Consider the following 284,299-nt stretch of genomic DNA (forward strand, 5'->3'; position numbering starts at 1 on the left):
TTTAAGCCCTTTTTGGAGTTGCCCATCCACCTTTAGTGTTCACGTGATTCAGCCAACTCTGACCTGTGGTTCCAAGAATCTGTAGTATGGATAGTAGCCATACCCCAGTAAACCTGTCTTGGCAGATGGACTAAACCAGGCTGAGGGTAACCAAGAGGCCTCAAACCTGTTGGTGAGTTGAGGAGATGCCTACCCCAAGCATGTTAAGACTTCCCCCCACAAAATGGCAGGTGAACGCAATTTGTTCCAATGGCCATGAAGGCTGCTGAAGCTGGTGCTTTGGAGTGCTTAGAGCCTGGACAGACATCAAAAGCATCCACTGCATCCTGGGCCATCACCAGTCATCCTGACTTTTTTCCTGCCACTCTGGAAGAGTGAGGCTGAAGACTTTGTGCAACTCTGCCTCACTTAAGTCCACATGCACAAATCAAGCTATGCCCTCGTGATTTCATTGGTCCTCTTAGAAAATGAAGGATGAACAATAGTTCAACCTCTATTTGAAAGAAATGTTCATATGACACATGTCATAGTGGACATTCATTTGTATTTGTCCATTGTAAATTTAATGAAGGAACTGACTCTTTGGGGTTTTCTCTTACTCCTAATTTGCCCCTCTATGGTTTTTTTTTGCCTCAGTGTGGAACCTTGAAGTTATTTTCCCTCCATTTGTATTTACTCCTGAAATTTTCTCTATTGCCCAGTACCCAGCTTATTTCTCGTGAGAGCCTGGCCCATAACTGGTAATGGATGACAGAGAAAATTCAACATTTTAATTATAATTTGTATTAGTAACTGAGAGCATCAGGTTAGATGATGGCCATCTATTTAGAGACTGGGTGGCTGAGCCCACAGTACTTGGTGCATTTATCCCTCCCTGTCTTGTATCCAGCTGTTGTGATTTGTGGACCAGGTTTGGGCCTAGGGAGTCTGACCTCTAATAATAGCTCCTTTTATCTTGCATTCATTAGCTGATTAACAAACTTTCCCTCCAGTATCTCAAGGCTAATGTAACTTAAAGTAAAAGTTATGGTTCATAGGTTTTAAGAGTTATAGGTTGGGGCAGCTACGTGGCACAGTGGATAGAGCACCGGGCTCTGGAGTCAGGAGTACCTGAGTTCAAATCTGGCCTCAGACACTTAACACTTACTAGCTCTGTGACCCTAGGCAAGTCACTTAACCCCAATTGCCTCGCTAAAAAAAAAAAAAAAGAGTTATAGGTTATAACTCATTCCTAAAGTGAGGAATAAGAGAAGTACTCAATATATATACTGCACAAATGAGGTATGGGACAAAAAATTTATCTTTACTTATGAAAAGGAATGCTGAGAATAGAAGAATCAAAGTGTGCATTAATAGAATGATTAGAACATAATTATAAAACAATTTATAACTATGGTTACTGTCACCTGGGAGCCTTATTTAAACCTCATGAGAATATAAAACAGTTTTAAAATATGGGTACATGGTCAATTTACATTTCACCTCATGTTAACACCATGCAATCAAACAACCAAGGTTGATCATCTTTGCAGTAGCTGCCTTCTCTGACCTACTTTTTCTAGTTCTGTAACTGTGAACAACTACACTGATACATGTTCTGACCACACTTGCAGATTCCTGGACCTATAAGTTTATCTACCCAAGTAAAGAAACACAAAAGAGAGAGGAGCTTCCAGGGCACAAGTTCCCCTATTCGTGACCTCCAGCATTGTCAGCCGGCAAGCATTTATTAAGTGCTTATTATATATTCCATGTACTATTTTAAGTTCTGGTGATATAAAGTTAGACAAAAGCAGCTTCTGCCCTCAAAGAGGTCACATTCTGATGGAGCATATAGCATGCCAATAATGGTGTAGATACATGACATAAATAGTGGAAATGGAGTGTGATCTCAGATTCCATAATGGTGGTGGTGATAATGGAGGCTGGGAATTCCTCTTGAAGTAGATGGAATTTGGGCTGATGGAATTCAGGAAATCCAAGGAATCCAAGAAGTGAGGAGGGAGGGTATTCCAGACATGGAAGACAGTCCATGTAAATGGACTATCAGGAGATAGAGTATTACTTGTGAGGAACAGCATGGATTAATCATAAAATAAGTGGAGGAAAGGAAAGTATAAGAAGATAGGAAAGGCAGGAAGAGGTCAGGTTGGGAAGGGCTTTAAATGCCCAACAGAGCATGTTCTATTTGGGGTGTGTGTGTGTGTGTGTGTGTGTGTGTGTGTGTGTGTGTGTTCGCTAATAGTGAGCTACTGGAGTTCATTGAGTAAGAGAGGGTAGTGACATGGTCAGACCTGTAGTTTGGGAAAATCCTAGACTGGAGTAAGGAAAGGATTGAGATAGGGAGAGCAAGCAATAGGTTATTATAATAGTATACAAATGAGTTGATGAAGGCATGCATCAGTGGTGTGGCTTATGTGAGTGGAGAGAAAGGGATACATACAAAAGACGCTGTAAAGGTAGAAATGATAAGACTTGGCAACAGATTGGATATATAGAATAAGTGCGAGTGTATCCCCAGCACTTAGCACAGTGACTAGAACATAGGGAGTGCTTAATATATACTTTTTGACTTGCTTAGGAGAAGAAGATGATCAGAAGTGTCAAAGGCTAGAGAGTTCAAATAGGTTGTAGATTGATAAAAGTCTATTAGGGGGCAGCTAGGTGGTGCAGTGGATAGAGCACCAGACCTGGAGTCAGGAGGACCTGAGTTCAAATCCAGCCTCAGACACTTAACACTTACTAGCTGTGTGACCCTGGGCAAGTCACTTAACCCCAATTGCCTCACTAAAAAAAAAGTCTATTAGACTTGGCAATTAAGAAATACTTGGTAACTTTAGAGCGAATGGCTTCAGTTGGATAATAAAGTCAAAAGTCAGATTTCACATGGTGTAGATATGAGTGAGAGGAGAAATGGAAGCACAGAATGGCTTTCTTAAGGAGTTTAGGATGAGATACTGATAGCTAGGAGGAATAGTTCCTCATTTCCTGCTATTAGGTAAATGCTGATGAGAAAATCTAAAAGTGTAATTTATGAAAACATCACATTCAAACTTTTAAAAAGGGTAATTTGCTGAAGATTTAACTGTCAGCACCACAGAGCTCATAATTAAAATAAGCAACAGCCCAGAGATATTAAGAACATTTCTATTGTGTTACATCATAGTGCCTACATAAGCTAAATTCAAGAATTTTTTTATTGTCAAGAGGCACAAGTATAGGGCTACATTTCTATATGGATTTTTGCCAACCATCATAAATAACAAAGAATTCAATCATAAACAATTCCAAAAAGCAGTGTGTCAGGCAGATGGTATTTTAGGGGGTCAAGGTAGCTAGTGATGGCCCCAGATGCAGTGGGAGACCTGAACAGACTAATTGGCTAGAACTGGGGCTTTCTTGAAACCCCTGAAAGACTTATTAAGTTGCAGATAATTGAATATTTATGTGTACTAATCATTATGCATAATCCATACCACATTATCACTACCCTCTACTAGGAGCTAATTTTCTGTTCCCAAAGTCCCTTTGAATGCCAAATACAATTAAATTGCTGATTTCTTTTTTCTGGATGTTGAGAACATTTTCTATCAAAAAGTTCTTTGAAATTATTTTGGATCATTGCATTCCTAAAAAGAGCCAAGTCTATTACCATTGTTCATCACACAATGTTGCTGTTACTGTGTACAATGATCTGGTTCTGCTCCTCTCAGTCATCATCAATTCATGTAAGTCCTTCCAGGTTTCTCTGAACTCCTCCTGCTCATCATTACTTTTCACATAGTTTTTTTTTAATTTTTGTTTTGTTTTGTTTTTTAGTGAGGCAATTGGGGTTGTGACTTGCCCAGGGTCACACAGCTAGTAAGTGTTAAGTGTCTGAGGCTGGATTTGAACTCAGGTCCTCCTGACTCCAGGGCCAGTGCTCTATCCACTGTGCCACCTAGCTGCCCCTCACATAGGTTTTTTAAAACTTTGTATTCTAAATTTTCTTCTTCCCTCCCTCCTCATCCCTCCCTATGAAATCTAGCAATTCAATATAAGTCATACATGTGCAATTATGCAAAACATCTTCCCATTAGTCAGGTTGTGAAAGAAAATAGACAAAATACCTTTAGAAAGAGGAGCTAACAAAATTATACTTCAATCTGTATTCAGATACTATCAGTTCTTTTTCTCTTGATGGTTTGCATTTTTCATACATCCTTTTGATATCATCCTGCTCATCATTTCTTTCACAGTTACTATTGCTAATTGTATTACCCTTAATCTTATTCACTCCCCTTGATGTTTACTCTATTTTCTATCTTCCTTCACCCTATCCCTCCTTGAAAGTGTTGTTCTTTTTATTTCTCCCGCCCCCAATCTGCCCTTCTTTCCTTTGCCTCCCCCCTCCATCTCCTTTCCCTCTCACTTCCCTTCAGGGCACAATATATTACTATACCCACTTGAGTGTGTATGCTGTTCCCTCTTTGAGCTCCTTTCCCACCTTTCCCTCTACTCCATAAGCTTTTTCTTGTTTCTTTTATGTGAGCTACTTTTCCCCAGTTCACTTTTCCCTTTCCATTTCTTCCAGTGCCTTCCTCTTACCCCTTAACTTTATTTTGAAGATGTCATCATGGATCAGGTAGGTGACACAATGGATAAAGCACCAGCCCTGGACCCAGGAGGCCCCAAGCCCATATGCGGCCCCAGACATAAGCCACCCCACCCTGCCTGACCCACACACACACAAAAAAAAAACCAAACCCAAGGATAAAAAAAATAAATGCTTTACACATATCATCCCTTCAAATTCAATTCACACCTGTGCCCTCTAAGTATATTCCTTTCAGTTGCCCTAATACTGAGAAAGATCTTAAGAGTTAGAAGTATTATCTTCCCATGTAGAAATGTAAACAGTTTAATCTTTTAATATCCCTCATGATTTCTTTTTCCTGTTTACCTTTTTATGCTTCTCTAGACTCTTATATTTGAAAGTCAAATTTTCTTGTTCAGGTCTTTTCATCACAAATTCCTGAAAGTCCTCTTTTTCATTGAAGTTTTTCCTCTGAAAGATTATATTCACTTTTGCTGGGTAGGTGATTCTTGGTTGTAATCCCAGTTCCTTTGCCCCCCCAAATATCATATTCCATGCCCTGGTCCTTTAGTGTAGATGCTGCTAGATCTTGTTTTATCCTTATTGTAGATCCATAATATTTGAATTCCTTTTTTTCTAGCTTCTTACAATATTTTCTCCTTAACCTGGGATCTCTGGAATTTGGCTATAATATTACTGGAAGTTTTTCTTTTGGGATCTTTTTAGGAGGTGATCTGTGGATTTTTTCAATTTCTATTTTACCTTCTGATTCTAGAATATCAGGGCAACTTTCCCTGATAATTTCTTGGAAGATAATGTCTAAACTCTCATTTTGGTCATGATTTTCAGGTAGTCCAAAAATTTTCAAATGATCTCTCCTGGATCTATTTTCCAGGTCTGCTGTTTTTCCAAGGAGATATTTCATATTGCCCTCTATTTTTTTTTTATTCAATTGGATTTGCTTTACCATGTCTTGTTTTCTCTTAAAGTCACTAGCTTCCATTTGTTCATTCCTAATTCTTAGGCAATTATTTTCTTCAGAGAGCTTTTGTATCTCCTTTCCCAGTTGACTTTTCAAGCTGTTGACTTTTTTCTCATGACTTTCCTGCATTTCTCTTTCCATTCTTTCCTCCATCTCTCTAAGTCTTCCTTCTATATCTTCTACTTTCTCTTTAAAGTCCCTTTTGAGCACTTCCATTGCCTGAGATGAATTCATATTTTTCTTGGAAGCTATGGATGTTGGAGCTTTGACTTTGTTATCTCCTCCTCCTCCTCCTCTTCCTCCTCCTCCTCCTCCTCCTCCGCAATTGGGGTTAAGTGACTTGCCCAGGGTCACACAGCTAGTAAGTGTTAAGTGTCTGAGGCCGAATTTGAACTCGGGTACTCCTGACTCCAGGGCCAGTACTCTATCCACTGCTCCACCTAGCTGTCCCTATTATCTTCTTCTGAGGGTGTATTCTGGTCTACCCCTCCCACAAAGAAGCTGTGTATTGTTAAATCTTTTCTTTGCTGACTCATCTCAAGTAGGAAGTAGATTCTGATTGAAATCTGATTTTCTATGGTTGGAATGTTGGCATGCCTGTGCCCTATTTTATTGCATTTTTACAACCTATTATTACCCCCATTTTGCTGTTGAGGAAAAGCAGACAGACAAAAGTTACGTGACTTTCCCAGGGTCATATAGTCAGCATCCGAGGCCACCACCACTCGATTTGGCCCACTGGTTCAGAACCAGGGCACTTTGCTCCAACTCCAGAAGAGACTGCAGACACTTCGCCCTGGCCAACCTGCTAAACCACCTCACTGGTCCACAAACTGAGCCTCAGAAGAGGCTGGCACTGAAGACTCAGAGGCACTGGAGGCATGGTCTGTTCCTAGCTAGGTCTGGGCTGCATGCTGAGCTCCTCTCTCAGTCTGATCATCAGGTGATCCCAATTGCTGTCTTTGGCTGGAAAATAGTCTCACTCTGTTCTAATGTGTGTTAGGTTGCTCTGGTTTTTTTATGGCATTATTTGAGAATGAATGGACGGGTTTATTGTGAGCTTGTGGGAGTCACAGTCTCTTCTCCGTCATCTTTGATTGATTCTTTTATGAAAGCAAACTAGGTCATCCTTTGCCTCAATTCTTACCTAGCCTTTAATTACTAAATGAGCATTGTCTCAGACAAATTGAGATCTGGGAAAGACCTTAGCTTAAAAAAGCCAAGGTCTCCCACTGCATCTGGTGTCATCACTAGTCATCTTGACCTATTTCTTGCCACTGGATTCCAATGACTCTGGAGAAGAGAGTGAGGCTGATGACTTTGCACAGCTCTGATTCACAAATCCAATTCACTTGCAAGTCAAGACATCACCCTCCTGATGTCATTGGTCCTCTCTGAGAACAAAGGACAAACAACAACAACAATTGATATGCACATTCTCTTGGACTGCTCTTAAGAAAGGGAACTTTCCCAATGATGGAGAATGCAGATTAAATCCAGCCTGAAGCCCATTGTGCCTCCAACTGAGTTTTCATTGAACTTCAGGAAGCTCAGCAAACACTTTGGTACATTTTGTTGCGTTAAGTTGGTGGAAAATTTGATGGACCATCTTCCTATAATCCTTGAGGTGGGGGTAGAGAGGTGCACAATATGTTGGTTTATATCGCATGCTTAATAAACATGAAATTTCCCCAATGAATGTGTCAAAACAAAAATATGAGATGTGTTGTTTTGTTGCATGTGAAAAAAAGCACATCAAACAAGCCACCTGTCTTTTACCTGGTATTTTATTTGTGACAAGGTAAATAAGTACATGGAAACCATAGCCAATATACACATATCTATTTAATGGTGATTGAATTCTTAGCATGGGGTTTCAATGGCAACATAATGTTTTTTCCTGTTTTGCAAACTATCTACTTTTCATGCTTATGGGCTTTCCAAAGTTTATAAAACTTAATCTGCCCATTTTTTTGTGCCTTTAAATTAGCTGCAAGATTGAAAAAAAAGTATGAAAATTATCTTGTACATGCATGTTAAAGATTTTCAAGCCATTGACATCACTATAATAAGGAAAACAAATTCATTGCTCAGCCTAATGTTCTGTATAGGGAATGCATTCCTATTAAATGCTGTTCTGGGCTGATTCAACTTCATTTTGTTTGATCCTCTTTTTCTATGCTGGCTTTTCTCATTTCCATATTTGGAAATGATAGATGGGGATCATGTATACCCATGACACCATTCTGTGGTCTACTCCTTAGGAGACAACATTTCAATGGCAATGTTCATCTGCCAGTAAGAGGCCTTCAATTTTCTCTAAATAGGGATATCCCACAGCAAAGTCAATGTGCTCTTACTTCCCCTTCTGAGCACTTTTCTCTGAGCACAGTTCTGCCATCTCCCAGGGAGTCATCAGTTACAAAATCATAGATTGTTAGAGGTGGGAGGCACCAGAGAGTTGGAATGTGATTTGGGGATGTTTTCCAAACTAGTTTTTTCATCAGTAAAACAGTGACGGGGCAGCTAGATGGCGCAGTGGTTAAAGCGCTGGCCATGAATTCAGGAGTAACTGAGTTCAAATCCAGCTATGTGACCCTGGGCAAGTCACTTAACCCCCATTGCCCCACAAAACAAAACAAAACAGTGACAATATGTGCACAGCATACCTCACAGAGTAGTTGTGAGGGTCAAATGAGATAAGGTATCACATTTTAACAACTTATTATTGTTACTATTATTATTGCTTAGTCATAGGGTCTCCTCATTTTGCCAAATAAACAAATTAATCCCAAAGAGTCCATATGGCTTGTGCCAAGGCACTACTCTTAGATATCTGAAATATCTTCTGAGGAGTTACTCATCCCAGCATCCACATTTTCATGAGGGTCCTTGGAGACAGAAAAGCTTTTTTTAGTCGAAAGAAGGCATATCTAGAGTGGGATTCCAGGCACAAAAGCAGGCACCTGTGGAGATACACTTTGGCATTCACATGATGTAGCTGTCACTAGGTCAGGAGCCCCTGTTTCTAGAAGGTGAAGAACTCTTCAATAAAGGCTCTGAGACTATAACTGACACCTACAATCCCTTAGGGGATGCTTTAAAACCCTAAGACTCCTTAATGCTGTTGTAATTTTAATTCAGAAACACTGGAAACTCAACTTGACTTCTGGACAGGAGAGCACTTGAGACAACTACCATGGAGAGTTGACTCTACAAGGCAGGAGAGATATGAAATAATCCTTTTGCTCAAAGCAACAGTGAGTTTCTCCATGTGCCTCTCATTTGGTTTCTAATGAAATTTTACAGCTGTAGCCAAATGGCTCCCTGCCAGGCCAAGGAATGATTTAAAAAATAAAACAGTATCTGCAACTTTGGCTCATCTTTCAAATAAAGTGTGAGTGTTCAAATTGTGATACAAATTTTCCAATTGCATAGCAAACTCAAGGCTTTCTGTCATCCTTGTCTGTTATACTTGTTTCATCAATATATTTCAGAAGATTTTTTTTTATAAAACAAACAAAAAATTAATGCCAGTGTAAACATGCTACAGATACATATGTATACAAAGTATTGCACGTAAAATTTGTATTTCTTAAAAGTGATATTTCAATATAATAAAAATAATACAAAATTGTGCAGATGATGTGAATTAATTTGGCTGGTTAATCCTAGTTTATCAATGACGGTATTATACATTATGATAAAACATTTACATGTAGGTTTTTAAAAATCAGGGTTTTTTGGTAGGCATTCAATTCGAAATGAATACAGAAAAAACAGTTTAATGAATGGATTCTTTGATACTCAGAGCTATTCAAGCTAACTTCAAAAGTAAACAGCAAAATAGTACAGAATTTGGAGATCTAGCTGAGAAAGTATTACTTCTACAGAATTTTTCAAGAGACACTTTTCTTCCTATGTTTATACCAGGTCTGTATTGTTTTATGCTTTCTTTCTATTCATGGCTGATATATGTTTTCTATGTGTTGATTATACAAGGTGGTAGTAAAAGTAGATATTTAAATTAAAAAAACCACGCAAATATCATTGTAGTTTCCAAACCTTCCTTAAATAGACTGAAATACTTGGTCTATGCAGGCTGTTCATTGCCTCCTCCCCAATTAATTTACTAATTCTTGCCAGTGGCATGAATCCCACAATGATGAAATCTACTTTACTACTGAATTACCATTGTTGACATCTTAACATTACTTACTATTAAGTTAGTAAAAATAAAAATAAGAATAAACAATTCTTCACTGAAACCCTACTATGAAGGCTCTTCTTGGTTTGGAAGTGAACTGGGTTTCTCAAAGGCTACAGCAGTAGAATTCAAGATCTGGCAGGTTTAGTCAAGCTAAAAAGGTTTTCTGCACAGGCCTACACATGGATGGTCTCCACTAGTCCTGATATATATCTTGCCACTGGACCCAGATGGCTCTGAAGGAGTAAGGGAGGTTGGTGACCTTGCACAGCCCTCCCTCACTTAAATCCAATTCACTGCAAATCATGACTGCCCCCTGATGTCATGATCCTCTTTGAGAATGAAGGATAAATAACAACAACATGGATAATGTGTTGTTATTCTAGGACTAGCCTTAGTAAGCATGGAAAGATTCACTATTGGGATGGTAGCCATCAAGAGAGAAACATTTTTGCCTTAGTAACTCAAGAAAACAGTTTATGAAAGCAGAGTTGTGCTTTAAGTAGTTGGAGGCAATTCCTACACCAAAGGAAAGAATTTTTGAAATGTTGATGTAGTACTATAACTTAAGCGCACACACACACACACACACACATACATACACACACACACACACACACACACAATGAAGAGAGTTTTTTGCAGTATCAAGACATTATGAACCGATATGACTGAAAGTACAAGGGGAAGAAAATAATACAAGAAAAAATATGCAGCATTTGGTGACGCTTATTTAGGCAGCCATGAATCCCTGGATAGTGGGTATAAAGCTAATGCTGGCAGGTACAAGGAAATACAGTATTGTGTGCAACTGAGTCTTAGAATTGATTTTCTTCTCTCTACAATACTGTATACATTCTGCTACTTCTCTAAAGAAACATTTTTGTGGAATGACATCTTTGCACATTGTACTTTTTTCTTCTTTGTGAATTGAGCAAATGATTTCCCAAAATGGATATTGACATCCTGATATCCATGTCCTCTGACATTCCAGATGTCAAACTACAGAGGTGGAAAAAATAAATAACTCACTACCCCCACTTACAAGTTTCTCCTTGTAGTTTTAAAAAGTACTTTCACAGTACCAACAACATATTGCTTGTCTCCCTGAGCCATAGTTTCAGAAGCAATGTTTCTTTTCCATAGGGAGGTGTCAAATAATCTGCTTGATACAGTAGTGTTCAAAGAGTTGTGCCCTAGTCCACCTTCTAGATTCTACAGCAACTCAGGAATTTCATCCTTGCAACTTAAGTTGGGTTTATCTAGAAAGCTATTTAAGCCATCCCGCACAGTCCTAAGTATCTAAGAAATCTAGAAAGATGGGAACAAAACAACAACAAAACTCTCCCCAACAATGGGTGTGTTTTGATGAAGGTCCTTTCCCAAAAGAATTATGCTCATCATATGGAGAGTTCTCAAAATACTGGAGAATTCGAATAGCATCAACATGGTGCCCACTGGTTCTGTGGCGGCTGGCTTCAGTCTCTTTCTTTTGAATTGGGTTGTTGGATTTTTTTTGCATTCTTTTTTTTTCTTCATGCATCAGGAACCTTGTCATTTGTTAATTGCTCCCTGTCAGCCAAATCATCCTGGGGAGGTCTTGCTCGGTCAAAGAATCCACACTACCAAAACAAAACAAAAACATGTACTTATAGACAAATGCTTTTCTAAGCTAAAAAAAAAAAAAGAATGCATTCTTCATTGAAAAGTAGAGTCCTACATGCCAAAGAATGTATGGTAGCAGGGATCTACAGGAGGTGGCTATTACCAATTTGTAAGAGTCATTGTTAAATTTTTAGTAGGAGTATTTATACCTTTGAAATCAACAAGTGCTACAAATCAGGGCTTGATTTATTGTTTTTTTTATTGTCTAGGCTTTAAAAAGTGATGGAAAAATATTGATAATGCAGATTAGATTTAAAAGTGGTCTTTTTTCATGTATGGCACCTTTTTATGTATCCTTAGGCCTTTCAATGTATCTTGGACCCCTGTAGCAGTCTGGACCTAGATACTTCTTTTTTGTATAATGTTTTTAAATAATTGAAGGAAATGCTAAATATCAATTAGAGATCAGCAAAAATAAAGATGTAGTGTGTTTTTTTTCCTATCCAAGTACATGGAACTCTTGAAATCTATCCTTATGCCACTTAGCGGTTCCTAGACCCTTTGTAAATGACCCTTGTCCTAGAGATTTGCTTGGGGACACTAAGAGGTAGTGACTTGCCCAGGGTCACACAGTCAGTTTGTGTCAAAGCTTGAGTCAGCTACACTGAATCTAAGGCCAGTTCTCCATTCATTATTCCACATAATCTCTCTCTCATTCATTATTCATCTCCATTCATTATTCCATATAAATATCTCTCTATTCTTCTCTTCTCTCCACTCATCCCCTCTGTTCTCCTCTTTTCCCTCTTCCTTCCTCATAGCTTCCTCTAGGCTATCGGTTGGAGAGTTGTGTCATCTACCTATAGAGGGGAAGTCCATTTTTAGATTTTGATTTTCAAAGTTGTGAAAAATTTTTTTTTCTTCTTCATCTCCATCCTCCTCCCCTTTTTAGATTGGTATTTAGCAGTAAAGGGATACTTAGGTTTTCATTTCTTCTCCTGCATTTTGCTGTCAACTTCAGCTTCAGGGAGATCCCCCAGATCTTTTTAGGGGAGAAATTCAAAACCCCAACTAATTGTATTTTTTCTGTGTCTTGAAGATGAGCAAAAATTACTGCTCATTGACTGTTTGCTTAGAGAGAATGAATCTCTCCTGGAACCAGCTGTTGGCTTGGTTGTACAGTGGAATATATGGCAATGGCTGCTCTCTTCTTTACATTTAATGGAACATATATTTCAAGGTATGAAGGGAAGGATTAATTTTTTTTTATTTTAGCCAGAGACTTTAAGTGTTGGAGGAGACTGTCATGATCATCTAGCCTAAACTCCTCCTTTTTTTTTTTTTCAAGGAAGTTAAGCCTAGAAACAAAATGAGTTGTCCAAACTCACACTACCTGTAGTACTTAACCAAGTGGGATTTGAACTCAGGTTCTCAGACCTCTTGGACCTTTTCCCCTACAGATCACATAGCAATCTAGTGGTAGGTGATGGTTTGCAGCTATAACCACTGAATTTTTGTTTGTTTTTTGTGGGGCAATGAGGGTTAAGTGACTTGCCCAGGGTCACACAGCTAGCAAGTGTCAAGTGTCTGAGGCCGGATTTTAACTCAAGTCTTCCTGAATTCAGGGCCAGTGCTTTATCCACTATGCCACCTAGCTGCCCTCTATATCCACTGAATTTACAAACAGCTCCTTTTCCAGGAGACTATCTTCACATCTGTAGGAAGGTCTATAGGGAGTTTCAGGTGTCCTTCATATTTTGTTGTTTCTTGGCCCTCTAGGTTTGGCTTATTACTAGAGCTTTCTTTTACTTTTCTTCTTGTGTAAATTTAAATGCCACCTCCAGTCAATAAGCTGGTTGTTGATGTAGGACCTTAGTGCAATGCCAAGTTTCTGAAAATATTGTTGTCATTGAGCATATAACAACTGAAATATGATTTCTATAGATTTGAAAATAGCTGACATACTACAGGGTGGCATAAGACATAAGCCAATATTTTACATCAAGGTAATGGATAAATCTCTTTTTTATAATCTTGGTGGATTTTTTTTGAGGGGGTTCCCTTTCTGACAAAATCAAAAGTTCATAGTAAAGAACAAGTGAGATGCCCATAGACAGTGAACACAAGACATTTGTTAGGGGTTGGGGGAGGGTATTGATGGTGAAGCATCTAGTCATCCTATCAATCTCTGACAGGCTGGAGAGAAGCCATTATTCAGATAAAAATTAGACATGGATGTTGTCCCCGCTGGCTAGGTCTATATAAAGCAAAGACCCTTACTGACTTATTGTTTGTTTTAAAAGAGAATGTGTTGTATTTGCGAAGTACCTAGAACAGACAGAAATCAGCTGGGATGTGCTTTGCATTAGTTATTGCCATAGTAGTGGTGTTTGTGATGGGGTTTCTATTTTGGAAAGTAAATCCAGACAGAACTTGGCATGGGTGCAGACTGTCCTGCCAAAAATTAGTTCCTATTGTAGACCACTGGAGTAAACCATGATAAAACACACACAAGAAGGGAAATCTGAGATTGCTTAATAGTGACACAGGCTAAAAGTATCTAAATTAAAAAAAAAAAAACAACATTATTGCAGTTCGGAGAGTGTTACTAAATTTGTAACCTTGTTGGCCTAACTGACATTCAAAGGATCACATCCAAATTGGCCTGTACCAAAGGCAATTATTTAATTAGCTTTAAAACCTTCAAAACATTAGGGACAGGATCATGTCAACAAAAAACCAAGGACCCAGGTAAATTACAAGGATATGTCTTTGTTAGGACATCATCACTCTTAGTGCTCCAGAGAGGAGTTGTCTGGGCTTGCATAGTGAAGCCAAGTTCTCTCACAATTCATTTACAACTAAATTCCCAACTTGAAAGCAGGCACTAAAACAGAACAGCCTCTTTAAAATATCAGTTCCACAAGCGTATTAAATTTGTCAAAGCTAACAAGATATGTGATAAACACTCCTTTTATGCTCTTCTGAAGAGCTAAGGATCATGAGAGTTCAATGTTAAGCAGTCATTGTCTTTCTAAATTTTTTTGATAGTTTCAACACTCTATAGACCAAAGTGTGTGTGTGTGTGTGTGTGTGTGTGAGATGATAAAAACCAAAGACTTACCTTCCATAAGGCTAAGGTCAAAAGGGTGAGGACCAGTAATCCAAGAAGGATAGCTAATATGATAACCCATAATGGGATTGAGAAGGAGACATTTGGAGTTGCCCAGATGACTGATGTTCTAATCTGAAATGAAAAGTGAGACAAACTTTAATTTGAAAATGAATTCACACAAGGAAGCAGAGATCTCACCAAGGTTAGGGAAGAATTATGGGCCCAAATGAAAAAGTGGGATAACTGGATTTATTTCAGGTAAGCTGGTCACTGGATTCTTTCCAAGAACATGAAGTGTAAAAAGTCAACTCAGGAACTACTGTGCTTACCTTGTTTTCCCATTACAGGAAAGAGTAAGCTTTCAATTGTTCACTACCAATCACCATTGAGACACTAGAGTAGACCCACATTTCTAGGATTTGCTGAATAATCAACTAGGCTTCAGAGCAGAAGCTGCTTAACTCACTTTTAAGTATCACTTCCTTTTGAAATGGACCAAAGACTTCATGGAACAATGGGACTGCTAGGGCCCCGTTCCACATTTGTGATGACAAGAAATTTATCCTATATGACTAAAGGCTTCTCTTGGGAAAACATCTGGGTTCCTTCAATGTGTCCTACGATAAAGGAATGGAGTGCTCAACATGTCAGGTAGAACTGGGTCAAAATCTTGCCTCTCATAATTAGTAGCTGTGAATTTGATTTCAACTCCTGAGAAAATTCTAGAACAGATAGTTAAAGGGATATTTGATAACAGCTAGATAGGGAAGTGGGGATTACAAAGAGTCAGCCTTGTGTCATCAAGATTAGATCTTGGAAGACTCATCTCATTTTCTTTTTTGATAGGATTGCTAAACTAATAGAAGAAGAGAATGCTGAGGATTTAATTGATCTAGAACAAGGCTTCTTAGCCTTTAGTCTGCAGATAGATTTCAGGGTATCTGTGAACCTAAAAAAAAAAAAAAGGTATTTTGTTAACTGTATTTCCATATAACTGCTTTCCTTTTAGATCCTATGTATTTTATGCAAATTACTCTGAGATGGAATCCCATAGGCTTTACCAGCTTGCCAAAAGTTCAATAACCATTCACTTTGATTTTTAGCAAAGCCTTTAATAAATGGTTTCTCTCATATTTCTTTTCTCTCATATTATTCTGACCAAGGAGATATAGAGATATAGATTAGGTGATGAATATAAGCGCATCAATTCAGAATTGGTTAGATGACTAGACTCAAAGAGTAGCTGTTAATGGATCAATGTCACCTCCAGTGAGGCCTCTACTGGGGTCTTCAGTGGGATCTATATTTGGTCCTGTGCTCTTTAACATTTTATCAATGACATGGATAAAATCATAGATGGCATGGCCAAATTTGCAGGTGACACTAAGCTTGGAGGGATAGCGAACACACTAGAGCAGAGGTATCAAGCATGCGGCCTATGGGACACATTTGGAGCCCACAACGATACTGAGTGCAGCCCAAACTAGATGAAAATGTAATTGAGAAATATTTTTTAAAATTAAAAAATATATGATAGAATATAGATAATGTTAATATATCGTTTTCTAAGTCAACATGCAACCTACAGAGATCTTTATGTATAGTTTGGTATCCTCACACCCCCAGCCCCCAGTTTTGATTTGAATTTGGCACAGCTATACTAGATCACAAGACAAGGATTGAAAAGGGTCTTTATATTGGGATCGATCTAAGTAGATGACATTCATTAGTGATGAATGTAAAGCCTTGCACTTGGATACAAAACAATCAACTTCATAAGTATAAGATGGGAAGACATGGCTAGGCAGCTGTTCTGAAAAAAAAAAAAAAGATCTGACTGCAAACTCAATATGTCAGCAATATTTTTATGGCAGCCAAAAAAACCCCCAATGTCACCATGGGCTGTATTGAGAAGCAGAAATTCCAGGAGGGGAAGTGATGGTTCCACTGTACTTTGCAATGATCGTGTCTAATCTGAAGTATCGTGTTCAGTTCTGGGCACCACAGTTGAATAGATTAATATGCTGGTGAGCGTCTGGAGGAGAACCACCAGGATGGTAAAGGGCCTTGAGGCCATGCCATATGAGGATCAGTTTAAACAAATTAAGAATGTTTAACCTTCAGGGGGAAAAAAGACTGGGGAGGGAAACACAATAACTGTTGAATTCTTTGAAGTGCTATTATGTGGAAGGATTTGATTGGTTGTTTTTGGCCAGAGAGCAAGACCAGGAGCAATGAGTAGATATTGCAGAGAGGCAAGATGAACTTTTTTTTCCCCCCAAGACAACAAAACTTCTTATCTACTCGAGTGTCCTGAAATAAAATGGGCTTTTCCAAGAGGTGGTGGATTACATTTTCTTTTTGGATAGGTTTATTAAGTTAGTAAATGAGGTAAACATGAAGGATATAGTTTACCTAGGTTTTAGCAAAGCTTTTACAGACACTTATAGTGTGGATTCCCTTTGTGCTGGGGTTGGACGAAATGGCCACATATATCCCTTCCAACTCTTAAATTCTGTTGTTCTGTGATAATGTTTCCCTTACATGTGGTGTAGGGAATGGAAGGACAGTCTCATAATCTGTAAGACATGCTGTTTGTCACTTGAACTTTTAGTGCCTTGGATAACTTTCCAAAACTCCCAAGTGCAGAGCAATTGAAGATTTGCATTCTTAATAGGAAGCTCCCTCACTGATGTTTCCCTTGATCAATGAAATCATAGGTCTTGGATGGAAAAAAAATAAATTTCTATCTCACAGAATTGTTGTGAGGCTATAATAAGATAATGCATGTGAAGTACTTTACAATTTGAAAAGCGTATTTTTAATTATTAATCTACTCACTGTTTTGTTTCCTTTTACCATTAATTTTCCTTGATATTTAAATCATTTCATTTGGAAATGAAACTTGCATATCACCCACTTGTCTTAATACAAAGCTTTTGGTGCTCCTGGGAAAGTGGCCACCAGTCTAGTAAATATGGGTTATATGTCAAAATGCTTAAGCATCTCAAAATAGATTTTTGGAACTGAAATGTTGTCTGCAAAGAAACCGGGTTCTGTAGCCCATGGTCATTAATTTGAATGTGTGTGAGCAATTAATGAAATTATATTTCTCCTATGTCTCTTGGTGACTATGACTCATGACATAAACTTACAATAATTACATTCTTAAATATCCTCAAATAGGTAGAACTTTTTAAAGACACCTAAGGTCACCAGGGTTCTGGGTAGCACTGAGTAGACCCAGATTCTAGTTTTACTCCCTGATACACTTTGGCCACAATCTGTCAATTGTTTTGATACCCAATCATAGTAGGCATTCTCAGCCCTTGAAATCTGTTGTTGCCCTCTACATCCAGTCTCATGTCATACAGTCACTTCAACTCTCTGGACTTCAGTTTACTCATCTGTAAAGTGAAGTTGTTGGACCAAGAGCCTTTGAGATCTTTTCTAGTTCTAGATCCAAGATCCTCCTCTTCTTAATGTATGCTATTTTCTACAACCAAATTGGACTGCTTTCCATCATCCACACTTGACTTTATTTACTTCTCTGACTTTGATTGATGACACTTTTCCTTTGCCTGACATGTGCTATCCCCTTCTCAAATTCCTACCCATCCTTTAAAACCCAGCTTAAATCTTACCTTTCCATAAAGTCTTATCTGCTCCTCTCTCATTTGTCTTGAAGACCTCCCATAGCATTTCACATATCTTTAATGCATTTTTGCATTCATTTGTATTACAAATTTTCTCTATATACCAGTCATTGCCCAAATGGAAAGAACTGAATTTAATTGCATTCAATAAACATTTATTTAATGCCTAATTTATATCAAGAGCTAGTGATAAAAGGGGGGTGGGGAGAAGAGCTCTTGCCTGTGAGTAGCTTCTATATGAATGTCACCGAAAGAGTATTCTTGATCTCTCCTAGGCAAGACCATAAATTTTGAGGTGGAAAGGACCTTAGTGAGGTCATCTCCAATGCCTTCATTTTCCAGATGAGGGAACAGAGGCCCAGAGACATGAAATGACTCCCCCAATGTCAGACAGGTAGCAGAGTCAGAGGTGGGAGCTGAGCTCAGGGCTTCTGGTTACAGATCCAGAATTGGGGACTTTCCGCCAAGACAAAGCAATATCTCAGTGTCATATTTTGCCCAGTCCCTAGCACGGTGCTCTGTAAATGTCCTGAATTTGCTTTGATGGGTTTTTAGGTCTAGAAACGAGTTTAAAGATTATCTATTCCAATTGTTGTGATCCCTCACAGAAGCAAAATCACCATGGAAAACGCCAAGGATTTTTGCAAATGTGTCTGAAGGCTGAACTCATGCCTAATTCTATGTTCCTTTAATTCCTGGCACATGGCTCAAAATCACCAAGCATTTATTAACAAGAGCTCTATGGTGAGGCTGGGAACTGGTCATTCTTCTTTGAATTTTACCTAATTAATTATCCCATGGAAAAACTCAACTGTTTCTTATTCAAACCACTGTTTAGTAAGTAAGCAGATATCCATCCCCAAGGAATTAAAATAAAAACAGCTGTTATTTTGCTTAATAAAAGGTGAAAGAATAGAATTAGTGGAGTCCACCAATTACTTTGGACAGCTAGGTGGAACCATGGATAGAGGGCTGGGCCTGGAGTCAGGAAGACTCATCTTCCTGAGTTCAAATCCAGCCTCAGACTTTTACTAGCTGTGTGACCCTGGGCAAGTTACCTTATCCTGTCTGCCTCAGTTTTCCTAATCTGTAAAATGAACTGGAGAAGAAAATGGCAAACCACTCCAGTATCTTTGCCAAGAAAACCTCAAATGGAGTCAGGAAGAGCTGGACATGACTGATAAATGACTTAATGATAGTATTAAATACTTTGATAGGATTCATTGCAACTTGGGTACTGCAGAGTCTAATGCAGTGTTTCTATAACTTGACAAGCAAGAACCATACTTTTAAAAAGGCCACTAAAGATATTGGAGAGAGAATGTACATCCTTATATAAAGCTGTCTTTGGAGTCAGGAAGACCTAGGTTCTAGGTCTACCACTGACACAATCTGGCCGTGTGACCCTGAACAAAGCACTTAACATCTTGTTGCCCCAGGGAACTCTTGAAGACTATAAATCGCAAAACAAGGAGAGAAAGTTTCTTGGTAGAAGACATTTCTTCAAGGGAAGCTTCTGATACTAAGGAAATTGCAGGTCTGTTCTGGAAAAGCAGATATTTTGGAAGAGTTCTCTGTGTTCCTAGAACTAAGGCGAGGGAAAAAATGAAGCAGATGAGAACATCCTTATCTAGTCATTTAGGGAGCCAGATTCTCTAAACCTCTTGGCTTGCCATCACTTTCCTCAGTCCACCAAGATCCAGACCTGCCCAGTCTTCATGAGATGACTAGGAATGAGCTCATTCCTTTACTTGATTCTCTTCCTTAACCTTCCCTCCTCATGTGCCCTCATCCTAGGCCCCAGCTCCAGCCTTCTGAAGTTTGAGATAATCCATATGCCATCTGTGCAGGAGATGAAAGGCTTTTTACATTCCCTCTGAGCTAGACAACAATTGTATAGGGACCTGGGGGCCTCACTCACTTCTCGACATGCCTGAGTTCTCATTTGTGTGTTTGGTGTAGTTGCCATTTTGTTGACTTTACTAATACATAAAATCAATCTCTGTGGAAAGAAAAAGTGACTCAGTAATGGTTTTTTCTGTCATTCTAAAGGAAGTAGGAGAGCAAGTTGAATTCAACTCTGCCTTCAGACACTTAGTGGCTGTGTGATCTTGGGCAGGTCACAACTTCTCTTTGCCTCAGTATCCTCAACTGTAAAATGGGGATAATGACAGTACCTCCTAGGGTTGTTGTGAGGATCAAATTAGGGATGACATTAGGGCTTATTCCCTTCCCCTTCCCTGCAGTGATTGACTAGGGAAGTCATAGACAAATCTCAGAGAAAATACTTTCTAGGACGATGGAGAGGAATAAGGAGGCACATGGCATGACAGTAAGTGAAACTCTGCCAGTCCTTCTGAAGATGGAAGCTGATGAAGTTCAGTACTCAGTGAAATTGATTTCTATCGTCTGCATGAAATGTGGCCTTGAACTCTATATGCTTGTTGAAAGGAAAACAGCCCAAGAGATCATTATGGTCTGCCATTCACTCTGGCTATAAAGAGAGGAGTGCCCAAAGAAGAGCTTTTTTTTTTTTCCCCCAAGTTAGGGGTAGTAGGGAAACAGTAGAAAGTATCTCTAATGAGTCCTGTGCCCGAGGCCCTCTTGACCTGGTCTAACAGAACAATACCCTACAAGCAGAAGGATCATTTCTAAAGCACAGATGATATAACAAAGGGTGACAGCACGGGGAAGAGCAGAAACAGCCAACCTTGGGGTCAGGAAGACTTAGATTCAAGCCCTTCTGACGAATAATGGACAGGTGACTCTAAGTGACTTATTTACCCTTTCAGTGTCCCACTCCAGGCTCTAGAGCCATGAGAAGTTGCTGCTTTGTCCTGTGGAGAGAATTTCTCCACCAAGAGTTTGTCCCCTCCTGCTCTATGACAAGAACATCAGAAATTAATTGGGATGAACAATGGATAAGTGACGATGGAGATCTGCTCATTAATTATGAAATTTGCTTAATAGTGCCTGTAGATTATGGGCCAACTACTTTTGGACCTTTGTACCTAGTTATTTACATGTTGTCTCCCCCACTAGAATGTGAGCTCCTTGAGGTCCGAGTCTGTTTTTGCCCTTCTTGGTGTCTCCAGAACCGACCCAATGGATAGAGAGTAGGGCCTCTAGTCAGCAAGACTCGTGTTCCTGAGTTCAAATCTGGCTTCAGATACTTACTAGCTATGCGACCCTAGGTGAGTTGCTTAACCCTGTTTGCCTCAGTTTCCTTATCTATAAAAGGAACAGGAGAAGGAAATGGCAAACCACTTCAGTATCTTTGTTAAGAAAACCCCAAATGGGGTCATGAAGCGTTGGACGTGACTCAACAGGAACAAAAACAACTACTACTACTACTACAATAATAACAACTACTGCTGCTACTACTAATACTACTACTGCTAAAATAACAACAACTACTGCTACTACTACTACTACTACTATAACAACAACTACTGCTACTACTACTATAACAACAACTACTGCTACTACTACTACTACTACTACTACTACTACAATAACAATAACTACTGCTACTACTACTACTACTACTAAAATAACAACACCTACTGCTACTACTACTACTACTACTACTACTAAAATAACAACAACTACTGCTACTACTACTACTGCTGCTGCTGCTACTACTACTGCTACTACTACTGCTACTACTACTACTATAACAACAACTACTGCTACTACTACTACTGCTGCTGCTGCTGCTGCTACTACTACTACTACTACTACTATAACAACTACTGCTACTACTACTACAATAACAACAACTACTGCTACTACTACTATAACAACAACGACTGCTACTACTACTACTACTACTACTACTACTGCTACTGCTACTACTACTACTACTACTACTACTACTACTACTACTACTACTACATAAATGCTTGCAGATTGACAAAGATACTTTTTGGTCAGTTTTATCATCTTCATAAAATTTCATTTTTAAGTACTAAGCGCTTTCTGATGTTTTTTCCCTGATTCTTAGTGTTTTAATTATAATTATTGTTAAACCTTGTTATAAAAGACTATGAAGTACAACTCCATCGAAGGCAGGTTTTTCTTGGATCCTGTCCAGTGGATTTATTAGTTGCAGAGACAAAGGAACGTCATTACAGGGCAGACTCATCAATAATATTGGTGCAAAAAAAGATGAAAAGGACAGCCTAATAGTGAGGCTCCTCTGGATCATTATCACCACCACCACCACCACCATCACTAACAACACATCTTCATGCTTCATAAGAGACCTGTGGACTTCCCTCTGGGGTGATGTGTTGTTAAAACTGTTCCGTGAAGGCAAATTAAATTTCAAGGAAGGGATGAGTTGAAAATTTATGGAAAAAAGTAAATACTATGCCAGAAAAATGGCTAGTGGGATTTTCTATTTTACCCTTACCTGAAAATTGGGCTATTGAAAGAATCTGTATGAGACTTAAACAATTCACTGAACCTATTTACTTGACACTTAAAAAGTAAAGATATAAATAGCTTAGATTTTCTCCCAAGGCTACTAAATCATTAACATTTAATCTCCCCTTCACGAAACCTTAAATCTTTTTTTTTTTAACAAAGAGGGTTAAAAAGATCATAAATAAAACTTTATTATGACCTCATTTCATCATCAGACATTTATGATATGTTTTTGTATATTTTCACAAAATACCAACATAGAAGGTAAAAAGCTCCCTTGTGTTTGTAGCCATAATTAATAGTGACATTTGTATTTACATGTGTAACGATTGGAATGACGCCACCTGCTGGATACTTACTGTAGAAGAGTTCTGCCCATGAAGCGAAGGTCTTTGAGGGCAAGACCAGGAGTCTTTTCTTTGGCGGGGAGGAAGTGACGCAGACTAGTGGGAGGAGGAAGGAAGAGACTGGCGCTGACTCTGGGGCTTTTTCCTGAGGACGCTGGCGGAGAAGGGAGCTAGAAATGTGCTCTCCCTTTAATAGATAGGAATCTAGGCCTTTCTCTCTCTCTTTACCAAATTCTTATTCTCCTTAATAAATGTTTAAAAGTCTAACTCTTGCTAAAGCTTGTAATTGATTGGCGACCACTCATTAGATATTTTAGACAGACTAGCAAGAATTTTAGCCCTTAACAGATGGCTGACCACGAAGAGGAAAGCTGAACCTCACTTCTGATCTTCCGGTTGGGTAAGAAATTTTCCCTACCCTAACCCTTTAAATCTTAAGTACTGCTGAATTGCCTGGTGTTTTCCCTTTAAATTTTTTCAAATGGACCTTTTAAACTCCCTAATTATCCTATTTTTTATTTTAGTCTGTTTAACCAGACAAATGGGAGATAAGATCATGTTAATGCTTTGTTTTTGTGGATTTTCTATTTTTCTTTTTATTTTTGTTAGAAGAGCCAGCAACTTACTCACACAAGGAAATATCTCTCCCTCTCCCAACCATGCTTTTTCAGAGAAACCTGAAGAGATTCCTGCAGCTTTTCCCAGTTCTAACAGTAATTGTTGCTCTAATTTTGCATGCCTGGAGGCAATGACCCACCCTCTAGAAGCTTTTAATCCCCTAGCACCTGGAGGCAAAGTGGGGGAAGAGGAATCCAGGCCTGAGTTCAAAATCAAGTCTGATTCAAATTGCTCTGGTCCCTCCCCTCCTCTCCAGACCCCACCCTCTACTCCTCCCATGGCCAAGCCCATTGCTTCCCGGGCCTGGGAAGTCCAGAGATCTAATGCTCATGCCGCAACTTTCTCTAACTACATTTGCAGCTTCAGGCTCAGCCCTTCCCCAGCCTGGCTGTGCTTCTGAGACAACCTTAGAAAGCCCTTTAAATTCCAGATATGCTCGTTTTGTTCATAATTTTGCTAACCTGCTTTTGTCTTTAATTAGTAATATCATAAAGCATTTGTATGGTGAAAAGACTGACAGACAATATAGAGGGGTTAAAGAAGAAAACTTTAAGCTGTATAAGAATGACAATCATCAACATAGTTCAAGACTCTGCTTCTTTTGCCATGGAAGGGTATATATTGTACAGAAATGTAGAAGTAAGGGGCAAGGTATTGATATGAGTGTTGGGGATTTTAGATATCAGAATCAAAAGTGTTCTGAATTCACTCAGAGTAATAGTATCAGTTCAGAGGTTACATAGGATTTCTATGCTATTATATATACATTTTGAAATTAATGGTATGGGTTTATTTTCATAGAGATTTTCATGCTTTTGAGATTGTGTCTTATACTTAGTTTCTAGAACAAGGAGAATATTTGTAAAGCTTTTTATAGTCATATGATCAAGTTTATATTTTATAATACTCTTATTAATATTAAGTTCATATTCATTTAGATTTCCCTAGTTTGAATTTCATTGTCTTTTATTGTTCCATGTGTATTTTTTTCTATTTATTCATCTCTAATTTTGAAACATTGCAAGATGGTTTTGATTTCATAATACAATGTTAATTCTAGGAGTATTGTGCTCCCATATTCTGAGTTGTTTGTGTTTGTTATTTTTTCTCAACTGATTATTTGATCAAACTCTTTAAAGCATTTCCTTGGCAAATTGGTTGCCATGGCAAGTGTAAATTGATTCTAGAAGTATTATTTTTGATAAGCATATTTAAAAAAAAAAAAGAGGGGAATGTTTGTAAAAGTTTTCTTTTTTCAAAAAAAGTTTTCTTTAGGATTGTGTTGTGCTTTAACTTGTATTTAAATATGTTCAGATTTTTCAAAAAGTAATTGTATACTAAGTTTTAAAAAAGGGGTATTATTTGAAATTGTTGCATAATTATATATTGTGTTCTGAGTCAAGATGTATTCACATTTTTTGCAATCATTTATTATCCTCAATTTTTAAATCCATATGAGACTTGGATTATGGGAACTTATCATTTAAGACATTAATTGCCTTTATTCTGAGTTATCAGATGCCAGTTGGCCAAGGTGCCATCCAATCACAAGAGGAATACATGCAAGAGCAGACACTGAACTGTCACATGAGGGGAGACATGCATGAAGTCAAGGTATGGCCGAGGGAACGGCTTTTGACAAATGTTGAGGTTGGATTCTCTTGGTTTAATATTTTATTTTATTTTTCCCCACAATATTGTACAGATGGCTGGAAGTATTCATCCCACCCATCTCACTTCTACACCTGGCTTCTATGCTCCCTCCTATATGCCTGATGCCATGGACATCTTAATCCCATGGATCTGATTAAGTCTGACTCAGTTTCCTCCAATATGTTCGGTGGCATGGACGTATATTCCATCCACCTATTTTAAGCCTGGCATACTGTATGGGCAGTATATATTGCTCAAGTGTGGGAATGCTCATATCCCATCATTTCTCTGTTCTTTTATGGTAACCCCCATAATTATCTCAGGTGTCATGATAAATACAGTGTTGAATTTGGCCTTGACATCTGTTACTAATTATATTAGATTTTAAATTTCTCATAATGGCATGAGGATAATTAGGCAGATGATGCAAAAAGTGATGAAACAAAGATAAAAATTATTTTTAAAAAATTAATATCGCAGCAATTGTCTTCTCAATTACTCCCCATAAGGGGGGACTATAATAATAATATAATTTTAAAGAATGGTTCAATTTTTGTTTTATTGTATGTTTCACGTGTTAACAACTAAGATTCTGAATTCCCTTAGACATGTTTTTGAGAACTTTCATTGTTTGATTTTATTATTGACAAAGCTATTTTAAAGTTGTGTTAAGCTCAATTTTGTAGGAAATTTTCCTGGCTGATTACCAGCATCCACACATCAACCCCTGAAAAGACTTCCATTCCACGACTACACCTAGAGGACATCTGAGAAAAGACTTTCAGAGACTTTAAATGAACAGTTTTGATTTGTTGTTTTTGTTGTTTTTTTTTCTCTTTCTGTTATAATATACACCATCTATAACATGTATTCTCTGCAGAGGCCCTCCCTTTGCAAGACTAATGTCAAAGCGTCGGTTCATGAGGACAAAAAAAAAATCGCCCCTCTGGACAAAACTTTCCTCTCTTCCTTTTCTATATTGTTGTTCACATATTATTAGTTAGCAATAGTTATTATATTGTTTTTACTGTTCCGTCAAGGAAACATTTTGTTTCTTGAGGAACAACAGGGGGGACTGTAACGATTGGAATGACGCCACCTGCTGGATACTTGCTGTAGAAGAGTTCTGCCCATGAAGCGAAGGTCTTTGAGGGCAAGACCAGGAGTCTTTTCTTTGGCGGGGAGGAAGTGACGCAGACTAGTGGGAGGAGGAAGGAAGAGACTGGCGCTGACTCTGGGGCTTTTTCCTGAGGACGCTGGCGGAGAAGGGAGCTAGAAATGTGCTCTCCCTTTAATAGATAGGAATCTAGGCCTTTCTCTCTCTCTTTACCAAATTCTTATTCTCCTTAATAAATGCTTAAAAGTCTAACTCTTGCTAAAGCTTGTAATTGATTGGCGACCACTCATTAGATATTTTAGACAGACTAGCAAGAATTTTAGCCCTTAACACATGGTATAAAAACCTTGTATAAACAGACTTCATTGGGAGTTACAAGGATGTTTAAAAGAAGTGTTCCAAGGCATCATGGCTACAATATTAACCTGTAATATTGGGTAGGATGACAATATTAGCAGCCACTTGATATAAAGCAAATTGAGTTTGTTCTCATTTCAAAATATGCATTCCCTTCTCCTAGCCGCCTATGTAATGAAGGATTTGTACCTCTACCCCCCCACTCCTTATTTCCCTATCCTATGTCACTTCACCTACAAAGCCAAAACTGTTTTTTCCTCAAGAAACATATTTTAAAAGGGTGATACAACATGGATACTATTAAGCAAATACTACATATATACATATACATAAAAAATATATATGTGTGTGTGTATGCCTATCTATATACATAAATACATGCATATATACATATATATACACACAGAGAGAAGAGAGGAGAGGAGAGGAAAGGAGAGGGAGGAGGAGAAGGGAGGGGAGGGGAATATAAAGGCACTACCATGGAATGGAAGTTTTAAGAGTTGGTAGTAAAGAAGGAGAGAATTCCAAACATAATGGACAGTGTTTATTTGTTTGTTTGTTTGTTTGTTTTGGAGGTGGGGGGCAATGAGGGTTAAGTGACTTGCCCAGAGTCACACAGCTAGTAAGTATCAAGTATCTGAGGTCAGATTTGAACTCAGGTCCTTCTGAATCCAGGGCTGGTGCTCTATCCACTGTGCCACCTAGCTGCCCTGACAGTGTTTAAAGATAAGTAAGATTCAGAGTATGTGAGCAGGAGTAATATATAATCAACATTGAAAGAGATGTTGGAGACAGATTGTGAAGGGCTTTGAATAGCAAAGTAAGGAATTTGTATTTGATCCTAGAGGCAAAAGGAAGCCATGGCTGACATGCTCAGACCTCTGCTTTAAGAGTAGACATTTTGTATCTGTGTGGGAAATGATTTGAAGTGCCAAGAGGATAGAGATAAGGAGAGTGATGAAGAGGCTTTTGCAACAGACTAGATGAAAAGTCATAATCCTAGTAGTCAGTCATGTGAGAGAAGAGATGGAGCTAAGAGAAGTTGAGGTAGAATCAACAAGACTTGAGAACAAATTGAACAGAAGGATGTGAGGGAGTGAAAAATTAAGGATGAAATGACACCTCAGTTGTGAAGCTGGATGACTGAAAGAAGGATGGTACCGTCGACTAGAACGAGGACATCAGGAAGAGGGAAGAATTTAAGGAGAAAAATATCTTCTATTATGTACATATTGAGCTTTAAATGTGTATGAGACATCTGGAAGGGCTGATTAGAAGACTTCTGCAATTGTTCAGGTGAAAATGTAAGCTTTATCAAGCCCTCTCAGTTGGAATCATAAATGGTCTTCTACTTCTCCAGAGATGATAATGATCATAAATACTAACTACAGTGGGCATTGATTTAGATAAAGCTCTAATGTTTTAAAAGTATTATACATGTATACATATTTGTACATATATACATGCATGTATGTGAATATGCATATATAAAACAGATATTCATGATTTTGTGATTATATACCTACAAATATATCTCACATGATTATTTACACACACCCATACATAGATATCTTACAACTCAACAACTGTTGAGCCTCACAACAGACCTGTAAGGTGGGTACCATTCTATAGATGAGGAAATTAAGACTTAGAGATACATATCTGATTTGCCTGTGGCCATACATTTGCTAAATGTTAGAGAGGGGAATAGAAACTGAGGGCTTCCTCTACACAATATTCTATCTACTGTGCCATATTTCATCTTTATTTTTCTCCTGCTTTCTCTGATGGTAGGGAATGAGGGTAAGGGTCAGGAAGTCATATCTATCTACACACATATGTATATGTATACAAATGTATATATATATATATATGTGTGTGTGTGTGTATACATATATTTGTACATATATAGATGTAAAAGCTCATATAAATTATACATGTATATATGCATATAATATATCAATACTTACATGTATATTCTAATGGACCTGTCTCCCCTTTTATTATGAGGAAAATAAAACAAAACAAAAAGTAAGGTATCGTGAATATGAAGAGCATTGGGTTTTTTTTTCCATTTTTCTAGGGTATCTCTAAATGTAATGGACTCATATGTTCCATGTATTTATATGTTTGACTACAAACACAACATACACACACACATACACACAAACATATATACACACACATATACATATACACACACACACACACACACACACACACACACACAGAGGAACACAGATCTGGAGGTAAAAAAACACCTCAAAGGAAGTCAAGGCCAAATGCCTCCCTTTCCAGATGAGTACAGGGAAGCCCAGAGTGCTAGGTGAATTGCACAATGCCAGAGATTACTAAGGATCAGAGGTGATATGTGAACTTTGGTCCTCGGACACCAGTACTAGTGTTTGTTTGTCCCCTGTCCCAACTCTATTTGGGAAAAAATGGTTGGCTTAGAATTTTCGATTTATAATGGGGACTATCTTCTAATTTTATAGTTTTTGGAGAGAAGAATTTCTTTTATATAACTAACTGCTTTTGAACTCTACCAAAGATGCAGATGTTTCTCCCTAAAGCCGCCTGATGAATTCCACTTTGGTGACATGGTAATGAAATCACAGAAGACAGAGATCAGGGTGCTAATTCCTTTGCCTGATGCTTCCTCTTTTCTTACCTCTCACCATAACAAATGTTAGACTGCATGAGTGATTCAGTGGCTAAAAACAGAGAGTGGACGGTTGCAAATGAAGGGTCATTTTCTTAGGCTACAAAGCCCATGTAGCACACAGGAAATATATGAATTATGGCCATGTTGAAAAGGGAGTGTAGACTATCCAATCAATCCTTGCTGGAGGGTTGGAAGACAAGCAAATATTAGTGTTACATGTTACAAAGGAGGAGACCAAGAGGTTAAGTGTCTTGCCCAAGGGTATACACAAAAGGGCACTTGGAAGAGTGTGGACTGGACTTGTCTTCAACCTATCAACCCTCGTGCATGCCACACTTTAGAGTGAATACTACTTTCTCATGCTTTGGAAATCTGGTCTGTTTGGAAAATGAGAATGACAATGTCTTTCAGAGGCAGCAAAGATTCTTTTTTTTTTTTTTTTGCTATCTCAAAGCAGAATTCTTTCAACTCATAACACCAACAGCATATTCCCACATGTCCCACATTCAGCTTGAACCTGGAAACAGCTTCATGGACCATCCAGATACTGGGGAAACAGAAATCACCACTCTTCCTCAATGTTTCCCCAATAACCTTTGCAGATATTGGGTAGTAAATCACCAGCATCAAATAACAAGCACCTTTTCATTTTTTTTTCTATTACTGTTGTGACTGGGAGAAGGATACCAATCTGATCATCGTGGAGCCCTTCTGAGACTTGCAAGAACAGCAGGCAATCACTTGCGGCTGATTCCACCGGATGGTGCAATATTATTGCCAGTGATCACTACAACATGTGTTTCTGCTATTGGGCACATGCTGATCGAAAACAAAGGAGCTGCAATTTCTGTCTTTTGGAACTTGCAGGCTTTGAAACCCTCTGAACAAATATTCAATATTAAAAACCAAAACCACCTCTGTTTTCTAGTCTAATCATAAATCAAAAAGACACTAGACATTTGTAAGCAAAAAACCCCCACAAAAACAAACCAAAATGTGAGCTAAATGAAGAAAGAACTGGGGTGTTTGCTCTGAAACACTGCTATGAATTTTTATTATGTTGTAAAAATCTAAAATAATATGTCCAGAAAAGCTTTAGTTGACTCAGCAATAAAACATATAGAAAAATGCATTCTCCTTTGTCTCTGGATTTATCTTTCATGGAAGTGGCGGGGGGAGGTTGACTGGAGAGCCCTTGATCAATTCTCTGAGTTTCTTAATCAACTTGATGACATTTGCATGCAAGGACATTTGTATGGGGGCATCTGAAGGGCACATCCCATGGAAATAGGAATGGGCAATGCCAACTTGCTGAGAGAACACGCGGAACTCTGATGGATTCCAAGTGGTTAGGGTTGCCTTCAGGATGACTGGTGACTTGAGAATCAGAAGAATAAACTCTTAGCTATGTCTTCCTGGGGTCTATAAAAGTAAGCTATTTGCCTGCCTCACTCAGTATAGCAGACGGGACCTTCATCATGGAGGAGAATTTCTCTCTTCCTCCCTCTCAGGAGCAATTAATGGCCACTTAGAAAAGAAACATATGGTAAGTCCCATGTGTTTTCTCAGGTGGCCCAAGGGCTGTCAAATTCTTTGTGTCTTCTGCCTATTTCCCTTATGGCCACTAGCTAGAGACTAGGCTTCCTGAAGATTTTTTCCCCCTGCCTATTGAAAATGTTCTTGAAGAGGCATAAATGGTACCTGACTTGAGAAGAGGCAACCTAAGAGTAGTCATTGCACATCTTTTTTTTTTTTTTTTTTTTTTAGTGAGGCAATTGGGGTTAAGTGACTTGCCCAGGGTCACACAGCTAGTAAATGTTAAGTGTCTGAGGCTGGATTTGAACTCAGGTCCTCCTGACTCCAGGGCCAGTGCTCTATCTACTGCGCCATCTAGCTGCCCCGTCATTGTACATCTTAATGGTTACATCATTGACAACCCCAAGTTCAAGAGTTCCCAAGTATGAAAAATGGGCATCAAACTTCAGATAACTGATTTTTTTTTGAGATCACACAGGTAGGTAAATGGAAGAGCTAGGATTTGAATTTGGGACTTCTAAGGCTTAATCCACTAAACTTTCCACTGAACTACACTGCCTCACCTTAGACCAGAAGTGAGCCAAAAAGGTGTGCTTGTAAATGTTTAACAACATGCCCTCTAGAAAAAAATACAGCTATGGAGGATATATTAAGTTTAATTTGCATTATTAACATTTTCTGCATCCCTTGACAATCAACAAAATATAAAGTCATAATTTATAGCATTTGCTGATTTCTGAGGCATAAATGCTCACACTGGAATGTTAACAGTTGGCTTCCATGAGCATACCAGTAGTTTATTACTTCAAAATAGCAGTAGGTCAAGAATAAGAGATCCTGTTGGGAGCAGCTAGTTTACACAGTGGATAAAGCACCAGACCTGGATTCAGGAGGACCTGAGTTCAAATCCAGCCTCAGACACTTGACACTAGCTGTGTGGACAAGTCACTTAACCCTCATTGCCCCGCAAGAGAGAGAGAGAGAGAGAGAGAGAGAGAGAGAGAGAGAGAGAGAGAGAGAGATCGAGAGATTGATCCTGTCAAAGGTCACAAGTATTTATTTTTTGGATGACCGTAGAATGAGCTTTTGGACCTTGCCATGCTTTCCAGTTCCCTGGCTCTGATCATTTCCATACACTATGGGGAAAAAGACCTGACAATGGTGACACTTCTACCATGCCAAAGCTGGCTTCTCCTAGTAGTACTACACTTGCTTAAGAGAAGAAATTCTTTAGGTAGGTAGAGGGCAGAAGGGAAGAATCCAGAAGTTAGCTCTCTGGATCCTCCTTTTGGAGTTTATTTCAATTGCATCATTTTTTTTAAAATTTTTTAAATTTTTTAAATTTTTTTTTTTAGTGAGGCAATTGGGGTTAAGTGACTTGCCCAAGGTCACATAGCTAGTAAGTGTTAAGTGTCTGAGGCCAGATTTGAACTCAGGTACTCCTGATTCCAGGGCCGGTGCTCTTTCCACTGCACCACCTAGCTGCCCCTCAATTATATCATTTTTGCCATTGTAGTTGAATAACTCCAGTATTATAGGAAGAACATAGATTGTTATCTGATCATCAATACTACACACTTAACTCATTTCCTAAAACAAAACCATAACACATAGAAAGGTTTAATTCATAAGGTCATAGTTTTAGAGCTGGAGGTGACCTAAGGTATCCATTATTTAGTTCAAGCCTCTCATTTTATCAGAGAGAAATTAAATGGCTAAAAAGGGGAAATGACTCAGACCAAAATTACACAGGAAATGTCAGTGCCAGAATTTGAATACAGTCCCTCTGACTTCAACTCCAGTAACTGCTTATTAAGGACTTGTCATGTGCAGGGTGCTGGGAAAATAATCATAGCTATGTTGTGCTTCATGCTTTGCAAAATATGTTCCATATGTTACCTTCTATGGTCTTCACAACAACTCTGTAAGGTAGGAGATATTATCATTGCTATTTTACATTTGAGGAAACTGAGGTTGAAGCAGGTTCAGGATTTTTGCTTATGTACCCATAGCTAGAAAGTGCCTGAGGCAGGACTCAATTTTTTTCTTTTTTCCTTAACTTCAGCTATCCATTCACATTCCAGCTAGTCAACAGTCAATAACTGCTTCAAAGGGCTAATAAAATGCAGACAGCCTATAAGGAGATACTGGTTCTGTCTTTCCATACAAGGATTAGGAAAGGATTTCAGGAAAAACATTTTTAGAAGAGGTTTATGTGACATTTCATAAAATCAGATAGAAATAACAAGGTTATTTCTCCACTTAAATAAGAAAATAGCTATTGAACCAAAGAGACCCCTGCAGATAATTATGACAATCATAGGAAGAAAATGGTCATTTAATTCATTTGTGGAAGCTGACATTTTGGTGTGATACTTACTGCTACTTTTCCTTCTGGAAGTTGCGCTGGCTGGTCATTATATGGCATCTTCTTCACTTCAAAGGACACAATGGAAGCAAGTGAATAGGGGTCATTTTTTCTCTGAAAACACATAAAAGGTGATTAAATTGCATTAAAATATGAGAATCCCAAAGTAGAGGTTGGCATTCCCCCAGTTGATATACTTTTCAAGATGCTAGTAATTTCAACTTAACATTTATGTGGTGTTTGTAACTTTATAAAATTATGTAATCACAACCACCCTGTGAGGTGGTTGATATGTTATTAAACTCATCTTCTAGACCAGGAAACTAAGGCTCAGAAAGTAATGTGATTTGCCCCAAATTACATGGTTAGTAAAGTGACTGAGTGAGAACTTGAACCCAGGTCTTCTGATCCAGAGAACTAGTCCTTTTTGCATATGGCATGCTCTAATGGAAAATTATGGTATACTAATCAATAAAATTATTTTACCAAGCTCAGTTCCTGTGCCATTTAGGTTCTCACTCAATATTCCCTCCCCACAATTAGGATGTTTTGACATGCTGACAGCTCTCTTTAATAATCATCTGGAAATAGAGTATAGGGGTATGTTCATTAGTGCTTTGAACTTTCACAGAGTAGGACAAAGGCATTCTTTTAAAGGTATAGTGAAACATCTGTTGTCTTTGAGCTAAGTGTCTTGTTCTTAAGTAATCTTAAGCATTCACAATGGCTCCATAATAAGAAGTAGAGAGTAGTAAAAACATATTTCTAGTGCCTAATGATCTCTGAATGGTGAAAAGAGATAAAAAACCCCAACAGCTCAGAAGAAGAGCTCAGATCAGTCGATATTTCATATATAGATTGGTTGGTTCTCCAATCAGGAAAGGAATGCCCTGATTAGCTGATGATGCTGGTAAAAGTCTTGGGATCTGTTGGGAAGCAGGGAAGGAGGATGGCTCTAGTCACCCAGCTGCAGGGGTCACATTGGCAATTTTTTATTCTCCAAGAAACTTTGTTATTAAGGGAATTCCTCCCTAGGAAACTGAAGCCCATTTTTCATATTTGGGAACTCTTAAACTTAGGGTTACTAACAATATAACCATTAAGATGTGGAAAGACTACTTCTAGGATGTATCTTCTCAGGCTATATGCCATTCATGCCTCTGTAACAACATTATAAATGTTCCAACTGCATGGACAGAAAAAAACAAAAGGAAAAAAGGAAAACAAAAAAATCAAGAAAATATTAAATTCAAGGAGCGGAATGGCAATTCTGAATGGTAGCTAGCATGAATTTAGACATTAGCAATGGTGAGAAGGATGGGATGTAAACAAAGATTGGATGCAAACACATTGAGATGAAGAAGAAAGGTAATTGACTAAGCTGATTGAGTTAGTTACAAGTAGAGTCGACTATGGCATGGTTGGACTGTCTTTAGCTTAAGCAATGTCTATCTGGTTACATCTATGAAATACTCCAATAAGAAGATAGGAAACTAAGAATATATTTCATTAAAAATAGCCAAAATTTAAAATAATTTAAAATGAAATTGCATAAGTTTTCATCTCTCCACAAAACTCTCATCTAGAGTGCCTCATTTCTTATTTCCAAAAAAAAAAAACAACCAGCTGTTTTGATTTAAAAAAAAATTCAAAAATCTCTTAATAAAAATTGATTGGAAGTAGGGAAAAGTCAGAAGGCATCAAAAAGTCTGTTACAAATGAGTTAAAAAGATATACATATGTTATTATTGTCAAATAAATACAGTAAGGAACAAATGCTTCCAGAACTGAAACTTTAATGGCTACTTGGCTACAGCACAATTTTATTTTTTGTATTTAAATGAAACTTTGAAAATGCTTGAATTTGTTTGTTATCTTAAGTAGGTAAACAATGACCCACTTGATCAGTTTAAAGGGAAGCCTCCCTGTAGATAAAGATAAGCTACTATTGAGCCCCTATAAAATTTCTAGAAGTGTTTATTATTATAAGAATAAATGTAGAAGGAATTTACTGAATTCCTGTCAAATGGGAAGAGCTCAATCTTTCAAAAAAAGACTGTCAGTCTGTCTATCCATCTATCTGTCTATCCATCCATCCATCTATCTATCTATCTATCTATCTATCTATCTATCTATCTATCTATCTATCTATCTATCTATCTATCTATCTATCTATCATCTATCCATCCATCTAACTAAGCCAACCCTTGGGATAGAAATCTCACAATATTTTAAGTGTTCAAATAGCCCCATAATCCACAACATATTTCTAGTATCTAAATAGATTTCCCCCAACATCTCTATACCTTAAGCTCATTTCCTCTTATTGCCTTGTGACATAAGGTTAGCTTATAATACTCTTTGTGCAAACCCTCATACTGGTAAAATCACTATTTAGCCCAGAGTTGACTAACATTAATTTTGTGTGTTATGGATCCCCCTTTGGTAGTCTGTAGAAGTCTATAAAACCCTTCTTCAGAATAATGATAAGTACATAAAATAAAATATGTAGTATTACAAAAGGAATCAATCATATTGAAATGATATCAAAATATTAAAACAATTATTTAAATAGTTTAAAATAAATATTTAAAATATTCCCCCAGGTTAAGAACATTATATTAGACCTTTTATCTTTATAGGATAATTAAGCCCATTCATGAGCTGGAAATGATCTCAAAGATGTGTAATCTCATATATCTGAAAAATGATGAAACTGAGAGCCAGGGAAGAAAAATAACTAGACCAATGTTACATAGCCTAACAAGCAATAGTGCTTACATTCAAAACCAGATTCTAACTCCCAATCCTATGTTATTCCCACTAGACCATGGCTTTGGTATCTCCATTTTCTTGACCTTTCCCTGTCTGGCCAAGACTTTATTGGGTCACTCAATAGTAACACATGAATACACACACACACATGTTACTATACATATATAGTGATCTATTTTATATAATGTATTATATACTTATATCTATAAGAGTTTGAACAACTTTGCCCATGATTTTGACTTCATGTGTATTTTGTGGCTGCAATCTAGTTTCTAGATTCTAAAGATAAATAATTATAAACCATTCTGACAAAAATAGAAGAGAAGCTAAGGATTCTGATTTCATAGTCTTTTTAAATATGAGAACTGCATTATATAATGCCATCTCATTCATGGTCTGACCATGTCACTTGCTTAGTCAAAATCCTTTGATGGCTTCCATTGGCTTATGGTATAAAATCTGAAGTCCTTCTTTTGGCATTCAAATTTCTTCACAATCTGTCTCCAACTTCCATCTCTATCATCCACTTTTCCCCCTTTTCTCTCTGTTGCAATCAAACCAGACTCCTGGCTTCGAGTCAATCCCACCTAATTATAAACACACATTATGCTAATCTCAACCTCCATCCCTTTAACCCACCTGACGTCTGATTCACAATTAAAGCAATAAAAAATCAACAAGCTTTTTTTTTTCAATTAAGCACTTACTGTGTGTTCAGCACCGTGTTAAGTAATAGGGATACACAATAAAAGCAAAGTACTTCCAGTTCTCAAAATCTTCCATTTTGATGGGGAAGAAAGGCATGTCTATTACCCTAGTATTCTTTATATGGAGATTAACCAGAGGGAGCATCATGAACTCTCTAGGGATCCCATACCTCCCACTCAAGACAATGAACACTTTCTCTGCTTCCATATTCACTTGTAACTAATCACACTACTGTTGACTAATAGCACAGGCTACTTCCACTCAGTCATTCAAACCAAACAACTCCCAGGGCAGTACTTATACTACTCTCAATAATACATATCATCACAAAGAAACCTACTCTGTCAACTGACATGCTCAAAAGAATGTCCTTAGAGGCTTAAGTATTAAGTAATTCTCTACTACTAGGAGTATTGTTCCCAAATGCTTTGGGAACATAGCTGCTACCTTCTGAAACAAATCATAAACTTTCTGAGGGTTGAGACCAAGTATTGTTCAACTTTTATCTTCCCACTTAGAGAGTACAGCTCCCTGGATGAAGCAGCTGCTTGGCAAATGTTTGCCACAAATGAATTAGGGCATGAATCCAACAAAGTACTTTCTTTCAAAACCAACTTGTAAGATGGTAGTTTCTGCATTATATCCCTATTTTATAGATGAGAAAACTGAAGCTTAGGGAGGGCAAGTGACTTTCTCCTGGTTATATACTTAGTAGATGTCAGAGCCCAAATCCCATCTTAGGGTTTCTTGACTCTATGTTTAGCTTTTCTGCTACAATATCTTAGTACATAGTAGGTACACAATAAATGTACATTATACAGGATCAAATTGCTATCTGGCAGCTGCTGAAATAGACCTGACCCTGTAATTTTACTGGCATTTCAGGAAAGGGAATAATAGCAGGTCCCTTTGTGCCACACCCCCCCCAAAAAAAAAAGCTTTCAAGGAAGATGTTTTGGGTAGGGAAAGCAATTGGAGCAACAACTTAGAAACGGGAATGTTCTCAACTTCTGGCTTAGATGGTGTGGAGGGGTCCTAGGTATCAGGAAGCAGGGTGGAAAGAGCTGGAGTCTCGCTTCTGGATGGCTTTCAATGTCAGACTACAGAGTTTGGTAATGAAATGCACTGAACATTTTAAAATAGGGAGTTCAAAGATTAAAAATGTTTAAAAATGAATCTTACTGGAGGTGCAAGGTGGATTTTCTGGTTTTGTTTTTTTGTTTGTTTTTCAAGGTGGATTTTGTTTTTGTTTTTGTTTTTTCCAAGGTGGATTTTCTGGTTTTGTTTTTGTTTGGTTTTTTGCAAGGTGGATTTTCCTTAGAAAAAGTGTGTTGCCCATGTAACTGCTCAATTTCACCAAGCTTTTCTAAGGCATTATCCCATTTCTCTTCTTCTACATGTCTTATTCTTCCTGTTTCTGCCTTTACATACTAATTCATCTTTAATATGCTGAATTTTCTCACTAAGAAAATTCTTACCAAGGTGAAGTGTTTAAATTTGCTCCACTCAAAAGCCTTGTCTGAATTGCACCAATGATCCATGGCTTTGAACCCTGCATTGAGGAATCCCTCCTCCAATGGTTCCAGTCTGGTGAAATCCAGCACCTGCCTGGTGTGGAAGGGCACATGGAATGTTTCAGATGAATTATTTTCCCTGGAGTCTATGGGGAATGGGGTTGACTTATTACTTCAGAGTGGGGTTCCTTACCAGCTGAGGGAGTGGGCATATGTCAAACCAGGGAAATTATATAAAGACATGAAAATTCACAAAAAGGCACTTTGCCAAAAAAAAAAGTGAAAATTCACATACTGTTATCCTAATTCAGCCATACAGACCGTTAGAATATGTGTCTAAAAGAAATTAGTCTGTGGGCAAGTGGAAGGGGAGGGAGCTAAAGGAAAATGGAAAATCCAATTTACTCCCCTTGTTCTGTACTCATGTGCCAAAGGTCCCCAACACTTTTGGCAAGAGATCTACTTTTCTCTTCACTGAAATGATCACAAGCCACAAGGGCTGGACAATTTGGGCAGATGTTAGTCGGCAGTCAAGTAGATAAGACTCAAAAACCACCTGGTTCTTTGCTTTGGGACCTCTTCTCTATAATGTCATAGCTATATCTCTGGTAAGGACATGGATCACTGAGTAAATTTTTCAGGCTGGGTAGATGTGATTGAGTGGTGCTCTTTTAATCACACTCTATTTAACAACTATCATACTGGGGTGGGGGTACTAGGGGATTTATTCTCTTGTATAGTAATTTATTATAATAACAGCAATCACTTCCATATTGAAGGGTTTTGAGAACTGAAACCCCAGCTGGGGTTAATATCCCTTGACAGTATCTTGGCCCATCCATTTGCCACAGCCAGCCATTAATGCTCCAGAAATGCCCTGCACCTCCTCCATAACTGCTTCATTTAAAGTGAGGTTAGGAGACCACTGGCTGCCTCTGTTATGTACTTTTGCAGAACAATTTACTTTCTGTAAGGCACATATAAACGTTATGGGGTTGGCAGCTAATGGAGATGGAGGCTTCTGAGTTGGGCAAACACCTAGTGTATGCTGGCAGCTAAGTGTTCTTCCCCACTCCCACTCTCCTGCTTCCTAACTCATTTTCAAGGAGCACTTTATTTTTGACCACATGGCCAATTTATGGAGCCTGTGTTTAAATATTCACCATTTACTGGAAACAAAAGCTTTGTGGTCTGAAATAAAAAGCTTAAGCAATTACTGGCAAAACTTTAAACCTTCAAGTAGACTTTATGTTTCATGCAGCAGTCATAGATCCCAAGATAATCTGGAATAAAGTGAAAGAAAATATTTTCTGGATGGCCCATGGACAAAGGAGCACTTAAAAAAAGCATCGTATGCCAAAATGGCAGGCTGCAGATTTCAATGGGCTACCAAATATCAGGTAGGGGAAGGAAGGTTGCATGACAAAACTATTAAATTACAGGATTAGAAAGTACACATGTTTAAATGAAAGCACATAAATCCATCTTCTTTGGTATTAGATTCCTTTATATGAAGTAAGTAGGAACTTGCAATGTGGGACTTTGGGAGGCATGAGTTAAGTACACAAGTAATACTTTTAGAATCCTAGAATGTGTGTTAGAAGGCACATCTAGTTCAACCCATACTCCAAGAGAATCCACATGATGATATATACCTAACAAGTGGACATGTAGTCTCTGATGACTTTCAACGAGTGGGAACTTACTATTTCCTGAGGCAGTCTGTTTTACTTATAGATAGCTATAATTCTAAGGGAACTTTTCCAGACACCAAGCTTAAATTTGCATCTTTGCAACTCCCATCTGTGGATCCTGGTTCTAGATTTTGGGGCTGAACAGAAAAAAAATGAATCCCTCCACCACAAGACAGTGACAACATCATACCTTCATTGAGTATTTTTTTTTTTTTTTTTGCTTTCCAGGTTAAAGATTCCCAGGTCCTTCAAGTGATCCTCCTATCATTTGGACTCAAAACCCTTCACCATTTTGGTTGCTCTTCTCTACACTATTTGGCTTATCAATAGGGACAGAGATAGGGCCTGGACTTTGATTTCATTGCTATAGGAAAATCTCTGGTTAGGAAACTCCCCGTTTGAAGTTTTCTTGGCAAAGATACTGGAGTGGCTTGTCATTCCTTTCTCTAGCTCACTTGAGGAAACTGAGGCAAACAGGGTTAAGTAACTTGCCCATGGTCAAACAGCTAGTGTCTGAGGTCAGATTTGAATTCAGGAAGATGAATCTTACTGATTCTAGGCTTGTAACTAGCCACTGAGGCCACTTAGCAGCCCCAAAGTAGGGGAATCCTAAGCAAATCCATACAATGTAAGTGATTCAGCCTTTTAATATCCCATTAAAAAAAGCTATGGAGCCAGAAAGCCAGCATATTATTGAGGGCATATGTTATTTATAAGAGGAAGAGTGTATTCTTACAAAAGCAACTGAAAAATTCTCTATTTTATAACATTCTTTAGAAGAAACATTAAATGTTGCCTGTTTTCTAGGTTGAGGGTTTCTAAGAAATTTACTATCTAATAATAAATGTAGGTCAGGGAAATAATCATATTAAATAGAAGCTATTTATAACTAAGATGAAATACTTGGATTTTCTGACCTGCCTCATTAAATAGTTATAATAAAAATTCCTTTAATTTGTAGTGTCTATATGTTCAACACATGGCTCATTAGCAAGCCTATCCTCTCTTCTTTGTTATCTTTGTTGTTGCTGTTGTTCATTCTTCATTCTTGAAGAGGACTAATGTGACTGTTGTTATCTTCTTTGTTATCTTTGTTGTTGCTGTTGTTCATTCTTCATTCTTGAAGAGGACTAATGTGACATCATGGGGGTGATGTGTTGACTTGAGCATGAATGAATTGATATATGAATGAGTTATTAAGCAGTGGGGCTACAAATACAAGCAAGCAACAGTCCCTGCCCTCGAGGAATTTTTTACATTTTAAAGGGGAGGGGGTGGACAACAATACAGAAAGAGGAAGAATTGGAAAAGGATTAGGCACACATGGCATATGATTTAGGGATGCTCAAATGGTGATCAGATTCTGGGCAAGATAGAGCAAAGGCTCACCTACCAGAGACCGGGTTCCAGGGACTGAGTCTGAGATCTAGGGGGAGGGGGATGAAGAAGATGTCCAGAAATGGCTTGGCTATTTTCATTTTGGTGTCTATATCTCTTCATAAATTGGTCCTATCTGACCTTTCCAGTATTTTCCCCCTCACATCACTCACCTCCATGCCCTCTATAATCAGTGATACTGGCCTACTTGAAATTTCCTCTCATGTTTCCATGTCATATCTATGACTTTGCAATGTTTAGCACAGTGCCTGATACATAGGAAATGTTTGATAAATACTTGTTGATCAACTGATTGGGTTTCAGTTTGATAATGTTCCTCCTGACACATTACCACTGCTCCCTCCTGAAAGCATTCATAAATTTAGGAATGACAAAATATATGATGTGAGAAGAAGATGTATTGGTGCAATTTTGGAAAGAAAACCAAACAACACAGAGGTGGGTTCAAATTAAAACTCTTATTTAGTAGTTGTGAGACCTTGGCCAACTTACTTATTCTCTTTGAGTCTCAGTCCCTTCATTTGCAAAAAGATGCTAGTACCACTACCATCTGATGGTGAGGGAAGGTATTTTGTAAACCTTGAAGCACTATATAAAAACCAGTTATTACAGAATTTATTATTATAATCCAGTGCTTTCCCCATTATAGCTTACTACTTTTTTTTGACAGTATTAGTCAAAATTCCAGTGTTATCAATATTAGTCTTTCCCTGGTTAAAAATCTTTTCCAAGATTAATCAGTGCTATCTTTAAATCTGGATGGGAAAAGAAAAAGAAACCTATCCTCAACTGTAAGTTTAGTTAAAGAAAACAAAGCTTTAGGAATTTTAGAGCCCTTTAAGGAATTTCACTGAAAATAGTTTAAGACATTGTGAATCACTCCAAAAACATGATCAAAGGTAGTAATCCATTTTTAGAAATTTATCTTTTAGATTGTAGAAGTGATTCCATGACTATGCTGGAATGAGGCAGAGAATCATGTCATTACAGGATGTAAGATTGGAGCTGATGATAATGTAACTCATTTCCAAACTCCCTCTGGACAGAGAAAAAAAAGAATGGCTTGTGGTTTGTGATGTATTTGACTGAATTGTGAATAATTAAAGTATGTGTTTAGTTAAAACACAAATCTATAAAAAATGGGTACAGGGTGGAACCTCTCAGCTCAAGTTTGCAAAACTTATGCACCCATATCTATATTCTTTTTTTACTTTCATTCATCTATGATTCCTTTTTCTTAAAAAAAAATCAATATTCTTCTGTTAATACAATATGGCTTTGAGTCATGGAATACTAGCCTCCAAAGAATTCAAGTTGTAGGTCACTCAAAGGGCAGTGAAGTGATGCATGACCAGAATGAAGCATATCTCTAGCAAAGAATTGCATACCAAAAACCATATAAAAGATATCATTGTGATTGGAAGGCAATGGAAGCCCCTAATGGGCTGAGTATTGGAAGAGAACCAACGCTCATCTCCTATGGCCTATTGGCATCCATGTAAATGCTCTAGAACAGGGGTTATCATCCTTTCCTTCTGTCATAGACCCTTTTGGAAATCTGATGAGGCTTATGGGCTTCTGAGAATAATATTTAAAAGTGCATAAAATAAAATATATGGCATTACAAAAGAAACCAATTACACTGACATATAGTTATCAGAACATCTAAAAAATATAGGTTTGTGAACCCCAGATTATGTCCTAATGCACTGCTGCTGGAGCTGTGAACTGATCCAACCATTCTGGAGAGCAATTTGGAACCATGCCCAAAAGGCTATAAAACTTTGCATACCCTTTGACCCACTACTAGGTCTATATCCCAAAGAGATCATAAAAAAGGGAAAAGGACCCACATGTACAAAAATATTTATAGTTGCTCTTTCTGTGGTAGCAAAGAATTGGAAATTGAGGGGATGCCCATCAATTGGGGAATGGCTAAAAAAGTTGTGGTATATGATTGTAATAGAATTGTGCTGTAAGAAGAAATGACAAGCAGATGGATTTCAGACTTACATGAACTGATGCTAAGTGAAATGAGCAGAACCAAGAGAACATTGTACACAATATCAACAACATTGTGTGATGATCATTGGTGTTAGATTTAACTCTTCTCAGCAATTCAATGATCCAAGACAGTGCCAAAAGACTTATGATAGAAAATGTTCTCCACATTCAGAAAAAGAACTATGGAGTCTGAATGCAGATCGAAGCATACTATTTTCACTTTTGTTGTTACTATTTTGTTATAGTTCTTGTTTATTCTTTCTTGTGATTTTCCCCCTTTTGTTCTGCTTCTTCTCTTACAACATAACTAATGTGGAAATAGGTTTAATGTGATTGTAATGTATAACCTATATCAAATTGTTTGCTGTCCTTGGGAAGGGGGAAGGAAGAGAGGATGGGAGAAAAATCTGGAACTCAAAAAAATGTCTTTACATGTAATTGGAAAAATAACTGAAATAAACAAACAAATAAATGAGTGAATGAATAAATACATAAAATTAGTAAAGGAATGAATAAATAAATAAATCAATCAACGAATGAATGGAAAGGAATTTAAAAAACAGTTGTGTCAGGGCAGCTAAGCAGCACAGTGGATAGAACATCAGTCCTGGAATCAGGAGGATGTAAGTTCAAATCCAGTCTCTGACACTTACTAGCTGTATGACCCTGGGCAAGTCACTATACCCCAATTGCCTAAAAAAAATAGTTTCCTGCTTTGATTTTGAAAACAAATTCTATTTGAAGTCCATTTTACACTTTCATTACCTGGAGAAAAGTTTGGGCCCATAAGCGAGCTCTGACCTTCAGGACTGCACTCTCGCCTCCTTCTAATCTTCCAACCACACAAGAGATTCGCAAGCACTCAATATTTGTGCAGTTCTGTAAAAAGAGATTCAGAGAGATGCCTTTATGGTTTACAGTTATTTTCTGTTAGTAATGACACAGTTCAGTCAGGACATGGATTCTTCATAGTTTCTTATCCATGGATATCACTTAATCAAAAACTCAGTCTTAGTTCAGTGGAAACACAAGCATTCTTTATCTACAGAGGAAAGGACACTTAAAAAGTGAGATTCCAGAGGGGCAGGTAGGTGGCACAGTGGAACAAGCACCAGCCCTGATTCAGGAGGACCTAAGTTCAAATCTAACCTCAGACACTTGACATTTACTAGCTGTGTGACCCTGGGCAAGTCACTTAACCCTCATTGCCCTAAAACAAAAATAAAAACAAAAACAAAAACCCCAACAACAACAACGAAAAAAGTGATTCCAGAATGCCAAAACTTTCACTGGAATTTGAAGACAGACGCCACTGTGGCACAATATTGTGATTTGATTCCCTTATCTTTTCCTTACAATGTTGTACCCATGGAATCCTCATAGATCGATATGACAGTAATTGTAATTTCAGGATGAAGTTTCACACAGAGAATTTCCTGCAGTAATAGACCATAGTCATGGAGAAGACTGCATTGTCCTATATTGTAACGCCTCCCCCCCCCCCCATGCCCGAAACTGTAGTGTGTCCTCTTTACAAAATGCTCTCACTCTGTTCAGATGACAATAACAACAACAATAATATTAATAGCTAGCATTTATATAGCATTTTGGCATTTGAAAGGAGCTTTACAAATCCTGCTTCATTTTATACTTCCAACAAACTTGGGAGCAAGGTGTTATGATTGTTCCCATTTTACAAATGAAAACAATGAGACTGAGAGAAGTTAAGTGATTAGCTAATAAGTGTCTGAGGTCAGATTTGAACTCAGGTATTTCTGAATCTAAGTTCAGGGCTCTATCCACTGTACCATCTAGCTGAATGAATGGATGAATAAAAAGCACTTACTATGTACCTAAAAACTCATATTCTACTTGAATTTTCTTCTGTCTTTCATCTCAGTTCATTATTTTTTCAATATCCTTTTTATGACTCTAGATCCTATACGTCTGAATCAAACAACTAATGAAGGATTCATGATGAAAACTCATTTATATAGTTTTATAAGGTTTATAGGACACTTTCTTCACTGTGACCTTTTGAAGTGTGTAATACAAAAATGATCATCCCATTACATATGTGATAAAACTAAGATACAGACAAGTCAAGTGACCTGCCCAATGTGACACATGCAGGAGGTGTTAGAGATGAGAATGAAACCCTGATCCTTTGACCCCAAGGCCATTGCCATATCTTCTCCTGGCTATTTCATGATAGCACCAAGGACAGGTCTATAAATTAAGAAACCTCATTTAGATAATTGGGTGAATGGAATTGGAACTAGTTTGTCTCTATGTCTAAACTACTCTATCCCATTATAAATCAGGTACTTCTGGAGGTTCCATTAATTCCTCGGGCCACTACAAGTTCTACTGATTATGCCAGAGTCATGACTTAGTGGATAATTGTCCCCCCCCCACCACCACACACACACACACACACACACACACACACACACACACAAACACTCCCCCAAAAAGAATCTGATAAATTGAATCCAGATCCCAAGGATGCCCACTTTCTTATAAGCATTCTTCATTGGATGAAGTATTGGGTGGGCCAAAAGTCACAATGTTTTAATAACTTTTTGAAAATTACTTGTCTTTATTTTTTGCCATTTACAAGATTTGATTATTCACACATAATGTAAATTCATTTTCCATACATACGATATATGATACTATGGTATTAGAAATTAGAAAACAAAAAAGGAGCGGCATCTAGATGGCACAGTGAATAAAGCACCGTCCCTGGATTCAGGAGGATGTGTGTTCAAATCTGGCCTCAGACACCTGACACTTATTAGCTGTGTGACCCTGGGCAAGTCACTTAACCCTCACTGCCCCACACACAAACAAATAAATCAATAGAATAAATGAATGAATAGATAAATAAATGAAAACAAATAAAAAAAGGAGTGATTAAATATTAAAACCTTTTCATGACTTTTGGTCCACCCTGTATATGTGTTCATGAAAAGTTGCCTTCAGGATGAAATTTTGGAGGATGAATTCTATTTTCCCTTTGGACTATATTATTGAATAATACTTGCATTTCTTATAGGAAGGACGAGCAGGATGTTATGAGTTATCCATCTTTGAGCCTGCAAAATTTCCCATTAATGGAAATGACAAAATAAAGGAATTATTTTGGTATATTCTCCCTTAAGGTTTGTTGGATGGTTCACCAAAAATGACTATTAAGGAAACAAAGTCTAGAAGAAGGATCAATCACTGGCCTGAGAGCCAGGAGCTCTGTCACTGCTTAAGGGTAACGAAGCAATTAAGTCACTTAGACTTTGGGGATCTCTATTTCCTCATCTGTAAAATTAAAGAGTTGGGCTAGATTGGTGACAACCTTTTTTGTAAAGGCAGTCTGGTGAAGTCTATGGATCCTTCTCAGTATAATGCTTTTAAATGTATAAAATACATACAATGGAAAAGAAAACATAGATCTATTAAAAACAGTTATAAAAATATTAAGCAAATTCACAGACCCCTTGGAAAAGTGATCTCTAAAGTCCCTGCTATCTAATTCAATCAAAATCGCATAGATACTTTATATATACAGTGGTGGAGGTTACTTGTACTATGTGAAAAATAATTATTAATAATCAATATTGTGGGGGACCCAGTGATCTCCCCTTCTTTCTTACTATCTCCCTCCACCATTCCAAGGTCTAAGTTCCCCTTGAAAGTAAGCATCACTCAAAAAAAAAAAGTAAGCATCATTTGGGTCAAAGGAGCCTTGGGTGGAGACAGATTATTTTGTCTAGATGGCTGAGAGACTTTGGCCTGCACAACCACACGTAGATGGAAACGATTTTGGATGAGGAATCCATGTTACTTCTCTGATGTGAAAATTTGAGTGACCTAAGTCATACATCCTTGTACTTCATTTGAATATAACCCACCTCTAATCATGTCAACCAATTAGATTTGATTGTCATTAACCAACTGGATTTGATTGCTACATGATGGACTCCTACAGTCTGAAGGGTATATGAACTGTGACCCCACTGCTATTAGGGGTCTTTGGTCTTACTTCCTTTTTTTTTTCAAATTACCAGAAATTCTAATTTAATAATATTTCTTTAAGAGGCATGGAATGGTTTTTAAATTTTTTTAAAATTGTTTGTTTGTTTGTTTTTGCAGGGTGATGAGGGTTAAGTGACTTGCCCAGGGTCACACAGCTGGTGTCAAGTGTCTGAGGCTGGATTTGAACTCAGGTCCTCCTGAATCCAGGGCTAGTGCTTTAATCCATGGTGCCACTTAACTGCCCCCCCCCACTTCCTTTAATTAATAACCTGCCTATCAATAAAATGATTCAGTTACCCAGAAACTATGTCTCTCATATTTTTAATCCTCACAACTACATTGACTTTTAGGTGCTGAGAGAATTTTATTCATAAACTTTTAATCAATCAACATATATTACTTATGTGTTAATAACACATTATTTGAGGATGATGATAATACATATTAAATTTCAAAAAGCTTCAGGCTATAAATCAAATTTGACAAAAAATTCATTAAGTGGCATTTATTTCCAGGGCATTTCTCATGATTACCCATGTATCAGAATTGTCAGCTTCCCCAAACTAACAGTACAATCAAAATATGATCATACATTATCCTTAGGGAGGTTGGGAGAGTAATAAAACAGGCCATATTCTCTCCAATCTCTTGTATTGGAAATGAAGGAAATAGACTAGGAATGGAGAATGACCTTGTTCTCTTAGAGAAAAATGCAATTATAAATGTTGTCTGAGGCAATGCCTACTTTAAAATCTCTCTAGTACATGAAACCCCTGGTTCTCTGATAGGAGTTGTGTAAAATGTGCTATCCCAAAGTTTTAGGCCAAAAATTACATTTTATTGCAATATATGTGTATATGTATATATGTGTGTGTGTGTGTGTATGTATATATATATATTTTTTAAATTAAAATTTTTTTTTTGGTGGGGCAAGTGTCAAGTGTGTGAGGTCATATTTGAACTCAGGTCCTCCTGAATCCAGGGCCAGTGCTTTATCCACTGCATCACCTAGCTGCCCCCTAATAACTGTTTCTTAATGCAAATTTGACATTATGATTGCCCTCAAAGAGATGCTGTAGCTCTGTCCTTTTAAATTCTTCATCAGAAATGTGATTGAATAAGTCTTGTTAAGGAAACAAAAACTGGAGGAGGTTTTATTTAACTTTTGATTCCTGAAACAGCTTTGCATAATCACTCTTTATCTAGAGTTATTTAGCAGTTTAACTTGAGGACAAAGAGTGGGGAAAGTGATCTATAATTCTGTAAACAATAGGGAACAAAGAGAATTCAGAATGTTAATTAGTGCAATCAAGTAATTAATTGGATTTTTATGTTCTCTGCAACTTGAAAGTTTCTGGGTGGTTTGCAGAAGTAGAAATACTCTTCCACTGAAAAGTCGAAAGAGAAAATTGATGAAGGGAAAGAATTTGCTCTTGGGGTTGGAATTCCAATATACAACCGAGTTTTAGAAATACTGTGTCTGAGCAAGGGAAATGGGGACAAAGAAAAGGTACATGGCATTTATATATGAGACCCTGTGCTGATAAACAGATAGAACTTTCCATGGATAGTTTCTATCTAGGAGCTTGAGGACTGGCTCCAAATAAGGTGGCCATCAGAGGGAGGGAATGAGGGTTGGTGTGTGAGGCCAAGGACAATATTCAGGTACCAGCTGGGTAGTGGAAGGTTAGATAACAGACTGAGGGTGTAGGAACAGGGATGAATGTTGATTTTGGAATGAACCCAATCTACCTGGCCACACCAGAATTAATGATGATCTCTTTGACTCTTCCAGACTAGATGGGATTTTCAAGGTCCATTCTGGCCTGAACTTGATCTCCTGTGGTTTGCCTTGGTCCTGAATCCTATGCTCTGGCCTTGGCCAAAACAGAACCAACAGAGCTAGACCCTGCAAAACTGAGGAGAAAAGGGAATTTTTTTTTCCTTTGGCACCTTCTGCTTGTCTTCATTTTTCAGGATGCTGATCTTTCTTGCTTCTTTTTAAAAATTAAATTATTATTATTATTATTATTATTATTATTATTATTATTTACCTCTCTAACCATTCCTTCTTATTCTTCTTTACTGAATGCTACATGTTCCTCAACTCTAAGTGTTACCCACAGTCCTGTCCTGGAACTTCTTCTATAATATCTCTTTTAAGGATTTCAATAGCTCCCATTTTTTTTAATTGATCATTTCTATGCAAATGGCTTCCAAATTTATATAACCCACCAGAATCACTCTATTGAGATATAGTTCCAAGTTGCCAAATTGATGGAGGAGGCAAAAAGGGGTTAACAGATAAACTGAGGCTTGAGGCCTTATCAATAGTACTTAAAAGGATTAACAGAAAAACTAAGGTTTGTGTTCTTATAGTAACCAAGAGGGTTTATCCCTATCAACCCTCATCATCAACAGAGAAAGTAACTAGGGACCATTAACCATTAATAGCCATTAATATTCCTAGATGACAGAACACCTAGAAACCAGATCTTAAATAAAGAGATATAATAAACACAGAGACCCTCTGGGTCTGACAAGTTTAAGTATGCCTTTAGGAACATGCGCAGAAAAAGCCAAATGTGTCCTTAGGTTCACCTTATGACATGTAAACCCCCAAAACACACCTCTGGGGAAAAGGTACCTGCCTCATGGGTTGTCTTAGGATCCCAGGAAATCCAAATTAGGATAAGACCTCCCATGAATGTCCCACAAGGAGGAGATTAAGATAATGAGGAGATGATCAATTATTTTCTGATCATAAATATAACCATCTTTGCTTTTCTATTTGAGATACCTTTCCCATTTTTCTGGTATTCTCCCTGTGGTCATCACAGTCTTTCAATAAAACCTAGGAAACTGAGTCACTGAGTTTTGTAATTTTTTGGGGATGCCTCATGATCAATCTGATCAACTATTTACTATCCTACATCAAAATGTGTATGGTATAATTCCGATTATGTCTTTTAGGACATCTTGTCCTAAGCATGACAAAGCATGACAAAACAGAAATCATTCTCTTTTCTCACAAACTTGACCTTCCTCCTAACTTCCCTGTTTTTATCATGGATACCAAGATCCTTTCAGGCATCTAGATTTGCCATCTTGGAGTAAGCCACAGTTTTTCACTTTCCCTCTACTGTTTATCCAATCAGTTTTCAAATCTTGAGATTTTAATTCTTTGATGTTTCTTGCATTTGTCCCCTTCTCTTCACTTGCATGACCCCCACCCTAATTCAGGCACTTGCCATCTCACAGCTAGGTTATTTCAATAGCCTTCTAATATCTCCTAATATAAGATAAATATCTTGATGCTTCCCCTCTCAAACCCATTCTCCATAAAATTGCTGAAATGATCTTCCCAAAGCATAAGTCTAACCACGTTACTGCTGTGCTTAAGAAGCTTAAGTGGCTTCCTCTTGTCTTTTAGATAAAATATGATCTCCCCTTCTTCACATTTATAGCCCTTAACAATCTGGCTCCAAACCACCTTTCCCTAGACATTTCCCATTACTCCCATTCATATGTTTTATTTCATGGAAGCCAGGCCAATTGGTCCATTTGGGTTTATGGTTCCTGATATTCCATGTGCCAGCCCTGTGCCTTCAAATAGGCTAGTCTCCATTTGTGGAATAGATTTCCTTCTTAGCTCTTGCATCTTGGGCTCTAGTTCCCTTCAAGGGAACTGCTTGAGTACCTATAAGAAGTCTTCCTCATTCCCCTACATGAGAGTAGTCTTTTCCTCACCAAATTACCTTGCTTCCACAAGATATTTGTTTAATATATTAATATAGTATAGATTATGAAATATATATTAAGTAACATTTGTTTAATACATTAAGATAATTATTTAATATATTAATATATAGTAGATTAAGCAATATATATTAAGTAACATTATACACACACACACACATATATATATATATTTGTTTAATATAATAACATATTTGTTTAACATGTCATTTCCCCCACTAGAATGCAAATTTCTTGAGGGTAGAGATTGTTTTTCTTCCTCCCTCCTGTTCTCTCTCTTTTCTTCCTTCCTCTCTCCTTTCTTTTCCTTCCTTCCTCTCTCTTTTTTCTTTCATTTGTCCCTAAGGTCAAATATGGTTTGTGAAATACATGTGTATTGAACTGTTTTCTTATAAAGATGAGACCTCTAGGTTATTAAAATGACTATTTTCTATCTTCATTTCTATCGGGTTAAAGTTGCCCCATACTTTTTTCTTACATAACTTCTCAGACAGGATTTATTTCAATGAGACAAACAGCCTTGCATTGAGAACACAGTTAGATTTTTCTCTTCATGTACTTTGAACAAATATGTTAGGCACATTATTGTACTGGAAGAAACTGAAAAGAAAAATCCTCATGAATTTAGAACCATCTGTATTTAAGAATTCTGTCCAAACCATGAAAACAGCCCTAAGTAGATTTCAGTGAACCCACCAGTATTTTTTTTTTCATAAAAGTATTCTATTATTTTCTAGTTACATGTAGAGAACTCACCAGTATTTTTGCAGGACTTTGTCTGTGAATCTCTACCACTGGGACATGTCTCTTCCTGACAAGATGAGGAATGCTAGAATTCCGCAGAAAGGCACTGAGGGCAGGGGTGTCCTCTTGGGAGGCTGCAGGCTGCAAACAGAGAGAAAGAAAACAGGAATGATACTGTATACAGTTATATAAATGTTTGCTCCCTCTTCCTTGGCCTTGATCTGTGAAAAAAATCTTTTTTCCAAGTGAATAAGAACTCCTATGAGAATTCTCTCTCAAATTCATCCACTGCCACATTAATCTTTATGTAAAGATCTGAACATGTCAGTCCTTAGCTCAAGATTTTTTAGTGGCTTCTTATTGCCTACTTAGTAGAGTTCAGATTTCTTGGCCTGTCGTTGAAGGCTCTGGTATCACATTGTTTATTTTCTGGTCTCATCCATACTTCCCATCTTCAAATGAGTTAACATATATCAAGTGCTTTGAAAAGCTTAAAGCATTCTATCAAAGCGAATTATTATGATGATGTATTGTTTTCATGGGCAAGTAGGTGGTGCAGTGGATAGAGCACTGGGCCTGGAGTCAGGAAGATTTGAGTTCAAATCTGGCCTTAGACACTTACTAGCTGTGTGACCCCAGACAAGTCACTTAACCCTGTTTGCCCCTGTTAACCCTTAACCCAGACTTCTTCTCTGGTATGAAGGGAGGACCAAAAAAATTTATACAGATTTTCCAGATCACTGGGGTACTGTGCCCCTAATCCCTTCTATTTGGAAGCGATAACTGTACTTGAAGTGGTTTTACTTCCTGTTGTAGCTTACCCATTCTTCAAGTTTGGATCAAATGCTACCACTTCCATTTTCTCAATTTGAAATGGTCTTTCCTTTCAGACCCTAGACCCTTGCATAGCATTTTGTTTGGTAAATTTGGCTCATCTCTGTTTTTATTTTAGTTATTTATCTAAATGCTGTATATTGCCTACCAGATTACAAACTCCATGAGGGGAGGAGCCAGTCATTCAACTAACATTTATTAAGGACCTACTATGTTCTAAGCATTGTGCTAAGCACTGGGGATACAAGGAAGGTAAAAAACAAGGAATACCCAAGGAACTCACAGTCTACTTTGTCTAATGCTCTGCTCATATAGTAGGTACTTAATAAATGTTTACTGACTCCTGCTGAGTTCTGTTCTACTAGCAGCAACATGGTGATAATATAAAAGCTTAGTGAATATTAGGCAAGGATCCAATCTCAACTTCCCATATCTACCAGCACTTGGCACAGTGTTCTGCCATACCATACATGCTTAGTAAATATCTAAAAAGTACTTCCTTACTGAATAAATGAATTAATAAACCGTATGGGTAAAAAAGGAGTTTCCCCATTATCAATGAAAGTACATTCTCATACACTGGGAGGTTTTCATTTTGACCAAGTGCCCCTTGGAATAAATACTTTAAGGCAAAGTAATTATCCTCAAAAGCAGGAAAGTAAAAGACGAAAGGAATATCTGGGGCTAGAATCATCCCTCTGTGGCTACCGCCCTTCCCCCACTTCCTTATAGTAAGATCAGAAAGCTTCTTGTCAAAGTGGTGATGAAAAAACACTTGGCATTGGTGGGGCTTCTCCATGGTATGTAATGGCAAGTGGTATTATGAGTGGTAACACTCATTTGGCATATGGGTCGGCAGTAGATAGTGGCTGAAGTTCCCTTCCAGCGCTGGGATTCTGAGCTGCCTTCTGATCTGGTTGGAGAAAACACAAACTGCTCATGAAACCACAGGCTGGGGCAGGGCCTCTTTGCTCGTTGTACAGAATAGCTGCATTCCTTTGATAAAAGATCCCCCAATGAAGGAGCTCAGTGGTATCAACAGTAATAAAGCAACACTTCTGGGGTGGAATTTATTTTCACCATTAAGTTTGTGCTCTGGAATTTGTGATTTTTACTTTGGTCTTCATACAAAGGATATCTGATTTTTTTTTTTTAGAAAGAGAGAGGGAGAGATGGAGAGAGGGGGAGAGGGAGAAATGGGGAGAGAGAGAGAGAGAGAGAAAGAGAGAGAGAGAGAGAGAGAGAGAGAGAGAGAGAGAGAGAGAGAGAGAGAGAGAGAGAGAGAGCTCTATCTTAGACCAAAGACAGAAAGCAAGGGTCAGACTAAATGAAAAGAACTCAGAACAACGAAAGCCCTAAGTAAAACTCAGGGCAATACGGTATCCCTAGAAACATAGCAGACAATTCCTGTGGGAGGCAGTTACAGCTTAGGAGCCATTCTCATTTCCAAAGCGAGGCCCAAAGAGGAGGTTAGTTTTTCAGTCCTTGGGTGATGCTCATTGAGATCAATGCTGAGTAGACACAAAGCAAGATCTGAGAGCTTTTTCTATATCAAGTTAATTAATAAGTATTTTCTTACAGGTGTAATTGTACCTTTTTTTTGCTTAAGAAAAGAAAAATCTTGGAGGCTTAGCTGTTACTTTTGGCAATGATGATAGCCTTTGTTTTGGATATGCCTTGACAGTTGCCAACAAACACTGGGGAAGCTGGTTAAGTAATTAGCTTCTGAAATCCTTCTCAGCTTCAGACTAATGATTTATTGAGTGCCTATTTTTGTATTGTTAAACATTGTGCTTATAGAAAAGAGGTGCATGTACTGTTTGATAAACCCAAAGACTTCAGCTTCTGGGATAGGAACTGAGTATTTGACAAAAACTGCTGGGAAAACTGGAAGAGAGTATGGCAGAAATTAGGCATAGACCAACATCTTACACCTTATACTAAAATAAGGTCAAAATGGATACATGATTTAGACATAAAAGGTGATACTGTAGGTAAATTAGGAGAGAAAGGAATAGTGTACCTATCAGATCTTTGGAAAGGAGAACAGTTTTTGACCAAACAAGAGATAGAGGAATATTATGAAATGAAAATAGATGATTTGATTACATTATATTAAAAGTTTTTGTACAAACAGAAGCAATGAATCCAAAATTAGAAGGGAGACAGAAAACTGGAAAACAATTTTTATAGCCAGTACTTCTGATAAAGGCCTCATTCCTTAAATATATCAAGAACTAAATCAAATTTATAAGAATCCAAGTCATTCCCCAATTAAGAAATGGTCCAAAGGATATGAACAGGCAGTTTTCTGATGAAGAAATCAAAACTATTTACTGCCATATGAAAAAATGCTCTATACACATGACACCTATCAGATTGGCTAATATGACAAAAAAGGAAAATAATAAATGTTGGAGAAGCTGTGGAAAAATTGGAACACTAATGTATTGGTGGTAGAGCTGTGAACTGATCCAACAATTCTGGAGAGCAATTTGGAATTATGCCCAAAGGTCTATAAAGCTGTGCATACCCTTTGACCCAGCAATACCACTTTTGGGTCTTTTTCCAAAGAAATCAATAAAAAGGGAAAAGGACCCACCCATGTGCAAAATTATTTATAGTGCTCTTTATGTGGTGTCAACGGAATTAGAAATTGAGGGGTTGCCTATCAATTGGGGAATGGGCTGAACAAGTTGTGGTATATGAATGTAATGGAATACTATTGTGCTGTAAGAAACGATGAGCAGGTGGATTTCAGAGAAACCTAGAAGGACTTGCATGAACCGATGATTAGTGAGATGAGCAGAACCAGGAGAACATTCTACACAGTATCAACAATGTTGTGTGTTGATCAACTGTGATAGATTTGATTCTTCTCAGCAATACAATGGTCCAAGATAGTTCCAAAGGACTCAGGATGGAAAAAGCTCTCCAAATCCAGAAAAAAAAGAACTCTTGAATCTGGATGCAGATCGAACCATATTATTTCTATTGTTTTTTGTTGTTGTTGTTGTTGTTTTTGAGGTTTTTCCTTTTTGTTCTGATTCTTCTCTCATAACATGACTAATGCAGAAATATGTGTAATGTGATTGTACATATATACCCTATATCAGATTACTTGCTGTCTTGGGCAGGGGGAGGAGAGGAGGGAGGGAGAGAGAGAAAATTTAAAACTAGAAATCTTATGGAAGCCAAAGAAGAAAACTATCTCTAAATGTAACTGGAAAATAATAAAATATTTATATGGAAAAAGAGGTGCATGATATGGTCCTTGACCTCAAGTGCCTTATAATCTAATTTCATCATGTGCCCTTACCAGAGAAAGTTAGAGCGATATAGTGGGTGGAGCACAAGAGTCTGTTGTCAGGAAAACATGAGTTCAATCTGGCCTCAAGTATTTTCTAGCTATGTGACCCTGGGTAAAACTTCTGTCTCCCTCAGTTTTCTTATCCGTAAAATGGAGATAATAATAGCATCTACCTCCCAGGGTGGATAACATATATAAAGTACTCTGCAAAATGTTGTTATACAAATGCCAGTTATAATTAATATGAGAAATTACTTCAAAGTAAGCAACATTAGCTTTGAAGAACTTGTTAAAGAAATGTGCTTATTATTTGCAGACTACTTTCTACATCAGAAGTTCTTAACCATTTTTGGGTCATGGTTTTTTTTGGCCATCTACTAAAATCCATGGTCCTGTGCTCAGAGGAATGCTTTTAAATGTATAAGAAAAAACATAAGATTACAAAGGAAACCAATTATATTGAAACATGGTTATGAAATTAAGAAAAAGACATGTTCATGGATCCTAGCTTAAGAATTCTTATTCTTAAGATTAATCACTAGATTTTTTTTCCCAAAATGAAACACTATACTTAGTTTTCACCTGCTACAATTTTCCAGTCTGAAATCATTAGCAGAGAAATGGAAGACTCTTAAATAAACCTGACCTCACAGCACTAATGACCTGGCCAACCTCAGTAAAGACAGAGTTTAGCTTGGTCAGTGGGAGAGAATCTGGCAATTTGAAATGAAAGACAAATTTTCAGAGTAGAAATGAAAAATGCTCCTCTCTACAGTAGGAAGGAATTAATTAGTCATCTGTGAATGACCAAATTTGGTTACCAAAAGCAGTTTTCAATTTTCTTCAACACATTCAGGTGTAAGAAGATCCAGTGTACTTGGAAATGCAACTTTTGAAGAATTCTTTCCAAGATATTGTAGAATATGATCAAAAGCATTGGAAACACAATGAAAAATAATGCTCATCATCTTCCACATGCATTTAATTTTTATTTTTTGTATTTTAGGTATTACTAGTGCATACCAGAGAGGCTGAGATTCTCCTGCATCCCTTCATCTGTAATTAAGTCAATGTGGGAAAAGGTTCAGAGGGTTCAGGTTACCATATAATTTTCTTTTTTAAAGGAAGAAATGCTTAGAATGATAAAAAAAGAAAAATTTCCCCCCTGAAATTTCTTTTTAATGATAGCTGAAGAAGCCAGTTCAACCTACTAAGGATTTCCACAGAATAGAAGTCTCAATATTTAAATGTTTTCCTAACTTAAAAAAAAATCTACAATTTAGAATTTTTTTCTTTGCTGAAGTATAATCAGAAATAGGAAACATGAAAACTCCCCTCCTACCCACCAAGAAAGAGGCAAAGCAACAGGACCACTGTCACATGACTGTATCTTATTCTTAAAATCTTGTCTGTAGTTGCGATGAAAACACAGTTCTTAGAACTGGATCAAGTAAGATATCTATAATGGAAGGACAATAAGATCCTATGTCAGAATACTTTCTATTAGAGACTATATTTAAGAAAGAATATGAATACTAGGAAACAGAGCAGGAATATGATGGTTTGTTTGCATGATTTATTAAGGTACTGATAAAGGATAGTGTGAGAAAATGGGTAGTTGTCTCCTCTCAATGATGATATAACAGTCAGTCATATTCCTCCTGACCTATTTTTAGGAGAAAGGTCTCTCAGGTCCCCTCCTCCGTGTCTGGCTAACAAAATCATATGGTTCAAGGAGCCCTGGTCTCAATAAGGTCCGCTCCTGAGTTCTGTCCATAAAGGAAGAATAAGGTCCACTCCTGAGTTATGCCCATATAAGGAAGAGGGATGGGAATACCATGTTCTGATTAGCTAGTTTTTGCATGTAGATTGTAACCCCTGAGTAATCAGACCAATGATGAAAAAGGGGAGGGTACGTTCACGTTAGGGACTAGGATTTAAAACACGGCCTGCGAGTCCCCTTTCTTTGCACCCACTAGCTGCACACTAGGGTGCCTCCTCAGGAGAAGGAAATAAAAGAGCCTTTGTCACATCGCTGCTGAGTTCCTGAGAATTATTGAAAAGAAGATTGTTTTCTCTCATAGATAGCATAGAGGGAGAATTGTTCATTCTCTAGAAAGCAATAATTGTCACCATAAACAGAAAATATTTAAAAGTGCCTATCACTCTCCCAACAAAGCTATATGAAAGATTGAGTGTTGATGTCTCTTTTCAAAGAAGGAAAAATAAAGAAAAGTTACTTGAAAGGGCTTAAGAACTATGGACAATGAAATGTACAACCAGGATTCCAGAGGACCATTGATAACAGATGCTACCTACCTCCTGACAGTGAAGTGAGAGACACAAGTTGTATAATGAGACATACATGGCCACACATGACAAATATGTGGATTTGTTTCACTTAACAATGCTTATTTGTTATAAGAACTTGTTTTTTTTTTTGGAGGGGGGGTTCATACAGGATTACAAAAAATAAGAAAAAAATATATATATATGGGGGGGGGCAGGGCAATGAAGGTTAAGTGACTTGCCCAGGGTCACAGAGCTAGTGTCAAGTGTCTGAGGTCGGATTTGAACTCAGGTCCTTCTAATTCCAGGGCTGGTGCTTTATCTACTGCGCCACCTAGCTGCCCTCTAAGAATATTTTTTTTTGTTTTGTTTTGTTTTTTGTTTTTTGTTTTTTTTTGCAGGGCAATGGGGGTTAAGTGACTTGCCCAGGGTCACACAGCTAGTAAGTGTCAAGTGTCTGAGGCCGGATTTGAACTCAGGTACTCCTGAATCCAAGGCCGGTGCTTTAACCACTGCGCTATCTAGCTGCCCCCTAAGAATATTTTTTAAATGCACAGAAGAGAAGGAAACACAGACAAGCAGGACAATTTTCAGAGTAACATGTTGAATTTATTACGTGCATATTTAAAGAAAGATGTTCATAAGAGATTCATAGCTTTACATGTAATTCTCTTTTTCTGTTCTACTTTATATGCATACATGTTTTCTTTTTGGTGTTCATTAAGTTCAAAGTGGGAAAAAAAGGTCATGCAAAAGGGAATGTGAACATTGTAGTGGGACTACAGCATATTTTCGAAGCAAAAAGCTGCCTTATAGGCACTTTTAAAACAAGGTGTTTCCCATTCATATACCAAGATCAACCAGGATTCCTTTTGAAGACGTTGATAACCACACAACAACAAACCTTATTAGGTAACTCTCTGATAATAACACTCTGTAGATGGTGAAATCCTTCAGATGTTCCTGTTTTCAGATTGCATTGTGTCGAGAGCTTCCTGGGAAGAAGTCTACAATCACTCAAAAGAGCCTGATGGGTTTATCCATACAGGAAATACCAAGTAGATGAAGAATGTGTTTTGCCCAGATTTCAACATACATTTGAATGGATACCCTAATAGAATTTGTCCACTGTATATCTGGGATAGGCAGTTTAGATGGACAACAAAATATGCTTAGAGTTGAAAAGGGACTTGTTTTTTTGAAATGACAAATCTTTTTTTAACTGACTGCAAACTTCCCATGAAAGCAATGGTCAATGACACTAGCATTTTAATAGTGTTGCTGTTAAGTTAGGGAAATATAAAACACCACTGTCCTTGAAGAACAAAGACGTGGATTACACACATGGCAACAGAAAGGCACAGGGTAAGTAAAAATAAGCCGTAACATATAACCAATGAGGAATTCTAGAGGAGTAAAGGATGTCAGCAGGGAGTTGTATGACACAAAGAGATGGGTTAGTCATATGGCTAGAGCAAGGGATAACAGGTAGATGGCTGGAGTGTTCTCTTCCTACCTTCTACATATCAGGGAAAACTGAGAAAATCTTCTAGTATTGAGTGGACCCTCAGTGATATACTTTTGGGAAGACATGTACAAGAGTCACATAGGATAGACAGGTATAGATGGGACAGATCCATTTGAGTATTGGAGAGTACTGCATAGTAGGGGGAAAATAAAATCTTTAGCATCAAAAGTTACAAAGGGAAAATAAGGAAATTATTATAAACAATTTTGCCAAATTCTAGTCCAATCAAACTGACAATTTCAATGAAATAGATGAATATATAAAAGTATAACATAATCAGATTAACATTATAAGAAATAGTGACTCTAAATAACCCAAATTTAGAAAAGCAAATTAAACAATCCATAAATGAACTTTCAGTCAAGGCTGTTAATATATTAAAAATAAATCACAGGGGGCAGCTAGATGGCGCAGTGGATAGAGCACCGGCCCTGGAGTCAGGAGTACCTGAGTTCAAATCCGACCTCAGACACTTAACATTTACTAGCTGTGTGACCCTGGGCAAGTCACTTAACCCCAATTGCCTCACTAAAAAAAATTAAAAAATAAATAAATCACAAATCCACATGGTCAAAAAATGAACCAGAATGGATTTAATTTATATTAGGCATCTGGATGAAAAAAATTTAAATGGCCACTCTTTCATCTCTTGTGTGTTTTTAAAGTGAATCTATTTCTTTGGGCAATATTTGCCAGAGATAGATGTTACATTCTTTTCACTTGGATTGTAGGGAGCGCCCCCCCCCCCCCCGCCCCACTAAAAACAGCTATCAGAGGGGAAATGATACTCACAAGCATGAGTCAAATTAGTACCAAATTTGCTAACACCTTCAAAGCCTTCCTACAGATTTTTGAAAGCCATTAGCTAGAAATTAATAAATATTGATAGAGGACTATTAGATGAGGTTATTGTTAGGCTTGCAAATACCAAGGGATCATGTATCATATTAACACAAAGGAGAGAGTCTTTGAGTGAAGTTTTAAGGCTACATATTGTCCTATGAAGTCAAATGTTTCTTTATTATTTTTGGTTGGGTTGATCAACTAACAATGAACAGAGTGAGATCATGTGTTTTCTGTGCCTTTCAGATAGTTGTGAGAGTGCGAAGCGGTGTTCTGCTGTGGAAAATCAGCTGAGAAAGCTTACTACTTTTTACTATTTTCAGCAAGGGTGCCTGTAATACATTCATGGGCCACTCTCATAATGATTTTATAAAGAGAGTAGGCGTTTGGGTCGATAGTGATTTGGTCACAACACTCCATTTCTTGCCACTGTATGTTTACAAAGACAGCCTCTTATGCCTTTATCTTAAAGTTGCCAAATCCCAGAATTCTTGTCTTCCTTTCGAGGGTCAGCTCAGGTTTCTCCTTCTTCTTTTTTATGGGGCAATGAGGGTTAAGTGACTTGCCAGGGTCACACAGCTAGTAAGTGTCAAGTGTTTGAGGCTGGATTTGAATTCAGGTCCTCCTGAATCCAGGACCAGTACTTTATCCACTGCGCCACCTAGCTGCCCCTCTCCTTCTTCTTAAAGTTCTCCCAGACCTGTCCCCTGTACCCCTCCCTCGAGTTGCTACTATTTTTTCTCTTCTCAAATTACCTTGCATTATACTTATATACACGTTGTGGCATCTCATTTCTGCTTTCCTACAATATAACATATGCCCCTTGAGGGCAGAGATAGTTTAGTTTCCCTTGGATCTTGCACAGAGTAGGTGCTTAAAACATATTTATTGAATTAAACTGAATTCCATAATCATCTATGAAGATAATAAACCACTGTAGAAATGTCAATAATTTGCTCTATTCCATATCTATCTATTGTTCTTTTTCTATTTTCATTCATATATTGTTCTTGAGATGATGCGACTTAGTTGAGGTTCATGCCAAACTTTCTTCTTCAGGTCTATTTTTGCTTTTACTGCTTTTCACAATTACGTGAAACAATGCTGGTTGTAATTACCTAGCATCTTCTGTAACACTTGGCTAATGAGCTTGCACTTTAAACTGATGTTTATTTCTGACAACAATGTTTTATTTTGGCACCGAGAGCAAGTGTTTGATAGCCAAGGTGGTTTCTGGGTTCTTTTGGTCTCTTATTGTGGTGGTTATTTTTTACTGGTTAAACTTCAATGTTGATAATCATAATCAATGCCTTTATTTTTTTACAATCACTTTGCAATTTTCTGAGTAAAGAGTTTATTTAACAAGGAAAGAATTAGTCATATATATTAGTTGCACAGAAGGTTTTCTTATTCTTATCCTTTCTTGCTTTTTGATCTTGATTCTGACCTTGGTTTTAAGTAGATGATCATCTAATTATACACAGACAGCTGACTGAAATGATGTCGAGGTTGGTAGCCATTGATTTCTTCTTAGGATATGCTCAATTACTTTTTTGACAAAAGTTTGTTTTGGTAACTTTTACATGCAAAATAAGCTAGCCATCTTATTCCAGGGAGTGTCCATGATACATGGTTTGAGGGTCTTTCCTTTCTTAAGCCCAAAACATATTTTAAGATATATTTTACTGCCATGATTCATGCCCATTTTACATTAAAGTAATCAAATATCAGGGCAGCTAACTGGCACAGTGGATAGAGTGCTGGGACTGAAGTCAGAAAGACTCACCTTCCTGAGTTGAAACCTGACCTCATACACTTTCTAGCTGTGTGACCCTGGGCAAGTCACTTGATCTTGTTTCCCTTAGTTTTCTCATCTGTAAAAATAAGCTGGAGAAGGAAATGGCAAACCACTCTAGTATCTTTGCAAGTGAACCCAAAATGGGATCATGAAAAGTAGGACACAAATGAAACAACTGACTTCAATGACTCTTGAGTTTATGAGTATATCATCCAAGTATATGATGACTTGGTTTGGAAGATCCCATCAAGTACTTCATAGAATTTTTTGCTTCTTCAAATGCTCATAACAGATGTGACTATATAAACAACAATTTCTTCACAGTGCTGTGTTTATTTACCATCGTACTGATTTTTGTTTGTTTGTTTGTTTTTGTTTTTGTTTTAGGGACAAGGAAAAAAGCCAATTCTGCCAGTGTTACCTTTGGCTTCAGTTTACTCAGCTGTAAAATAAAGGAGCTGTACTAGAGGGCCTCTCAGGTCCCTTCTAGCTCTAGATCAATTGCCTGTGATGCTACAAACTCCTTTCTTTAATCATCTTTCTAAGGAAAATCTGTAATCTATTCTTCCATTTGGCTGTCAATTTTTTATAGCTTCTGGCTTCTTGAACACATACACACATCTATTCAATATTCAATACAGATGTGGTTATATTAGTGTAGTAATAGGTTATAGATGGTCTCTTCCACTGCCAAGCCACCATTTCTGCAGCCACCATTTCTGCAGGAGCAAAATTAGGGCTGCCAATGAAGAGGGCCAGTTTGTGCTTTATAATCCATTTCACTAGTCTTCATGGCCAAGGAATTCATCTTCTAGTGTCCAGCCTTCTGCAGGAAAGTCAGCTAGGCTGGCCCTTGAACAGCAGATGCAGTCTATCACTGATTTTGTACTTAAAGCTTTTCTGGATTGGTAGAAACAGCCAAAAGGTGCGCTCTTCTGATATAGCCTTAAAGAACTCAAGATCAATTCCATGCCACAATGAGACATCAGAGGAGGCCTTTGGTGGTCACTAGGGTCATTAAACACGCTCTGTTGCAAGGTTCTTTCTAGATGGAGAGGGTCTCTGGATTCTCTTTCTTATAAATGCCATTGTGCTGATTGCATGAAGTCCCATAATATGAGATCCAATCATTCCAAAGGGATCAAACTGGCAATCCACACAAGCAAAATCAGATAGATGAAAAATTCCTATTGTCCAGATTGTGACATGCCACTGTGTGGGCAGCCTATTGAAGTTGCCCATCAATAGTCACATCTTGGATAGCCAGTACTGATGAACAATGAGGTTAGCCAAGAATTGAAGAGGAGAAGAGAAGACTAGATCTCATTTGGGAAAATGTGTAGCACTGTCAAGAATCTCAAGATATTTCTTATTATAAAAATTCATCTTTTAAAATACCAGTATTATCTCAGTGATTCCATATGGCTATAAATTATGGAATTCAATGATCTCAGATGAATCAAAACTGCCAGTGAACAAAAGGGTAATGAAATGATGCATCATGAGTATAAGTAAGCTACAGCATGTTACGAGCAATTATCTGCAAAAAATGCAACACGAATAGTCATTTAGGCCATGCATGATTATTAAAGGAAGTGAAGTAGTAATGGAGTGAACTAGGTATAACCTATGGAAAGGCCATGTACTAAACTGGTATCCATGAAATATCACAAAATCTAAGGAAGTACATATTTGCTAATATCTGATATGAAGGATTTACTGGAAGAGATGGATATGAATCAGACAGCATGAGAAGCTCTGCATGGAATAGGCTCCTCCTGATTCACCTAGCTTTCAGTAACTGTACTCCTCCTCAAATTACTTTGTAATTATTAATATACAGGTTGTACCCTGCTTCCCCCCCCCATATAAATTCCTTGAGGGCAGGAACTTTCTGTCTTTGCACCTCTACCTTTTAATGATGCCTCACATACGATAAGTTCTTATGAAACGTCAGAATTGAACTGATTTGACTTTTATTGCAATTAGTGAGAGTGCCAAAGTGTGCATGTCAATGAAATCACAAATTCAATAAAGTACTGAAATAAATTTTCAAGAAAAATCTGCTTCTCAACAGGGACTATGTGTATTTGTGCCTTTGCCTTCCATATTTGTACTATGTAATTAATTGCGAGGCAGCATGAAATGGCAGAAAAGGAGCTAGACTTAGAGATAGGAAGACTTAGGTTCAAATCCAACCTCAACACATTTACCAGCTCCTGGGCAAGTCACTTAACTGCTCTGTGCCTCAGTTTCCTCATATGAAAAATGAGGGGGGTAGACTATGGTCTCTAAGTTCCCTTCCAGCTCTAAATCTACAAGTGTATTTTGTTTTGTTTTGTTTTTTTAAGTGAGGCAATTGGGGTTAAGTGACTTGCCCAGGGTCACACAGCTAGTAAGTGTTAAGTGTCTGAGGCCGGATTTGAACTCAGGTACTCCTGACTCCAGGGCCGGTGCTCTATCCACTGCGCCACCTAGCTGCCCCTACAAGTGTATTTTTAATTAGTGCTCCACTGGGGTTCTTGCTTAAAAGGGTCTTCTTTCATGAATCTGTCACAGGCCAAGTTATTTATTTCCCTGTTTCCTTTTTCTTAGTTGAGTCACTTACAGAGAATTTTAACTCAGGATGTTTTTCTCTGGAATGTTTGGGAGAGGAATTTGATTTTGTGATCACAACAAGGGTTAAATTCTGGTCCACCATTTGTCTTCTCTTGTTTACAAAGTGTCACATTCCATATCCTTTTTCTATCCTGCATCTCATTCTTGGCTGTTTAGTATCCCTCTTTCCAAACTCTTTATCCATTATTATCTATGTTCTGTTTCCTAATAGAACTATATTTTTCTAACATCTTCTTATTTGAACTTCTCAACACATTTGGCTGACTCTTGAAAACCAAGACTAAGGACAACCCAAATGATAAAAAACGGTAGTTGGAGAAGGTTCTATTTTCTTAAAAAACACATACCAAATTTAGCCTATTTTGAGATACAGTTGATTCAATTCTAAAATTTTATGCCAAGAAGGTGCTGGAGCTAATTAGATTTAATAAATTGGCCTTAATGTTGTAGACAATGGAGCATTTATCAATCTAAGACAATAGAATATGAAGACCTCCTCTCATCAAGTCCTTTATCCTTGGCCTCAACTCCATTTGTAAGGAAATTTGCTCATTCTGCTAGATTTAGAAGACAAAACCCAACCAAACAAAACCAGAAGCCTGATAAAAGGAAGGAAAGAAAAGCTAAAATAGCAGTGAAACAGGAGATTCTGTGAGAGACAACCATGAAAACAGGAGTAGGGTAAACCTGAAGTAGCATCATTGTTATGGGCCTACTACCCCAGAAGTTTTCCAGGGTACATCAAAGAAACTTCTCCTTGAGAAACTAAACCAAAGGAGAGACACACCTAAAAAGATAAGTGGCACCAGATCCACTACTGAGCTAGCTCTGGGACCACCACCCTTCATTCCAATCTCTCCCACCCCTGGGGAGATAAGATGTGGCTATGGCCTTTGTGGCATGAGGAGCAGAGAGATGGTTTGAGAGATCTGCAGCTACCGTTCATCCAACTCCCTCAGCCACCACCAGTGGGGGGATGGTCCTCCCTCAATAAGGGAACTTTCCAGTCAGATGACCATCCCCATCAGTCCTCTATAAAAGTACCAGCCTATCTCCTGCTCGAGGAGTTAGGTATCTGAGAGCCATGCCTCTGTGCTATGCCTTCTCACCATGAGAAGGAGTTCAAGGATTTCTCTCTTGGTTTCCTTTCCCCAGCCCCTAAATAAACTATGATCTTATTGTATTGGATTTGTGTGCAAGAGGATGTAATTCTTTAAAGAGGAATTCCTAAGAACCCCAAACACACATCCCAAAACCCTATCCCATACCTCCACCTATTTCCCCATAACAGTCATCAATCCCTTTATTTGTTGCTACTGTTACTTCGTCGGCCAACATCTAGCCATTTCTTTTCTCCCTTCTCATTGTCTCAGAGGATTGTACTACAACCATAAAAGAGGCTGAACAAATTCCCAAGAGACCTAGTAAAGAAGGGAGTTTCCATTTCCAGTCTACAAAAAATAATTGTCATACTGGCCATTGGGCAAAAGTTCCATGGCCTTTCTTGTCACATTTTAACTGTATGTATATTTGCTAATCATGCTCCTTCACTGAGCAAATGAACATACTGACACTGGTGTTGCTTTTTTTTTTTTTACTCACTGTCTCTCTAATCAGCGATTGGAATCATTGTGTGGAAGATGATAATCTATCAATTACTATCAATTACCAAGCACTGAGCTAGATGCTGAGGAATACAAAGACAAAATGAAACAGGCCCTGCCCTCAAGCAGCTTACATTCTGTTGGGAGAGAACATATTTAGGTATATTAAATAGAGTCACACAAATGTCTGTGGTAAAGGCACTTGGGAGTGGCCAAGGATATGTGGCTGACAGAAGCAATTGAAAAAGTATTTCTATGCTTTAGTGACAATGGGGTCAGTTAGTACATTAGCCAAACTATCCTTCCAGGACAAAGTCAGCAACTGGACCTTTGTCCTGATCTGGCTTGATTCTGTTCCTTAGATAAATATGACAATAACAGACAGAATGTAGACAGTTTCCAACTTGAAAATGTTTGTTTCTAAATCAGTTATTTGGAGCTCAGAGAATTTTCCTTAGAAATAATAGTATAAATCATGGTTTTTATGAATGCTTTCCAGACTAACCCACATAAACCTATTTAATCCACAATGGAGTTAAAATGTCATACATTTGCAACAGAAAAATCATAGGAAACAATTCTCTTTTAATACCAATAATTAAATAAAACAGAAAACAATAAGGTTGTGTAAGGATTTGTCTATAAAAATGTATTTAAAAAATTGATTCTTGAGAAAAGCAAGTTAAATTAGAGAAAAGCAAAGAGTTTATGAGAACTATGAGAAACATGTGAGGGCTTTTCAGAGATTTTGGAGGTTGGTTTCCTTGAGCTATTATCCTTCATCAAATGCTTTTAGGGAAGTATACAGTTTTCTCTTTTCTCCTCATTGTTAACTCCCCTTTGAGAAGGAGGGGGAAAGAAAAGGAGGAGAGAGGGAGGGAGGAAGGAAGAGAGAGCAAAGAGGGAGGGAGGGGAGAGGGAGATGGAAAGAAAGAGGGAAACTTCTTGAAGGAACAAGGCAAAAGTTGGAAGAGAGATGGTATAAGAAAGGGGTGGGTAGGGAAGGTTTCTGTGATGTGTGTGTAAATAACAAAGAGAACTCTGAGGTATTTAATTTTTTTTTTTTAGAAATCTGAGGTATTAACTGTGCTGTGAGGAATGAAAAGAAAGCTACTGGCGAGCCTGCGTATAACCATCCCTCACCAGGTAAATAAATAAATGATGACTGGCAGGGATGTGGGACCAGCTAGTTCTGTGCCAAACACCAGGTGGTGCTGCCAGCTGGGGACAGCTTGATTACAGTGGATGGTAAAACGGTCAGTAGCTAAAGGTGTGTGTGAGTGTACATGTGCGTGCATGAGTGCACGTGTAAGCACTCGGGAAAGGACAAATTCTACCAATGTCTAATATTCATATATACAAATGTTCACATTTCACATGTTTGCATCCAGGAGAGAGGCTAGATCCAACATCCTGTTGTATAAGTAAAAGGGATTTAATTGTAATCTTATGTTTAAAAATGACTCACTTGTGTTGTGTTGTATTTTTCTAGGTCAAACAATGGCTGTCCTATTTAGGCTTCTTTCTCTTTTTACAGAATTCAATAAAGGGTAAAAATTCCTAAAAATAATCTGTAGTGGAAAAAGAAAACCACCACACACAACACTATATCTTGAGTCACAAGGTCCAAATTAAAATCTGCCTCTACTATCTATTACTTGTCTAAGGTTTGGATGATCATTTCTCCTCTCTAGATCTGTTTTCCCAGATGGATAATGAGAGACTGGGCTAGTTGATATCTCAGGCTCCATTCGTTTTTTTGTTTGTTTGTTTGTTTGTGTTTTGGTTTTTTTTGTGAGGCAATTGGGGTTAAGTGACTTGCCCAGGGTCACACAGCTGGTAAGTGTTAAGTGTCTGAGGCCGAATTTGAACTCAGGTCCTCCTGACTCCAGGGCCCGTGCTCTATCCACTGCCCCACCTAGCTGCCTCTCCATTCAGTTTGAAATTTCTGACTCTAGGATTGCTTTGATTAGAAGTGATTATGCTACAGATGATGACAAAGCCTTTTGTGATTTTCGTGAGACTTTGGAGACCAACACAACTCTTTCCATAAGGCATCCATACATGGAATTTCCTATTCCTGTCACAATGGACTTGGCATTTCATGCAGCTACCGCAAAAGCATGACAAATTCATTCAGATGGACTGGAATATTAAAGAAAGAAGGTGATATTTTTATACAATGTGCCCCATGTGGTTATTTCACACATCACCACAGAATCTCAGTTTTGGAAAGTGCCCAGCTTAATCCATATCTATAAAAAGGGTCCCTTCTGTGCCATGGCAAATAAGAGGTAGCCTAACCTTTTTATGGAGACCCGATCTTCAAACAGGGAGAAACTATGTCCTAGAGAATACATTCCATCCAAGCATGGTTCTGTTGGATGGTTTTTCCTCGTACCAAATCTAAAGTTTCTAAGGAAATGTGGTGTTTTTTATTATTCAGGGTTATAATGTAATAATATAACAATATTACAATATAATAGTAATGATATAATAATTTCATTATTCCAAAAGTCTTAGCGTACTACTTTTAAGTTATTGAAAACTCAAGTCTTAGTGCAGTTTTAAGCTTCCATAGGGGCAGCTAGGTGGCGCAGTGGACAGAGCACCAGCCCTGGAGTCAGGAGTACCTGAGTTCAAATCCGGCCTCAGATACTTAACACTTACTAGCTGTGTGACCCTGGGCAAGTCACTTAACCCCAATTGCCTCACTAAAAAAATAAATAAATAAATAAGCTTCCATAGCTGGACAAGCCATAAGGCCCAATCCATAGAATCACTGTCATAGCTGGCAGGGACCTCAGAGACCATCTGGCCCAGCATCCTCATTTTACAGATTAGGAAACAGATTTCCATTGCTTCGATGATTTGCCCAAGGTAGTAGAGTCAAGGTTCGGATCTTTGTTAAGGTCCTCTGACTCCAAAGCCAATACTCTTCTCACTCTGCCAAATGTCCACCAATTAATCACACATTATCTTTCTTCCCCCTTCCTGAAACCTAATATGTTCTAGGCTTGATCTCTTTAATTAGCTTTCTACTCCAGTTGATTAGATAGGAGGTAGTTATTTAAAATAGTAATTTGGGGGGGGGGGCAGGACAATGGGGGTTAAGTGACTTGCCCAAGGTCACACAGCAAGTACATGTCAAGTGTCTGAGGCTGGATTTGAACTCAGGTCCTCCTGAATCCAGGGCCAGGGCTTTATCCACTGTGCCACCTAGCTTCCCCTTAAAATAGTAATCTGTAGTATGTGAAGTATATGTTTCTGGAACATTGGTTTCAAAGTCAAGAGACTGGGTTTGAATCCCAATTCTGACACTTTGTAGCTGTATAATTATGTCCAAGTCATTTAACCTCTCTGAGTCTGTTTACCCTCTGTAAAATGGGGGTAATAATACTTACACTGACTACTTCACAGAGTTTGTTGTAAGAAAACTGCTGGGTAAAATGAAAATTTCATATAAATTTTTCCTATTGAATTACTCAGCCATTCCATCAATAGAGACTGAAATACAAATAAGAGAAGCCTCTTCTCCTTCTATTCATCCTCCTCCTCTTGCTCTTTTGCCTTTTTAAGAGAATTGGTCTCCCTATTTCACCTGGGCTGGAAATATAGGTGGTACTCACTCATTCCTGCTATTGGTACAGGAGCTGTGTGACCGGCTCTTTTCCCAATTTAGGCCATTATTTAGACTGACTAGGGGCCCTCCGCTCCACCCCCCTGCCGGGTTTTACCATATTGGTGCTTAAAGAAATTCAATTCAGCACCATATTGATGTGTGGACACCTTCCTTTAGCCCAACTTCACCTCAGCACTCTGGAGATTTGCCAGGCTCAGCCTCCTCTATTGGCTGAGATTAAAGGCATGGCCACCACACCTGACAAAGGGAACTCTTTTGCCCCAGTTCATACAGTCTGTATAGATGGCCCATTGAGGGTGGGTTGCTATGCTTTATCTATATGACCATTTCTTTGACCCACAACTCTGCATGTTCCTTAAAAAAACTGTACAAATATGGCGGCTAGGAAGAGTAGCATTAGACTTGGAATCAGGGAAATCTGAGTTCAAATCCTACCTCAGACACTACCAATGATAGTGCACAGGTCACTTATCCTTTCAGAACCTTAGTTTCTTTGTAAAAAGGGATAACAGCTCTTCCCTCTATCCCTAAAATCTTATCCATTTAGTTACCAACTCCTGTGAATTCTATCTCTACAATATCTCTCATATCTTTTCTTTTCTTTCTACTCACACTATTACTGGTCTAATTTATGGCCATAAATACCTCTTATTTAATACCTCTTATTTAAAGTATTGCACTAGTCTCCTAAGGGCATCTAGGTGATAAAGTGAATAGAATTCCAGCACTGAAGTTAGAAAGACCCATCTCTTTAAGTTCAAATGTGGCCTCAGACACTAACTAGAAAGTCACTTAAGCCTGCTTGCTTCACTTTCCTCATCTGTAAAATGAGCTGGAGAAACAAATGGCAAGTATCTTTGGCTACTATCCAATATCCTTGCCAAGAAAACCCCAAATGGTATCAAGACGAGTTGGATTTGACTGAAAAATGAGTGAACGACAATTAGTCTTATAAACAATCAAGAAAGAACTGATGGTATCTGAATACAGATTGAAGTATAAAACAAAACAAACAAACAATAAAACAGTGCCCTTGCCTCTGGTTTCTTCCCTTTCCACTCTAACCTTCCCTCCCAACTGATATTCCTAGTGTTCCTGTCTGATAACACCATTCCTGTGCTTTAAGCTTTTCTGTAGGTCACCCACCCTCCAATCCCCTACCTGTCTGAGAGGTAATATGAAAACACTTTATTCTAGTATTTAACATACACAGCCCCCTCTCCCCACTTCCCAATTGTCACCCTACCTTTCTACCATCTTTTCAGTCTCATTTCACACCAGTCCCCTTGCTGTATTCTATGTTTTAGGTTAACCGTGTAACATGAAGGTGATGTCATGACTTGCACTGAATTGGATTTAAGTGACAAAAGGCTATGCAAGGTCACCAATCTCACTTTCTCCTCTAGAGCCATCTATCTGGGTTCAGTGGCAACATATATATCAGAATTACTGGAGATGGCCCCTGATGTTTAAGACCACTGGGTTTAAGTGACTTGCCCAGGGTCACACAACTAATAAGCATCTGAGGTGAGATTTGAACTCAAGTCCTCAAAACTTCAGAGCTAGTGCTCTATACACTGTGCCCCCTAGCTGCCCCCCCCATAATTCTTTGTTTAGATTTCCCAAGGCTGGGGATAACTTAGAAGTAAATGACATAATAAAAATTCATTAGAATATATACACAGCCCCTCATTATGAACACCGCCCCCCCCTCAGCATATGAGCTGTGAGTCCACCACCATTACTGTCTTTGGCATTCGAGAGTGCTACTGACCTTTTATTAAAATACTAGCATTATTGAAAAATGACCAATTACCCAGAAAATGTCTCTGCAACTTTTAAGCTAAGACTGCTTAGATACTGGATTTGTATGTTGTAGAGGAGATTCTCATTCAATTAGAAGTTGTACTGTTAGACACTGGGATTCTTTCTGGCTCTGGAATTCTGTTTCTGTGTCTATGATTCTGTGAAGTGATCTTATCTCCCTATTTGCTCTCTCATTCCTCTCCTATACACTCATCACTGTTTATCCTATACCACAATCACTGGTATAGGTTTTATCTTTCCCTAATAGCCTGTGATTTCCTTTATGATAGAGACTGTTTTCACCTTTATTCCCAGGGCCAGGCACAGTGCAGGGAATTAATAAGTATTTGTTGAAAAGAATTAAAATGTTAATTGATATCTCAAGTCATAGTGAGATTATTCTGAGGTCCAATGTCCAATGTATACATGGAGGAGGTTTGGTGGTAATTTTGGCTCTTTAGAATCTAAAGCAAAGGACAGGCAATGCAGGCTTGGTCCTAAAGTGGCACCAAGATACCAGGGGCCAAGCATCCACTTATGATGCCAAATGAAAGAAACAGGTTTGATAAGAAGCCAGTTAACCTCAGATCCCACCCCAACAATGCTGAAGCATCATCTAAACAGCAACAAGTACAGATGTCAAGGCCAATGAGGTATGTGTTGAATCCACAACACCTACGCAAATGTGTCAGCCAAAACACAAAGCTAAGTATGGTGTGAGAAGCCTTCTTCTTGGACTCTCTGACCAAGTATTCTGAAAACCCCAGACCTGAAATGAGGATCCTTTAAGAGGTCAATCACTAAGAAAAAAGTGACACAATTGGCATTGAAAGAGGGCCTGTTTATAGTAAGCCATTGTCCCAGAAGAAGCTAAAGTGCTTTGGGAGGAGGGTCAAGGATGATGAGATGGAGATTTTTCCATTTCAAGAGAAGAAGCACTTTTAATAATAAGTGGACCACAAATGTGCCTATTTTATTATCTCTCCTCAGAGGAGGAGCCCCTTAACCACTAGCACCCTTAACACTGAACCCCTCTTTTTGTCTTGATGCTTTCTGTTCTTTCTAAAATAGAAACCCAGGCCAGGCTGAGCTGGAAAAATCAAAACCTCTTTTATAAGGACAGTAATGACATGGTGCCCATCCCATTGAGAAGGTGGCAAACCTGGATCTCCAGACTGTGAAGCCAGTACTTTCACAAGCCCTGCCATGGGTGTTCCCTCTCAAACAGAGGCTCTGTGTCCCCCTAGCTACTAGGAAGCATATATCCCTTTTTTTCCCCACCAGGAATGTTTATTCTATTTTTCTTCTTAAAAAGATAATACCCATAATTAGTAAGACTCTTCTCTTGCATAAGCATGACTTTCTCAAGTCTCTTGCACTGAATTCTTCCCTTCCCTCTGGAAGCCAGGACAAGCACTGAAATTTGACTTAAAAAACAAGTTTTTGGTGGAGGAAACTGTCACTGTCAACCATGGCAACAAAAAATGTACAATTTTCTATAGTGCTCTCTTACGGGCTCACAGAGTGCCTTTTACCCAACAACTATGAGATTGAGTCAGGCAAATGGGATTATCCCTAAGGAAACTGAGGCTCAGAGCCAGCGTCCTGTACACAGCTAATAAGGCAAGATTCAAACCCAGGTGTTTTCTGTGTCCAAATTTGGTTCTCCTTTCACTACAAACACTCCCTCTTGTGGCTTCTCCATAATGTTATCCCTGGGGTGGAGACATGGAAACACTAATCCCTTGGCTTCTATGACATGGAGACAGCCTTTGGGGGATTATCTCATGTCACCAGTAGCACTTGGAGCTGGCGGTAGGAGTCCATCATTCCTCCTCTCCAAGCAATGAACTAAGCACTTTGTCAAATGCATTTCACAACAAGCATTCCACACTGATCCTTCCAGACGACAGATTTGGATATGTCTTATTTTGGCTTGTGGGTGTACAGACAATGGAGCATTACATACAGCCAGATAAATGGGATATATTTTAATAGTCTAGGAAAGATATCAGGAGAATCGAAGAATCATAGAATCCTAAGTTGTGGAAGGGACCTTGGAGAATGACATGTCCAACCCCTATTGAAAGCATGAGAAAAGGGTAGAGAATCCTGTTTGCTTTGGCCTGATTTTCTTGAAGAATGTAGACATTTTGTTGTAACAATAATGGATTTGTTGTCGTTGAAGCCAGTCAGCTTCTTTTCATCACTTGGCTTTTTCCATATATGAAGATGAAGAAGGATGTGTCAGTTGGTCAGTGGGTTGGAAATCCTTTCATTGACACAGATCCAAACCAGTCTATGACTCTAGTAGGCAAGTTTGGGGAGTTGTCTTTAGGGGAAAAGCTTTTGCCTTCCCATGATTTATTCCATTGTTTTTGGCTTCCACAACACCAACATAGCCTTGTCTCTAAGATCAGCTCTCTAACCACTAATCTCTCATCATACCACCTGGCCAGAATTTACTCTTTCTTATAAGAAATCATCACAAGGAGGACTAGGTTCCTACCTTTATTCCCAGTGAGTTGATGGCAGGATTTGTTCGACACTGCAGTGGCCCAAGGGTCTGAATATCAAAAATATATAGAAGAGACTCTTCTCTTGCAGAGTTCTGGCCCATCCCCACGGTCAGAAGTGTTTCGCTGATAGTACTGGGTCCCGATGTTGTGCAGCTGCCAAAGAAATGCTTACAGTGACTATCATGATTTAAATGTAATTAATTCTTTAAAAAATCAGCTGGAATATGACCTAAAGAAAACAAATGATGTAAACAGTTTAGATGGGGCCAAGTCTAACCATAGACAGTGCAGATCTGATGGGTGTTATAAGAGCTTGTTATAACATCAGCGAAACCTCCATGCATGGGATTTTCTCAATACTGTCGACCAGAGCTCTAGCCATGTCCTAAATTTGGTGTTTACCTTGATTGTTCTTTATTACTTCAATTTTAGAGATAGGCCTTGGGACATGAACGGTATCATTTTTTAACCCTGTTCTTGCTTTTCCTAGTTAGAGCTGTCTGCTTTTTGCTGCCCTACTGACTTGTTCAATTGCAACCATATGTGACATACTCTCCTTCACCCCGTGGAAGAACGGTCATCTATCAAATGCTGAGATAGTCTGGCTCGTACAGTTCACTTAAAGGGCTTGTTCAAAGCTGGGCTCCCTTTGTTTTAATCCATTAAATCTCTAGGGGAAAAAATGCGAAATGTACATCTCATAAAGAGTTGTGCATTTGGAAAATATGAAGTCCCTTTCCTTTCAGTGACTGACAAAAGCACTCATGAAGAATGTTTACTACATGACCCTCAGTTTTGTTGTTCATTGATAAGAACAACCACAACATTAACAAGAAACTTTCATCTCCCCCCCCACCCCCAGATCTTAAACATTCCTGGTCAATTCCAAAATACATTCCTGCTTTTTGCAGAAGCAAATAGGTAATCCATTTAAACCACATGATAAAAAATTCCATGATGTTTCATGAATTTGGTGTTTGTTGTTTTTTTTTTTTTTAAATAACCTGAGCACCTTATTTGGGGCAGCTAGGTGGTGCAGTGGATAAAGCACCAGCCCTGGATTCAGGAAGACCTGAGTTCAAATCCAGCCTCAAACCCTTGACACTTACTAGCTGTGTGACTCTGGGCAAGTCACTTAACCCTCTGTAGCCCCTAAAAACAAAAACCAAACCAAACCAAAAAAAAACCTGAGCAATTAAGTGGGCATTGAACATCTGATGATGTTGAGGTGGTGAGAACAATGAAATTCTTGGTTTATACCCAGACCAGTCGGGTTATTTGGAAGCTGGATTCTTGTGACTGGCGCTGAAGTAGGGCATGGGGGTGGATTCTAGTTCAGGTACTCCCCCAGGCTGAAATCACTTGTGGTGAACATTTGCATAAATTTATTCACAAATCCTCTTCTCACCAAGTAACTTGGTCCAAATGGTCTTCTATCAGAAGAGCTTTAAGAGATCCTTTGATCATGATAGGACAGGGACATATGATTTTTTTTCCTTTTTTTTTTTGCAGGCAGTGGGGGTTAAGTGACTTGGCCCAGGGTCACCATAGCTAGTAAGTGTCCAAGTGTCTGAGGCCATGATTTGAAATCAGGTACATGCTGAATCCAGGGCTGATGCTCTATCCCACTGCGCCACCTAAGCTGCCCCCACGGACATATGATTTAAAGCGTGCAGTTTGGCAATGTGTAGAACATTTCCCTCGATATTGGGCAGAGTTGGATTTCTTCTTCTCAATCCTTCTCATGAGACTTATTGTTAAATCTGGTCAACATTACCTTCAAGCATTTACTTGAAGGTAGAAGATGAGGGTTTAATTTGGGAGTATTGGAAAAGATAAGTGGTTATACATTCTAGGAGAAAGGGACAGGAGAGATCAGTAATACAGGCACCATGGGACCTCTTTACAAGGAAGAAGAGTCTCAGAATCTTTAAATAAATGGTAATAGTTACTCCTTTCCAGCGTTATGGTTAAAGATGATTAAAAAAACTGAAAGAAATGAAACCTTTGTCTTGTTTCAGTTTGGGCATTCTCAGTTTCAACAAAGAAGTCATTTAATTTTAGGTGCTACTACATAAAAAACCTTCAATTCTGAGATTAGATTTTTTTTCTTTATTTCTTAATGGTCTGAGAATAGAATAAAAATCACAAGATATTAGAGATGTGATTTCAGAAATTGCCTATTCTATCCTCACCTGAAGCACCAATCAATCCCCTCTGTGATATCAGCCTCATTACCAAGGTGTTCTGCTTGATTTTACTTGAATATGTAAAACAGCTAGGATTTGCTCAGTATGGGGTCTCTTTCCATCAAAGCCGACTGCAAGTCAATAACAATAGCTAATGATAATACTAACATTTACATAGCACCTACTATGTGCCATGCAGTGATTTGCAATTATTAATGTATCTGATCATCACAATAACCCTAGGAAGTATGGCCCTAGTAGCTGGGGAGATAGATGAAGAAAGACTTTGTAGAAGGTGGCACTTGAAGGAAGAGAGGGACTCTTGGGAAGCAGAGGTAAAGAGGGAGTGCATTCCAGGCATGGGAGATGACAGTCACTGCAATTTCCTGTCCTTTAAAATGACCATGTTGGAATTTTGATGTCTAAGGTTCTTTCCAGCTAGGAAATTCGACCTTCACAGACCCATGGTTTTAATCTAATTGTGAATAGTTTGCAAACATTTTGAAGATACTTGGCTGCTAATAGTCCTATTAATCTTCACTGGTGGTCTTAAATGTGGGGGGAAAAAAATGCCTCATTGTTACATAAGATGAACCAGAGTCCAGTTATCTTACTATATTTCCAGCCCCAGCACAAAAAAGTTTGCCTGCCATGTTAACAGTCTTTACTACAGGTGAGCAGGTAAATTTGACCTGTAACTATTTTAATCTATAGGACATAAAACCACACTAGGAACTTCTTGTTGTTCAGTCATTTTTTTTAGTTGTGACCAACTCTTCTTGACCCCATTTGGGGTTCTCTTGGCCAAGATACTGAAGTGGTACATCATTTCCTTCTCCAGCCCATTTTACTGATGAGGAAACTGAGGTAAACAGGGTTAAGTGACTTGGCCAGGGTCACATAGCTTGTAAGTGTCTGAAACTAGATTTGAACTCAGGAAGACGAGTCCTTCTTGATTCCAATATCAGTGCTCCATTCAATGTGCCACCTAGCAATAGAATATTTTGAAAGCACTAGTCCAGGGTGAGTACAGAGCCCAGAACTCAGATAAGTGACATTTTAAACTTCCATCAGACTTTTTTTTTTTAAAGTACAGAATTCAGGGCAATAATATTGCTAGGAAAAAATTAGTGTTTAAGTTACCTCATAAATATGTTGCACTAATGGTCCAACTTCTTCTTCTTTGTGGGGTTCTTCTGCAGGCTCCCAATTATGAATTGGCAGAACAATCTGTGGTGGATGGGATACTCTGTAATGTAAACATTGCACGTGATTGAATGAACACTATCACTATCATCCATCCATCCATCCATCCATCTATCCATTCAACAAACTTTCACTAAGCACTTAATAAATACAGGGAACTGATTCAAGCTATGAGTTATACAAAAATCGATCAGATCAAGAGTTCTTTCAAGGAAATTACATTATCCATTTGATTGTGAGCTCCTCAAGAGCAGGCACCAACCTTTGCCTTTCTTAGTATTTCCAGCACTTAGCACAGTGTTGGACACATAGTAGGCACTTAATAAAGGCTTATTGATTGGTCAACATATTAAATACCTACTTGTGAAGAAATCTGCATTGGGAACTGAGATAGATAAAAAAAATTTAGATAAGCTACGGTCCCTGTCCTCATGGTGCTTATAGCCCAAAAGGAGGATAGGACAGGGCATAGACACAAATAGTCATAATATAAAATAATCTGCAGCAAGAATATATGGTCTGGGGGCAGCTAGATGGTGCAGTGAATAGAGCACCAGCCCTGGAGTCAGGAGTACCTGAGTTCAAATCCGACCTCAGACACTTAACACTTACTAGCTGTGTGACCCTGGGCAAGTCACTTAACCCCAATTGCCTCACTTAAAAAAAATAAAAAGAATATATGGTCTGGAGGTCTGACCAATTCATTCTTGTAGCTCATTCATATGAATAAGAGAGATAAAGCATTCAGGCAGCTAGATAGAGTGGATAGAATACCAGGACTAGAATTAGAAAGACTCATCTTTCTGAGTTCAAATCTGACCTCAGTGACACTGGGCAAGTCACTGAAATCCTGTTTGCCTCAGTTTCCTCCTCAGTAAAATGGGCTGGAGAAGGAAATGGCAAATCACTATAGTATCTTTGCCAAGAAAACTCTGAATGGGATCATGGAGAGTCAGACACAATTGAAATGACACAACAATAACTACAAAATGGCATGGTGGACAGAAAGTTGGTCTCAAAGTCAGCTACATCCAGATTCAAGATCCACTCTTGACACCCAGTGGCCACCATATAACTCTAAGAAGTCTCTTCTCAATGTTCTGACCAAGTCTCTAAGGCTATATAAGCTGAAGAGGTTCCAATCTGCATTGTTAGAGTTTCTTTATCCAGAACTCCCTATTATCAATGAATCATGAATCCCTATTCCTATCTTAAATACACCCCTAAATATATGTGGTTGTATTTAGGATGGCAATATAGTACACATATACACATATGTGTGTATGCAAGTTTGCATATTCACAACATCTCAAGTACACATGTTTCAAAATCTCCAACATCTGAGATTTCAACTGTCTGGGTCATTTCTCCCCCCTTAACCCAGATCACAACCCCTCAACATATAAGTAGATGCTTTAATGAGTTGCTATGGGCCTCATCTGGTGGAAGGACTTCTCATCACTTAGCTAGGCTGGTTCTCAAATAGAAGACCATAAAGCCTGTTGCTGAGTCCACTTCAGAAGCCTTCCCAAGGCCTCAAGAAATCAAGATCACTTTTACAACAAAATGAGGCACTAAGAGAAGGGCTTCACTAGCTAATGCTGAGTAGAGAACATCCAAGGTAACTGGAAAGGTGCATGTGTCCCATGGTGAAGATAGAAAATGGTAGGATGAGACTAGAGGAATGGCCCCTTCTCAGTTTTCCATTCCTGAATTTTTAGTGGTTCTTTCTGCTATATGTCACTTTAAGTCACAAGGACCGGGTCAAGAGCCAGGATGAGGAAGCTCTGGATAAAATGTGGTTGAATATTACCAAACTGTCTTGCAAACAGTTTTTAGAGAATGAGACAGGAATCAATGTTATCTAATAAGATAAGCTGGGTGGTGACTTGATATAGTAGTAGGCCTCCACCAGTCACAGATGACCATGGATCAGCACCTTGAAGAGCCACAGGCCACAGTGTGGCTGGGCAGTCCGATACGGGAGCCGCAGCTCCCGAGTGATTTATAACTGGTAACTGCCGCATCCTGTGTTGTATCTACCCCATGAGGAGTAGCTGGAGTGTCCTCTCCAGGGCGCTGGCCTGGGCAGATCAATTGGAAAACAAGCTGTTGCCCATGCAGCAGGTTTTCCCTCTCCACGACACTGGTGGATCCAAAGGAGAGGCAGAGCCAATACAGTTTGGCACCAGTGCTGCCGCAGGAGTTGCCAGAGGGATGTGATGTCCAACATCCAACTGCCTAAGGGACTCTGACTCCTGATTTTTCCTCGGGGTTAACTCCCGAAGCCTTTCCCATATATGGGTATAGCCACAAGGCAGTGGAGGTTTAATATCACGGTTTCCTTCCCCAAGGCGGGTTGCCTGCCAAGGCTAAGGAGCCACACACGCTGGAAGCGACTGCTTTTAAGGCGCCAGTGACTCGCCTTAAAAACCAAAGGTTTGTCATGCGGGGTGGGAGTGGGGATAAGCTCCCACTCTCTATAAAATGCTCCAATGGCATGCATCTCAAATAGCCTCTGACAACCGAAGCCCAACTCCCGGCCTTCTCGTGGCGGAACTGTTTCCACTAACAGGAGGAGGGGTGAAGGCGAGTCACTGACTTGATATAGTAGTGTTTTTATATTACATGTTTACCCACAACATGGAGGATGGGTGTGGAATGAATGGGAATGGAATATAGTTCTATAACTTCATATCATCAGCTGTTTATCATTGACTAGATGTTGAAAGTATTGATCACTCAGGGCAAGTGAAGGATGATTATTTTTTTCTGAGCCCTCGGCAAATTGAGGCCTCAAAAGAAGATATCCTTAATAAACTGGTGCTTTTTCTTCCAGCAAGGAGTGCTAACATAGAAACAAACAAACTGGGAGAGGAAGAATTCACAGATCTTCAGCTAGAAGTACTTTCAGTGGAAATGATCTCCATTGGACATCAATCACTTTGGTCTGTTAACGGGAGTCAGTTATCAACCCAGCCCCAAGAAAGTTCAAATCTTATTCTCTCTTCTGGATAATCCATGTCCAAAGAGAACAAAAAGTATTTTCAACTGAATTCTGACCCTCAGACAAGTCACTTAACAGAAGCAGCATGGTGTAGTTGATAGGGCCTGCACTTGGAGTTAGAAAGACCTACAATCCTGTCTGTGATACTTACTAGCTGTGTAACACCGGGCAACCCTTCTGTGTCTCAGTTTCTCTATCTATAAAATGAGGAAATTCAAATTAATGGCCTCTAGTGTTCCTTCCAGTTCTAATCTGTGATGCTATGTTCTCTGTATGCCTCCATTTCCTTTTCTTTTTCCTATCAAGTTTTCTGAGTTATATATCACAGAGATTGGGGGAAAATATCAATTTCTTTTAATTGGAAGTAATTAAGCAAAGTTGTTTTCTTGAGGTGTGGGGTCCTATTCAATTTTTTCCAACACCTTACAGAAATGTTGCTAAATTACAAAGAAATATTCACAAAAAGGCAAGGTGCAAATGCTATCCCAGGGTATAGCTTTCTCTTTGCCAATAATATACAGTTTTCATTTCAGGTGCTAGATGCTGAGTCAAAGGATGTGGGTTCAAATCCTGACTCTCTTACTTTCTACCTGCATGATCTCTGATAAGTCACCTTATTACTCTTTACCTGAAATTCCTCATCTATATGATGAAGGAGTTGAATTAGATGACCTCTGAAGGCCATTGATATTCTAGGTTTATGAACCTATCAAGATAAAGAAGGCTCATAAAGAAATGGTCCCTTTCCCCAGTGTTGTTATGTTACAAAACATTTAGATTATGAGTCTAAGAACTTTATAGTCTTTTGAATTTTAGAACAAGAAAGGACCTTAGAAACAATCTACTTTAGCCCCCCTTATTTGATAGAGAACTTGAGGTCTAGAAAAGTGAAGACGACCAGTTTTTTAGGGAGAGGCAAAGCTGTTGAAATCATGGACTACTATTGCTGCAAGGATTTTAACAGTCTCACCACTAGCACCAAAGCTTTGTGATTACCTTGGCAGGAAAATGTTTGGTCTAGATGCTAATGCCAATATTTATCGTAGAGTCTCAGGCAAACTTGCTTTGGAAGGAGTAAATCTGACTCTATGCACACAAATGATGGGGTTCACTATAAATGTCTACTATAATCTAACCTTAACTAGGTTTTCATTGCTACATGGCAATCTCTTATCTCTATAAATGTCTCACTGAGAGTTCACATTTCTACAATGGCTTTTCTACACTTGCCTTTCTGTTTTCAAGCTCCTAGTTTTACTCACCTCCCTCACTGAGCAAGTGAAGTTTCTGTCTCTACACCTTTGAGGGTCCTTACCTCCCTTTCTTCTTATAGTTTCAGGGGAACAAGGGGAGGTCAGCCTCTTAATACTTTCAAAGCCAACCACTCCTCTTATCTCTATGAACTTGCTCGATCAAAAGTCCCTATTCTCAATCTCTTATCAGGTACCCTTTATCTCTCTTCCCATTTACTACCCAATTTCCTAGATAGATTAGTATATTTTTGTTGTCTTGGCTTACTACCAGTTAGAGTTTTACTCCTAAGCCTCTTGTCATTTGTTTTCTGTTTTCACCACTCTATTGAATGGGCTACATTCAGCATTACTAATGACCACCTTATCACTAAATAAAAACACTTCTCCCACCCCCTTCCCAGGCTTCATTTTCCTTGACTTCTCTGAAGCATTTTGGAACTGGTAGCCCAGTCCTTCTTGTTAGCCTCTCCTCCTTTGGTTCCACAAGACTACATTATTATAGCTCTCAGTTCTATCTTTCTGTTTGCCCCTTCCTGTACTCCTTTGTTGGATCCTCATGCTCCTCCTATCCTTTAAACCTATTCCAAGGTACACTTCTTTTCTCCTCTCTCCCCCTCTTCCCTCACTCCCCTCCTGTTAAATTTGAAGTCATCTATGAGGAGGGTCCATGTCACATCTATCTTTATATCCCTAACATCTCAGCCAGTGCCTATATAAATGTTTGTTGAATTGGCATCTTTATTGAATAAAAAGCGATTCCTTTCTCTACCTGGAGGAAATTGGTGTGTGTGTGTGTGTGTGTGTGTGTGTGTGTGTGTGTGTGTGTGATTTTTTCCAAAGATTATCTCACAGCAATTGGCCATTTTAAGAAGGAGGAATATAATTGATTATATAGACCAGATTCACTTCCAATAATTCCCATGGAAGAGTCACCACTGGGCACTGAGGTAAATATAGACATCATCAGCAAGTGACCTAACAGATGACAGTCTTCTTGGCCATGACGATCCATGACTGATGTCAATGAAGTCAATGGAAAACTTGAGTCTATAGCAGAAGGCATTTCTACCAGATGAAAGCATAGATACTTGAAGTCTACTATTTAGATTTAGATTTGGAAGGGGTCTTAGAGATCATTTAGTTCAATCCCTAACCAAAACACGAATCTTGTTTACATATCCAGCCTTTGCATAAAAGACGTCCATGGCCAGGAAAATCGTCACCCCCAAGAAGTTTCATTCCATTTTTGGAAAGCTCTATTTTTGGAAAGTTTTCTTTTCTTCTCTTTATTAAACTGAAATCTTGGTAACTTCCATTAAGGGCCAAGAAGAGAAGTCCATTTCCTCTTCCATGTGGCAGCTCTCCATAAATTTGAAGACTATCATGTCCTTTCTGAACTTTCAACACCCCCAGTTCCTTTGAATGATGTCGTGAGCTTAAGGTCTCTTCCCATCCTCCTCCAGGCTACCTTTCTCTGGAAATGGTTCCTATTGGTCAATGCCACTTGAAAAATATGGCACCCTAACCTGGACAACCCAAGGTGGGTTAAGAAAATCAGAATATAGAGAAATGATCACACTCTAGTCCTGTTCATCCAGTCAATGCTTTTTGCCTGCCTGTCTCTTCATGCTGGTGACTCATGTGGCATTTGTAGCCCATAACTACCCTTAGGACTTTTTTATGTGAATTGCTTTCTCATAATGGTTTCTACCCTGCAGTCTACTGCAGTATCAGCCAGTAATTTTAAATGGTTCACAATGTCAACAGTTTGATATATAGTTGTGTTTGGAAAACTGAGCTAAGATTATCTAGTTTTGAAGTAGGCTGGTGAATTCTTGTCCTCAAAGCTAGAATCCACATTTGGCTCAGAAAAATACACACATATATGAAGAAATCTTCAAATTTATTATTTAAGATTGTCCTTGATTTAAAAAAAATGTACACAATATATTTTCCATTGGCCAAACAGGTTAGCTTTTCCTGTACGCCAAGCATGGAAGATACTCAATACTTTGTTTTTTTATTCCTTAGAAGAACTCAATATTTTCACAAACATTTTCTCTACCGATGTTGATATTTGAGGGAAGAATTTTATTTTGAATATGGCCAAAACCAAACTTTATCACCACCTTAGAGAATCAAATTTGGGAAGTTACATCAGCAACTTAAATTGTCACATATCTATGATGAAGCTTATGTTGGATGACATATCTCAGTTATTATCACAGAGAGACTGGTTCTGTGTGTCTCCCTACCAAGAGAGGAGTCACATTGGTGACAGGGAGACAACTAAATACATTTATCCCAGAAGTTCAATATAAGGAAACAAAGGGGATATTTTACATTAAGTCTTAACTTATTTGCCTTTGGCTCACTTCACCCAAGGAATCTCTCTCTTTAACTTTTACATTTTATTTGCAGTAAGAAACTGATTTCATTTTATGTCAAGTTAGGAAACTGGAATTTACTACACTTTAAGAGTCCCAGCTTTTAAATACATTTTTATGCATGAAAAATACAAAAGGATGAATAATAAGGTAGGAAAGAATAAAGCCTTCTCATCAACACAAATCTAAGAAATTATTCAATGTCTAAAGCTAGCTTTAAAATGAAATGAAAATGGAAATTAGTGGTATGTAAGAGTTGTATCTTAAATGGTATTTATTAAGTTACTTTGACTTGCCATTTTCAATGGAGAATAAAATTCATCCACTTAAAATTAATTTTTGCCTATTTTTGTCTTGCATGTGGTTGGTATATTACTCAGAATGTTTAAATCATCATTCAGCTCACATCTCATATTTGATTGCTCAATGAACAAGAGACCATATTGTAATTTCAGCTATGCCACAATTGTCACACATAAAGTTTACCTCTGAATTTTTTTTTTCAGTTGCTTCAGTAGGGAACTCTTTATGACCCCCATTTGGGATTTTTTTTTTTGGCAATGATACTAGAGTGGTTTGCCATTTCCTTTTCCAGCTCATTTTAAAGATTAACAACTGAGGCAAACACGGTTAAATGACTTACTTGCCCAGAGTCACATACATGGCTAGTGCATGTCAGAGGCCAGATTTGAACTCATCTTCCTGACGTCAGGCCCAGTAGTTTATTCACTGCACTGCCAAGGGGTAAATGGTTATTGCCCATGGTTTAATAGCTTAATAAATTGCTGTAACCCCCAAAATGACCACTTATTGGTCTAAATCTTGGTTCTGAGTTTCTCAAACTTAGCCAGACTGATCCTTGGATGATAGACATGTAAGCTATCACCCACTAGGATATCATGGTCATTAGGAAATCAGATTCCTATGCCATTATCAATCCATAATCAAAGAGAAGCTAAAACTAAATGCAGATGGAATCAACAGCAGAAAGCAACCCAACAGATGAAATTCTTTTTGGCCATGACAATTCGAGGCCAACATCAGTGAGGTCACCGGAAAGCTTGGGTCTATAATGAAGGTTGTTCCTATACAGATCAAAGCACCAATACTTGAAGTCTCATATTTAGATTTAGGTTTGGAAGGGATCTTAGAAATAATTTAGTTCAATCCCTAACCAAAACATGAATCTTGTTTACATATCCAACCTCTGCTTAAAGATGTCCAAGACCAGGAAGAACAGCATCCCCAAGAAAGTTCATTCTATTTTTGGAAAGCTCTATTTTTAGGAAGTTATTTTCCCCATTGTTTCTTTTTCTATAGAGAACTACAGTTGAAAATATACAATTAAAAGTACCTTGTACTCTTTTACAGAGGGGTGGTAAAATTTGTGACTCCATAAAGGAAGTGTATAGGCAACTCCTGTTATGAGAACTTACTTCACCACTGCAGATGTGTGTATACGTAAATATAGATAGATATGTGCGTATGTATATATGTATAGATGTTTTATATGTACATATTTATTCACACATATACACACCTACATATGTATAAGTTATATATGCTATATAAATACAGAAATAGATACAAGGGTGTATGTGGGTGTATGTATGTGAGTTGGCTAGAACTATGTGATTAGTCTAGGGTCATATAGCTATTAAATGTTAGGGTTGATACTTAAACCCAGGTCTTCCTGGCTCTAAGGATCTAAGTGCTCTATCCATATTACCACTCTGGCCTTAGATCTTGCAGAATATGTCCATAATATTTTTAAAAGTATTTTATCTCTTCTTTTACCCAGATATGTGACTGTGCTATTATATAGCTACAATTTGTTTGTTACTTACCCTCTTATCTCCACTTGAGCCGTAGCACTGACGTTGATTCGCAAGCTCACAGAGTTGCTGTCTGGATTATCTTTGTTGGAACTAAAATAGAGTAACACTGAAGTTAAATCATCATCTTAAAGAAAAGTAACTACACAATATAGTGCATATTTTTTAAATCAATAATGACAACTGCTTTGAGAATCCCCCCCCCCAATCTTATTTGAAATGAAATTATCTTTTATGGTTTGAGGCATTTTATTACTTATCTCACACACACACACACACACACACACACACACACACACAGACTGTATTTGAAAACACTGTAAATCTCAGGAAGTAAATTGGTCTTTGGGATTTTCATAGGAAAATGACTAGATTGAGTTTGCCTCCCAGGATCTACTAGGCAGATAGAAACAATGTACAGATTTATGAAACTATTATCTGTTACATAAGAGATTGCCCAGTCAGCACTTAGTTTTCATGCTAATGGTATGAATATCCCTAAAGATCATTTATACAGGCATCTTGAAAATCAAGATATTTACTTTCATATTCCAGTAGAAAGATCCTTGGCTCTTGAGTCATAGAACCTTGGTTCTAGTAATAATAATACCTACCGCCCACCGTTGTCATCAGGATAAAATGAGATAAAGCACTTGGAAAACCTTCCATAGTTATATAAATGTTGGCTCATGTTGTTGTTATGGCCCATCTCTGATGCTCTCTACTTGGAGCAAACAGGGTTAAGTGATTTGCCCAGGGTCACATAGCTAGTAAGTGTCTGGGGCTGGATTTGAACTCAGGTCTTCCTGACTCCAGGCCCAGCACTCTATCCTAGCTGCTTTAATTCCCTACCATGAATTAAAGTTAACACATTATCTACAACCTGCAACTGTGCAGGCAGATTGAGAATGTCTTACAGTCTGACTACCCTTTAGGGAGAACTCTTTGGGTTTCTATTTAGGATTCCAAGATTAGAGAGTGATTCAGTGAAAAGTAGTATAGAATTGAACTCCCAATGAACAGGCTTTCTTCTGGTTAGCTTTTTAAAGCTCTCTAAATTTAGAAGCTGGGAAGAATAGGGTAAAATTCAATAGAAACTCTCGAATGGGGGAGAAGGTCATTAAAACATACTTCTTTGGTTGTCTTGATTTTTTTTTAGCTTTTTTAATGTCCTGGTTGATCACATGTACTGATAAGGCAATGCAAACTACACATGTGGAAAAAAAAAGAGATGGTTAGGTGGAGGTATCAGTTTCTATAATGGATTAGCACTGGTATAAGCCTAGGACTTATTCACCACTGTCTGAACCCCCATTACCATGGAGGTTTATTTTGATCATATCTGGGGAGCATCAGTCAAGGACATCATTGGGAGTGATGAAAGACTGAGAAGCAACTAAATGATTCTGCTGGATGCCAGATTTCTGGTTCTGAGTTTCTCCTGAGTCATGGGAAGCCATTTAGTGTGCAAACCTGAGTCTTCTAAGCAGTTGCTTCCCTTTCTTCTATTTTCCATGGAAAACACAGGGATTGAAATATAAGAGCAATGCTTACGTGCATAAATGAGTATTTTGACTGAATCTTATTTCTACTATTCTGATTGGCAATGTTATTCTTCATAATATATGGCAATGGAAAGCGGTATCAGGTATGGAATCCATCTTTTAACATGAAAGACATATTAGCTTTTTAGAAATATGACCAAATTCATCAAAGCCCTGGAAACGAAATTTTCTGATTCCCTATCCAAAAATCACTCTGTATCACAGAATTCTGTAACATTCTGCAGTATAGAATTTCTAGGGAAGTTTGTACTGAATCCAGCAATGCCTGTAGTGCTTAACAAAACCTTCTCATAAGAAAGGAAGCACAATTAACATGTGTACAGTTTGCATGTTTTTTTTTTCACTGCTCTCTCAACAGCATGCCTCCCTTGTTAACACTGCTGTTATATTAAACAAGTAATCCATCATTGTCTATGATATAGTGCTATTTATACCTTCTGCTCTATTTCTGAGAAAATTAATGGTGAACTTCCTTTATAAGAATATATCCTGAGGTATGCTAATAAATATGTTCTTCAATTATTTTTATTCTAAAGCTAGCACATTTCCTCTTTCCTTAGCATTCACCATTTCCTCTCTGTTCCTCCCTCCCTCTCTCCTTCTGTCTGTCTCTCTCTCTCTGTCTGTTTGTCTCTTTCTTTATCTCAGTCTCTCTTTGTCTCTGTCTCACACTTCTCCCCTTCTTTCCTCCTAAAGATACCATTCAGCTTTCTGAGATTCTTCACCTTTTGATTATATTAACCAATAGAATCATCAAAGTATAGCTTTTCGTATGGTCAAGAAAAAATGGATAATGTGATCACATGCAGTCTGTTCTATACATGGGGACCCTCCTCATGAAGGGAGGAAAATATTTTCATTGTATCATAGAGCAAAAGTCATGGGAAGACCTTTTAACTTAAACATTTGGTAACTTGAAAATGTTCCAAATTAATGGCTCTGAAAGCCAGTTTTCCCCTAGTTGGGGACCAGAATTCCATATGTGCAGATCAGCATCCAGGAATGCCCCCTTGAGAGTTGAAAAATGACTTTGAGTGTTTGTTTTATTTTGGTTCCGGTTGAACTTGTTTAAGCTAAAATCGAACTATTTCACTATTCTTATTTAAATCTTTGGCATCTACCAGAATAGTAGCTTGGTGAGTATTGATTTCTCTCATGACTATCAAATGCACAAATGATTTCCTGGATTCAAGGTGTATCTTTGGGCCCTGTCCTTTACTATGCCTTATGTGTTTCCTAGGGCGTTTTAACTGAATGGTGGAGTACAATCTGGGAACAGACTTGGAAAGTCACCTAGTCCAACTCCCATTTCATGGATGAAGAAACTGAGCAACCAATAACCAGCAATAGAGTGAAGAGGTGCTAGAATTTAGATTTCCTGACTAGGATTCCATTTCTTTTTTTTTTTTAATTCCTTCATTTTTCAAGACAATTCTTGCATGGTAGCACATTGCTACAGTATTTAAGGAAGCAAGTAAAATCAAGACAAATTATTGTAGGTGAAAATGAATGTGAAATGAATACCTATTCTCTTTTCAGTATTTAATTTAGCATTGGGTGAAAGCACCCATGGTCAACAAGGACACCTTTCCACAGAGAGGCATTGTGGAAAGCTCCTAGAATGATCAATTCAATCAGCCCTACTAAGTGCACTGCTTATTATATACGAGTGCTAAAATTATGAGTGAGAAAGGATAACTTAATTTTCTTTCTTTCTTTCTTTCTTTCTTTCTTTCTTTCTTTCTTTCTTTCTTTCTTTCTTTCTTTCTTTCTTTCTTTCTAAATGGAGGTTCTGGTTTTAGTTTTAGTTTTTCCTAGGAAGCACTGCTGATGAAGAGGAGAGTAGAATTTAATAAAGGTCTAGTCAGGGAAGCAGAGGTCAATGAAGCTACTTTGGTCAAAATTGCAGACAATAAGTAGAGTAAAAAAAAAACCAGTTCGTGACATAACTAAGGGATAAACTGCAGTACTGTAATATATGGCACATCCTGGACTTAGACTGAAAGTTCACGTTTCCTTATGCACTCAGGCAATTTAATGAGATAATTGGGGAATGCTTCCCCTCTGCCCTTGGATGTCTTGGACTCATGATGAAAACTCTGATCGCTCTTTTAGAAGAGTCCTTAAAAGATGAATAAAAGAAAACAAGGAGAGAAAAGCCTTTCTTTCAAAAGTTCATAGTCCCTTAATGATGAAAGGTCTTACCTTCTGATTTGGAGATCAAAGTCAATGCTTGTATTGGTATTGTCAAGTCGAGGTACAGCAAATCGGAGGCCTAGCGAGGACTAGGAAAGAATCAGATATGACACTCAGCCATGACAGACTCCTAGAGCCAGAAAGTCATTTTTGCTTCCAACTTAGGGATGTCTTACACAGTATTCCTGACAGATGGTCAACCATCCAGCTTCTTCCCAAACACTTCTAGTGTTGGTGAGCTCCTTACACTGCAGTGTAGCCTATTCTATTGTTGGCAAGAATTAAAATCATTAATAAGTAAAGGGAGAACTATGAATGACTAACAGCATGGGGTTAATGGAATATTATGTTCATAACTTGAATCAAACACCAGCTTTCAAAAATAACACCAGTTGGCATCTTTGATTTTTGTTTTTGTTTTTGCTAGGGAAGATTGCTGAATACTTTTAAAGAAGTTGATAAACCTAAAGTGTATTTAGGCAGATTATGGTTATTATTTGCTGCAAGGATCAAATGAGATTTTATATACACATATAAATATACACACATACACACACACGTACATGTGTATATTACTTAATCTGCTTAAGCACCTAAAATGTACAGGGTCCTGTATCAGGCATTAAGAGCAGTAAAGAGATAAATATAATATAGCTCCTGCCCTTATGAAAACAACTTTTAAAATACTGGGATTTGAAACAATATTCTCCCATACATTTGAATAATGCTCATGCCTTTCATAATGTCTTTACCCACAGAATTATACTGTAATCAAGGGACATATAATCTTTAAAAAACCTCTAATAGGCAGGTAAATATACCAAAGGGTCACCTGAGAAAACAATACAATGAAACTGGATGTAGTCAGAGCTATTATAAGGGTAAGATAAGAAAGTGAGTAAGTAGTTTTCTGCTACAGTAATCCTCAGAGATAAACCAATATATACAACTCTATCCCTTGGTATCTTAAGATTATCTGGGTGGTCAGTTGAATTGGCTTTCTTTTTTCCCCTTTACTTGAAGTAATTTGATTGTAAAATTTAACTTTGGGAAAATATTCTGTCTCATCTCCGCTCCATTTTATGTGATGATAGGGAAAATGAAGATAAAAATTGTGATGCTATTTCAGGTAAAGAATTTCCCCAAGTTTTAAGGCTCTCACACTATTCTCAGTCTGGATTTAATACTAACATGGAAGTTAGAAACTAATGACCTACAGATGCTGAATAGCAGTGACTTTCTTTCCTGTTTGGTTTTAGGTGGGTCTTCTCACTCAAATTAGGTGGCTAGATTTTTCTTGAAATACTAGGTAGTAGAATGATTAGTTGGCTCATAAACACAACACCGTTGTAATAGTTTTCTAGGTTGTAGTTCAAATATCCAATTCTGATTACATACTTTAAAAACTATGGCTTAATATAATATTGAATGTTTGTGTTGTCCTCACAACTTAACAAATTAATTAAATAATTTAAAATTTTTTCATTTTCAAAATGACATTTGAAATCTCAAGGAAAACAAGCTTGCTGCCCTTCCTATTATTGTTGACTTCATTTTCAGGAGATAATGAAAAATGAAGGAGACTTAGGTCCTTTTTAATCAAATTGGAAAAAAATAATACAGCACATGGAAATTAGCACAATAAATACAGCACATTTATTAGTTCACATACAGAAAGGGTACCTCAAAGACCAACTGGGAAATTGTCTGAAATTTCATGATAAAAACAGAGGTGAGAGAAGTTCCCTGGCTATGCCTTAGCAGTATTTGTTTTGTTTTTTTTTTCCTGATCATTTGAATTCTCTTTTTCCATTAGTGTGTGTGTGTGTGTGTGTGTGTGTGTGTGTGTGTGTTAATTGAAGGTAACCCAGAAAAGGAACTTGGACGTTTTGGGGTTTTTAAAAATTGAGTTTCTAACATAAGTTTTGCAAGTAGAACCAATTCAAAGATAAATCTGAATCAGAAAATCATTTCTCAATGTCAAGAAGAAAGCATACAAAGGCATTTTCCTTTTATGTTGTTGACCTCTATACATTTAGTCTTTGTGGAAGATGATGCTGAATCTCATTGCTCCAATGATTTCCCATCTAAAGGGGTAATTTGTTTTAGTCACTGCTTGTTAAGTAGCTGAGTGCTAATTGAGTAGTTTACCACCAACTCCCCTTAAAATTCAATTAGATAAAAATCAGGCTCCACATCTGGTTTTCTCTTACATTTGTTTCAGCCACCATAGGGTTCCCCAGATCACACACCACCATTCTGGTTACGTTGTCCATCTTGTACTCACAGCTCAGTGGGTGCAGAGCCTGCAACAAGGGAGAACACCAACATTGAGTTCAGGGGTCAGAATAAATTATACCCTGGCAGCCAAGGAAAGCTCTGGGGTTGTGAAATATCTTTGATTTTAAACACCTGTAGGGGCAATTCCGCACAAAGGCTTAATTTGTGACTCAACTTAGAAGGAGGAAATGAGAAACTAAAAAGGATTGGGGGGAAGCATAATTATAGAAATAAATGAGATGAGATGAAGAAATATAACTTGTGTTTTGGTGAGAAAAAACATGTAGTATGGTATTTACTTAAACATTTCAAAATGGATTTCCCTTGTCTTCCAAGATGCAGACTAAAAGAATAAAAATAACCTCAAATACTGTGAAGAAGTAGTGGTAGTGGTGGTGGTGGTGGTGGTGGTGGTGGTAACTCCTGTTCATATAGAGATTTAAGGTTAATAATATCTTTTTCTCAAAACACTGCTATTAGGTAGGTAACTAACAGGTAGCTAAAAGTGAATGCACATTGTCTGTGAATGAATACCACGTGGATGTGACCTGTGTTGACTTTTCAAAGGAGCTTTCTTTTTTTTTTTTTCTTTTTTTTTTGGGGGGGAATGAGGGTTAAGTGACTTGCCCAGGGTCACACAGCTAGTAAATGTCAAGTGTCTGAGGTGGTATTTGAACTCAGGTCCTCCTGAATCCAGGGCCAGTGCTTTATTCACTTTGCCACCTAGCTGCCCCTCAAAGGGGCTTTCAAAGATTTCAATCTAAGTCAAAATAAAAGTAAGTTTGAAGCATTCTAATGCCTACCCCAACTCCAGGGTGGTGGTGGAAGTTACTGGGGATACAAGAATCTATATTCTTCTACTACTAATTAGTTGACAGATTGATTAAGTAACTTAAAGATAGATTCATATTGTAAACTTCAAAACTTCAAAATATTCAAAATCACTCTCTGCAAATGACAACCAAGCACAGAAAGAGGCCTGAGTGTGTACAGTCAGAGGACTTTGATTTGGATCCCAGTACCGTCAATTTTGGGCAGGTCATTCTCTGATTCTCAGTTTCACTATCTGTAAGATGAAAGGGTTCAACTCAATTATCTTTAGTGTTGCCTCCTAGCTCTAAATCTATATGACCTTATTATATATTACATGCTGTATATGCTTGTGTTCATATACATATTATTCCTAAGTGATATGTGTCATCAGGTTTCCTCTGGCTACTAAGGGCCTAAGTGCCTTGTCCATCTTTAGCCTCTCCAGTTAGTATCCTATGCTGTTATTTGTGAAAGTTGAAACAGCACTAACTTTGGAGGTTGAAAGCTTACTTGGGTTCAGACCCTGGCTCCACCAGTTGTACCTCTCAGAGCCTCAGTTTCCCCAACTGTAAAATGTTGGGTTGGATGACTTCTAAGGCCACTTCCAGCTCTAAATTCTACAATCTCAGTATTAGGGAGATAGGCATTATTACTTGCTATAGTCAAGACTATTGTAAAGTCATTTCTGTTCTGATACAGGCTGACACAGAAGCCCCCTAACGTCTTGTCCAGCTCTGAGATTCTATAACTATTGGATCTCTGCTCCATTCTTTCAGGGCCTTACTCAGGGTTAGACAGTAGTACCAATACTCCAAGAGATCCTTGATCTCAGTGAAGGCTCTATTCCCTCCAACAATACAGATTATCAGCTGAGGACACTGGTTCATGATAATACGTTCACTGGTTTTGGCTGCCCTGACAACACTTAAATATTATAATCTCACCGATATGGATGCATGTTAGAACCTGTCTGTGTCTTCTTACCCTTGCAATTCTTGTCCCCGTCCTTCTGTAACTTTCATAAAGAATATATTCAATATACTTGAGACTTGCCTTCAGTTTCTTTTCCTCCAGTTTTTAAAACATTTCTTGGATAGCAGTGTAACTATCAGGCTGTTTAGCAATCATCCATCTCTCTTACTGTGGACCAGGCACATTTTTTTTGGCCAGTCACATTTATCCTTGATAATGAATGGTGTGCCATTTCTGAAGTCATTCCCTACTACCACCAACTTCTTGGTCACCCATGATTACAACTTGGGTGTCACTCTCAACTCTTCATACTCTTTCTCCACCCCCCCACTAAACCAATCTGTTGCCAATTTATTTCTACCTTCACAATATACCTTCCCTTCTCTGATATTGGCCCCCCATATTTGTGCAAGCCCTCATCACCTCAAGCCTTGACAATTACAGTAACTTTCTGGTTGGCCCCCCTTCCTCAAGTTTCTCCCCATTCCAGTCCATCTTCTACTCAGCTATCAAATTGATCTTCCTAAAGTGCAAGTTTAAGGGCAGTTAGGTGGCAGCGAGTTCAAATCTAGCTTCAGACATTTACTAGCTATGTGACCCTGGGCAAGTCACTTAACCCTGTTTGTCTCAGTTTCCTCATGTGTCAAATGAGCTGGAGAAGAAAATGGCAAATGACTCCAGTATCTTTGCCAAGAAAACCCCAGATGGGTTCATAAAGAGTTGGGCATGACTGAAATGACAGAGCAACAAGGAAAGGGCAAACTCGACTGTGACATTCCCTCCCACTCAAAATCAGAAACTCCCCATTACCCCCAGTATCAAATATAAAATCCGTGGTTTGATTTGTAAAGATCTTTACACATTTCCTATCTTTCCAGGGTTTTTACACTTTCTTCTCCTCCACATACTCTTTGATCCATCACACTGTCCTCATTGCTATCCCTCACACGTGACATTATCTCCTACTCTATGCATTTCTATCGGCTATTCCCTTTGCCTGGAATTCCCCCCTCCTTCACCTTTTTCTTCCTTCAATTCTCAACTAAAATCCCACCTTCTGCAAGAAGCCTTTCTTAGTCCTCTGTAATGTTGGTACTTTCCCTCTGAGGTTATCTCCAATTTATTCTGTATATATCTTTTACATAGTTGATTGCATGTTGTCTCTTCCCAATAGACTGTGAGCTCCTTGAAGGCAGGGACTGTTTTTGCCATTCTTCATATCCTCAGGATTTAGCACAGTGCCCAGCACATAATATATACTTAACAAATGCTTTTTGGACTGACTGGAATATTACAGGAATTTATTGAATTAAGAAAACAAAGAAAAAATTCCATCCACTTGCTAAGAAAATAACAAAAGCACTAACGAAGGAATTTCTATGTTGTCCTGTAAGACTTCATCAGGATTTTTCCATTTCTCATGCAACTCTTATCTTCTTTGGTAAACATTTTGATTCTGTCCAGCAGCCAAAAAAACAAACTATACATTTTTTCATCCTTGCTAGAAATAGCACTCAGGCTTTTTGGCACCTACATCAATCAAAGATCTTTTTTCTCTCTTCTTATTTTTTTTAACATGTATTTTCTTTCAATGGCTTAGAACTGTTGAACTGTGGTTTAGGAAAAACAATCCTTATTTTTATAGATAACTGAGTTTTTTCCCCTCTATTGTTACAAGAAGCCTTTTCCATTCTTCCATTTGAAGCTATAATCAAGTTATTATTTTGGGCACTCTAAGTCGTTGAGGACTTTGTGATAGTGTAATGAGGCAGGTCATTTTTTTATGAGCAGCAAAAAAGAAAAAGAAAAAAAGGAACTGGAGATGCCTCAAAGTAATGGAGCTCTTCTCATCAACTAGTCATTATGTGATAGGATTTGAGCCCATCTCATTTTTCAATGTCTAACTTGATGCTGCTTGGAAGTTGGGATTGCTTCATTTATTGTCTTCGTATCTGGAGTACCTAGCAGACCCCTGGCACAGGGTGGGCTTCTAATATTTTTTGAATGATTGACTTGTGTCTTCATCCTACTGATCTCTTATTCCACCATCAAGGCTTAGCTCAAATGATATCACCACAAAGAAGCCTTCACTGATCCCCACAAAAAGAAATGATGTTTTTTCTCATCTGGTCTCTTTGAGTTTAGTATTCTTAATATTCAGATTTTTTTAGGATAATTGGTATGGGCCTCTCATTTGGTCTCATAATACCTGCTTGTATTATACTTAACTGAGAATATTTTTCATTCCCCTTAGTATGATCCAAGCTCCTCCAGGGCAGGGGTTGAGCCATTAAAATCGCATCCCCAGAAATATGTTTAATATGATTGTAAATATATAACCTATATCAGATTTCTTTCTGTCTTGGGGAGGGGGGAGTGAAGGGAGAAAAATCTGGACCTCAAAATCTTATAAAAACAAATGTTGAAAACTATCTTCATATGTAACTGGAACATAATAAAATACTTTTATGATTTTAAAAAATAAAATGAAACAAATTAAAAAATCATACCCCCATTTATGTACATTTTATCCACTTAATAAATGTTTGTTATTATATTATAGCTTTAAAACCATTAATCTTTGTATATCTGACCTCTCCTGCTTAATGATAAGTTCCCTGAGGGTAGAGAACCCATCTCATTTCTCTTTTATACAATTCTTTCTCAACTCTTCCCCACCCCCCCAGCAACTGTGTTAATGGTAGGCACTTAATACATTCTAGTTGAAATAATTGAATTTAATTAAAAGATTAAATTACATTAAGTTGAATGAATCAATAATTTGATACTTCAATGATCTATAATTTTATTGGTGCAAGTCCTCTCTTGACAGATATATTGTATCATCCCTAAAAATCAGAAGATACTTTTTAAAAGTTGTTCTGACTGAACCATTCATTCATCCACTGCTCTGCTGCACTTCTGGCAATGAGCCTCCTTGAATTTAGCTAGGTTGCAATTCAGTTACTATACAGTCTATCACCAAGTCACTATTCCAAATATTTCCTGCCTGGTAAGAGCTACCAGAGCTACTAGAGTTTTCTTTGTTGACATACATGGCCTTTGAGAACTCACCTTGACCTCTCCTCCCTTATAAGATACCCAAGCAGGACAGTGCAGATATGCTAATCAAATATCAAGTAATGACTGAGAGTTTATTTACCATGTTCCCAGAGCTGTGCAGATGGACACTAAACAAGATATAGATGAGTATTTAAGGCATAGTGCCTGCCCTCAAGGAGTTAATAATCTAGTTAGGAAGCCACAGACTGCCATACCAAATCCTTTATTTTCTCCTATATTATTGGTACCATAACTTTGTATCTGCTACTATTTATTTATTCCTTCCAACTTTCTTATTGCACTAGATTTATTCTTTTTTTCCCTTTACTATCCTTTTTTGTAAAACAAACACGAGATGGACACTGACATTGAAGACAGATGACCTGGCTTCAAATCTTGCCTCTGATATTTAGTTTTGTGACCTTGGACAAGTCACTTGAATTTTCCTGAGACTGTTTTTTCTTCTCTAACACAAGAGGGTTAGAGTAGATAACCTCTGAAATTCCTTGAAGCTCTGTATCTATGAGCCTATGATCTGCTTTCCTCATTACTTTGATTATAGTATGAAAATTCGGAAATGAAGAATGTAGTACCTTCATTCCTGGCCAAAAAAAGAGGGAAATGCTATTGAAAAGAGATTTAAAAAATAACTCAAAGTCTCTGAAATCACACAAAAGTCTTGAAGTTTTCTGAGATGTATTTTTGAACAGACAGATAAAATCTCAGTAGGCAAAAATGAATTTTCCTTTCCCACCCTTGCATTGGAGAAGATAGCTGACAATCACATTTGAACAGAAATATAGAAGTGCACATAACGTGAACAGCCTCTAAGTCTATAGGGACATACCAGACCGAGGCTATTAGGAATAAATAGAAAATGGAAAAGAAGAGGCCATGTCAAAGTGAAAAATAAAGACTAGGAAAAGTGGCTCAAACAGAATTTATGGAAGAACCAAATAATTAGGACCAGATGGATTGCGACTGCGAACACCATCTTATCTGGATCAGGGCTCATTGAATGGTTCAGAGCTGAATTTACAGCTAGAAAGTCAGAACAACAACTGCTTTCCATGAAGCCAACTGAAGAACAAAGTTGTTATTATACTCAAACAAGAGAAATTTCTGAAACATGTTTCTTTGTTTAACTGAGAGGTGGGACAACCCAGAGGGAATTCAATCCCAAGTATGTGTGGAATTCCAGGGTTATTTCTTAAAATCACATCATTGGGCTTGTTTTTCTTTGTTTTGTGCATAATTTTGGGATTGATTCTAGATTCCCACATAAATGACTAAAAGGATGCCACAAGGGTATTGTTAAAATGATTCCACAAACTTCAAACCTGTGCCTCTCCATTGTCATCAGCAAATGCTAAATGGCATCCACCATGGGAATAAGTACTATGCTAGCTGGTAAGGTTGGTGGTACAAACATATATACACACGTGTGTGTACATACACATATACGTGTGTATATATGTGTGTATATATATAATCATAGTGCTAGATATATCTACATGTGTATATATACATATATCATAGCTCTAGATTGTATACATCTGTGTATCTATGTATCCATCTATCCATCACCATAATTCTAGATGTAGAACAGAAAGTCTAGTTCAACTTTCTCATCTTACAGGTAAGAAAACTGAGACCCAGGGAAGTTCAGTGACTTGATTCTTTCTGTATCCCCAATGATTAGCATAGTTCCTGGCACATAGTAGGAGCTTAATAAAGATTAATTAATTATTGATTGACAGACAGTAGGCATCAGACATGGATGCTTCTATTTCTGGTTTGTTCTGTACAGTCACATTCCTGGTTATGAGCATATATAAAGACTGTTCTAAAAATTGCTTGTTTGGAAATAAAGTTATTTTTTTCACTCTTGGTTTTTTTGCATTTGCCAGTTGCGACCTTGTCAACTTATTATTTTTTAAGGAATTCAATTTTATCTAACAAACAATTATTACACAATGTGTGTGAGGCATGAAGATTAGGACCAGCAATAGAGGGCAATTTATTTCTAATATGATTTGTTCATTCCTTCACAGCAAATCCATAGTGACTTGCTAATAATTATGTGGTTCCTTTAAGCATAAAGTCAACAAATTAAGCATTTATTGAATTAATTTTTATTATGATGAAAAGCAATATTCTCTCACATTTGTAAAGTGTGTTAAGGTTTACAAATGATTTCCTCATACCACCACCATGAGGTCAATAGTGTGTTGTGCCCAGTTGGTAGATGAGGAAACTGAGGCTGAGAACAATTATTTGCCCATGGTCACATAGGTGGCAAATATCAGAGCTGGAACTGAAATCCAGATCAGCTAACAAGAAGCCCAGAGCTCTTCTCACTCTGCATCTTTCCTCCTAGTTCTAGGTTAGGTGCTATGGAGAGAAGTTCAAGATGTAGTCTCTGTTCTTGAGTGTGTGTGAATCCTTGGGATTCTGATGTCCTCATTCTCTCAAAGCTTTTGTAAGATGTTTTCAATGATAATGTAGATGAAGTGACTTCAGAAAAGAGCATGAGACCACTCACTGCAGGAAGACTGATGTTCTGATAATAAAAGGAATGAGAACAAACAGCATCTGCCTGAGCTTACTGAAGGATGGTACTGATCGAGCAGGAAGGGAGAACTGGTCAGTTTTTCTTGGTCGAGGCAGTGAAAAGGTAAGCCAAGAGGCAAGAAAAATGGATACATTCCCTTTCCAGGACTGATGTGTCCTGTTATCAGTTCACAGCAGGCTTGAGCCCAATTCCACAAGCAATAATAAAAACCAGGCCTCCTGTGACCTATTTGAATCTTAAAGGCCTCATAAACAGGCTTAAAGAAAAAAAAAGAGGGATGGGGGGGCAGGTGGAGAAGAGGGTTTTGTCTCTTGTCACTTCAGTCAGACCCTTATTTATTTCTTCTCTTCCTCAGTTCAACTCAAGTACCTGTGACCACTCAAGTTGCCCCTTCAATCTTTGGGCAATGATATTACCTGCAGGACCATGTCACAAAATAAGTACTAAAATAAAATAACATAACCCAAAGGGTTCAAATATTTTTCATCATCCTTTAAAAATTCTAACAAGATTAGAAAGAATAGATATACAGTCAGTCATGTCAAAGCAATCTTTTTAAAAAAAAAATAAAGTGGAAGAAATTACCAGTGGATATTCACTTTTGGAGACTTTTTTTCATCGTAAAATCAGATACACTTTTAAAAAATGCATCCACCACAGGGCCTGGAAACAGAAGTGCCTTAGGCCTCTAAGGACCTTAATTCAGTCTTAACCACCTGAGCCCAGATCTTTTCTTCTTCCTGGTTTATTTCTCTTATAATTACTACCACGAGGTAAAATTCCCCTGCCCTATTAGCCAGGAAAAGAGAGACAGACAGGGCCTCTCTAAATCGAGCTGACTACAAAAATATTCTCATATGTATTTAGTACTTTGGAGTTTCCTAATTGGTTTACCAGTGTTATTCTGGTCACTAGAACAACCCTACAATCCAATTGAATATTGGCTTCTTCAGGTCAAGAAGTGTTTTGTTTTTATTTTTGTATCCCCTTTGCTTAGCACAATGCCTGACATGTCTTATAAATGTTTGCTGAATGAATGAATCACTGTGATCTATGGGCTAGTATCACCACTTCAAAAATAAAGACACTGAGTCTTTGAAGGGTTACTTGGCTAATAAGTGTCTGAATTGAATGTGAACTCAGGTCTTCTTGACTCCAATCATAGCACTCTACCCCCTGTACCACTCAGCCTCAATGTCATAAGTGATTTTAAAGATTACCTTGTTGTTTCGTTCAATACCAATGTAATCTGCTTCTTCAGGTATTACCACAAAGAGCTCAGCTTCATAGGCCCCTTCCCCTTCATTCCTTGCATTTATGATGAGCATTAGGTGATTTTCATCTCCAATGATCAGCTGATGCTTATCTCTACAAACACAGAGTTACAGGACTAATTAGCTTTGGCAAGTCTACAATGGCAGAGCAGGTTGCCCTACTGAAGGCTGATGTTCCTAGACAATGACCTGCCTGGGACTAGACAGGAATTGTGACAGATTAAGAATGACAGAAAGCTGATGGGGGAAGGGGAAGAGAAGCCACCATTAACAAATGCACCATCCCTGAAAATGAAAGATGGCAAAAGAGGAATCTGGAAGAGTCTAAGGGGAAAGGGTGAAGAAAAAGACTAAAACAAAAACCCTGATGTAAGAATGTGGGAATGAGTACTCAAGGAAAAGGAAGTCAGTCAATACAATTTGTCCCAGAACAAGTGAAATCAAGGGTCCTGACTTTCTGATCTCTTAACGTGAAACCAATGGAAGAAGCTTCTTAGCTAATAACTCAAGCTAAGAATCTAGGAAGACTACCACTTAAGAACAGCCCTTTCATATCTGGAATTTGTTCAAAACTACCACCTCCCTACTTACCTACCTAACCTGGCAACATGGGGGAATGACCTCACAGCTAAGAAGCAGGCCCCTTTTTGTTCTTTGTCCTTCTTAAGGTTCACAAGGAAGGGCTGCAAGATGATTCTCATGAAGTTGTTGACAGCTAATCTGAGGATAGGTGTGGAAATCTACCTCCTTCCCCACTCCCTACACACCCATCCACCCACCCACATCACCATATCCCCCCCCCCCCCCCCGTTATTTAGATCAGCTGTTACATTTTCTCTTCTGGTAACAAAATACAATGCAACTTATAAATAACTAGATCAATGATACCCCAGCTTTTGGGAGTTATGACAATCCTGCTAACCATTTGATTTTTGATTTGTCAGAAAACCTTAAAATATATAACTTTAAAAAATTATAGAGAATTGCTTGTATTTATATGTTTATATAGATGAATAAAAAACTTTACAATTCCTCTCCAAATATCTCTTGAGATAACTGGAGATACAGTTGGGGTGTTACAAAAAGCGGGATTAGGGAATTGCTCACTTAAGTATATGCAATGTATGAGCACAACTGAGCCCTTTGAGCCACCAAATAAATTAGGTTCTTTTAAATTAATCACGATATCAACAAGGATTTATTACTACTAAGTCTCAAGGCCTTCCTATCTATCTATCTATCTATCTATCTATCTATCTATCTATCTATCTATCTATCTATCTATCCATCCATCTATCTTCATTATATTTTAAATATATATATATGCATAGATATGTGAACATATATATATAAAGTCATCACCTATCCCTATAAAATTGTTTTAAAATATATTATATATACATATACATACACATATTAACATATATATGTGTTTATATTTTAAAACATATATATATATTTTTTGAAACTCAGACAAAATCTCAGGATGTGTCACCTGACATAAGTGACAAAGAACTGACCTAAACCAGTTCAAAGATCAGCCAATCTCAGAAATTGCATGCAGGGATTATTATTATTATTATTATTATTAAATTGGAAGTGTATACTTTTCCTAGAAAAGCTTTAAATAAGCACCTGTATTCCATTAGGTATAATACAAACGTTTATTTATTTAAACTTACGGTCTAGCTGAAAGTTTCAAGTCAGGAATGCACATATTGTCATCTCCACATTCCACCAGGATGTGAGCCTACATTTGTTCAAAACAAGCATCAGTGGTCACTTGGAAAACTTGAATCACTGCCTTCTTTCATAAACCACTAGAAAGGCCATAAATCAAATGAAGGTGCATCTTTACACTACACACATCTCCAATGAGCTACAAGTTCAATGGCTCTACCAATGGAGTATGGTTGACATCCTATCTCCTCCCACCCCACCCCCATCCCAATTCAATCTACAATTTTCATGTGGAATGTAGCCCTGGAAATGTCAGGAAGATTACAGGCTGTATTGCTTCCATTACATCCACATTCTGAATGAATTAAATCTGGGTTTCACAAGGGGAAGTGCTTCCGAAAATGCAATGATGCAGTGTTTCAAGAAACATGTCAGAAAAAAATTCCAAACTGTTTACACATTTGCATGCAGGAATTAAATACAAAGAGCCTGGATCTGTTTCAAGGTCACGTAAACAACATCCATGGCCTGGTTGAACACAGGCTACTCCAGAGGGTCCCTGATCATACCTGCTCATTAACAATGTTTTCCCGGTAGAAGTTCAGTATTGGTTTCACAGCAAGGCCTTCCTCAAAAGTGGATTCATCCAAACTGTAATTCAAGCTAATGTTGATTGGAGATAATTTATCTCGGAATTCAGTTTCATCCTGGGGAAATAATCACAAAATTAAAGAAGGCTTCATAAAATAGCTACAAGATGCTAATCTATGGCAGCAGCATGACTTTTTTGTTTAAATAATAAACAACACTGGGTGACTGAAACAATGATCACAACAGGCTGAGAGATTTGCCGATTTATGTGGGCTATGGTGGCTAGTGAAAAGTCAGAATTTTTCAGAGGTCAAGTCACTGAAAGATCATTGTGTCAGTCGATGAGCATTCATGTGCTCACTGTTGGTACTCCTGTGTTGTGCCAGGTACTGTGTCTGGAGATATAGGGAAGGGGGAGAGGGGAAGCAAGCCCATGCTTTCAAGGAGCTCACCGTCTAATGGGGTGACACATACAAACAACGATGGGCAAACGACACAAAACAGAATAAATCAGAGATAATCAAAAGAGGGAAGGCAGGCACCAGAATTAAGAGGCATTGAAAGAGACTTCCTGGGGCAGCTAGATGGCACAGTGGATAGAGCACTGGCCCTGGATTCAGGAGGACCTGAGTTCAAATCCAGCCTCAGACACTTGACACTTACTAGCTGGGTGACCCTGGGCAAGTCACTTAACCCCAACTGCCTCACCAAAAAGAAAGAAAGAAAGAAAGAGGCTTCCTGTAGAAGGTGGGATTTTACCTAGAACCTAAAGGAAAACTGGAAGGCAAAAGATTGAGTTTCTATAGGAACACAAAGACACTTTTAGGAGTAACTCTTTTTAATCACCCAGACTATCAACCTTTAATACAGACTCAGTCTCTTCTCCTTATAAAGTGCTGAGCTCCCTAATTTGCACAACATATGCCATGTGAACAGCATAGAATGAGAACAATCCTTAAAAAATGTAATTAAAAGGATCATGGGTTGGATTGTCCCTTACATAAAGATGATATAATTTTTATTGTTTTTTTGCAGGGCAATGAGGGTGAAGTGACTTTCCCAGGGTCACACAGCAAATTAAGTGTCAAGTATTTGAGGCTGGATTTGAACTCAGGTCCTCCTGAATCCAAGGCCAGTGCTTTATCCACTGTGCCACCTAGCTGCCCCAAGATGATATAATTTATGAGTTTTCTTGAGCTCAGACACATAGTAGGGGCTTACTAAATGTTTGTTTTTAGTAATAATGGGATTGATGATAATAAACATTCTAATTTACACAATCAGAGCTTTGGAGCAGAAAGGAATCATGGACGTCATCTGGCCCAACTCTTTCCTTTTACAGATGAGGAAATTTAGGTTCAGAGAGAAGTGATTTGTCCAAAGTCACAAAGTTAATAAGTGGCAGATCCAAGACAACAACCCAGGTCTTTCGACTCTTCCGTGCCCCATTTTAACCAGAGAAAGTCACTTTTAAGTGCTCAAAAAATGTCAAACGATTATATTGGTATGTCCGTGATCTCTGGTTTTGAAGGCATGGGAGCTTCCTCCCCAGATGCAGGTCCCATATTATAAAGTCTTTATGAGATAGGTCTTAGAGAATTGAATGAAGCTTGGGGAGGTCGCGCCATGTCATAATCATACAACCAACAAGTGTTAGAGGTGGAGTTTGATCCAAGGTCTTCCTGACTCTAGGTCCAGTGACCTATTCAGTATGTCATGCTGCCCCTCATTTAAATGTTAGAGCTTAAAAAGACCCAAACAAACAAAGTTCTTTCACCCTTCTGTTCCTGAACCACTAAGAGCTGACAAACTGAATGCACCTTTAAAAAGGATTTGCTAGGGGCAGGCACAACTCTGACACTCTGATGGGCTAAATCCCATGATCAGGATTTTCAGAACAAAGGAAATCTGGGACCATGTGACATCTACCATTGCTTTAAGCTCCATTACAGTTTATGCCCCTGAATTATCATTAATAGAAAATGTGTTTTATTGAGTCAAGGGGTTTGGACAGAACTTGTGGAACTTTAATTTGGTATTTTCTTTTATATTAAAATATAAAATCCTTGCAGGTTGGGACTATTTCATTCATTGCATTTGCAACCCTAGAGCCCACCAAATAGAAGGTGCTAAATGCTTGTTGATTGATTTACTTTTGTAAATCTGTTGTACCAACAGAGACCAAGGTATCTCTTTGAACCAAATGATGGTTAAATTGCAAAGAATGATTGGAAGTTTTACTGGAGTTTTACAGTGTTACTGTAACAGAGTGTAACTGCAACAGAGTGTGGTGGATAGCTTTCAAGTCAAGGAGACCCAGGTTCAAATCCCTCCTTTGATGCATACTGGCTTTGTGACTTTGGGCAAGGGACAAATCTTCAAGTAACAAATATTCATTGCTAGGAGTCTCCTAATCATGAATATAAACAAAAAAAAAATAAACCCTACTGGCAATAGATGCCAGAAAAAAAAAAGATTTTTGGAGAGGCTTACTCGGAGGTAAATAATGAAGTCCTGGCACTGCAGGGATTGATGTTGGTTTATCACTAGAGAGAAGACAAGTTGTGACTGATGGTTATCCCTGAAGAGGGTCCTCTTAATGGCTCCCTTCTGTTTCAATGAATCTAACTGCACGTCAGCTAGCAGAGCTACAGGACAAAAGTAAATTACACATGTAACACAGAATAAAAAAAATATTTAATGAACAACATGCTTTCTCACACACAAAAAAGAATTATTGCTTCAAGTTGGTTCTTTGGGGAGAAAAACACTTTAAAATGAGAATCCAAAAAAAAATTCAGGAAACAAAAGTTGATGGAATTTAGAAGACATTTCTCAGATTTAATAAATATACATGTAATGCCAAATGAATTTGATGATATGGAATCACAGAAACTCAGAAGGGAGATCACAGATAATCTCATGTCATTTGAAGTTCAACAAGAATTCTTCATGCCACCTACTGGGGAAGTAGCCTTCACTTGCAGACTTCTAGTGAGGGGGAACCCCAAACCTTCTGAGAAAATCCATTCTCCTCTGGGCAGGTCTAATTGTTAAAAGCCTTCCCTGACATATAAGTGTAAATCTACCTCTCTGTATCTTACATCCACTGTCTTTGGGGACCCAAGTCATCAAGTCTTTTTCATTTTCCAAATGGCAGCCCTTCAAATGCTTGATAACAGCTTTTGTGCATACCATCTGTTTTGTCTTCTGGACAGTAAACGGTCCCAATTTCTTCTACTGATACTTGGATAGCATGATCCCAGGGCCCTTTCCCATCCTGATAGGTAGGCTTCCTTTGAACACTCCTGGCTTTTCAGCATTCTTTGTTGTTGTTGTTGTTGTTTTGTTTTTGTTTTTGTTTTGCGGGGCAATGGGGGTTAAGTAACTTGCCTAGGGTCACACAGCTGGTTAGTGTCAAGTGTCTGAGGCTGAATTTGAACTCAGGTACTCCTGAATCCAGGGCCAGTGCTTTATCCACTGCGACACCTAGCTGCCCCCTTCAGCATTCTTCATAAACTATGGGACCCCACATTGAACACAGTCATCTTGATATAATTTAACATGGGTAGAGGCAGTGATGCTCTGATTTTCCTTATAGTGGACACTCTACATTAATGCAGTTGTTTTGATTAACATTTCACTATTGATTTCTACAAAGCTTGCAATGTGCTAAGCTCCTCATACACACATATACATATATGTATGTATGTACATATATATGTATATATGACCTATCATCTATCTCTATCCAACTATCTATCCATCCATCCATCCATCCATCTATCTATCTATCTATCTATCTATCTATCTATCTATCTATCTATCTATCTATCTTCCATTGAGTGGCTACCTGGTCAGGTCTTCCTCAACTCGTACTTATGAAGCTGGTTTTTTTGAGTGTATGTCAGGATTTACTTTACTGGATTAAGCCCAGTAATTTAGCTTGTCAGATTTTTTTTGAATCTTCATTCTGTCATTTGGGGTGATGGCTCTCCCTCCTAGCTTTGTATCATTTTCCGATTTCATATGCATGCCATCTGTATTTTAACCATGTATCAATGGTATTAAAATACTTACACAAGTTTTTTTTTTAATTTAGAAATATACTTAATTACAACACACTCAATTAAATATTCCCCATCGCAGGATTCAAATAGTTTCAGATCTACCCAGTTATTTTGTTAGCCAGCCTGCCTCTCTATCTTTTCCACAAGTATAACTTGAGGAACTTTGCCAAAGGTATTTCCCCTTAGTGTCCCAATAGGGAATTGTTGGTGGAGCTGTGAACTGATCCAACCATTCTGGAGAGTAATTTAGAACCATGCCCAAAGAGCTATAAAACTGTGCATATCCTTTGACCCAACAATACCATTACTGAGTCTGTATCCCAAAGAGATTTAAGAAAAGGCAAAGGACCTATATTAACAAAAATAATTATAGTAGCTCTTTTGTGGTGGCAAAAAATTGGAATTGAGGGGACACATCAATAGAGGAATAGATAAACAAGTTGTATATGTTGCTGTGATAGAGTACTATTGTACTATAAAAAATGGTGAGCAGGATGCTTTCAGAAAAACCTGGAAAGTCTTACATGAACTGATGCAAAGTGAAGTGAGCAGAACTAGAAGAACACTGTCTACAATAACAGCAACATTGTACAATGATCAAGTGTGAATGACTTAGCTATTCTCAGCAATATGAAGACTAAAGACAATTCTGAAGGACCTAGGATGAAATATACTATCTACCTTCTGAGAAAGAACTGATGGAATATGAAAGCAGATAGAGCCAAACCATTTTTTGAACTTACTTTTTTTCCCTTGGGGGTTTCTTTTGGTACTTGTTTTCTTTTACATCATAACTAATATGAAAATATGTTTTGCATGAATGCACAAAGATAACCTTTATCAGATTGCTGGCCTTCTCAGTGAGGAGGGAGGGGAGTAGGAAAGAATTTGGAACTCAAAATTGTAAAAAACAAAGGTTAAAATTGTTTTTACATGTAATTGAAAAAAATACTTTAAAAGAAAATTTAAAAAGCATTTCTCCCTAAAATCAAAGTAAGCTTCATCTATGGCACTACATTGATCTTACAATGTAAGATATATTTACGAAAATTGTGAATTTGTCATTATCCTATCTGTTCATTCTAAACAATATTAGACATCTCAATTGGAATCAAGAATTTTTCAGTTTCTGGACTATTTTTCAACAAAGCAAAGGATGGGGTAAGTTGTCGGGAAGGAGAATTTCATTAATCTATCATCTACGTACACATACACAGAGAGGAATAAGAAAAGATGCTTACCTACTGTGTTTGAAATGCTCTGACCTTCTACAGATGCACACACTCTCAAAGTAAAGCTATTAAAAAATAAGATTGTTAGTCTATAAATACCAAATTCTGAAATATAGTTTCTTCTTCCCCAAATAAAAGAAATGAGACCATTAGTGTGACTTTATGCCATCCTTCGATAGCTACAACAAAACAAAATAACTCATCAGTCTGTCCCAGTGTTAGTATCATTAGGAGTCAAGAGATCTGGATTCTAGTCCACAAACTTCATTTAGTGACTGTATGACCTTGATCAAGTCCCTTCTAAGTTTTACTTTCCTCGACTGAAAAAATATGGATAATAACATTTGTATGATTTCCCTCACTGAGTATCCATTTAAAATGTATTTTATATATTTATAATTAGAATGTTCATAATTATCATTATAATCCTTTTATAATTTAAGCAATTTATATAGTATATTATATACATATTATTATTACAATGCTTTTATAATTTAAAACCATTTATATATTGTTATATATACTATTATTACTATAAAGGTTTTATAATTTTAAACCATTCATATATTATATTATATATAGGTTTACAATTATAAACTTTTATAATGTGAAAATGGCTATAGAAATTTGAGTGATTAATGTGGAAATATTTTTATATGACATCATATGTGTAGTGGGTATCATATTTCTTGTCTTCTCAATGAGTAAGAGAGCAAAATGGAGGGAATTTGGAACTGAAAATAAGAATTATAAATAAATAAAAGAAGGATGTCCATTATAGACACCTAAACACAAAATAAAGTTCAGGTATAATTATTTCTTAAGTATTAAGCCATTGTTTGGGGGAGGCCTAACATCTCAGGAATAAGAGGGAATCAGGAAGCCTCTGGCTCATATCTCTGCCCTGAAACATTCTGGTAGTAAGACCCAAGACAAGTCATTTAATATCAAAGTCCCCAGGCAAATCCCTAATGTTATAAATTGCAGACTATTTGCCAACTTATGTGAGTAGAGTTGTTGGAAGGATCAAATAAATAAAATATAAAGAGTTTTACAGGCCTTAAAATGCTCTATAAAAACTAGATCATGGTAATGATGACTGTGATTATAATTATGATAATATTCATAATAATAATGAAATAGCAGTATTAATTCAAGTATTTACCAAATTCAAACCAGCAAATTATATCTAAGCTTATTATAATTGTGTCAGTTTCCTGTGTCAAATATAATGAAAATGTGTCACATCTGGGATTCATATATCTTCTGTGACCTCAGCCAATGCCTTCCTTCAGGGTAAATAATTTGCCACATACCATTAAGAAAAAAAAAATTTTGTTTTGCCTGAGGCCTCACTGTTATTACAAGTGTTTATTCCATTTCCCAAGAGAAATCACAAACTTGGACCCTACTTCTGTTTCAATTAGAATTACTCAAGTGAGATGATTGTAGCTTGAAATTTCAGACACAGGCTAGGGCCTAAGTGGAAAATTTCCTTTGGCTTTCTGTCTTTTTTGAATTGCTCAGCTACTCGATAGAAACCATTCCACTCAAAGGTGGGTCTAAGTTGTATACTTTGGATATTAGTAAATGTCTTAAGAATAGATCATTTTACTTCGTAGTTAAAAACTTGTCAAGGAGAAAATAATTCTTTCTGATATGGTATTTTTGGTTAATAACAACAGCTTGAAAATGTTGCATTAAAGTGATGAGTTCAAGATCTTTCCTTGTGGGAAACTATATCATTGATGGCATTACCCTTTGTAGAAACTGTTAATAGGAGAAAGTATGGTAAAATAGAAAGCACCATATATTTGAAGCTAGAGAAACTTGTGTCTAGATGTCACTTCTATCACTATCTGTGGGGTTTAACAAGTCACCCAAGTTCTAGCTCAAGAGATCTACCAAAAAAAAATAATAAAAAACTTTATTTTTAATAAATGTGCCATTTTTAAGAAGTTAAAAAAACAGAGATCTACCAGCCTCAGTCTCCCTGGGAACTGGGATTACAAGCATGTGCACAATTATCAGCTCTATTCCCTTGCTTTGAAAGCATTTTAATTTTCTTCACCCAGATTTGACTTAATACCACTGATTACTAACTGTAAACCACAGGACTACCACCTAAACCCACTCTACCATGTGATAACCTTTGGGAGGTTGGCTTCTATGGCCCAGGAAACAAACTTGAAAGTCTCCCAGTTTTAAAAAAAATTGGAATGGATTAAACCCTTCATGAATTCAGTTTCTCAAAGACAAACATATTGGGTTTAATTTTATGGTGCTGCAAGGGTGACTCAAAAACATACCAGAGAATTTTGTCTCCCTGATTGCAAGAGACACTTGGTGGGGCCACCACGGGGAGAGGGGGGTTATTTCTACATTGGACCCCTAGCCTGATTTGGAGCTAAAAGTTCCAAATGGAACTGAAGCTCTTGGTTCAAAGTAGGCAGGCAGTCTGATGGCTAATTCTGATTCAATCCAGTCTCCTTGTGAAGACTCTGCCAAAGACTCTCTTTCCATGGAGACCTTTAAGAATAGAAGACAGAAAACCATATGTCTATGATGGTTTCCATGTGGTCTTGCCTGGAGGTAGGGCAATACATTATATGACCTTCCAGCTCTGTGATTACTAAAGACCTCCTAACCTAGTGACATTTGGGAGAAGGAATCCTTCAGTTTATCAGCAAGGATTAGCCATGCATAATAGAGAAATAGTTAATTTGAAATGAAATAGGATATAAAAAAACAACTCGGACTAGCATTCTTTCCACTATATCAATAATGCAGGCTTGGAATCAGAAGAAAGATGGGTACCAGGTCTGGCTCTGCCACTTTACAAGATTTGTGATCTTAGGCAAGTCCACTCAACCTCTGTGAGTCTGTAAGATGGGTAAATCGCCACTCTCTGAGGGATATTGTGAGGAAATCACTTTGTAAACTAAGTCAAAGGTCGTATAAATGTAAACCATAATTTGAACCACTGGATTTTTTTTACATGAAAAAAATATGTCAGATACAGAACTGAAAGTGACCTTTCAGTGCAGCAGTCACATAGTACAGTCCTCTCATTTTACAGATGAGGAAACTGACCCAGAGAGATTGCAACCACACGGTAGAGGTGGGTTTCCCACCTATGTCCTTGCTTCTGAATCCACCACTTTCCCAACTACATCACAGAGTTTGTTACTAATTGTTCACTGCATTTCTCTGAGGTCATAGAGCCAAAGTCGGAAGGGACCTCAGGGAGCATCTAGTAATCATACCCCCTCATTTTACAATGAGGAAGATGGGGCCTGAGAAGGTTAAATGACTTGCCCAAGGTCACAGAGGTAATACACATTGGAAATAGAATCTAAACCCAGTACCTCTGACTAGTGCTTTTTTTTTTAGTGTTGGTTTTTTTCCCACCATACCACATGACTTTGCTCTGACAAATTAAGAAAAAATGTGACTACTGGATGTTAATCTGCTTTTCTATGTTTCCTTGTTAAAATGACTTCTTTCTTTTCTACTAATTTCAAAATATCAATCACCAAGCATTTCGTACAAGGTACACAATTGGCTGACAGGTATAGAAATCTCTACTGGCGGGACTGAGGAATTATTTGCCTGTTTTTGCTGTTGTTCAGTCATTTTCAGTTGTGTCCGAATCTTCATTACCCCATTTGGGATTTTTCTCAGCAAAGATAACTGGAGGAGTCTGCTATTTCCTTCTCCACCTCATTTTACAGATGAGGAAACTGAGGCAAACAGGGTAAAGTGACTTGACCAGAGTGCCTGTTATTTCCTGTTCAGTCATTTTCAGGCATGTCCAACTCTTTGTGACCCCATTCTGGGTTTTCTAGCTGCCTCTTTTTGCCTGTTAGAATTTACCTAATTGTTTTTAGAGGTATAATACAAGATAATGTCAACTATAGAGAAATATTTCAGAAAAGAAATAGCTCCTCTTTAATTAGAAGGAGAAATTGAGTTAAAGTTGTAGAGCTAGGAATAAAATCTTCAGGGAAATCAGTCTATGCTAGCCTGGATGAAATGGTGATTTCCCTCCTTGTAAGACAGGGCTAATATAGAGGGGGAAAACCCCTTGTACACTTGAAAGAAAATGTCTTCCATAGAATCGAATTCACACAATAAAGCTGCTGAATAAATAACTGTGATGTAATCTATTTATTCATGTAATAAATGATATTTTCTACAAATAGTATTATCTATCACAGCAGGAAGCTGACTCATGTAGGAACTTTTCTTGTTAAAAAGTAATATTCTTTCCACAAAGCAAAACAGTGCCTGTAATCTGTTAAACCCACTTAAACCTTAAAAAAATATATAAAAAATGAGAAAGCCTTTTAAAAGAATCCTTATCCAGGGCATTACCATTTTCTTCTTCCCAAAATGTGCTGTTTACATCTAGTGAAATGTCACCTCCTACAGTTTTCGTGAGTGATGAGAGTGGCCAGGTGCTGGCAGGATGGCCTTGAAGGGGTTAAGATCCCTGTTCAGGTTATCCTCACAGTCCATTTCATGTTCATTTCACCATGAACAAGGAAAGGATCAATGTTAACTTTCTTTTTATTAATTTCCCCAGTTTCCCAGGTCATGTTTTAGTCATAATACTTTGTGGTTTATGACCACTTTTATTTTCCTATGGGCTTGGAGCTGCTCCCAAATATTGCCAAATGCTGGTACAGGAGGAGAGGCTGGTCCCGGCCTTTCCTTGGGGGTAGCTCAAGACTAACAGCCTGTTTTGGAAAGAATTCTTCAGGGTCCTCCTTCCTGCCTGACCCCACCCTTCAAGGTTTTGCTTCTGGCACAGCCTCCTGTCCAAAGGCCATCAATAACACTCAGACGTGGGTGGGGAGTAAGTGCTCTACCTCAGGCTGGGCTGCCCCTTTTTGGAACTTTGCACACCATTTCAGGAGGCCCCTTTGTCTGGAAAGGAATGGCAAAATTTGAATACTCGGGAGTTTTTGTTGGCTTTTCTAGGTATCCTAAAAATAATGACTACCGCTAACAATAATAGCTATCGTTTATATAAAGCTTTACAAATATTATCTCAAGTTATCCTCGTGACAGCTCTATGAGGTAGGTGCTATTATTATCCCCACTGTAGAGATGAGGAAACTGAGGGAGGTAGAGATCAAGTGACTCTTCCAGGATCACAAAACTATTGTCCGAGGCTGGATTTGAACTCAGGTCTTCCTGACTCCAGATGCAGTGCTCGATTCAGTGTCCCACCTAATTGTCTATATGCTTCTTTGGGGGTTTACAAAGGACTGCACAGATATCATTTCATGTGCTCCTCACACCAACACTCTAAGGTGGGTGTTATAATTCCTCTTTTACAAATGGGGAAATTGAGGCTCAGAGGCTCTAAATGACTTGCCCAGGTTCACACAGATGGGCAGTGTATGAGGCAGGATTCAAACCCAGACCTTTCTGACTCAATGTCCAACACACTGGTCACTGTGCCATGTCCCGACCACTTGTGGGGTTTGCTATGCATAATAATGACAAACAGCAATAATGATGCATCCTAACATCTTCATTCAGTTACAAAGAGAAGTCATTTTATCTACCTGCATAAGCTATTGCTTGCTGAACATGAAACATTACATTGGCAGCTAGTTGGTATGGTAGATAATGCTGGATACAAAGGCAGGAAAAACAGAGTTCAAATCTGGCCTTAGGCACTTCTTAGCTCTGTGACCAAGGCCAAGTCACCCAGTTTGTGTTTGCCTCAATTACCCTCACCTGTAAAATGAGGACCTACCTCCCAGGATTAATAAACTACATATTTTTTATAAAGTGTTTTGCCCATCTTAAAGTACTATATAAATGCTATCATTATTATTGGGGCCACAAGGTGGCATAGTAGATAGAGTGCCAGTCCTGGAGTCAGGAACACTTGAGTTAAAATCCAACCTCAAAATGCTGGGTGACCTTGGGCAAGTCACTTTAACACTGTTTACTTCACTTTCATCTGTAAAATGGACTGGAGAAGGAAATGGCAAAACCCCTCCAGTATCTTTTCCAAGAAAACCCCCAAATGGGGTCACAGAGAATTGGGCATGATTGGACTAACAACAACATAATCATTGTTACTGGTTTTGTTGTTGTTGTTTTAGAACAATAGTGGCATAACCCTATCTGACCATTTATATCAAGTGTTCTTAGCCTTGGCCCATGGATAGATTTCAGGGGATCCATGAACTTGGATGGGGAAAAAATTATCTTTATTTTCACTAACATTTAAGTGAAATTCAGCATTTCTTCTGTCAATTACTTAAGACCTTTCTTCTGAGAAGGGGACCATAAGCCTCATCAACCTCCCTAAGGAGTTCATGACACCTAGGTGATATCTGTCAGTAGTCCACAAGCTTTTCTTTTCTTTTCTTTTCTTTTCTTTTCTTTTCTTTTCTTTTCTTTTCTTTTCTTTTCTTTTCTTTTCTTTTCTTTTCTTTTCTTTTCCTTTCCTTTCCTTTCCTTTCCTTTCCTTTCCTTTCCTTTCCTTTCCTTTCCTTTCCTTTCCTTTCCTTTCCTTTCCTTTCCTTTCCTTTCCTTTCCTTTCCTTTCCTTTCCTTTCCTTTCCTTTCCTTTCCTTTCCTTTCCTTTCCTTTCCTTTCCTTTCCTTCCCTCCTCACCTCCTTCCCTCATTCCCTCCTTTCTTTCTTTCTTTCTTTCTTTCTTTCTTTCTTTCTTTCTTTCTTTCTTTCTTTCTTTCTTTCTTTCTTTCTTTCTTTCTTTCTTTCTTTGCAGGGCAATGAGGATTAAGTGACTTGCCTAGGGTCACACAGTCAGTAAGTGTCAAGTGTCTGAGGTTGAATTTGAACTCAGGTCCTCCTGAATCCAGGTCCGGTGCCTTATTTACTTCCTGCCCCAGATCTGTGGTTTCTAAGATAATATGTGGAGGCAGGGATCTACTTCTATTTGATTTTTATGCTTCTGGACCAGTTCATCTCTTTTAACTAAAGTTCTATGATTCAATGGCAATGATTATAAAAATGTAGTATAAGGCAAAAAATTCTCTCATGTATCATCAGTCTCTGACTGCACCTGAATGGGAGGTCATTAACTGATAATAGTTTTCTTTTTTTGTGAGGCAATTGGGGTTAAGTGACTTGCCCAGGGTCACACAGCTAGTAAGTGTCAACTGTCTTGAGGTCAAATTTGAACTCAGGTCCTCCTGAATCCAGGGCCGGTGCTCTTGATAATATTTTCGACACAGGAAGTGCAACCATTTAACCTAACCTTAATAAAAGAGGAAAAAATACTTCCTATGCCTGAAAAGTTGCCTGAGTAGCCCACTAAAGCAACCCTAGACTTCTGTGGAGACAATGATTCTGCTAGGACAAAGGATCAATAAATAGTCACTGCTCTAGAAGAGATTTTCACTGGGAAAATTCCCCAACTTTTGTTGGCCTTTAGTTCTGCAGAGACCCTGTAGTTTTTCTGTGTGTTTGTGTGTGGGGGGCACGTGGGGGGACTGGCCCTCAACATACAAGGGAGACAGCAACCACAGAATATCTGAACACAAACTCACCAAGGCACCAATGCGGCAAGGCCAGGAATCTGGCAGGTTTTATTTTCAAGGTTGATAATCACTGGGTGCAGCAGCAATTGGGCATCCACTGTCACAACTGGCCTTGCTCTGTGGGGGAGGGAGAGAAGCATGTGCTTAACACGCTGAAGGAGTGACAAGTTGATGACCATATTCCTGAAAGCCAATGCTTTCTTTCCATATGTGAATCCATGTCCAACTCTCCAGCCCCTGTGCTGTGTTCTGACCCCTGGTAGGGTTCACCCCATGACCCAATGCCATTGTTCCCAGCATCCCCATTAAGAGGTCTTCCTGACTTGCATGAGCAGTGGGGTATCATGGTCATTAATCATCTTATAGCACATTTGACAACACACATGAACATTTAAGATTTGATTCCTAGAGGTAGAAGCAAGACATCAGTCAGTTAGTGCTGGAACCCCGAGTAGGAGATAAATCTTCAGTGCTTTGGAGTGACCTTTTTGGGGGGGGTTGGGAGGAGAGGGGAGGGGAGACCAGACTTGCGATTTCACTGCTAGAAGCTGAGCTCTGTGAGGACATTCTCTCCACCAGTACATATCCCAGCAGCCCTTATACAATTTGTAGTCTTACAGAATTGCTCAGGGGACACTGAGAGGTTCAGTGTCTTGCCTAAGCAAGACACAGCTGGTCTATAGCACAGGTGAGATTTGGATCCAGCTCTTTTTGACTTCAAAGTCAGCTCTTTATCCACTATACCATGTTGCTTCTCTTAAGTTATCATTTAAAGAAAAGTCATGTAGTTCTACTGATATGCATAGCTTTTGATTCTAATAGTAGGATTTTTAAAAATGTTCCAGTTTGACTCTCCAATTTATTTCAATTTGTAGTTTTCCATTCAGATCACATAGATACAACATTGGCTTCTGTATAACCTGGGGGTGTGTGTCTTGTGCCTCAGTTTCCTCATCTGTAAAATGAAAAGGTTGAATTAGAGGATGTGCAAAGGTACCTTCTAGTTTTAAATCTATAATCCTATGATGCATCAAAGAATAGCCATACTCACTGGCTCAGTGAGGAAGACAAAATGGGCAAAGAGCAGATGAGATGTGGTAAGAACATGTTTATTGTGGTTGTTGAGTGATTTCAGTCGTATATGACTGTCATTTCATTTGGACTTTTCATGGCAAAGACACTGGAGTGGTTTGCCATTCCCTTCTCCAGTTCATTTTACAGATGAGGAAACTGAGGCAAACGGGGTCAAGTAACATGCCCAGGGTCACACAGCCACTAAGTAAATGTCTGAGGATAGATTTGAAGTCAGGAAGATGAGTCTTATCTTCCCGACTCCAGGCTGAGCATTCTCTCCACTCTGCCACCCAGCTACCAGAGTACAAGGTGCATTAAAAAAAAGGAGTAACTAAAAACTGGCAGCTGGTGGGCACAAGACTCCGGATGAAAGCCACACATGATGGTCATGCTGGAGAAACCTTCCATGCAGTCATCTGAGGGACGGGAATATCGAGCCTTAGGGCAGGCAGCAAAGACTTGCTCAGCATGCTGCCTTAAATGAGGGCTTAACCATCCCCAGATTACCAGAAGTCCTACTGGGAATTTTCCTAGACCCCTTTCTGATTCTCATTTGTACTCCATGTCCAAAGCCTTTGTTTTCAACTGAATGAGATTCCTACCAGGGATACTCTGGGAATGCAGTCTTCTCCATTTCCCATGCTGTTAGGGAGATTGTGGTCTGCTATCTAGGGAAGTCTCTTGTGAATTGGGGTGGGGAAGCTGGGAATCTTGTTCTACCTGAGGGAACCAGCCCATAACATAGCATCCCTCTGGGAACTGGCAGATGTTAGTCCTGTTTTGGTCTGGTGCCTTCAGGCTCTGTGCCATAGATCCTTCACACAAGCTTCAACAGTGGCAGGAATTCAATAAATGTTTGATTAGTTGGGGAAGGGTACTGTGCTGGGCATAGGATATTTAAAGAAAAACAAAACTCTTCCCCTTAAAGAGTTTATAATTTTGTGGAAGTCCCCTCAAAAAGTCTGAACACAGATTTGTGTATATACAACTCATTGTTGTGTTGTTCAGTCATGTCTGAGTCTTCATGACCCCATTTGGGGGTTTCTTGGCAGAAACATTAGAGGGATTTTCCATTTCCTTCTCTAGCTCATGTTGCAAATAAGGAAACTGAGGCAAACAGAGGTAAGTGACTTGCCTGGGGTTACACAAGCTAATATGTATCTGAGACTGGATTTGAATTCCCAAAGTTGAATCTTCTGGACCCTAGCTCTGGAGCTCTATCTGTTATACCACCTAGCTACCAAATGCAAAAACCATCTGTGTGAATGTGAGTGAGTGAGTGTGTGTGTGTGTGTGTGTGTGTGTGTGTGTGTGTGACAGACAGAAAGACAGACATAGAGAGACAGAGAAAGACAGAGAGAGAGAGGGAGAAGGAGAGAGAGGGAGAGGGAGGGAGAGAGAGGGAGAAGGAGAGAGAGGGAGAGGGAGGGAGAGAGAGAGAGAGAGAGAGAGAGAGAGAGAGAGAGAGAGAGAGAGAGAGAGAGAGAGAGAGAGAGAGAGAATGCATGAGTATGTAATGGGGGGGTACTAAGATACTTGCAAAGTGCTGTGTGTTAAGGGGAGATTAAAAAACTGGGGACATTAGGAAAGTCCTCATGGAAAAAGTGCTTTTGAGCTGAATCTTGAAGAAAGCTAGGAATTTTAAGAGGAGGAAGAGAAGAGGGTGAATTCTCCAGGCATGGGGGAAATACTCTTTAGCAAAACATCTTAAACATATGGGGTCACAAAAAATTTGGCAACAGCGAAAAGTTATGTATAACTTTTTTATTTACCTATATACCCGGGGTCACATAAAAATGTCTCCGTTGAAAAGGGACTGCAAGCAAAGAAAGTTTAAGAAGCTCTGGCCTATAGAAAGGGTGGAAATGAAAAATGGAAGGTCCGTCAATTTGGCTGGAATGCTGAGCATATGAAGGGGAGTAATTTACGGGAAGTTTGGATAGGTAGATTGAAGCCAGATTCTGAAGGGCTTTAAATGTCAAAAAGATGAGTTCATACTGTATTCCAGGAGCCAGAGGCGTTTGCTGAGTAGGAAAGTGAGATGATGAGACCTATGCTTTAGCAACATGACTTGGCAGCTTTGCAGAATATGGATTCAAAAGGGGAGAGATTAGAAGTTGGGAAACCAAGGAAGTTTCCTGCAATTGTCCAGGCTAGAAGGGAAGAGAGCCTGAACTTGGGCAGAACAGAGTGGACAGTGGTGAGGGATGGTTTGGAGAAAGAATTAATAGACTTGGCAACTAATTGGCTGTGGGACATGGTGAGGGAGAGTGAAGTGTTGGGTAGGAGGTGTGTGAATGAGATAGCCAATCCCAGTAACTCGAAAGCAGCTGGTGCCCTCCACCGAAATAAGGAACCACTCAGGATCTATTGACTATACAGTTGGTTTAGGCTCTGTGAGCTTTACCTGTTGCTTCTGGACATACCCAGAAAATCATTATCCCTGTTCCAGTAGCCTACTATTGATGTATCCAAAGACAAGATCCACGGATGGATCCAAAGGATCCAAGACATTTCTACAAATGCATTCCCCCTCTTTTCTAGTCTTTAAATGCACATGGAAATATAACAGAAGTAGGAGAAGAGAATGGAATGAGTGAAATCTAGGGGAATCACTGAATAGTCTCCTAAGGTTCATGTTTGGTTTGGTCATAGGTGAGAATGGATTTTGGGGGGAGGGTTAGGGGTGTGGTCACATTGTATGACATTATGCATTACTACCACCATTACTTCTGGTTCTGCTTCTACTCCCACCATTCATTCCTCAACACCACCTCTACCATTACTACTACTTTCAAGGGCTTCCCCCTATGATTCATCACTTCCTCCTAGTTGTCACTGTTCTTTCTCTTTTCAGATAATAATATAAAATCAATTCCTGGTATTTATATAGTGCTTAGTGCTTTAAGGTTTATAAAGCACTAAATATATATTATCTCATTTGGTCCTCACAACAACCCTTGTTATCTCCATTTTGCAGATGAGGAAACTGAGGAAACTGAGGAAACAAGTTAAGTGACTTGTCCAGGGTCATATACTTCAATTCTTTCTTTTTTTTAGAATTAAATTTTTTTTTTTTGGTGAGGCAATTGGGGTTAAGTGACTTGCCCAGTGTCATACAACTAGTAAGTGTCAAGTGTCTGAGGCCACATTTGAACCCAGGTCCTCCTGACTCCAGGGCCAGTGCTCTATCCACTGTGCCACCTAGCTGCCCTCAATTCTTTCTGATTCCAAGTTGGTGCTCCATCTACTTCACTCCCTAGTCACCAAATGACCTTTCACTTTTTATCTCTATATGTTTTATGACTTCCTTCCTGAGTAGAATGTAAGCTCCTTGAGGACAGGAAGAGTTTTCATTTTTCTTTTTCACAAAATAGTTGTTTTGTAAATATTTTCTAACTTCAGAACTCATAGAGAATGCTAAGTCATGATGGCAAAAATCTCAATGAAAATAAAGCAAACAACCAAGCATAAAAACGTACAAATAGAGGGGTTTCCAAAATAAAATTTTAAAATATTCAGAAATCTCTGAACTAGCACTAGCCCAAATGCTATTGTAGTCTAAGGTACCACAGAAAATTAAACGCATTTGAAACCATATGAATATTTGCATACCATCCATCACATACCTATAAACAACCACTTTTCCAGTTCCAAAGGCACCCACAATTAAATCTGGAAAAAAAACATACAACAGTTTTTATAGTATCCATGTTTCAAAATCCTACTCATCGCTTGCATGCATATATATATTTATATTTATATTTGGTAGAGCTACTGACTTCGTCAGTATAGGAAACCCCAAGAATGGAAACTTCTATTCTATATGCACATTGGTCACTTCACAGAAATTTATGGTTTAAGAGAGTTGCCTGGGGCAACTGAATATGATGAATAATTACAATTCAAAAGCAAAATCAGAACAGAGAATCCTGTTTCTAAAACATTTGGGATCATGGCTCTGGCACCCAATTCCATAGAATGGCATTCCATGTGGAGTCCCATTCAAGAAGATTGATTGGTTGAACATACGTACTGGATGGATCTCATTATAACATGGTTTTGCCTATCGTTCAGTCGTCTAACATCCACCCCACATACATCATTATTGTGAGGATTTCTTCAAGGAAGAAAAACTGTTAACAATTCCAATGAGGAAAACAATCATTAGTTTATATCACATTATCATCCCATTAAAGAAACCTTGAGAAATAGGGAGGGGGAAGGGAAAGGAAAGGGGATTTATATAGTGCCTAGCATTGCCAGGCACTGTGCTAAGTACTTTATGAATATTGGTCCTTTCATCCTTACAACAACCTAAGTCAGAGGCCATTTTTGAACATCCTTTCTTAGTGACTCCATGCTCAGATCAGATTGTCCCTGTGTTCCAGGCTCTGCCCTGTAGCTCCTGTCCCATCCAGGTACTTCTAAAATTGTTCCAAATACTTTCACAATTGTCACCTCATATCTTTGCTTCCCCCACTCCTCCCCCCAACTCTTCCACTAGAACAATAATTTTCTTTCCCACCAAAGGAAAATAGTGAACCAATTTGAAGAAAGTGAAATGTTCTGTCTCAGAAATTATGGATCCCAATCTTTCTACAGAATAATGCTCTAGACGAAAGCTTCTTAAACTGTGGGTTGTAACCCCATATGGGGTCACATAACTGAATGTGGGGGTTGCATAATAATTTGGTTACAGTAAAATGTTATGTATACCTTTTTAATATAACTGGGGTTGAGTAAAATGGTTTGGGCAAAAAGCGGCTATGAGCAGAAAAAGTTTAAGAAGCTCTGATCTAGACGGCTCTACCTCAAGTTATCAGTCAAGCAGTCATTAAGATCTTACTATGTGCTGGGTCCTGCTCTATGTGCTGGGACTAAAAAGACAACTAATGAAATAATCTCTACTGGCAAGAAGCTTATATTCTAATGGGACAGATACATACATACAGAATAAATATGAGAGAATAAATACACACAAATAGAGAGTAATTAAAGAAGGTGATTTCATAGCCAGAACAAGAACACGTGGGATGGGGGATCAGGAAAAGCTTCACACAGATATTGATGTTTCAGAGGCATCTGGAAGATACAGGGGGGTTCTATGAGGTGAAGGTGAAAAGGAAGCATACTTGAGGCATGGAGGATGGTCCATGTAAAGAAACTGAGAGGGGCCAGCTGGGTGGTACAGTAGAGAGAGTGCCCTGTCTGGAGTCAGGAATATTCATCTTCTTGAGTTCAAATCTGTCCTCAGACACTTACTAGCTGTGTGACTCTGGGCAAGGTACTTCAACCTGTCTGCCTCAGTTTCCTCATCTATAAAATGAGCTGGAGAAGGAAATAACAAACTACTCCAGTATATTTGCCAAGGAAACCCCAAAAGGGGGTCATGGAGAACCAGAGATGACTGAAACAACTAAACAGCAACAAAAATGGTCAGGTACACATTTAAGTAAAATCATATAGGCATGATAGATTGGAATAGGGAGACCACTGGAGCAAGAAACTCAATTAAGAGACTGTTGTAGTAATCCAGGTGAGAGGTAACAAGAGCCTGAACTAAGGTAGAAGCAATGGGAGTAAAGAGAAGGAGTTGGATGTGAGAAATGTTGTGCATGTAGATTTGGCAACAGATTAGCTACTTGGAGTGAGAATGAATTAGGAGTCAAGGATACTTGAGGTTACAGAGCTGGGGGATTAGAAGACTCTAATGTCTTCAACAGAAATAGGGAGGTTTGGAAAAGAGAAGGGGGAAATCATGAGTTCAATTTTAGACACAATGAGCTTAAGGCAGCCCTGGAACATCTAGATTAAAGCATCCAATAAGGGACTAGTGATAAGAGATTGAAGTTCAGAAGAAAGAGGGGCTGGATATAGATAGTGCTGTGAATCATCTGTTTGGAGATGATAATGAAACTCACTGGAGCTGATGAGGTCATGGAAAAAGAATGGAGTGAAAGAAGAACAGGAGGCCTAGGCTAGGACCTTGGGGAATACCCAGCATTGGGGTGGGGGGAGGGATGTGGGAAAGGACATGATACGGATAATGAACCATCAAAGGACAGTGGGAAGGAGTGGTCAGACCAGCAGGAGGAGAACCTCCAAGGTAGTATTATGGAAGCTCAGAGAAGAGTGATTATTTAGAAGAGGGTGGTTACTATCATTAGATAGAGGTCTCATTAAACAGAGAGTTCTAGAAGGAGGAGGTGTGTGTGTGTGTGGGGGGGAGAAGACCACCAGATTTGGCAATAGAGAGACTGCTAATAACTTTGAGAAGACCATTTTTAGTTCAGTGATGAGGTTGGAAGTCAGACAACACAAGGTTGAAGGCTGAGAAAAGAGCTGTGGAGGCAGCCAGAGTAGGCAGCTTTTATTTTTTTCCTTGGAGACTGAGAAAAACAAGGCCCATATAAAACAGCAACCTGGGTATGTTGAGGTCTAGGGAAGGTTTTGTAAAGATAGGGGTTGGAGGGGGAGGTTTGGACATGTTTGAAGGCAGTAGAAAATGAATAGGGAGAGATTGGAGATAAATGGGGAATGGCTGCAATCTGCTGGAGAAAAATCTGCAAGAAAAATTCATTTTGTTCTCTCCACTTTCCTTCTCTCTCTTTTTCCTTTTTTATTTTTCCTGTTTTCTTTCTTCTCTGGCTCTTCCTATTCCTTCTCTTTTGGTCTTTTTTCTTTTTCTCTCACTCTTTCCCTCTCTTTTCCTGCTTTCTTTTTTCCCGTCATCTCTCCTCTCCCCAATAAGGTTAGTTATTTAGAAACATCTATTGAGTATTTAAAGACTTGAAAATCAACTGTCAGCATAGAATCTCTGGGAAAAAAAATAAGCAAGAGAAAAACTGAAATCTGATTCTGCTGATGAAGGCAACAAAGAAAAGACGCATTTGTTGAGAATGGATGGTGTGAACCTAGGCAAAGTCTGGTGAATTTCCATATTCTAAACTGAAGTTTTTCAGGAAGAAATTCTACATGTTACTTGGGGATGTGCTTTGAAAGAAGATCCCAGATTCAGGTGGTGAGACAGAAACAGCAGACCTTTGGTTCCACCAGGAGCGGAACACTCAAAATAAATTAAACTCAATATAAGAAAGCTCCTATTCTGTTCAAAAAGAGCCCAGGCTTGATCCTTAGGTCAGTAAATAAAGAGGGTTTATTTTTCCAGGAATCTTTCATCTCAGCACCCCAGAATGGGATTTTTTTCTACAGTGGAAAATAAGGGCCCTGGCAGCATCACAACAAAATTTTCTATATGGAAATGTGGCAATGGTTATCTAGGGTCCAAAAACCCAGTTGGTTATCAACCCTGGAAAAATGCTTGTCTTCCAAGACACCACCTTGGTATTGTGCCTGCTGGAAGGGGTTAGCCATCGTTCATGCTCAGGCTCTGGGCCTCTAGAGCAAAGGAGAACTGATTTGTTGACTTGCATTTCTGCCCAATCGATTTTCTTCCCATAACCAGGAGATTGGCTAAGATAGCCATGTTGTGGTTCACATATGTATTTTTTTTAACGATCTTAACTTTTTGCATTTGGCAAGCAGGGCACATATTTTAATGTTTCAGGGCTTAAATGATGATTTGGAGGCTGATCAATTGTGGTGCTAACATTTAGATTCATAACTCCACATACTTTCTTTCTCTATCACCATGAGATAGCATGTCTCAGATTTTTATCATCTGCCTGTTTCCTTTCCTTTCTTTTTTCTTTTTTTTTAAAGAATTGTCCACAGGCAGGTTCTTTAAAAAATAACTTTACACGTTTCTGTTTCTTTTCTGGGGGAAAAATAATTAAGTCTGGCAAATTACCTTTGTTCTCTCCCCTGAATAGGAAAATAAAATAAAATGAAATGGAGCTCTAAAATGCTAGGTCTTTGGTGACCCATCTCATTGCTGAAGATGTTTATTTTCCTTTTGGCTTTTCTTGGATCCAGTGATTATTTTGCTGAAACCAAAAGGGGATGCAGATTTGGTCAGCAAGAAAAAAAGAACTCTGAAAATGTGAGGTCACAAGAGAAATGTATTAACCCCCCTCCATGTTTTGTGTCAATCTCCTCAAAGTTTGCATTTTTCTCTTTTCAAGAAGAAAGAAACAAAGCTTTGAACCTGTTGCTTGAAATGGAGAAGTTGAAGTCTTAGGTTTCACCAGTCCATCAAGGGACTTGTTCAAGTTGGAGGTTCTCCAACTAGAAAAGAATAGATCTGCTTCAAGCAGGAAGGTGAGGAGAACAAGAAGGTGATTTGCTTAGGAAACAGACCTGAGAGAATGGGTTGCAGGAGTTAAAGAGAGGTGGCAGACATTAAAGAATTAACTAGAATTGTTGGGCTTCTTGGAACTATGGTGACCACTCATAAGCATTGATCACTTCTGGTCCTCCTAAACATAGGGGAACAGGTTAATATGTGGGGACCACATTAGTAATAAGAACAGGGATTAGAGAAGGGCCTTGTGATTTCACTGGTATGAGACAGCTCCCTAAGCCAATGCAAGTCAGCACTTGCGAAATGTACTTAGAGCAATGAGATGTTAAATGCCTTGCCTTGGATCAAACACCTAGTAGTATTCACCAGAAGTGGGTCTTGAACCCATGTCTTATTTCAAGGTTGACTTTAGCCATTACAACAAACTGCCTCTCCACTAGTACTGCTTATCTGAAATCCATACCCATGGTTCATTTCAGAAATTCAAAGTCCTTAGTCTTGCATTCATGGCTCTCGAAAAATCTGGTACCAAACTATCTTTTTGGACTTATCTCAAGTATCTTTTTTTTTTTTTTAATATTTGGGGCAGCTAGGTAGTGCAGTGGATAAAGCACCGGCCCTGGATTCAGGAGGACCTGAGTTCAAATCCAGCCTCAGACACTTGAAACTTACTAGCTGTGTGACCCTGGGCAATTTACTTAACCCTCATTGCCCCCCCCCCCCAAAAAAAAATTAAAAAGCTCTGTGCTAAGCTCTGGGATGCAGCCAGGGTGATAAGATAGTATCCACTGACAAAGGTGCTCACAATCTAATAGGGAAAGAGGATACATATAGAAATATTCATCTGGAGGGCAGATGGAAAAGCCAAGTGGCCCTTAGGGTATAGTAGTGAGGCAGATAGCAGGGCAACTTCCTTAGTGTCAATTCCATCGCTAAAATCATATCCAGATCTGATGTTGAAGCATTTAACGGTGCTTTCTTTTCTGGGTCTTCCATGAGTGTAGTTGCTGGGGGCAGCATCACTTGTAGAAGGAATTGTCTCCAAAGGATCTGCTCCCTTGAATAAGGGCTGGGAGAATTGATAGAGGCAGGGGAGGTTGGAGTTGAAGTGGTAGTAATGGTTTGGACTGCCTAGAAAATGTCATCTCCTCTCTTTCTTTGAAGTTGTATTGCTGATTTAGCTAGGCTGCCACCTTTTCCTTGAAGCTGTGGAAATTTATTTTGATTTGGGGACCCTACCTTTAGGCTGAGATTAGACAGCCTTAGGCCCTCAGGGTCTCTTCCCCTCCTCCTCTGCTTCAGTTGAACCAGAAAGCCCCATGGGCTATGCAAAACCCCGTGTCAGACAGCTGGGGGGAAGAAGCCCCCAGCTCCCTCCGCCCCGAGTGGAGGTATCTGAGAGATGCTGGGCTCGGGGGTGGCCTGTGCTGGGATGCGTGAGGCTCCAGCGCAGCTCCCCTCCCCCAACTGCAGCCCTGGCTGGCAGATTAGCTTGGTCTGTGGGGGCACAAGAAGCCCTGAGATTTGAATGGAGAGAAGAAAAGGTATATAAAGACCTGGGAGTTAGACAGCAGGGGGGTTGATCAGACAAGGAGACAGGGGGTGAGACGAGAGACGGGGGGCGAGACGAACAGTAAGGCAGGACTAGGAGCAAGGAGGAAGATTAAGAGAGGTGGACAAGATTAGAGGGGTGGCAAAGGCAGCGAAGGGCAGACTGACAGAGCAGACAGACAGAAGGTCGGTGAGAGAGAAACACAGGGCTTCAGCGGTGGCAGCAAGGAGGAGAGAAAAGTTAGAAGCAGGGGATTTATGAAGTGAAAGGGCACAGGTGGAGTTAGAAGAAAGGAGCTGAGCAGGGAAAGTGTAACGTGCCCTGAGGCTGGAGGCGGCTAAGGCCCTTACTGTATTCAAAAAGTTCAAGGCTCAGCAGGTGGGAAAGAGACTCAGTGGAAAGAGATGCACCCGCAATGAAGTCAGGTTTCCTTGTATTCTTAATTTTCAATAATATCTCATAAATAAACTCTGCTTTGATTATTTGGTTAAGAGGCTTCTTAATATTTTGCTTATCAATTTGGGAGCAGTGTGGCGGAACTTTATAAATGGCCCACATTAAATTAACAGCAGTCAGATAGCCAGTTTGTCCTCCATAGATTAGTCCCCCCAGATTAGCCCTAGTCATCAAAAATCTTATCACAAAGCCTTTTCTGATTCCTTTCCCCTCACCCTGTCACTGTTGTTCAGTCATTTTTCAGTCCCGTCTGACTTTTTGTGACTGCATTTGGAGTTTTCTTGGCAAACATTCTGGAATGCTTTGCCATTTCCTTCTCCAACTCATTTTACAGATGATGAAACTGAGGCAAACAGGATTAAATGACTTACTTGCCCAGGGTCACACAGGTAGTAAGTGTTCGAGGCCAGATTTGAATTCAAAAAGATGAGTCTTGCTGACTTCAGGTCTGGTGCTCTGTGCACCATGGTGTCACGTAGCTGCCTGTGTTGAGTTCTAGATTCTAATTAATTTTACTTCTGACTGCTGTATGACTTTAGGGGGAGTCACTATTGTTTGGTAAATGGAGATAAGAACCTCAATATATAACCAAGGTTGTCAAATATGGCAGTTGAGTACAGTATTCTCCCTTGATTTCTACTATCCCTTCTTAGAGTCATAATTGCATGGAAGAAAAACAAAATTAAGGAAAACCATGTCAGTAAATACAATAATGTTTGTTTATAATCAGAGGATTATGAAATCTCTGTGGATGTTTGGCACTGCATAAACATAACTCATTTTTTGTGGAAAGCAAGCATTTAGATAAGTCTCCTAAAATCTGGCAAGCATGGTCATCTAAAAATAGACAGAAGCAGCTTTAATTCGTTGCCTTTATGTTGCAACCTACACAATATTATGGAGAGGATGGGTGACTAAAGAAGTGCTTTAAAAAGCATTCATAATTTCTATAGCAGAAAGTATTTGTCCTAACAATCGACGTGAAAAGCTTCCAACTAAACTCTGAAGAAAAACATTCATGAGCTACGAGGCTTTAGTGTTCTGGTTTACTAAAGGTTTGTTTTCTTGTTTAATAGCTGACAAAAGTCAAGAAAATGCATGTTTAACTATGGCTCTTCATCATGAAAATAATTGCCCATGTGTCATTGCCAATCTGGGGCTGAGAAAACAAAATCACATCCCTGCTCTGTTGTCTGTTGCCCACCAGACCTTGGAGGCTACAGCTGCTGACCCAGAGTGCTATGATTCAAGGTCTGTCCCATGGCTAAGAAGATGCTTAGTTCTGCCCCACAGCATTTGCTCATGTTACTGGTGGTGGACCCAATTCAGTTTGCCATATGTTAGAATCAAGCATCATTATGTCTGTTACAACCACCCTGAATAATAGGTTGTTTGGTGCCAGGAGTCTGCTAAGATTTCCTAAAGCTAGAGCTGACCACTAGAACTACACAAGGTGATTTTACTCTTCACTTCCCAACATTTTGCACATTGAAGGCTGATACCTGATGTCCTCCCATTAGGCCTTTTTCCTCTAGTTTAAGAATCTGTCAGTCGGCTTCAGTGAAGATTCCTTGTTATTAACAGTTATCAGTCATTTATATCCTAACGTACATGGGTTTATAGATCTTTAGTTGAGAGTGTTTTCACAAGAGGAAGAATAATCAGGTGCCTGTGGAGTCTGTTAAGAATTGCCAAGGTGGAGCAGGAGAGAAGAAGTAGCAAATGGGGAGCTAGGGTTTCTAAAGACAATATTGGCTCCTTCACCACTGAATCTACAGTTTGCCCTGTCCCAAAGTTCAATTCAGGGTAAATCTTATACCTTAAATAAAAGTTGAAGGAATACTTTCTAAAGTAAGGATTTTTTTTTGGGGGGGGGAGGCAGTGAGGATTAAGTGACTTGCCCAGGGTCACACAGCTAATAAGTGTCAAGTGTCTGAGGCTGGATTTGAACTCAGGTCCTCCTGAATCCAGGGCTGGTGCTTTATCCACTATGCCACGTAGCTGCCCCTATAGGAAGGAATTTTAAAAAAATTATCAACCTATAGAATAAAAGACTGGTCTAGCTCATGGGTCTTAGAGGCAGGAGATTTCTGTGTCAGTCCTATCTTTGTGTAATAGTAACCAAGTTAATTTATCTCCCTGACCCTCTAATCTTTAAAATGGGGAGGTGGGGAGTCCAACTATCCCCACAATGTACATTATAGGGATATTGTGATGAGCAAGTGATATGAAGCAGATAAATTATTTGTAACACTATAGCATTATATCAAGGTTAGCTTAACACCACCATCTTAATTGCCATTTCTCTTTAGACTCTGATGAAAACAGCCCAGGACTCAAAAATTAAGGACCTTGGGAATAGCAATGTTTCTAGCCTATTACTCTTAGTCATTACCCTGGGAAGCCAGTTCTATAGAGATTTAGACTAGCATTTTTCCCCCTGTGGATACTATAGCCTCGGCTGTAAAAAACCTAGAAGAGAAAATTCTTTCCATCAGAGTCCTTGACGTTTGTAAAAATGGTTCAACATCATGGAAAAGAGAAGATGGAGGAGGAAAAACATTAAACACACAGAGCTCCTGATACAATTACCCTAAAAAACAGCAATAAAAGAACCCCTGGAGCAGAAAACCCCACAAAAAGATGGGCTGAGATTATTTTACAGCCATAGACAAATTAAAGGGGGTGATGCTGGGCTGTAAGTAGAGTCCAACCCTGCGATCACACTGACACAGATCCCAGACATCCTGTACCAAAGGAACTTCTCCCCGCCCCACCCCACACCCAGCCTCTGAATCAGCTGCAGCTCACAGAATTAGCTCAAAGACCTTAACCTCATCAGAGTGGGCTAAAGGATGGAATAGCATACACACACAATTGGGAGGAGTAATCCATTTAACCCTACAGCAAAGTAGGAGGAGAAGAGGATAAGGAGGGAAGGGAAGGGAGAAAGAAGGGAGGGCAGAGTGGGTCAGACAGAAGCAAAACACTTTTGAGGAGGAATAGGGTAAAAGAAGATAGAAAATAGAGTAAATATCATGGGAAGGGAATAGGATGGAGGGAAATAGTTATTATGATGAAAGGCTACAATGTCAAAACATATGGTACCTAGTCTGCTGGGCTATTGTGAAGAAAATTCTTTATCAAGTTTAAGGTACTTTATAAAAGTTATGATGAACAAGATGCTATCAGAAGAACCTGGAAAGACCTACATGAACTGAAGCACAGAGAAATGTACTGTGTACAAAATAATAGCAATAGTGTAAGATGATCTGCTGGGAAGCATGTGGTTATTTTCAGCAAGGCAATGATCCAATATAACTCTGAAGGACTTATGAAAATTGCAATCCATCTACAGAGAAAGAACTGATGGTATCTGAAAATAGATTGAAACACATTTTTTGACAAGTCCTTAATCTGAAGTTTTGTTTTTATCTGGACATGTTTGCCATAACTACTCATGTATAACTTATATTGAATTGCTTGAGTTCTTGGGGTGGGGGTGGTAAGGGAGGGAGGAAGAGAAGTTGGAACACAAAGTTTTAAAAAATTGATGTCAAAATTTGTTTTTACATGTAATTTGGAAAATAAAATTCTAAACAGAAAAAAATAGTTCAACATCAGAAACTGCTACAGTTGTATCAGTGAAAATGACATCAAAGTAAAGGTATTGCCATCTGCTTGGCTGCTGCACCCTAAAGATAATGGAACCCTTCCATTATGACTTGCAGCTGAAACCTTCCACATGTATTATCTTCTCCACTAGAATGTGAGTTCCTTGACAGAAGTGATTATCTTACTTTTCTCTTTGTATCCTCAGTACTTAACACAATGCTTTCTCATAGTAAACTCTTAATACATATCCACTTATTTATTCATTCATTTATTCCTATCCTTTTCTAATCCCCCTTAATTTTAGTGCCTTCCCTCTTTTGATTATTTCTACTTTATCTTGTATATAGTTTGTTTATACATGGTTGTTTATATGTAGTCTCTCCTATTAGATTGTGAGTTTCTTGAGGACAGGGACTATCTTTGCCTTTCTTTGTATAGCTAACACTTAACATAATGCCTGGCACATAACAGGTGCTTAGTAAATGTTTACTGACTGACTGACATATTGTTATTGTTGCAGTTACTATTTATACTAAAGTATTTCTGTGGATTTTTCAGTCTCACTGATTTGAGTATTCCTTCCACTGGGTTGGTTATAACCTTTTCATGTGTAAGACCATATGTGACATAGCAATACAGGGATTTTCTATCTCCCTCTTTTCCTTTACCCCTATTGTCAAATGAAGTGGCTCTTCTCCTTTCTAAGGCCAACACTTCTTATATCACCATATCACTTTGATCTCATCTCTTCCCTTCTTCTCCAGCAAATTGCCCAACGTTCCCTTCCTCCTCTTCTTCCCCTTCCCCTTCTCTCTCTGTCTCTCTCTCTCTCTCTCTGTCTCTCTCTCTCTGTCTCTGTCTCTCTCTCTCTCTCTCTGTCTCTCTCTCTCTCCTATTGACAAGCTACTCCCCTAGAGCCTAGCCCTGCCTCACCTGAATCAAATTCATATCAAGTCATGACATCACCTCCTCAATGTCATGGTCCTCTTAGAGAACAAAGAATGAACAACAGCAGCAGCTCCTTCCCTACTGTTTGTGAAGATCCCCATGTCTCCTCCCTCTTTAAAAAAACTTCACTTAGGGGCAGCTAGGTGGTGCAGTGGATAGAGCACCCGCCCTGGATTCAGGAGGATCTGAGTTCAAATCCGGTCTCAGACACAACACTTCCTAGCTGTGTGACCCTGGGCAAGTCACTTAACCCCAACTGCCTCACCAAAAACCCCCCAACAAAAACAAAACAAAAATCTTCACTTGATCCTGTTTTTTGTTCTTACATCCCCCCACTCTCATTTTATCCCTCACTCAGTCTTGACCTTATAATTTCAAATATATATGCTGTCCTCTGCTCTGGAATACCTTGCCCTCTTGCCCTATCCTTACTCATGCCTTTCCAAACACCCTTTAGTGTTAGCTTCACTATCCAGCTTCTCCACTGTAAGTGCTATTCAGTGCTGAAGGAGAAAGTCACTAAACTGTCATTGAGAAAATATATATTTGGAACAATTAGCCAGATATTGTTGGAATAACCCAAGAGGTTGATGTTGACATTAGCCATTTAAGCATGGAAATGCTGAATTCCTGGACATTAGTCAACGAATATCACTAATTTCAATACTAGTGAACATTTGGATTCTGGCTTAATGTGTTTAATATCAGTCTTCATCAAGCATATTTATAATTTTGTAAGCCAAGGAGTTCAATGCTTTGATCAACTCATTTGACGAATCATCCTAGTATCACTATAAGGAAGAGCAGTGATAGGCTAGATCAACTAAAGTCCTAATTTGGAATGATAATTTTACTTTGTGTTTACCAATTTTATTGTACAGATCAGAAAATGCATCCCAGAAAGCTGAAGTGATGTGCTTAAAATTACACAAGTAATTACTGGCAAGTTTCTGACTTGAGGTCTCAGGCTTTTGGTTCCCCAGTGTTCTTTCTACCACTTAACACTGTTATCTTCTAGTCTTTCCATTAAATTTGTAATTTCCTCCAAATTCACAAGCATCTTAGTAGAAAAGCAATCCACTCATTTCTAATTTGTTTATACTGAAATTATCAAAATATAGCTACATGAAAGCAGCTTGGTGTTCTGCTTTTCTTAAAAACATTAGTAGGAGTTTACCAGGAAAAAAAATAAACTTAGACTATATGGCTTGAGAAGTTGATTCCAAATGTCAAACTGGTGATTTTAAGTTTTAAGCTCAAAGCTTGACAAAATACATTATACCCTGGCTTCAATTTTTACCCTATTTGGGTGAATCTATTCATCCATTTTCTCTTACGTATTGTCTCTTGCTCATGCACGTGTGCACACATGTACAATGCTCTACTCGTCAAAACAGATGCACCATTTCACAGTCCCTTACAGCGTCCAAGTTTAACTGTCTAAATTGCCTTCATGACACAATCATCATATATCATGATCTTGAACAAGACAGTGATAACCTTGGCATGGTGCCATTTCCCCCCTCCAGTTTCTGTAGCCTGAAATTTCTGCTTCTACAACAGATTTGCACTTCGCTCTTCTGTTTGGGTTAATGCCTGTGGCAGATGGGGTTGTTAGAGAGTAATTTTTAAATAGGATTAGGCTAGATTATTAAATGTTAGTGATTCCTGCCTGACTACCACAGCTGTTTCTTTTCTTAAATGCTTCCATTTGATCAATGTATTCAAGGTATTATTAGTGACTCAGTCCTTTAAGCTTTTCAAAGCACATAAATAGCCACATTTGGAAACCTATCCCCACTTAACCTCATATTTTCAGTAAGTAAACAAATTTCAAGTTATATATGTCTAGGGATTATACATACATATGTGCATATTTTTTCTTTTGACCAGTCTTGTGATTCTATTGGTATAAGAATCTCCCATTGAAGAATATTCTTGACAAATACAGTTGCCTAGCAGTATTTTGCTCAGGCTCTCCCAGTCATTGTGGTGCAACTTGAACCCAGGTACTACAGACAAAAAGGACAGCTTCCTATTTATTATACCACAGTTACCACATCTATCTATATCTATCTATCTCTATCTCCATACCTATCTATATCTATATCTGCATACACACATATTAATATACACACACAAACAGAAAAGGAGCCATTTTACCTAGCAAAAGAATAGTGAGAACCACAAGGGAAGCAGCTTGGAGAGAAGCAACTTCACGTGGGATCAGGAACATCAAAGCCAACAGTCAAAAATGATGAGTTGCTTAGTTCTTGGGGGGTGGGGTGGGGAGGGAGGGAGGAGGAGACATTGGAACACAAAGTTTAAAATAATTGATGTCAAAATTTGTTTTTGCATGTAATTTGGAAAAAATAAAATTCCATGGATTAAAAAAAGAATGATGAATTACCTTCGGAACATGGATTTCCTCACTTTTCTGCCTCCTTGATAGGTTTTTATAATTGTGGGTCCATTCTCCCCTATGGTTTCTGAGTGTGTTAGTATAAGACTGATCTTTTTTGTGGGTGGATTGTGACATTTTGATTATCCTTGCTTTTGCCTTCTATTGAGTAAAATTTTGGATTACTTTTGCTTTTGCCTTTTAATGAATAAATGTAATCATTCCTGATTTTGGCTTATTAGTAAGTAAAGTTCTGTGTTTAAGAGTTAATGTTGGGGGCAGCTAGGTGGCACAGTGGATAAAGCACAGGCCCTGGATTCAGGAGTACCTGAGTTCAAATCCGGCCTCAGACACTTGACTTACTAGCTGTGTGACCCTGGGCAAGTCACTTAACCCCCATTGCCCAGCAAAAAAAAAAAAAAAGAGTTAATGTTATAGGGATTGATTAAATGGAAGCACACTAGTGAAGACTGATGGATTATAGTTCCAAGTTATAGGAGCATATCCTCCTGACACATGTAGTTTGCCTATGACTTTGAGAGACATTTTGTATCCTAGGTGTGTGATATCTTACTCTATGGGGCAGTTATATGTTGCAGTGGCTAGAGTGCTAGAAGACCAATCTTTCTGAGTTCAAAACTTGTGTCAGAGACTTATTACCTGTGTGACATTGGGAACGCCACTTAACCCTGTTTGCCTCAGTTCCCTCATCAGTAAAATGAGCTTGAGAAGGAAATGGCAAACCACTACAGTATTTTTCCCAAGAAAACCCCAAACAGGGTCATGAAGAGTTGGACATGACTAGAAAATGACTGAATTAATCCCACTGTCAGAAACCCAGAACTTCCAGTGTGAATGAAGCGTGGGGGAAAGAAACAGCCTAAATAGTAGACTAGACCACACTCAGGTTATACAAGGCTTTTTATAATCTGGTCCCACCCCACCATTCCTTTTTCCAGTTATTTAGGTCTGGTTTTTGCAGGGCAATGAGGGTTAAGTGACTTACCCAGGGTCACACAGATAGTAAGTGTCAAGTGTCTGAGGCCAGATTTGAACTCAGGTCCTCCTGAATCCAGGGCCTGTGCTTTATCCACTGTGCCACCTAGCTGTCCCTTCAACCCACCTTTCCAATCTTATTCCTATCCCCACACAAACTCTCCATTCTATCCATACTATTTCACCTCCACATTTACATTATGTTTTGCCTTTTCACCTTTATTCATGCTAGTCCTGCCACCCAGAATTCTCTCCTTTTATATATCAGTCAAAGCGCAGTTCAAGATTCTAGATTGTCTAGGAAGTCTTCCTTTACCACCCTAGAAGTTCATTCTTATTCTTTTTCCTTCCCTCCCCCCCTCCCTCCCTCCCTCCTTCCTTCCTTCCCTTCCTCTTTCCCTCTCTCTTCCCCCTCTCTCTTCTACAACACATTTATTTGACATTTAATGGTTGATTTAGGAATGATGGTAGTAATCTGTTTTATATATGTTAATGTTTTGACTTTCTAAGTAGACTATAATGTCTTTGAGAGCATGGACCATATCTTTTAGGTTTATATATCTTCCAGGTGTCCTATAATTCTATATATCACTCACAGAGCTCAGCACAGGGACACATGCACACATGCAGCACACCTTCAATAAATATTGGTTGACTACTGGCAAAACCTTACCCAAATAAAATAGCTTCTGAATTTATTGGAGAATCTCATTAGGACTGAACTTTTCTTCAAAGGAAATCAGATCACTTTCCAATGAACTGAAGTTAAAAAGGCAGTTTCCAAAATGCTTTTTTTTTGTTGTTGTTGTTGAGGCAATTGGGGTTAAGTGACTTGCCCAGGGTCACACAGCTAGTAAGTGTTAAGTGTCTGAGGCTGGATTTGAACTCAGGTCCTCCTGACTTCATGGTCAGTGCTCTATCTACTGCACCACCTAGCTGCTCCTAAAATGCTTTTTAAAAATTCAGAATTTGAACTCATGGCACCGATTTCTATCACTCAATTGAGAATTTAATGAGAACTTCAATGCTATGTACCTAACACTCATATTGAGAGTTGCAGGGATCACAATGAAGATGTAAAAATGTTCCTCATTCACAAAGGAACTTACTGGTTGATTTTTTTTGTTTTTTGTTTTTTGGGGTTTTTTGTGGGGCAATGAGGGTTAAGTCACTTTCCCAAGGTCACACAGCTAGTAGGTGTCAAGTGTCTGAGGCCGGATTTGAACTCAGGTCCTCCTGAATCCAGGGCCAGTGCTTTATCCACTGCACCACCTAGCTGCCCCGGTTGATTCTTTAAAAAAAAATAAATTTCATGAGTACAGGATGGAAGAGAGCCGGCATAATAACTGTTATTACCATTTCCCTCCAAATCCTCATCCCATTCTAACTAACCCTAATCTTCCCCTCTTTCAACTGCTAAGGCAATCCTTTGAAATCTCCACAGGCAACCTTCTTCTGTACCATCCTCCTAGCAAATTGGGCGGGTTCTGGAAGATGATATCTGAGGGTTCTATAATATTTTATGCAGCCAGCTAAATGGTCCCTACAGAAAAGAAACAAATGTTTGCCAGGACAGACTGAAAGAGAAAGAGATCTATGAAAAAAGCAGTGGACAAAAAGAAGATCCAGAAAAGAAAGTTCTAATCTCCCAAATCCTTGGCACTATTTCAATATTTCAACATCAGACACTGATAGGACTTTGTCAGTGGAGCTGACATTAAGGAAGATGCATTGTAATCTGTTTTGTAGCTGTCGCCTAAGGGTCACGGGTTCTTTTCATCTGTCTTACAGTTGAAATCTTCTCTATGTATTGTCTGCTCCCAACAGAACTTGGGTTCTCTGAGACCAAGAACTATTTTTTCTTTCTTATTTGTATCTCCAGTAGTCAGCACAGTGTGTTGTACATAAGTACTTAATAAATGCTTTTCCATTCAGTCAGTCAGTCACTTCATTCATTCACTCACTCATTCCTTCCCTCACATCTAGATTTAAGAGTCAGGTATATCTGGGTTCACATCCTGTTTATAACATGTGTTTCATGACAAGGCAAGTCATAGTCTCTCAATCTTGTAGATACCACCCAAAGACAGTATGTTGCAGAGAAAGCTTATGATATGGATTGGTTGGGGGAAATCCCTACACCAATAACATAAAAGACCTGGAATTTTAAAGAAAAATCACTGCCGATGAAGACAAGATATTCCAATGATTGCTCTCTATTCTGCAGTTTGAAATATACATGTATTTGTATATATACATATATGTTAGTGTTTTTATTTATACATATATTTACACACACAAGAAAAGAGCCTTTTTTGTAGGCAAAAGGGCTCATTTCTCATTATCTTTCTTTGCTGGCTCTTTTTGAGGCCAGGGAGGTCTTGTGGGGTTTTTTTCCCCCCTGTCTGACTTAGAAAAGAGGTCAGTGGGCACTTCTACCCCCTCTTTCTGTCATTCTCCAAGGAACAGAAAGATTCAGAACCACTTGGTTTTGTTGTTTTTATTATTTCTTTTGACTGTATCCCTTCATCTTCAGGCTATGCTTTCCCTACCTGATTGTGGCATGTTTACTGTTAAAAGGGTGAAAGTAAATTTCCTAATGTCAGTGTGGTTATCTCTTTGCACTGTGATCCTCATTTTGATGAAAATTGATTTGAATATTTGTCTGCAACCTAGAACTTCCCAATATGGTCAGTGTATATTTTAATTCCACATCTTTAATGAATTTATACTCTTTGCATAAAATAAAAGCTCTGAGAGATGTGTGCATTTGGGAGTACAATCTCCCAAGATATATTCTCACTAAAACCAAAAGATTCTATCTTTATGATCTTGGAATGTGTATAAATGAAGTGTATGTCCATGAGGCAGCATTAGGTATGCTACCTAATATTAATATATACATTTATATATAGAGAAAATTCTTATGCCTTACATGCCCTATTACCTCTTTCATCTGCAGAACTCCTAGTCATTCTTTGTGTTTTTAAAAAGGTTTTATTGATGTTCTTACTCTTACCAATGATTTCCCATCCCCACCTTTCACCCTCATTAAAACCCTCATTTGTAAAAAAAAAAAAAAAAAGAAAAGAGTACATTCAAGCAAAACAAACATATTGCTCAGTTCTGAACATGTATGCCTCATTTTGCAGCTATAGTTTATCGCCTCTCTGCCAAGAGGTAGGACTACTCATTATCATTTAAAAACTGATTCAAATGCTACCTTTTCCATGAAGATTTTCCTAGGTAATAATGAACCTTCTTGTTTAAGTTTCTTAATTTGTTTTGAAATCTTCTCATTAAATCATTATATACTGTGCATTATAGCTATCTGTGTTTGGGTCTCATTTTGCTTACTCAAATATAAGTTGCATGAAGTCAGGGGACCATGTTGATATAGATTTTGTATCTGTTCCATCACCTAACACATGCTTGTTCATGCATTAGGTGCTCAATAAGTGTTGGTTGAAAAATAAAATATATATATATATATATTTACACACATATAAATATCCAAATTATATGTAGATATACAATATATACACATGCATATGTATAGTATACATACACATACTTATACACATGTATGCAAAATGATTTATGGTAAAACATGGAAAGAATTTCACATGAAGAAGGACTGATGTGATCTGCATCAATGGAAAATGTACTCATACTCATGAAATCTGATTTACCAACATGCAATAATATACATACATCTGCATATACATGTGTTATACATGTATACAGGTGCATACAAAAGGAGTGCACATAGATATATGCATGTGTGTATACACGGGTGCAATGTTTACAAAGAAGTAAGAACTAAAGGGGGATAGGTTGGTGAACTATTCTAGCAGGCAGCGAGGGGAGAGAGCATCAGCTCTAGAGTCAGAAAGACCTGATTTCAAATCTGGCCTTAGACTCTGTGTGACCTTGTAAATATTCTCTAACCTCTGTCTCCCTCAGTTTTTTCATCTGTAAAATGGAGATAATCATAGCACCCATCTCCCAGAATCGATGTGAGGATCAAATGAGATATTTGTGAATTCCCTTATAAATTACAGAGCATTATCTAAATACTATTGCTATTATCATTTATCATTATTTCTAGTAGAATAAGAAAGTGAAAAGATTTTTCCTTATATAGAATTAAGTTGGTAATGGTTGCTATGAATATCAAAGGCATATACTAACAGAGAAAGGAACAGAGGTGGAATTGTGGGATATATAACCACATCTCATTCTACACACCCACCCACCTACAGCACTGGCTGTATTCTACCAGGAAGGGATTTGTGGTTAGGCGCTGGTTAATCCTTAGCACATTATGAACACTCAACTATCAAACAAACAAATAAATATTTAACAGAGCAGTAACAAATCATGCCTGGAGTCTTTAGTTTTTCTATCACCCTTCCTTCTTGTTTCCCACCATTCCAACTGAGAGGAGACCATAAGGTTGGCTACAAGTCTACAATAATAACAACTTCTCCTTAAAAGGCCACATCACTTCTATGTTTTTGTGCTTGGGAATATATTAGTCTCTGCATGTGCTTGTTTTGGTCTAGTCTTATTATTATTATGTGGGTGAATTGGCTAGGTGCTTCATGGAGTATATGGATGGTTTTGAGCCATGAAAGAACTTAGAAGCGAATAACTATTTTATAATTCATAATATATACATCCTCAAATACTCAAATGGAACTGAGATCTCAACAATTTGGATGTCTTCTTCAAAGATACAGCTTACAACCCATCCATGCCTGCCAATGCTCCTGTGCCATATTTGAAAATATTCTCCCAGAAATTCCCAATGTGCTCCACCCAAGGTGCTGGAGTCCTTCAGTTTCTCCAGCATGCATAAATAACACAGGAAAATCAGCCTCATGGTCCTCCTCCCACAGGAAGAGTTGATGTTATAATAGTGATGTATAGGGTTTTCTTACACACCCTTATGGAGTAGGGAAGATTTCCTTCCCCATGAGCGGGAGAAGCACCATTGAAGATCAAAGATGGCACTACAAAGATGCATTGCTGGATCTCAAAATGGGGAAAGAAACGGCACTAGTGGCATGAAGAAGATACTTGGCAAGGAGAGTGAGAAACAGAGTCATTGAATGTTAGATATGCAAAAAACCTTAAAGACCACAGGGTCTAATTCTCCTCTTCTCAATCTTATATGTGATGACACTGAGGCCTTCAGAGGTAAAATGATTGCAGTACCTTACAGCTGATAGGTGGAAGGATCATGTCTTCAAGTCTAGCACACATCTCACTGTACTATGTGACAGTAGCAAAACTCTACTAAACTGAGTTGGAATGGGAAAACTGAGATACCATGATTGTAAAAGCATCCTGTCTTTGTCCCATCAGCAGGAAGCACTTGTACTTGATTTCTGAATCTAGTCAGGGCTTTTAAGGGAGCCATGCCCAACAGCAAACCCAGCCAAATCAATTTACCTTAATATGAATTAGAAATTGACAACTCTAATTCCCTAAAATCACCCTTTTGTGTTTTCTCTTGGTTTTTGAAGGCCCAGGTGATTCAGGGATTCTAATTCAATGGAGGGTAGGAGTGGGTTGAGGCCTAGAACTATACCATGCACTGGAGACTGGAGATCTATACCTCTGGGGTTGGTGGTCTGAAGAATGGGCAAGTATTAGAATAGCCTCTCTATGGGATCATGCAGTACTTCCTATTGACTGGACATCTCCAGGCAATTATAGTAAGAAAAGGATCATGGCATAGTGGGTAGAATGAAGGCTTGAAGATCTGGGTTCATATCATGTCACTGACAAACACTGACTGGATGTCCTAGGGTGAGTAATGTAACCTCTCGGTGACCACAGGCAATTTTATAGGTTACAAATCTGCATTTCCTTTCTGAGAGATCCTTATGCCAAATTGTCTATATTAGATAGATATAAACTATAGCAATAACCTCAGGATTTAAAAAAGAACGATGACTTCGATGGAGTTAATTTTATCTTGGGGGACCCAGTGATCTCCCCTTCTCTCTCTCTCTCTCTCTCTCTCTCTCTCTCTCTCTCTCTCTCTCTCTCCCTTTCCTTTCCTTTCCTTTCCTTTCCTTTCCTTTCCTTTCCTTTCCTTTCCTTTCCTTTCCTTTCCTTTCCTTTCCTTTCCTTTCCTTTCCTTTCCTTTCCTTTCCTTTCCTTTCCTTTCCCTTTCTTTCTTTCTTTCTTTCTTTCTTTCTTTCTTTCTTTCTTTCTTTCTTTCTTTCTTTCTTTCTTTCTTTCTTTCTTTCTTTCTTTCCTTCCTTCCTTCCTTCCTTCCTTCCTTCCTTCCTTCCTTCCTTCCTTCTTTCTTTCTTCCTTCCTTCCTTCCTTCCTTCCTTCCTTCCTTCCTTCCTTCCTTCCTTCCTTCCTTCCTTCCTTCCTTCCTTCCTTCCTTTCTTTCTTTTTTTTTTGCAGGGTAATGAAGGTTAAGTGACTTGCCCAGGTTCACACAGTTAGTAAGTGTCAAGTGTCTGAGGCCACATTTGAACTCAGGTCCTCTTTAATCCAGGGCCGGTGCTTTATCCACTGTGCCACCTAACTGCCACTGATGGAATTATTTTTAAGTGACTAAGAAATATACAGATATGTACCAAGGCAACCATATCATAGTTATCAACAGTTGGGCCAGGAGAAAGTAAACTAGAACTACCCATTTTTTTTCCTCACAACCATGTTTGCATATTTCTATCCCCAAATGACCTTCACTTACAGACTTAATAAGTTATCATAAAAATTGTGTGGGGGAAATATGCCAAATTTCTGCCTTCAAAGGACATCCTGAAAGAAACCTACTAAATAATAAAAATGCAAAAAGAATCATCAATCAAGATAAGGACAGAAGTAGCACCCATTTCCTGTATTTTCCATAAGGACTATTAAAAATGGACCTCTGTAGTAGAGAGACATTATTAGAGTTCTCCCACAACTTCAGAGAAGTTCCCTGAATCTTCTTCTTCTTCTTCTTTTTTTTTCTTTTTTCTTTTTTTGTGGGGCAATGAGGGTTAAGTGACTTGCCCAGGGTTACACAGCTAGTAAGTATCAAGTGTCTGAAGTTGGATTTGAACTCAAGTCTTCCTGAATCCAGGGCTGGTGCTTTATCCATTGTACCACCTAGCTGCCCTGAGGTTCGCTGAATCTTAAGGGACTTTAGATCTTAGGCCCATATAGCAGACATTTAATAAATGTTTACTGAACTGAATTAGAATATATTTTTGGGAATCATATGGACTCTTTAGCTTAATATGACCTGTTCAGCTAAACTAGAATGATTTCCTTTTCCTTTAGACCTTGAATCTATTGTGCCAAATATAAAAATAGCTCTAATTATCTTGTATTCCTCTCTTGTAATTAAAAATGTTTTACTTTTAGAAATGACCCTTTCTTTTGAAATTTGGTTTTCTGTATTAACAAAATTGATTTTTTTTTTTTTGGTATGTGTTAGGGTCAGTAATTTTGCCCCCAACCTCCAGAGAAACACAGAACCAAATTTGTAATGAAAATCATTGGAGAAATCAGATTTAAATGTAAAAAGGGGCTTTTAAGACCATATGTCTCTAATATATTCTGTAGGCAACATGTGTATATACTATATGTAATATATGAACGTACTGTATAGAGACACATTCATTCTGATGCACATGTTCTGTGGACCTTTCTTCGTTTTTATGAATAATCCAACAGCCAATCTTAAAAGGGATATCAAATGACCAGAATGGCTTCTGTGCTCATCACATGCAAGGCAATGGCTGACAAGGACCCTTGGTCCAAACCTGATGTGGATTTGGCCATCATAAAAAGAAAAGACGCTACATCCTGGCTTGTCAAATAATTTTACTGCCAAAGGAAAAGCAATAACTTTCAAAGTCGAACTACAAATGGAAAGGTCCCTTTCTTTTCCCATTCCATCAAAGGAAATAAACTTCTTCAGACAATTCTTACCTTGTATTTTACTAGATATTTTATTAAGTTACTGTCTATCCAAGCTACATGTTCCCAGCTATGACTCAAAACAACAACTTAGATTTATAGAGTGCTTTCAGGTTTACAAAGCAGTTTTCTGACAACGGTCTTGAGGGAAAGATAGCGTTACCATCATCTCCGATTAAAAGTAAGGAAACTGAGGCTAAAGGTGGCAAAGTGACTTCCAGTTGTCATTCAGATAAATAAGTGTCTTGAGTTGGGATTTGAAGCCTCCTTCAGAGGTCTTTCAAACCAGTAGACTGGCTATTTTGAACTCCTTCCTCAGATTATCTAGATATTGAGTGGCAATAATGGAGTTGACCGAATATTTAATGTAGACACCAACACTATATCATTCTTTTCCTTTCTTTCTGCAAGAGTTTCTAGCTTCTTCAACTGTGTGTCATGACCACATATGTCTTTGTGTAACTGGATGTGGGGGTTGCAAAAAAAATTGGCAACAGTAAAAGGTTATGCACGCCTATTTTATATACCTATATACCTGGGCTCACATTAAAAAATTCTTAGGTGAAAAAGGTTCTCAAGAGGAGTTTAAGAAGCCCTGCTCTAGACAATCCACAAATTATAAACCAAAGATTATGGGATCCTTATTCTAGACTTTGAAGGGAATCTCAGACACCTTCTAGACTGAGCCTGTTACTCTAAAGATCAGGGAAGATAAAGATAATTCTCAGGCTGGGTGTTCTTTCAACTTTCAATCAACATATCTCAGTCTGTGGAACTCATAAGTGGCCATGTGATTTTTTCTTACCATGATAAGCCTCTTTAACCTTGTTGATACAGAGAATTCTTCTCCTTCATAGACTCACTCAACCAAAAACTTGCTTATCTTTCAGGCTTGAAGGCAGTATTTGCCAGAACTAGAGATGTGATGCTAAAGACTTTTATTTGAAAGATCACAAGGTGACAGGGACGTCAGTGGCCAACTAACTCAATTCCTAACTGAACTAGGATTCTTTCTATAGGATTCTCCACAAGTAATCATCCAAATGTGGAAGATGATAAGATAATTGTAAAGGGATACTAAGCAACTCCCCATGAGTTCAAGTCACCAGGCTGGGAGATCCATTCCAGTGGGGGCAGCAAGGTGGACCAATGGATAAGAGCACTGGGCTTGGATTTAAGAATGCCCAAGTTCAAATCTGGCTTCAGATACTTACTAGCTATGTGACCCTGGATAAGTCATTTAACTCTATTTGCCTCAGTTTCCTCATCTGTAAAATGAGCTAGAGAAGGAAATGGCAATCCACATTAGTGTCTTTGCCAAGAAAACCACAAATGGGGTCATGAAGAATCGAACTATCCTGAAAGAACTCAACAACAATATTTCAGGGAGTGAAAGGATTTTAGGATGAGATTGATGAGCTATTTTTGGCAATCCTTACAAGATAAGGCCAGGGATATAGACTGAATCTATAATTCTATTGACACAGGGAACTGCCAGGGTAAGAAAATCCCTTTAACAATGCAGGCTTGTACCTTGTCTTCAACTTATAGTCTAGAGAATGGCCTAGAGCCCTGAGAAGTTAAGTGGCTTGCCTAGAATCCCATAGGCAGGATGGATCAGAGATAGGACTTGAACCCATGTCTTTGGGGTTCCAAGGCCAGCTCTCTGTCAGACCACCCTCCTTCTTTAATATCTGAAAAATCAAGGGGAAAAGGAGATGAGTTCTAGGACCAGAGATAAGCAAATGTCTTCCAATTAAAAAAAAAGATGGATTCTTTAAAGTTTAGCCCGGGTAATTTGATTTTGATTCTTGGAAAATTCTTTTATGGAGAATTCAAATGCATATTGGAAGATCTCCAGAAGTAGTCATCAAACATTTTAAAAAATAGGTCCCTGGAAAATGATAAATGTTAGGGAAGATGTGGGAAAACTGGAACACTAATACATTGTTGATGAAGTTGTGAACTGATCTAATTCTGAAGAACAATTTGAAACCATGCCCAAAGGGCTATAAAATCATGCATACCCTTTGATCCAGGAAAAACACTACTATGTGTGTATCTCAAAGACATAATAAAAAAGGGAAAGTACCCACAGGTACAAAAATGTTTATAGCAGCTTTTTGTGGTGGCAAAGAATTTGAAATTGAGGGAATATATATGGATTGCAGAATGGCTGAACAAGTTGTGGTATATGAATGTATCGGACTATTATTGTGCTGTAAGAAATGATGAGCAGGCAGATTTCAGAAAAACCTGGAAAGACTTACATGAACAGTGAAATGAGCAGAACCAGGAGAACATTGTACACAGTAACAGTAACAATGTACAATGATCAAATATGATAGACTTAGTTCTTGTCACCATACAATGATCCAAGACAATGCCAAAAGACTCATGATGGAAAATGCTATCCACATCTAAAGAAATAACTATGGAGTCTGGATGCAGATCAAAGCATACTATTTTCATTTTTCTTTTCTTTCTTTCCCATGTTTTTCCCTTTTTGTTTTGATTTTTCCTTCACAACATGATTAACATGGAAATAAGTTTAACATGATTGTACATGTATAACCTTTATCTAATTGCGTGCTTCTTGTGGTGGGGAGGAGAGAGAGGAAGGGAGAAAAATTTGGAACTCAAAATCTTACAAAAATGATTGTTGAAAACTATCTTTACATATAATTGGGAAAATACTATTAAATTTAAAAAATAGGTTCTGGGACCTCAGGTTAACCTGAAGTCCATGAATCCCAAATTTATAAATCCCCTGCACTAAAAAGAGGTCTGTTATTCCAGACAAGGGGAAGAGATATCAGCTACTCCATTTTGTTAAAGCCACCACCTGGGCTCCTCCACATGACTTCATTAGTTACTATAAATTGGACTTGTCAGCTCCTGCAGATACAACTTGAGGGCAGTGACCACTCCCAAGATAAGCAGACTTACTTCCCTCATATTTTTTCCTCTAACAGCCACATCCGCTGTCAGGTTGTCTGATTGTTAGAGGGGGTGAAAAGAAACACATGATAGCCAATAAGTACTCACTGGAAAAGTGTTTACAAGAAACTCTCTTAGCCTCCATCCTTCTTTTCTCCCTTCTCCAAGTAAAAATTCCTCTAAAAATAGATTATTCTATTTCTCAATGTTTTCTGCCCCTTCAAATTCTGAAAATGTCTAGCTTCATAAGGAAATAGATGGGCTGGCCTTGGGGGGGATTCTTCCTTTGCCTGCTTTAAATCCGAGCAGAGTCAGGAATCACTCTATCTGTCAAGCTTTTCAATTGTAAGGATGGGGGAAAGGAGGGCTGTGCCAAACACAGTGAAGAAGAATACCATGGGGGGGGGGCAGCTAGGTGGTGTAGTAGATAGATCACTGGCCCTGGATTCAGGAGGACCTGAGTTCAAATTCAGCCTCAGATATTTGACACTTACTAGCTGTGTGACCCTGGGCAAGTCACTTACCCCTCATTACCCTGCAAAAAAAAGAATACCATAGGGGTGGGGGAGAAAGAATAAGTTCTCTGTCCTGGAACTTAAAATATCAAATGATAAATAAAGCTTTAGAAGGATGCATTATAAATTGCTCACTGCCCTCCCATGTAGCTGATCATGGTTACAGTTACTGATCAAGCTTTTGGTTGGCATGATGTCATCTCAGAGATGTCAAGTGATTTGAGAACATCATTGTAGATTTGAACACAATCCCAAGGCTTGCCACAATGTCTACTTTAATATAATGAAAGTCTTCTGCCAAGACTGAAAATGAGGGTGGGGGAAACAAAAAAATGCTGTGGGAACACCTTTTTTGTGCTCCATTACAAAGGAAAGAGAAAGTGAAAGGATATATATATATATACACACACACACACACACACATATTCTTATATACATGTATACACATAGATATACAATTACATATACATATGCACACATACACAAACATACATATACACATGCATATACAATAGTTACATGCATATGTTTAAGCAGTTGACTTGGAATACTATTCTGAACCATACCAAGATTTATATGTGGAAAATACCCAGCTGAAGGGCACTGGTTGTCGTTAAACCATTAGCAACTGAAGTTGGAACCATTCTCGACCAGGGTAATCTGAATGAATAAGAAAACAGAGGGGCTGCTAGATGGCGCAGTGGATTAAGCACTGGCCCTGGATTCAGGAGTACCTGAGTTCAAATCCGGTCTCAAACACTTGACACTTACTAGCTCTGTGACCCTGGGCAAGTCACCTAACGCCCATTGCCCTGCAAAAAACCCCAAAACAAAACAAAACAAATAAAAAAAGAAAACAGAAACTGAAAACCAAGAAGTTTCATGTTCTCTGCTAGAAACAGCAGTTTTTGAAGTAAGTCTTTATGGAGATGTGTAGAAAACTTCCATGTGGCTTATTATGATTCTGCCAAACAACAATTAATGTATCTTCTATGAAAAGCTTCCATAACTCTATAATCAAAATGAAACAATGAAGGATACTTTTACTGTCTAATCTTCCACAATTCCCTTTTGCTCTGCTATTGTTTGTTAAAATATTTGTATGGCTAGCTCTTGTTTTTATGTCACTTTAGAAAATACTCACACCCCTCTTCTCAGAAAGCCTCTCCTTGTGCTTTTTTAAGTGTTTCACTATGCAAATTTCAGAGAAGCAAAGCATAACCTTTCAGAGAAGCAAAGGATAACCAGAAAGCCTCTCCTTTACAAGGGACAAAAAGAGGAGAGAGAGAAGAGGGAGAGAAAGACATAGACAGAAAGAAGCTGTTCAGCAAGACAAATCAATGTATCTACTAAATCTGACAGAATAGACAATATTTCTCCCTCCTCTGATAAAAGGGGTGGGAGTTCTTGCTGTTTTTCAAAGCATCATAGATTTCAAGTTGGAAAGGAACTTAGAAGCCAGGCAGTACAATTTCCTAATTTTATAGATGAGGAAACTGAGGCTCACAGAGACTAGGTGACGTGCCCAGGGTCACACACCAAATAAGTTGTATAGTAGTCTGAGGTAGGATTCAAATTCAGGTCTTCCTGCCTCCAAGTCCAGAGCTCTATTTCCTATGTCACCAGTTGCCCAAACCAAATTATACAACCCATTTCAGAAGAACTCAAAACAAGGGCAAACAATACTTATGTAAAATAACTGACCCTCCCCCAAACAACCTTGGCTAGACACAGAGGGGATTTTTTTTTTTTGGAGGGAGGGGAAGGGTCAGCAGAGATTCTGAAAGATTGAATGCTTTAAGACCACCTTGTACATACTAAAAAACTGTCCTCATTTCTGGCACATCTACTTTATTGAGGTTTAGAGGGGGAAAGGGCCTTAATCTTTTTGTTAGAAAGCTGACAGGTTTTATGCTTAATGTAACTTTTTAAATCGTCCTTGCATCTCTGATGCTGTCTCTTGACAGGAAAGGGAGTATTTGTTTTGTCTGACTAAATTCACAGGAAAACCATCCAGGACTCATGCACAAGGAGCCCCTGTGACTACATTTGAGTTTGACCTTGACCCTTATGAGAGAGTTGCTCAAGCATGATGCATTTTCCAGAGAAGGGAGGGATGAAGTGAACTCTCCTGTGGAAAGACTTACCTGGGTAATCATTCTTGTCTATGTCTGAATCACCTCTCAGAGTAAAGCCAAATCCCGAAGGCATTGCCTGGGAGGCCCAGGCTCCATTCAGAATCTGTGAAGGTTTCTGGTTTAACCCTTCGGCATTCCCATTGTAAATGAACACTTTGCCTTTTCCACCATCTCCGGCAAATGGTGCACCAACTGCAATGTCTACAAGGCATAAAAATTTATTTTCAAAGGGGGACCACTTGAAATCAGAATTTATAAGATCATAACATCACAGATTTAGAGTTGAAAAAGGCTTTCTAGGTTAGCTAATCCACTCCTCCTCATTTGTCATTGAGAAAAATAGGATCCAGAGAGGTTAAGAGGTTTCCTAAGCTGATAAAACCAAGGCTCAGTACCCACTCTGGTTCAACCTTCTTGACTTACAGAGGAGGAAGGTGAGAAGGTTAAGAGATTTGCCCAAGGTCAAACAACTAGTAAGTATCAGAAGCAAGATTTGAACCCAGATCCTCTGACTTCAGAGCTAATGCTCTTTCCATCCTAAACACACTATCTCCTTAGGTAGTAAGGGGTAGGGCCAGAAATTAAATCTTTGTTTTTTACTTTAAGTCCAGGAATTTTCTGATTAATTCACCATGTTCCTGGTGCATGATGGTCAGGGATTCATCAGATCCATCTGGAATCCCATTCTATCTCAATAGTTTCATATGATTTATAACCTGGAACACTGTTAAACAGCTTTAGCTATAAATGAAAACGACTAAAATGTCTTACATTTATTACATGTATATGATACCTTCCAATTTTTAGTGTTTTTACTTAGCAAAGTGCTTTGTGAATTGGATATTTTTTGAGGTCTGAGAAGGACATGAATCTGTTATTTCATAAACATAGGGAATTCTGGGTAACTCTCATCAGCAATGACAGAGGAGTCTGGTCTTTAGTTTATAATATCAGATAACTGCCTGGGAGATAGTTGTGTCTGGACACTAGTCTTGTACTCAATAATAACTGGATTCAAATCGTACCCTTAGACATTTACTAAGGAAATCACTTAATCTCTGCCTCAGTTCCCTTACCTGTGAAATGATAAAGGTAGGGCAGGCATGGACTTGACAGCTTTTGTGATCTCTTCCCACTCTAAATTTACGTTCCTCTGATTTGTCTGCCCATAGTGACAGAGTTAGTATGTTTTCAGATTCAGGACTTGAATCCAAGGTCTTCCAAACTACAAGGCCAGCTCTTTATCATTCCCTAGTCCTCTATATTCTCAATCATAAAGTGTTATACAAATGAGAGCTATTATGATCAGGATCACCATCTCATTTGGTACTCACAGCAGCCCTAGGAAGTCATCAAGAAAGGCATTATCATTTCCACTTAAGAAAGGAGGAAGGGGGGGCAGCTAGGTAGTGCAGTGGATAGAGCACTGGCCCTGGATTCAGGAGTACCTGAGTTCAAATCCGGCCTCAGACATTTAACACTTACTAGCTGTGTGACCCTGGGCAAGTCACTTAACCCGAATTGCCTCACTAAAAAAAAAAAAAAAAGAAAGAAAGGAGGAAGGGGCAGCTAGGTGGCACAGTGGATAGAGTGCCAGCCCTGGATTCAGGAGGACCTGAGTTCAAATCCGGCCTCAGACACTTAACATTTACTAGCTGTGTGACCCTGGGCAAGTCACTTAACCCCCATTGCCTCACTTGAAAAAAAAAAAGAACATTGGACTAGGAAAGTCAGAAAACCTGGGTTCTGGTATGAGAAGTTCTGATTACTTCCTGTGTTAATGTGGACAAGTTATTGAATCCCTCAAAACCCTAATTTCCTCCTTTCTTTCTTTTATTTATTTATTTATTTATTTATTTATTTATTTATTTATTTATTTATTTATTTATTTATTTATTTATTTATTTTTTGGTGAGGCAATTGGGGTTAAGTGACTTGCCCAGGGTCACACAGCTATTAAGTGTCAAGGGTCTGAGGCCGGATTTGAACTCAGGTACTCCTGACTCCAGGGCCGGTGCTCTATCCACTGCGCCACCTATGCCCCCCAATGTTCTTTTTATAAGTACTGCAAAAAGAAGATTAACTTCCCAAATTTTTATCAATTTAGACATTTGTTGAACTATAATTTTAGTTGTCGGGTTGTTTCAGCCATGTCTGGTGTTTTATGATTCCATTTGGGGTTTTCTTGGCAAAGATACTGGAGTGGTTTGGCCATTTCCTTCTCCAATTCATTTTACAGGTGAGGAAACTGAAGCAAACAGGGCTAAGTAACTTGCCTAGGATCACACAGTTAATACATGTCTGAGGCCAAATTTGAACTCAGGTTTTCCTGACCCCAGGCTTGGTGCTTTATCCACTACACCTCCTACCTGCCACACTGGACTATAACACTTATTTTAATGGTAAAAATCTCTAGGAAAAGTAATATAATAATTACACATTGTAGTAAACCGGAAGTAAATCCATTCATTTGTTCCATGTTTCTTTGTCATAACTAAAGGTTAGTTGATATGAATTAATAAATGCAGTTTAATTATTAGCAGTTATGTCTCAATGCACCTCTGCTACCCCTTCCATTGTGCCATCCGCAGTATCATTCTATCACTAACCTATTTCCTTTTACCTCACCCCTCTTCCTCTCTTGTTCCTTTCACTTCTGGCACTTATTGAAACCTGGCTGACCCCAAAAGACACTGAATCACTGGCCATCATCTTGATTGTGGATATGCTTTCCCTCACATCCCTTGATATATTGGTCCAAGAGGAGACCAAAGCATCCTTCTTTCTCCCTATTACTATGTTCAGACCTGCTCCACCCTCTTTGCTGCCAGCACTCAGCAATCTCTCCTGCATTAATGTTTACTCTCTTCAGATGAATTTCCCTATTCAGATCCTCATTGTAGCTGTCCAGTGACCATTGGGTAATTTTTGCTCCTTTCTCAAGGCTAGTCACTTGCTTATAGACTTTCTCTGCATTCTAACCCCAGCCCTAGGGGACTTCAGCATGCATGCTGATACTGAATACTTCCTGGCTTCCCAGTTTATCAGTTCTCACGTCCTACACCTTCACTTCACATCAGCCCCATGCAGAGACTATTATATCCTTAATCTCACCCCCAGTTACAAACATCCATACACATTTGTGTTATTTAAGCTCAACTGGGCCTTTCTACACAACAGTCCATGAAGGCGGTGACAAATCTTCTTGTGAGCTTTTCTTGAGCTAACCCTACCTCGAATTCTCCTTCCCTCTCAACAAAGAACCTAATTTCATACTCTACAGAACAAAGAGGCCATTCATTATAAACTCCCTTTTGTCCTCTACTCCACCTATAAAAACCCATTGACATAATCTTCTAATTTCAATCCCTGATGAAGAGGTGACCCTCTAGGTAAGATAAGCCCCATCACCTGTACCTTAGATCTCTACTCTCCTTCCTATTTTCAATCTCTCTATTGGGTCCTTCCCTGTAGTAGTCTATATTGACCCTACCATGCTCCCAAACTATTTGTCCAATGTCTTTCCTTCAAATGTCTTTTCCAAATTCTTACCATGCTTCTACTCACTCAGGTTTATTAACCGTCCAATTCACATGCAAGTCAAAATATTACCCATGATGTCATTGGTCCTCTTCAAAAAAAAAGGATGAGGGGGGCAGCTAGGTGGCACAGTGGATAAAGCACCAGCCCTGGATTCAGGAGGACCTGAGTTCAAATTTGGCCTCAGACACTTGACACTTACCATCTGTGTGACCCTGGGCAAGTCACTTAACCCTCATTGCCCAGAAAAACAAATCAAAACAAAATATTTGGGGCAGCTAGGTGGCACAGTGGGTAAAGTACTGGCCCTGGATTCAGGAGGACCTGAGTTCAAATCCGGCCTCAGACACTTGACAGTTACTAGCTGTGTGACCCTGGGCAAGTCACTTAACCCCAATTGCCTCACCAAAAAAAAATTAAGAAAGAAAGAAAAACAAAGGATGAACAACACTACCAAAAAAATGAATTTACAACCATGGAATCAACTAAGACTCTCAATAGTCTTTCATCCACCCATATATCCTATCAGTAGTTAAGATTTATTTTTCTGCTAAAACAGTGCTTAAATCTCTTTCCTTTTCTGTCCTCACAGAGCTAACCACTGTATTTCAGGCTTTTATCATCTATTGGACTAATGCAATAACTCCCTAAACTACTTGTCCTGCCTCAGTTCTCTCTTTCTTCCAATCTACCTTCCACATACATGACCAAGTGACATTGGTATAGCCCAGGACCTTGTCACTCCTCTGCTCAGGAAGCTCCCTCCTGCCATTAGACAGAATATAAACCCCTCTGGGTGACATTTAGAGCCCTGCATAATCCTGTCTTTTTAGGTTAATTAACTATTATTCCCCTTTGTATACACCACTACATTTCAGTCCAATGGGACTATTCGCTGTTTCTCTGATGAGATGGTTCATCTTCATCTTTACCATCTTTGTAAAGGCTTTTGCCCATGTTTGCAATGTTTTCTCTCCTCATCTCTATCTCATAGACTCCTGAGCTCCCTTCCAAGTACCTCTCAAGCACCATCTTCTATATGATGCCTTTCCTGATCCCTCCAGCTCATGGTGCATTCCACTCCGCTAAAGTTACCTTGCATATAATTCTATTTTGCATTAACTTCTATGGGTACATGTTGATTCCTCCTCTCCCAAATGTTAGTTCCTTAATAGATGATTGAATGAATGGATGGATGGATGGATGGATGGATGAAACAGCATTTATTAAATGCTTCTATGTGACAAATACTAATGCTGAGGATACAGATAGAAAAAGTGAGACAGCCTCTGCTCTCCAGGAGCTCATGTTATAATTCATGAAGACAACACAGCAAAGAAAATTCAGTTGTGGTGTTATGGCAGTGTAAGGGTATGATGGCCAGGTGAATGGCAAGGGCCTGAGGTTGTATTAGTGGGTAAGATGATAGTGATGGGGGAGGGGGTACAGCTGGAAAGCAGAGTTGTTTGGGCCTGGATGACCTTTGGAGGCAGTCGCAGGGCAAATGGCAGGGCTTCCACATCAATGGAGGTGACAAAATTGGTGACTCCCATCTCATCTAAGTTGTGTGAGCAATTGAGAAGCCCCAGTGGGTCTTATGCAGTCCTATGGTATCCCAACTTCCACTCCTCTCTGCTATGCCAGATGAGTTCTGGATGAATTTAGATTAGGAGACTGTATAAAGGGAAAAGGGAGCGCTGGTGATATTGTCTTGCTTCTTCCCTGGGGTCCCAGGTAGAATGTGATTTCGATAAAGGCAAGGACTGAGTCTCTTCTGTCTTTGTAACTTGCTCCTAACATTGTGCTCTGCATGTAGGAAGCACTTTATAAATGTTTGTTGAATTATTGAATTGATTTAAACTCAATTTTCTTAGGATTTTTTTGTGTCCTCTGCCACATATTCAGTTAACTGCAATGTTCTCAAAAGATCAGCTCCTAATATCATAGATAATAAGCATACTGTTGCTGGATACTCAACTTTAAAACTCACAAAAGCATGGGGGCAGCTAGGTAGCACAGTGGATAAAGCACCAGCCCTGGATTCAGGAGGACCTGAGTTCAAATCTGGCCTCAGACACTTGACACTTAACTAGCTGTGTGACCCTGGAAAAGTCACTTGACCCTCATTGACCCACCACAAAAACCTCAAACCAAACCAAACCAACAAACAAAAAACTCACAAAAGAAGACTTAAAATTATCTGGAATAATCATTTAAGATTAGCTCACAGAGTATCAATAGAAAGGAACTGTCCTTTGCAACAAATTGATAAAGCATTTCTGTCTGTCATCTTCCAAGTATTTTATTAAGGATTTGGGTAAGGAAACAAATAAATAATAAAGGGCAATTCCCCAAGGGAATGTAGGATTACATTTCACTTAAAGGAGTCTGTGGAAGTCATAAATCAGGAGGAAAAGAAGTAGCATTGGAAAGCCAGCCGCAAGTCACAAATCAGTATAAAATTGAATTTCCCTTAGGGCCTTGTGCTATATTGATGCAATTTGTAGTCTTTGAAAAAAGTTTCTTTAGTAGACCTCAATGACTAAAACATCAAGGGAAGAGGACAAAAACCATTAACTAAATGCTTACTATGTGGCAACCTGGCTACTTAGGGGTCAGGGTAGGATGTTTGGGAAGGCATCATTCAACACTGGAACACCTTCTCTCCCTAGACCTCTGAACTGAGGTTTTAGCAGAACTCCATAGGCAAAAAGAAACCTGTCACAGTCACGCAGCTAATTGCTTATTTAAATTGACTCTTTCAGGGCAGTCATGTTTAAAAGTGAATTCAGATGGGGATGGTTTCTGACAGCCTGTTTTATTCTACTTTTTTTCCCCATTCAGATAGCTAGGTGGAATAATGCCAGACAGATAATCTTATCAGTGAAATATTGCTTGCTTATTTGCTTTAGGTCAGGCAGAAACAGGAATATCATTTGGCTAGATTCTTTGATCCTTTGCAAGTCACATGTGGAGGGCAATATGGTGTCATGGAAAGAGGAGTAGACTTGGGTTTAGAAGACCTGGGTTCAGAAACCATCTTTGCCTAATAATGATAATGACGATGATAATTATCACAAAGTGTTTATATAGTGCCCTAAGTTTTGCTACGCACTTCACAAATATCTCACTTGAGTCTCAAAATAACTCTAAGAGGTAAGTGCTGAATTATTATCCTTATTTTACAGAAAGGGAAATTGAGGCAGTTAGCAGTTTAGTGACTTGCCCAGGGTCACTGAGATAGAAAATATATGGTATTGAACTTGAACTCAGGTCATTCCTGATTGTAGACCATGTGCTTTATCCATTGTGCCAGCTAGCTGCCTTGTACAAATTACATAGTGACTCAATCTCTAAAATGTGATTTAAAATACTCATGTTACCTACTTCACAAGATTGTTATGTGGATTGAGCTAGGTAATGCATAGAAAGTGTTTTGTAAACTTTTTAAGTACCTGAGAAGGGAAAGCTCTTATTTCAACAAATGTAATATCTCAGGGAATGCCAAAAGTAGCAAAAGTAGCTTTCCTTTCTAGGATATGTAGTTTCTGAATGAGCTTGAGAATCCCTGCACATGTCACATGTAATACACATGTGTTACAACACCGCCACTCAAGTCCTGCCTCATGTCCTCAAAGCTACCTAGTTCCTTGTACTCTCCTGAGATTGCCTTCAGGTTTGGAGGTAGGAATCTTCTATGGAGGCCTAAAGTGCTTCAAAGTGAGGCCTGGCAAAATGCCAGAGAGCAAACCTAGGAAGAACCTTCACCTTGCCAAGCCAGAAAGGTTCACCACTAGGTGATCCATCTTTCTGCCATGACAACTCATGCATAGACTCTGGAGTGGTTGCTATTTTCATTGGTGGATGGAGTCTACACTCCATAACCTTCCTTCCTTTCTAGTCTTCTCATGTTTTATTCCCCTCCATGTAATCCAGGTTGCAGCTTCACTGGCCAACTGATTGTTGTTCATGCACAAGACTCCATCTTCTGCCTCCAGGCTGTTTTGGTAATGGATGCCTCCCTTGCCTCCCCCCTCCACTCTGTCTTAGTTTGCCTAGATTCTTTCAATACTCAACTCAAATGCAGCCTTTCTCTGTCCACTAAGCTGTTGGTGCCTTCCCCTCCAAAATTACCTTCTTTCTACTCTTGTCTGTACTTATTTTCATATTTTTCCCCACATTAGAATGTGAACTCTTCGAGATCAAGGATTGTTTTTCTCCTTTATAGGCTCAGTGTTCAGTATAGTAGTTGCATATTGTAAGCACTTAATCAATTATTTTAGATTGAATGCCAGATCACAGAATTTTAAAATTATCCTCAGCACAATATACAACATATCAATTTGGGTTTCCTCACATAAAGGCCCAGACATTCACCTTGAAACTGCACATATTTTAATCATTCTGTATCATGCACACCAAAAAGACCAGTATGAAATGACATTCTTTTCCCACACATTAGAGTGACATGAAAATTGTTTCAATTTTGAAATATTGTGAAATTAAGCTAAACTCACCATTGTATCCATCTTGGTTCAGATCTCCCAAATGGGTGATAGCACTTCCAAATCTCCCAAACACTTCAGTTCCTGAAAGGATCTGGGCATCTCTGAAGAGCAAAGGACTTTCTTGTAAGTAAAGGTAAACCTGCCCCACTTCTTTAGGGCTGCTCTCGAATTCACGCTCCATGAAGAGAGGGGCTCCAACCAATACATCATCCAGGCTGAGAGAGATAGGCAGAAAGGAGAGAGGGAGGGAGGGAAGGAGAAGGAAAGGGAGGAAAGAGGAGGAGAAGGAAGAGGAGGAAAAGGAAGAGGAGGAAGAGGGAGAGAAAAAGAGAGAGATGGACAGAGACAGACAGAGACAAGAGAGACAGAGAGACAGAGACAGGCAGACAGGAAGACACAGGGGGGAAGGGAAAAGGGAGAGGGGATGAGAGAGATCAAGAGAATTAGTATTCCTATAGGATTGAAATACTTTTAAAAAGTCAGAAGCATCATTTGAATTTATCACTCTCCTAAAATGTTTCATAAATAAAATATATTCTGCACAACTTTATTGCACCTGAGTCATAATATTTTACTGCCAGAAAAACATGGGCTATTATAAAACTATAAAACCAATTATTTTGTGACCTTGAAATTTTCTAATTCAAAAAGTCATGTTCTTATCTAAATACCCCCTTAAGTTTGAAAGGATTTTGTTAAAAATATTTTATTTATTAAGAAAAAAATTTCAGTTCATTAGCTGCATATATATATATATATACATATATATGTGAATACATGCATGTATATATGTATTGCCATGCAACACTCCAGGATAACCTTTTAAAGAATAAAGAAGCTTATGAAGAAATATCATTTAAAATGTGATTTGGGGGCAGCTAGGTGGCGCAGTGGGTAAAGCACCGGCCCTGGATTTCGGAGGACCTGAGTTCAAATGTGACTTCCGACACTTGACACTTACTAGCTGTGTGACCCTGGGCAAGTCACTTAACCCTCATTGCCCCACCCCCCAAAAAACCCAAAACAAAACAAAACAAAACGTAAAATGTGATTTGGTTACTGATGGAAATACGAAAAGTACTTTACTTGTGAGCCATGTCTGAAGTTTGGATAGCACGGGAGTATCCCTTACCTGAAGTTTAGCATAGTGATGTTTCATAAAATCAGGACTAGAGGATACTTGGGTCCATTGTACTGGATCCTTTCTCTTCTTGCCCATGACTTTTGAATTGTTTAGTATAATTTTCTATGAAACCTTTGTGGTGATCATCCTCAAAACATTTTTGTTCCATAGAGTTGATCCTCCATTCCCATTTATCTGATGTAGAAATCATCTCTCATTCCTGAACACTAAAAAAGCCCCACATTTATTCAGGATGCAATCCTGCATCTCTTAGAAATATTACAAACGTTAAAAGAACAAGACTTTGTGTTAAACAATATATCGCAAATGAACAACATTGGTATAAAGCCCATATGGCTGCTTTGCCACATTCTACATGGAGTTCTTTACACACTCTTCTATCTATTACTTGTATGAACTTGGGCTAATCATTTCACTCTTCATTTAACTAGATGGTGTCTAATGGTCCTTTCACCTCTCATTATTATTGTTCTACACCCATATATTTAATAATATTAGATCTACAAAAATAAGACAACACACCATACATCTAACCAAAACTCAGAAAAAATATGCTCCAGTTCTTAGAATACTAATAATGGAATATCTGATTTACTGTTCCATATCTTTTTCACCAATCCTTCTTTGACTAAATCTACTTTATTGTAATCATTATCTTTATCCAGCACGGAGGCACAGTTTTTGTACCACACATGCATCTCATGAACTTGTTCACATGGAATTAGGTGTTTCATGGATAAATTGGGTCCCAAAATTGGACTCTAACTTTCTCTTCAACAAGAGCTGTGTGTTCCACTTCTTATCTATTATCTATTGCCCCTAATGCACACTAGGTTCATGGTTGGTATTCAAAGGATGTTGGTTGAATGAATAACATGAAGCAATGAACAACAGAGCACTTGTTTATAAGGGTTAAAGTAGGATCTCCGACTGCATTTTAAATGATGAAGTTAAATTTAATTATTAGAAACTTGCATTTCAGAAATCAGTCGGCTATTTTAGTGATCTCTCTGTGTGATATATACATATATACATGCATAATACATATATGTAGATGTAAGTAGACAGATATTGGTGGATGGATGCAGATAAAGGCATTTGCTGTGTTTTTCTTTTAATTTGAATCTACTTTTTCAGTCTGGCTATGAGAACTTGAGCCAGGATGGAGTCCTCAGAATAAGTCAACAAACAGATTTATTTATGCTGAGTCCTCCACATAAACACAAGTATCCAATGTTACTTCCTTTCCAATAAAGTGGCCCTAGAATGGTCAAGTTGGCCACCTGCTGGGCTTCCACTCAGTTCTTTTGTGTCCTGCAGAGACCATAAACAGCAGGAGGATGGGGAGTGTCAATGGGTTAAAATGTAATTTTGTGAAACCCTGATACAGTACAAATATACCAAGGCAGTAGGATTGAAGTTTTGGGCACAGGTTTGTTTGTTTTAGGCAGAAGATGAAAAGCACCAACATCTTTTGTTGTTGAAAAACTTGTCCAAAGATGAGTAACCAAACAGCAATGGCTTCAGATGAGTTGACTGGCTTCTATTTGGGAGTGCATCTAGCTTCTCAAGTTAACTTCCCTTGCCTGTTTATGTTCCCCAAATATCTGGAGTTCTTGAAAGTTCATTCATCAATCAACAATCAACATTCCCTAAACAATTTAATCCAAATTGTTTAGAATTCACCCAAATGACTATCAGGAGATTGTATTGAGTTAGTTTAATGTGAGAGTGGAGGAGGGGAGTTGGGGGTTCTGAGGAAATGTCCCTTAATTTATTCATTAGACTGTATTATTCAATATAACTAACCAATTTTCTTTCCTTTGTCTGAGTTCTTAGAATGTAAGTTCTTGGGAAGTATTAGAAAGTAGGGTTCCCCTCAGGGTCAGAGTACAAAGCACCTAAGTAGTGGAGTTATACACAATAGACAAGTAGAAAGTAGACTTAAATATTCTAATGTACAGTGCTATTATTTACCTACTTATCTCTTGGTTTTGGTGACCTGGAATGCTAATCTTTTCCACAGTCCTTAGCACTACAAAGTCCTGGCTTAAGAAGAAATGTTCAACTCATACTCTGAATCTAATTTTGATTAACTTCATGAGGCCTACATTAAGTACAAAGATTTAAATATTTAAAGAGCATTTTATGAACTTAAAAGTGCTGTATAAATACTACTTGCTATTATTAATTTTATTTGGGGGGGTGCTGGGTGGCGCAGTGGATAGAGCACTGGCCCTGGATTCAGGAGGATCTGAGTTCAAATCCAGCCTCAGACACTTGACACTTACTAGCTGTGTGACCCTGGGCAAATCACTTAACCCTCATTGCCAAAACCAAATCACTTAACCCTCATTGCCATAACCAAAAACCAAAACAAAAAAAAAATTATCTGGGATGAGTAAGGGAAAGGCCATGGAAAATTACCCTTAAAGAAGCCTATCATGGAGGTAGAGTCAAAATTGAAAATTAACGGTAACCACCCAGATGAACTCTCCAAACAATCCCCTCTAGACAACTTTAAAATAATTCCTCAAATAAAATTTTTGAGTGGCAGGACCAACAAAAGACCAAGGTGAGACATTTTTCTGGCCAAAGGAGGGTTGGCAGGAGAAACTTGTAATCCAGAAGGTAAAGGAGTTAGGATTAAAACTAAGAATCACACACCCAGCAACACTGAATATAATACTTGAAAGGAAAAATAGATGAGTTTTTTACTGCATCAGATCTAAATTTGTCTCTATCATTGGCCCAATGCTCCTATATCAGCCCTCTGGGATCAAGTAAAACAAGTTTAATGTAACTTCTATATGGACTTTTTCCAGATACTTGATGTGCTATGCCTCCTACATCTTATATCTGTGAAGTTGACTCTTTGATCCCAAGTATAGGATTTCAAATTTGTCTTTACTGCATTTCATCCAATTAAATTTAATCCAATATTCTAGATTATCAAGGTCTCTGTAGATAGTGATTCTGTCATCCAACATTTGAATGATATCTTTCAGCACTGTGTCATTTGAAAAATCTGAGAAGCATGCAATCTATGACTCTATTTAAAACACAGCTTAGCCTAACAAAGTAGGCTCCTAGTAAATACTTGTTGATAAATTGGTTGAAGTACATCCAGACCAACTCAACTCAATTCAAGGAACACTTACTAAGTACCTGCTAGATACAAGCACACTGATAAGAAGCCCTTATAGGACAGAGGCAGCAAAGATTCTTAGAACATTCTGCTGAAGACCACCTTCAAAAATGACATTGACTTATTAATGAATACTTATTGAAGCCCAGCCATTCAACACCTGTGAATTCACCTAAATGTATTTTAATTTAGACCATATCTCTCTGCATATTGTCCTATAAGGAAAGCATGTACAACTTTATCAAATGCTTTGGTAAAATGGAAGTAAACTATGTTTACAGCACTAACGTCACCTAATATTCTAACAGCTAAAAAAAAATAACACAAAACCCAAACTACCAAGAATAGCCTTGCATGTCCTGTTTGGATGAATTCATGCTGGCTCTTGGTGATCTCTACCTCTCTTTCAAGATGATCATTAACTATCCCTGAAAATAAGAATTAACTCTAGTTAGTCAACCACTCCAGATAGCCATTGCTCATTGGAATACTAAACAAACAGGATGGACTTTTGTAGCCTAATTATTGCTTTTAGAAAGCTACTTAAAAAAAGTTACCTGTGTACAAGGTTGACCTTCTATGATACCTTGATACCTATAGAGACTAAGTCTAAGGATACATTTGCAGAGTTATTTGGCCATTTAGAATTAAGATAAATCCAATCAGACAAAATGGATTTTGTTGGTTTGGGTTTCTTTGGGGGGGGGTGTTGTTTTTTTATCTACAACACCTAGAACAATACCTGGAACAGAGCAGACTATTAACAAATACTTGTTGATAAATTGATTGGACTCCATCCAATTCAACTCAATTAAACTCAAGGAACATTTACTGCTATATGTCTGTTATGTATATATGTATAAGACCCTACTAGGTCCTGGGAATATAATGGAAAAAAAACCCAAAGCATACCCTGCCCTTGAGGACCTAATATTCTACTGGAACTCAACTTATACTGCTCTCAAGGAATTTCCATTCCATAATGGCAAGTAGCCAGTTTAATTACATTTTTCTCTTTTCAATTAGTTCCTTTGTTATAGCTGTAGACAAAGTCTTAAAGTTCCACTGACGAATCTACAATTAAGATGTAGTCTAAATTTTTCTTGTTGGGGTCAGGGGTGGGGGTAGCTAGAAGTAATCATACCATACACATTGTTTTGATAGGAACATGAATCTAACACCAAACTGAGTAGAAGCAGCTTGCACAGGGAAATATGTGACTATCACCTAAATGCAGAGGTGTACAACTATGTGTTTAACAACTGACTCTCTAAAAAGGCCTGATACACCTTTAAGTTTAAATCTTCATTATTAACACTTCAAAAAAACCCCTTTAAGTCTAGAAATAAGGACTTTTAATCCAGTCCTGATTTTTATGTAGCCCTTGCTGATTCCTGAAGTGTAAATGCTCACATTGCAATTACAACAATTGGCTCTTGACCTTCAATGAACAAGTTGTTTCCATCATGCTTTTGACTAAAGGATACCTATCTGTTCTGCTAGAGAGTCCTATAGAAGACTTTTTGTTTAGAGGATTCAGGTTTCTTTAAAGAGATTGCAAATTTCTTAATTCTATGCTCCCCAGTTATTTAAGATAAATAAAATCAATATAAATCTGTGGTTGTACTCTATAAATTAGATTATAAATGCCTATAACAGGGGCAGCTAGGTGGCACAGTGGATAAAGCACCAGCCTGGGATTCAGGAGGACCTGAGTTTAGATCTGGCATCAGACACTTGACACTTACTAGCTGTGTGACCCTGGGCAAGTCACTTAACCCTCATTGCCCCGCAAAAAAACCAAAGCAAAACAAAACAAAAACAAAATAAATGCCTATAACTGGTAGGCTATAAGGCCTTACCAAGCTGAGATTGTGTCCATTCTTGACTATAGACTTGCAAGGGCTTGTTACAATGCCATATGCTCTGTAAAGCCTCAAAAATGGACCGGGTTGGTGTGGCGAAAAGACCAGGCAAGCATCAGGCAATCTGGCATGTAGTCCTACTTGCAACCTTGGTCAATTCATCTCGGTTCCCTTTTTTACAGATTGGTTTAAATAAAATAATGGTGAATGTTAAATGAAAAATTGTCTTTGAAAGAACTTTGGAGGAGGGTGAGAGGAAAGATCACTCTAGAAATGATCCGTCTGCCTCACCTGTTCAATTAAGGCAACCCCTTAAAATGTAGGATCTTGGGAAACCTAGTAATGATGTAGGTCAAGCTCTTGTTTTTACAGATAAAGAAAGTGGAGCAGAACCAAGGTCTCATAGAAACTTAGTGACATGCCAGAGACTAGTCACCAGATCTCTTCACTCCCACTCTCATGCTCATCCAATGATGCTACCTCTCTATAGCATGTAATAGCAACCAACAGTACCATGTTTGAACTCAAAAGTGAACGGAAAATGCTGGAGCAACCTGAGGAGCTTTAACATAACCTTTCCAAAAGAAGTGTCATTGAAACACGTGGGCTAGGGAAATGCTACTGTGGCACGCTGCCCCACATGACCTGAGAATCTCCACTTAGAATCTTACCAGGAGCCCAGAATGAGGAAAGCATGCTTCTCTTGAAAGGGGGCCTGCACATCTTTTGCTGCCTGATATCATAGCAAACTTCTGCCCACCCTAGAAGTTGAGCAGAGGTCAAAAAACACAAGGCAACACCAGCTCCCACTCATGCTAATGTTTTTTCATGTTTCATGTACTTCAAACTGTGTCCTGAAGGGTTTTGCCTTTTGAGGTGAAAGGTTTTAGAACATATGGAAGGCATTTGTTCCAGTACTGCAGTTACTGGGAGCCCTTCCAGGAAGATTCATGACAGCCTTGGCCAGTCCTTATATTGTTGCAGGTAGTCTTATGGGCAGTTAGGTGGCACAGTGGATAGAACACTAGCCCTGAAGTCCGGAGGACCTGAGTTCAAATCTCACCTTACTAGCTATGTGACCCTGGGCAAGTCATTTAACCTCAATTGCCTTGAACATCCAGGGCCATCTCCAGTCATCCTGATAATGTATCTTGCTACCAGACCCAGATGGCTCTGGAGGAAAAGTAAGGCTGATGACTTTGCACAGCCCTCTCTCACTTAAATCCAATTCATTGCAAATGGTGACATCTGCCATGGTCCTCTTCAAGACTGAAGGACAAACAACAACAACAACAATAACAGCAACAACACAGACAGCCTTAACCTTCAACTTCAAAACCCAATCACTGGGGCACAAAAAGAGGTCACAACAGAACCAGGAGAACATTGTACACAGTAACAGCAATATTGTTCGGTGAAAAACTGTGAATGACTTATCTATTCTCAGCAATACAATGATCCAAGACAATCCTAAGGGACTAATAGATATCCCAAAGGACATATTCACCTCTAGAGAAATAACTGATATTGTTTGACTACAGACTGAAGCATACTATTTTTACTTTCATTCTTTTTCTTTTATTTGAGCCTTCTTGTACAAAATGACTAATATGGAAATGTTTTACTTAATTGCATATGTGTAACCTATATCTGATTGTTTACTCCCTGGGAGGGGAGTATCAGGGGGGAGGAAAAGAGGGAAGGATAAAATTCAGAACTCAAAACTTTAAATAAAAATGTTTTTTTTAAGAGTTCACAGCTTTGTTTTTTAGTCTATTGTAAAGCCAAGCATATATCTCCTAAAAACACAGACTCGGAGACTGATTATTATCAATTATTATTGTATGGCTTTATATCACAATTGTAGAGGAATTTGAAAATTTTCTTTATGAGCTGTTCTTATCTATGTCCAGAGAGCATTTTATTTTATTTTTAAAATAATAATAAACATTTTTATTTAAAGTTTTGAGTTCCAAATTCCATTCCTCCTTCCAACCCTCTCCTCCCCCTTCCCTGAGGCAGTAAGCAATCAGATATAGGTTCTACATGTGCAATTATGTAAAACATTACCATATTAGTCATTTTGTATAAGAAAACTTGGATAAAAGAAAAAAAATGAAAGAAACTGAAAAATAGCATGCTTCAGTATGCGTCCAATCAATATCAGTTCTCTCTTTGGCGGTGGATAGTATGCTTCATCATTAGTCCTTTGGGATTGTATTGGATCCCAGAGAGCATTTTAACTGTGTGTATATTGATACAGAATTTACATGGCATCTTAATACTTTAAAATACCACAGTACACCATCTCCAGGTTCTCCAGATTATCTTTAAAGGGACAATATTAAGTTATCAGAGACATTATTCCAGGCACTTTAAAGCATTCAGAATGAACTGCCTAATAACCAACACATTGCAGGGAAATTGTACATACACTGGATGAGCCAGAGGAGCCGTTTTTAAGGACAAGAAAGAATGGCATGATTATCACTGGAGAAAGGATTGTGTTAGTTCCTTACAACCATGTTGTTTTGATCAGGGGGTACCAACAAGATTTTTCCCACAAGGTTTTTGTTTCTTCTTCTTCTTCAAACCCTGAACACTATAGAATAAATGGTGTCACAAAACTTTGCTACAGACTAGAATGAGTCTATGGATAACAATGTCCTTCCTGCAGGGTAAATTGTGAAATAAGGAGGGAAGTTGAAAGGAATAAAAAAGTGGCTGACCCATGGAAAGGAACACATTGAGCCAATTTGTGCCCTATAAAATGCTATGTGCAAGCCCCAGCAGGAAGGCATCCCGGTGCTGGTTGCTGTACCATTTGCTGGATGGAAGACCATCATGCAAATGCATTCTCATTAGAGAAATCAGGACACTATGCTGGTTTTTTGCTCTTAATTTTTTTCTTCAGATGCTTCTCTCTACCCCATACTGGGGAAACCCATCCTTTAGTCAATGTGTTCTTCCCATGTTGGAATTTTTAGTTTAAGTAGACATGTCCATTTGTGCTCACAGCGTGAGAAGATTGATACATGTCTTAAAATTTAAATTTCTGGTCATGTAGAGTCACAGATTCCCAGACTCCCAGAGCTGGAAGAGACATCAAAGATCATCAAGTCCATCTGCTACCTGAGTAGAAATTCCTTCTAGGACATACTTGACATGTGGTCACTGGGGCTTACCTCTAGTGACAGGAAACTTGGTATTGTGGAAAGATTTCTGGATTTTAGAATCAGATGACCTAGGTTTGAATCCCAGCTTAGACACTATCTTTGTGTCCTTGGATCAGTCATTCAATGATTCTGTGCCTCAGTTTCCTCATAAGTAAAATAGGGGGGTTGGACTAGAATCAGAGGTGTCAAATTCAGAGCCCTTTGCAGCAAGTAGATGATAAACTGATGTAATTGGGAGATGTTTAACAAAATAAACAAAATTCAATATAACATAGATAATATTAATTTGTGGTTTTCTAAGTCAATATGCAACTTATAGATGTGTTTCTTTTGGAGTTTGACATCACTGAGCCAGATGACTACTGTGGTCCCTTCCCATTCAATATCTCTGATCCAATTGCAACATATCTAAATCACCTAAGATGGTTGCATTTATGAAAAGAATACTAGCAACCTATTTCCCTACCACATGGGTAGGGAAAAGTCTCTTTCCATTTCCTGCATCTTTAAATCTACCTGACTGAAGGACAGTTAGACATTCATATTCATTCTCATTCTCTCTCTCTCTCTCTCTCTCTCTCTCTCTCTCTCTCTCTCTCTCTCTCTCTCTCTCGCTCTCGCTCTCTCTCTCTCTTCCTTCTTCTTCTTCTGTCTCTCTCCTGCCCTCTCTTTCTTTCTCTATCCTCTATTTCTCTCTCCCACTTTCTCTTTCTTTCCCCTTCTCCTTGCCTCCCTCCTTCTTCCCTTCCTCTTTCTTCCTCTTCTTCTCTCTCCCTTTCTCCTCCTTTTCCTCTCATTTTCTGGTGCTATTAAGAGATAAAAGTCCTATTTACCCAAAGCATGGGCACTATGCACTAAGCTGGGTGGGGGAAAGAGTTATCCTTCTCTTTCTTTCTTTATGCCCTATAGCACTGGGAAATTGGTGTTTTGGTCTGTTTTATTTATTCTTTTAAGTTATAAGTGTGTTTGTGCATGTTTGTGTGTGTGTGTGTTTGTGTGTGTGTAGTCATGTTGACTCCAGTCATGTTGACCTTGGAGCCTAGATTTCAAGCCTAGTGTTGCTACCAGCCCAGTGGGGAAGCCCTAAGAAGTCAGTTTGCCTGATCAAAAACCAGAGGAGCTTTTGACTTGGAACTTGTTGGGACTAATGTTGTCTAGGAACTTTATTAATCTCTGAACTGAATTCCCTCTCCTTCCCCGAAACTGAGGTGGTAACACTTTTTGGATGTTTGTTCTAGTTATCCTTTAAAGAAAATACAATTTTGTAAAAGCTAATCTTATTGTTAAGTAGTTAAATAGAACTGGAATGCTTGGACCCCCTAAAGTTGGGAGAACACAATTGATGATGTAATAATTGAGCCAATGGCAGATGCTAGATACTTCCAACCCCCCTAAGGGTACTAGAGAATCCTGGGGGTGGGGCAATATGTAACATACCAGGCTGGAGTTGGGGGGAGAGGGACCAGAAGACTGACCCAATAATAGAGAATTCTCACTGTTTATCCTTCTGCCCCTGGAATGTTCTCCCTTCTCATCTCCAACTCCTGGCTTGCTTCAATTCCCAGCCCAAATCCCACCTTCTATAGGAAGACTTTTCTGATTCCCTCCACACCCCTTAAGTTTGTGCCTTCCCTCTGTTGATTATCTCCAATTTATCCTGTAATTTTTTGTTTCATATGTAACTGTTTACATGTTGTCTCTCCTATAAGACTGTGAGCTCCATGACAGCAGGGACTGTATTTTGCTTTTCTTTGTATACTCAAGGCTTGTCACAGTGCCTGGAACATAGTAAGGACATAATAAATGTTTATGGACTGACCAAACTCCTGAGGCCATTATATTTTTGTATAGCTCGTTTTGCCAGAGTTCATTTATCCTTTGACTAGCCTAAAATTGGCTTCCTTGTAACATCTCTGTCTCTAATGAATTGTTCCTAGTTGGCCTCTGGGCCAAACCCTAGAATGTAAGCTTCCCGAGGGTAGGAACTAACTGGTTTTGCTTTTCTTTGATTCTCTAAGCTTCTTAGAGACTTACTAGTGCCTAGCACACAGTAAGCACTTACTAAATGTTTGTTGCCTAATTGACAAGTCTCATCCCTCTTGCATATCTCCCAGCTACAAAGACAGACCTTGGGGAAGTTACAAGAAAGGAGAGTTACTTTAAAATCATACCTCACCACTGCTATTATTACACTATTAGCATGAAACGATAACTCACTGTATGCAGAGACAGAGAGACATGAAGGAGAACCTTCCATTCTATAGAGAAATACTGAGCAGATGGGTGCTAATAAAGACACTTGAAAACACACAAACATAAACATATAAAACACAATCATTCCCAGCTGTACAAAGATGACACAGCTAATGTTCATTCGAATGGCCTGTCACTTTAATTGTTCCTATTAGGGACTCAAAATCACAAAGGTGTATCTTTAAAAATCAACTACTCTCTTTAGAAAGTAAACAAAACCCACAATTTAGCTCTTTGCCAAGATCACATTATTTGGTTTAACTACTGACCCCTAACAAGAGAGCACCCATTACCAAATTAACAGACCATTAGAAGCATAATTTACTAATTTGTGCATTGTTGATGGATGTGTACAAGAATTACTGGAGGGAGTCAGTGTGGGGAGCCAGATAAGAAAGCCCTCCAAGACTCAGTGTAGGAGATGAATTTTGATTGGTGGTTTAATGAAGGAATAAACAAATTTATAAAGGTAAAGTTGAAGTCAAAATAAAATAACCCCCCTTGGAATGATAGTTTAGAAACTTGTGGGTGGTGGTGAAGAATTAAAGAGGATAGAGAAGAAATATTTAATAGGCACACCACTGAGCCCTAAAGTAGGATAAACAACAGATGTTCTGTGTTCAAATTTTGACTCAGACTTATAAACTGTAAAGTCTTGAGCAACTCATTTTATATTCCTAGGCCCTGGATACCTCTAGAGAAAGAATATATATATATATATATATATATATATATATTTTTTTTTTTTCCCATCTGGGGCATCAACCATTAAGTGGGAAGGGAACGAGTTAACAATGTTGAGGACAGACTAGTGACATGTATAGTCATGTTGAGATGGATGATTTGGTCTTCACTATTCTGGGAGTTTGGGGAGAAAATAAGTAGCACCTCAGCTGTGAGACCCTGGGGAATTGCAGCTGAGCCATGGCACAGCTGGCAGAGGACCATGAGGTAAGCTCTGCAGATGGTAACTGCCTAGTAGGAAGTGTGTCCCCTTTGTTGTTGGTTCCTGAGGCTAATGCTTCTTATACCTCAGATTATTACATATGTAAAATAAGGGACTCAGAGAAAAAAAAAGATTTCTAAAATTCATTCCAGTACTAGCACAGTGGCTGATGGATAGTAGTTGTATAATAAATGCTTGTTAAATGAGTGACCCACTTCCAGCTTAAATTCTATGAGCTTATGAAGATGGACTCTTACTTCTTGTTGAGGAGTCATAAATGAAATGTAAAAGGAAAAATTGAACATTTTTGCATAACCATTGTAAGTTAGGAAAGGAAAAGTTAATATTGCATGCAGTCACTTACCCATCGTTGTTGACATCTGATACTGAAATAGCATATCCAAAATAAGATGCCATCTGCAAATGAAAAACAGAAGATGTTATATACTCTGTGTCCCCAAACTATTTTTATATAATCACCTCTTATTCATCACAATAAAAATACATCTCCAATGCAAGGTAACCACAAAACAATCATGTTTTTTAATGATTATTTCCTCTTATTGCCTTCTTATTTTATTAAATTATCATCACTATGAGCAGAACCAGGAGAACACTGTACACAGTATCAACAACATTGTGTGTTGATCAACTGTGATAGACTTGATTCTTCTCAGCAATACAGTGGTCCAAGATAGTTCCAAAGGACTCGTGATGGAAAGGGCTCTCCAAATCCAGAAAAAAAAAGAGATGTTGAATCTGGATGCAGATCGAACCATACTATTTGTCTTGTTTTTGTTGTTGTTTTTTTCTTTTTTGAGGTTTTGCCTTTTTGCTCTGATTCTTCTCTCATAACACGACTAATGCAGAAATATGTTTAATGTGATTGTATATATATATATATATATATATATATATATATATATATATATATATATATATATATATATATATACACCTATATCAGATTACTTGCTGTCTTGGGGAGGGTGAGGAAGGGGAGGGAGGGAGAAAAATTTGAAACTAGAAATCTTATCAAAACAAATATTGAAAACTATCTCTAAATGTAACCGGAAAATAATAAAATATTTATATGGAAAAAAATTATCATCACTAGTCTGCCTTGGTCTGTCCTTATTTTCCAATGCAGCCTGTAGAACAAGGGCCATTTCTAACTAAAATGCTTAATTCTCTCCCTCAACTCAGGGAAGAGATGAGGGAGGGAAAGACAGCAGTCAGGAAATTCAATTTAGGCTGCTGACCTTTGTGTTAAAGGTCAAGTGGTCAATATCCAGCATGGGATGGAGAACAAAGAGTTGACATCTGACACATCTGTCTGCAAATGCTAGTTTAAAATTCAAAGTCAGAAAGAAAATATTTTGGACTAATCATCATTTTGGATTTTTGAGTCTTAGATCCTTTTTATGAGAGGGATAATCAAGGTATAATTATTTTTTGTAGGCTATTGTTACACCTACTAAAATATAAACCCACAATGTAGCAGACTATATGAAATTCATAAACATTTTTGGTACCAATCTTCATTTAACATTGGTTTTCTTTTCTAATGAAAAGTTGATAGTAAAGTTAAAATAGTAAGATTGGCACGTGAACATCACATACAATAAGTGTTAAAATGTTGAAAATGGAAATTACCTGTTCCCCAGTGAAATTCTGAATAAAGGTCATATCCGTTGAATTGATAATTGAAACCTAAAATCATAGAAATTAGATGTTACATCATTGAGGAGCAATAGAACAACAGCTAGCTTTCAAGGCTCTCTCTTTCTTTGGCCATTTTCTCATTTCTGTGTGTTATTTTCATGTGATGACATAAAATGAGAATTGAAATGGGCAAAATAGATGCAGAGACCACTACTTCTAAAGGTCAGTGAAGGCTTTTCATCCCAAGAGGAGGATCCTTTCCAAACAAAAGTTTTCTGCACTTCCCTTCAGTGGAAAACAGGGAGTCCTCTCCCTCCTCAAATTACCCTGTACTCCTTTCTAGTGGGAGGTAAGCCCCTTAAAGGTAAGAAACTATTTTGTTTTTGTCCTGGTTTCTCCCATGTATTTGGATTGAAGGAATCCAGTGAAAGGTTCCTCTGATCTCTAATTCCTTCTTCACTTATTCAAACATCATTTATTAAGCACCTACTGTGTACAGATACTATACTAGGTAACAGACAAAATGTAAAGTGAAAATTAGAAATGTTCCCTGCCCTAACACAGTGAGGTAGCCCATTAGATAGAGTGATGGACATGAGATCAGGACGATTTGAGTTCAAATTTAGCCTCAGATACTTGTCACAGTCTGACTCTGGGCAAGTCACTTCATCTGTGTTTGCCTCAAGTACTGCATCTGTAAAATGGAGATAACAGTACTTACTTCCCAGGGTGTTTGTGAGGATCCAATAAATAACCAACATTAAGTCTTTTGCAAAACTTAGAGTGCTAATAAATATCATTATTACTGTTATCATTTTCATTCATTTATACTGGTAGAGGGAATTTCTTCAGGTGAAACTTCCTATACTAATGCAAGCATAAGTCTAGACCAAAAAAATATTTTATACATAAATATAGATATATGTGGGTACACCCATACATATATATATATGTATATATGTGAATGTGTAAAACATATGGCATGTATATATATATATGTATCTGTCTATATACATATATATGTTATGTGTATGTGTGTGTATATATATGCACATACACCACACACAGAGATAGAGATGGAGAATGAGTTAGAGATAAAGATACCTCATTAATGAACCTAGAGATGCAGTCATAGTACTTACATAGCCAAAATTCTGAGCACCTCGTGGAACACCAGCTAGGATTTCTGGAAGGAAAAATAGATTATTAGAAAGTAGATGTGCTTTTTCATATTACCAGGTAGGTGATGGTCAAGGCAGAGGAGAGTTTGTGGACAAACTCAGCAGCACATTGAAGTTTGAACTTCAAAGTTGAAGTTCAACTTGAAGCCTGATTTGTATGAAGGCTTTTATACCTTATCCCTTGTCCCATTTGTGCTTCTTTCAAATTGATAAAAAAATAGATGGGAGATTGCTACACTGTCTGCTTCCCCAGTGTACAAAGAGAGAGGTCCTATACATTCACTCTGTTGATATGAGCGACTCCATTTTAGAACTAGATGCCATGCCAATGTAGATCAATCCAGTCTCTCTGGTTCAGTTTACCACATATCCCAGTGTTCTCTGAAAGGATAACTGGAAAAAATGCATTGTCCCAAACAAGAAGAATAAGCTGCTTTGCCCGACCATACAACACTAATTCAAGTACAGCAAGCAGTTTTATACTACCTCCCAGAACAGTGAAAAGCAGCTTTCAAAATAACCAATTGTTTTTCTTAGGGTATAAAAAGTCAGCTTGCTCCTCTATTTGGGGCCCTTTCCTTTAGAGTGCTTCCCAGAGCTATGGCTCTCTAAATAAACTTCTTTCTGACCAGTTGCTTTAGGTGTATTCTTTGGGCTACCTCTTTTGAACCTGATACCAGCTTCTATTGCCTTCCCTGCATGGGCCGGAGAGAAGAAAGGGTAACTCCTGCCACTTCTCTACTTCAAAGGAAGTTCGGTTATCTCATTAAATTCTTGAGGGGTTGATCTTCTTGACTTCCAGTGACTGAAGGCTACTTGGACAAATGTGAAAGAAAGGGTGACTATGGCATGCTCCCATCATAAGTACCATAAGAACTGACTATAAGACTCGGGTGTGCAAGATAGAGAACTCCCATTTAAAATACATTTTCTCCTCAGAACTGGCACATTTTGGGGGGAAACCATTTCTCAGAAACAATAATGGAATCAAGGAATAAATGTAATAAAGCATACCACTCATAACTTAAAGATGGTGGGTAAGGGTCTTCTCATTCAAAAACTTACCTATTTCTAAGAACAACAAACGGCTTCTCCCTTGTTTCTTTGCCCACCTTCCCCTCTGAAATCCAAATTGCAACCCTAACCTTTTACAGAATTTGGGCATTATGAAATTTATCTTGACAGGTTTGGGCTGGATTCGAATTAAGAACAAAGTCATTAATTTTGGGATAGGTATTGGAATTTTCAGTAGTAAATCCATCTACTTAGGGAAAAGGAGCTTTCTGGGAAAATTAAGGAGTGTGGATGTATTGGTATATGAGATGTCTACTTCAGCAACACTTGGCCTTGGCTAAAGTCATCCTTATTTAATGAGGAGGAATTAAATTCACCTGTCACCTCCAAGGCTTTCAACCAGAGGGAAGTATTAGGAAACTGTGAGAACTTAAGAAGGAATCTGCCAACAAGGAAGAAAATATAATGAAAGGAAAGAGACTGGTGATTTCATTTGTAAAGGGAACCCCCAAGTGAAAAATCTCTCTTTAGTAACACAAGTCAGCAGCTTTCCTGCAATTTATAGTTTTAAAGAGTTGCTCAAGGTGGAGAAGTTAAATGGCTTGCTCAGGGTCACAAAGCCAGCATGTGTCAACGATGGGACTTGAACCTAGGTCCTCTTGAATTTGAAGTCAGCTTGTTATCCATTATCCCGTATTGCCTTTCTCAACCAGACAAGAGTTTTATAAATGGATTCAATATATGACATTTACAGGCTATTACCTCCCACAAGTGTACAGACATATACATACACATACACATACACACATACCCCTTTTGAAAGAGTTCAATTTCACAGCATCAAAATAAATGATAACTCTCAATATTTAGAACATGGTAGAGGCCTGAGAAGCCACCTAGTCTGACTCCCTCTTTATAGAGAGGAGGTAATTAAAGCCCAGAAAAGAGAAGTAACTTGTTTAAGAGTATTCAGGTAGCAGGAAGAAGAGATGGGGTGCAAATTCAAGTCTTCCGACTCTAAATCCAGCACCCTTTCCAGTATGGAATGCTAGCCCTCATGAGTTTAACTCAAAAGTTGTTGAAGTTTTAACTAGTTTTGCTAAACATCCTGAATCTGAGAAAAATGGAGCTGGAAGGAACCTTAGAGACTGGCAAAAATAAGATATAGTGGGAGGAGACGCAAAAGCTGGGTTCAGATATGTTAAGGGTCATGAAGGAGGAATGAGTCTGGTTCTGCTGGGTCCCAGAGGGTAGGACTACAAGGCATGGATGGGAGGGACAGAGACACAGATTATTTTTTGATGGAAAGTCAAATTTCCTAACAATTGGGAAACCTATCCCCCATAGTGCTATGAGAGGTGGTGGGTGATGCTTCATTGGAAGTCTCAAAGGAGAGGCAGGGTGGACACTCCTATAGAAGAGATTCCTGGTCAGGTCTGGGTTAGACTCAGTGGCCTCTGTGGTCTGCTCCAACTTGGGATGTTATGTTTATTCAACCTATCTCCTATTTTACAGAAGAGGAAACTGAGGCCCTGACCCAAAAAGTCATCTGTTTAAGATCATATAGCTAATAAGTGGCAGAACCAGAGCATGGACCTAGGTCCTCTAAGTCTAGATCTCAGACTCTTTAAGAACTCTATTTAAAATCCCTTAATTTTATTTTGTTTTGTTTTAGAGGAAATTAGACACGAGCTTGGACAGTTTTAGTTGCTGGGAATGTAACTCATGTGAGGAGTAATACTGCTAGCTAATTGGGAGTATTCTTGTTAGGAAGCCAGGACATGAAGGTTCTTCTCACTTTGTTCAAGTCACTTTTGAGTTATTTTTCAGTCATGTCTGTATCTGCATGACCCCATTTGGGGTTTTCTTGGTGAAGATACCATTTCCTGGCAAAGATTGTCATTTCTTTCTTCAGTTTCTTTTACAGATGAGGAAACTGAGGCAAACAGGGTTAAATGACTTGCCTAGGGTCACATAGCTAGTAAGTATCTGAGGCCTGATTTGAACTCAGGAACATGAGTCATTCTGACTCCCAGTCTGGCACTCTATCCACTGTGCCAACTAACTACCCTGTCCTCTCTCCAGAACCTAAGAAGACACCCTCACTCCCCAGCCCTTTCATCAGTATAGGAGAGAGTTTTGGTCTTAGGGTCAGAAGGCCTGCATTGGATTCCAGTGATTGGATGGAACTTTCAATGCCATTCACTGCTCAGGCAATGACAGGGTCTGGCTTCACTGAAAGAGAAGGGGGATCCACAGGGGCCAAATTATTTGCTTGAGCCTGGCTTCGATGCATCTGACTGGATTACTAGAGGATGTGAAATTACTCATTCTGTTTGACAGGCTTCTCTCTTCACCCCCTTGTGGGACAGTTTCATTGAGTAAATAGAAGGCGGGTGGCCTATTTAGCCTTGACCTGCCTGGGAGGTTTGTATTTTTTTTTAACTAATGAAGATGTTCTCAGATACTGGAATTTCAAAAGCAGCTTACGAGAGTTTCTGGAAATCACTAAAGACTTGGATCTGTTGTCTGAGTAGTCTTCATTTCAACAGTGTTTGTGAGATAGGAAGGTAGCTGCTCTTTCCCAATCCCTCCTTCTAAAATCTATGGCTGCAGATCACCAATGCCTTCTCCTGGGTCAGAATTGAACAACAGCCCAAGAGCAAGGCTGTTCTTGATTTCTTTCCCACAAGTGCTGAAACCAACATCCTAAAACTGTTGTGCTCGCAGATTGTCTGGTGCTTTTTATAGTTTCCTTTGCAAAATTCCTGAGTGACTGCAGGACTGAGAACCCCCTCCCCCCAATAGTATTAGATCTTTGGTCCTCTTCACAATCTTCCCCATTACCAACTTCGTCTCTTCTTAGCCACAAAACAAAACAACAAAAAATTCCAATATAAGAACTGGCTTGAATTAAGCAGATATCTTTAAGAAAATAAACAATTCTCCTGCAACTAAACTCTAGCTAATTGCAGGATGCATTTTATGTTTCTGCATTACATGCAGTATCAACATATGACTGATAATAGGATTATCTGCCTTCCTACACATGACTGTATTCAACATGTTCTAAATTTTATTCTTCGAAGAATATGAAATGGAGCAGATAGATAAACAGCAGTTATTGTCCAGCAGAGATATAAATATCAGTGACCTGGACTGGATGGAGAATTCTTGTTCTCTCCTAGATCTGTTACTAAATGCATCACATTGTCCAAGTCACTAAACATTTGGTAAATCCTCTAGGCAGAACCTGAGAAAGATGCCCTCACTTCCTAGGTCTTTCATCAGTATAGGGGGAAAAGTTTTGGTCTTGGGATTAGGAGACCTGAATTTGACTCTAAATTCTAGCATTTACCATCTGTGTGACCTGAACCTGGACAAACTTTGCTACCATTCCTCTCTGGGACTCAGTTTTGTTATATGTAAACTGTTGGACTAAATGATTTCCAAGGTCCTTTCTACCTCTAGGCCTATGTTATGATGATCCTAAGTCATTCAGCTTCTTTGGACTTCAGGGTTTTTTTTTTATTTGTAAAATATGCATGATGAAAATAGCACTTCCTATCCACATTGTGGGGAAGAAAGTTCACTGTCACCCTTACAGCGATCAAAGCAACATTTCCTACCTTGCTGAGAATCTCCAGTAAATTCTCCAGCAGCAACTGAATATCCTGTAAAACAAACAAACAAAAAATACAAAATGAATAAATGAACAAGTCTCAGCTGGGAAGACTGACAAATAAACTATGCAGAAAGAATTTTGCAGGGTTAGTTACTTCCAGGCTCCTCCTTCATTTGGAGAACTCTAGAAACTTTACAAAAGAGGAAGTCTGAGCATTAGTCAAGTTGACTTGTATGTGTTCCCTCTATAGAAAGCAATAAAGGAGGGCTACTGATCACTATTAAGAGCACAACAACATCACAAACTCCTGATGTTCAAGATGCTAAAGATGTTTCCTAATTCAAGCTGAAATCAGGACTTGTAGCAATTACATTATTAATTGTAGTTTCACCTTGCTTGTTAATATCTAGGTGCTAGCAACTACTCTCTCTGATATGCCATATATAGCTACTTAGATTTTTCCATTTCAGGCAATCAGAAAAAGCTCAGGTTTCCTACTTAGCTGAAAAGTACTCTTCCCAACTTTCCTTTCATTAAAAAAGCAAAGTGGGGGCAGCTAGGTGGCGCAGTGGATAGAGCACCGGCCCTGGAGTCAGGAGTACCTGAGTTCAAATCTGGCCTCAGACACTTAACACTTACTAGCTGTGTGACCCTGGGCAAGTCACTTAACCCCAATTGCCTCACTAAAAAAAAAAAAAAAAAAAAAAAAGCAAAGTGAAAAAATCAGCAATGTATCTGCAGACAAGACACAACCAGGCTTCTTGATTTCTCGAGATACACATGTGACATTAAGACCTGTCATTTTTCTGTCCTCTGTCACAAAAATTTATAGTTAAAGACAACTCTTATGTGGAACCATATAAGAAACACAAGATGGTTTTCTGTCATTTTCGGTCATGTCTTCATAGCCCCATTTGGGATTTTCTTGGCAAAGATACTAGAGTAATTGGTCATTTACTTCTCAAGCTCATTTTACAGATGAGGAAACTGAGGCAAACAGGGTTAAGTGACTTGCCCAGGGTCCTACAGCTTAATAAGCATCAGAAGCCACATTTGAACTGGAGATGACTCTTCCTACCCAGGGTCAGCACTCTAACCACTGCACCACCTAGCTGCCCAATCACAGGATGGTGTACATGTGAAAAATCTGATCTTTTTTTTACTGATCTCAACATGGCATCATGTAGCCAGTGTTAGGATTCTCCAAAACTGCTATGGCAATCTTGAGAACATTAATTCTGCCTCATATTTTAAAACACTTGGGCAACAAACCTTCAATTAATTCAATTGAATTCAATTTAACAAGTATTTATTAAGCACCTGTTATATTTACTAAGTCCTCTGCTAGGTACCAGAAATACAAGTACAAAAATAAAACTACGTCCTCAAGGCATTTCCATGAACAACATATATGCATATCAATAAACACTAAATAGATCCAAATTAATTGCAGGATTTGGGAAGGTCCTAACACCCTAAGGGAGGAGGGAAAATCAGGAAAGACTTCCCATACTTAGCATTTGAGCTGAGCCTTGAAGGAAGCTAGAGATTCCAAGAGCTGAGGAGAAAGAGCATTCCAGGCATGAAGCAAAATATGTACATACCAAGACACAGAAGAAAAAATGGAATGCCACGTACAGTCAATGGTGTCAATTTTTTTCAAATTAAAGATGACGAAAGTAAATTTAGTGGCCCTCTAGTCCAATCCCCTCATTTTACAGATGAGAAAACAGTTTCAGAGAGATTAAGGGAACTCGTCAGGGCCATACTGGGACCAAGGCTTCTTAGTGGTATTTCCATTTACTGTGCTGATGACTTTCCATTATATGAATGTTGCTTACTGTGGTTGACCCGAGTGATTTAGGAAAACTCTTTGGAAAAGGGAAGTTGAGAGACTTAATATGAAAAAGGGCCCCTCCCCTCTTCCTTACATGATCACAAAGTCAAGGGATTTTTCACATTGGTCATGGGGGAGACTTGCATTTCTAGCCAAGAGCAATTGCAAATACCTGCAGGAGGCCATGAATCTTACCAAGGTAGCTGTCATCATAGGACGCTGGAGCGACTCCAGTTTGTTTTTCTTGAGTTAGTTTTCTTAGAATATCCTTGAATGAGTAATTGGCGATGATGTCAGCAATACTGGCTGTAATCACCTGGCCTGGGGTCAAATAACTTCACAGGTTAAAAGAAAGCAAGGAAGCACCATGTTTCTTATAATCCAATCCAAGAAAAAGTCATGCAGTCTACTGAAATACTCAGTTCAACAGATACATGGAGGGAGCTATTGATAATTTCTGGGGTGAAAACAACAACAATAACAAGATACACACATCGGGAATTCTGGTCAGAATAAATTACAGTACAGTAATTAAATCATTACATTTTGGATTGTTCTCACTCTGAATCTGCTAACTCAACTTGAGCTACTCTGGGCTACCAGGCATAACATGTACCTTTCTTCCTGGAAGCATATTTGGGGGGTAACTAGGTAGCTCAGTGGATAAAGCACCAGCCCTGGATTCGGGAGGACCTGAGTTCAAATCTGGCCTCAGACACTTGACACTTACTAGGCTGTGTGACCCTGGGCAAGTCACTTAACCCTCATTGCCCCACCCCACCCCATCCCCCAAAAAAAGGAAAAAAGAAAGAAGCATATTTGCTGGAATTCTATTTTAAAATGATAAGATCATAGATTTAGAGGTAGGAGCAATCTCAAAGATCATCTGGTCCACAAACCTCCTTTTGTAAATGAGAAAATTAAGTCTAGAGCAAGGAAATGAGTTGCCCACCAAGATCACAAAAGAAGTAAGTGGCAGAGTCAGGATTTGAACCCAGATCCTCTGGGACTAAATACAGGGTTCTTCCATTATACCACATTTCTTGCATACCTCATTGGTATTGAAAGTAAAAAACTGAACTTCTGGTCTTCATTTCCTCATCTATCAAATAAAGACTTTAGACTAGAGGACAGTTAAAGGACAGCACTGTAGCTCATTTGTGCTTTTGTATTCCCAGTGCTTAAGGCAGTGCCTGACATGTTAGGTTCTTCCTAAATACTTGTTGATTTTCATTGACTCTAATTCTTGGATCTTATGAACTCAAATTAACTGCCAAGATAGGAAGTTTCCAAGGGTAAAGGAAAACCTCAACCCAGCCCACACTTTGTTGTCCTATTCCTCTACATGGTGAAGTGTTAGTAGTTACTCAGTTGTTTTTCAATTGTGTTCTAGAGTCTTTGTGACTCCATTGGGGGTTTTCTTGACAGAGATACTGAAGTGGTTTGACATTTCCCTCTCCAGCTCATTTAACAGCTGAAGAAACTGAGGCAAATGGGTTTAAGTGACTTGCCCAAGGTCACATAGCTAGTAAGTGTCTGATGCCAGATTTGAATTTCTCATCCCGACTCTAGACGTAGCACTCTATCTAACAAGCCACCTAGCCGCCTTGGTGTTATACACCACACCAAATGACTATTATTCCTGCAGACTAGCAGAAGAGAATTAAAATTATTTTTTTCTGACAATCATTTGCCCATTTTCCACCCAAGTCTGAATTGCTTTTTAAAGCACAGTTTTTTTATAGTCTCTATTAGAATGCAAAATTAATGTTGAGATGTGCCATGTGAAAGGGGTGGGGTCACAACTCCAGTGACTGTCCCGTCTTCATCGTCAGTTTTCCTGGCTGACTTGAATTGCAGGACAGGCTCAAGCAATTCATCCTAAAGTAGAGGAAGTCTGTTCCTTCCTGGCCATCCCAAACTCCATAGACTCGAATGAAAAAAAAGGATCTGATAGTGGAGAAATCTGCTGGTCAGTAATCTACCATGAATTTCATTTTATTTTTACAGTTCCCAAACTGCAAATGAAATTTTAAAAACCTAACCATTCTATTAATACACTTGAAAAACCCATTAATGGGCATGGACTGACAGGAATGTTGTTGAAGATATCTGAATGTGTAAATTGTGTTTTTAAAGTTTAAATTCATTGTTCATGTCAATCAATTCTTTTCATTATTGCTTAAGGCAATGCTTGCAATAAATTATTTATTTAAAAAAGAGAGAACAATAACCTAAACTAAATAAAGGACTTATATCAACCACTGACTTTGTGTGTGTAGGTGTGTATGTGTGTGTGGGGGGGGGGCAATGAGGGTTAAGTGACTTGCCCAGGGTCACACAGCTAGTAAGTGTCAAGTTTCTGAGGCCAGATTTGAACTCAGGTCCTCCTGAATCCAGGGCCAGTGCTTTATCCACCTAGCCACCTAGCTGCCCCCCCCAACTTTTTAATATTGAATTTATGTGCATTTCTAACACATACAATTCTAACAGTGGAAAGCATGAGTATGTCATAGCCTGGTCCCTGTGTGACTTTCTACCAAAATGGAAATCCAAGATGGTGACAAAATCTGGCAAATATTTATAGGACATAATTTTTACTCAAATAAAAGCTCTTTAGAAAGTCTTGCAGTATATCTATACTCTTCCATCTCAGACATCTAACAATTCTCCACTACAACTTTTCTAACACCCATTTCAATACAACAATCACTATCCATTTGCCTTTTTAGAGTCTTCTACCTTTCTCCAAGTTACATAACAGTCCTTTGAAACAGACAGTACAACTCCTATGAACCACCCCCTCCTGTTTTTATAAAGAATGCTGGGCCTACAGTCAAGAACTTGGATTCAAATCTAGCCTCAGACACTAATTAGTTCTGTGGCCCTTGGAAAGTCATTTAACCTCATTCTGCCTCAGTTTCTTCAACTTTAAAATTTAGGGGAAAATGGCACCTACCTCACAGGGTTGTTTTGAGGATAAAATGAGATCATGTATGTAAAGTGGTTTGCAAACTTAGAGTGCTATAGAAATGATAGCTATCAACTGTGAGGAGGAATCTGATACTCAGTGACTTCATAAAGATACCAAAGCTAGTAAAGTCAAAACAACCAACTTATCAATGAACAAACATTTAATAAGCATTTACCATGGGCTGGATACCAAGGATACCAAAGAAAGAAAGCAATAAAGAAAGCAAGGAAGGAAGAAATGAAGGAGGGAAAGAGTGAGAAAAAGAAAAGGAAAGGAAGGGAGTAAGAAAAAGGAAGGAAGGAAAGAAGAAAGAAAGAAAGAAAGAAAGAAAGAAAGAAAGAAAGAAAGAAAGAAAGAAAGAAAGAAAGAAAGAAAGAAAGAAAGAACAGAAGGAAGGAAGGAAGGAAGGAAGGAAGGAAGGAAGGAAGGAAGGAAGGAAGGAAGGAAGGAAGGAAGGAAGGAAGGAAGGAAGGAAGGAAGGAAGGAAGGAAGGAAGAGCCCCTGCTCCTGAGAAGCATCTATTCCATTGTGGTACCCACTGAACTTAACCATCTCTTCTGACTGAGTGAAGAGCCTGCTATTTGGCCACAATGCTTTTAAGATGAGCATCCAAAGGAAGAATGTGATCTGGTAATTTCCTGTCTTTCAGAGGGAAGATATTAAATCTGTCAGTTTGGGGATATGCTCTTTAAAGACCAACATGTAATAATTAATTTAAAAGCCAAATTTCTCCCCCAGTGAATTAACACATGGTTCCCACGCTGCTTGGGACCGAAGCAAGTAAAACAAGGAAACAGGGCCATAAACCTGATCTGATGCCTGTGATTTAAAGGGCTGTTCTGAGTCAGACAATGGCCATTACTCATGTCTTGTCCAGGGAGAACAATGCTACAGAATTTGCCAAGTTTCCTAAGCCTTGGGATGGGGCGGAGGGGTGGGGGGAAGTTGCTTTTAGATATTCCTAATAATTCTCATATTAAACTTGGATGCAGTCATGAAACCAACTGAAAGCTGTAAATTTTCTCAGGAAAAAATCAAATGATTTTATTGGTATGGAGAGAACTCATGCTATAGAAACTCTCTCCTCTATACAGATTGGCCACTGTCTGCACATTATAGTCTGAAAGAGTTTTTAGGAGCCCTGAGAGGCTGAGACCCTCCCTTTGGTCACGTAGTTAGTAGAGACAGGACATGAACCCAGATCTTTAGAGGCCTAGTCATCCAGATGTGATGCCACACCACCTTGGTTGCTCTCACTTAAGGCAATATTTCCCTAAAGCATCTCCATTAGCTCCAGCTCTGCTTAGGGAAAATAAAAGAAAATGTGGCATTGATTGAGGGGCAAAAAAAATTTAATAAAGCACAATCGAGAAAAGATCTCAGAACATAATTCTATTTCTTTAGCTTTCTAATACTTCTGCTGCCTCAAATATTTTGATTGTTTTGTAAAAAAAAAGAAATTAATAAGAAAACAAAAGATGTCAATTCATTCAGTTATAGTAATCCTATGGGGATGGTCGGAAGGGATAGCTTATTTAATTGTAACCTGATTTCAAAACGTCATTCACATAGACAAGTATGGACTCTGTGAATGAAGACAGAAAATTAAATGTCATTGAAGTCCCACTTTTGGTGTCATTTGTGCCTCATAACTGTGTTTTATTGGTATCCCCCAAATGTGGATTTCCTCTATCCCATCAAAACCTACCTTGCCAGTAAAAACTTCCAGGTCCTCCTACTATCAGATCTCCATTCTATAGAAAAGAAACAAACCGCAGTGACATTCATTTTTTAAAAATGATTAATGCACAGTAAATTATTTAAATAAGTCTTTCTCAGAACAGTTCCTGGCACATAGTAGGTGCTTAATAAACACTTGACTCACACACACACACACACACACACACATATATATATATATACACACACATATATACACACAGACATACATGCGTCCATTAATTAATCATTAAAAGGAACTTCTCTACCAACCATATTAACGTGAAGTTAAGAGTAATAGCTCACGTGCATTTTGTGCTTTAAAGTTTTCAAGGTATATTCCAGACATTATTTCACTTGAGCCCTATAGCAACTCTATGATATTAACTACAGATTATATTATCTCCATTTTGTAGATTAAAAAAAACTAAGGTTGCCCATGGTTGCACAGCTGGTACATTTCAAACGCAGGATTCAAACCCAGGTTTCTCTTGGCCCCACTACACATGTCCAGGTTCATTTTCTTTCTTTTCTTTGGCTCTGATTCATTCAGAAGCAAGGTCCAAATAATAGATTTTAAATTAAACAATCAATAAGAAGACAGCTAAGTTTTTACATTTTCAAGCTATTTGAATTAATGAGCCAAAGCGGATTCTGTCTTAGCCACAAATATAATTCAGCTCCCTGGGATTGCATCACAAAAACAAATCACTAATGCCTTTGCAACCACCTTGACTCCATATAATAATGCACATGATCATTTGATTCTGAAGAAAAAGGCTCAAATCAATCTCATGCTTGTGTAATGATAGTGAATGTGGCTATAACAGCAGTCTCCCACTTCTTTTCCCTTTTTCTTTTCTTGTTCAATTCTTATTATCTGTACCAAGATACTCTGGGACCTCCAGAGTGACCCTCAGCCCCTTCTGACTCTCATCATGATCACCCCCTCCCAACCTCCAATTTCAGTGGAGAAAAGATCTATGGGAAAACAGTTTGTAGGTTGCTAGTATTCTTGTTATTTGCAAGGCTCACATAAATGTCCTCTCTCTGTCCCCATTCCAGCTACATCTTACTTTGATCTAACACTTATCAAAGAGGTTATAGATTTTGGTACTCATACATAATATATTTAATATTTATTAGAGGCAGTACAGAGATAGTTCTAGAGACAATGCTGGTTATCTTTTTTAAAAAACTGATTTATGAGTTATTATAAACATACAATGATTGTTTTTCCCCTATTAGAAACACAAATGGCATCTGAACAAGCTAGTAAGAGAGGTAACTAATTTGGGGAGAGTTTCCAAAACAAACAGATAAATTAAGTGTTGCCTGAAAGCAACAAGTGAAGCAAATCTCACCTTGTAAAAATCCAAACTGAAGCCTGCTTGACAGTAACCTTGGCCTTCAGGGTCAGCATTGCCTGCAAAGATCAAAACACAGAGCAGTTAGAATACGGAGCTTTCCCCCAAAGGATGTCTTCTTTCTGTCCCTGTTAAGATGTCCCTTTTAACCAGAGACTACAAGCAACACAATCATTATATTTGGCTTTGCTGTTTTCTTTGCACTCACTATTCATTCTCTTGGTACTTCCAAAGGGATTTGTTCATCTAAATATCAGTGGTCTACTATGGCCAAAGGAGTCTGGGCCATGAGCAATCATCCAGGCAAGTCATTATCTCTGGCTTCACAAATCATATGTAGGGGGAATAACGGGTTGTTTTGTGTTTTCCCCTTTTCAGGGTTAGAGCAAGTCTTCTAAGTAAAACTATAGTCCTTCGGTAAAATGCTAGATTTGCCTGAGCTCAAGGAGGTTTACTTAGTAGTTGTGTGACCCTGGATAAGTCATATAACTGTAATGCAAAATGGGGGTAAGAATATCACCACCCTCACAGTGTTGTTATAAAAGTCACAGGATCAAAGACTTGGAGTTGGGAAAGGACCTTAAGGGTCAGCTAATTAAACCCCTAGATTTTACAGAAGAGGAACCCTGATCCCAGAGAGGTTGAAGTTGCCCAATGTAACACAGGTAGTAAGTAGTAGAGTCAGGATATCAATCCAGGTCCTTTGACCCCCAAACCAGCATACTTTCCGCTATGCCACAGAGCCTCCAAATTCCCAAATGGGATAAGGTAGGCAAAGTGCTTTATATAAAAATGAACTAGTATTATTTAATTCAATAAGAATAGATATTTCTGGAATTGAAGTACGTTGAATTGCTCACTCTCAGGGAAGGCTCACATGTCAAAATTAGCAGGAAATATATTATTATAAAGTAGGAACATAATAATGTGACAATTACTGTGACTGCAAATCCAATTGCGATCGGGGCATAATTAAGTATCCCAATGTCTGTGATATGAGGAAGTCATAATGCTCGCAAGAAGTGTAGCTGTGATTACTCCGTGACCTTGATTTAGGCTCATCGGTAGGTTATATTTTAGCTCATACCACTCATACCACAGAGTAACACATTTTACTTGCTGAAGTAAAATTCACTACATAGGGTGAATTTTTGTCCTTTATAAGATGATTTAACTAATGAATTACAATACAGTACAACACATATTTATTCAGCAGACACTGTGCTAAGAACTGGGAATACAAAAAGAGACAAAAGATGGTCCCTATCCTCAAGGAGCTTACAATCCAATGAGGGAAGACAACATGCAAACAATTATACACAAAGCAATCTATGTACAGGATAAATGGGAAATAATTAAAAGAGGGAAAGCACTGGAAGTAAAAGAGGCTGGGGTAGGCTTCCTGTAGATGGTGGGATTTTAGTTGATACTTAAAGAAAGGTAGGAAGGTCTAGAGTCCAGAGAGGGGGAGAGCATTCCAGTTTTGGAGGATACCAGAGAGAATAGACAGGAGACCAGTGTCACTGGATTAAAGATTACATGGTGTACCCTTTGACCCAGAAATACCACTGCTAGGTCTTGTGATAAAATAATGGTACCTAGCAGATGCCCAGTAGACCCCACCTGAGGTTTGATTTGGAATTGATTGAATTGGGTGAGACTGAGAGACTGAGAACCTGCTTAATGATGATTAAATTGGGACCACACCTGACCAACTCTGAGTAGGGTGTTGTTCTCAGAAGTTGAACCTAGTTAAGGTTGATTAAATTGAGATCACATGCGATCAACCCTGAGTAGTGTGTTCTCAGAGGCTGTGAACTGGGACATCAACAGGAGACCCTGTCAGCCAATCAACTTGAAAAACCTCCCATTTCTGGGAGGAGGACAGGAAGTAGGAAGCTGAGGCTGGCAGACTGGATCTTCCTCTTGTGATTCAAGACATCAGCTTGGAGGCAGAAACTTCAAGTGGGCTACTAGGAAATCTAGGATTTCCATACCATAAGGAATCTGTTCTCAATCTTTCTCATATAATATATCTTTTAATAAATCCTTAAAAGCCTAAACTCTTGCTGAATTTATCAGTGATTTTAACCAGTTTCCCATCCAAAGCTGGGGGAGGAGGCAGATTAGAACCCATATTTAGATTTTTAAACAACACAGTCTATAACCCGAAGAGATCATAAAAAATGTAAAAGGACCATATGTACAAAAATATTTGTAGCTGTTCTTTTTGTGGTAGCAAATAATTGAAAATTGAGGGGATGCCTATCAACTGGGGAATGGCTAAACAAGTTGTAGTATATGAATGTAATGGAATATTATTGTGCTGTAAGAAATTATAAGCAGATGAATTTCAGAAAAACCTGGAAATACTTACATGAATTGATGCTGAGTGAAATGAGCAGAACCAAGAGAACATTGTACACAGTATCAACATTGTATAATGATCAGCTGTGATAGACTTAACTCTTCTCAGAAATACAATCCAAGACAATGCAAAAAGACTTATGGCAGAAAATGCTCTCCACATTCAGAAAAAGAACTATGGAGTCTGAATGCAGATTGAAATATACTATTTTCACTTTTGTTGTTGCTTTTGTTTGTTATTATTCTTGTTTATTCTTTCTTGCTTTTTTCTCCTTTTGTTCTGATTCTTCTCTTACAACATGACTAATGTGGAAAAATATGTTAAACATGATTGTAATTTATAACCTATATCAAATTGCTTGCTGGTCTTGGGAGAGGGTAAAGAAGGGAGGGTGGGAGGAAAAATTGGAATAAACAACTTTACATGTAATTGGGGAAAAATAAAAAATAAAATATTTTTTAAGAGTAAATGGTAGAGGGGCAGCTAGGTGGCACAATGGATAGAGCACTGGCCTTGGATTCATGAGGACCTGAATTCAAATCCAGCCTCAGACATTTGACACTTACTAGCTGTGTGACCCTGGGCAAGTCACTTAACCCCAATGGCCTCACCTCCCCCCCCAAAAAAGAGTAAATGGTAGAATACTCAAGTAGGTATAGTAATATATTTTTGCCCTGAGGGAGGGGAGGGAGATAAGGGGGGGGAGAAGGGAAGGAGGGAAGGACAGTTTGGGGGAGAGAGCAGCAAAAAGCAAAACACTTTCAAGGAAGATGAAGATGTTCTGCATTACTGCACAAGTATGACATATTGAATTGCTTGATCTCATAGGGAGGGTTGAGGAGGGAGGGAGGAAGAAAAATTTAGAACACAGAATTAGCTCAGGGACGTTGATCTCATCAGAGTGGGCCCATGGAGGGAATAACATACATACCCAATTGGAAGGAGTAATCTATTTAACCCTGCAGGAAAGTAGGAGGGGAGGAGGATAAGGAAGGAAGGGTGAAAAAAGGGAGTGCAGAGTGGGGGAGAGGCTAGTCAGAAGTAAAACATTTTTGAGGAGAAATTGGTAAAAAGAAGATAGAGTAAATGTCATGGGAAGGGAGTGGGATGGAGGGAAGTAGTTATGATGATTGATTATAATGGCAAATTGTATGTTACCTACTTTGCTGGGCTTTTATGAAGAAAATTCTCTATCAAGCTTAAGGTACTATATACAGGTTATGATGAACAGGATACCATCAGAAAAACCTGGAAAGACCTACATGAACTAAAGCAGAGTGAAATGTACTGTATACAAAATAACAGCAATAGTGGGGAATGATCTGCTGGGAAGCATGTGGTTATTTTGAGCAAGGCAATAATCCAATATAACCCTGAAGGACTTATGAAAATTGCAGCCCATCTGCAGAGAAAGAACTGATAGTATCTGAAAACAGATGGAAACACATTTAAATTTTTTTTTCTTTTCCTCTTTGACAATTCCTCAATCTAAAGTTTTGGGACTTTTGGACTGTTTTCTCTCACAACTTGCTAATATGGGAGTTTTTCCATGACTATTCATGTATAATTTATGTTGAATTGCTTGAGTTCTAGTGGATGGGGGTGGAAATGGAGAGAGGAAGAGAAGTTGGAACACAAAGTTTTTAAAAATTGATGTTAAAATTTGTTTTTATATATATTTTGGAAAATAAAATTCTATTCAAAGAAAAAAAAAGAGTAAATGGTAGAGAGGCAACTAGGTGGCACAGTGGATAGAGCACCAGCCCTGAATTCAGGAGGACCTGAGTTCAAATCCAGATTCAGACACTTGACACTTACTAGCTGTGTGACCCTGGGCAAGTCACTTAACCCCAATGGCCTCACCAAAAAAAAAAAAAAAGAGTAAATGGTAGAGAGTAATGTCTAAGAAGACTGGAATGGTAGGCGGGAACTAGGCTAGGAATGTTTTTGAATGCCAAACAGCACTTTGGATTTGCTCCTGGAAGCATTAGGAAGCCCCTGGAGTTTACTGAGTAGGGAGGTGACACCATCAGACCTGAGTTTTAGGAAAATACCTTTAGTGGATGATGGACTGGAGTGGGCAGAGACTTGAGGCAGGCAGACCTCTTAGCAGGCTATTGTGGTAATCCAGGTGTGAGGTGATGAAGGCACCTGCACCAGGATGGTGGCATTATAAGAGAAGAGAAGGAGGTATATTCAGGAGATGTTGCAAAGGTGAAATCAGCAGGCCTTGACAAACAGCTTAGATATGGGGATCAATTACCAACAAAGCCAACTTACAGATCAAGAGGGACCTCAGACACCATGTAGTCCATCACTCCATTTTTAAAATGAGGAAACTGAGACTGGGGCTGGGGTGGTATGTGGCTTTACTGAAGTCACAGAGGTAATGAGAGTCTGAGGTAATATTTGAACCCCAGTCCTTAGCCTCCTAAACCAGGGCCCACAAGGCCCCTTTACCTTACAGGCAGCCTCACCCATAGACCCCAAAGGGAGCTTTATTGCAAGGCTTAAGAGGATATGGAATCAGTACCCCCAGCCTCCACCCCCACCCAAACCCTGACTACTCATAAATTGTAACTTGAAAGAGTCACCACAGCTTCATAAGGTGTCTCTAAATTGTAACCAGAAAGTAGCTTCAGCACTGGCAAAAATGGAATTCTTTAAAGAGCGTGTGGCAAATATGTGAATAATTATTCTTTTTTTTTTGTCAGGATAGAAATGGAAATGAGAAGGCCAGGAAGGAAGCACACATCATCATCACATCATCAGGGGAGAAATTTATAGGTTGGGCATGTAGGGCCATTCCCAGACTTTCCAACTGGGCTTGGCCTCCCTGTCCTTTCTGAGGACAGACTCTGCTCTTTCTCCATTTGCTTGGTGCTCTAGAAAGAACTACTTCTGGCATTCACTCATCTCCCATTCTTTCCAGATGTCCCTCTGATTTCTTTCCATAATTTCCTATCTTGTGGACTATATTTATCACTTTTCATCTTTCCCCTACATTGACTTTTATGGCATACTTGTGTGAAGCCCAGCAAATGGGCGGCCTCTGACTTCTGGGCGCCATTTTCCTTGAAGTTCATGAGTGAGTGTGTGTATATGAGTAAACGAATGCTCATGTGTGAATGTGTGTGTGTTGTGAGTGTGACTGTATGTATGACTGGGAGCATGGGAGTGTGTGAGTATGAATGTGTGTGAGATTATGTGTATGTATGTGTATATAAAAACTACACTTAAAATAGTATGTAGAGGAAAAGTCCCATAAAAAAAGTTTTCCCTGGACATTGGATAATAAATAGAAATTCTCTCCTTGTCAAAATAAATATAGTTATCATTTGGTTGTTAATGGGGAGCCCTAAAAGGCTTAATGCAGTTTTAAGGTTTCAGAGCTTAAAACTGCACTGAGACTTTTGGGATACCCTATATTAGGGAGCAGCTAGGTGGTGCAGTAGATAGAGTACCAGGCCTAGAGTCAGGAAGACTCTTCTTTTTGAGTTCAAATCCAGCATCAAACAGTAGCTTTGTGATTCTGGACAAGTCACTTAACCCTGTTTTCCTCAATTTCCTCCTCTGTAGAATGAGCTACAGAAGGAAACAGCAAACCACTCTAGTATCTTTGCCAAGAAAATCCCAAATGTGGTTATGATGAGTTGGATATGACTGAGAAATGACTCAACAACAACAACAAAATTGGATAGAGTCCATAAAAGGAAATATGCCCTCTCCTCAAAGCACCAGTGCATTCTGCAGCTCTGTATGAGGATCACAGACTTAAAGGCCAGATGTGACTATAGAGACTATCCAGATGAGCCTCTTCATTTTACAGGTGGGGAAACTGAGGCCCAAAGAGGTTGTTCAGTGACTTGCTGAAAGTCATACAGGTAGTGACAGGGTTGGGGTTAGAACTCAAGTCCTCTCCCTCCCAATTCAGAGTTCTTTCTACCCTATCATTCTGTATCCCAGGCTACAAGCAGAATCCTGATACCTGAGCAATCCTGCTGCTTCTGTGCCTTTGCTCCCAAAACAAGAAGTAAAAAGGATATGAGCTATTTTGTTCCTTCATCGTGACTGCACTAAAGGGCTGGATGAGTAAGTGGTTAACAAGCTCCATGCAAAGGGGAAAGTTAAGTCCACGTTGATCAATGTGGTGATGATGTTATTGAAGACCGTCTTAGGGAAGTTAACAAGACAGGCTTCTCTGACTCCTGTTTGAAAAATGTCATTGCAGATGTTTGGGCTCCATGACCAGATGACCGTGAAAAGTAGTTGTTTCATGTTAGTGAGCTGGAAGCACATTAGGAATCAAGAGGAATTTAGCAGGGCGGGGGTGGTGGTGGTGGTGGCGTATTTATAGGTCAGAAGAACTACCAATAACTGAGGAGAAGCCCCAAGAGTACAGAAATGAATGGTTATATTCCATGGCTTAAAACATCCTTCTATTGGTTTACAAATTCCATATCAACCCCATTTACTTTTAAAAAATTCAGCTCTTGGGAATCAGCTTCTGACAGAGACAAGATGGTGGAGTACAGGCTGAAACTAAGCTGAACTCTCAACATTCCCCTCCAAACAACTTTGAAAAAATCCCTCAAGTCAAATTTTGGAGCAGGAGAGCCAACAAAAGGTTAGAAAGAGACATTTCCCCAGCCTAGAATAACTTAGGAAACCCACAGTAGAAGTCTGTAGAACTGGAGTAGGTGCAGGCCCAGACCATGGCACCAGAGATGTGCCTTAGAAGTAGGCACAAAAGCAGCAGCAGCAACAGTCTAAAAGATGTAAGTGGGTCAGACAATTGGTCGAAAAGAGATTACAGGGGACCTTTGCTGGCACTGGGTGAAACTGGTGCTGATTGTCAATCTATTGCCCATAATCAGTTCTGGGTTGAAGTTCCAGGTTGGATAAGAGCACTGGTACTAGTGACTGCAGGGGAGCAGACACCTTTATGGGAATAAGACCAGAGTTAAGACCAAAAGAGCAATAACCACAACTATCCCAGGTAGCACCCAACACTTGTAGACCTGCAGAACTAATTCTGAAAATAGCAACATGAAAAATCCTGAAGCTTGGCACAGTTCCTTTCCATCACCACTCCCCCCCGCTCCAGATGAGCAGAACCCAACTTTAACATAAAGTTGAAAGTGAAGAAAGAGGCTGGGAAAGTGACCAAACAACAACAACAACAACAACAACAACAGCAACAACAACAACAAAGAACTTGATTGTAAAAAGCTACTATGATAGCAGGGGAGATAAGACATAAACATAGAAGACAACAATGTAAAAACAGCTATAAGCAAATTCTCAAAGAAAAGTGCTAATTGGACCCAAGCCCAACAAGAATTCTTTGACTAGGTAAAGAGATAAGAGTGGTAGATGAAAAATTGGGTAAAGAAATTAGAATGATGCAAAAAATGTATGAAAAGTGAATGAACAGCTTGGTAAAAGAGGCACAGAACTTCATTTAAGAAAAAAAAACTCTTTTAAAAGCACAATAGGCCAAATAGAAAGGGAGGTGCAAAAGCTCACTGAAGAATATAATAGCTTAAAAATTAGAATTAGGAAAGTAGAAGGTAATGACTCCATGAAAATTCAAGAAACAATAAAACAGAGTAAAAAGAATGAAGACATAAAAGAAAATGTGACATATCTCACTGAAAAAACAACAGACCTGGAGAAGAGATTGAGGAGAAACAATTTAATAATTATTGGGATACCTAAAAGCTATGATCAAAAATGGAGCCTAGATGTCATATTTCAAGAAATTGTCAAGAAAAACTGCCCCAATATCTTAGCTACAAAAGGTAAAATAGAAATGGAAAGAAGAGGTGAGAAAGAGGGATATACTGGGAGAAAGAGGAAGAGAGAGGTAGAATAGGAAAATTTCTCACATAAAAGAGGAGCTTAAGGAAGATCATTTAGAGTGGAGGGGAAAGTTAGGGGGTGGCAGGTCATGCTTAAACCTCATTCTTATCAGAATTGGTTTAGAGAGGGAGATATATATATATATATATATATATATATATATATATATATATATATATATATATATATATGTGTGTGTGTGTGTGTGTGTGTGTGTGTGTGTATATATATATATATACATATAAACATACATACACATAAATATTCATTTGAGTATAGAAATCTATCTTACCCAATGTGGAAATAAGAGGAGGAAGGGATAAAAGTTATGGCATGGGGGATGACTTAAGGAAGGTATGGGTCAAAAGCAAAATAGACTTTTGAGGAGGGACAGGATAAAAAAGAGAGAAAGGTAGAAGAAGAAAACAGAAGAATAGAAGAAAAACAGGATGGAGGGAAATACATAACTACTAATCATATCTGTGAAAGTAGATGGAATGAGCTAATTTAGAAAACAAAAATGGATAGCAAATTGGATTAGAAACAATAATCCAACAACATAGTTTTTACAAGAAACATACTTGAAACAGAAAGACACACAAACCAGCAGGATCTATTATGCTTCAGCTGAAATAAAAAAGGCAGGGGTAGTAATCGTTACCTCAGACAAAGCAAAAATAAAAATAAAATAATTAAAAGAAACAGAAAAAGACATATCTACAAAAATATTTATAGCAGCTCAATTCTTTGGTAGCAAAGAATTGGAAACTGGGCAGATGCTCATCAGTTGGAGAATGGCTAAAAAAATTTTGGTATATGATTATGTTGGACTACTACTGTGCTATAAGAAATAAGAAGGGAAAGCATACTATCCACCTTTGAGAAAGAACTGATATTGATTGAACACAGACTGAAGTATGCTATTTTCCACTTTCTTTTTTATTCAAGTTTTTTATGCAGAATGAGTAATACAGTAATGTTTTACATAACTGCACATATATAACCTATATCTGATTGCTTACCACCTCAGGGAGGGGAAAAGGGAGGGAAGAAAGGAGGGGTAGAATTTGGAACTCAAAACTTTAAATAAAAATGTTTATTATTTTTTTAAAAAGAAATAACAAGGGGTGATTAAAAAAAAAACACATGGCAAGACCCAAATGAACTGATGCAAAGTGAAGTGAAAAGTACCAGGAGATCATTGTGCATGATGCTATAATGATGATTAACTGTGAAAGATTTGGCTACTCTGTTCATTACAATGGTCCAAGATAATTCCAAAGGACTTGATGAAAAAATGTTATCCACTTCCAAAAAAGAACTGATGAACTCTGAGTGCAAACTGAAATATGATTGTCTCTCTCTCTCTCTCTCTTTTTTTTTTTTTTGGTTTTTATTTGTGATATGCTAATATGGAAATGTGTTTTGCATGATTTCACATGTATAAATAATTTGATAACATTTTGTTTGCCTTTTCAGTGAGTGGGGGAGGGGTGGAAGGAAGGAAGGGAATTTGGAATTTAAAATTTTAAAGAAAAAAATTTTGAAAATAAAATTTTTATTTAAAGTTTTGAGTTCTAAATTTTATCCCTCCTTCTCTCCCTCCCCTCCCTTCCCCCCCCCCCACTTAGGAGGTAAGTAATCAGATATAGGTTATACATGTGCAATTATGTAAATATTACCCAATTAGTCATTTTGTATAAGAAAATTTGAATAAAAGAAATAATGAAAGAAAGTGAAAAATAGCATGCTTCATTCTGGGATCAATCAATACCAGTTCTTTCTTTGGAAGTGGATAGTATGCTCCATCATTATTTCTTTGGGATAGTGTTGGATCATTGTATTGTTGAGAATAGTCAAGTCATTCACAGTTCTTCATCAAACAATGTTGCTGTCTCTGTGCACAATGTTCTCCTGGTTCTGCTCACTTCACTATACATCAGTTCATACAAGTCTTTTCAGGCCTTTCTGAAATCATTCTGCTTGTCATTTCATTTTTTTTAAGTGAGGCAATTGGGGTTAAGTGACTTGCCCAGGGTCACACAGCTAGTAAGTGTTAAGTGTCTGAGGCCGGATTTAAACTCAGGTCCTCATGAATCTAGGGCCGGTGCTCTATCCACTGTGCCACCTAGCTGCCCCCACTTGTCATTTCTTACAGTACAATAATAAAAAGAAATAATTTTTAGTATAAATAATATGTTTAAAATGGAATAAATTAAAATAATCTTATAACTTGCTTAATATCACTTATAATCTCTTAGAGTCTCTTAATAATTGGCTGTCTCTCCAGGGCTGTGAAGGTGATTTCTTTAAATGCATATCTGACCAAGCATATCATTTCTCTACTGATATGCTCAAGGGTTTCTCTATGATCCATAAAACAGACTATAAACTCCCTTGTTTCCTTTTTCAATTCTTATGTACCTGTGCTCAGTGTATAATTTTAGCCTCACTAGATACTGGTCCCCTCCTCTACTCTGTGATCCAGCCAAACTGACTTCTCTGAACCTCACACAAAAAGCACTTTTCATCTTCCATCTCTGTGCTTTGTACTGGCTATCCTTCATGTCTGGAAAGCATTCCTTGCTCCCTTCTATCTCAGAAAACTCCTCTCTTCCTTGAAGACATGAATCAAACATAATCTTCTACATGGAGTCTTTACTAATCCCCCCCTACCCCCCAGATGCTACTGCCCTCTCTCCCAAACTATAATAAACTATACTGAGAATGAACTATTCTTTATATATTTGTTCATGAACTTGTTCCCCCTGCTAGAATGTAAGTTCACTCAGAATAAATAGATGTTTCATTCATTGTATCTATGTCTCAAATACCTAATAAGGTTCCTGACAGTAAGCACTTAATGAAGGTTTGTTGAGTAATTGTTCTTACTCTCAATTCTTTTAACTGTAGAAATAGATGCCACAAAGTTCATACAGTAGAACTCATACACTTTATATTAGCCCTCACTCAGAGCCTATTCACTATTATTATTATTGATTAGATATGATGAGATATCATTCTAATGAATTGTTATCTGATTCCTCAGATGAAATGGATTAGAGACAACAAACTGGAATTCAGGAGTATGGTATAGAGCAAAGCTTCTTTTTTTTTGTTTGTTTTGCTTTTGTTTTTGTTTTGTTTTTTTTGTGGGGCAATGGGGATTAAGTGACTTGCCCAAGGTCACACAGCTAGTAAGTGTCAAGTGTCTGAGGCTGGATTTGAACTCAGGTTCTCCTGAATCCAGGGTCAGTGCTTTATCCACTGCACCACCTAGCTGCCCCTAGAGCAAAGCTTCTTAAACTGTGAGTAGTGACCCCATATGGGATCCTGAAATATTTGATGGTAAATGTTTGATTTGTACACCTATTTTATATATCTATATACCCAGGGTCATGTAAAAATTTCACCGGTGAAAAAGGGTAGCAAGAGGGAAAAGTTTAAGAAGCCCTGGTTTAAGAAGCAGTGCTGTCAAAATCAAAAAAGAACCTGCAGGCCACACACTGATTCAGAAAACTATAAATTAGCATTATCTGTGTTGCATTATATTTAAAAAAATTTTTTTCTTGAACACTTCCCAGTGGTATTTTAATATTTCAGGGAATAGCCCTGAGTGTTGTGAGCTGCAATGCAGCAGGGTTGGATACTTCTGGTGTAGAATATTGCCAATATTCAGACTGGCAGATGCACTGTCAAGAACAAGAAGCAACATCATGAGAAGTTGTTCCATGAAGAGTCAGACCTTGAAGATTCAGACATTACTGAAATGAATGAACAACAACAAAAGCTAGATATACACCAGTGGAAGTAATATCAGTTCATTTAAATCAAGAGAAAGGGAGATAAACAGCCCTTATAGAATTGGTTCTATAAAATTGGGTAGCTTCATATATGTTCATGAAAAATAACCCTGCCTAAGGGTGTTGACATGATCCAAAAGGTGACTTTAAAGGCCCAGAAGTGGATATAGATCTGATTCAAGCAGTGCTGCAAAAGGCAAATTGGATCAAAGCCATGGCCAAAAGATGACAGTCTTTTCAGTATCATAGGGCCAACAGTCACAATGAGAATGGTCCCTATAGATCACCATTATGATCTCATTCCCTGTGTTCTTTTCACTTCAGAGTCCCACCAAGAAACATGTAGCTAACTTGAGAGATAGAAGAAAAGAAATGTAAGGAGGCTTAGCAGACAAAAAAGTCAGTCAGGAAGAATGGAATAAATAAAAAGATACATTGCTCCACAGAGGAAGGGAAGTTGACCAGACCTTTCTAGTTCTGGGAAACTACTGGCTAATGTACTTTATACCTGTATAGCTTATTAGCATTAAAATTTAATACAATTAAATAAGAGCAGGAATTCATCTGAAACAAGATTCAGAGTGCTTATTAGCATTGGGCTATTAGCAACAAACAACAAATCTCCATTGATTTTCATGAAGTTTGGCTTTCTTCCTGACATGCTCTATGTGATTCCCTGACCTTCTGAAGAAGAATCTCAACAGATGACATTCAGTTAAGATATGAGGAAAAGGCATGGCTGACAAAGAGAAAGTCTTCTATTGTTCCCATTGAAAATGCTTAAATGAAAAATGTCTTTTTTTCATAAGTAGCTATTATTCCTGGGTCCATTTCTTTAAGGTATGATTTTTAATAATTTTTAATATTGAAGCATTTTTAGGATCAGAGAAACCCTTAGATTGGATGAAGGGCTTGTGTGGTCTGATAGAAAGTATACTGGACCTGGAGTTAGGAAACCTGAGTCCACATCTTCCCTTGACAAAAATGAGTTGTGAGGCTTTGGATTAGTCACTGTATTTCTCTGAGCTATAGTTTCCTCATAGGTAAAACAGGCATAATAATATTTGTGTTCCCTCCCTCTAGAGGCAGCATGACAAAGTGGGGAGAAGACTGCTTTGGAAGCAGCAAGCCCCAGGTTCGAGACCTGCCTCAGATGCATATCTAGCTGTGGGACCGGAGGCAAGCTTCCCAATGTCTCTGTGCCCTCAGACAGTATCCAAAGATTCTAAGTTACCCTGACCTGCTTCCTGTCAGTAGAAGGGAAGCTAGGTGGCACAGTGGAGAGGGCACTGGCCCTTAAAGACCTGAGTTCAAATTTGACCTCAAACACTTATTAGTGTGACTCTGGGCAAGTCACTTAACCCCAATTGCCTTAAACATCTAGGGCCATCTCCAGTCATCCTGATGAGTATCTTGCCACTGGACCCAGAGGGCTCTGGAGGAGAGAGTAAGGCTGGTGACCTTGCACAGCCCAGCCTCACTTAAATGCAGTGTCAAGTGTCTGAGGCTGGATTTGAATTCAGGTCCTCGTGAATCCAGGGCCGGTGCTTTATCCAATGTGCCACCTAGCTGCCCTGGAGGTTGAATTTCTTGCCCATAGTTCCAGTGCTAGTATATGAGGCTGGATTTGAACTCAAGTTTTCCCTTGTCCAAGCCCAGAACTCTCTCCACTGTGCCACCTACCTATTTCTAATTGTCACAGAACTTTTATAGCAATGTGATTCTGGTAGAGGCTTTTTCTGGGAGTTCATTTGATACTGTTGTTTGGGCTGTGTCTGTATTTATATGTACAAGGTGGAATCTCTTGAATCAAACATCCTTTTTAACAAGTCGACATTATAAACACCACTTACTGTTCCGACAAGGAGAGTATTCTGCATACGCACTGAAGTTCTGAATTGCTACATAGCAGGTGCCAACAGGATCCTTTTCCCGGGTAGCTTTGAGTGTTCTCCAGTGATACAATGGAGCACAGGCCTGTTAACATATCAAAGACAGCAAGGATACTTTGATGAGGATTTAGCTATCTTGTTTCCTTACTTTGGCAATAGCCTGGAATGTATAGCCAATCACAATAAATGAGAAAACAGCCATAGTATCAATTGAATTAACTAGTGAGAAAGTTGTCTTTAGGGGCTCTGTTACAGAATGATGAAGGCTACCTTGTCAATTTATTGGTAGAATCCTTGTCTTGCAGAATTTCTAATCATCTCAGAGGTTATTGAGTCTAACTTATAAGTAGTCAGTCAACTAATACATATTTATTAAGCACCTACTATATACCAGGCACTTTGCTAAGTCTTGGGTATACAGAGAAAGTAGATTCAAGGAACTCACACAAATGATTATCTGGCCTCTACCTGAAAGCCTTTGGTAGGGTGACACATTACACTTTGGGACAGCTATAATAATTAGCCACACTGAAAATCCCACTGATTTTATTTAACTGAGAGACACGGGATAAAATAAACAATAAACTATACATCTATTGAAATAAATTTAAACAGATCATTTTATTATTAAAGAAAAAATACCTAGGCAGATAAAGAAATTTTCCTTAAAGCAAAAATAGTTTATATTGCCTCATTGTGTTTGTGTGATACAATGAAAAGAACACTTGATTTGATGTAGTAGAGCCTGGATTAACTAAGGCTGGATTCTTTTACCTGTGTGACCTTGGGATTTCTTCCCACTTTCTTCTCTGAGCCTAAAATTCCTCATCTCTAAAATGAATATATTTAACTACAGAGTCCCTATAATTGCTTTAACATGGAGTACATCAGGGGCAGCTAGGTGGCGCAGTGAATAAAGCACTGGCCTTGGATTCAGGAGGACCTGAGTTCAAATCCAGCCTCAGACACTTGACACTTAACTAGCTGTGTGACCCTGGGCAAATCACTTAACCCTCACTGCCCTGCAAAAAACAAACAAACAAACAAAAAACATGGAGTACATCAGTCTGATGTCTTAATAAAGGAACCAAATCCTTACTCCGTTCTGTCTTCTCTTGGTTTCCACTCAGGTAGGACCAGAGAGTAAGAGCTAGAAAAGGCTTAGAAGATCATCAGAATTATGCTAAGCTAATTTATTAAGCTAATATTATTAAGCAAAATTATGCTGTTGAATTAGAACTATCTAAGGCTAGGGCATCTAGTAAAATAGATGCATCTTTTGATATTGAAAACTCATCTCTGTGGCTTTTAAAAAAATACTTTAACTTGTACAGATAGTCCCTGGCTTTACATGTTTTTAATATTGGTATTATACTCATTAAATGTCATCTAAACACCATTCTTATCTCAATGTTATGGAAGGCAGTTGAGCATGTAAAAGATACTATGACATTAGTAGTTAGTAAGAAACTGTTTTAAATTCCTTCTTTAAAAGCTTGGTAATTATCATTTTAATATTTCTCACATGTGCAGTAAGTGCTTAATAAATGATTGTTGAACTTAAATGAATTTCCAAAGAAATGTGAGACTATGTAAGGAATTGTCAACTAACAATCCAGTAGGAACAGGGTCAATCTCATCTTCAAGAGATATTCCAAGGTCAATGAAATGATTTCTGAAGGCTTCTATTTGTTTGAGGGACATTTATGGAGAGAAAAGAAGGCTAAACTCAGTTTCTGGGAGGGCTTTTCTATGAGATTTGGGATTCCAAAATTATGTCCCTAAAACCTTTCTAGTTCTAAGAAGACCAACAAAATTATTGCTAATTAAAATATTTACATAATTAAATATATATACACATGTGTATGCATACATATACATTTGTGCATATCTATGAATGTATATTCCATAGATTGTTCATTATTCCTGCCTGCTGGACATAATCTTGAATGAGTGTGTTATTTTTCTTTTTTTTTTTTGGTGGGGCAATGAAGGTTAAGTGACTTGCCCAGGGTCACGCAGCTAGTGTCAAGTGTCTGAGGCTGGATTTGAACTCAGGTTCTCCTGAATCCAGGGCCAGTGCTTTATCCACTGTGCCACCCAGCTGCCCCAAATGAGTGTGTTCTACCTTATTTAGTCAAACATTTATTTCTAAGAACACAAAATTCTGGAACTGTAGGCCTAGGAGTGAACTTGAGAAGTCATTGAGTCCATCTTCCCACTTTGAGCAGGCTAACACCTAAAATGATTCCAGATGGATGAGGACTTAGCCTAATTTTAAAGATGTGGTGTCCACAAAGTCTTGGTAATTCATTCCAGTGTTTAACCAACCTCATCTTGGAAGACTTTTATATCCTAGCCTTAATCACTCAGGCCATAGTGCAAATTCTCCATAGACTAAGAATCCCTTACTTCTATATTCTAGGTAAGACCTCTCCAAATACTTAGACTTTATGAACCTGTGCCCTTGGATTTTACTAGCTTACCAGGTTCACAATGAATTATGGCATTGCCATCCAAAGTGCTGACCACACTACCTGTATTCTGATTTTCAACTTAATCCAGCAAAAATATTAAGTACCCATTGTGTTCAAGACATTGTGTTAGAACTGGAAATACAAAAAACAACATAAAATAGACTCAATTACCATGGAGAGTGTATAATTAATTAGAGAAAATAAGATTATACAGGGTGGGCCAAAAGTCAGAATGTTTTAATAATTTTTTGAAAATTACTTCTTTATTTTTCACTATTTATGAGATTTGAATTTTATACATAATGCAAATTCATTCCCTATGGTACTGTAAATTAAAAACAAAAATAAAGGAGCTATTAAATATTGAAATCCCTTCATGACTTTTGGCCCACCCTGTGTGTCTGTGTGTATAATACATGTGTATATATGTACACACATATGGAATATACATATACACTTATGTATACATATGTGTAGGTATATTACATGTAAATAGATGTGTTATTATACATAGAGACCATGTGTACATATGTATATATGTATATGCATGCACATATACATACATACATACATATACACATCGCCCTTAGGACACACACACACACACACACACACACACACACACAGATTCATCCTGACTCCCAAATTCCACACTCATACCATTACAGTATCATAGAATTAGATAATATACTTATATAATGTTACAGTTTACAAAGCACTCTCCTTAAAACTATCCTGTAATGTAGCCAGAGCAAAAATCAAATTGGCCCCATCTTGCAAATGAGGTGACTGAGTCTCAAAGTGATTTGCCCATGGTCACAAGACTAGGAAGTATCAGATTGGTGTCAAACCTTGGTTGTGTTTTTTTTTTTTAATTTTCAATTTGTTACTTGGCAATATATCATGTCTTTTAATATCTTAAATTATAATAAGAATTAGATAGTGGCTCTAAAATGATACGGGTCTCTAAAGAAATCTAGAAGTAGAGGTTATGGGAGCAGGAAGACTTCTAATGACTCTTGAATCTCACCAGGTTGGATGGCTGCCTTCTTGGCTTACAAGCTCTATCTTATCTGAATCTCACTTCTCATTGATAACCTATAGGGCTCTCCCAGGCTGTGAAGATAGTGTGATACAAGGGAAATGCACTGCATTTGGAGTCAGAGGATCTGGGTTCAAATCCCAGTTTAGCCACTTACTACCTCTGTGACTGTGGGCAAGTCACTTTTGCTTTGAACCTTAGCATCCTCGTCCACAAAATGAGGGGACTGAACTAAGTGGTCTGTAAAGTCTCTTCCAGATTTGAATCAGTAATCTTGAGATTCTATGACTTGGGTTTGAATCTCAGTTTGCTCTTACTATCTATATAACTTTGTGCAAGTCACTCCATTTGGGCTTCAGTTTCCTCGTCTGTAAAATAAGAGGTTTGGACTGGATGAGCTCTATGATTTATCTATGATATATGCACAATGTAGTAGGAAATGTGCTGGATTTGGACTCACAAAACCTCGGGTCCAGGACAGCTAGGTGGCACAGTGGATAAAGCACCAGCCCTGGATTCAGGAGGACCTGAGTTCAAATCCAGAATCAGATACTTGACACTTACTAACTGTGTGACCTGGGCAAGTCACTTAACCCTCATTGCCCTACCCAAAAACAAACAAACAAACAAAACAAAACCAAAACAAACAAACAAACAAAAACCTCAGGTCAAAACCTAGCTCTGCTACATACTATCTGAGTGAGCTTGGACAAATGACTGAGCTTTTTTAAGGCTAGCTTTTAAATATATATATATATATAAAATGAAGAGAAGATTTCTTTTAGTTCCAAGCCTGTGATCTTAAAGTTCTCTGAAATGTCCTTAAAAACATCAGTGATTTGCCAAATTCTCTAATAACAGCTCCCCCATCTCCACCCCCAAACCACTTAGAAGAGAATGTCACTTGTTTTATCATCCCAGGTTGACCAAGTAGGATCATTGATCTGAAGCTAGAAGTGACCTCAGAGGCCATCTAGTATAACCTTCTCAGTTTACAGATGAGAAAAAGAAGGCCCAGGGAACCTAGGTGATTTAGCCAAGGTCGCCCAAGGTGTGTGTCAAAGGTAAGATCTGATCCTCAGTCCTTTGACTCTAAAACCAGTGTCCTAGCCACTGTGATAAACTGCTTCTCTATATCCAAGCAATCATGCACCTTACCCATTTTGATGTGCAAGGGAGCATTTTGAGTGTGTTCATTAGTAACATTTTGTGGAGCTGATTTCTAAATGTCATATGGGAAAGTTTTCAAAAGCTAAAAAAGCAATTCCAAGTTTTCTTGAACATACACTTTCATTTGCTTCTATGCTCCAGCATTAACTGATGATTATATTTTCCAGAATGGATCATATGGGCTGCTTTTATTTCCCTTTCTCTTGAAGCATTTCCTGTTGTGCTTTCTGAGTATAATTCATAGATAATTACACATGAATTTAGGATTTTCATAAGTGCTAACAACTTTACCAGCATTTTGGCACTTAAGGAAATCAATATAACATAACCCCCCCCCCCCCCGACACACACACACACACACACACACACACACACACAAAAGCAATAAAGGGAGTTAGATTTTTAAAAATGAATTATTATAGAAAATGATCTTTTCAATTAAAGTAAATATGTCATACTGCCCCCAAAGGAAAGAAAGTAACATGTATTCATTCTGGAATATGAGAACTATAATAACTCAAGTGTGAGACTAGAGAAAGAGTACTGTAAATGTTCAGTTTGTAACCAGAGAGGGAGGTATTTTATAGATTACCTGTTTTATGTCAAAATCCCTTTTGGGGGTTAACCACAAGACCAAATAAAGCAAGGCATTTCCTGTAGGCACTTATTCCTATTAAATCATAATTGAAATAGCTTTAAACAAATCTGATAGCCAAAGTTATATCTCTATTCTTGTAAAGAAAATCAAAGCTTATCAGCTTTTTAAAAAATACACCAGAAAAATCTTTCATTAATATTTCTGTGAAAGAATAGAAGTGAATACAACTAATTTAGACATAGATCATAGTTAGGATATAAATGAAATTGAATCACTGAGCATGGAATATCAGAGAGGCAAGAGGTCTTTAAAACATTATGAATTGGATTTCTATAGTGCTGATCCTTGAACTTAACAGAAACCAACTCTGTTAACAAAGATCTGAATTATAATAAAATGGGCTAGTTTGGACAAAATTATTTAACTATCAGAATGAGAGAATCCCAATAACAGTACAACCACCATAGTGGTGTGATAGGTCTTTTACTACCATCCTAAATATCTTGACCATTTATGGTTTTAAAATTTTTTTTATTTTTATCAAATTTTGAAATATTTTTAGCTGAGAAATATCAACTTGATGAAGTAATATCCAGAAATTCAATTTTATTTCCTATAGAAAAGTGCCTAGAATATAGTAAGCACTTAATAAATGTTTGTTGACTTGGGACTCCAAGCAATAAACTTTCGCTTGTGAGAAAAGCACCAAATTTCATTTCTAAAATGGCAACAAAGTTTCCTTTAAGATTTTGAATCTTTATAGAATACAACTTGCATATGATTTTGTTTCTTAAAATCTTGTTTTTAAAACATGAATCAGAGAAGAGATGTGTATCGGTTTTCCGGGGTGGGGGGGAGTACATCAAATGCAGAATCAAGACTTACCACCACTTTCCCTTTATGAGCTTTTACTGTTGCTCCAAACCACTGATTTGATTTAAACTCAATAGGTTCCTTGGTTCCATTGACTCTGATCTTTCTGTTGTCTGATAAAAGAGGAAGAAAGGTTATGAGCTTCAGAAACATAGTGATCTTTAGTGAACTAAAGAAAATAGACACATACATTTGTTAATAAGACAAAGCTTATGACTACTCAAATGCTAATTTCAGAACTATGGATTTCAGTTTTATTGAGCATATGGTATGGAATTCAGAAGAAAAGGAAGGAAGGGAGGGAGAAAGAAAGAAAGGAACAAAGGAAGGAAGGAAGGAGGGAGGGAGGGAAGGAAGGAAGGAAGGAAGGAAGGAAGGAAGGAAGGAAGGAAGGAAGGAAGGAAGGAAGGAAGGAAGGAAGGAAGGAAGGAAGGAAGGAAGGAAGGAAGGAAGGAAGGAAACCTCTTCCCAGACATTATATTTCTAACTCGATTTCAAAGAAACCAAAAGAAACACAATTTTCATTTTAAGTGATAAGCTTTGTGAACACTTACTGTAAACAAGGACAGCTCAACTTTCATCCAGACTTACTTAGTTTGTTCAGTTTTTAATTTAACAATGTATCTACTGTATCTAAGATTGAACATTTCTAAATATTATTAAGATCTTTTGCTGATGAAACGTGCAGTCATCCTGTCTTGGTCAGACAAGTGAAATCCTTTACGTGATATATAACTGATGAACCAGCACTAAGGATAGCCAAGGACTTGGGTTTTAGCTGAACTACATGTGTCCACCCTGGCCCAGGAGACAGCCCTTTCACACTGCTCTATATACATGTTGCAGATGTCAACATAAGAGAGGCCATCTGGGGAGAAATTCAGACCAATTATAATACACTTCAGGTTTTAATAAAAAGCAGATATCCCTTGCTTTCACCCTCAGTTCTGAAAGTAAACTGATTTCCCACATGGTTCTAACCCAAGCTGAGCTCTTCCTTCACTAGTCAAAGCTAATGAATTTCTCAAGGTGCTAAGGCACCTTGCTTGTGGGATTATTTTGTGTTATTCGTGCTCTTTTATGTTTGTTTTTAGTTTATATTAAAAATCCACTCTAAAATGAGCTTTAACCTCATATTCAGCAAAGCAAAAGCATTCATCTTGTTAAGTCTTAACTTAAAATTGTTTAACTTCATGGGTTTTATAAAAAGATTAAACTTAAAATAATAAATTTCACAAAATGTTGACATATTAGCAGAAAGTCACATAATTACCTTTTCAATATTTCTGTGCTTTTCCAGATTATAAGCAAAAAATCCCACACACCAAAAAAAGTGTTTCTTTTTTAAAAAAAAACACCATATTATTTATTCATGAGTTCTGAGCATTTTTAGAATAAGCATCAAGTGCCTACTATGCGCCAGGTGCTGTACTAAGTGTTTTAGAAATACCATCTCATTTGATCCTGACAACAACCCTGAGAGGTGGATGGTACTTCATCCGTTGTTGCATACAAAAAATTCATCACCTTGCCCAACTTCTGGCAATGACTCTCCATAAGGGTCCTTGCACTAAGCCTGAGCCCATATTCAAATCCTTTCCAATTTGGTAGCATCTGCTGGGGTTTGTGGGCAGCTAGGTGGTGCAGGGAATAGAACACTGGGCTTTGAATTAGGAATTTTCCTCTTCCTGAGTTCAAATGTGGCCTCAGACACTTAGCAACTGTGGAACCCTGGACAAGTCACTTAACCCCATTTGCTTCAGTTTCCTCATCTGTAAGATTAGCAGGAGAAGAAAGGGCAAACCACTCCAGTGTCTTTGCCAAGAAGACCCCAAAATGGCATCATGAAGAGTCAGATATGACTGGAATGACTGAACAGCAACAACAAAAGCTTGAACTTATGCTGCACTGGCACAGGCTTGGGGGGCCTTAGGATTATTTTCACCGCATGATTTCACCCTATGATGAATCAGTTGCATCATCTAATCAGAGAATCAGAATATCATAAATCCAGAGCTTGAAGGGACCTTGGAGACCATCTGGTCTGGGGGTTCTCATCCTTTTTTTTCCTGCCATAGACCCCTTTGGTAGTAGCCTGGTAAAGCCTATGGAGTCTTCAAAAAATGTTTTTTCAATATTCATAAAATATGTAGGATTACAAAGAAAGCAATTATACTGAAGTTCAGTTATCAAAATAGTAAAACAAACAAACAAAAAAGGCAAATTCACAGAACTCATGTTAAGAAACTCTTGTCTAGAAGGGCAGATAGGTGGCACAGTGGATAAAGCACCAGCCCTGGATTCAGGAGGGCCTGAGTTCAAATCCGGCCTCAGACACTTGACACTTACTAGCTGTGTGACACTGGGCAAGTCACTTAACCCTCATTGCCCCACAAAAAAAAAATCAAATTAAATTTGGGGCAGCTAGGTGGCACAGTGGATAGAGCATTGGCCCTGGATTCAAGAGGACCTGAGTTTAAATCCAGCCTCAGACACTTGACGCTTACTAGCTGTGTGACCCTGGGCAAGTCACTTAGCCCTCATTGCCCTGAAAAAAAAAAAGATCTTCTTGTCTACCCCAGCCCTCTCATTTTGTAGAGGAGAAAACTAAAGCCCAGAGCAGCTGAATGAGTTGCCTGAGTGAGTTGCTGATCATCAAACAGTAATAACTGTAAGGGCTGAGCTTTACACCCAGATCTCCTGACTCCAAACCTAGTGCTCTTTCCACTAGGGATTAAAACATGGGGAAGCAAGCACCATAGTACACAGAACACTGGGCCTGCAGTCAGGAAGACATGAGTTAAAACCCTGCTTCCATCACTTATTAGCTGTGTGACTCTAGGCAAGTCACTTAACCCTATTGGCCTGTTTCCTCATCTATAAAATGTGCTGGAGAAGGAAACAGCAAAACACTCCAGAATCTCTGACACAAAAACCCCAAATGGGGTCAAAAAGAGTCAGACACAACTAAAAACAACTGAATAACAACAGTGATAAACAAGATTCCTTTTGCCCTTACCAATTAATCTTACTATGGAACATAGGGATAAAATAAATATATTTCTATGCAGAACTGACACACATCTTCTAGATCTGGCAACCATTCCTCAGGGTACTTAACTTTTCTTCAAATGTTCCTTCATTAACTACACCATAAACAATCTAACTGGAGTCAGGCAGTAGACAACCGCTAATGAAAACTGAATAACATTGCCTCAGTTGTAGCTTACATTCAAGGTATTTCTTGCAGGATTGATGACATATTTTTGGTTAAGGACCAGAAGAAAGGGCTAGGCTTGTCAGAGGTGATCTGGGAAATGGAAAGGTAAAAAAAAAATGCATATAACAGGAAAAATATAAGGACTCCAAATCTTTGTACTCTCCCTATGCAAAGTAAAAAGGAACTTTTAAAGCAGTTCTGAAAATAAGCTAGATCAATCATGTGTATAGCAAATCCCAGAAATGATTGAGAGAAAAACAAGTGACAAGATCTAAACTTTATTTTGTTGGCAGTAGAGTGGATAGAGTGCCAGGCCTGGAGTCCGAAAGAATCATCTTCCTGAATTCAAATCTGACCTCAGGCTTCAGTAGCTGTGTGATCCTGGGCAAATCACTTAACCCTGTTTGCCTCAGTTTTCTCATCTGTCAAATGAACTGGAGAAGGAAATGGCAAATGACTCCAGTCAGTATCTTTGCCAAGAAAACCCCAAATGATGTCACAAAGAGTTGAACACAACTCAAACAACCAGACCACCACAACAAAATAAATTATGGCTCATAACCATTTGTATTGCTCACCTGTGTTGGATGTCATCTCTGCTGACTCAGGGCAAAGCACATAAGTTCATGCTTGTTCCAGAACTTGGAGTGGCCCTGCCATTCTCTGGGGGGTATTCGGGTGAATTCTGAATGGATGCTAACCTTGTGGGACTACCAAGATTTTAATGACACAGCTGCGGAGTTTAAGCAGTTCTGCTCCTTCTATTGTTGTACATTATCCATAAAAACCTAAGAAGGCTTCTGATGGGAGGCAGGGAAACCAGACCTACCAAGACTTCATTACTAGCCTTAAAGAAAGCCATCCTCAATATATGCCCCAGTTTCTGGGTTTGGGTAGAATCTTGGGTGGCAACCCTACTTCTTTTTGGTTTGATTTTCATGGGAATCTGTGCTTTCCTTTTTTCCCTGAGAGCATAAAAGCACGTTGAACATATGGTCTGCAGACAGTTCCTTCTAGTCTTTTAGCTCAATGAAATGAGAATCAGCCCAAGAAGTGAAGATAGCTCATGATGCAGGAGTGATAAGAGGTGAAATTCATAAAGGTGAGCAAGGCCAGGGATATTTGGTAGAGGAAGTGATTTTTGAAAAGTATTTACAGAATCCTGGGCCTTGAATTAAGGAATCAGCAAATTCCTCCCATAATACTAAGCCCTCAGTTTAAATGTCCTCTTCTGGGGAGTTACCTAAAGAGGATCTTTAAATATTGCAGGAACTGTCCAAATCCATTTTTTAAAAAATATAACCTTCGGGGCAGCTAGATGGTACAGTGGATAGAGCATTGGCCCTGGATTCAGGAAGACCTGAGTTCAAATCCGGCCTCAGGCACTTAACATTTACTAGCTGTGTGACCCTGGGCAAGTCACTTAACCCCAATTGCCTCACCAAATATATATAACTTTCAAAGTCTTCTTTTAGGCATTGTGTTGCTTCCCATTTTCCCAAAAAATGGTGCACTATAGTTGAAACAGCCTTCTACTGGGAGGTAGGAGATCTGGGTTCCAGTTATTGCTTTTATATTAACTTGCTGTGTGGCCTTGGGCAAGTGACAACTTCTTAGAAAAGTCATTCCACAGTGCCGAGGCTCAACTCTAAAGAAAAGGGCCTGGACTCAATGATCCCTAAGACCCAATCTTGCATTATAGGTTAGTGTGGAAGGGAAAAGCAAGCAAGGGGTTGGACATGGGAGAGGAGCATGAAGGTCTCAATCAATACTTAATTTAGGGAGGACACAGGCATTGAAGCTAACTTCCGACTGCTTTTCATGGTGGTATACCTTGGTTCATCTATCCTTGTGAGAGAACCGCCGTACTTTATGTGGGAGGAAGGGGAAGAAAAATTGGGGAAATGGTGTGAAATGCTTGCAATCGCATGTCTATGCTGATCTTACTTTTCTTTTCCCATTCCCTTTGGTGTTTGTGCCGTATCTCTGAGATTTTGTGAGGTATATCCCTTTTTCCTATAGTCACAGCAGAGTGGATTAGTGGGTAAGGGACTAGACTTGGAATCAGGAAGATTTGGGTTTAAATCCTCCCTCAGAAACTTACTAGCTGTTTGGCTTTGGACAAATCGCAACCTCTCTGTGCTATAGTTTCGTCGTCTATAGAAAGAGGAGGCTGAACCCAGCTGGTTTCCTCTAAGGCTCTTTCAAACTCCAAAGCTATGCTGTATGTCCGTCTCTGGGCTTCTCCAGCCCAAGCAAAACAAAATAAAACAAAACAAAAACATTGAAATGAGTATATCAGTAGTGTTGATGAATCTGCTACTCTGACCTGAGAGCCACATGTCTGAGCTTCCAGTGCTCTAAATTCTCCAGCACTGGGGGAGGTTGATCTAGCGGTGGGCATTTTCATGAGACCTTGTTGTGGGCTTTTTTTCTTTTTCTTTTCTTTTTCTGCTGGCATTAAAAGCTTTGCCTTTGGTATACTCCAAGTACTGTTAAGTTTTGATTGAGTACTATGAGTATTGAGTATTAGCATTTATTGAGTACTATGTACTATGCAGTCAATCAGCGCTCTCTCTGGCCTAAGAAATAAATCTCCGATAAAGGGAAACTAACCATCATCTATGCCACATGAAATCTAATTCCCCAATTCATAACATAGAAATTTAAATAATTATTTGAGCCACAAGACTCAAATCACAGAACAGTTACTTTCTCTTTACTCTCCTGTTCTCTTAGTGAATTAGTAAAGGATCTAAAGGGGAATTGTTAGGGTGCCCAATGGAGTTAACATGGTGAGAGAGGTGGACCTGGAAAAGAAGCAGGTTAGGTCTGAGGATGATAGACTTAAATGTGGAAGGTGTCTTAGATGCTATTGAGTCCAACTCTTTCATTTAACAGATGAGGATACTTACTAAGGCCAAAAAAGGTTAAGTGACTTGCTTAGAGTCATACAACTATGAACTGTCCAAGAAGGATCTGAATCCAGGTCCTCCTGATTTCAAGTGCAATCTCTGGTCTAAGAGCACAGCATATGACAAATCATCTGTTTCTTTAAGGGAAGTTATAGAAGTTTCCCTATTTCCTCCTAAATTCATGTTTGGAAGGAGATGCAGCACCATGCTAAGTACTGATGATGGGTGATGTCATCAGGATGAGACCAGGAAGGGGCAAAAAAGGAGAGAATGAGAAAGTATTGTAACTATTGCCATAAAATCAAAAACACAGAACCCATAAGTGGCTCCATTTATGAAAAGTTTTTGTCAGGCTAACTTTTGCCTCTCCCTGGGTGTGGGATCTTTTGTTTTCCTCATTCTCCTCTAGTAACCCACAATTAATGAATGAAAAAGCATTTAGTAGGTGCTTTATGTATGCCAAACAATGTATTAAAGAGCTGGGAGGAAATGATACAAAAGTGAATTGAGTCCCTGCCCTGAAAGGACTTGTCAGAATTGCAAAGATGATCATGCAAGGGAGGAATGGCAGATGTGTCCTTTGAAATTATATGGGGGTGGGGGGCAGCTTGGTGGTGCAGTGGATAAAGCACTGGCCCTAGATTCAGGAGGACCTGAGTTCAAATTTGGCTTCAGACACTTGATACCTACTAGCCGTGTGACCTTGGGCAAGTCACTTAACCCTCATTGCCCCGCAAAAAGAAAGAAAGAAAGAAAGATAGGTAGATAGATAGATAGATAGAAAGAGAAGAGAAGAGAAGAGAAGAGAAGAGAAGAGAAGAGAAGAGAAGAGAAGAGAAGAGAAGAGAAGAGAAGAGAAGAGAAGAGAAAAGAAAAGAAAAGAAATTATATGGAAGGGGTCTATCTCTGTCCCAAGTTTTAGGAAACTTAAGCTGGGGTCTCTAAAATATTGCTACTTGGGAATTAGAGGCTACTGCACCAGTTTTGAGCATTAAGCATTTATTAGAGCATATTAAATGTTAGTAAAGAGAGAGCACATTGCTCAGAAAGGTCAGAAGCCTTGCATACTTAGAAAAGAGAGATGGCATGAGGACTGCATGACTGCCACTTCCAGCATCCCAGGCCCAGCATAAAATCCTAGGATGGGGAGAGGCTCAGTGAGAAAAGCAGGGGAGATAAGCTCGAGACCCACCTCCCCTCAAAGATTTTATGCTCTCCCAGGTAGAGGCAGGTCACTACACCTTGATCCAATTTAATTGGCCAGTAACATTCAAAACATTCAAGTCCATTCATTGGCATGACTTGAGGGTACTCTAGGTGAGTTTAGGTAGTCAGGAAGGTCAATCTACATTTCCTTTGAAATTCTCCCGACTCTGGGCTGGCCTTAAGAAAGATTAGGCAAGGCTCCCTGGAGTGGGGGGTGGGGTCTGGGCTACCCCAAAACTCATTATTTTCTCACACAGAAGAAGAATATTATGGTTTTGAAAGTTAGTGGGATGGTGAATAGAACCATGGACATGAATATGCCCTCCCCAGCAGCAACAACTGCACTGTGCTATGATTATGTTCTGGATGAGGAGAGGGGGAGATCTGGGCAGCCATGAAGGAGATTGCTAGGAACTCAAGGGAAGTATGCCTCTGGTGCCTGCTTAGATATAGAGTGCCAGCTGAGACACAGACCAAGGCTTCTGAGGCTCAACACCTGGGAATTCTCTCCTTCTCTTACCCTGGATCCATATTCTCCATCCCTGACTTGTCTCCCTGGAGCAAACCTGCCTAGTTGGATGGTTGCAGCTCTATCTCCCCTTGGTGTTGAAATGACCTTTCAGGGGCAGCTAGGTGGTGCAGTGGATAGAGCACCGGCCCTGGAGTCAGGAGTACCTGAGTTCAAATCTGGCCTCAGACACTTAACATTTACTAGCTGTGTGACCCTGGGTAAGTCACTTAACCCCAATTGCCTCACCAACCCCCCCAAAAAAAAAATTTAAAAAAAGAAAAAAAAAAGAAATGACCTTTCATCTCTGGCCTAGGTTGGTATTGTCACCCTTTCCTTTTGCCCCAGTGTTGGCTTCCTGAGCAGAGCTTCCTCCTTTCTGCTTCCAGAATGATCTTCTGTTCTACTTCTCACCCAGAACCACCTGGTGGCATGATCCTTACTTCTCTCTCAGAGGCCAAGGATGAGGGCACAAGACAACTCTAGGGATAAGGGGCATTGGATGCCTTTCTTTGTGCCTTCCACACCCCTAATAAGTATCATAGGGCTTTGCTTCATCATTTAAACGATTCCTCATCCAGTAGCTATTCTGTGAACTACAGGTATCATAATTAAAAACAATATTTGAGAAATGCAGTACAGATGGTTATGCACAATTTCCCAACTTCTCTTTATAATATAGCTACAAGCACTAAGGGCACTTAGATGTCATAATGGATAGAGTGTCAGCCCTGGAGTAAGGAAGACTCATCTTCCTCAGTTCAAATCTGACCTCAGACACTAACTGTGTGACCCTGGACAAGTCACTTAACCTTATTTGCCTCAGTTTCCTCATTTACAAAATGAGCTGGAGAAAGAAATGGCAAACCACTCCATCATCTTTGTCAAGAAAGCCCGACATAGGGTCATGAAGAGTCAGCCATGGCTGGAGAATGACTGAACAACAAGAAATCAAAGAGTAAAAGATAGTATGATACCTGTCTCATTCTCTCTAGTTTCTTGCCTTCCCCCCAAGGTTGTTGTGAAGATTAAATGAGATAATATTTTGACACATGGTAACCTCTTTAAAAACCAACCAACCAATCAACCTTCCTCCCTCCCTTCTTCCTTCCTTCCTCCCTTCCTCCCTTCCAACCTTCCTCAAAGGTAACTTATACATGATTGGTGTGCATCTGTATAAGTACATTTTGCCTTCTGCTGTAGAATGTATACTACGTAAGGGCAGAGACTGTTTCAAATTTGTCTCCATAGCCTCAGCTCCTAGAAGTGTCAGGTATACAGTAGATGCTAAATAAATGTTTCGTTGATTAATTGAGAAGCCCTGGGTTTTGATACATCCTGTCTGAGTGACCCAGAGCAATTTGCCTAACCTCTCAGTGCTCTGGGAAACAATGCTAGGACAGTAGCAGAACAGACACTGATCTGCCTTTATGGGAGTTATCTAGGCCAATAGTCAAAAGTCCAACCAAGGAAAACAAAAACCTCAGGGCCTTGTGCTATGCACTAAGGATGCAAAGATAAAATAGTTCCTGCCCTCAAGAAGCTCCCATTTTACTGGATAATTACAACATGTAAACTAGGCAGCAATTACAAGAGAATGGAAGCAAGCAGAGAATATTCCTGACTGAGTGGGGCAGGGCGGGGAATCAGGACAACTTCAGTAGCAAGGTGACACCTGGCACAAACATTAAAGTAAGATAAAAATCCAGAGACCTAGGGAGGAAGAGGGAGCACTTTCCAGGCACAGCAGACAGTTTGAGTGATGCATGGAAGCCAGAGAGATTCAAGTTCAGGAAACTGTAGAGTGGTTTGGCAGGAAAAAAGAATGCGTGAGGGGGAATAATATGAAGGGGGAAAAAGGCTATAAAGGAAGATTGAAGCCAGATTGTAGAATGCTTTAAATGTGTGTGTGGGGGGGTGTATTTCATCCTGGCAATAAGATTTTGTAGCAAGGAATTGCCATAGTCAGACCTGGATCTTTCGGTAGCTGTGTGAAGAACTACTTAGGAGGGGAGAGCTGGAAGTAATGGGACAAATTAGGAGGCAATTGGAGTAGTGGAATGTAAATTTCTTATTTCTTATCTATCTATCTATCTATTTGTTTATTTATTTATTTTGGTGGGGCAATGGGGATTAAGTGACTTGCCCAGGGTCACACAGCTAGTAAGTGTCAAGTGTCTGAGGTCAAATTTGAACTCAGGTCCTCCGGAATCCAGAGCTGGTGCTTTATCCACTGCACCTCCTAGCTGCCCCAGAATGTAAATTTCTTAAAGTCAGAGGCTGAGGGTTGGATTTTGTTGTTGCTGTTGCTGTTGCTGTTGTTGTTGTTGTTGTTGTTGTTTGGTTTGCTTGGTTTTAGTATGGTGTGGTTTTGCCATTTTTGCCTTTGTAACCTCTGTGCCTAGCACAGTGCCTTGCTAAATAGTCATCTAAATGTTTATGGAATTGAATAGTCCAGGCATGAGATCATGAAGGTCTGAACTAGGTCAGTTACCTTGTGACTAGAGAAAAAGGAGTAGATGGGAGAGATCTCGTGGAGGTAGGAATGAGCAAGGTTTGGTCATTAATTGGATGTGGAGTATGAAGAAGAGGTAAGAGTCAAGAACGACTCAGGTTTATGAAGAATGGGGTTTCCCTCAATAGAAATAGAAAAGTTTGAAAGTGGGGAAGGGGTTATAGGGACTCCCAGGATAATAGATTTAGTGCTGGAAGTGATGATGGATATCACCTAGCCCATCCCTTTCACTTTATACATGAGAAAACCAAAGTCCAAGGAAATTCATTGACTTGCCCCAAGTTGCCAAGATGGCAAGTGACAGAACTAGAATCTAAACCCAGACCTTATTTTAAATCCAGTGCTTCTGAAAGGTCTGTTTCAGCCATATGGAATTTGAGAGGTCTATGGGATATCCAAGTGAAGGTGTACAACAGGCAGTTGGTGGTGGGAGAACTAAGTTAAAAGGAAAGATTAGAGTTGGGCATATCAATTTGAGACATCTGCATAGAGATGGTAACTGGCCCACACTAGGTTTATTGTTAGTGATGCTTCCCAATGCCCACTTGACTTGATGCTCTAGGATGTCTGGCTCTAGTTCAGTAATCACACCATCATGGTTATCAGTCACCTACTTCATCGTGGAACATAGATGGTTGTTTTGACCTTTGTCTGGCCACTGGACTTCCATGATTCTGGAGGAGAGAATGAGGCAGGTGACTTGGAGAAGCTCAGCCCCACTCATATCCAAGACTAGATATGCAAGTCTAGATATCACTCTCGTGATGTCATTGGTCCTCTGAGAACAAAGAATAAGCAACAACAACAACTGGCCCATTTTTGCCCCAGTATGGTAGTGAATTCATAATTCCTCTTATTATAGAGATCATTAATTACCTCCCAGTGGAATAATCTTTCTACCTATGGGCAAATATACCTATCTAGAAACACTGGAAACCTCAAGCTGGTTACAGTGAGATTTGCCCTGTCTGAGGCTCATATGTTGCCCATTTGTGATTTTGCCCACCCCTATTTTCTTCTTGACTTCACCTATACCAAAAGGTTTCATGCATGTGTGTGTTGCATAGGCTGGGGAGGGAGAGGCACAGACTTGCCAGCAGCTGATTTTATGTCTAGGAGCTCCAGATATAGGTCTTTTGATTTTTAAGCACCATTTGGCATTTACTCCTGTCTCCTCTGCCAACTGCCTGGGTTAATGCCCAGATACCTTGTTCTTGCCCTAACAGCAGGAGGTGCCCAAGGCATGTGGCGCAGGGAATTGACCCAGTTAATTATACTGGGGTGGGAGGGGGACTGTTTTGTCAGTAGAGCTCCTCCATTCCCCAAGTCTTCATTCTCCTCTCTCAAAACACCTGTGCATTCATAATTTAGGAAAACTTTTGTTATATAGGATATTTGTCTAATTGCCCCTTGGTTCCTGGGGTAGGTTATAATGTTCTTAAATGCCCAAGAGAGATGTTTTCAATAAACCAAACTACTGTATATTCATATGTGTCTATGCAGTTGTTGTTGTTCAGTCATTCAGTCGTGTCTGATTCTTCATGACCTGGTAGACCAACTGTCCACGGGGTTTTCATGGCAAGGATTTTGCTGTGGTTTGCCATTTCCTTCTCCAATTCATTTTACACTTGAGAAATTGAGGCAAACAGGATTAAAAGATTTGCCCATGTGAGGTGATGCAGTGGATAAATCACAGGCCCTGGATTCAAGGGGACCTGAGTTCAAATCCAACCTCAGGCACTTGACACTTAGTAGCTATGTGACCCTGGGCAAGTCACTTAACCCTTATTGCTCAGGGGAAAAATGCGCAGGGTCACACATCTAGTAAATGTCTGAGATCAGATTTGAACTCTAGTCTTTCTGACTCCGAGCCCAGTACCCAATATACCACCTACCAAGCATGTTTCTTCTGACTCTTCCCACCCTGCCCCCTACTGAAAACAAAAAGAAAGAAATATCCTTTGAAACATATGTGAGAAATGGAAACTAAGTGTGGTGTCCACCATTTGGGTGATGACTAAAAACATCATGTCACATGCATGTCACACCATGCTATTGTGCTGTAAGAAATGAAAAAAGAGACCAAAGTGATGGATTCCAAGGACTGTGGGAAAATTGTTGCTTTTGAAAATTCCTTAGTCTAGCTCTCTCTCAGGAAGTGGTGCTTCAAGGGGAGAGGGGAAGTGCAAAGACACATCCACTATACTTTAGACAGAGGAGGGAATAATTGAACTTGCCAGCCATCATCAAGTGAGCTAAATTGATCCTTTTGTCATCAATTCTCATTAACCCTTTGTCAAAATTGATTTCTTTATTTAAAAGTTGCTGTTCATTTCTGAAGCAGATATCTAAATGGATATACATTTCACAAACGTATGTCAGCTATCATGGCGAAAGAATGAACTTGGGCTAATATCCACAAACAGGGAACCATTATTAGTAAATTGATTACAGTAAAGTTTATGTTTCTGTCATTTTCTATGACCGTGTGTTTATTTGAAGGGAAGACCCTTCACTCCCTATCTGGTGCTTCAAATTCCCAAGGGTGTGTGAATTGCTCAAGCCTGGTGTTCTTTATTAAGGGCTTTCTCACTATGAAATATTTTCAGAGTAACTTAAAAGTCTCAATCAAACAAATGATTGTCCTTTTTGATAGATCCATAAATGGAGTCCTAATTAATCTGCTAAGAGTCATTATCTCTTTAGGAACATCAGCCAAAGATGTTTAGCTGTCTTCAGTATATGCAGACACATTTTGTAGTTAATTTTCCCACTTAGAGAGGGCATGTTTCATGGAAAGGTGCTGTGAATGTGTACTCATTCCCCACACTTTACAGTCTTGGATCTGTCATAAGCAATATCAATAATGTTCTCTCTTCCCCACTCCTCACCCCCACCCCTAAGTCCCAAATTGTGTTTCTTCTATTCTGATCCCGTCAATCCCCAGTCTCAGGTCTTCTCCATCATCCAGCTTCTCGCCTCTTTCTCCTTAACTGCCAACAACTTCTAAAGGAAGTTAATACTTGGCTCTCTGGTTTGACCATAGATTCATACTACTAATTAACATTAACAGGGCCCTTTGCCATTGCAGAACAGTCTATTTCTCTGATTCATTTCCTATCACATTTCCCAAAACAGACATTTCAAACCTCCTCCTTCCTCAAGTTTACAGCTCCAGCCCCACAAACGTCTTTCACCAGATAACCTCACCTCCTTGTTGATTCAGGGAATCAAGAATGTGATATTTTGTTTTAGAAGGTACATTAAGGATCATCTACCCTAACTTCTGCAGTTTATAGCTGGGGAAACTGAAGCCCAGATCCATTACATTGATTTAGTCAAGGTCAAAAATTAGTGTTAGCAGGAGGACCCGAGTTCATTCAGGAGGACCTGAGTTCAAATCTGGCCTCAGACACTTAACAATTATTAGCTGTGTGACCCTGGACAAGTCACTTAACCCCAATTGCCTCACAAAAAAAACCCCAAAAACAAAAACAAACAAACAAAAAATTAGTGTTAGGATTTGAGCCTGGGACCTCTAACTCTAGTCAATGGACACTTTTCACTACACTTCACTGCCTTCTTACAACACACTGGACTCAATCCATCATGTTTCCACCTGGTCATCAGATTGTTCATCTCTAAACCTCTCTGTGTCCTTTATTGATGTTGCTTTGTTATTTTTCAGTCATGTATGATTCTTCATCTCCCTGTTTCTTGGCAAAGAAACTGGAGTAGTTTTGCCAATTCCTTCTCCAATTCTTTTTTTTTTTTTGAGGGGTTAATGAGGGTTAAGTGACTTGCCCAGGGTCACACAGCTAGTAAGTGTCAAGTGTCTCAGGCCCTGATTTGAACTCAGGTCCTCCTGAATCCAGGGCTGGTGCTTTATCCACTGCACCAACTAGCTGCTCCTCCAGCTCATCTTTTTACAGATTAGGAAACCAAGTTAAATGACTTGTATAGGGTCACAGAGCTAGTATCTGAGGCTGATTTTGAACTTAGGAAATAGAGTCTTCCTGACTCCAGGCATTTCATAGGCAACATTTTCAAAACTGAATTCTCAAAGTCATAAAATCTCGGTGTTGGAAAGGACCCAGAGGTCAAGACTTGAACCCAGATATTTCTGACCCTGAGGCTGGAACTCCATACATGATTCAAAAAGTCTTTCATACCTACTTATTATGTGGTATAGAATTTTTTTTTTAATGAACACACAAATTAAATAGGGCCACCAGGCAACCAATTGTAAGGACTGTATTTAATCAGATACCATATCAATGTAAATTCTGAGGTTTGTATCTAAGGTATTTTTAATCCCTCCCTTGTTTTAACTCCAACAAATTAGAGGTGAATTCTGTAAGCCTTTGGAGGATTCCAATTCTGAAGGGCTAATCTGCTGTTTAACTCTGAGAAATCTTAGAGTCACCAGATTACTTTCTGAGATACTTAATTTGCTGATCTTGTTTTTAGTATTTTTTTTCACTGCAAATTTCCCTGTGACAAATGTGGGTATTAGAGAACAAGCCGTTGCCTCTCTGCTGTCATTTAGATTGTAGGATCACAGATTTTGAGCTGAAAGGGGCCTCTGAGGTCACACATCATAGGAACAGGAAGGAAGATTATAGGAAAAGAGCCCCAAAGGATCTCTGAAACTATGGTGTCCAATTCTGTCCTCTTACAGATAAGCATACAGAGTCCCAGGAAGGTTAAGAGATTTGTCAAGGATCACACAGGCAACAAATGGCTGTACCAGGATACCTCCTCCCAGCCCAACTCATTTACCCATTTCTGAAATCCAGTCTTTCCCTTATCAGGTTTACTTAGAGCAGGGTGCATTTATATAGAGCTCTGTGGCTAGATAGATCACAGGCTCCCCCAAGGCCAGGGACTGTTTCATTTTTGTTAGCTCGCCAGTGCCCAGCACAGTGCTCACACCCCCCAACCATACCGTAGCTTAAAAAGGCCGGCTCCCACTGCATCTGGGGTCATCTCCAATCCTCCCGATCTATATTTTGCCACTGGACCCTGATGGTTCCAGAGAAGAGAGTGAGGCTGGTGACCTTGCACAGCCCTCCCTCACTTAAATTGAATTCACCACAAGTCATGACTTCACCTCCCTGATGTCATGGTCCTCTCTGGGAATGAAGGGCAAACACCAATTGACCAAGTAAGGTTTCAATGAGCCCATCTCTGCCTGTCAAGAGGAGTAGCAAGAACTGCATTCTGAACCCGACCAAGCTCTCTTTGTGCCTTTTTCCTCCCGGAAAGCAGCAGCAGCTGCCATGCAGAAGGTCTCTGCCAAGTGCCTTGGAGCCTGTTCCATCACACAGACATCCAGCTCCTTAAAGGAATTTTGCAGATTAAGCAACAGGCGCCTGACGTTCATACAACTCAACTAGCTGGAGAGTAGGTCTGTTTCCCATTTCTGTTTGGAGTTTCAAGGACTTCCTCTTCCTAACTGCTTCCTCAGTCAGTGTGTATTAGAGTGACTGCTGTCTCCTCTGTCTCCAAAGGAGCATTGCTTTGTCACAAACACCATCGAGGGCAAGGAGCATGGCATTGCTTGTCAAAAAACTAGGTTCTGCTGCTTGTTGCCATGGCCAAATCACTTAACCTCTCCTGGCCACTGGGCGGCTCAGCAGATAGAGGGCTGGACCTGGAGTCAAGAGAACCTGAGTTCAAATCCAACTCAGACACTTACTAGGTGTGTGACCTTGGGCAAGTCATTTAACCTCTGTCTGCTTCAGGTTTCTCACCCATAAGATGGGGATAATAGTAACACCTACCTCCCACAGTTGTGAGGATAAACAAGGTAACATTTGTAAAGCACAGTGTTTGTACTGTAGGCACTATATAAATGCCAGTGATTAGGAGGTCCCTTCTACACCAGGCCTATCTTAATTTATATTCCTTCCCTCTAGCTTTCAACCTAATTTCTTTCTATTTTTTGTCTATTTTTTGCATTTACTTATAGGAATATGTGTTACTTCCCCTGATAGAATGTAAGTTCCTTGAGGACAGGTACTATTTTTTGTCATTGTATCCTCAACACATAGAACAGTGCACAGAACATAGTAAGTTCCTAATAAATGCTTGTGGATTGATTAATAAGCTGAGGAGTATACAGAGGGAATCAACAGGATTGTGCTGAAGGGTCTATAGATGTCAGCATTTGAAGAAAGGTTAGAGAAATGGGGGGTGGTAAGCCCAGAAGAGAGATGTATTATGGGAGGTGTAATAGCTGTCTTTAAATATCTGAAGAGCAGTCAGGGATAAAATCTGTTCTACCTTGATTCCCTGGGAAGCAAAACTATTACTTCAAAGAGGAATATTTAGATATGATAGAAAGAACAACTTTCTAACTATTTTTGTTGTGTCATTTTTTCAGTCATATCTGACTCTCTCTAACCCTGTCTGGAGTTTTCTTGGCAAAGAAAACTCTAGCTCATTTTAGAGATGAGGAAACTGAGGCAAATGGGGTTAAGTGGCTTGCCCTGGGTAACAGAGTTAGTAAGTTTCTGAGGCTGGGATGGATTTGAACTCAGAAATATGAGTCTTCTTGACTCAGGTCTGGCACTCTATCCACTGCACCACCTAGCTGCCCCCAAAGCAGAGTAAGCTGCCTTGGGAACAGACAGATGGGCCATCCACTTAGAATCTAGAAACATTAAGTGAAGGCCACTTCTCAGGGTTGTTACAAAGGAAATATGAATACCCCATTGGTTTACTTCTTAAGTTTTGCTTGACATCTTAAGTTCAACATGCTCAAACCTGAATTCATGCTCTTCCCCCCAAAAAACCTCCCTCACCTCTTCCAAACTTCCTTAGCCCAGTCATAGGCACTGCCATCTTGCCAGTGTCTCAGGCGCATCATGTCAGTATCACCCTGGACCCCTCACTCTCCCTGTTCCTCCCTCTTCAAGCTCACTTTCATCTGACTCTTCCTCTCCAATCACGGGACCATATTCTTACTTGAGGCCCTCATCAACTGCTCACCTAGATTAATGCAACAGCCTACAAATTAGTCTCCCTGCCCCAAGTTTCTCACCACTCTAGATATCCTCCATGTTACTACCAAAGTAATTTAAGTCGATTCCAGTTGTTTCCTCTTGTCTCTGGAATCAAGTATAAGCTAATCTATTTAACTTTTAAAGTCCTACACATCCTGGTCACAACCTCCCTCCCCAGTTTTATTGGACAGTTCTCTCCCTCCCTATTAGATGCAATGGAAAGGGTGCTGGGACTGGAGTCAGGAACATGAGTTCAAATCTAGCCTCAGACACTAGCTATGTGACCATGGGCAAGTCACAACCTCTGTCAGCCTCCGTTTCCTCAACTGTAAAATAGGGTTAATACCAGCACCTGCTTCATGGGTTTGTTGTGAAGATCAAAAGTAAAAACACTTTGCACAGTGGCTAACATATAACAGGTGCTTAATAAATGCTTGTTCCCTTCCTCCCTCCTGTATTCTGGGATCTAAACAAACTGACCTTTTTTGTGTTCCTCACATGACACGCCATCCCCATCTCTGTGCTTTCTATTGAATACCGGAATGCATCTTCGCTCTCTACTTCTGCCTTAGAGAGAACCTCTCCTCTCTTAAGACACAACCCAGATGCCATCTCCTGTATCAAGCCTTTCCTGATGCCCTTTGCTGCTAATTTCCTCCCTTCCCAAACTATCTTGTACTTAACTACTAAGTTTTATTTGTTCACTTTGCATTAATGGTGAAGAGTCTGACATGAGGACAGTTGAAAGAAATCCTTGTTTCATGCATACACACATACATATACATATATATATTCATATATGTTATTGTTGTTCATCCTTCATTTTTGAAGAGGACCAATGATATCACATCTCATGCAAGAATTGGATTTAACCGAGGCAGAGCAGTGCAAAGTTCTCAGTCTCACTCTCTCTTCCAGAGTCATTGAAGTCCAATGGCAAGACCAAAGTCAGGATGGCTAGTGATGGCCTGGTATGTAGTGAATGACTTTGGTGTCTTTGATGTTTGAACAAGCTCTAAACTCTCTACAATGCCTGCTACTGCTGCCTTCATGGCTGCTGGAATAAATTGTTCTCATCCCCCCATTCTACTGGGGAAAGTCTTCACATGCTTGGGGCACACATCTACCTAACTCACCGATGGAGGCCTGTCAGTTATCCTCAACCTGGTTGTTGTATCCTCAACCTCAAACCCCTGTAGCAAGATTATTTTAATGGGGTATGGCAGCTCCTTCTTGGAAATATGAGTGAGGTTTGGGTGTCAGGTTAGACTCCAAAGGCAGATGAGCAGCCCTGAAAAGGGCTCTGCAAGCCCTTACCCCATAAATGCTCATCTTCCCTGAATACCCGATCAACTTTGGAAATAGCTAGATAGCTCAGGAGAGAGAGAGAGAGAGAGAGAGAACGCGCACTAGGCCTGAGTTCAAATCCAGCCTCAGTCAATCACTAGCTCTGTGACCCTGAGCAAGTCACTTAACCTCTGTTTCCCTTAATCCACTAGAGAAGGAAATGGCAAACCATTTTAGTATCTTTGTCAAGAAAATTCCATAAGCAATTTAATAGAGTATAGAATAGTTTATTTGTCATAATTATGAACAGAGGAAGAAGTTAGGACCAAAGAAGATAGAGGGCAATGCACAATGTAAAACGAATAATTTTGATTATATAAAATTAAAAAGTTTTTGCACAAACTTACTAATGTAACTAAGATTATAAGGGAAGTATAAAACTAAAAGAAGTATCTCTGATAAAGGCCTCATTTCTCAAATATGTAGAGAACTGAGTCAAATTTATAAAAATACAAGTCATTTCCCAATTGATAGTCAAAGGTATGCACAGGCAATTTTCAGATAAAGAAATCAAAGCTATATGTAGTCATGTGAAAAAATGCTCTAGATCACTATTTATCAGAGAAATACAAATGAAAACAACTCTGAGGTATCACCTCACCCCTATCAGAGTGGCAAATATAACAACAACAACAAAAAGAAAATATTGGGTGCTGAAGGGGATGTGGGAAAGCTGGGATGCTAATCCACTGTTGGTGGAGTTGTGACCTGATCCAACCATTCTGGAAAACAATTTGGAACTATGCCCAAAGAGCTATAAAACTGTGCATACCCACTGATCCAGCAATACCACTTCTAGGTTTATATCCCAAAGACATCCTCGAAAAGAGCAAAAGATCCATTTGTACAAATATTATTTATAGCAGCTCTTTTTGTGGTGGCTAAGAATTATACATCAAAGGAATGCCCATCAATTGGGTAATGGCTAAATTGTCATATATGATTATGATGAAATATTATTGTACTATAAGAAATGACAAGCATGATGATTTCAGAAGGGCCTGGAAAGACTTGTATGCACTGATGTATAGTGAAGTGAGCAGAACCAAGGAAACATTGTGCACAGTGACAGCAATATTGTTTGATGAAGAACTGTGAATGACAACTATTCTTAGCAATGATCCAAGATGAGACCAAAGGACTAATGATGAAGCATAATATCAACCTCCAAATAAAGAACTGATATTGATTGAACACAGACTGAAGCATGCTATTTTTCACTTTCTTTCATACTTTCTCTTTCATTCAATTTTCTTATGCAAAATGACTAATATGGTAATGTTTTACATAATTGCACATGAAAAGCCTATATCTGATTGTTTGCCACCTCAGTGGAAGGAGGGATAAAATTTGGAACTCAAAACTTTAAATAAAAATGTTTATAATTTTTTTAAAGAGAAAAAAATATATATGTATATTTGCATATACATACATTTACACACATATGTCTATTGTGTATATGGATGTATATGTTTGTGTATGTGTGTGTATATGTCTTACATACACGCATATACATACCCATATATATCCATGGAATATACACATAAGTGTATATATGTGTGTGTGTATACACACACACACAGAGCTAGGTGGTGCAATGGATAGAGTACCAAACATGGGGAAGACTCATTTTCTGGAGTTCAATCTGGCCTCAGACACTTACTAGCTATGTGATCTTGGGCAAGCCATTTCATCCTATTTGCCTCAGTTTCCTCATCTGTAAAATGAGCTGGAGAAAGAAAGGACAAACCATTCCAGTATCTTTGCCAAGAAAACCCCAAAAGGGATCGTGAAGAATAGGAAAGTACTTAAAACAACATAACATATATGTTATAACTTATATATGTAATATATAGGGGCAGATAGGTAGCACAGTAGATAGAGCACTGACTCTGAAGTTGGGAGGACCTGAGTTCAAATCTGACCTCAGACACTATCTGTGTGACCCTAGGTAAGTCACTTAATTCCAATTTCCTCAAACATCCAATGCCACCTTCAGTCATCTTGATATATATCTTGCCACTAGACTCTCTGGAGGAGAGAGTGAGGTTGGTGACCTTGCATAGCCCTGCCTCACTTAAATCCAATTCACTGCAAGTCATGCCATCACCCCAGTGTCATAGTCTTCTTTGAGAATGAAGGACAAAAAAAATTAAATTAAATTTTTAAAAAAGAGAGAATGAAGGACAAATAAAAATAATGTGTAGTATGTAATATCTTACATAATATATGCATATATAAATATATGTATCATATTTTATTACCCATATATATACACATACCTACACACACACATAATTGTTATCTCCCCCATTAGGACATAAGTTCATTATAAGGATTGTCAAGTCAACAAGCATTTATTAAGTGCCTACTATGTAAAGGACACTGTGCTAAGAACCAGGGAGACAGAAAAATCAGTCCTTGGCATTTGTAAGCTCAGCAGCGAGCATAGTGCTCAGCACATATATGTATGTTGAGGTCTCTGTGGTTCATTCCCACTCTTAGATTTTGTGATGCCATGAAATGGCTTTGGACTCCAAAAGCAGTTCTCTTTCCACTACAGAATGACCTGTTAGCCTATTATTCATTTAGCACTTCTGAGTTGCTCCTAATTTTCACATCCCTGGAAAGATAAGAAAGAAAAGACAAACTAGTTTTAGTGAAACTATGGAATCTATATCCTCTTGTTCCTGGTGCTGCCTATGAATGCCTAAAATCTTCTTTTGTTGCTATGGTAAATTCCTACAAGTTTTTAAAAGTACTTTTTATTAGCAAAAATAAGACAACTTTGAAAAGCCTTCAAAAAGTTTCCCCCATCCTCCTACTGAGGCTCTAGGTTAAAATATCCTTCCCTTCCCTTCAGTTGTGTTATAATTAATATAATTCTTGTATTTCTTCTATTGTTCAACAGGCAAGCCCTGACCTACATTTTCTTCTTTTCTCTCTTTTTATTGTCCTGAACAGAAACTGCTTTCTTTCTAAGTGAGTTAGGAAAGAAAAAAAAAAAGACTTCTGTGACCAATATGTTCCCCCCTAACCCCACCCCCATCATCCCCAGAGAGCATGGGCACACCCAACATTATCAGACCCTAGTCAAGTACCAGTCACAATACCATATGGTTTAAGCTGATTCTTACTATGGGCTTACCCAGCACAAAATAAAACAGACCCCCCCCCAAACAAAGCCTTCTCGTCTCCAAACTAAAACACTATCTCAACAAAAATTCCATTCTTTCCAGAGCTTTGAAAAAAAAAGTCAACCTAACTGTCTCCCATTTTAAAACCAAAAGGGAAAAAAAAGCAAACAACCGAAGTTCTTAAATTAAGGCCAGGCAAATTCTAACAATTTTTTTCTAAATTGCAAGGTGGGTGGGTGGGAAGATTTTCTAAGTTAGATGTTTTTTCAACCCTAATGGCTCCCCCTAATTCTTTCTGCTGGTTTATGTTGGACCATAATTGTGAGTGGTTCCCAACTGTACTGATGCTCATTTCTTATATTAGTGGGCCTACAAGTACTTGTTATATGCCAAGCACTTCACCACATGCCAGGGGTACAAAGAAAAGCAGAAATGAAGTTCCCTTATCATTATTATTTCTGTGATTTGTCATTTTTAACACCATAGAATGCCTCCACTGTCCTTTATTACTTACTCAAAGTATATAAATGATGTGACTTTTATTCTATCAGTGTATGTGATAGCCAAGCACAGTATTTCCTTTTATTATTATTGTGGGAATTTGGCCTTTTGTGCTACCTGTGTGACCTTGAGTACATCGTTTACCTTCCATAGACTTCAGTTTAATTATCTGTAAAATGAGTTGGACTGAGTGCCCCCCCCCACTTCTCTGGCTAGGAATATGATCTTGAGAAGCATTTTGTTTTCCCTGACTTTGTTTTGACTGGCTATATTACCATTTCTCCATCCTTCTTTGATCTTAGGTTGGTTTCAGATGGGGAGGGAGAAGAAGTGAACTATGGTGGAGATTTTGAACCTGGAATTGGTAGATGTTTTATGAAAAGTTATTTCAAGTATTACAGAGAATATAGAAATCATAGATGAGAGTAGAAAAGTAGGACATAATGATGGAGTGGTATTTGGTTTGATTGAAACAATAGGGGTAGGGGGCAGCTAGGTGGCACAGTGGATAAAGCACCAGCCCTGGATTCAAGGAGGACCTGAGTTCAAATCTGACCCCAGACATTTGACACTTAAGTAGCTGTATGACACTGGGGGCAAGTCACTTAAGCCTCATTGCCCCTCCAAAAAAAAAGTAAGAAAGAAAGAAAAAGGAAAAAAAAAGAAACAAGAGGGGAAAGGCAGAAAGAAGATGAGAGAAGTGCATTCTGGAATAGAGCAGGAAAATGAACCAATCTCTCTACCTCCCACACCACCATATGCTTCCCCAAAGTTCCCTTCTTTCTGGACTTGGAATTCGCTCAATTGAAATGGTTGAGATGTTGCGTGCCTTCTGTGCTGGGTTTTACCTCTGGGAAGTAAAGACATACCAGGCAAGCTTTGAGTGCTGAAGTCACACTGGTGATGTACACTGGACAAAGCCTATCAGTCTTTAACATGAAAGCAAAATTAATGGTGATTGTTTGAAAGAGTAATTTCTAAAAAGAAAAAGCAACTAAACTAGAACAGACTGAGGATCAGGGTTAAGAGCCAGGATCTGAACTGAATTATGAGCCAGTTTTTCTTACTGTCTAAGCTGAGAGACTTTAGTCTGTTACTGCTATAGATCAAACAGAACCCAAGGGACTGGAAAATTTGGTGATGCTGTTTTTAAAGGTGCCTGTTTTCAGGAATCAGCAAAGATACCTGGTGTGCCATCTGGCCCAACAAGTTGTGAATAAAACAAATTACTTCAATTGAATAGAGAGAAGAGTCACAAGTATGATTTTTATATCTTTCATATATATTTATTTGCACATATATATAGATATGTATATTACCACTTAAAACATCATGCTGCATTACATGGACATGTGTGTGTATATATTTTTTCTTTGTTTTGTGGATTGCCCTGGATAAAAAAAAAAATCCATCCCCAAGTGGGCAGTCTACTGGTGATGAGTTTCTCTGTACTTATCTAGGCAGATCCTCCAAAACTAACTCTCTCTCTCTTTTTCAGAAGAATCCTCAGAGTAAACCTATGCTGGGCAGTGGATGGAGGTGGAGAGCAAAAAGGAAGGGAAGAAGAAGAGCAGCTCTGCCAAGTAGTACCAAATAATACTTGGGATGAACATGTGTGTCACACACACACACACACACACACACACACACACAATATCAGCCCATAATTCCCCAGCCAATTCCAAGGCAAAGTCCTCTGAGCTTGAAAATCCCTTCTCAGGCTATATATTGGCCTCCAACACTTCCTTTAAGGATGATACACTTAAGTTCCTTTGAATCTGATCACCTATTAAAAATGAGGAGTGGGGAGAAGTTGAAGAGCACAATTAGTGTTCTGGCCATGACACCCTCCTAACAATGGCACCACGGACTGTACCTGCCCAGGGACAACCCTGCTCTCACTTTCTGAAACAAATGCATCCTAGCAAAGTTGATGGTAATGTGCACAACCCGCAATAAAATTATTTTTGCCATCCATTTTTGCTCTATGACTTTGAACTAAGAATTAATTGTAAATTCAACTAGAGAGGCATTTCTTCCTGTGATCAAGGCATCTAATCTCTTTGTTGCTGGGCACATAGTTTGCTTAATTATTCCTTGGAGATGCTTATTAAAAATGTATTGTGTATATCAAAAAAAAAAAAGAATTAATTGTGCTGGGGCAGCTAGTGGCGCAGTGGATAGAGCACCGGCCCTGGATTCAGGAGGACCTGAGTTCAAATTCGGACTCAGACACTTAACACTTACTAGCTGTGTGACCCTGGACAAGTCACTTAACCCCAATTGCCTCACCAAAAAATTAAAAAAAAAACCCACAAGAATTAGTTGTGCTTCTAATCCCTGTGATGGCTCCATCTCCATATTTTCTTCTCAGTTCTTCCCCACCTAATTAGGTCATCTGGGTTCAGTAGGAAATCAAATCCAGCTCTCATCTCTCTCAATCAATCTATAAGCACTTTTTAAGTACCTACTACATGAATACATCTGGGAAAACCAGGAATACCTGCCATCCCTGGGGCACACTGCCTTCTTGCTGATCAATTCCTCATACCACCTGGATGGTAAGGTGGTAAGGCATGGTGGCCTTCCACATCATAGGAAGGAATAGAGTTGGTGACTGAGAAGTCTATTCCTTCCTATGACATGGAAGGCCACCATGCCTTACCATCTTCCCTGACTCTGTGCCTTGAAGTCCCCAAGCATTGTCACTTGACCTAAGGATGCCTGGGTCTTGCCATCTATCCCACCACCAAATCCTTTGGATTTCTGAGCCTTTCCATCTGCCCTGCAGCTGAATATGCTTTTATGTCTACTACTTACTTCTCAGCAATCTGGACAACTCCTAGACTTTAAATCACAGATAAGTTGCTTATCTCCATTGCTAGAGGGAGTTTCCATATTAGGAACTCTTAAAAACAGATGAAATCCCTTGTCTGGACAAGTCCCAAATTCTTGTCGTGTTCAATTCTACTTTTCTGAGTTCTACCTCTCAGGCCCAGGTGAATAAGATAATAGGCATGCATTAGGCAAACAACGTAGAAACTCCTGAGTCACAGACACCTAAGATACGAATTTCAGGTACTCAAAGGCCATGATGAAGAGCAACAAAGTTGTCTTTACTCAACAGTACCCCCTGGTGACATATGTGAGGAATTTTCTCTTCCCCACCACTTCTTTTCTTCCCCTTGGGTGGTAGTAAAGGGTGGTGGTAACATTTCCCCCTCTTTCTCTAGTTTCCATTGATTGTTTTTCTTTTATACTCTGAGGGATTAAAACAGATAATTCTAAATTCCCATAGAGATCTCATGTTCTATGATATCTATGAAGATGGACCCTAGGAATGTTTTTACATTTACTTTCCCCCCTCACTTGTCCTTATGAAATTGACTCTTTTTTTTTTCCCCTCACTGTCCTTATTTCCCCGTCTCTATTCCATTTATTAGCCAAAAACTGAATGTGATCATGGATCATAAGCATAAGAGTAGAGTATGGTACAATGGTAAGAATGCTAGAATTGAAGTGTGAGTTGGTAGAGTCCAGTCCTAACTCTGCCATTTTCCCCCTTTTGAATGTTGTAAATCTCTTGACCTCTCTGGGCCTTGGTTTTCTCATATATCTAAAATGAGAGGTCTGATTTATATGAGCCCCAAGATCCCATTCAGTTCTAAATCTACAACCCTATGAAATCTTTCAAGAAAAGAAGGGGGGCAGCTAGATGGCGCAGTGGATAGAGCACCGGACCTGGAGTCAGGAGTACCTGAGTTCAAATCCGGCCTCAGACAGTTAACACTTACTGGCTGTGTGACCCGAGGCAAGTCACTTAACCCCAATTGCCTCACAAAATTAAAAAAAAAAGAAGGAAGTTACAATTTTGAAATTAAATTATCCATAGTTAAGAATCAATACTGATAACCTTTAAAGCCCTTGAAAGTGTACAAAATTCCTCTTTAAATCTTTATAGAAGTCTCTGTCCTTTTCCTCATCCTTCTCTAAAACTTCATTTTTCTCAAGGACCGGTGGTCAAGAAACCTCATTTACTTGTATTTTTTCTTTGTCAAATAATGTTGAAACCATATTTTTCTACCAATTTTGCCAATGTGCCATATTTCAGCTACATATTATGAACAATTAGGCTTTTGTGGTCTAGCCTGAGACCCTAACTATGACTGATGGCAATCTATCTATGGGAGAATGAGTTTCTGCTTCCAAACAGCCAGCCCACAAATGAATTTTGGGAATAGAACCCTTTAGTAAGTTAAGAACTACTTATAATCATGCACATTTCTCATTCTCAATCTGAACTCTGTTCACATTTTGAAGCAAGATTGTTATTATAATGATTAATGAGAAATGGATTCAATTATAACTCCTCCATGTGACAGATATTTATTGTCTCTGTAGCTAAAGAAGTTCATGCTAGAGACAGATGTATGACTTGGGATATGAAAGTAACTCTCCATTAGAATTCTCACTTTATGCTGACAATTAGATTCAGTGTTTTCTGTGATATCTGTTATTTCTTAGTAAAACTAAATACATTCCTCAAATTATATATGATTATTTTTCTTTGGTTAAAGTTATGATGGCGCTGATCATTGCATCTTCACTATTACCAGATCGAAATCTAAAGTCATTTTATTAAAACATAAATTTTGTTATATTGTTTTTTAGATGAGACCTTCAACTTTGTTCTGTTTAAATGTTTCATTTTGCTGATTTAGAAAGATAATTCCTAACGCTGAGGTCAGTAACTGGGGAAGCTTTCAAAGTCCTGTTAAAACTATTGCAGTGGTGGAAACATTTCCTGTACAAATGAAAGTCAGTAAGTAGACTTTAATTTCCCAATTTCCATCTTTTAAGTGAAAGCCCGTGACAAATGGTATGAAAATACCTGCAGCATTTAATAAAAATGGCAATTGAGGCACTATGGTAAAAAATAAAGAGCTCATAAGCAGCCTTTGAAAGAAAATAAATAATTCAAAAGATCTTTTCAAACAAAGAAAACATTGATAACTAGTTAAATAATAATGACAAATATGAAGAATTAAGGGAAGCATGAGAAGACACATGAACTGATGCAAAAAAAAAAAAAAACCCTGGCAAATAATACACACAACAATAACGAATGAGATTTAGGACAAAAAAAAAAGTAACACACCTGATTTTGTTAATGGTAACTGGCAATTATAATGATCAGGCTCATCCTGAAAGAGATGAGAAAATGCTCCTTCTCCCTTTCTTTTAAGAGGGAGGAGACTATGGGTATGAGACATTGCATATGCTGAAAGATCTGATTGATATGTTCCTTAGCTTTTCTGAAAAATTTTTTTTTGTCTTTCTTATTCTTTGTTATAAAGAATGACTTATTGGGTAGGGAAGGCGCATATATCTAAATGAAAGTGATATTACTAGAAAAGTAACCTCAAAGAATTCAAAGAGGGAAAGGACCAATTTATAGAAGCCATAGCAACTCTTTTGCTAGTAGCCACAAAATTGGAAACCAAGGAGATGTCCTCCTATTGGGGAAGGACTAGATGGATTATAGTATATAAATGTAATGAGATATTATTGTGCAATAAGAAACAAAGAAATAGACAGTTTCCTTTAAAATTGGGAAGACCTCTGTGAAATAATGCAGAGAAGCAAGTGAGTAGAACTAGGAGAATAATTTATTTAATGACAAGATTATAAAGAAAAACAACTGAAAGATTTCAGAATTTTGATTAGTAAACTGATGCCCAAAAGAGTGAAGATAAAGCACACCACTCATTTCCTGCCAGAAATGATTGACTTAAAATGGAGAGTTATATATTACCTATTTGGGGGAATTTGCTTTACTAAGTTATACATGTTTATGATGAGAGTTTTATTGGGGGCAGGGTTTCTTCAATTGGAAAAGGGCAGGGGTTAAGAACAAATTATAAATTCATTTAGAAATAAATGTATTGGGGGCAGCTAGATGGCGCAGTGGATAGAGCACCGGCCCTGGATTCAGGAGGACCTGAGTTCAAATCTGACCTCAGACACTTAACACTTACTAGCTGTGTGACCCTGGGCAAGTCACTTAACCCCAATTGCCTCACTAAAAAAAAAAAAGAAAAAAGAAATAAATGTATTCAAAAAATTTTCAAAGTAGATGAATTGATATAAAAATAAAACATATCCACAAGAATTGAAAGTAACCTACCTACATTTCCCAATCTACATAGCCAAATCCTACCCCCACACATTTCCAGAGAATTTACACTTTTAACAAAAAAAGATTTTTTTAATTAAAAAACAGGATGTTTTCTACATTTACTTCCTCTTTTCATCCTAATTCATGGTATTTATAACAGGAATGATTTCATCTTTTGAAATACTGTCTACTGAAAAAATAGAAATAACTCATTTCCTTAAGATCTTAACTACACGTTATTTATAAGCACTAAATGCATATTACTCATATTATTTCACCTTGATGACGTGTAAATTGCAAATGTACATAGTATTGCAGAGTTAGTGCTGGAAGGGATGTCAAAGGTCACCTCATCCAGCCCCTTGAGTTTACATATGGGGAAAAGGAGGACTGGAAAATGGGAATAATTTGCCCAAGGTCACACAAGTAAGAAGTGATACAGAAAGAATTCAAACTCAGGAACTCATAACTCTAAAGCCAGCAAGCACACTCTCCACTCTGGATGCTGTTTTCCCATGTATTCAACAATGAAAAGTTAGCAGTTATAGAACTGATTACAGGAATTAGGTAAGTGATTCACAAGGTATTTTAAATGATACTCTCCTTAACTCAGGGCTTCTATCTTAGTTGACTGATTTTCGTTTTCCTTGAGAAAAAAAAAAGATAGGTGCACGATATCTAATGAGGTAAACTGTATTCATAAAAATTTGTCCGCATAAATTAAAGCATCCACTGTTAATGTTTTCAAAAGCACTGGGTTTAAATTATTTTCTCAGGACATAAAGAGGAAAACACCACAGAAAACAGAACCAGCCTGAGTTGTTTAAAATGTATTTTCCTTTTAATTAAATAAGAAACAGCTGTCTGGGGATTTTGGAAACGAATGTAATCCATCCACACTCTGACTGTACTAGTTTGCATCCAATGTCCAATATTTTGAAAGAAAATTCCTGCTTTCTGTAAGGAATTAAATAGCAACATGAAGTAAAGACTCCGTCTGTAGCAACTAAGATTTGCCCTGGGAGTTGGGACACTGGAGGCTTGCAGAATCCGTCTGCTCCCAGATTTGTGGTTAGGAATAAACCAAGTTTTCTGCCAGAGCTGTTGTATAACATTTGTGCTTTTTCTGGAGTATGTCCTCGCTGGTCCCAGGACACTGAGGAAAATTGCAACTACTAGAATAAGTTCAAACCCTCAAGGTCATGGTATTATTAGTTCTCCAGAGCCCATTAAACACCCTTCTCCCCGCACACTCAGACATGCATGTCTGGAAAAGCTGGCTTCCCTTGGGACCTGCACATCCTGACACATCAAACAAGTCAACCCGAGTGCAAGTAGACTCCGATTTTGGCTGAAGCAAACGGTGATTTGAAATTAGTTAATTAATGTTAATTTTTTTAATCACTTACTAGTAGTGTCGAATGGGATCTGCTTGCATTGAACATCCCCAGTGGCCGGCCAGGGGCAGTAGTAGACAGCGCCACCCTCCACTATATCCGGCTGGCTAGTGTTAGCTTTCGGAGCTCCTACCAAGATACTCACTCTGCAAAACATTTGGACTAAAGTTAAGATCTTGGGCTTAAGAAAGAAGAGAAATGAAATGCCTACACTGCTGACATCCTTGAGATAGAAAAGTTCTTATTGTGGGGAGAATCAGTCCTCTTCTTAAGTGACCCATTCTCCTTTGCCTGCGATCTCTGCATCAGAAACATTGGGGTTGTGGGGGGGGGGGGCGGTATCCCTCCAGATGGAGCTGTTTGTATACAAACACGCCGGGTAAGAAAAAAGCAGGGAGGAGAAAACTCAAAGGACCAAGCACAGCTGCTTAGTCGCAGAGCCGTCGGTCCCCCAAACATTCTAGATCTAGTTCCCAGCAATGTGTAAACGGGCAGCAGAAGCAGCTTTTCACCGCAAGGTTTCTGTTTAGTTTTTACTAGTCTGGCTTTGTTTGGTCCAGGGCGCTGTCATGTCATTAGTGCGATCTACGGAGAAGTCTCGGTCCCCGGACCTCTCCCAGTTGCCTCTCTACTTTCGGGTGTACCTAGAGTTCCGCAAAGGAAGAGATGCGGGAGCTTGGGTGTCGGGACATGGGACGGGAAGGCTAGGGGCAGTGAGCGTCCTCATCTATCGCCTTCCTTCAGACTAGGGGTGGAGATGCCCAAGGTAAGAGGAGGGTAGAGGGCTTGAGCGGAGATCCCGGGGCCACTTTGGACGGATGGGGTCCGGAAGACCTCTCTCCGGGAGGAGAAGGCTTGGGACCGGAACTCAGGACCCGGGCTACTTACGTTCGCGGGTCAGGTATGTGGAAGTCCACGGCGTAGCCGAAGTAGCTGCCCTCGGGACCGCTGTACACGGTGAGCTTGTCCACGTCCAGGTTGAACGCCTGGGAGGCGGGCGAGCAGAGCATCCCCAGGGCGGTCCAGAAGCCCCAGAGCGGAGCCCAGAGTTGCGCCCGGCTTCCTGCCGCCGGGCAGCGGAGGCCGCCCCGAGCCATCGTTAGTCCGCCTCCTGCCCTCCTGCAAACTTTGCCCGACCCCCGAGCTTTTGCAGAGGGAGGAGGAGGAGAGGAGGCGCCGCGGGAAAGGTGCACGCAGCCCGGTGCGCCTCGGCTGGAGCCGGGCTGGAGAATAAGGGAAGCGGGGCGAGGAGAGCTGGGCAGGCAGGGGCTGACCAGCAGTGACAGGCGCGCGGCTGCTCTGTGCCTGCATCCCGTCCAGGGCTCCTCTCCCCTCCTCTCCCCTCCCCTGCCCTCTTTCCCCTCCCCTCCTCTCCTCTCCTCTCCCCTGCCCTCTTTCCCCTCTTCTCCCCTCCCCTCTTTCCCCTCCTCTCCTCCCCCCTTCCCTCCCCTCTTCTTCCCTTCCCCCCCCCTTCTTCCCTTCCCCCCTCCCCCTCCCCCGCCCCCGCTCCCTCCTGCCGGCTGCCCCTTAGCTGCGGCGGCTGGTGGAAGGTATTGGGCCGGGAGCGTGGGTTCTGGCTTGGGAGGTTGGAGCTCACGCCATGCTCTTTAGCACCCCCTGGCGGCCGCACTGCGCAGCACGAAGTGCGTGCGGGCGTGGATGAGGACCCTGGGGGCCCCGGAGATCAGCGGGCCCCCGAAGCGGGATGTCTCCACTTCGCCGCCGCCGCCGCCGCCGCCGCCGCTCCAGGACAGCGGCTCGCTGGCCTGCGGCTGCTGCCCTCCGCACGAGAGCCTACCCCTGCCCCTGGACTGTGCCACCTGGTGGGCACCAGCCCGCAGCCGCGGGTTGCCCAGGCGTTCCTCCCACGGAAGGCTTTCTGGCTAAGGAGTGTTTGGGGCTACTGGGCATCTCCTGGCTTGGAGGCTTCTGTCTATGCCGGGCACTGTGTTCGTGGCTCCAACTTTCCATCAAAAATGTCTTGCGGCAGGAATTTTCTCATTTTCCCCAAAGTGCAAAGGATTTGGAAAGCCTGGCCCTACCCTGTGAAGGAATCCATTTTCCCCCTAAATTCAGCAGTTAGGAAATAGACGAACTGTCACAGTGAGTGGAAGGACCAGGAACTGAGGGGCGGGGTTCAAATCCCATCTCTGATTTTAAATAGCTGTGTCCCTAGGCTTCAGTTTCTTAATCTGTCAAATAAAGGACCCGTTGGAGTAGATGGTCTCTGAAGTCCGTTGTAGATCTGGTGCTTAGGTTGGGGTAGGATCCTTTGTGACCTTGGTCACATCTTTGGGCCTCAGTTTCTCCATCTGTAAAATGAATGATTTAGACTAGGGCTTTAACATCCTTTATAGTTCTGTAACCTGTGATCCCGTTATGTATCCTCTGTGTTTGAGTGGGGGGGGCTGGGGACAAAGGGAAAGTATGTGGTATGATGTCTACCTTCAAGAAAAAAAGGATAGATTACTCATTATTAACACCCAATTAAGAAAGAAAGTGGGGATGCTGACAGAGCTGTCCAATAAAAAAGTACACAGAAAGGGGAGATTGGTGTCAGCTGGAATAGTCTGAGAAGTCTTCATGGACATCTACTGGGCTTGAGGTATCTAGGGAGAGTGGGCTTAGGAAAGAGTTGTTGAAGGTTGTGAAAAAGGATGGAGTCTATATTGGACCTAATGGTTTATTTATTTATTTAAAGTTTTGAGTTCCAAATTCTATCCCTCTCTCATTCCCTCCCTCCCTCCCCTCCCCCCTCCCCAAGGTTGCAAGCAATCAGTATAGGTTATACATGTGCAATTATGTAAAACAGTACCATATTAGTCACTTTACATAAAAAGACTCAAGTTAAAAAAAGAGAAAGTGCAAAATAGCCTGCTTCAGTCTGTGTTCAATCAATATCAGTTCTTTCTCTGGAGGTGGATAGTATGCTTCCCCTTAGTCCTTTGGGATTGTCTTGGATTATTGCATTGCTGAGAGTAGTTAAGTCGTTCACAATTGATCACAGAGCTATAATGCTGTCACTGTACACAATGTTCTCCTGGTTCTACTCACTTTACTATACATCAGTTCATATGAGTGTTTCCAGGTTTTTCTGAAGTCATTTTGCTTGTCATTTCTTATATTGGACCTAATTGTTTAGGGAAATGCCTGAAAATGGGTGTGGCTGGAGTGGATTGATGGAGGGGAAATTCATTTGACCAATTTGGGTTTAGGAAGAGGGAAATAGAGGTCGTCCTAACTCCTGGGCTGGCTCTGTGCTGGTTCTCTCCTGATCAGCAACAGTTCAAATTTATATAGTAATTTAAGGTTTGCAAACTGTTTTCCTAACTTTAACCCTAGTATAAATATCATTGTCCTCATTTAACAGATGAAAAAAAAAGACAGGCTCTTGGTCTTTCCCATGGACACAAGATAGTGTGTGGCAGAAGGCAAGTGGGATCCACATCTACTTCCAAGATCAGGGTGCCTTCCCCTACATCATGTGATCTCTCAAAAGGCTGAGACCAGACTGTGGAGGACTGTGGAAGTCTGACAAAGGATCATTATTTTCACATCAGCAAAGTTGTACTGAGGAAAGAGGGAGCTCTAGAGGGTTCTTGAGCAGCTGTAAACATGAAAAGAATGGGGTGTTAAGGAGGCTGGCTGTGGTTCACAGAGTGGATTGGCAGCCTTGAGGGTTCTACCAGAGAGGTTGCCATATTGTAGGCATGAGATAAGGGACTGCACCAGGTTAATGGTCCTGGGAATGGAGAAGATGAACCCAAGAGATATTTCAAAAAGAGAAATGATGGGTCTAATCCAAAGCCCTCATCTCCCAGATGAGGAAACAGAGACCAAGGGAGTTTAAGTGATGTGCTCAGTCACACAGGTAGGTAGGATTTGAACCCACATTTTCAGACTCCCAACTTACTGTCTCACTTTGGCTTTAGATAAGCTGGTCATTTGCACGTTGATCATGAATGATCTAGTTCCCCAAAGGCAGTTTAGATTCTCACTCCAAGTCACCCTTCAGAAGAGCTGATGTTTTGATCTAAATTACATTTTTGGCCTTTGCCTTCCTCCCCTTTAGAAGTTCTTCATCTGTCGAGGTGCTAAAATAAAAAAAAAATGAATGGTCAAAGGAATCGTGGAAAAGTAATAGATGACTCGGATGATCTGCAAATCGTTCAGTCCTTCCCTAAATAATAAAAAGCAGACCATATAAGCCTTTACCCAAGTCTAGGGTTTCAGAAATGCAGTGGCTATTACCAGAGGTCAATCTGCCATAAGTAGTCATTTTGAGTTTCCCATAGCAACCTTCAATCAAATAATCCTAATGGAACACATATTGAAAAAGCCGAACAAATAAACTTACATGAGACTTCAAGGTTTACAAAGAAATCTTCTCCCAACAATCCATCCTATGAAAGAGGTAGTGCAACTATTAACCCCAGTTTACAGATTTACTTATCCATGAATATAAAGATAGATACCAGAGGAGGCAGCAGACAAACTCAGGTATCCTAATTCCAAACCTAGCACTCCGTCTATTATATTGGACTGCCTCTCCACTGACTAGAAGCCTACATATAACAAAGCTAGACTTAGGAGGAGAATCTTTCATCTGATGGGCACTGGTTCTGGAATGCTAAAGTTGAAATTAGTCCTATTCCAGGTAAATCTTAGGACTGGAATGGGATGTCCCTAGCCGGGTGAAAGAAAAAAGTGTCTTCTTTTTCTTCCACAAAACAAGAAATGCCTCTGATAATCCAGAGATAGATTTTGGCAGCGAGAGTAAGTCTCATAAACTCACTAGATGTGTTTGCACACTGCAGGACAGCTTCAGAATAGTCCAGATAGGGGGCAGCTAGGTGGCGCAGTGGATAAAGCACTGGCCTTGGATTCGGGAGGACCTGAGTTCAAATCCAGCCTCAGACACTTGACACTTACTAGCTGTGTGACCCTGGAAAAGTCACTTAACCCTCATTGCCCTGCAAAACAAAAACAAAAAAACACACGCAAAAAAAAGAATAGTCCAGATATTAAGAACATCAGAACATAGAACTGGAAGGAATCTCGAACATCATTCCCCCCCCCCTTATTTTATAGATAAGGAAATGGGCCCAGAAAGATTGGGTGACTTGGGATCATAGGAATATCAGACTTAGATCTGGCAGGGACTTTAGGGATGATTTTTCCTAACCTTGCCATTTTATAAAACTGAGGCTCAGATCAAGTGACGTGTACAAAGTTACACAGATAGTATGTGGCAGAGCTTGTATTTGAACTAGAAGGACCACTGGGTTCCTTCACTTGTTTTACCTGGACACACTTCATTGAAGGGGATAATTGTAGCTCTCTGGGGGCAGGTGAAGGAATTCCAGGTAGCTCCATTTAATTAAGTATATACTTATTGGGGCAGCTAGGTGGCGCAGTGGATAGAGCACCGGCCTTGGAGTCAGGAGTACCTGAGTTCAAATCCGGCCTCAGACACTTAACACTTAATAGCTGTGTGACCCTGGGCAAGTCACTTAACCCCAATTGCCTCACTAAAAAAAAAAAAAAAAAAGTATATACTTATCCTTTTCTTTGATGGAAACACTCAATATGTGAACTGGAAACTCTTAATACGTCAGTTGTAAACTGCAGTGGTTACAATAATTAGAGAAGCATTTCATTCAATTAGGTGCTAAAAACAAAACAAAGAACAACCAAAAAAAACCCCAACAACAATAACAACAACAACAACAAAATCCAACCAGGAACATTTTGATAATAAGACAAGAGTAACCATGCCTGAGAGGGCTATCTTGCACACACCTCTTGGTTTCTTTTGCCCTTGCTGCTTCCTCAGGCTCTTATCTATCTCCTTTACTGGTAATATTCTAGGAGGAGCAGTTGGTACTCACTATCTCTACTTACTCAAGCATCCTTTCATGGAATCATAGATTGTAATTGAGAAGGGACTTCTGATGCTATCTAGTACAATCCTACATTTCACAAATGAGGAAACTGAAGCCATTGGAGAGGAAATGACCTGCCCACAGTCCCAAAGGTAGTAAGCAGCAGAAGCAGCATCTAAACTCTAGAGTCTATGTTCTTGTACAAACCTCTTGGCTCTCTTGGCTACCAGTCTATGAAAATTGCTATGTCCCAAGTTACAAAGATCTCTTCATTGCCAAATGCCATGACTTTTTTTCTCAGTCTCTTTTCTCCCTGAACTTTTTGCAGTTTTAAAATAATTTCTTACTCCCACCCCTTTCTTGCTTCTCCTCCATTAACTTCTGCAACATGAGTTAACTCCTGCTTATTCTTCTATACATTTGGCTGCTTCTTCACTGGTTCCTCTTCCTCCTGAATTTGACCCTCTTCTTTCCCTTGGGAGAAAATGATTCATTCTTTTGGCTTCAGTTATCATTTCTGTGCAGTTGATGCTGAATCTCTATAGGTAGACTGCATCTCCAGCTGTCCTCAGGAAAACCTTACCTAGAGGTTTCAACAGGGCACAAACTGAATCCATCAACTTCCCTCCCCTGGCCTCCCTTGTAACTTTCTGATTTCCATGAAAGGTTCTGTCATCTTCCAAGTCACCAAATCTCAAAACTTTGGCATTATAGCCCACAACCAAATAATTGTCAACTCTTGCCACACAGCCTCAATATCACATGCATCTGTCGCTTCCTATTCATTCATGATGCCACTAATTGGTTTAGTTCTTTGTTGTCTCTTTCCTAGATTACTGTCATACTTTGGAGTTTTTCCTCAGCTCCAGTCTCTCTCCTCTCCAATGTATCCTTCACAGAGCTACTAAAATGATGTTCTTAATAGACAGTTTTGGCCACATCACTCTTGTGCTCATAAAACCTCAGTGCCCACTACAGGATGAAATAGAAACTCCTCAATATAACATTTAAGGCTCCACAATGTTTCCAGCCTTCCACACATTCTACGTTCTGACACAACTAAACTTTTAACCGTTCCAACGGTCTCATCCCTGGCCTGTCTCCTAGTCATGTGATTATTCTAGGGCAAAAAAAAGAGACTCCCTCCTCATCTATGTCTGTCAAAATCTGTCTCTTTCCTTAGGTCCTACTACAGTGCCATGAAGTCTCTTGATCCTTCTCCAACATCACCTCCCCTTGCGCCATCCCCCAGCTCAAAAAAAAAAAAATCTCCCCCTTCACATTTCTTGGACAACCTTATCTGAATCTCTCGTCCATCCTTACCATAGTATACCTTTATCGCATTAACTTTTCTACAATTTTTATCTCTCCCATTAACTTAGAAGCTCCTCGATATGAGGTGTTTTCCCTTTTACAAAATCACTGATACGTAGCACAGTGTTCATTAAATAATCATTGCACTGATGAGTTAAACTAAATTTTTAGCCTAAATTAAATTAGTCTTTCACCCCTTAGATTTACCTTTGTGTCCTTTTGGGAGTCACTATATCAATTATCTACTGTAAAGATCTACGTACATGTCCCATAGGCATCTTTAACTCAACATGTAGAAAAAAGATCTCATTATTTTTCCTCTGGTTCTCCCCTCCCCAACTACTGGTGTCTACTTCTACTAATCATTGTGTATCTGTTTCATTTGTGTGTGTGTGTGTGTGTGTGTGTGTGTGTATGCATCCATGCATGCATGTGTATATGTACTCACATACATGTCCTCTTCCGTAATTAAACTCTAAGCTCTTTGAGGGCAGGGATTATTTTCGATTTTGTCTTTATATCTCTAGCAATTGACACAATGCCTGCCACATAGCAGGCAATGTCCACTGGCTGATTGGTTTATGCATAATGAATAAAACAGTCACTCTTTGACCTACCTAGGACACCATAAACCTAGGAGAGTAGTACGCTAAGAAAGGTTGATTCTGGGTAGGTGGCTTGGAGCATTTTCATAGTCTGGAGCTTACCCAATCAGTGAGGAAGTTCTTGGGCACAGTGAATCTTAAGAAATGGAACAGATAGGCAGTGAGTAGCCTCTGGATAGAGCATAACAATTGAGAAGTCTGACATATTATAGTTCAGCTAGAATTAATTTACTTGTTAGAAAAGTCTTCCAATTGTTTAGAAAGTGTGTATTTGATATGGAAAAGGTATATTTGTTTCTTTCTCACACAGTAAAATATACACATAAAAAGAAAAAAAAAGAAAAATAACCCTAACCCAAAAGACTGAACAGATTTGGTTTAAGGTTTCCAAAAATAAAGTAAAATAATATCATAGAAAAACTTCACCTTTGGGTTGCAGCCATGTACAAAGCAGTTAAAAATAGAAGAGCTTCACAACATTTAACCATTTAGGATAAATAGAAGCAGTGGGGTATAGAGGTAGAGTCAAAGAATCTGAATTCAGTGCTCTGCTTTGCCAGTTACAATGTGGTTTTGGGTGGATCACTTTATCTCACTGGACCTCAGTTTCTTCATTTGTCAAATCAAGTTTTAGACTAGATCAGGGGTCTGCGAACTTTTCTACATACTTTGATAACTGTATTTCAATCTAATTGGTTTCCTTCATAATTGCATATATTTTGTTTTGTGCTTTAGAAACATTGTTCTTAGAAGGGGTCTGCAGGTTTCCCCAGACACTGCCAAAGGAGTCCATGATGCAAAGAATTAACAGTTGATGGACTAGAAGATCTGTAAAGTCCCTTCCTACACTAAATTCTGGGGTACTAACACCAAATGCATAGCTCAGTCACAGACTATTAAGAAGCAGTTGTTGGTTAGGTAGGTGGTACACTAAGATAGAGCACTGGCCTTTAAGTTTCAAGGAATTGAGTTCTGATCTCACCTCAGATACTTAATAGCTGTGTGACCCTGGACAATTCACTTAACCCCAATTGCCTTAAACATCTGGGCCCATCTCAAGTCCTCCTGAATTATATCTTGCACTGGACCCAGATGGCTCTAGAGGAGAGAGTGAGGTTGGTGACTTTGCACAGCCCTCCCTCACTTAAATCTAATTCACAGCAAGCCATGTATCACCCCAATATCATGGTCATCTTCAAGAATGAAGGACAAACCTGACACCTGTCAGATTGGCTAAAATGACAAAAAAGGAAAATAATAAATAAAGCTGTGGGAAAATTGGAACACTAATTCATTGTTGGTGGAGCTGTGAACTGATCCAACCATTCTGGAGAGCAATTTGGAATTATGCCCAAAGGGCGATAAAGCTGTGCATACGCTTTGACCCAGCAATACCACTTTTGGGTCTTTTTCCCAAAGAAATCATGGAAAGGGGAAAGGGACCCACATGTACAAAAATATTTATAGCTGCTCTTTACGTGGTAGCAAGGAATTGGAAGTTGAGGGGGTGCCCATCAATTGGGGAATGGCTGGACAAGTCGTGGTATATGAATACAATGGAATACTATTGTGCTGTAAGAAATGATGAGCAGGAGGAGTTCAGAGAAACCTGGAGGGTCTTGCGTGGGCTGATGATGAGTGAAATGAGCAGAACCAGAAGAACATTGTACACAGTATCATCAGCATTGAGTGTTGATCTACTGAGGTGGACTATATTCTTCTCACCAATGCAATGGTACAGAAGACTTCCAGGGAACTCATGATAGAAGAGGATCTCCAAATCCAAGAAAAAAAAAAAAAGAACTGTGGAGTATAGATGCTGAATGAACCATACTATTTCTTTTGTTTTTGGTGCTGTCGTTTTTTTTTTTTTCTATTTTGAGCTTTTTCATCATTGCTCTGTTTTTTTCTCTTATAACAAGACTAATGCAGAAATAGGATTAATGTTATTATGTGTATATATCTATATATATGTGTGTGTATATCTATATCTATATCTATAGAGATATATAGATATAACCTATATCAGAGGGAGGGGAAGGAGGGAGAAAAATCTGAAATTGTAAAGCTTGTATAAACAAAAGTTGAGAACTATCTTTATATGTAACGGAAAAAATAAAATACCTTATATGTAAAAAAAAAAAAAAAAAGAATGAAGGACAAACAACAAGAAGAAGCAGCTAGGTGGCTCAAAAGCTCTGGGTCTTCAGTCAGGAAGACCTAAATTCAAGTCTCAGGCACTTACTAGCTTTGTGACCCTGGGCAAGTCATTTAACTTTTTAAAACTTAATCCACTGGAGAAGGACATGACAATCACTCCAGTACTTTTGCCAAGAAAGCCCAATGGACGGTATGGTTCACAGAATCATGAATAGTCAAACACGACAGAACAATAACAATGCATTTCAGTCTATCCCTTCAGGTGACCAAATTTGGCATGACCTCAAAATCGAGAACATTAGGAGTTTGGGAATCAGAGGACCCAGGTTTAAATTCTGACTCTATCATTTCCTAAGTGTGTAACCTTCGCTAGGTCACTTAATCTCTGTGGACCTAGGTTTCTTCAACCATAAAATGAGAAGGATGGTTTGGGTAAGCGCAAGGATCCTTTCCAGTTCTATATTTATGATCATGTGAATTACAAGGTGAAAGTCACATCAACAATATTTCAAATGTGCTATTTAAACCATTTACAAAATACCCCAAGGAGGGAAAAAACCCGCCTTGAAAATTCTAATCAGTTCCTCAAAAAGGAATGCATATCAAAATGGAAGGATGTTTGAAAGCCTGTTCTTGTCCCAACTCCAGGTAATATGATATGACTTCAGCCTTTTCAAACTAAACACGGTCCCCCCCCCCCCCCCCCCCCCGCCTTCTCTGCAAATCCTTGTAATAACTGATGAGTTCAAACTGATGAGTTCAACTTCTCCAGAGAAGAACAGTGTTTCAGTCAAAGGCCTCTGTGTTACGGCAGACTCCCATCTGCACATTTGCTCTTCTGGTCCCTGGAGGGTGTCTCTCATCATTGTAAATTCATTTTTTTTTCTTTTTGATGATTTTGTTTGTAATTCTCTTTTATGATTTCCCTTCATGATTTTATTAGCCACTTTTAAGTTAAAAGCGCTTCAGCAGTCGTGCCTTTTATTGGCAGACATTCAGGCACTACCAACAGTTGGTTTAGCTAAAGGAAAGTTCCCATTAGTCAGAACCAGACTCAAATCTGTTCTCTTTTTAGGGAGGGCTTGTTAAGTGCAGCCCTCACCCTGAAAAAGAAAAATTCCTTTGGGGAAAGGTTACTGGCAAAGAAGGTATGGACCATTCTGAACTCGGCATTTTAGGGAGTTAAATCTACATTGTCAGGGTCTTAAATAATCTGTGGGTTTTAAGTAAGGGCATACTGCCTGCTAACAGTTGGCACTTGAAGAGGACCTCTGGGGTGTCCAGCTCTGCCCTCTAGTGGTTGTGATTCTGCTTGGGAAACTGGGATAACAATGTTAAACTTGGGTGGAATTTTCCATTCAAAAAAAAAATCTTTAACTGCAAAAGAGAATTTTTTAAAGGTGATAACCCAGGATATGGTCTAGATTTTTAAAAAGAGATGGAAAATTATTGCCACCACAACAGCAAATTTTATTTGACCTGCAAAAAGTGTTAACTCTTACCACTTTTATTCTTTCTTTCTTTATTTCTTACTTTTTTAAGGGAGACAGTTGGGGTTAAGTGACTTGTCCAGGGTCACACAGCTAGTAAGTGTTAAGTGTCTGAGGCCGGATTTGAACTCAGGTACTCCTGACTCCAGAGCTGGTGCTCTATCCACTGCGCCACCTAGCTGTCCCCTTACCACTTTTATTAAGAGCTTCCCCTTCTTAAAGAATGACCTAAACCCTTCATTGACTTAGTTCCATTTAGCTGAAGGAAATACAACTAATATTTGTTAAACACCAGCTGATTCTACAGGTACAGCAGATTTCCTACATTGCATAGCCCCATTCCCCTCTCTCACCCACCCACTATCATGTCTTTGTCTGTTTGCTGGCACCCTCCCATATCTTTCTACTTCCGCTTTCAATTTGAAATTTTTATGTATAATTTAAAAGGAATTTATCTCATTGCCCTGAAAAGCTAGATTTGACTGGCTGGAGCTGCTGGTCCCAGGCCTCTGCAGTCTAGCCCTCAATATGTCAAAGAATGTTGTGTCTAGGTTGGATCCATCCTCCCACTTTCATACAAGCCACTTCAACAGTCATTTATCTTGGGATACTTTTTTGTCAAACCATGGACTCTGGGCTGGAACAGGTTTTCCTGACCTCCTAAACTCTCAGCAATAAATACCTTTTCTAGATCTGTATCTCACAACATCAATATTCTCACTCCAAGGTCAGACAAATTCATTTCAGTTTTGTTGTTGTCTTTTAGTCCTGTTTGGCTCTTCATGGCCCCATTTGGGATTTTCTTAGAAAAAGATACTGGAGTGGGGCAGCTAGGTGGCGCAGTGGATAGAGCACTGGCTCTGGAGTCAGGAGTACCTGAGTTCAAATCCGGCCTCAGACACATAACACTTACTAGCTATGTGACCCTGGGCAAGTCACTTGACCCCAATTGCCTCACTTAAAAAAAAAACTGTAAAAAAAAAAAAAGATACTGGAGTGATTTTTCATTTCCTTCTCCAACTCATTTTACAGTTGAGGAAACTGAGGAAAACTTGGTGAAGTGACTTGCCCAGGGTCACACAGCTGGTAAGTGTCGAGGCCAGATTTGAACTCGGAAAGAGGAATCTTCCTGACTCCAGGCCCAGTTCTCTCTTTACTGTGCCACCTTACTGTCTTTTCATTTTGCTACATATCTACTTTGTGAGAGGTATTGTGCTAGGTTCAGTGAGATTAATAAAACAAAGCCCCTGCCCTGAAGGGGCTTAAAATCTAGTCGTTAATGAACCCATTTCAAGGTAAAGAAAATGTAAATGCCTATAGCAAATATATAGCTCCCCTCAAACAACTTACTGTAGAAACCAAACCATGAAAGGATTTCTTTAAAAAAATAGTTTATTGTATTTCTGTTGGATTGACAGATTTTTCATGAAACCAGATCACATAGACCATTATTTATGTTTTTATGGCTTATCTCTAATAAAGCATCTTGTTCCAGAATACTATTAATGCTAGGTGATATTGTGGTTAGAGTGCTGGGTCTTGAGTCAGGAAGACTTGAGTTGAAATCTGGCCTCAGACATTTTCTAGCTGTATAACTCTGGGCAAGCCACTTAACCTCTGTTTACCTTAGTTTCTTCATCTGGAAAATGGGTATAATGTTAGCAATTTCCTCCCAGGTCATTGTGAGAATTACATGAGATAATAATCATAAGGTACACAGTGTCTGGCACATAAAACACTAAATAAATGTTAGATTTCATTATTATTAAACATAATAGCACCTATCCACAGAGTCACTTAGCACAGTGCTGGGTGCTAATAAATGCTCTCTTCCCCTCCCTTTCCTTTTAACTAGATTATTAAATGTGTAGACAAGTGATAACAACCATGTCACTTTCACAACTATATCACTTTCCTCATTGACTTGACTGATTCTGTCTCTCTTAGGGAACAAGGAATGATGCTCAGGTGACATGCTTTTCTGATACATTACCATTATATCTTGGGTCCTGAAAAGAGAAGACAGTCTCTGGCTTGCATGAAAGTCATTGATTTTCAAAATGTCTTCTTGGTGGATGCTTGTCCTGTGGAAATTCATTTGCGTTCTGGTCCAAGTTGAGAAATTCACTGTTGTTAAGGGCTAAAATTCTAGCTAAACTGTCTAAAATCTCTAATGAGTGGTCGTGCGAATAAGAATTTGGTAGAGAGAGAGAAAGGCCTACATTCATCTATCTATTAAAGGGAGAGAACATTCCCAGCTCCGCTCTCCGCCAGAGTCCACAGGAAAGAGAGAGAGTCAGAACGCCAGGTTCCCCCTTCTTCCTCCCACAAGCAAACATCACTTCCTGATGCCAAAGCAAAGATGCATGGTCTTGCCCTCAAAGACCTTCACCTCATGGCGGAGTTTTTCTACAGTAAGTCTCCAGCAGGTGGCGTCATTTCAATTGTTACACTATCCTGATTAACCATACTCTTTGTTTTTGTTTTGTTTTGTTTTGTTTTGTTTTTGCAGGGCAATGAGGGTTAAGTGACTTTCCCAGGGTCACATAGCTAGTAAGTGTCAAATGTGTGAGGCTGAATTTGAACTCAGGTCTTCTTGAATCCAGGGCTAGTGCTTTATCCACTGTGCCACCTAGCTGTCCCCCTTAACCGCACTCTTTAAGCCAAATACCATATAACTGGTGTCAGAATATTTGGTCCTCTGTATAACTTACCCAAGCAATGGATCGCTATTTGTCTTCAGCCTTCCAAGGTAACATGTACTCTTGTCACATACCTCCAAGGCTGATCATTCTTGTTCCCTTAGTAGGAATTCACCAGCATTTCTCCATTGTCAGTAGTCATCACAGTGAATAGGCAGTAGTTGGAAGTGCATCCTCTATTTTGCTTCCTTACAAAGTGCCTGCCTGACTTAAGTTGACCTTCCTGGTTTTTATTATTTTGGTTTATTAAAAAATGTATCCATTTCCCAAAGGCCTCCAGGCACATGTACAAAAACAGAAAAATGACAAGTTAAATTAAAACCAGCAGATGAAAGTTAACATTCTCCTATAAAAAGAAAGAAAAAGGCAAAAAAACCCCCAGAAAACAAAAGAACAACCCACACCAAACTCTTACTAGAAGGAGAGAAGTAAATTGAAAGGGTTAGGTTTCCCAATGATCATCAAAGAAAACTCATCCAGAAGGAAGTATATGACTGAGTTGTTGTATCTTTCCCTGAAAAAAACCTTGCTGACTGTTTTAATCAGAATTTTGACCCTTATCACCATAGTCTATCCACATCTCACCAGGATGTCTCTATGACACCCTCAACAGAAAGTGTTCCGGCCATCAGATGACATCTGTAGTGATACTCAAAGCCTTCTGGGGTAGCTGGTTTCATTTTGAACAGCTATAGTTAGGGAATTTTTCATTTTTGTTCAGTTGTTCCATTCATGTCTGACTCTTTGTGACCCCATTCGGGGTTTTCTTGGCTTACCATTTCCTTCTCCAGCTCATTTTACAGATGGGGAAACTGAGACAAACAGGGTGAAGTGACTTGCCTGGGGTCACACAGGTAGTACGTGTGTGAGGCTAGATTTGAACTCACAAAAATGAGTCTTCCTAACTCTAGGCCCCGTACTCTTTCCACTGCCCCAGTTTTTCATTATATACAGTCAAAATCTGTCTCTTCACAACTTCCAGTTATCACTCTTGCTTATACCCTCTGTGGCCAGGTAAAGCAAGTATAAACTCTTCATATTTTAGATTAGACCTTCAAATGCATAAAGGCAATGATCACATCACTCTCCTCTAAACCTGCTTTTCTTCAAGCTAAACATGTCAAGTTCCTTTAACCAATCCTTGTATAAAACCTTTTTAAATACATTCACCATCATGCTCAATATTCTTGACATGCGTCAACCTGTCAATGTCTTTCCTAAAGTCTGATACCCAAAACTGAACACAGCCTTTTAGATGTAATCTGACCAGTGCCGATAGAGTGACACTATTACCTACATCATTCTCCATACCACATCACTCTTTTCAAGGCAGCATAGAATAATGTTAGATTATTTAAAACCTGGAGAGAAATAAAATGGCTCTTAAGGTCTACATGGTTTTTCCTCTTTAGCAGTAGGAAGCTTATTTTAGATGAAAAGTTATGAGTTCAATCACAATAGCTCTGAGACCCAGTTAGGAAGATTCCCAACATTTAGACAGAGGTTAGATCATCTGTTTAATTTTACACTTATATCCATTTCTAGCTAATCCCTGGCTTCTTGGTAACTGAGGCAAAATTCAGAGCTGTCCTTTTCTTGAGACTTTCTGTAGCCTAGGTCTTCTGCTCTGTCATACCTGTAGAGGTGTTCTACCTTATTATCTCTCTTCTCATCTCACTTTAACCTTTGCTTCTTAAAAGTGTGCTAGACAGTTTAGGGCAGCTAGGTGGCACAGTGGATAGAGTGCTGGACCTAGAGTTAAGAAGATTAATTTTCCTGAGTTCAAATCCAGCCTCAGACACTTATTAGCTGTGTGATTCTGGGCAAGTCACTTAAACCTGTTTGCCTCAGTTTTCTCATTTGTAAAATGAGCAGGAGAAGGATATGACAAATAATTCCATTAGCTTTGCTAAGAAAACCCCAAATGAGGTCAGAAAAAGTCAAACATGAATGAAACAACTGAAGAACAACAGAGAGCCATAATCTCGGATTGGTAGAATTCCTCTCCTCAACTTGCTAGATCATTTCTAGGTGATCCTGTGAAGCATGACCAAATTTACTAACTTATTGAAACAGTTTCCTATGTGAAATAATTTCATTTCATTCATCTGGGGCCATCTTCAGTTGTCCTGATCTATATCTTGCCACAGGACCCAGATGACTCCAGAGGAGAGAGTGAAGTTGGCGACTTTGCACAGCCCCTGCCCCACTTAAATCCAATTCACTCGCAAGTCACGACATCACCTTCCTGATGTCATGGTCCTCTTCAAGAAAGGAGAGACAAACAACAAGAACAAAAGAATTCATCGAATGGTTTTCAAAGACTTCACATATAAACTTTTTGACTGAGTGATTGATTGAGTCAGGTTCTCACCTGGTCAAAGGATCAGAGATAAAATTGAGATTAAAAACCCCATTCATACAATAGCATTTACTTTTCCAGTTCCTATATTATATTATTTACTATGAATCTGTGATTCACTAAAAAAATTGCACATGAATGATTTTCTAGCCAAATATCTCCTCTCCTATATTTGTATATTTATTTATTTTCCCAATATATGTATCTGTCTCTTAATCCAAGCATTTGTCTCCATAGAATTTTATTTCATTAGATTCAGTCAACTTAGGTAGCCTATGGATATCTCTTGGGACTCTGATGCTATCATCTAATGCAGAGGTATAACAACATGGGGCCCATGGCACTATACAGGCCACAACACTCCTGAGTGTGGGTTGAATCCAACAATAATGTAGTTTCTATATGATTTTAATATGTCGATGTATCAACAAATAAATAAATGTGTGTATGGTTTTATAAGTCAATATATTGCCCACAGGGATCCTTACCTACTGTTTAGTGGCACATTTCTATTTGAATTTGACACCACTGTTCTAATGTATTAGCTATCTCTTCTGACCAGCATGCCATCTATGGTTTTATCTAAGATATTGATTTAAAAAATGTGGAACAGAAGAGCAAGAAGGATAGAGCCCTGGGGCACTCTTTTAAACAACCCTCTCTCCAGCTTGGATTTTATATGTTGTTTTTTTTCAGTCATGTATGACTCTTTGTTACTCCATTTCAGGTTTTCTTGGCAAAGATCATGGAGTGTTTTGCCATTTCTTTCTCCAATTCATTTTACAGATGAGGAACCTGAGGCAAACTTGGTGAAGCGACTTGCCCAGGGTCACACAGACACATAGTGTCTGAGGCCAGATTTGAACTCACAAAGATGAGTCTCCCTGACTCCAAGTATGGAACTCTATCCACTAAGACACCCAGCCACCCTATCTTTAACATAAGACTTTTTATATATTTTCACTCTTTGGGATCTGGTTGTTCAACCAGTCTGAATACACCATTCTATTCTATAAACCACCCCACGTTTGTTTTTTTTCTCTCTCTCTCTCTCTCTCCCTCCCTCCTCTCTCTCTCCCTCCCTCTCACTTACAAGAATATCATGAAACATTTGTTAAATGCCTTGCTGCAGTGTAAGGACATGATGTCTGAGCCATACCACTGATATACCAGTGGACTGTGCAGCTCTAGAAAATTGGCAGTGTGGTTAGTCTGGAATGACCCTTTCTTATTAGGCTCATATGGGTCCTTAGCAATGACTACTTTTTCAAACACATTGGCCCAGCTCAACAATAACAATCTACCATTTATTTTAGTGTCCTAGAATATAATTCATCCAGGACTTGGACTCACTAAAAGCAGCTAAGTGCTTTCTTACTCTTTGTTCTCTTATCTAGGGCTCCAATTCCCTGTTAAGCATTTTTGTTCTATGCGTCCCAGTGTGCGTATCATTTTCCTTGATAGAAAAAAACAGAAGCACAAAAAAAATGCTGAATATCTCTGTCTTCAGATTAAAATCTAGGAAATTAATAGTAATTATATACCTTTATTCTTATTCCATGATAGTTAATGATGAGAGATACTTGTTAGAATTCTTAGCAGTCTGTTCAGATTACTTACTCTGCACTGGGGGTGGCATCTAGATATCAAATAATCAAATACTTGCAAAGCTCTATGATCCCATGGAGGATCTCAACAACAATGCCAATCACAACATATACACTCTGGACTCATTTTATGGAACTCTAAGCAATATGTTCTCATAAGTATGCCAACCTGTTGGGAGACATTCTTTTTTCACCTCAACACAAGAATGGCCCTGGAGAATGTGAGCCATGTATAAGTTATAACTTGCTTTCACCATGTCTAGGGCATTTTGTTTTTTATACATACATTTTTTGATAACATCCTTTTTTCCTATTCCTATTAATAGCTCCTTGTTTTATAATGCACTGAAGCCTTTTCATGCCCAGTTTATGTCTCTCGATTGTTATTTGGTCTTCCATTTCATTTCTCCCAAGAATGTGGTATTCTATGACACAGTCATACAACAATTCTGGGGAAATAATAGGATTTAAAAGATAGGTCTTTTTTTCCAGGGGAAACTTGTGGTCACTCAAACAACTTTGCATTTTCTCAAGAAAATCCAACCTGCTCTTGTCTCTTGTTCAGTCCTAGAACCAAAGCATTGACAGTCTTCAGTATTGCCCAAGATGCACGTGCTAAGGATCAAAATTTTAGGTGTTCTATAAATAATAACTTACCATGGGTACTCTTAATGTAAGCTTCCTTTCCAAAGACCAACCAAAGAACATGATAAATGGTATAAAGTAATGATGATAATGGTGATGATGACAACGACAGTAATGACTGTCAAGTAAAATCAAATCAATTAAGTACTAAGCACTAGTGATACAAAGAAAGGCACAAATAGTTTCTCCCCTTGAGGAACATACTATCTAATGAGGGAGACAATATGCAGACAACTATGTACAAAAAAGATATATTCGAGATAAATTTGAGATGATCTCAAATGGAAGGCATTAGCATTAAGGAGAACCTGGAAAATTTCTTGCAGAAAGTGTGATTTTATCTTATACTTGAAAAAAGAAAACCAGGAGGCAGAGGTGAAAGTGAGGAGGAAGGCAATTCAGGATATGGGGATATCAACAGTAAAAAATGAATGGAGTTGGAAGATGGAATGTTTTGTGGGAGGAATGGGAAGGAGGCCATTGTCCCTGAATTGTAGAGCGCATGGGGCAGAATGAGGTATAAAATGACTGGAAAGGTAAGAAAAGGACAAGGTTAAAAATGGCTTTAAAAAAAACAAACAAACTGAATTTTATATTTAATCCTGGAGGTAATAGGGAGCCATTGAACTTTATTGAATAGGGGAGTAACACAGTAAAAATTCATCTGCCATTCTATCACCACTACTGGACTGGACTGAAAGCCATTGTTTCATGAGTTGCCATAGCCAAAGAATATAATGATTTTAAATTAAAGTGAAAATTTTGAATTGTCCTTGGAGCCACCTAAATGAAAAGGAGACTAAATATAATTTTAGGGTTACCTATAAGGCAGATACTATATATTGCAACCAACTGACATTATCTTCTTTACCTGCTCCAGTAAACATTTCTTGAGAACCTTCCATGGGGATCTAAAGACATTTCCTTCTAGGATATTGCATTATAGTTGGGAAGTAAAAGATATATTTTATAAATTAAATAACAGTGGACCTGAGTTTGAATCTGTTCACTCTGCCACTGTAACTTGAGGGCAGAGAGACTTGAAGAAGACCAACTTGGAGATGAGCATAATAGTGCAGGTATGAAATGAAGAGATGGAAGCTAGATTTGTATGGTAAAAGCTGAAATGGGAGGGAAGGGAGATATTTGAGAACCATTAACAAGAAAGAATGGGCAAGACTTGGGGACTGATAGGAGAGCATAGGGTTAGAGGAAAGACAGAATTAAGATGATTTCCAACCAGAGTGCCAGAAGAATGATGGTAACAGAACTAGGGAAAACCAGGGGAAATGTTTTGGGGAGAAAGATGAATCTGGTCTGAGGTGCTCACAATACAGCCAGATGGAGGTGAAGATTCCAGGAAAGAGGTGAGCTGACACTTCTCTTAGCCTTTAAAGGTGAATCAAAGCAATTTCCCAAGTGAACCTTGTTAAGAAAAATTCACAGGGGCAGCTAGGTGGCTTAGTAGATAGAGCACTGGCCCTGGATTCAGGAGGACCTGAGTTCAAATCTGGCCTCAGACACTTGACACTTACTAGCTGTGTGACCCTGGGCAAGTCACTTAACCCCAATTGCCTCACCAAAAAACAACAACCAAAAAAAAAAAAAGAAAGAAAGAAAGAAAGAAAAAAAGAAAAAAAAAGAAAAATTCACAATGGCCTGGATCCCTGTGACTCTGAGGGAAAGACTCATCATCTTTATGATAATTAGGAATGATTAAAAAAAAAATAAGATGCTTCCCTAAGAGTTGCCCGAGGACAAAAAGGGCTATAGACTCAAGGGCAGGGCGTGCAAAACTGTGCCAAAGGTAAAGACATTTCCTAAAATCAAGGGGCTCAGTTTCCTCCGCCACATGCCCCAAATGACTGTTTTTATATACTCCCTGAGAAGCCTAATGAGTAAGCCAAGCAGGATTGAGTCCATGGTGGGGTCTGCCCCATTAAGTCAACCTTTTGTCATATCCTGGCAGAAGTCTTGGGAGTTTGGCAAGAAAAGAGCAGCAGTTTGAGCACACCCACCTTGAGGAAGAAATGAGGCCTTTCCTGGGGCAGCTAGGTGGCACAGTAGATAGAGCACTGGCCCTGGATTCAGGAGGACCTGAGTTCAAATCAGGCCTCAGACACCTGACACTTACTAGCTGTATGACCCTGGGCAAATCACTTAAACCCAATTGCCTAGGTTGGGGGAGGGAATAAATAAGGCCTTTAGGCCTTTTCTTCCCTTCCCTTAAGAAGGTGTGGGGGCAGCTAGGTGGTGCAGTGGATAAATAATTAGCCCTGGATTCAGGAGGACCCGAGTTCAAATCAGGCCTCAGACACCTGACACTTACTAGCTGTGTGACCCTGGGCAAGTCACTTAACCCTCATTGCCCCGAAAAACAAAAATAAAAACAAAAACAAAAAGAAGGTGTGAATGATCTTATATGCCTTTGCCCACCTTTACCTCTTAGAAACCCTGGCCTCCATCAAGACTTGGCTCAAATTTCCATCTTCTGAAAGAGACTTTTCAGGTGCCAATATCTTCCTTTCTCAGATTACTTTTTATCTACTTTGTATGTATCTTGCATGGACCTAGTTGTTTTCAGGGCAGCTAGGTGGCACAATGGATAGAACACAGGCCATGAAGTTGGGAGGACCTGAGTTCAAATCTCACCTCAGACACTTACTAGCTATGTGACCCTGGGCAAGTCATTTAGCCCCAATTACCTTAAACATCCGGGGCCATCTCAGTTGTCCTGATATGTATCTTGCCACTGGACCTATATGGATCTGAGGGAGAGAGTGAGCCCTGCCTCATTTAAATACAATTCAGTGCAAATCATGACAGCACCCCTCTTCATGGTCCTCTTTGAGAATGAAGGACAGACAACATGAACATAGTTTTTACATGGTTGTCTTCCCATTAGAATGTAAGCTCCATGAGGGTGGGAATTGTTCGGTTTTTGTTTGTTGGGGTTTTTGTTTGTTTGTTTTTGCCTTTCTTCATACCCCCAGCATTTAGCACAGGGCCAGGCAATAAAATATTTGTTAACTTGACATTGTGAACATTACCATAGTTTTTCTCCCCTCTCTAATTTCATCCATTTCACTCTCTTTATCTTCAGGATTCTAGAATCTTTTTTTCCCCTTTAAAGATGTTTTGGATTAAGGTCTCTTATCTTTTTCTTGATACCCCCACCCTTCGTCTCTTTTCTCACATGGAAAACCCTGGGTTTTCATCTTATTTTAAGACTGCCTTATGAAACCAGATGGGCCAACTTGATCTTTTCCTTCTCAGGCTTAAAATAAAACACTGCCAGGGCTGCAGATCTTGACAAATATGGCTACCTTCCCCTCCAGACCCTGTCAGCAGCACAGTTCCAACTATGTTTAGAGCAGGCTCACAGCCCTCAAACTCTTCTTGGATTTGAATGCTGGCCTTTAACCAAGAGCGGGATCCAACTACTTAGGTCCTTTAACTGCCTTAACCCTTTCCTGTTTGGCCAATAGATCTTGTTTTGACTGCTAAGGAGATTTATAGGGATAGGGGTTGGGTCTGTGATTTCATTAGTGTAGAGAAGACTCCCCCCCCGCCCCCACCCAAACCCATCTCCTTCCACCAGTGCAGCTTAGTACTTTCTTTACAATAATAGTCTTAGAAGGTTGCACCAAGTATAAGAGGTTAGATGATTTGCCTATAGTCACACAGCCAGTGTGTATCAAAGGTAAAACTGGAACCCAGCTCTTCCTGGTTTTAAGACCAGCTCACTTTGTACCATGTCACACTGCATCTCAAGGAGGTTGATGGTGTTCTTTAGTAGAGCAGATGAGGATCAATCTGCCCCCATCTGGCCTTCCTCTCCCTCTACTATGGGAATAATGTGATTCTAGGTACAGCTCACAATGTGTTTTTCATGTTCACAAACATTTGTCATGTTTCTTCTCTATCCACTTCTTGTGTGTCCCCTTTGCTAGTTCCTTGTATGCTTCCTGACCCCTCAAGGAGGGTGGGTACCCAAAGTTTTGTCCTCAGGCCTCTTCTAGTTTGCCTCTACATTCTCTCCCTTGGCAAAATTATTCACTGTTACTCTGGGGCTTCAAATATCACCTCTCCAAAGATGACTACTAGATCTCTAGCTCTATGCCCAACTGTCTTAGGAAATCCATATGTGTCTTTCCAATGACTTCTTTTTTTCAGTGAGGCAATTGGGGTTACGTGACTTGTTCAGGGTCACACAGCTAGTAAGTGTTAAGTGTCTGAGGCGGGATTTGAACTCAGGTACTCCTGACTCCAGGGCTGGTGCTCTATCCACTGCACCACCTAGCTGCCCTCTCCAATGACTTCTAAATGAATGACCCACAGCTATCTCAAATTCAGCATGACCCAAACCAAGAGCATTGTATCAATTCCAGCCAAAAGGGTCCTTTGAGTACATCTGGTCCAGCTCCTTCATCCCCTTCCCCAAATCTGCTCTTCCTTCTGAATTCACTATTTCGTCAATTGTCCTTCACCATTCACCAAGTCTCCTGTGTCTGAAACCATGACATTATCTTTGTTTTTTGTTTTGGGGGGGGGGTGTGTGGGGCAATGAGGGTTAAGTGACTTGCCCAGGGTCACACAGCTAGTGTCAAGTGTCTGAGGCTGGATTTGAACTCATGTCCTCCTGAATCTAAGGCCAGTGCTTTATCTACTGCATCACCTAGCTGCCCCCCCATTATCTTTGAATCTTCCATTTCCTTCACCTTTCCACATCCAAACATACCCAATCAATTCCACCTCTTCTCCCTCTGACAGATCTCTTGCATCCATCTTCTTCTCTTTTCCTCCTGTCATCTCATTGCTTTCTGTTGCCCACACTACTGTAATATCCTCTTAACAGTTTCTTCCATCCCTACTCTCTCATCATCCAAACAATTCATGATACTACTACCCTGTGAGCTCCTGAGAACAGGAACAGGGACTGTCTTTTGCCTATCCTTTGTAACCATTATATTGTCAGCTTCTTGAGGGCAGGCATTGTCTTTTGCCCCTTTTCCATCCCCAGTGTTTTGTACAGTGCCTGGCACACGGCGGGTACTTAGTAAATGGCTATTGACTGACTGCAGACTTATCTTCCTTATGTACCCAAGACCTGATCATGTCACTCCTCTGCTCAAAAGTCTTTAGTGACTCCCTAATGGAAGCCAAGTAAGTTTCGGATTCCTTAGCCAAGTATCCAAGGCCCTCTACAATATGGCACCAATCTCCCTTTCTAGTTTGATCTTATACTACTCTTTTCCATAAACTCTACATAGAAACCATAGGTGTATGAATTTTATTTCCCCTAGTGCCTTTGCTCACACCATTCACTATCCTTAAAATGCTGTCCCCAAAACTTTCTCCCTTGCTTACGTCCTGTGAATTTCTTACTCATCTTATTTCTACTGTCGTTTGGGGGGTGGTATATGTCATCTCTTGTCATTTCTGGTATCTTCTCTAAAATGTCTCTCTCCAAGGACTGTATATATAGTACGTGTTTAATACACATTTGCTAATTGAATTAAATTATCAGAGTAATTTAAAGAACACAAAGCACATCAAATCCTTTGTTCAGGAGCAATTGTAAATTAAAATGTTTTGTGGAGTAGGTTTTAGCTATATCCAGCATTGCAATGATTATTTATTCAGGTTTAATCATTTTCACAATTGATGTACAAGGTCAGGTGTTCCAGTTAACTTCACACGTGCAGAGAGTGGCCCCAGATGAAGCTTCTTTTCTGGATATGAGAGAAGATTTAAGAACATATGTAGCCCACATGACCTGGGGCCCTCACACATGAAGATTATCAGGATTCAGAGTTCATATTTAAGACCAGCTGTGATATACACTTGCTTAATTGGCTCACAACCTGCCTGTTTCAGGCCATAGCACACAAAGGACTCGAATTCTGTTGCTAAAGAACACTCATGTTTTTCCCAAACAGCATTGTTTTGGAAGCTGGCCAGTGCAAACACAGAGAGCATGCTGAGTTAAGGGCTTGTGCTCTTGTGGGTGTGAGGGAAGACTTGGTTCTCAAATATGTGGCTTATCACACATTTCAGAACAGAATTTAGAACACTGTGTTGTCCTTCATAAATATTCACGCTGAAGAAAAGGATGGTGATGACTAATGTTTCAAAATAGATGCTAGGATTTGGGGCTGGAAGGGATTTCAGGGGCCAGCTGGTCTAACCCCTTCATTTTGCAGATGAAGACACTGAGACTGAGAGAGAGAAAGCAAACTAGTTCGAGGTCATACAGGTTATAGTGGCAAAACTGGGATCCCAACCAGGATCCTCTGGTTCAATACTCACTGCTCTTTCCATTGAGTCAAACGAGGGCGGGGGAGGGGTTATCCAATTGTCTTTCATAAATCTTGTATATATGTGTGTATTTCCCTTGATGTATGTTGGTGTTCCCCTTGACAAGCATTCCTTGATGGCAGGAGCTGGTTTATTTTATTTCTTTGGATCCTTAGCATAGTGCCTGGCACATAGTAAGTGCTTAATATTCATTGATTGATTGATTGAGCAAATTGGGCCCCAGAGAAGGGAATGACATATTCATATAGATAGTAAATAGAAGGACTTTGACTTCTCATTAAGCGCTTTTCTCACTGGGTCACACTTCCTTAATACATCTGAGATCTCATCTTACTTCCATTTGGACCCACATCTAAAGACTTTCTCATAGGATCAGAGATTCAGAACTGAAAGGAACCTTAGGGCCATAGGTTCCAATTCCATCATTTAACAAACGAGGAGACCAAGGCACAGAGGATAAGTGACTTACCTAGGCTCTCATAGTTAATAGATATCTGAGTAAGGATTTGAACTCACATCTTCCTGTCTCTAAATCTAGCCCCTGCTGCCTATGACATTCAGATTCATGATTTGTGGATACCATAAGATTTGTAGAAAGACCATAATTAATCAGAAAATCATATAAATTATAGGATGAGGAGATAACACTTCTCTGATATTGGCAAAGTACAGTCTGGTTGGGGAGATCATCTTAATCCTTGGCATCTTTCCCAAGGTCTTTTTGGTTTTCTTTCTGTTGTTATTTGTCCTTCATTCTTGAGGAGGACCATGACATCAGGGTGAGGTCATGGCTTGCAGTGAATTGGATTTAAGTGACGGAGCGCTGGGCAAAGTCACCAGCCTCACTCTTTATTCCAGAGCCATCTGGGTCCACTAGCAAGACATATATCAGGATAACTGGATATGGTTCCAGAACTTTAAGGCAATTAATTGGGCTTGCAACTTGCCCACAGTCACATAGCTAATAAGTGTCTGAAGTGAGATTTGAACTCAGGTTTTCCCATTTTCAGGGACAGTGCTCTATCCACTGCACCACCCAGCTGCCTCTGTTTTCTTTCTATCACTTTCATAAAGTCAAGAATCTGCCTCATAGAAGAAAATGGTGAAATGGTGGCTGGACAGTTCCTTCAACTGATCCCTATTCCTCATATGTCATAAGCCCCATGCTTTGCACTATCTTGGTTCCTCTCCTCTGGATGCTCTCCAGTTTATCAGTGACCTTCCAAAAAGACAGTGCCCAGAACTAACTGAACCTCATATTCCAAATGTTCTGTCTGGGGCCACTTACCTAGTCCCAAACACCATGACTCATGATTCAATCCAAGATTGCATAAGCTTTGTTAGCTGTCACACCACACTGCTGACTTAGGTCTACTAAAACTGCCAGATTTGGGGGGACAAAATGAATGAATGAATGAATGAATGAATGAATGAATGAATGAATGAATGAAAAAGCATTTATTATGTGTTTACTATATGCCAGGGAGTAGGATAAACTATTCTTTCTAGGCTTCTCCCACATTATTAAAGGATCTTAACAACCATCATCCAGTAAATATTTATGACATTTATACCATGCTTATAGGGATGAGGATGAGACTTGTGATTTCATTCGCATTGGCCAGTCCCAGGTGAGGGAAATCCTTCCACTAAAGCAAGGTACTACCTTCTCTTCAACTTAGATTCTTAGAGTGTTACCTAGAGCACTGAGGAGTCAAGTAACTTGCCCAGAGTCACACAACCAGTCTGTGTTAGAGGTGGGATTTGAATTCAGATTTTTCTGGTTTCAACATATTTTCTCTATCTATTATACCACACTTATCACCCACATTTACTTATGTTTATATACAATTAACATAAAATGAAATGCAATAAATTAATACCTATTAATAAAGTATACTGATACTTATATTAACATATCAATTAAAGTTTATTAATAAAGTATACTAATATATAAAGGATAAAGAGAAAATGAGAACATATAGAGGTCACTTAAAATAACTCTAGCCTGATCTATTTAAATAAGATATTGATGTTCATAAATGGGAATGTATAAAGGAATAGATATTGACACAGATAACTCCCATTTCCCATGGAATTTGAATGTCTGTAAAGCAAAAATCACTGTGGATAAGTTAAAAAAAAAAGCTTAGTAACCACTATAGGGAGCAAGCACCTGATCTCCTTGCTAAGTGGGAAAATATGAGATCTAATGGCAGTGTTAGCTGAACACATTTACAAAATTTTCCTGAAGAGGATGGTGGATGGTTATGAGTAATACAGCTTCATAAGACATCAGCAAGCAATGAGGAAGAAAGTGAGTTTGCAGAAAGCTTGGCATAAGACTCAACTAAAGCCAGATCATCCTAAGAGCATTTAAGAATGAATCTGGAAGGGGAACAACAGAGGGAAATGGAAAATAACTGTCCAAATTTCTACAAAAGGAGGATTTTCTACATGCAAGATAGTTACCACAGTCCTCAATGGGGAATTTCACTAAAGAAAACAATGATGTTAAAAGCAGCTTCACTAGTCTAAGTATATACACAGAAAAAGGCCATGGTGGAGGAGACCAGATATTGAGGCCCCTGAGGTTTTCTTTCTCAAGATACTTGAAAGAGGAAAAGATACAAAGTGATTAGAAAATACAGTCACAGAAAAAAAAATTATTAATGAAACCTAGTGATGAAGACATAGCAAAGATCCATTCTATGAAATCTGTAGGTGAACAAACTACACAATTTAACAAGGGCACCCATAATGAAAATGTGCAAAAAGAACAAGCCGACTTTTGCAAATAATATTCTACAGCAGACCACATCTTTACAATTACAATTGACTGAAAGGTGAAGAGAATACAAAATCCCACTGTGCCGAATTTGGTTTACTGCTTTTAAAAAGCAAATTGGGGGCAGCTAGGTGGCACAGTGGATAGAGCACCAGGTCTGGAGTCAGGAGGACCTGAGTTCAAATTCAGCCTCAGACACTTGACGCTTACTTGCTGTGTGACCCTGGGCAAGTCACTTAACCCCAACTGCCTCACCAAAAAAAAAAAAAAGTGATTTGATTCAGTAGAGAAAAATGCTATTTTAATGTCTCTAATCCAACAAGGTGTCTCCCATGCATATAATAAGAGCCACAAAAGATTTCTTTTTTGTTTGTTTGTTTTGTTTTGGTGAGGCAATTGGGGTTAAGTGACTTGCCCAGGGTCACACAGCTAGTAAGTATTAAGTATCTGAGGCCGGATTTGAACTCAGGTCCTCCTAAATCCAGGGCCGGTGCTCTATTCACTGTGCCACCTAGCTGCCCCCACCAAAAGATTTCTTGAATAAAGCGATACAAAAAGTAACTGTTTCATGATCCTCTGGTAGCAATCTCAGGCAAGGCAAAAGCAGGAAGACATGCTTGCCAAAGCTTGTCATGGAGACTCTCCAATGCAGATTCCAAATGGAAGAAGAATGGATTCCCTATAGAACATAAGGCTCTCCAGATGTTCCTGTTTGTGGCTGACATTGATGATTGCATCGAGCCCTAGAATATTGCAGACAAGTGTCCTAAAGAAACTTACTACTGAATTTCAGATTGGAAATGAATGAATTGGCTGCAAGGAACAAGGGCATTCCAGGCCACATTTGGTTGCCTTTATGTCTTCTCCCCCGTTAGACTGTGAGCTTCACAAGGTCACATTGTAAGCAGTGTCAAGGACTGCCCTTTACATTTCTTTTTAGCACTTATCACAGTGCTTGCCACATAGTAGGTGCTTAAAAAATTCTTGTTGACTTGACGTAGGCATGAATGTCATTCTCAGAGCATCATTCTATAGAAAAGGATGGCAGAGGAACAAATTATCTATATTGTAAATGCACTCGTTTTGAAAAAGGAAGGAGCCTGAAAATGTTCCCAATTTTCTATTAAAAAAAATTTCCTGGCTTTTTCTAGGATCAGATCAATGGAACACATGGAACTGAAGTTGTAGGTCTCATTATTAGCATTTCTACTGAACTCATTTTTTTTGCAGATCAATCAAATTCCTTTGACCTCCTGGTCCAACCAGAATGGGAAGTTCTCTAGCACTGAGTGTCCAGGCTACAGCTGGGGTCTGAGTCCCCACACAGTCTGGGACTCAATGTTGAAATCCCATCTGCCCATCTCCTCCTGCTCTTTCCCTTTTCTGGCAACATGGGGGAAACGTCTCAGTAGCAAGGCACAGATGAACCGAACTGCCATGAATGGAGGGGGAATAATACCTTGTCGCCAAATGCATCTACAAGGCAGACTGTGTCTGACTTCTATTTACTGCTGTGAAACTACTCATAAGTATGGACTTCACTCGTAAATGAATAATACTCTATCAGAACAAACATGTTCTATTTTTCCAGAGTTATTTTAATGTAGTCACTGGAAAAACAAATGGCTAACCCTGGAGTTCAGTTTTCAAAGCATTTTGAAGTATGGCTATCAAAGCAAATATTTGGCCAGGTTGTTTGCCTAAAGTTACAGCGATGGCCTGCTTCTCTCCCCACCCTTCACCCCCAGTGAAGCTTACCAACTTAGTTTAGGACCATAGGAACATGACACGCTGTATGTGTTCTTCTTATAGATACATATATCAACATATTTCGAGAAGCTGTAATCCTCATTATGAAACTCTTGCCACAAAGGGAACAGGTACAATGTAAGCTAGAGGCTTAACCTTTTTCCATATTGGAGCCCTTTAACTGTCTGGTGAAGTCTATGGACACCTTCTCTGAAAAAAAAAATACTGTGTTGCCTAGATATGTAATTGAAGGAAGTACTAAATCCTACTTAGAGGTTCATGAAAATAAAGATGTCATTTTCCCCAACCAAATTCACCAACTCCCTGAAATTTATCTACACACTCCTCCTATGGAACCAGGTTAAGAGGGTTCCCACCCCCCGCTTCTCTTTCTTCTTAAACCTCACCTGGAAACCCCGAGAAAGCCTCAGCAGAGTATATCATGGTATCCTGAGACCAAGTTCCGACTTGCAAGGATTCATAATGGTACAGAGGAAAATTAACTTAAAGGAGGAATACAAAATAGACATATTAAAATAAATAGCCATCACTCTCAAATATTTATGTAAATCACTAGTCACGTGTAGTTTCGATTATGAGAATTTCCCTAATGGAATGGAATGACTTCCCTTTCTCAGGTCATGAAATCAAATCTTTAGAGTCCTCCAGGCTTTGAAATCCATTTCCATAGTGCAAGATGATAGCAGAGAAAAACCTTTCCAAAGCCCCATTCTGTTCTGGTTGCCATTACTTGCTTTCTCCTCTGATTTTTCCCTTCTTCTGTTACCAGGCTCACTGTTCACTATGTATTTTTCTTGGGGGTAGATACGCTTAATTTCCCCATTACTTAAATGCAAAAGGGAGGAGGGAAGGAACAAGTACTTTAGGATTTATATCATACCACCTTCTCTAGTCAACAGGATAGTCTTTTTCAGGTTCTTTCTAACCCCATGATCACTAGCAGAAATGGATGCATCCATTAAGACCTACGAGAATAGTCAACTATATGTATTTCTTATGGGGCGGAGGTGGGGGAGAGAACAACCATTTATTATGTGCCAGAAACTGTGCCAAGTGCTATACAAGTATTATTTCATTTGATTCCCCCACAACAACCCTGTGAGGTAGGTGCTGCATTATCAGATTTTGCAGTTGAAGAAACTGAGGCAAAACAGAGATTAAGAGATTTGCCCAGACTCACACAGTTAGTGTCTGTGGTCAGGTTAGAACTGAAGATGTCTTCCTGACTCCAGGTCAAATGCTCTATCTACTGCACCACCTAGCTGCCTCTATTGAGCACTTACTATAAGCAGCACCCTGTATCAGTACTGTGAAGAGATAAAAGGGAAAAAGAACATGACTACTATAGTAGTGGAAAATTCTCTTCCTCCTCTGAATTTACCTCTCATTATCAGTACATTTTATCAGATGATGACTTTGCAGCTTTCTTTGCATTGTTTCTTTGATTTGTGTGGCTATTTAATTTATCCTGAGTTTATGTTTTAATTTGATTGTAATCTGAAGCTAAGGTCAGCAATTTAGAGCTAAAAAGAAACCTCCCACATCTTCTAGTCCAACACCTTTGTTTTACAGATTAGGAAACTGAGGCTCACAGAAATTAAATTACAGTGGTTACTTTCAGCATCTATGCTGGAGGGCATAGTAATGGGTGTGCAGTTTTTCAAAGTTTTGAGCTTGGAAGATTGAAAAAAAATGGTGTACTTTTGCCATTGCTGAAGAAAGCTAAGAAGCATAAAATAGATTCGGTCAAGTTAATGAGCTCTTAAAAGCAATGCTTGTTTAATGATTTACTATAGCCTTCTCTCACTGGTTCATCTGTTCCTCAACTGGAGCCCCTATGGCAAAGTGAGAACTCCTGATCCTGTCACATTTATCTGCTATACACCTATCTTCCTTTCTCCCAGTTATTGTTGAGTCATTTTTCAGTCATGTCAGAATCTTTCATCAGCCCATTTGGGGTTTTCTTGGCAGAGATACTGGAGTGCTTTGCCATTTCCTTTTTCAGTTCATTTTATAGATGAGGAAACTGAGGCAAACAGGGTTAAGTGACTTGTCTGGGGTCACACAGTTGGTAAGTAAGTATCTGAGGCTGGATTTGAACTCAGGAAGATGAGTCCTCTTCCTGCCTCCAGGCCTGGCACTTTATCCACTGCACCACCTAGCTACCCTCCTTTCCCCCAGCCATCCTCCAAACTAGACTGCATCTGGGAGGAACCAAGGCACTCAACTTGGCCATCCCTGAAACCTTTTCTCCCCTGAAATCTTTACCTTAGACATTTTCTGGCCTGCCATCACCTCTCCCTAACAAGCCCCCTTCACTTTCGACCTCTCTGAGAATTGCAATCAAATCAACACTACATTGCCTTTGGGAAGGGCCTGTTAATGGAAGTCTCTATTTTCCACCCGCCATTTTTATGACTTCCTAGACCATAGTTCTTTTTTCTGGCCACTATTCTCTATACATGTTGTTGCTACCATTAGAATGTAAGCTCTTTACTCTGATCAATACAATAACTAACCACAATTCTAGAGGACTCATGATGAACTATGCTACCCATTTTCAGATGGAGAGGAAAATGGACTCAGTGCAGATTGAGGCATATACACATACATATATGTGTATTATATATATGTACACACAGAGAGACACATATTCACAGACATGTATATATGTATATATGTATGTGTGTGGGTATATATGTATGTGTATATATACACACATATATTCAGACATGAAAATACAAAACAATTGAATTTTTTTATTGAATAGAATTTTATTTTCCAAAATATATGTAAAAACAAATTTTAACATCAATTTTTTAAAAAAATTGTGGTCCAACTTCTCTTCCTCCTCCATTCCCACCCCCCACCCACTAGAACTCGAGCATTTCAAAATAAGTTATACATGAGTAGTCATGGAACACATTCCTACATTAGCTAGGTTGCAAGAGAAAACAGTCAAAAAACTCCCAAAACTTCAGACTGAGGAATTGTCAAAGAGAAAAAAAAAAAAATTAAAAAATGTGTTTCCAGGGGCAGCTAGGTGGCGCAGTGGACAGAGCACCGGCCCTGGAACCAGGAGCACCCGAGCCCAAATCTGGCCTCAGACACCCAACACCCACCAGCTGTGTGAACCCGGGCAAGCCACCCATCCCCAATTGCCTCACAAAAAAAAAAAAAGAAAAGAAAAAAATGTGTTTCCATCTATTTTCAGATACTATCACTTCTTTCTCTGTAGATGGGCTGCCATTTTCATAATTCCTTCAGGGTTATATTGGACCATTGCCTTGCTAAAAATAACCACATGCTTCCCAGCAGATCATCTTACACTATTGCTGTTATTTTCTATACAGTACATTTCACTCTGCTTCAGTTCATGTAGGTTTTTCCAGGTTTTTCTGATAGTATCCTGTTCATCATAACCTAAATAAAGTACCTTAAACTTGACAAAGAATTTTCTTCATATTAGCCCAGCAAAATAGGTATCATATGTTTTGCCATTATATTCAATCATCATAACTATTTCCCTCCCTCCTATTCCCTTCCCATGATATTTACTCTATTTTCTATCTTCTTTTAAACTATTCCTCCTCAAAAGTGTTTTACTTCTGACCATCCCCTCACCCAACTGGGTGTGAATGTTATTCCCTCCATGAGCCAACTCTGATGAGTTTAAGGTCTTTGAGCTAATTCTATGTTCCAAATTTTCTTCCTCCCTCTCTCCTCAATCCTCCCTATGAAATCAAGCAATTCAATATGTCATACTTGTGCCGTTATGCAGAACATCTTCACCTTCCTCAAAAGTATTTTGATTTTTACTGCTCTCTCCCCTAATCTGCCCTTTCCTCCTTTCCCTCTCCCCCCCCCCTTATCTTCCTCCCCTCCCTCAGGGCAAAAATATATTACTATACCTACTTGAGTATGTATGTTAGTCCTTCTTTGAGTCAATTCTGATGATATTAAGGTTCACTCACTCCCCAATTCTTTCCCCCTCTTCCCCTCCCCATCATAAGCTTTTTTCTTGTTTCCTTCATGTGAACAACCTCTCCCCAGACCATCTCTCCCCTTCCCCCTCCCCCAGTCTATTTCTCCTACACCTCAACCCTATTTTAAGGATGTCATTATGGGTTAGTTAGGTGGCAGAGTGGACAATGCACCAGCCCTGGACCCAGGAGGCCCCAAGCCCAAATCCGGCCCCAGACATAAGACACACCACAAAGAACTAAACATAACATCCCTTCGTTCAGACCTGTGTCCTCTGTTAAATCCTTACTGAGATAGTTCTTATGAGTTTGAAGTATTATCTTCCCATGTAGGAATATAGTTTGATCTTTTAATATCCCCCATGAAGTCTTTTTCCTGTTTATCTTTTTATGCTTCTCCAGGGTCTTGTATTTGAAAGTCAAATTTTCTATTCAGTTCAGGTCTTTTCATAACAAATGCCTGAAAGTCTTCTTTCTCCTTGAAATTCCATGTTTGCCTCTGAAAGATGATGCTTAGTTTTGCTGGGTACGTGATTTTTGGCTGTAGTCCCAGTTCCTTTGCCCTCTGGAATATCATATTCCATGCCCTCTGGTCCTTTAATGTAGAAGCTGCTAGATCTTGCTTTATCCTTATTGGAACTCCGCAGTATTTAAATTCCTTTTTTCTAGCTGCTTGCAATATTTTCTCCTTGACCTGGGAGCTCTGGAATTTGGCTATAATATTCCTGGAGGTTTTCCTTTTGGGATCTCTTTTAGGAGGTGATCGGTGGATTCTTTCAATTTCTATTTTAGCTTCTGCTTCTAGAATATCTGGGCAATTTTCCCTCACAATCTTTTGGAGGATGGTGTCTGAGCTCTTGTTTTGGTCATGGTTTTCAGGTAGTCCAATGATTTTCAAATTATCTCTCCTAGATTTATTTTCTAGGTCAGCTGTTTTTCCAAGGAGATATTTCACATTGCCCTCTATTTTTTCATTTAATTGTATTTGCTTTACTGTGTCTTGGTTTCTCATAAGGTCACTAGCTTCCATTTGTTCAATCCTAATTCTTAGGCAATTATTTTCAGCAGACAGTTTTTGAATCTCCTTTTCCATTTGGCTTTTCAAACTGTTGACTTTTTTCTCATGACTCTCTTGCATCACTCTCATTTCTTTCCATTCCTTCCTCTCTTTCTCTACATCTTCATTCTATCTCTCCTACTTTCTCTTCAAAGTCCCTTTTGAGAGCTTCCATGGCCTGAGACCAGTTTATATTTTTCTTGGAAGCTTTGGATGTTGGAGCTTTGACCCTATTATTATCTTCTTCTTCTGAGGATGTATTGTGGTCTACCTTTCCCCCAAAGAAGTTTTCGATGGTCTTCTGCTTTCTCTGCCTACTCATCCTGGCTTACTATTTCTTGGCTTTTTACTCCTTCTTAAAGTGTAGTGCTGCTTCCAGGACACACTGTTCCTGCTACAGCGTGGCCCAGGGGGTGATTGGGCTTCTTCTCAGCCTGCCTGGCTTGTGAGTAATCACAGCCGCTTTCTCTTTGACCCGGAAACAGAAGTCTGATTGAACTCTGATTCTCTATGGTCAGAAGCTTGGCGTGCTTTTACCTCTCCCCCACTGGGCCACCACCACTGACTGGATTCAGCCCACTGGTTCAGAGCCAGGGCGCTTTACCCCAACTCCAGTAGATACTGCCTCCACTTCACCCCGGCCTACCGCTGAACCCCCTCACCAGTCCATGATCAGAGCCTCAGAAGCTGCTGGTGCTGAAGACTCTGACATGCGCTGGAAGCAGTGTCCCTGGCTGGGTCCCGACCTCACGCTGAGCTGTTCAGCCTGATCAGTAGGTGATCAGAATTGCCCTCTTTTGCGGAGAAATAGTCTCACTCTGTTCTTATGTGCATTAGGCTGTTCTGGGTTTTGATTTTTACCGCATTATTTGGGCGTGAATGGATGGGTTTATCTGGAGCTTGTGGGAGTCACAGCCTCTCTTCCGCCATCTTGACTCCACCCCTAACAATTGAATTTTTAAAAAGTAGAATTTAAACTTTTTGAGGGCGAGAACTAGCTTGTTTTTGTATTTTTATTCCCAGCTCTTAGCATAGTGCTCAGCACATAGCAAGAAATTAAAAATGCTTTTCATTCATTCATTCATTCATCTCTAGATCTCATGAATTGAGTAGATGATTTCTTTCCTATCTTTGATAGCATTGAAAACTGTGGCATGAAAGATCAATGATCTCAAGGAAAATAATGAACAATAGTGGAGAAGAAAGGGGTCTATCAGTACCAGATCCCAAACTGTATTTCAGAGCATTAATCATAGAAAGGATTTAGTAAAATAATTTCAATGATTTTAAAAATAAAAGGGTCAATCATTGGATAAGATTAGGTACATGTCATAGGAATGTCTCTACAGTCAGAGACCTCTTAGTTCAGGTTTGATGTTGGGACAAAATGAGGCACAGCTTGAATCACTGAACATTTAACCAGAGGAGTATACTTTGCCTTAACTCAACAGGAACATGCAGCAAGGACACAGTGGCACTTAGCTTCTTCCCTGGAAGTGGTATCTCCTTATCGCCATATGGAAACTTGTCCGGTCAGTCAGGGTATGGTGACTGGTGTGGTTGGGCACCTACCAAGTCTGAGAGGCTCAGATTCCACATGACTGGTAATTTTTATGCCCCCAGGCTAGAAAGCTGCATTAGGTTCTATAATAGAAGGAAATATACAAGGAGACATAGTAGCATAGTCTTTGATAAACTCGAAGACCCAAACTACTAAGTAAGAACTCACTATTTTGTTGGAGAAGCTGTGGAAAAAATGGAACACTAATGCATCGTTGGTGGAGTTGTGAACTGATTCAACCATTTTGGAGAACAATTTGGAACTATGCCCAAAAGGATATGGGGCTGTGCATACCCTTTGACCAAGCAATACCACTACTAGGTCTGTATCCTAAAGAGATCATAAAAAAAGGAAAAAGGACCCATATGTACAAAAATATTTACAGCGGCTCTCTTTGTGGTGGCAAAGAATTGGAAATGGAGGGGATGCCCACCAATTGGGGAATGGCTGAACAAGTTGTGGTATATGAATGTAATGGAATGCTAATGTGCTATAAAAAATGATGAACAGACAGATTTCAGAAAAACCTGGAAAGATTTATATGGACTGATGCTAAGTGAAGTAAGCAGAACCAGGAGAACATTGTACACAGTAATAGCAACATTGTGCAATGATCAACTGTGATTGACTTAGCTCTTCTCAGCAATACAATGATCCAAGGAAGGACTCATGGTGGAAAAAGCTCTTTACATCTAGAAAAAAGAACTGTAGAATCTGAATGCAGATTGAACTATACTGTTTCTACTTTTTTTTGTTGTTTTTATTCTTTTTTGAAGTTTTCCCCTTTTTTCTGATTCTTCTTTTACAACATGACTAATGGAGAAATATAACCTATATCAGATTGCTGTCTTGGGAAGGGAGAAAAATTTGGAACTCAAAATCTTATAAAAATGAATGTTGAAAATTAACTTTACATGTAATTTGAAAAAATAAAATACTATTAAAAACTCACTATTCAACAAAAACCGCTAAGAAAACTGGAAAGCAGTTTGTCAAAAAATGGGTATAATGAGTATCTCATACAGGACAACAGATAATTTCCAAATGTATACATGATTTAGACAAAAGGGTGGCTGGCATCCTAAACAAATTAGAAGAAGGAAGAATTTACCTTTCACTTCTATGGATGGGGAAGAATTCATGAACAAACAAAGGATAGAAAGGGTCACAGAATATTACATGGGAATTTTGATTTTGCATTGTTGCAATTTGATAATGTGCTAAAAAGAAAGTGAACTGAACTGTGCATACCTTTTATTCAGTTATGCCACTATTAGGTCCCAATAAGATAAAAGAAAGATTAAAAAGACCTATATGTTCAAAAAATATTTATAACAGCTCTTTAGTGGAAAAAATGGAACTAAGAAGGGGGAGGGTTCACTTCAAATAACAACAAATGAATAAGTTATGGTATGTGGGTATCATGTAATACTATTGTGCTACAAAAATGATGAAATGGACAAAGAAACCTGGCAAGACTTGTGTGAACTGCTGCAGAGGGAATTGAGCAGAACCATTTATAAAATAACAATAACACTGTGAAGAAAAACAACTTTAAAAGACAGATAATTCTGATCAGTGTGATGGCCAACTCTAATTACTGAAGACTGATGAACCTTGTTCTCCTCCTCTTGACAGAGAGGTGGAGAACTCAAGATGTAGAATGACACATATGTTTTCAGATACACCCAATGTGGGAATTTGCTTTGCTTGACTATATTTGTTACAAGAGTTTTTCTTTTTGGGGGTCTCGGGGGGTAGGAGGGAGTGGTTGATGTAGAAAAGCAAATGGGAGATAGGAATAGGGGAAACAGGAAGGAAAAAGAAAAAGAAAAAGAAAAAGAGGGCCATTGAGCATCTTTTGAAAAATAGAAAAGAACAGAAGGAAAATCCAAAAGAAGTCTAGATAAGCAGGAGAACATTGAAAGCTCCAGATTTATCTTATTAAATACTTAAGAAGAAAAGGCAGATCTACACAATCGATACCTGCAGTTTTGGTACCCATTTTCTAGGGCAAATACACATCTACTAGGCAAATACACACATTCTACTTGGTCTTTAAGTTCATAATAAATGTAAAATTAATTAAAAAAGAAAACCATAAAGTGTACTTTCCATAGGATGATAGACACAGAAAAAGTCTGGTATACATATGAAAAGTAGATTTTGTAGGTTTTGGTGGAAAGTAAAAGCTGATTTGCCATGGGAGAAAAAGTACATAGTGAGGAGGGGTTGGGAAATGAATTCTTAATTATTTAAGGAAGGAAGATTTTTCTGTTTTTTTTTCCCCCCTCTTCTTTTAAACTAACAAAGACATAGGAACAACGTTTTTAGCTGGAGCAACTGAAAGGAGAGTCTTTATCAAAGAAGTCAGAGATCCTTTGTATAGTTGTAATATAATCCTGGTAATTAGATTTAGTGTCTTTGGTTCTGGCCAACAGTTTGGAAAGATGACAATACTTGAGACAGATAAGCCATGTCAATTAGACATGAGAAACTGAAAACTATACTAAACCCAGAAAGTGGGATTCCTTAACCTTTTGGATAGAGGTGAAGTTGGCCACTGAAATTTGGGTTACCAGCTGGAATCAAAGTGCCTTTGTTTCTAAAGGGTGCTGAATTACAACTGCAGGAGAGCTTGGCCCTGAAGAAGTAGTGTTTCTCTCTCTCTCTCTCTCTCTCTCTCTCTCTCTCTCTCTCTCTCTCTCCCCTCCCCTTCTCTCCCTCCCTCCTCCCTCCCTCCCCACTCTGTCTGTCTCTCTTTCCCTCCCTCCCTCCTTCCCTCTCCCTCTCCCTCCTTCCCTCCATTTCCTTTCTCTGTCTTCCCTCTCTCCTCTCCTTTCTGTCTCTCCTCTCTCCCACCCTCCCTGTCTCCCTCCCTCTTTCCTCTGTCTCTGGCTCCCTTTCCTTTCTCTGTCTCCCCTCTCTCCCTCTCCCCTTCCTTCTCTCCTCTCCTTTCCTCTCCTCTCTTCTGTCTCTGTCTCTCTGTCTCCATCTGTCTCTGTCTGTCTGTTTCTCAGAATGGTGCCGAGGAGGCTTAAGGAATCAGAGCCCTGCTCATGGCTTCCCTGTTCTGAAATTTTTTACAGGGAGAAAAAACCATCCACCCAAACCTTCTAAATCTCATCTGGAAAGATCCAAGACTGCACATTCTAGGCAGACTTTAGTCAAGCCATTAATAGTTTGTTTGCTGTTACTGAATAAGGAAAGGCAATATGAAGCTGTCCTAGTCCTGATGGGACTTCCTACTATTGGCTCTTAAAGCCCTTCCTGGTCATGAGACAAAACTGCTCCATAGTTTGGTCTCTTCTGCCAAAGTCTGTATTACGTGCAGCTAGAAATCCCCAGGAGCCCTCATACTAAAGGAATAAAAAAAATCCTCTTTTACTGTGAGACCAAAAAAAAAAAAAAAAGCCAAAACCCCTCAAAACCCAGTCCCACAAAACCACTCCTCCAGTCCCTAAATCCGACCCCAAAACTCAAACCTCAAACCATATATTTAAATTTAGAAGCACGAGAAGATTTTTAGGAAATTAGCTAAGGGAAAGAAAAATCAGCAACTCTCATTTAAGCACTGACTCCAGAACATATAATTATATTCCCATAATTATGACACAATCCCAAGGCATCAATGGACTTGATCTTAAAAAGAAAGCCGCATACTTTGTCTCGATGGCATCATTTCATATGCTCTCATGCTAAATCGAATAAACACAGGCTGAATTTAATACCCTTACTGACAATACTTAAAATATTGCTTATTAACATAACTATACTTTTCTTTCAACTAAATACATTATGTGTTCCAGGTCAGCCAAGAACACTGTCAAGAACTGAAAATGTAAGAAAAAAAAATAAATGGGGCAAATTAGCTATATTTCTGCAAATGCCATGACTGATTCTATGCAGAGATCCCTGGGCTAAACTATTTCTTCTTTTTTCTAATACTCAATATGCATGACCATGGCTTTCAAATGTTAACTTAAGAATTCAGCAGTTTTCATGGAGAATTTAATTCATTTTAGTGGATCAATTAGAATAATCTAATAGTGGGAATTGATATAAAGGGAACAATTTCTCTTTCAATCAAGGGATCTTAACCTTTTGTGTTGGGGACCCCTTGGGTAGACGGGTGAAACCAATAGAGTTGTTCTCAGGATAATGTTTTGTTGCCTACATTCCTAATTGGTGGAAATGCTTAATTTTAATTCATTAGTGAAAAATAAAGATGTATTTTTTCCCCATCCAAGTTAAAGGACCTCTGAAATCTATTCACCTCTTCATTATCTGTGGACTCCAAGTTAAGAACCTCTACTTTGGAAACTTTTCCCTATCCATACCACTCAACTTGATAATATATTTTTTTTCTAAATATATGATGGTGTAGTTAATCACCTTGAATACTGAATTAAGTTTCTAGTTCTAGTAATGAGTTCAGAGGATAGTATATTTAGAGTCAAAAGGGGATTTAGAAATTAATTAACCCTAGGCTGTCACTGTGAGGGAAAGGCAACTGAGGTATAGAGAAGCGAAATGATTCTTATGAAGACCGGAAATGGCAGAACTGGGGTTTGAACCCAGTTCCTTTGAGTCCAAATCCCCAGTGTGCTCTCCACAATACCACACTGCTACTTCACCACAGTGCTGAGCTGAACACAGCCCCATCCAATTGCTTTGGTTTTCTGGTTAGAGAAGAGAGTTTTGATAGAATGACGTAGTGACTGGCACAACAGAGATATAAAAACTGAAAGAAAAACAAACAAACAAACCCATAGCTATAATTAGGAGGGTAGCATGAACATTTGGGATTTTAGTCAGCATCTGGGACAGAACTCCTCTTTTGGGATGGTAATAAAGTGTCTAACTTTCCCTTTTCATTTATTGCTAATAACATTATTTAAATGCATTGCTTGAGATCTCTATCATACCTCCACCTTTTACTAAATACAAATGAGAAAAAATTCCATTTATTCTCACATTGTGAATATAACTTTCCCAGAGCTAAACTTAAAAGTTCAACTTTGTTGTAGCACCTTGTATTGAGATTGCTACTTGAAATATAACCCAGGATTCCTTTTGTTTTTTTTTTTTTTAGTGAGGCAATTGGGGTTAAGTGACTTGCCCACGGTCACACAGCTAGTAAGTGTCAAGTGTCTGAGGCCGAATTTGAACTCAGGTACTCCTGAATCCAAGGCCGGTGCTCTATCCACTGTGCCACCTAGCTGTCCCCTCCAGGATTCCTTTTAAAGCTAATACTAAGACTTAGTGGCATTGCCCGTTGCTTTACTATTTTTTTTGGGGGGGAAAGCTCATGTTTGCATAATATTTCACATATTTATGAAGCAATTTTCTACTTAAAAAAGGTGGTAGATCATGCAAGTACTCATCTCCACTGGACCAGTGAGGAAACTGAGACCTAGAGAGGTGAAATGATTTGTCCAGGATGGCACAGATAATACATGGTGGAGCAGGAACTCAAACTGAGCCAAGGGAATTAGTCTTTCTGTTACCTTTAGCCTGCCTCTCAGTGGTAAGAATGCTTTCAGGAACTTAGAATTGTTTTTGACAACTTTAAACTGGTTTTCTTTATTCCAAAAAAGTGAATTGAAACTAGTTAAAAATTTTTTTTAGAAGGACTCAGGTTAAAAAATGAATGGATGCTAATATTTTGCTCTAATTTCTTGAGGAGAGAGTACATCTCTTTGCTTTCAACTATTAAAAAGTTGATCCATCCTTGACAAAAGTACATTGGTGTGTTTCAGATCTACATTGACTGTAAACTGTTACAACAGTATTTGAAAAGTTTACAGGGAATTTGATAAACATGGTAAACTCCTTCTTGAGCCAACCCCTTGAAGGGCTTTTCTGCATTAGAAGTGTGTTAGGAATGACATATGAAAACAGTGAAACAGCAAATAAAGAGAAGCATGCAGACCTTCTAGCCCTCCCCCCCCCCCTAGGCTTGAGATTTAGAGGGACTCATGATCTGATACTCCATGGACATTAGAAAGTTAAATGACTTAGTAAAGAATTACTTTTTTTTTTTTAAATGAAGCTTCCAAAGTGAAAGACAAGGAAGAGGCACAAAACATCAAATTTTGGCAGCTCAAATGGCAGAACGAGAATGGAAACTTCCAAGATTCGTGGGAAGTAAAATGAGACTTTTACAATTCTTTAGTGAAAACAAATCAAGTGGCTCTTGATTGGGTCAGGCTCCTCTCCTCTTCTGGCTCCTTCTACTTTATCAAAACAGAATGGAAACCACACAGCAATGATACTGTTTCTCTTTCTTCCTTGCTACCTTCCCCAAACTCTTTCTCTCAAACTCTAGATTCATATTTCCAATTACCTAGCCCCACTACCATGCTATCATCTCAAATTTAACGTGTATAGAACCAAATTGAGTTCCCTTTCCCTTCCGTTCTTTTTCCAGGTTGTTCCAAGCCTAAATAGTCATCTTTGATTCCTTCCTCTCATCCCCCATATCCAGCTGGTCACCCTGGACATCCTGTTGATTCTTCCCAGTCTTTCAGATTTATAGCTAATATGAATACAGAACTTTAAGGCTTGTGAAGTATTTTATGTATGATACCCCATTTGATACTCACAATACAACTCAGTGAGAAGTCTGCTTGCCTCGGTTTCCTCCTATGTAAAATGAGCTGGAGAAAGAAATAGCAAAACACTACAGTATCCTTGCCAAGAAAACCCCGAATGGGGTCATGAATCAGATATGACTGAAATGACTGATCAATCTTCATCCTGATTTCAAGTTGTATGCTCTTCCAATGACTACACTACACTTCTTGCTAACTATTCCCTCTTTTGTTAGCTTAGTCTGAGATTCGATCATTTCATGCCGGTTACTGAGGTCATTTTTGGACTGCCAATGAGGAAATGGTGGCTCTCCAAAGGTTAAGTGTAATGCCCTCTCCTAGCTTGCAGGTGTCAGAGGCAAGATCTGAGTCCAAGTCTCTCCTGATGTTTTGTCATCTTCCACTCCATACAAAAATGAAATAAGGGGAAAAGAAGCAAAGTCATTTTTTCCCCTCTCCACAAAAAGTATGAACTGCATACACTGTGTCTCCCCTATTAAACTTTTAACAAGACTTCATTGTGTGTTTACCAACAAAATGTTTTAATTTATTAATACTGCAAGACAGCTGGAGATCTCTCACATTTTATTTCTTGCTCCAAGTATTTGTTTGGGATTATTCAGATGATTTAATATGTGACATGGGTTAGTGAGAACAAGGAAAGCACTGCCACTGACAGGCAGCAAAACATTCTTGCTTAATATAACCAGTGTGTTACTTTCACTGAGAGTTGTCAGTATACATTGTAATGCAGGTCACAGTGAGAAGTGCTGTCCTTTCCAGACCTATGCCCTCTGAGCCTGGGAATCTAAGCCATCTTCATATACTGCAGAAGGGATTTCTGTTCAGGTACAGGGGGCTACTGAGATGCCTTCCAACTCGGAACTTCATTGGTTCTGTGATCCTATTAGAAGACTGAGTTTCATAAATGCTACAAAGGATTGAACCTGAAGAAACAGCATAATGGGGCTAAGTTACAGTTCCCACTTGAAAATCTGATTTGTTCCATTCTTGTGGACCCTTTGTGAATGTGGGCAGGTGTACCAAGTGTCCTCCAAATGCTTGGATGCACCTACCAAGGCTGAGGCATGGCGCATTCACCTTGATACTCCCTCCATACCCATCGGTTAGCAAGTGTATATATGGAGAGAGAGAGAGAGAGAGAGAGAGAGAGGAAGGAATGAGGAAAGGCCAGTGCAAAAACATGGACATGAGACACAGTGTTGTGCTTTTAATAATATTAAATAGGCAAGTGTTAAGTAGATTGTAAAGAGGGTTAAAGGGAGTAAAGTATAAGAATACTGGAAAGGTAGGAAGGGGCCAGGTGATGAAGAGATTTAAATACCAAAAAGTGGGTTTTATATTTGATCCTAGAGATAGTAGGGAACCTCTGGAATTGTGGGTTTTTTTGGGGGGGGCACAGAGGAGGGGCTACTTCTTGGTCAGACTTGTGATTTTGGAAAATCACCTTAGTGGCTATTGGGAGTAACCTCTGTCTAGGTGCCTTAGAAGCCCAGGAAAATCTTTCCCCTGAGCTAGATCTGCTGACTGATGGTCACATAACTTAAGAAGCCAACCTGAAAATGAAGAGATTTATTTGTATGCTAAGGAAGTCTGCTTACTGAGAGCAGCTTCAGCTACTGAGGGTACAGATTTGGTTGTCCTGATTTTCCAGGCCCGCTTAGGGCACACAGCTCTTCATCAGTTTTCTGCAGCAACTTAATTTCAAGGGTCAGAAAGGAGAGGAAGTGACCAATTACTTTTACAATTGTTTTTATTTTATTAAAATTTTTTTTCAATATTAAAAGTATTTTATTTTTTCCAGTTACATGCAAAGATAGTTTTCAACTTTTTTTTTTTTTGCAGGGCAATGGGGGTTAAGTGACTTGCCCAGGGTCACACAGCTAGTAAGTGTCAAGTGTCTGAGGCTGGATTTGAACTCAGGTACTCCTGAATCCAGGGCCGGTGCTTTATCCACTGCGCCACCTAGCTGCCCCCTCAACATTTGTTTTTTATGAGTATTTTATTATTTTCCAATTACATGTAAAGATAGTTTTCAACATTTGTTTTCATAAAATTTTTAGTTCCAAATTTTTCTCCCTCCCTCCCCACCACTCCCCAAGACAGAAAGCAATCTGATATAGTTTATATATGTACAATCACATTAAACATATTTCTGCATTAGTCATGTTGTGAAAGAATCAGAAAAAAGGGGAAAACCTCAAAAAAAAGAATAAAAAACAAAAAGAAAAGTAGAAACAGTCTGATTCAATCTGCATTCAGGTTCCACACAGTTCTTTTTTCTGGACGTGGAAAGCATTTTCCATCAGGAGTCCTTCCTCGGATCACTGTATTGCTGAGAAGAGCGAAGTCTAACTTCCTTCAGTTGAAGTCCTTCTCAATTTTTTCTTCCCATCCTCAAAATTATTTTCTACGTTTCTTCATTTACAATTCTAAAACCTTCTGAAGTACCTTCAAAATTCTTTTTCTTCTTCAGCTCAGTTCCTCCTCTAAAATCTCATGGCCTGCCAAAGTCTTCTCCTCCCAGCTATATATTTCTAGTTAATTTAACTGATCTTTGTATGGCATGATCTTGAGTTTCCTCAATGTCCTCATTGCCCTTACCTGGATGTCTTCCAGCATGTCCTTCCTAAAATTTGGCACCCTGAATACAATATTCCAGACATCTGATCAGGACAGAGGACAAAACACCCATCGCCTCCCCGTTTTTTACAAATTCAGTGTCCAAACTACAAAGTTCCTTACCCACAAGGAACTTTCAGACTAGTATTTCAGAGGAGGACCTGAGTCATGATACAGGCCAGGCCATGAGAGCTATATACAAGTATTTGAAGAACTGCCACATGGACAAGGAAAAATATTTGCTTGGTCTCCTAGGGCAGAAGTAGAAGAAATAGGTAGAAGTTGCATGGCAGGAGATTTAGGTTCATGATAAGGAAATACTTTCTAACGATTATTGTTTTTGTTGTTTGTCCTTCATTATCAAAGATCATGACGGATGTCATGACTTGCAATGAATTGGATCTAAGTGAGGGAGTGCTGTGCGAGGTCACCAACCTCACTCTCTTCCAGAGCCATGCAGGTCCAGTGCTAAGATATACATTAGGATTGGAGATAGCCCTGGATATTTAAGGCAATTGGGGTTAAGTGACTTGCCCAGAGTCACACAGCTAGTAAGTGTCTAAGGTAAGATTTGAACTCAGGTCCTCATGACTCCAAGGCCAGTGCTTTATCCCTTGTACCATGTAGGCGCCCCTAACATTAAAAACCATCTAAATGTAGAATAGGCTTCCTAGTGGGTTTTCTTCATGTAAACAGTAGATGACCACTCATAGGATGTGTTGTAGAGAGGACTGTTGTTCAGGTATGGGTTACACTCAACCCAAGGGATCTCTTTTTATTTCATAAGACTATAATTCTGTACAGGCAGTACATTGCTTCTTTTCGTTTATCTCTCAGTAATACCATGCTCAGGTAGCTGGAGCTCATGTGTTGCTTGGGTCTATCCCCTGCATAAAGCATGGAAGTGTCATTGTGTGGCTAGAAGGGAATCAGAATAGATATTTCTAGATCCTTTTCTCCCACTTCCTCCTGCAAGGGAGACTTTTAATTCCTGCAAGGAGGGGATCCAGGTTAGGGTCAATAGAAGCTTGGTCACTACACTCTGCTTATACAGTAGGGGTATCAGACTAGAATTATATCTTCTCCCTTAAATATTGTTAGTCTAGGAGTTTTGACATTCAAGTTAGCTTCTGTCCACTGTTTGTTTCATTATTGGGGTGAAAACCCCCAAGAGCTTTACATCCAAGGCTTGACTCCCCTCCAAATACTAGTTCCACATTTAACATAAGTAGAAGCAAAGAAATCTATTTGTCTAATTTGGTAGCAAAAGAGAAATTAGAGAAGATATACATAATGAGAATATATACCAAACAATAGAGTGAAGGTCTCCCACTGGGAGTGAGGTAGGTAAACTCAGCTCATCTCAATTCTTTCTCCTTTCTTGCTTTCTACATACATTTAATATGTTTATTTGCCATAGGTAAACTTGAAAGTTTCACAATTATTCTTTTCTTAGTCCCTGTGTTCATGCAGATAAGTACTAAAGTTCAACTTGGAACTGAGTTACTTAAAAGAATTATTCTAAAAGCAAAGTATTGTCATTATATTTGGTTGAACATGGTCAAAACTACAACTAAACTCTTGACATTTTCCAGATGTAATTATAGTAGCTAGCTCTATATTCAGGCATAGGAGATGTTTCCAAGTTTATACAGACAAACTTGCACCACTTCTTTCTATGCTAACAGCTATTCAACCAATGAAATGAAAATGTGCCTTAAAAACAAACAAATAAAATCTCCGACAAGGCATCTGCTAGACAGATTTCAGATTTATTCATGGCTTTGAAGGCAAACAAATCTTTAGGCTTCTCTGGACCCAAACTTTGCTTAAGTTTCCTTTGTTTATTCACCTAAATTAAGGTGTTTTTTAGTAGTGATAGAAATGCAATGATAAAGAAGGTGTATGGTCCCGGCTCTCAAAATGCTTTTGACCTAGTAGGAGAAATCAGATATTATACACAAATACCTTCTTATCTTTGGAATCTAGAAAACTACCAAAAAACAAACAAAAAAAGGTATGAACAAGATGCTACAAGTGTCTGGATGGAGCAGGAAGCGGCTTTTGAGATGTGCCTCCAAGAATGGAAAAAGATTTCAGCAGGCAGAGGGGAGGAAGAGGGGAGGGGAAAGTGAACACTCTAGGTATAGGGAATGATCTTGACCACAAGTCTTCGAGAAGGGAATATGTGGGATATTTTTAGAAAACGGTACTTCAATTGGATTAGGATTTTTTCCCTTATTTTGTGAAGTGGAAAGTAAATTGGAATTGTACTATGAAGAACCTTGGCTACTAGACTAAGGAGTTTGGACTTTATTCTAAAGGCAACGGAGAAGAGCCACTGTTGATTTTCAAGTAGTGTAGTGTTCTGAATGCTATGTAAAGAGAGGTAAATTGTGTATATAAACTGGATTGGTTTAGAGGCAATATAGGTGAGAGGTAATTGGGACCTGGCATAAAATGATAACAGAGGCAATGGTAATAATAGATGTTAATAATTGCCAACTGAACAATTATAATGAAAAAAAAAAACATACTACTGATGGGTTTATTATATTTCAAAGCCCAGAGAAACTCAGTCTAAAAGTTTTGTCTTTAGGGTATTGATACAAATAAGATCATTTGCACGAGGCCTAATTTGGAGTTCTACCACTTTGCTTATAGATGGCAGCTAGGTGGCATGCTGAGCCTGGAATTAGGAAGAGTTTAAATGTGGCTTCATATACTAGCTGTGTGACCTAAAAAGGTCTTTGTCTGCCTCAGTTTCCTCATCTGTAAAATGGAGATAATAACAGCACTTACCTCCCAGATTGTTGTGAAGATTAAATGCAACATCTGTAAAGCACTTTGCAAACCTTAAAGCACTACATAAATGCTAGCTGCTATTATTACTGTTGTTGTGGTTGGACCCTTCTAGAACATCAAGTGTGTTATTGACCAGGAAGGTCAATAAAGACTACGTCCATGGTCCATGTCAGTACTACTCAGCCTTGAATTAAAATGTTAATTGCTATGGGTCCTTTTATGTAGAGTGGAGACATTTTCTTAGAGGAGGATCAAAACCTTGGTAGTCTAGAAATTCCTGAATTGGCTCATTTTGCTGGGTTATGTCATCTACTACTGGGTTAGACAGATACTATGAACATATCTGAATATAAGAAGAGATATTCATTTTGGATAACCAATGTAAAAGAAATTCTAGGTTACAGTTCAGGAAAAAAGTTTATTTAGAGCCATCAACTAGGATCATAATAAATAATGTAATATACTAATGTAATAACAGATGTTCTCATGCAGTTAACACAGTTACAAATATACTAGAAAGCTGGCTTACATTGTTGTTGGGACAAATTGTATTTGGCAATACAATTAAACTGAACAGTTACAATTATAGAACAGAATCTTTCTGTTCAACGTATTTTTACATTCCTCTCATACATTTCTGAATAAATTAATACATCATCCCCTTAGTTTCTGCCTTTCAACATGCCAGATATTTAAGCCAAAGCAACAGACAACTGTCAAAAGACACAGTTGATGATGTATGTTACATAGGAATATTTCTGAAGTGTACCATCTGACCCACATTTGTACAAGCTACTTAGTTAAAAAGGGCTTTTAGAAAAGAAACAACAAAACCCCAAACTTGTATGCACTTTAGT

General features: G+C 38.9%; 1 protein-coding gene across 1 annotated transcript; it reads right to left on the reverse strand.

Moving 5' to 3' along the window:
• Positions 1 to 7,327: 7,327 nt before the first annotated feature.
• On the reverse strand, positions 7,328 to 236,488 carry ITGA8 (integrin subunit alpha 8). The gene is given in 31 exon segments (XM_043969199.1): positions 7,328 to 11,387; positions 14,495 to 14,617; positions 33,246 to 33,347; positions 44,092 to 44,205; positions 51,877 to 52,005; positions 74,648 to 74,797; positions 74,799 to 74,810; positions 77,990 to 78,095; positions 86,547 to 86,627; positions 90,305 to 90,384; positions 92,509 to 92,601; positions 101,219 to 101,366; positions 102,955 to 103,022; positions 103,522 to 103,659; positions 106,037 to 106,191; positions 108,855 to 108,910; positions 116,389 to 116,496; positions 121,083 to 121,128; positions 149,174 to 149,365; positions 157,222 to 157,427; positions 170,109 to 170,161; positions 171,401 to 171,457; positions 172,552 to 172,595; positions 177,234 to 177,278; positions 179,262 to 179,387; positions 183,749 to 183,794; positions 185,124 to 185,185; positions 199,016 to 199,139; positions 205,227 to 205,327; positions 235,161 to 235,294; positions 236,037 to 236,488. Coding segments are annotated over 31 exon segments (3,195 nt in total). The 5' UTR covers positions 236,246 to 236,488; the 3' UTR covers positions 7,328 to 11,300.
• Positions 236,489 to 284,299: the final 47,811 nt, after the last annotated feature.

This window comes from Dromiciops gliroides, chromosome 5, assembly GCF_019393635.1.
Source record: "Dromiciops gliroides isolate mDroGli1 chromosome 5, mDroGli1.pri, whole genome shotgun sequence".
Classification (NCBI taxonomy): Eukaryota; Metazoa; Chordata; class Mammalia; order Microbiotheria; family Microbiotheriidae; genus Dromiciops; species Dromiciops gliroides.